The sequence below is a fragment of the Paroedura picta genome, chromosome 11 (genome assembly GCF_049243985.1).
Source record: "Paroedura picta isolate Pp20150507F chromosome 11, Ppicta_v3.0, whole genome shotgun sequence".
Taxonomy (NCBI): Eukaryota; Metazoa; Chordata; class Lepidosauria; order Squamata; family Gekkonidae; genus Paroedura; species Paroedura picta.
Window position 1 is genome coordinate 62963920 of NC_135379.1, and position 238476 is coordinate 63202395.

At 48.9% G+C, this 238476-nt stretch overlaps 1 protein-coding gene across 5 annotated transcripts; it reads left to right on the forward strand.

The window, feature by feature from the left end:
• The first annotated feature begins 21983 nt into the window (after window positions 1–21983).
• FHOD3 (formin homology 2 domain containing 3) lies at window positions 21984–216711 on the forward strand. 5 transcript variants are annotated; one of them, XM_077304679.1, is made up of 27 exons: window positions 21984–22430; window positions 38705–38811; window positions 50322–50386; window positions 124620–124687; window positions 128825–128930; window positions 143939–144033; window positions 146053–146164; window positions 147823–147917; window positions 150188–150331; window positions 150634–150866; window positions 157716–157820; window positions 159317–159691; window positions 167003–167137; window positions 169547–169597; window positions 173017–173222; window positions 176597–176881; window positions 181960–182855; window positions 184279–184437; window positions 186494–186676; window positions 189227–189346; window positions 189698–189859; window positions 197442–197632; window positions 200910–201102; window positions 205964–205987; window positions 208799–208970; window positions 210736–210897; window positions 214360–216711. In XM_077304679.1, exons 1-27 carry the CDS (start codon window positions 22260–22262, stop codon window positions 214440–214442), a joined length of 4698 nt encoding a protein of 1565 aa, XP_077160794.1. In that variant the 5' UTR covers window positions 21984–22259; the 3' UTR covers window positions 214443–216711. The 5 variants fall into 5 exon arrangements, with proteins under 5 accessions (XP_077160794.1, XP_077160795.1, XP_077160797.1 ...); XM_077304680.1 differs by lacking the exon at window positions 205964–205987; XM_077304682.1 differs by lacking the exon at window positions 176597–176881.
• Window positions 216712–238476: the final 21765 nt, after the last annotated feature.

Here is a 238476-nt window from a genome sequence, read left to right on the forward strand (position 1 = left end):
ACATCTGGAGGGCCGCAGTTTGACTACCCCTGGTGAGCAGCTAGAGCTGTGGAGAACAGATGTTCCAGTGAAGCAGACAAGTTTTTACTTAACATTTAAAGTCTTTATATAATTGGCCTTTCTCCTGAGACAGCCTGGTCCTCAGGCAGTCAGTGACAACCGATACAATGCAAGAATCATCATTGGTTATTGTGGGTGCTCTCCATGAGGTTCTCATGCCTCCCCCTTCCTCTGCTGCCTCTTCAAGTGACAAAACAACCCCCCAACTCCCCATGGCTGGTTCAACGCTTGTGTGAGAGCAAAAGTGCCTCAGCCTGCTGCACTGGAGGTGTGAGAAGGATCAGGTCCTCACAGCTTTTTAAAAAGAAAACAGCTTAAAAGGTATGTGGTCCCCCCCCCCCCGGCCATCCTATCTAGCTTGGCCCCCAGCTGCACCTATAGGGCAGTAGATGTCAACAAAACTGACACAAAAGAACAGAAGAACACCTCTTAGAGCTGCTCCCAACCATGGCATCAACACAGGAAACTCTTTTGGGGCACGAATGGATGTCAAAGTAGAGGAAAATGCTAAGTCTTCAGGGGCACAAAGGCCCTGTAGAAAAACAATGCAGTAATTTCATATCCAGGAATTTAATTATTCATTTATTTACGTTTTGATTTTTATTCCACCCTTTCTTTAAAAGACTCCGGGCAGATTACCATGTCGATAAAATATATACATTCTAAAAGTCTACAAAAATAAAATTTAAAACTAGTTGAACACCGTTAAAACATCTGACAATTACATAACTAATCTTGCCTTTAACATGGGAAAGGGGCGTCCATTTCACGTAGCCGTCACGGAGAAATATAAACGGCTAGCTACAACTGGCTTCTTTCTTTCTTTCTTTTCCTGTATTGGATCTGAATGCTCTGAAAGGGCACGATTCTAGCTTTTAGTAACCTAGATTAAGTAATTTATATTTATTGTTCTTGTTGTGTTATTGGTTTTAAATTGTGGTGCACTGCCCCAACCGTGCCTTGCCCAGAAAGCACCCAGGCTGGACCATGCATGATGCTTTCTACTGAATCAGCCCTTTGGGCCATCATCAGGAGCAAGGATGTCTCCTCCAGCCACCTGTGGATCTCCAGGGTTTCAAGCTGAGCTCTTTCTCACCACTCATTGCCTGGTCCTTTTAATTGGAGCTGCCAAGGATTGAACTTGGGACCTTTTGCTTGCACACAGATTGCCACTGAGTCACACCCCTTTCCCAAAGCCATACTCCTTCCCAAGTCACAGCCCTACCCAATGCACATCATTCAGGACAGAGGTGATAGGATAGGATCCTATTTGGGGCCAATTGAATGCCAAGTAAAGGTTCTTCCCACTTTGAAAGGGGGAGGGTCTCAGCTCTGGCATGCAGTGTTGGGGAGACAAAGGATCCAAGAAAAGCCTTAATGCAAGATAGGGATCTCGGGTTGCTGGTGCTGAAGAACCATGGTCTTAAAATACACCAAGGTCCGAAGGAGGAGAGCCTGGAGTCAACAGCTTTTCTTGAGTAATGACCAACGAATGGCTTTGCTTGCTGTGCCCCACTAAATGTGGTCCCCGTTCACCATCCTAGAAGCGGGAGCTGAAAAACATTCTGAGGGAAGTGAAAGTGCCACACACATCTCTAACACTGAGGAACCTTCTCTCACTGAGCTTCACCTCCAACCAATGTGTTTGCAATGGAAACACCAGATGCTATGGGACTTCCGCTCCTTGGGAACATGCGGATATTATAAACGCAGAACCACACCGAAGACGGTTCCTTATAGCTCATTCGAATTATAGGCTGGAGATCTGGAGACTTTCTGTAGAAATCCTGCCGGCTAACAGGAAGTGCACAATGTCCTTGAGTTCACCCATAAGGAGATGAGGGGAAAAACTTCATTTGGCAACTTATTCCCTACCTAGGGAGATTCTGAATAATTACCATGTAGGACATGTCTGTGATCAGGCCTAGGCTAGAAAGGAACGTCCTCTGTTATGAAAAGACTGAGATCTGCCTCATAGCGCCCTGCCCGTCCGGCAGTTCCTTGAATAGTATCAACTAGAAAAGTAGGGTAGGGTAGGCGGGAAATTGCTGGAGACTTGGGGTGGAGCATGGCAGTAGTGGCGTACAGAGAGGGACCTCAGTGGGGTACAGGACCATAGACTCCACCCTCCAAGGCTGCCCCCTCCCCCCCCCCGGGGAGCCATTCTCTGTAACGTGGTGACCAGTTGTAATCCCAGTGTTGGGATTCCCTGCTGACAGTGACTGAGGGAAACAGAACCTGGGACATTGTACTGAGTCCTATTTATTTAGATATCCCACAAACACACACACTCATACACACAATGGGTACTGGAGCATCTTAGGCAGGGGTAGTCAAACTGCGGCCCTCCAGATGTCCATGGACTACAATTCCCAGGAGCCCCTGCCGGCGAATGCTGGCAGGGGCTCCTGGGAATTGTAGTCCATGGACATCTGGAGGGCCGCAGTTTGACTACCCCTGATCTTAGGTATTGTTCGCCCTCCATCCATTTCATTCTCCCAACATGAGCCCTGTGGGGTAGTTGAGGCTGAGGAAGCATCTGACCCTCAATCCCCTCACAACTTCTCGTGGCGGTGAACATGAGGCTCTCCCATCCTAGGCTCTCTCTAGCCACCCTTCCTCCTTCCGGTCCCCTCCAACTGCTACACAAGAGAAAGTTTCAGGCATAGGCCTAGTTTAAAACATGAGGTACTCTGGGGCACATCTGATTCTGCCCCTAAGCATTGTTGCTATTACACGTCCTACCAAAGCCATCTTGTCATTTCTATCTTGTCAACATTCTAGAAATGGCTTTTATAACAACAGCATTTTGCAAAAGGCAGATAGCCAGGATGATGTCCTTTGATGAGGACCAATTTTGTTCATGTTTATTTTTATTCAAATAATGAAGTCAGAATTATACTCCTCGAAAAAGATGGCGACAAGAGTTCCGTATGACTGACCTCGACGCCTGATTTTTTTAAATTACGTGCGGAAAAGAGAAAACAAATCAGAATGATCAAAGGAGGCAGAAGTTAGATGAGCCAGCAAAAAGTCTGGTTTGTGAGTCCCTTCAAATCCAGTCCCTTCCTTTTAATAAAACCAGAGGGGTTGAGACTCTTCCAGGGTGACAGACTCTCTGGTCAGCTGCATTTAACAAGAGTTCCCCCACAGTCACCTGGGCACAGACTTGGAAGTACACACAGGAATGCACAAGAAGCTGCCTTATACTGAATCTGACCGACCGGCCATCCATCGAGGTCAGCACTGTGGCTCTCCTGGGGGTCAGGCTGGGGTCCTTCACAGCACCTGCTACCTCGTCCTGGAGATGCCGGGGACTGAACTCTGCAGGATGTCAGGAAAATGTATTCAGCATGGTTGCCTCTGGAACAGGAGCAATGGTTTCATTGTTCATTTCCCCTTTGCCTGAAAAACAAGAACCCCAAATGCTTAGGGCAGGGGTAGTCAAACTGCGGCCCTCCAGATGTCCATGGACTACAATTCCCAGGAGCCCCTGCCAGCGAACGCTGGCAGGGGCTCCTGGGAATTGTAGTCCATGGACATCTGGAGGGCCGCAGTTTGACTACCCCTGGCTTAGGGAATGGCCACCAAGGATACTGCCTCCTTCGCACCACAAATTAAACCCGAGAATACGGCTGAAGTGTGAGATGGGGACAACTCCATCATGAAACACCACTCTTGGTCTTCCCAGCATCAGACTGGCTTCAGGAGGCAAATGCCGGCCTTGTCTCATCAGGCCCTGGCGGTGTCGAGCCCTAAAGGCACTGCTGGTGGCAGAAAGGGCCATGAATTCCCTGGGGACTTATGGCGACTCCACGGGGTTTTCATGGCAAGAGAAGTCCAGAGGTGGTTTGCCATGGCCTGTCTCCGCATCACACCTCTAGTATCCCATGAAGGTCTCCCACCAACTATGAGTCAGGACAGACCCTGCTTAGCTCCTGAGATCTGGCGATCCCAACGGTGCCTACACGCGCCACCTGCCTGTAGGAAAGTGTCCACAGGCACAGAAAAGCAGAAAGGAGCTTACAGATGAAAAGGAAGAGCAACAAAGGGGGGAAAAGGAAGAGAAACAAAGCTCAAGAGAGAGAGAAGTCAATGCTGCTTTTCTTCCATCACTCTGCTTTTTCAATGTGGCTAAAAATCCCGTTCTTACAGACGGTAATGTCCCACTTTTCTGCCTTTGGATTCCTTGGCCATTATTTGCCTCATCGTTTTCATCGACTGCATTTGCAAACCTGCTTCTGCTTTCAGGAAGGCGGAGAGGGTGTTGGGGGAAAGGGCTGCCAAGTCACTGCCGACCCCACGGGGCTTGCAAGGCGAGAGGCATTCAGAGGGGGCTGGTCCTTGGCTGCCTCCTTGGGGGCCGCCCATCCACGTACGACCCTGCTTAGCTTCCAAGAGCAGGTGAGAGAGAGCGAGTGTGTCCCTCCCAGGTGAAGGCAAGCTGTAGATGAAGGGGGGGCAAGGGGGGGGTTCTTCCTGCAAACAAATTTTCACGTGTGTAAAAGCCACGAGGAGGAGCTTCTTGGTCTTGTTCCTTCCTGCCTTTTTCTTTCCTGCCTGCACAGATTTGCCCCACAAGCAGTTTTCTCACAAGCGGAAGAGGAAGACAGTATCTTCGCATTGTGGTAAGAGAAGTGACTTGGGTTTGGTGATTTGGGAGAATTAGGAAAAGGAGCTGAGCCCCTTCCCCTCCTCGCCAGCACACTTCCATCAGGCTTTCAGCTTTAAGAAATGTGTCAGGGGGGATGTCCCCATATCTTCTGCCCAGCGGCTCATCTGACCCACAGAAAAGGGGCCAGAATAGCACACGTGGATTGACCTAAAGGCCTGTATTTGTGGACACTGAAGGAAGAAGCCACCTGTAACCTTAAGCTGGTCAGGGGGGCCCTACAGATGAGGCTGGCAAGTTTCCTAACCATCTCTGTGTGTGGGAATGGGGCTAGCATTCCTTTTCTGGGGGACAAGCCTGGCCGGCAGAGCTTGGTGCTGTCACCCTGAAGTGGGCTCCAGGCCAATAAAGGAGCTGCTGGACTCGTCTGATTTTTGACACAGGATGAAATCCAATCTGTTTACGGATTCCAAAGCATCCTGGAGCCCCTGGAAGCCTGCGGAACAAAAGAATGAATGCTCACCTGGGGTGGTCTTTTGTTTGTCATTCCACGTTTGAAAACAGACCTTGGTACGTGTGTTAATAACACCCTATGATGATCCCCAGGTATTAGTGGCTTGTTTTCTAAATCCATATCTAATAACCAAACAGATGTGATGAGAAATCGGGAGCATATTTATTTGTCAAGATCAGAGAACTCATATTAAGGAAATTATATCAAACAGACACTCCTGAAGTCAAGAATCTGAAAAGCACCGTACTTCACGTAGATTCAGATTCAGAGCACCTTTATTGGCACGTATTTCGGTGTGTGCTGGCCCTTGCAAATGAGTCACCTTTATAGGTATTGATATCCTGGTTCTTGCTGATTTGATCCACTGCCCTCCGCAGAACTCGATCCATATCAGTCTAGCTTCTGTCCTGGCCACGGGGTTAAGGCAGTGCTGGTCGCCCTGTTGGATAACCTCCATCACCAGCTGGACAGAGGAGGGTCACCCATGCTGGTTCTCTTAGATCTGTCAGAGGCCTTTGACATCGTGGACCATGAGTTATTGGTCCACCACCTCAGCAGCATGGGGATATGGGGCACAGTCTTGCACTGGATACACTCCTTCCTCCAGAACCGGACCCAGAGGGTTGGGTGGGGGGTGAGTTCTCATGCCCCTACAGACTCCCTTGTGGGGTACCTCAGTGGCGCAGTTCTCTCCCCCACATTATTCAACATCTTTATGTACCCTCTGGCCCAGCTGGTGTGGAGTTTCAGACTGGGTTGTCATCCGTATGCGGACGACATCCAGCTGTCTCCTAATGGACAGCCGCCCAGACTCTCCCCCGGAAACATTTGCCAGATGTTTGGAAGCAGTGACAGAATGGTTCGAGCAGAGTTGCCTGAAACTCAACCCCTCCAAGACAGAGGTCCTGTGGCTGGGAGGCAGGGGGCAAGATCAGGAAGTGCACTTACCCACCCTGGCAGGGATGCAACATACTATTGTGACGCAGGCCAGGAATTTGGATGTGACCATCGATGCTTCCCCGACTATGGAGGCGCAGGTCAAAAGAGTAGCTGGACAGGCATTTTTCCATCTTCGCCAGGCACAACTACTAGTGCCCTACCTGTCCCCTGATCACTTGGCCACAGTGATCCATCCAACAGTCACCTCCAGAATAGATTTCTGTAACTTGCTCTATGCGGGCCTACCTTGTCCTTGATCCGGAAACTTCAGCTAGTGCAAAATGCAGTTGCTAGGGTCCTCACTGGCACACCTTGGAGGGTCCATATCCAGCCTGTGCTGAGGCAGCTGCATGGGTTGCCAATTGCTGCCCGGATCCAGTTCAAGGTTTTGGTTCTAACCTTCAAAGCCTTACATGGGTTGGGACCCACATACCTGAGAGACCGGCTATCGCCCTATGCCTTACGCTCTGCGGGTGAGAATCTATTGGTTGTTCCTGGCCCTAGGGAAGCGTGCCTAGCCTCAACCAGGGCCAGGGCCTTTTTGGTCCTGGCCCCTGCCTGGTGGAATGAGCTCCCGGGTGAACTGCGGGTCCTGTGGGAGCTTTTAGTATTCCGCAGGGCGTGTGAAACGGCACTCTTCCGCCAGGTCTATGGTTGAGGCTGGGGTCAGCGAAGTAGATCTACTGCCCCCCCCCCGGGCCTCTGGGCTTGGAATGAACATCATTGTCATCCTTCTCCACCCCCCCCCCCACTTGATTATAGTTATAGGGGTGAGGAATGGGGTTTTTCCGCTATGTTGGGAGTATTTGAAGTCTTTTAATGGGAGTTTTAATGAGGTATTTTAGACATTGTGACCTGCCACGAGCCGTTTAGGGGGTGGCGGGAAATAAATCTAAATAGTAGTAGTAGTAGTAGTAGTAGTAGTAGTAGTAGTAGTAGTAGTAAGTAGAGCTCACTTGATTATACAGAGTGCTTAGAAGTCTCCACTCTCCCCTCCCCAAATTAAAGAGGTCTACATTTCTGACATCCTGAACTGGAGGGCTCCCTCTCCTCAGATCTCAGAATCTAAGTGGGGTTGGACCTGGCTGTTATTTGGATGGGAGAACTCCAAGGAGTGCCAGAGTCATGATGCAGAGGCAGGCCAGGGAAAACCACCTCTGCATGTCTCTTGCCTTGAAAACCCCGTGGGACAAAGTTAGAATACAAATACCCTTATTTAGTAAACACATCCTCATCTCGGTGGCAAAAAAGACCAGGAAGTGCCTGGAAGTGTTCCAGACACTCACTTGGGCTCCTCCATACAGTGGGAAGGAGCATGGACGTGACCTGCACATGGCTGCGCTGCTGGCTCTTGAAGGGCAGGGGAACGATAGAGGCAAGACATATGGAATCATTCCTCAGCCGCTCTGCAGGACATGGCCATGCAACCAGCTCCGTTCTCCAGCAATTATGTGCCCTTCAAATGCCTCAACGTACTTCTTGAACATTTGCTGGCTCTTAGCCACGCAGTTTGCTAGCTTGTGGCAAACAGGCATTGATTTCCAGTGCTCAATAGAAATGAAAACATTTAATATCAAGGTGTTCAATGGGTTACAAAAAGATTTTCAGCCCTTTTTTCCACAAAAAAATTGCAGAGCAAAGTTGCTCATTGCCCATGGAAGCCCTAAAAAAAACCCAAATCTTTAGATACTTTATAATACTTTGAATTATTTCCAGCTGAACTCTGCTTGTGTCGCAGGAAGGAAAACGCAGCCAGTCATCTTTTCTTTTGAAATGTGCTGACATTGCTTTAGGCCAAGTTTGACAGATACAGTGAATGTAATTTCAAGCTTTATGCAAAGTTCTCAAAGCCTCCCCCCTCCCCCCCCAAACGAATAACATAGAAGGAAGGAAATGATGAGTAAATAGAACTTGGGGGTACACCGTGGTAAGTGTGTCAGAAATGCCCTCTAAATTTTGTAAAAAGGTATTCTTATCAAGATAATCTTATCCTCAGCAAAATTAGTTTGCTTTAGGATGCTTAGGGCTGATCCTGCGTTGAGCAGGGGGTTGGACTAGATGGCCTGTATGGCCCCTTCCAACTCTATGATTCTATGATTCTATGGCCTGTATGGCCCCTTCCAACTCTATGATTCTATGATTCTGTGATTCTATGGATAATATACCATTTACCTTTCCAGATTAATTCTTTTCAGACATCCTGGCTGAACAAGGAGACTTTGGGGATTTAAGAATGATGGCCCCTATCAAGGTTAGTTCCATGTGTGCCAAAGGACCTCAGTCTTGTGAGCTGCCCTGAGCTGTCAGGGAATGGCAGCGGATAAATGCAATAGATAACAAAAAACGCAATAAATAAAACAAGTGACTTGCCCCCGAAGTATCGTGTAATCTGGCCCTTCTGAATTGAGACTCTCCCCTGTGCTGAAAGATCCGCCCTGGCTGGCCTGCAGTCGGCCAGACAAGACTCAAAAGGAAAGAGAAGAGAACGCCTGACGTCTGATCCTGTTGAACTGCAGCTTCCAGACAGTGGCGAAGACCTCTTGGATTGGCCATGAGACATTCCCGCAGCAAGTCCCCATTTCCATGTTGTGTACTTTTGGAGCACGGAACAGCAATTAAGCATCCATCCAACTGCAAGCGAGCGTCCCCACAGGCAGCTCTCTGCGTTGTTCTTTCTTGATTCAGTTCTGTAACTACATGACAGAACAAGCTCCCAGTCCCAGGAAGCTTCCGAGAGTGCACGGCACCCCCTCCGCTCGGGACACGGACCCTGGAGACAGCAGCGCAGCCCTTGAATCTCATCAACCTGGCAGCTCTCTTCCGTTGCCTCCAAGAGTTTCCAGTCCCCAGAGGACCACTCTTTCCTGAGGTCATCGTAGGCACGTGAAGTGCAGGAGCGACCATCCGGAATGTGCCACAACATATTCAGGCCCTCACCATTGGGGGCTGTGAGGGATATGAACCAGCCCTCTAGAGCAGGGGTAGTCAAACTGCGGCCCTCCAGATGTCCATGGACTACAGTTCCCATGAGCCCCTGCCAGCGTCCGCTGGCAGGGGCTCATGGGAATTGTAGTCCATGGGCATCTGGAGAGCCGCAGTTTGACTACTCCTGCTCTAGAGTGTGTGATGGAGAGCTCAAAGGAAGGGGCAAAAATGGCCAGCTTTGCTGTTCAGATTTCGAAGGCAAAAGTTGAAAAGCCAGATTCTGGGTGTGAAATTTGAAATTCGGCATGCTGGTCCCCCATTACAAGCATGATGTCTGAAATCCAAGCAAAGTGGGGAATATCTCCAGTGATCACTGTCTTTCACTCCAGCATTCACATTGGGCCAAAAACATCCCAGCTTGAAGTATAGGCTAAAGGCTGTGACTGAGAGGGGGGGGGGAGATCTTGGTAGATAGCTCAGTGAAAGGGTCGATCCAGCTTGCTGCAGCCGTGAAGCTCTTAGGGATGATTAGGGAAGGGGCTGAGAATAAAATGGCAAGATTGTGCCACTGCCAATAAATCTCTGGGGCAGCCTCATTTGGACTACTGTGTACAGTTCTGGTCACTGTCTCTCAAAAAGAATGTAGCAGAGCTAGAAAAGGGAAGGAGGGGATGGAGGACCTTTCCTAGGAGGAAGGGCTGCAGAGAGGGATTAAATGATGTAATGTGCTGCCCGAGCATGGAGTGATGGCCACAGGAACAAACAGCTTGACTAGAGAATCAGAAAGACTCACAGTCTTTCAGTGGCTACTGGCCATGGCAACTGAGGGGAACCTCCACATGCAGAGGCAGGACGGAAGGCAACTAGGGAAGGGCACAAACTGGCTGATGAACTAAAGTTCGTAGGGAATTCTGGCCTGTTTGGGGTTTGTGAACTGAAATGCATGAACTGAAGAACCGGGATAAACTACTATGATTTTTGGCACAATTTGGGGTGGCTCCTGCTTTCTGATCTTCACAAGAAACCGCTGAGCTGCTGGATGCTTCCTGCCACTCGGCTGTTTGGTTTAAATGGCTCAGAGCCATTTAACTTGAGCTGCTTTCTGTTCCATACAGCTTTCTACCAAGGGCAAGAAACCCAGGTTTAAATGGGTCCGCTTTCTGTTCACTGCGAAAAGCTGCGGGGAGCAGAAAGCAGAGTTTAATTGGAAGGGATGAATTTCCCCCAACCAGCAGAAAGGGATGGGGGAAGTCCCTTCAAAGCAGCGGGGAGCAGAACTAGCAGATTTAAAGGACTTGGGGAGTATTTAAATGACGTGGTGGAGAGGTATTGTTTTGTTTTACTGTCATTATGGTATAGTGGTTAGGAGCATGGACTTCTACTCTAGCAAGCCAGGTTTCTTCCACCGCTCCCCCACATGCAGCCAGCTGGGTGACCTTGGGCTCATCACAGCTCTGATAGTGCTGCTCTCACAGATAAGTAACATCAGGGCTGTCTCAGCCCCACCTCCCTCACAGGGTGTCTGTTGTGGGGAGAGGAAAGGGAAAGTGGAGAAAAGCGGCACAGAAGAACCAACTCTTCTTCTTCTTAACCGCTCTGAACCCATTTGCAGGGGGCGAAGTATAGAAACTGAATAAATAAATAAAATAAAGCATCAACCCCAGCCTTCTGTTCATCCAAATGCCCTGGGGATGGACTGTGCCTCCGTGGTAATGAACTTGGCATGCAGGAAATCCTTGGCTAGTCCAGTTAGAAGGACCAGGCAGCAGGTGAGATGAGGCTTCTGTGCCGGAGGCCCTGGAGAGCCACACCCAGCCTTAGACCATCCTGAATCTGGGTAAGGCTCCTGGGAATTGTAGTCCATGGACATCTGGAGGGCCGCAGTTTGACTACCCCTAGTCCAGGCGTTCCAGTGGAAAGGGCTCAGCTACCAGGGGTCGTGGACAGAGCACAAGGAAGTTGGATGCCAAATCCCCCCCCTGTTCTCAGCACAGGACTGCCAAGTGGATGCAGGCTGATGGCGGGGGGCGGGGCAGGTTTGGGGGGCATATCGGAAACTCCCCAAGGTGCCGGCGTTACACAGAACTCCTGTCAGCATATCAGAGGTGACGCCCTGGCTTTGGGGTAAATATATATGGTAGAGTTTTGTCCCAAAACCACAGTGGGCACCATGCCTTGTGCCTACCTCCCCCCACCTGCTCCTTAAACTCCCAGGGCTGGTGTTTGCATCTCTGCCACAGATACTGCTCACTGCTGTCATGCGCTTCTGCTCTGCAAGTCACACACGTCTGCTTGATGGGAGGGGGGGAGCAGGCACAAGGCACAGTTTATTCAAGCCCGAAAGTGGGGGGGGGGGCGTTCCAGTGCAGGGGTCTTGCCATCCCCAGCAGGGATCGACATTCCGATCTCAGCAATAGCTGTTAAGCAGTGGTGATTTTTGTAAAAATCAGAAAATCCTTTGCAAATTTTGGGTCTTTTCCTATGCAGCTGCTGCAGAGCTTTTTATCCCAAAAATACGCTACCCCCCCCTCCCCTCCAAAAAATTCCTTTCATTTATGCCAGGCTTTCTAATGAATTGTGCATTACAAATGCAGTCAACTAAGGTCAGCTTCAAATGTAGCGCCATAAATGTTGCAGACAAGTTCAGGGGATGATAAGAAGAAGAAAATTAACCCCAAGTAAAAGCTTGTAACAGCCTTGACCTCTGGCTTCCTGTGCTGCAGACAGGCACGTGGATTCTCCAGATTCCTCCCCACTTAATGGATTTCTGTGGAATAGACAGCCCAGCTGCCTTCTCCCCTGAAGCGACACTGCCATCTAGTATCTGTCTGGAGAACAAGAGCTGGGTGAGAAATGACAATGCATTGGCATTCAGAAATGCCATTTAAAAGCAGGGTTCCCTGTATCGGAAGACTGCGTATTTTTATGGTGGTTGATAACCACTGGACATTACGCCTTTTGCACCAGAGAATGGCGGACCATAATGGTCTTATCCATCCAGGAAACAGAATGGCACAGGCCTGAACCATTCGGGAGCTTCCTGTGCAACAAGCAGCATTCCCGAGACATTCGCTGCCAAACATGTGCCATCATATTTTGCTTTTGGACCCTGACGATCTGGACTTTGTCAGGCCCAGCCCAATCATGAGCAAAACTAGTAACAAGACACAACTCCTCAAGGTGTCGCAGCATTGATTGAATGATGCCAGTCCTGAAATTGCTGCTGAGGTTGCAAACATTGGGTGGAAAGCTGTGTTGGTGAACGTCAGTTTTTCACTTTGTGTTACTTGGCTTTACTTGGTGAGGAGAGGTGGACTGCAGAAAACAAAGCTGGACAGCTCTGCACATCCACTTGTGACCAGAAGGTGGGAAGGGAAGTCCCCTTTCTCTAGGAGCTTCCCCAGTCCCTGTGGCTTTGACTGTAGTGCTTGGGAGAGGCTCTAGGGTGCTGTGTGCCAGGGTGATGAGACACATGGTAGCTCACGGTGCCAATATGATGGGCCGTTGCCCTCCTCCTCTCTTGCCACCTGTCAGAGCTGGTCTGACAACCCCAACAGGCAGTCAAGGGCTTGCTGGAACCGGCACAATTAATCTCGCTCCTCTCTTCATCTCCCTTCCACCTGACTCTGGCACCTTTCGCTGCCGCAGGTACAAGACAAGAAGATCCAGTGGAATCGCACATCCTGGAAGCTACATAAACTCATATGCATAAATTATAGAGAGAGCTATATTATTATCAGCCTTGTAGCTTCCAGAGTGACAGAAAATGACAGAATTGTTATGCCCTTCATTTCTGGCGAAAAGGCCCCCGGGGCATTTATATTTTGGGAAATAATCACGGATGTGCTTGAAGGCAGAAATGCAGCTCTGCTCACCTTGAGACCCTGCATATATTGGTGTTCAATTCTGTTGGGCAAAGGAGGGGACCCCTTTTTCAATCTGAATGATGGTTGCGTCTTTCTTCTTCAATTGCTGACTGCCTTGAGCTCTGTCCCCATTTAAAAACAGAATAAAAACTATACAGAACTAACAGCACATAAGATATATCCCCCTTCTGAAAGGGTACAGAGGAGAGCGACGAGGATGATCTGGGGCCAAGGGACCAAGCCCTATGAAGATAGGTTGAGGGACTTGGGAATGATCAGCCTGGAGAAAAGGAGGTTGAGAGGGGACATGATAGCCTTCTTTAAGTATTTGAAAGGTTGTCACTTGGAGGAGGGCAGGACGCTGTTTCTGCTGGCTGCAGAGGAGAGGACACGCAGTAATGGGTTTAAACTACAAGTACAGCGATATAGGCTAGATATCAGGAAAAGGTTTTTCACAGTCAGAGTAGTTCAGCAGTGGAATAGGCTGCCTAAGGAGGTGGTGAGCTCCCCCTCACTGGCAGTCTTCAAGCAAAGGTTGGATACACCCTTTTCTTGAATGCTTTAGGATGCTTAGGGCTGATCCTGCGTTGAGCAGGGGGTTGGACTAGATGGCCTGTATGGCCCCTTCCAACTCTATGATTCTATGATTCTCGGCTACCCTCACTGGCTTACGTCGCTCAAAAGCCGGCTGGCCTTGGATGAAAGCAGCAACAGGAACTGGGGGGGGGGTGTTGGCAACCTCCAGGAAGGGCCTGGAAATCTGTCTGAAATGCAACTGATCTCTAGACCAGCAAGACCAGTTTTCCTAGCAAAAAATATCTGCTTTGGAGAGTAAACTCCAGGGTATAACGCCCAGCGAGGTTCCACCCGGGAGGCTTCACTCAAAAAGGACACGGACAAAATGGAGCGGATGCAGAAGAGAGGGTGAGATGAGGATGATCCAGGGAAAGGCTGAGGGACTTGGGAATGGTCAAACTAGAGAAGAGGAGGTTGAGAGAGGGCAGGGTTGCTGCCTTTAAATATTTGAAAGGTTATCACTTAGGGGAGGGCAGAGAGAAGTTCCTCTTGGCACCAGAGGAGAGGACCCCCAGTAATGGGTTTAAACTACATATAAGATGGTATCAGCTAGATATCAAGGGGGAAAATTTCATAGCCAGAATAGTTCAGCGGTGAGATGGGCTGTCTGAGGAGGTGGGGAGCCCCCCCTCTCTGGCCGTCTTCAAGCAGCGGCTGGACAGATCCTTGTCCTGGATGCTTGAGGCTGATCCTGCACTGAGCAGGGGGTGGGACTGGATGGCCTGCATGGCCCCTTCGCACTCTAGGATTCCAGGAGTCTAGTTCAGCAGTGGAATGGGCTGCCGAAGGAGGTGGGGAGCTCCCCCTCACTGGCCATCTTCAAGCAGTGGCTGGACAGATCCTTCTCCTGGATGCTGGAGGCTGATCCTGCATTGAAGAAAAAGTAGAAAAGTTGGTTGTTATATGTCACTTTTCTCTAACAGAAGGAGTCTCAAAGCTGCTTACAGTCGCCTTCCCTTTCCTCTCCCCACAACAGACCCCCTGTGAGGTAGGGGAGGCTGAGAGAGCTCTGATATCACTGCTCACAGAACAGCTTTAGTGCTGTGGTGAGCCCAAGGTCATCCAGCTGGCTGTATTTGAGGGAGCGCAGAATCAAACCCAGCTCACCTGATTAAAAGTCTGCACTCTTAGCCACTATCCCAAGCTTGAGCAGCGGGTGGGACTAGATGGCCCCTTCCCACTCTAGGATTCTAAGAACCAGTTGCCGATTAAGCTGCCTAAGGAGCTGGGGAGCTCCCCCTCACTGGCTGCCTTCAAGCAGCGGCTGGACAGTTCCTGCCCTGAGCAGGGGAAAGGACTAGATGGCCCAGATCCTCCCTTCCCACTCTGGGATTCTAGGAGTCTAGTTCAGCAGTGGGATGGGCTGCCTAAGGAGGTGGGGAGCTTCCCCTCACTGGTGGTCTTCAAGTAGTGGCTGGACAGATCCTTCTCCTGGATGCTGGAGGCTGATCCTGCATTAAGCAGGGGGTGGACTAGATGGCCTGGATGGCCCCCTCCCACTCTAGGATTCCATGAGTCTAGTTCAGCAGTGGAATGGGCTGCCTCAGGAGGTAAGGTGCTCCCCTTTACTGGTGGTCTTCAAGCAGCGGCTTGACAGACCCTTCTCCTGGATGCTTGAGGCTGATCCTGCATTGAGCAGGGGGTGGGACTAGATGGCCTGCATGGGCCATTCCCACTCTAGGATTCTATGAAACAAACCCAGTTCTCCAGGCTTCCGCATGGTTGATCATGTCCCAAATGTACTTTTGTGTTGATTTCTTCATCACAGTTTCTGTTGGTGGCAGAGGAAAGGACCCACAGTCGTGGTTTTAACATATGTGTAGAATATTACAGGCTAGATATGGGGGGGGGGGGAGTGTCACAATCAGAATAGTTCAGCAGAGGAATGGGCTGCCTAAGGAGGTGGGGAGCTCCACCTCTGACCGTCTTCAAGCAGCAGCTGGGCAGATCCTTCTCCTGGGTGCCTGAGGCTGATCCTGCACTGAGCAGGGGGTGGACTAGATGGCCTTGATGGCCCCTCCCACTCTAGGATTCTAGGAGTCTAGTTCAGCAGTGGGATGGGCTGCCTGAGGAGGTGGGGAGCTCCCCCTCACTGGCTGGACAGATCCTTCTCCTGGATGCTTGAGGCTGATCCTGCACTGAGCAGGGGATGGGACTAGATGGCCTTGATGGCCCCTTCCCACTCTAGGATTCTGTGAGTCTAGTTCAGCAGTGGAATGGGCTGCCTAAGGAGGTGGGGAGCTCCCCCTCACTGGCAGTCTTCAAAGAGCGGCTGGACAGGTACATCATGGATTTTTTAGTCCAGGTTTTCTCAGGTTTCATGAAGCCCTGGGGTTTCTTGACAGCCCTGGAAGGCTTTCCTGGATGGGTGAGAGTTAATTAAAATTTTATATATTTTTTAAAATTTCTTAAACATCTATCAGGTTATAATATAACTAGAATGTAAGTCCGTTGTGAAAAAAATACAGCGGGCGCTAGCAGGCCCCCTGGCAGCCCCCCACCCTGCCATCCCTGCCCCCTCCCCCTGAGACTCCTCCCACCCGAGGCAGGGCCCCCCTCCCAGCCGACGGCCAGGCTTTGGCGCCAGCCCCTTTCCCTGCACCAAAGTGCTCTCCTGCACCTGCCCGAAGCCTCCCCCAGGCACCCCCCTCCCCCATGAGTGCCTGGCTACAGCACGGCCCTCGGAGTGGCCGCGGCTCCCTCTCCCCGCCCCCTCCAGTAAGAAACTTCCCAGGCTGCAAGCAAATCAGCCGCAAAAGTGGGAGTGCCGCGCATGCGCATTTGTGGCCGCGCATGCTGCAAATGTACATGCACGACCCAGCTGGGCATGTGCGGCATGTGCGGCATGTGCGGCTGCGCTATCGCCCTCCCCGCCGCCGCCGGTCTGCAGCCTCAAGAAGGTTGCGGACCACTGTGGTGGATCAATAACCGGTTCAGAGATCGTACCCAACAGGTACTTGTCAATGGTTGATCAACTTCTTGGGAATGAGTGACCAGTGGATTTCCCCGGGGATCTGTCCTGGGGCCTGTGTTGTTCAACATATTTATAAATGATTTGGATGAGGGATTAGAGGGGATACTTATTAAATTTGCAGACGATACTAAACTGGGAGGGGTAGCAAGCACAACTGAAGACAGCAACAGAATATAGGATGATCTTGATAGGCTCGAGAAGTGGGCTAAACTGAATAAATGAAGTTCAATAGGGACAAATGTAAAGTTCTGCATTTAGGTAGGAAAAACCAAATACGCCAATATAGGATGGGGGAGACTTGTCTTGGCAATAGCAAGTGCGAAAAGGATCTAGGAGTCTTAGTAGACCATACATTGAACATGAGTCAGCAGTATGACTCAGTGGCTAAAAAGGCAAATGGGATTTGGGGCTGTATAAACGGAGTATCGTGTCCAGATCACGGGAGTTGATGGTACCGCTTTATTACACTCTGGTTTGGCCTTACCTGGAGTTCTATGTTCAGTTTTGGGCACCGCAATTGAAGAGGGATGTTGACAAACTGGAACGTGTCCAGAGGAGGGCAACAAAGATGGTGAGGGGTTTGGAGACCAAGATATATAAAGAAAGGTTGGGGGAGCTTGGTCTGTTTAGCCTGGAGAGGAGACGACTGAGAGGGGATCTGATAACCATCTTCAAGTATTTAAAAGGCTGCCATATAGAGGATGGAGCAGAATTGTTCTCTCTTGCTTCGGAGGGATAGACCAGAACCGATGGGATGAAATTAATTCAAAAGAAATTCCATCTCAACATCCGGAAGAAGTTCCTGACAGTTTGAGTGGTTTCCCAGTAGAACAGGCTTCCTCGGGAAGTGGTGGCTTCTCCATCTTTGAAGATTTTTAAACAGAGGCTGGATAGCCATCTGACGGAGAGGCTGATTCTATGATGTTTCAAGGAGGTGGCAGATTGCAGTTGATGAGCGATGGGGATGTGAGTGTCCTGCCTAGAGGTCCCCTCCAACTCTATTATTCAATGACTAGTAATCAAGCCCGCTGCAGCTAAATGCAGCGGGCGCTAGACCACGGAGCCCCCGGCATTCGCGCGGCTGCCGAGGGCTCCCTTTGCGGGCGGCCTGAAGCGGCAAGAGGTGCTTCGCGCCTCTCGCCATGTCAGGCCGCCCTCAAGGAAGCAACTGCGACCCACGCTCCGCCCGGCTCGCAGTTGCTTCCTTCAGCAGGCTGGGAATCGGCCGGACCAATCGGCAGGCGCTTTGCGCCTGCCGATTGGCCCGGCTGATGGTCTGTCAGGAGGAAGGGGCCAATCAGGCCCTTCCTCATCACGGAAAAAGCCCTCCGCCTGAGGGCTTAACGAATTATTTAGTCCGCGGCGCCATGTGCGCCGCGGGCGTGTTAAGGATTCTAAATCAAATAAATAAATAAATAAATAAATAAATAAATAAATAAATAATTCAGTTTGACTGGGCAGGGAAAACTATACTCTCACTGGAAGACCTATCCCCTTTCTTTGGTCCCAATGGGAGCCTCCATCTAACTACCAACTAGTCCTTCCCAACTTTCCCCAGTTCTCCTGTCTGTGTTAAGCTGCTTTCAGTCAGGACTGAATTTCAAAACTGTCAGTCTTCAACTCTTCTCAGCTAGGACTGATATCAGACTGAATCCTCTTTAGCATCCAGTTCAGAAGTCATTATTTGCTCAGCTGATGCCAACCAATCAGATCTCTTGGAACAACCTATAACTTGAGGCTCTGTGAAGAATTAATCTCAGGGCTCTCTCAGCCTCACAGGGTGTTTGTTGTGGGGAGAGGACAAGGAAGGTGAATATAAGCCGCTTCGAAACTCCTTCAGGTAGACAAAAGCGGCATCTAAGATCCAACTCTGATTCTTCTTCAGTAATCTCAGAGCTCTCTCAGCCTCACCTTCCTCACAGGGTGTCTGTGGTGGGGAGGGGAAAAGGAAAGTGATTGTGAGCCACTTTGAGACTCCTTCAAGTAGAGAAAAGCGGTGTCTATGAACCAACTGTTCTTCTTCAGTAATATCAGAGCTCTCTCAGCCTCACCCACCTCACAGGGTGTCTGTTGTGGGGAGAGGACAGGGAAGGTGAACAGCCGCCATGAGACTCCTTCGGGTACAGAAAAGTGGCATCTAAGAACCAACTTTTCTGTTCTGACCAAGCAGTAATCTCAGGGCTCTCACAGCCTCACCTCCCGCACAGGGTGTCTGTTGTGGGGAGAGGGAAGGAAAGGCGATTGGAAGCCGGCCTGAGACTCTTTCTGGTAGAGAAAAACTGCATATAAGAACCAACTCCTCTTCTTGTTATAAAAGAGTAGCACAAGGAAAACTTAACCTATTATTGGCTTGGTCTGCTGAATTTCTACCTGCTGCACAATGATTTAAAACCAGAAATCTCTGCATGTATTTGTACTTGTTAAATTAGGGGAGGAGTCATCTTAGTCTGACACACTAAGCCAGGGGTAGTCAAACTGCGGCCCTCCGCATTTGCTGGCAGGGACTCCTGGGAATTGTAGTCCATGGACATCTGGAGGGCCGCAGTTTGACTACCCCTGCACTAAACTCTAGTACTGGAACATGGTAGGGTTGCCAATGGCCTGGAGAAAATGTCTTTTCCCTTTAATAGCAGCTTAACAGGCTCGTATTTACCTCCACACCATTAAAAGCTTAAATTACTCATTCCCACATACAAGCTTCTAATAAGGGAACAGGATGGTTTTCTTCTTTATCACCTATTTATTTATCAGTATTTATTATTGCTAGAAACATCTGTCAGCTCTCTCCATCATAATAGGTTCCCTCAAGAGTAGAAAAGCTGAAATTTGAATAACTGTAGTCAATCTTGTGGAAAACAGCAGCTCTGGCCCTGTTCTTGAAAAGGGTGTGACCCCCCATTTCTGCCATGAAATAGTAAGAGGAATTCTTCCAGTTGTCTTAGCTGCAGTAAGTATTTATTGTGACTTTCTAGCCACAGAGTTTGTACAGAAGGTGGCAGCAGTTGTCTGAGGAAGAATTCAACTGCAAAAGTGAAAAGAACCAAGTCTGAGTCCAGTGGCACCTTTCAGACAATCACAGTTTAATTGGGGGTGTAAGCTTTCATTTCACGTGCCTGCACACAAAAGCTTATACACAGAACTGCACTTTGTTGAACCATCCGGGTTCAACTGGACTCAAATGTTGTTCTGTTGCTTCAGGCCAACACAGCAACTCACCTGAACAAATCAAGATTTACGCTGGCAGGGGCTCATGGGAATTGTGGTCCATGGACCTCTGGAGAGCCACTGTTTGGCCATCCCTGAGGTAGGGTGTAGAACCAGTGCATAGAAAGCCAGCTCTTCTTCTTGCTTCTTGCTAAACAGAGAACAGGGTTAGATCAGTGCTGGACGGGGCTGCCAAACTGCAGATGGTTGCTGGAGATCTCCCGCAGTTATAATTGACCTCCAGAAGGCCAAGGTCAGGCAGTTCCTTTGAAGGAAAGTGCTACTTGGAAGCTTGGGCTCTCTGAAATTATGCCCCCCTCCCCCGAGGGCCCTCCTCTTCATAATCTTCCCTCCCCACATTCCACCCCCCAAATTTTCAGGAATTTTGGAACCCAAAACTAGGAACACCCCTGTGTGTGAGGCGGGGGATTAACTGGAACTGCTGCAGAGGGAAGGGGGTCACTGTCATGAGGTTTGCCACTGGCAGTCTGGATTAAGCACAGCACCCATGGACACCCACACTGAAGAGAGCTGCGCTGTTTTCTCCACTGTTAAACTGAAAACTGTGTAGCTGGCAGGTAGAGTGTGGGCAGCGGAGGGTCCAGCCCCTTGTAGTTCCTGCGCCATCTCCAATCCAAGCTGAGTCGAACAGAGGCCCATTCCAAGCTCAACTGACTTGAGTCTCCCACAACTCCCAAGGCTTTCAAGCAGAACTGAACCAAGAACTTGTTTAACCTTCCCAGAGCTGCAATGTTCGGATCAGAAGGGGTTTGTAGATAAAACAGTGAGACTATTTCTCCCATGCTGCTAACACACGTTAGGCATGGGCCAATGGGATAACCCCCGGGGGGGGGGAACTTAAATTCCAGGGAGATGTTCCCATCAGCCTCACTTGAATGTGGACTCTTTTGTTCAATGAATATGCCTTTCATAACCTCCAGCCAAGTACCTTGTGTTTAGAGACAAGGTACAAACTGAGAGCCAGTTTGGTGCAGTGGTTAGGAGTGCGGACTTCTAATCTGGCATGCCAGGTTCGATTCTGCACTCCCCCACATGCAACCAGCTGGGTGATCTTGGGCTCACCACAGGACTGATAAAATTGTTATGACCGAGCAGTGATATCAGGGCTCTCTCAGCCTCACCCACCCCACAGGGTGTCTGTTGTGGGGAGAGGAAAGGGAAAGGGACTGTAAGCCGCTTTGAGCCTCCTTCGGGTAGGGAAAAGCAGCATAGAAGAACCAACTCTTCTTCTTCTTCTTCTTCTTCTTCTTCTTCTTCTTCTTCTTCTTCTTCTTCTTCTTCAATTAAAAAGAGGAAATTAAAGCCCGATTCATTGTTGTTTTAACATTATGGGTGTTTGGCAATGACATTGAAAGCTATTTTTAATAGATTTCTGTTTGTTTATATAATACATGCCACTTAACATGTTTAGGAAGATCAGGAAAAGGTACGAATGTCATTCCAAACGAGATACAGATTCAGAAACAAAATCCTTTAAATACTAAGTTTTCATTACACTGCCTGCTACATTTGAACTTCAGCTCATGACCAAACAAAAGCAATGCTCATACAAACTGAGTTTTTGGGGATGGTGATAATTCTAATTGCAAATAAAGTTCTTTTCATTTTATCCCCAAACAAACAAACAAACAAACAAAACCCTTTGCATGTTGAAGGATTGTCGTTTCCAAACACTCCTCTTGCTGCAGATATTACCCACAAATAAAATGCTCCACATTTCTTTGGGGTGGAAGTTATGCCATTCAACAAGGAAACTTCTGGCGCACCCCTCAGGGGTAGTCAAACTGCGGCCCTCCAGATGTCCATGGACTACAATTCCCAGGAGCCCCCTGCCAGCGAATGCTGAGTCCCTGCTAATGCTGGCACGGACTCATGGGAATTGTAGTCCATGGACATCTGGAGGGCCGCAGTTTGACTACCCCTGCGTTATAATCCATCCCTTTTGCTAACAGAATGGCGACTGTTCCCCCGAGGCAAGAAAGAGAAAGTGCAGGAGATCCCCTGCACAGTGGCGGCACCGGGCCTCGCGCCTCGCCCTCCGGGGAGAGCCCCGCGGAGCGGAACGGGGCGCCGCTGCGCTGTTCTCCGCGAGGGACGTCAGCAGGCCCCCTCCCTGCCGCGCCCCTCCAAGCCCCGCGAAGGGGGCATCGCCTGCCTCCCCCCTCCTCGCCTGGGGCCGCCCCGCGCCTCTCCCGGCGCCAGGGCTCCGCCGCTGCCCGCACAGGCTCCTGCCAGGCTCCCGGGAGGGGGGCGTGGCCCGCCCGGGAGACGCGCCGCCTACTCCGGAGCCGCCGAGCCGAGCCCGCCCCGCCCCCCGGCAGCGGCAGCCGCGGCAGCAGCAGCAGCATCCCTCGCCTGCTCCGGGCCCCGCGGCGCGCGCTCCCGCTGGAGGTGGCGGCCGGCTGGCCGAGCAGGAGCCGCAGCAGCAGCCGGAGCCGGAGGAGCATGGGGGAGGCGGCCGCAGACGCCCCCGGAGGCCCGGCCCCGCCGCCCTGACCCGCGCCCGCCCTCCCGCCTGCCTGCCTGCCTGCCCGCCCGCCCGGCCCGGAGCGCGTGGATGGCCGCGGCATGGCGGGGCCGCCGCTGGCGTGCCGCGTGCAGTTCGTGGACGACACGGACCCGTTCAGCAGCACGAGCTTCCCGGAGCCCAGCCGCCCGCCGCTCTACGCCTTCCGCCGCGACCTGCCCCTCGGCGCCCAGCTGCCCGCCCTGCACCGCCTCCTCCGCGCCCCGCACCAGGTACGCGCCCCGCCAGGCCCGGCCCGCAAGCGCCGCGCCGCTTCCCCCCGAGCCCGCCGACCTGCCCGGAGGGGGACGCGCCGGCGCCGGCGCCAACGGGGGGGGGGGCGCAGAACTGCCGGGGGGGGGGGCAGGGGGCAGCGGAGGGGCAGGCATCCCCCCTGGTGGCGCCGCTCTTCCTGGAGGGGGGCAGGGGGGTCCAGGCCGGGTGCCGTCTCCCTGGCGGGAGAGGACGGCCCTTGTGCGTGCAATCAGTGCGCCGGTGCCATCTTCCCGAGGGTGGTGTGAGCCGGGCAGTTGCTATAGGGATCGTGGGGCCTGCCGCTCAGGAGGCTGCTGTCCCCCAGCGCTCGCCTGGGTGTTTGTGCCGAGAAAGGAATGCACAACCTGCAAAAGCCTACACGGCGGGGCAGTGGATCTGTGTCCAGCCCTGAAGGCATCTGGGTTGGGTTGAGTTGGGTTGGCCACTGCCTAGAAAAGAACCCCCCCCCCAAGTTTCCAAGTTTGATGGTGTTTAAAAACAATGACTGTTGTAAGCAAACAATGTTTCTTTTTATCCTGATGAAGTTTCTCCTCCATCTAGACTCAAAGTGGCTTTTCAAACATTGCTCCTCCCTTTCCTCGCAACCCTGTGAGGTAGGCCGGGTCGAGAGTTCGTGCTGGGTCCCAGGTCACCCAGCAAGCTTCCATGGCAGGAGTGAGGATTCAAACCTGGGTTGCCAAAAGTCCTGCTCTGTCGCTCTAACCCACGGGTAGTCAAACTGTGGCCCTCCAGATGTCCGTGGACTACAATTCCCAGCGAATGCTGGCAGGGGCTCCTGGGAATTGTAGTCCACGGACATCTGGAGGGCCGCAGTTTGACTACCCCTGCTCTAACCGCTATGCCACACAGCCATTGGGGAGCCAGTGGGCTGTTGACAGGATGGTGCATATTGAGGCGTCCTTTCCTGACAGGTACTGATTCTCCTAGTAAGTCACGGCTTCAGAGAAGCAGGGTTAATTTGGCATGGGTGCCTTGGGCCTGTTGGCATCTCTGCAGATAAATTTAAACTTGACTCTCAGAGATTCTTTTCTCTTTTAGAGAAGACAGCTCCCAGCAGGTTTGCTATAATTATTGATGATCCTGGTGCTTTTAAAGGAAACATGGTGCAGCCTCAAGCATCACCTGTCTCGGAGCACCATGCAATCTTGGAAGACGATCTCTCTGTGTGCCCAAATTTGGGCTTGATGGTGAAGGTGGAGGTGCTGGCTCAAGCCAGGAAAGGTGTGCTTAAGGTGTGGCCGTGGTGCAGTCCTATGAATTGCTGGACGCAGTGCAAGACTTGGGTAAAAATAGTGGTTAAGCCCTTGCAAGGAGCAGCAGACAGGAGCCCCAGCCATTAAACGCCGGCCTGGGTTTTGCCTGGGCATTCAGTGCCTGGGGCTAAACGTCACTCCCTCTGCTTGTAGTTTCCAAAGCTTAAACCACTTCAGGTATCGCTGATGTGACCAAGCAAGAGTCATCTCCGCAGGAGAGAACCTGCCCCTTTGGCAGTCGCTCCCGTTCGTTTCAGGGGAGAAAGTGTCATCGGTGACCCACCTTCGGGTCATCGGTGACCCACCTTCCTCAGGTGCAGTTTTTTCATTTGTCCCCTGCCGGGCTTTACCAGATCATAATGTAATGCAAGGACATAGTTTCCAGGGCAGGTGAGCCAAAGGGGGCATTCTTGTGGTTTTCTGTTCAGCCTCTTCCTCTCTCTCTAGTTAAACATTAACAAAGACTTCTCTCTGCCAATGGTAATGACATTATAATAATTTATTTTGCAGTAGCTGGCCCCAACTGGCTTCCATGTTAATAAATGGACTGTAACAGCTACGTGTTTTCCTTAAGACTTCAGAACGTTTCTTTGGACACCTGATCCCAGATTGAAACTGAGCCTATAGACCCCCAGCCCTGCCTAGAATAGCATAGGCCAGGGGTAGTCAAACTGCGGCCCTCCAGATGTCCATGGACTACAATTCCCAGGAGCCCCCTGCCAGCATTCGCTGGCAGGGGCTCCTGGGAATTGTTGTCCATGGACATCTGGAGGGCCGCAGTTTGATTACCCCTGGCATAGGCTACCCGGTCTCAGGCACTAAGCAGGGAAGGAAATCCAGGGTTGCTCTGCAGAGGCAGGCAGCGGCCAGCCACCTCTGTGCAGCTGTGTCCTCTCCTGGATGGGAGACCCCCGGGGGAATCCATCGTCATTAGGCAGAGGCAAACAATGGCACAACCACCTCTGTGGCACTTCCCACCACCACATCCCTCTCAAGCACGTTCTGAAACATTTCTCCCCCAGATGAGTAATGGTGAAGTCAACTGGTTGTTGGCGTTTGCATCTTTCCAGCAAAAGAGGGCAAAAAAACCCAGCCTTCTGGGGGGTGGGGAGGACACACCACTGAGCAGCCCTGTCTCTGGAACCCAACTGATCTCCATTTCCTCTGTTGTATCATCACAACCCTCTTTCAAGGTAGGTCAGGAAGAGAGTGCCTGACTGACCCATGGTCACCTGGTGAACTTCCATGGCAGAACAGGGGATTCAAATTTGGGTCTCCCTGGATCCTAGTCTGAGACTTTAGCCACACGTCTGTTCAAGACTTTGAGCCTCATTCATCTACGCCTGGGTTTCCGCTGTGTTAACTGAAGTCCTTTTCCATAAGTGATGCTGTTATTACAAACCAAAGATCACGATGTGCTTCCTTCAAGGCATCCTGGGTGTGTTTGATGGTGCTTGGTGGGTTGGATGGATGACTCGCCTCCCCCGTCTCCCTCTGAGGGTTCCAGAAAAGGGGGGGGCAGCAATCCAAGAGGGTTCAGGCCATCACAGCTCTTGAAGCAGATGCCCGTGACAAGTGAGAGAAAACAAGGCGTACAGATAGCCGAAGCATCCTGCAGGCAATGCAGATCGACACATTTGCCAAGACTCTTACTTATCTTCCCTGGAGGAGCGGAAGAACTAACTCCCCGAGAGTTTCAACTGAGGCCATGATGCTGGCACCCGAAGTGAATCCGGGTGCAAAACAGCTCAGTGGCTAAGTCGGGGTTCCCCAGCCGGGTGCCCCAGGTGCTCTGGCACTCAGCTGTCCTTCCTGCCAGGCTGTTCAGAAAGTGCCCAAGCTGCGAAGGCATTCCTCTCTGTTCTGCCCACTGGAGGCATCCTTCCTGCTGTAGAAGAATAGCTGCGAGGGTCTGGGGGCTGGAATGAGAAGGGAAGAGGAAGGAGGAGCTCTCCCTTCTCAGATGTCTCATGACCCTGGGAATCCTCTTTCAGCAGGAATGGAGAGGAATGTGAGAAAACGCCGCTGTTCGTGCATAGAAAGGTTGGATGCAAGCCACAGTCTCTGGACGAGTACTGCTGTAATGTACCGCAAGCACATGTATTTTTCTTGGTTGCAATCTCCAATGACTAGGGAGATCAAAGTCTCGAGCTGGGGATGCCAAAGACTGAAGGTCTGCATTTGAATCTATATTTAAGTCTCAAATTTTCAGTCCTGCACCACTTCTCTTCCTTCTTCCAACACTTTCCAGGCATCTGATCTTTGTCTTGGTGGAATGTGCTTCCTGATGCAGCCTCTGGTCCATGTGTGCACACTCCTGACACACTGGTTGCCAGAAGGTGTGGTGTGATCTGGACCTCTGCCCCCTGACCTTTGTGTAAAGGTATTTCCTGAGGAGTGTGCAGTCTGTGGCATTTAGAGATAATTAAGAGTACCACGGCCTGCAGAGACAGCTGCTGGCTGTCAGGGTGCACAGTGGGGGGGGGGTGGAGGCACAGAGGGTGGGCGCCGAATCCCTAGCTGCTATGGCTTGGATCACAGATAAGAGTTCCCCTAACCACACCTCTCACCCCTGCGGTTTCTGAGTACTGGAAAAGTGACCAGAGAGGCAAACTTCATCGTGGTGCCATAGGAAAAAGGTATCAATGAAGGTCCACAGTCCTGAGAATCAGCCAGTAAGACCCAGAACTCTGAGAGATATGAGAGCTGGTAACTACTGCCCTGGAGGGAGTTCTTTTGTCAAACATGTAGGATGCGATACTTTCACAAATACATTCTTCAGCAGGCTCCGGTTTGAAGTTTGTAGCTGTTTCTGGTGCTGACCCACTTTTGTGGTTTGTGCATTGTATTTATTTATTGATCATTCCATTTGTAGACTGCCCTCCCCTATGGCTCAGGGCAATTCACGTAGAACGTAGACAAGAATAATACATCAAACTCAGTGATTATTACAAATGAAAGGTAACAGTAATAATAATATTGGTTTGTATCAGGCTAAGGTTACAGCATCTTGTTTTTTGAATGGCATGCAAATGCTGCTCGTGAGCATGACTGTGTCTTTAGGGCTGATTCTTCACTTACTTGCTGAATTCAGATCGATTTGAACTCGGGTCTTCCTCCACCCACTCCCCCATTGACTGGGGAAGCTCAGAAGGAGGAGGGGTGCCAATTGCAGCAGGAGTCTCTTTCTTTTCTTGAATGAGGGGAGGGGGATTGGAGACATTATTATGTCAAGCCACCCTGTGGGGGGGGCCTTGAACCCCGCTCTCAGGGGCCAGCTCTGCCCTTATTTCAACAAACGGATTGTTGCCGTTGCCACCCTGTATGCACTCCGTATCCTTGCGGTTTCTGATCCTCCCTGCTAGGAGGTTGTTGATGCCTCTTGCAATTTCAGTACCATCATTGCTGATCGCAGCTTCTCAGTTTACCCTCTGGTAGGTCCCGGAGGATGCTTTCTGGGGTGACGCTCCTTATTTTGAGCCTTTCTTTTACGGGATAACTATCTGTATCAGAGGCTCAGGTTCAGAAATCATGAGGATATGGCAACTGTCCTGGATAAAACTAACCTTAAATTGTTACAGATGGGTAACAAGATGGGTTTGACTCCCTGATCCTCCTCCATGTACAGCCAGCTGGGTCACCTTGGGCTAGTCACAGTCCTGTTAGAGCTTTTCATGCAGAGCAGTTCTCTAAGAACTCTCTCAGCCCCACCTACCCCACAGGGAGTCTGTTGTGGGGAGAGGAAGGGAAGGCGACTGTCAGCCGCTTTTGGGACTCCTTTTGGTAGTGAAAGGTAGTCAAAAACCAACACTTCTTTTTCTTCTTGTCTTTGAATCAGATGGGGCAGGTCAGATTTTGATGACAAATAGGCATCTGGATTCAACTGACAGGTGAAGATCTTCATGCCGGTTTAATTTTTAAAAAACTATGAATGTATAAATAGTAAAACAAGCATAAGCCACATAATCATGAAAGAAAACAATGCTCTACCTTTGGAAGTGCTGTAACATCGGTCGGGAAACGGGGGAAAGGAACCCTGATACTTCTTGTGCCCCTGTTGTTCTCTCATAGGCCACAATTTTAGACCTCATCAAATCAAAGTTAATATTTCTTGCTGGACATTTTCAGCCCGCATTGTTTTCTTTCAGCATTGCCGAAAACGAAAGGAAAGAGGTGGCCACTGTGCCAATGTCTCCCTGGAGGGTTCTTTGCTTTCCCACACACGGTTCAAGGAGGTTTCTGTATCCATATGCATAACCTTCGCAGTTTTACATTTTTGTTACATTTCTGGAGGCAGAACATTCTGTTCACTATACCAGGGGTAGTCAAACTGCGGCCCTCCAGATGTCCATGGACTACAATTCCCAGAAGCCCCTGCCAGCATTCGCTGGCAGGGGCCTCTGGGAATTGTGGTCCATGGACATCTGGAGGGCCGCAGTTTGACTACCCCTGCACTATACTTTTTAAATGACGGGTCAGAATGACAACATCAGACCTGCCCTGGTCTGGCAAAAGTTGTGCTGTTTTAAAGGCAGCGTCCTACGTATACTTAGGCATGGGTCCCATTCAGTTCAGTGAGAGTGAGCTGCTGGAGGGGAAGGCGGCACAATTCAGTTCCAAAAGAAATTCCTGGAGGTGTCAACAGTGCACCTGTAAAGCTTTGCTCGGCCCTAAGAGTGCTCAGTTTTGCAACCCAGAAGTGGCAGCGTTACAGAGTTTTGGGGTGAGGTCCACCTAGCTAGAATGTCACCTCAGAGTGATGCTGACACTTTAAGGGCACACCAGAACTGACATCTTCATGTGACAATTCTTTAAAATAATTATGTTAACTAGCAAGAAAGCCCATTGCAAGCAGGAATGCAATGGGTGCTAGGACCCAGGGGACAGCAGGAGGTGCAGGTCTTTCTCTGTGTGTGTCTCTCTCTCCGTCTCCCTGCTGCTGCGTGCCTTGCAGCAGAAGTCATAGCAGATAATGAGGAGGGAAGGAGGACTGGTGCACAGTTTGGGGCAGTTCCGTCTCTCGGCCTTTTCGCACAGGGATCTTTGTTGCAAATTGTTTGCGGAATGAAAAATCGCCATTTAAAATAGTGGAATTCGTCGTTATGCATACCTGCCTTTGTAGTGGAATCAGTTGCGTTTTTTAGCGTTTCCCACAGGCTTCCGGTCTCGGCAGAAATCGCTAGAAAGGAAGCGCTATTGCCAAACTCGTCCCGCCCCTGGCCGTCAAGCAGCCAATGGGCAGCCGTTAGCATGCTCCCAAACAGCCCCTTTCCCTTTAAGAAAGGTTTAAAAAAAAAAAAAACGACCCATAGCAACGAATCTAGGTAGATTCGTTGCTACGGAGAGACCCATCCAGCTGCCTAATGTGAGCTGTCGTTTGATTGTATGATCGTTTGCACGCTGCCTCGAGTGATAAAAAAAAAATCCCCCCCCCCTCTCACGGTCCCGATTTTCGGCTGAATTTATTTGTAAAAAATAAAGGGACTTTATTTCAGCAAACGGGCTTTTCAGTGGTTTGTGGTTAGTGACTAAAGGTGAAGGACTGAAGCCAGGGAAGCCTCTAAACAGAAAGAGGCTCGCCGGTGCGTTTATCCCCGCTCGCTCGGAGAAAAAAAAATGGCGATCGCTTCGCCGGAAGTTTGGAGGAGAGAGCCAGGGGGAGGGACTTTGAAGAACCAGCAACAATGGTAACGCACAGGTCTTTGGCGCTACTGTTGCAGATTGGTTGCAGGAGTGTATCGCTATCCGGAGGGTGAATCCACTTTTCTGGATTCCCCTGAAAGCGCCACATCGAAGCGCTTTTTGCTGATTGGTTTCAGGATTGTTGCAGATTGTCTACGACGTCGTGGGTTATGGCAAATTAGTAGCGTTTCCAAATAGCAACCATTCTGCTACTTTGAAGCCGTGCGAAATGGCCCTCGCTTTCTCCCTCCGTGGCAGCAGGGGCAGCTCTCTCTGTATCTCTCTGTGCCTCCCTTGCAGCAGGAGCAATAGGACGGAATGAGCGCTTGTGTTGGTTTGGCAGGGCTTTGTGTGTCTCTCTGTCTCTGGCGTGGCTGAGAGGAATGTGGCTAGCGTCCAGGAAGTGAGGGCAGGCGCTGTAGGGGGAGGGCCAATCAGGGTGTAGCCAGCATTGCTGGCTGCACCCTGATTGGCCATATTCCAGCTTGGACAGCCAGACATGTTCCGCCCCCCAGGCTGTTTCACAAATATATAGAGCAACCATGGATGGATAAGGATAAGGATGTTTTTACATCGCTCCTCCCCATGAGCTCGAGTTTGGCTTGGGTGCTTTGCCGGCTGAAACAGTGATAATGACAACCCCCCTCCCCCTGTGTCCAGCCACTGATCATCGGCAGGCAGTGGCCATAATGAGGCATTGGGCCACCTAGTCATAAACACAACCCCGATGGAACGAGTCGGTCCCCTTCTTGCTTGTACTGCTTTTAAACAAAATTTCTCCCATTATATCCTCAATTCCCTGGGAGGAAATGTCTCCCTTTCACTCCAGGCAGATTGTGTCCTCTCTTAGTAGAGGAAAGGGTACAGCAGAAGAAGGGGGACAAGGAAATTGCCTGGAGATAGGGAGAATTCACCATTTGGGAGGGTGAGGACATGAAGAAGCTGAGCGGCTTGGCTCTGGGTAGAGTCTGTTTCTACCTTGCGATCTCAGGAACTCGATGCTTCCCTGTAATTTCTTTCTGGTTATAACGTGGAACTCCCAAACCTCGTTGGGCGTGTGGAACTAGCGAGCTTTGTTGTTTGGAAGTCCCTTGTAGTGCTCCCTCCCTCCTTCCCTCCCTCCCTGTCACAGCCCACTTAGGGTGGCCCCGCGTTGAGGTTTTCAAGGCAAGAGACATTTAGAGGGGGTTTGCCATTGCCCACCTCTCTAGCGACCCTGGACTTCCTTGGTGGCCTCCTGCCCAAATGCTGGCTGGGGTTGCCCCTGCTTAGCTTCTGAGGGTCCGCAAGATTGGGGCTGTCCTGGCCAGTGTGACTTTGTGCTGATCGGAAAACGTGGCTTTTAAATAGAAGATTCGCTAATAAAACAGTGGCTCCTCATCAAAAGGGAAAGAAATTTTGAAATGGAAAACATTCCGTGCCAAATCATTTGCATTTAACATTTCCTTTACTGCACCGAGTGGGCTGAGAGATAGCTGCTTATATTGTTGAGCATGTTGCAACATGTCATAGCATCGGACTGCGTTCAGCTGCCTGGTGGCTGTAATCCCAGCTGGTGCAAGAATGCCGGCTGAACCAGGGGATAAAAATAGCCTTTTACTCAGACATGGCCTACCTAGCTGTTTGCTCTTGGCCTTGGCTAATTGCTGATAACTTCGGCATAATTAGAGGTTTCCAAGTATAATGGATAGGAAGCACTTCTCTGTTTGCATTGATGCCCATGGAAAATAAGCGGTGTGAAGTCCGGATGCCTCTTTCAGCTCAGCGTCTCTGGGTCCATTCCGCCGGGTGAAAATGCACCTTGGATTAGTGGCCCTAGGCACAGCTGCTCAGGGAGGTGCATGCGTGCTAGACGCCTTTGAGAGTCCACGGCCGGCGCACTCAGCATGGTGCCCACCAAGTGGTTTTGAAAGTGGGCACAGCCAGGTGGGACTCCTTCCAGCAGGGTTGTCTGGGCAGGTTTTTTAAAAGTTGCTTCGGCCACAGTTAGGACCAAGGCACAAAGATCTTCACTACATAACTGAGAGTATGCTGTGTGTATCAGAAGACGTGTTCCTTTAAGAGGCACCCTATGGGGCAGAGTTTCCATCTGAATTGTGGAAGCGTTTCTCTTAGTTATGTCTAACTTGACTCCCGGAAGCTGGCTGTGCCTCTTGAGGCAGCCATATAGAGAATCATAGAATCATAGAGTTGGAAGGGGCCATACAGGCCATCTAGTCCAACCCCCTGCTCAACGCAGGATCAGCCGTAAGCATCCTAAAGCATCCAAAGCATAGAGGTTGTGCCCATCACACTGTGTCAGGATCCCTAAGTTACACACAGTCTCAAAAATAGTTAATTTGTTATGGATAATTAAAAAAAACATGATTTTCACTAGTTGTAGACATCTCTGTAGGCTTGTCTTGGCTCTTTGCAGGCTTTCTGTAAGCTTCTCTTGGGTTGAAAATGTGGTTTGAATCTCATGGATTCTCTGTTGGCTGGAGTATGGAACAAAACCCCACTCAGAGCTGTGAAGGACTCTGCAATCCTGAACAGAGTTACACCCTTCTTCTGAGTCCAGTGGTACCAACAAAGTTTTATGTAAGGTGTAAGCTTTTGTGTGTACACATACTTCCTCAGGCACAATTGTTGGTATTTAATGGCCTATACCAGAAGTAGTCAACCTGTGGTCCTCCAGATGTTCATGGACTACAATTCCCATGAGCCCTTGCCAGCATTTGCTGGCAAGGGCTCACGGGAATTGTAGTCCATGAACATCTAGAGGACCGCAGGTTGACTACCCCTGGCCTATACAATGTTAGGAGCACGTGAACAAGTCTTCGATGGTGTAGTTCAGGGGTAGTCTAACTGCGGCCCTCCAGATGTCCATGGACTACAATTCCCATGAGCCCTTGCCAGCATTCGCTGGCAGGGGCTCATGGGAATTATAGTCCATGGACATCTGGAGGGCCGCAGTTTGACTACCCCTGGTGTAGTTCATCCTTTCTCTGCGTAGGGCAAACCTCCTGCCAAAGGATAAATGGACACGAATTGGAAATAAAGCATAAGAAGGCTGGGGAAACTGTTCTTATTTTAACCTTTAAAACTGGAACTCGGGGTTTCCCTTTGGCTTCCATTTTTGTTTCTTTCTTGTTCTTTCTGTTGATATACGTTCTATGTATACTTAACATTTCATGATTTTCTCTGTAGTTGTAAAAGCTTTATATGAAGAAAAATCCTCCAATAAACCCGTGAACTTAATTCCTTAAATGGCAAAGAAAGAATTGGAGGTGTCTAAAGGAACTTCTTGATGCACGGGTCTTCCTAGTAGTATGTCTTTTCTGGTTCAACAGGAGGAAACCTGAGGAGAATTTCAAAACTTCATTCCTTTTATTCTTTTCCTTTGAGGGCAGCCCAGTAGTCACTCTGCTTGTCATTTTGAATTAAGTGAGAGGGAGAAAGAGAGAGAGGGAGGGAGGGAGAGAGACTTGTTTCTCTTCAGAATAGTTTGAACTCTGGCAGTCAAATAAAAGAAGCTTCCTAAAAGGAACATGATTATAATTTTTTTTTTTTTGCTCAGCAGTAGTTCATATATATAATATAAACTATAAAAATGACATTTCCACTGCAGGAAACTAAAGTGTGTGCAAAGTGCACAGAATTGGGGGGAAAGGGTTGGATGCAAGTTTTTGTGTGTTTTTCTCTTTAATAGGGCCTGAGCAAGATTTTAAACTCTTTCCTACCATGTACAGTGATATGCATTTTTGCAAGTCCTTTTAGAGCAGTGGTCCCCAACCTTTGTATCACTGGGGACCGGTCAATGCTTGACAATTTTACTGGGGCCCGGTGTGGGGTGGTAGTCTTTTGCCGAGGGACGTCATCACCGCCTGAGCCCCTGCTCCACTTGCTTTCCCGCCGATGCCCCTGACTTCCCGCCACCCGCTGGGGGGTGCTGCCAGCAGCAGCTGTACAGTGCCACACCGAGGGGGAGCCCCAGCCATGGTGGCCACTGGAGAGCACCAAAGGTGAGCAGAGTGGCAGGGCGGCCCCCGAGGCAGCAGCCGGGGAGGAGGACGAGGAGCCGCGGCCCAGTACCAACTGATCAGCGGACCGGTCCCGGTCTCCGGACCAGGTGTTGGGGACCACTGTTTTGGAGGGCACCCCCAGATATCCAGAACTGCATTTTAAGCATTTGGCCCCGTTATAAAAATTGACGTTTAGTGATAGAGCTTCCTATCCAGTCTCAGACCACCTGAAGGGTTTTCAAGGCCATTGTAGCCCTGGACGTCCCTGGTAGTCTCCAGGCCAAATGTGATGCTTTACTGAAAGTGGTTTTGATGTTATAGTCTGTATAATGTTCCATGAAAGTTATATAATGTTCAGTGTAAACCGCCCAGAGCTGCAAAAAAAAAAAAATGGGCGGTTTAGAAATCTAAATAAATAAATGAAATAAATAAATAAATAAACAAAATACTCACCAGAGCCTCCCAGCTTATGTTCCAAGATACGGCATGATCAGGCTACCTGGGCCATCCAGGTCAACGTGAGAGCTGTCCAAAGGTCGTTTGCCCTTTCCTGCCTCTGCTGAGCAATCCTGGCGCCCTGTGGTGCTCTCCCATCCAAGTACGAGCCAGGACCCACCTTGCCTAGCCTTTGAGATTAGGCCAGCCTGGGCCACCCAGGTCAGGAATACAATGCAGAATGTACAGTTTCTGTGCAACCAAAAGTGTCTAATAACACTGGGTTATTCAGTAGCAAACTGGTATATAAATCACAATCACACAAAGCTGGAAGATATCACAAAGAGACATCCAGTCCAGCCCCCCTTCCCCCCCATCTTCTTGGGGACTTAAAAATCACATATGCCTGACAGGTGCTTATCCAATCGCCTCCTAAAAACGCCCAGTTAAAGAGACTCCATCGCCCTCCACAACACCATATTGCTTCTATGAACACCTTTCACCATCAGAAAATGCTTTATAACATATTTCTACTTGTTATTCCTGAAACGCATTTTAAAAATCCACACACATAGCAGCAATAAATGATTAACCGACTTGAAAATTTAGCATTTGACATCCAGTGGTTTATATTAGAATCTGGAGCTGATGCACGGAGCACGCCAAAGCCCCAATGCAGGACCTGCGCTCTGGGTGTCCGCATTCAGTTCTGTATGGAGAAGGGGAGGGCTTGCCAGGTCACGTAGGAGTGAAAAGCACACCCAGGCGGAGAAAGGCTCTTAAGCCCAGTGAAATCAATAGCACCTGCTAATATTCCACCTTATTAATGCTTCTAATTAAAGCTCTTTATTTACTGCATACCGTATTTGCTTCACAGCTCCCTGAAAGCAACCCTGTGAGATAAAACGGATTGGTAGATTTGTAGTGACCATTTTCTGGCTCAGCGTGGATTTGAGTCTCGGACCGTGGTCGTGCCCACTTCACCACGTTGGGCCGCAGGAACACGGGCAAAGGTCCCATCGGGAACTGCCTTCCTCATCCTGCCCAGAGGGAAAGTCCCCGAGCTACAGGGCTACGTGTTTGCACAATACTGTACAAGGCAAGCTGAGGCGTAAGAACAAACACTGAGAATTGTAGATTACTGTCTTGCTAATAGGCTCCTTTTGGCAGCGGTGAGGTTTACTTAGCGGGGCTTCAAGGATGCAAAAATGTACATTTTTATCTTCACAGGCAGTGAACATATCTCAGTAGAGATTTGGGCCCTGAGTGACTGCTGGGAGCTGCCAGCACTAGTGGTGAGCCAGTATTTGCTCCCCTTAACCTGCAATGTGCTTTAAGGCTGTGCGGTCGGCTCTTTTCATTGCTGGAAAGACGGCATATCCCTGCCTCAAACTGCTGCATGATGGAACAATGTGACCAGGGGAGGGTGGGGGGGGGAGTGCAATAATATAAAATATAATCCTGTATTTTGCTTTCCCAGTGAACTGGGGAGAGGGGGGGGGAAGGCAGCTTTTGTAATAGTCTGGGACTCGAAGGAACACAAATAAAGAACGGTTGTTGGCAAATAAAGGTCTCTTTTCTGCCAAGGCAACTTGGTACCCCTTGCGCATGGAATTTAAAACAGGATGAGGAGAAACCACTTCGGATGCAGCCTGAGAACCCACTGAAGCGTTGGGAGGGGGGGAAGCAGAAATGGGTTCCCTGAAGTTTGTTGGCCTGGCAACGCGTGTTCCTTTCCCTTTGATTTACATGTCCGTTTGGCTTTGTGATGGAGGGGGAGGGGGCGAGAGGCCTTCGGGCTTCACGGCACTTGAGTACATGTGGCTACCATGTGTTGGAGGCACATGGCCCCTCCTCACTTCCTTTCTTCAAGTGGTTGGTGTGGCCCCGGTCTGAGGCCGCCGAGGACGGTAAAAGCACAGAGCCCAGCACAAAGCCGGGGCTAATGAGTGAGCTTTATTCAAAGCCAACCAGGAATTTCTGTTGTCATTTCCGCAAAGGGGCGCATAAAGGGTTTAATTCTCTTCAGGTAGCTGGTTAGGAGCCAGCTCTGGGGCTGCCCTTTGTGTTCTTCTGGCGGGCTGATTCCCTTTGAATGGTGCATGTGAAAAAGAGTTGCAGAGCTAGAAGTTTCTCTGTTGCTTAGCAGTGGGGAGACATGGGGGGGGGGGAGGTCTCCTCCTTCCCTCTTTCTTTTGGGAACCAGCCAGCTGCAAAAAATTCACATGGCTTTTTGTAAATTGATTAAAACCAGGCTGATGAATCTTTTAGCTAAGCTTGCCTCCTCAGAAGCAAAACCTTCTGGCAGAAGGAGAGAGGAGTTCTCGAAAACCTTTAAGACAGGGGTAGTCAAACTGCGGCCCTCCAGATGTCCATGGACTACAATTCCCAGGAGCCCCTGCCAGGGAATGCTGGCAGGGGCTCCTGGGAATTGTAGTCCATGGACATCTGGAGGGCCTCAGTTTGACTACCCCTGCTTTAAGAGATCGAGAAAGAGGCATTGATGGGTACTTTCTTTGCCGCCTCCCCATCTTCTACACTGGTTACTTTTTTTTTTAAGCGCTGTGTTTTATAATGCGCTTGGGCACATGTTTCCAGCACATGTTTCCATGGGTTCGAGATGCATTGACATTGGTGGGGTTTAGGCATAATGGACTATTTATTGGATTGTGCTTGTGCAAACGTAGATGCTGCTGTATGCCACCAAAATGCTCTCTCTCTGGAAGCCACACTGTCATTCTTGCGAAAGTTCGTGTGAGCACAGTGGAGCTCTTGGGGAGTCATACTCAGGCACAACCATAACTGTCCCACTGTCTGTGCTGTAGATTTATACGGATGGTCCCAACTGCTCTTTATAATGCAGAAAGGACTTTGGACTGGTAATGCCCAGGCTTCACTTCATATTGACTGAGAGAGAGAGGTCTAGAGCTAGGAATGTCTCCATGGGGTCCCCATTCCTTCTACTATCGTGCAGTAGCTCCGCCTTATTTAGTTCGGATTCTGGCTTGAGAACTTTTGGTTGAGGCCGGGGTCAGCGAACGAGGTTTCTTGGTTGAGGCCGGGGTCAGCGAATGCGTGCCAGCATTCCCCCCCCCCCCGGACCTAGTAAGTTAGACCTCCTCCCCACCCTCCCTGCCGCTCTGATAGCAGGGGTGGGAATAATGAGAGCTTCTGCCATGTTGGGATTCTTTTAAAGTCTTTTAATGGGTATTTTAATGGGGATAGGACTGTTGTGACCCGCCACGAGCCTACAGGGAGTGGCGGGAAATAAATCCAATTAATAATAATAATAATAACTGTTTCATCATTGACATTTTTGACTGCTCTGTTTTCTGTGCGCTGGCCAGGGCGGTGTATCTTGGAGTGATGCCTTGGGCTATTTTGGTGGACAGAATCAGCCGCAATCTTTGGTCTGAGCAGCCATCTTGACTGAAATGCCCTGCACATCTCTGTGTTCAAGGATTTCTTCCATAGAGTAGGACATTTCTCGGAAGCTTGTTGGAAGGGGTCATGTTAGCCTACTCATAGGGATCCCCAGCCTTTCTGAGCCTGTGGACCCCTTTGGAATTCGGGCTCAGCACGGTGGACACAGCCACAATAGGGCTGGTGCTGCTTATGTGCAGCCAATGCTAAGCAGCAATTCATTAGGGTCACTTATGGCGCGGGGTTACGGCTGCCTCCTCCTCCGTCCTTCACTGGCGTTATGTGGGGAACGGGTAGTTGTTATCAGTGATTCGCACCGCCATGTTTTCTTGTTTTTTTGTACTTTTTATTTCCTGGTTTTGATATTTTAATGGGGTTTTATTGGGGAGGTTTTAATTTGGACCATTGTAATCCGCCACACGCCGGTCCCGAGAGCGGCAGGAATAAACATCCGAAAATAAATAAATAATATAATGTAATCACATAGTGAAGGTTTTGTGATGTGGTGGCAGCTGCTGCCAACGCATCCTTTTTAAAAATCTGCTCAGCTCATCAAATCTCCAGTGGTCAGGCAGACACTTTGTGGTCAGGAGTAGCCATTTGGTTGTGACATCGGGTGGTCAGGCAAAAGTCCTACCTGCTTCCACCCATTTTCTGAAAAAGGACCAAGAAAGGGGTCAGCATCCATTGGTGCCACGTTGGGATCCCCTGCAGGAAACAAATGGCCCCGTGAGGCTGCATTGCTTATCTGTGGTTGCTGTTGACCAAGGATGGCTCATTTTACTTTTAGCTGAGGTCCCAAATGTACAATAAAATCATTGCAGGTTGACTACTGACTTGGAAGAACATATATAAGGAGGCCCAGACAAGATTTACTTGTCACCTCACGTACAGAGAGGCAGGGAAGGTGTTTTTAATCATGCTTGCCCCTGATGTGGTTTATGCGCTTGCAACAGGCTGTACTGTTGCATCCTGGTCTGGCCTACTTAGGGCCAGAACAGATGGCTTCTTGCAGCCCTTCCTTTTGGGATTAGTGATTGTGCCAGGAGTAGCCATATGGTTGTGGTGTCTGGTGAAAAAGTTTGCAGTTCTGGGGGGAAATCAGAGAGGAATCCAAGCGTGCAGAAATGGCGAGGCTGAATTGACTGGGTGAACAAGTGATCTGAAGAAAGTGAGCCTGAGGGAGCAACTTCTGAATTGTAAATGCAAAAATAACTGATATTCAGAATGCTGACCTTGTGTTTTAGGCTTGCTGTCCTGGGGGAATGGGTGACATTTAATGCATCTGCTTTTGGGCTATTTGACCCAACATTTTTCACAATACAAGTGCTTTACAGGTTTGATATGACAACAAACAATCTGTTTTGTCTCTGTGGGAGGAGGGTCTTATTTCACATCAGAGAACTGGAGCATGTTGTATTCTCTCTCTTTCAGCTGGATGACTGTGCATTGCAGTTGTCTCACAATGGTGCTTACTTGGATTTAGAGTCTACCTTGGCAGAGCAGAAGGATGAATTGGAAGGTTTTCAGGAGGATTCTGGGTAAGTGTCTATATTTTGGTCCATGGGAAATTTAGGCAGTCTGTGGAAATGGTGGAATTCTAGTGTGAAAAAATATGTTTTAAGACTGAAGTAAGAACGCCAGAAAGGTTTGGAAGAAGATTTACTAGAATTTTATTTATTTTATTTAACAAATTTGTATCCTATCTGCTTTCGCAGGCGAGTAACAATTTATATGATAAAACCACTTTTTATACAATAAAACCACATTTTAAAACTAACCAAACCCCCACATCATTAAAACTGCCAAAAACAGAACTGTAATGCATAAACATGAGAATTAAAATATTGGTCAGGAAGAATCACTGGGGCCTTTTCCGCAGCAGATACCAATCCCAATTTTGCGCCCCACCTTCTACCTTTGTGGGTCTTTCTGACCAGGAGTCTGCTTGCAGCTTACATTTTATACTTCCTTTGGGAGAGTAGGTGTGCCTCGCTCCTGCCTCACCTGCCTTCCCTTAAAAAAAAAATCCAAACATGCACAATAACATAATGGCATAACCCTCCACACACACACACACACACACACACACACACACACACACACACACACTTGTTATGTCTTGGTCTCATTGCCAACCTCTCTCCCCCCTCCCTTCCCCCCCTCCTATGGGACAAGTGCCCAAGTGCTCCCCTTTTCCATTTGCTGTGGCTCATCCCCCCCCCCCTCAGGGAGCAATGCAAATTCAAAGACAGCTTGGGGGAATGGCCCCTGCTAGCTCCTTTGTTTTTAGTGGGCCACTTCAGGCAAGCATCCTGTGTCATCAGTTTCCTTCCCCCCATGTTGTAGTTGTTGTTGCTATTATTTTTAAAAACCCAGTAATTATGTTAAAGGTAAAGGTATCCCCTGTGCAAGCACCTGGTCATGTCTGACCCTTGGGGCGACGCCCTCTAGCGTTTTCATGGCAGACTCAATACGGGGTGGTTTGCCAGTGCCTTCCCCAGTCATGACCGTTTACCCCCCAGTCATTATGTTAGGACCCTCCTATGTTGTAAAACAAAGAACCGCTTTGTTTGTTTTGTCCTTGGGGAAAGCCTTGGGGGGCTGCTGGATGGAACCAGCAACATTTGTAGCCTCCCTGCCTGAAATTGACCACGAGTCCCTTACCCCAGTGGTCCCCAACCTTTCTGAGGCTGGGGACCGGCAGGGCATCGGGCCGCGCCCGCGCATCGGGCTGCGCCTGCGGGCCACACCCGCACAGGCCGAGCCCGCGCCATGCGCGGCCCGGCCCTGATTCCCTCTCCCCACCCTCCCTCAGTAAGAAGCTTCCCGGGCCGCAAGCTTGCGGCCTGGGAAGTTTTTTACTGCGGGGGGGGGGGCGGGGAATGGGAGCCGCGGCCCGGCGCCATGGCCTTCGCGGCCCGGCACCGAGCCGCTGCCCGCAGGTTGGGGACCACTGCCTTACCCTTCAAGAGACTGGTGAAGAGTTGAATGTTCTGTTGAATGTTCAGTCTTGCTGGAGGGGGAGATCAGGCGACAGTGTGGGTGTGGGTGTGGGTGTGTCAATTCTGTGTCCTTCAAGCAGACCGCTCAGTGGACAAAACATTTCTTCGTGTGTTGCCAAATCTGTCTAAGAATGTAAGAACAGCCCTGCTGAATCGGACCAGTGGTTCACCTAGCACCCTGCCTCACCCGAGGGCCGACCAGTCTCTCTGGAGGTCCAACAGCAGGACAGAGAGACTGAGGTCATGCAGTGTCATTTCTTCGACCTGTTGGCAATATTTTGAAACGACATAGCGATGGTTTTGCTAATCTTACCAGTCATCCTGTTCACCTGCCTGTAGGCTGATAGAGGCCAGGCAGAGTTCTTTCCCAGCTCTACTGTTCTGATCTCCTCTGTCTGGGGACACCAGAGATGAAATATGGGATCTGGTGCAGAAGTAGGCGGAAGAATACTCTATCCTCTTGACATCGACCAGAGGTCCATGACCCACTTGGAGGCTCCCAGCAGGGAAGGGAAGGGGCTGCGGCTCAGACACAGAGCAGTTGCTTGGCTTGCAGAAGGTTCCAGGTTCAGTTACTGGCAACCCCAGTTAAAAGCATCAAGTGGTAAATGCAAAGACTGCAGCCTAAGACCATAGAGAGCGAGCTCCTTGCAGTCTGAGTAGCCAGTACTGACCTTGATGAACCAGAGGCCTGATTCAGTAAAAGGCAACTTCATGTGGTTTTTTAGAGGAGGAGCCCTTTAGTAGTAAAGGGGTATATATATATTATAATGAGCATAACCACACCCACCACCTTGCATACTAATTGACCTATTTGCATAACCACGCCCCCTGACATCACCAGAAGCGCCGTCATCATGCCCCACCCCATGTGCCCCCTGACCCGGATGTGCTACACACACCCTGGCGACAGCGGAAGCGGTGCCATCATGCTCTCTGGCCCCTGCCTCCTGCCCCGGAAGTGCTGCCATTATGCCACATACCCCCCTCTCCTGGAAGTGATGGTGTCATGCCCCCACCTTCTGCCCCCTTTGCCCCCGGAAACAGTTTCCACAGATCATGTTCCCACTGGAAACGCAGTCATCTTTTTACACGCCCTGTCAGCTCTGACCAATAGCAAAGAGGCTGGGACAGCCTCCCCAAAGAAGTGATTTTAGGAAAGAAGCCACTTGTGCTAGCAGACACTCACCACAGCTCTCGCTGAAAACATGGAGACTCCTAGCAGGCCCCTAATACTTGCTACCCCACCACCCATGCTGAGACCTAATGCTGCCATGAGGTGCCAGGTATTTAACCTCCCTACAGCAACTATGAGCCTCTTATGAGCCTCTTGTGGTGCAGAGTGGTAAGGCAGCAGACATGCAGTCTGAAAGCTCTGCCCATGAGGCTGGGAGTTTGATCCCAGCAGCCGGCTCAAGGTCGACTCAGCCTTCCATCCTTCCGAGGTCGGTAAAATGAGTACCCAGCTTGCTGGGGGGGGGGGTAAACGGTCATGACTGGGGAAGGCACTGGCAAACCACCCCGTATTGAGTCTGCCATGAAAACGCTAGAGGGCGTCACCCCAAGGGTCAGTCATAAACTCAGTGCTTGCACAGGGGATACCTTTACCTTTTACAGCAACTACAGGTAGCTTTGATGGGGATGTTCCCACTCATTTTGTTTACTGGCCCCTCAGTGAGGAGGCCCAGATGGCCAAATGCCCTACAACTGCAGAGGTAAATGGCCTTGCAAACATAGAAAGTGCAATGCTACCCTCTTGGGGAGCCCATCCTGTTGCAGGCCATCTTGCAGATGAGGTGGCCTTGGGGATACCCAATCCTCTGCATTGCATGTACCGGAATCCTGCTGAGGAATCTGAAGATGAGGAAGCTCAAAGGGACACAGAAAATCACAAGGCTTTTAATGCATCCGTGGAAATGAAAGACAAAACATTAACTCAAAAGGACACATAAAATGATGAGGCTTTTAATGAATCCATGGAAATGGAACGAGGTGACAGGGCATGTTGCTACAGGGAACGCATGGTCGTCCTTTGGTTGTGACCCAGTAGGGAGGGTTGGTCAATGCTGCATGTCACTTCCAACGCTGTCACGAGGGGTTTAAAAAGATGGCTGTGTTTCCGGTGGGAGCATGGTCTGTGGAAATTGTTTCTGGGGGCAAAGGAGGCAGAAGGTGGGGGCATGACACCATCACTTCGAGGGAGGGGGGGTGTATGTGGCATAATGGCAGCACTTCCAGGGCAGGGGCCAGAGGGCATGATGTGCCGTTTCTGGTGTCGTCAGGGGTATGTGTGGCATAATGGTGGCACATCCGGGTCAGGGGGCGCATGGGGTGGGGCATGATGACGGCACTTCCGGTGACGGCAAGGGGCATGGTGACATGGTGGCACTTCCGGGGCGTGGGGCATGATGATGCAACTTCCGGTGACGTCAGGGGGTGTGGTTATGCAAATAGTTCAATTAGTATGCAAAGTGGTGGGCGTGGTTATGCTCATTATAATATGCGTACCCCTTTACTACTCCCTTTCTTAGTGGTCGAGCATCTGCTTGAATGCAGAAGGTCCTGGGTTCAATCCCTGGCGTCCCCTCCTTTAAAGAGGATCTGGTGTGATGAGATGTGAAAGATCTCTACCTGGTACCTTGGAAAGGTGCTGCCAGTCTGAGTAGACAGTACTGGCTTTGATGAGCCCAAAGGTCTCATTCAGTGCAAAGTGGCATCACATGTTCAAGAACAGCAGCAAGAGAATATTAGTTTGGCCCCAGCTGGATAGAAGTATTCTGTGTCTGTCTCCTTAGTTCAGGGGTGGGCAAACTGTGGCCCTCCAGATGTGCATGGGATCATGGGAATTGTAGCCCATGGACATCTGGAGGGCCACGGTTTGCGCACTCCTGCTTTAGTTTGTAGCTCCAAGGATGGGACCTGTATCTCTTGAACAACTGGGGGGCTATTTTAATCTGAAACGGAAATTTAAATAGGTTAAAGAGATATAAGTACACATGTTCAGCAGGTGCCATTAAACCTATCCCCATTTTGAATATCTGCTAGTTACTCATTTCTCCATTGTCCATGCCAGGGGTAGTCAAACTGCGGCCCTCCAGATGTCCATGGACTCCAATTCCCAGGAGCCCCTGCCAGCATTCACTGGCAGGGGCTCCTGGGAATTGTAGTCCATGGACATCTGGAGGGCCGCAGTTTGACTACCCCTGGTCCATGCACTATAGATAGTGGTTTATCCAGAGACAAGCTTCAGGTGGGACACTACATCTTGAAGGTAACAGTTAATTAGCATCTTTCCCCCATTGAAGCAAATAATCGTTATCTGATTATCTAAATGGGCCTGGGAAAAGTCTGAGGCCTTTTGGACAATAAGAATTACTCCAAGCTCCATTGCCCCTGGAATGCACGGGGGGGGGGGGGGCTGCCTGGAGAATTTGGATGTTTGCATTAACTGAGGTCCTGAGAATGGGCAGTTTGAGCCACAAGAGTTCTGCCAGGGAGTGTTCTGCTACGAAAACAAAGCTGAGAACAAGTAAACACCATTAGTCACCCCAGATACCTTATCACGTCTGTATGGCAAGCTGAGTAAGAATACATGGGAAGCTAAGGGCCATTTTATCGGTTATTCTGGGACATCCTTATTGGCTTTGTCAGCGTGCCATGGCGCACGGGTGGGGTAACCCAGGAGGTGAGTTTGGCCCTTCCCATTTAGAACACGGGTTGTGTTAATCCAAGAGCCAGGGGCGGTTTATACTGGCTCTCCTGCAGACCCCCTGGAAATGGAGCCGGAGTGCTGTGTTCCCGCCTGGACTCTGTTTTGATGCCACCCCCAGCTAGACACATTGATGTGGTTGACATGTCGGAGGAGAGGGACCACACCTGGCTGCGAGGACTCTGGGGACAAGCCTGGAAGGAAAAGGAGACGTCGTCTCACCTGTACTCTGAGGGGGTCAAACGGCAGTGCAAGACTTTCATCAAGGGGGGAGGTCCTTGCCAAGAAAAAACTCTCAACCATTAAAGTGGGAGTCCCCAGCCTTTTAAAGTCTGTTGCACCTTTGGGATTCTGAACTAGCATGGGGGGTGAAGCAGGCACAAAATGACGACCAAACAATGACGCCAGACACAAAATGATTCGCTTCCATCACATAGGTCCCTTTCCCATTACCATTCTAAACTGGATAATATCTGTTGCTAGTCCAGTTTGGAGTAAAGCCATACAGGGACAAGGGTTGCATACAGCAAACTTCATCCTGTTCATGAATTGTCTCTGAAGCCCTATGCTGTCTCAATCTGCCCAGCTTTATTCCCCTCATCCCTTCCCCTTACTAGTTTGGTTGACCCTCCAAGGTCATCTAGTCCCCAGCACCATGCAGGAAACTCTCAACTAGTTGCCCACCCACAGTGACCCCAGTTTCATGCCTAGATGATTGTCCCCTCCCTCAGAAAACCAGAATCCGTGGCCAGTTTGACCTGGAAGAAATTTACCTCCTGACCCCAAAGTGGCCATCAGAATTTCCCTGGTCATGCTAGAATGGGCCACTAGAACCAAGCACCATCTGCCTCATTTATCTATATTATTAGCTAAGTCATTTCCAGAATGGGATAAAGCTTGAAACTAAGTGGGGACTTAAATTTCTTAAAGATTTGCATCTTGCAGGGTGTTGTGGTTGAGAGCAGCAGACTCTAATCTGGAGAACCAGGTTTGCTCCTCTATTCCTCGTCCCCATGAAGCCTGCTGGGCCAGTCTCGCCTCATACAGAGCTCTCTCAGCCCCACCTGTCTCCTAAGGGGCTTGTTCAGATTCAGAGTACCTTTACTGGCATAAAATTGCAATGCATAAAACGAAAATTTCCAACCATTCCAGATGTAAAATCTATTGTAAAACATTTTCATTTAAAATTGACAGTAAAAACTTTGCTACTTTTATAATAGTTGCTGAGTCCCTCACATTTAGTATCATTTTAATCCAGTGTTTCTCATTAACACAGCTGAATTTCAATTTCTTCAGATAATTAGCTAACGGGCGGCGATATACTTCAAACTTGGGACACACCAGAAGTATACGGTACAACATGTCTGGGACACTACATCCATGTAAACAGTATCTCTCCTGAGGAGGGATTCAAATGAGTAGCCGTGTTGGTCTGAAGTAGCCCAATAAAATCAGAGTCCAGTAGCACCTTTAAGACCAACAAAGATTTATTCAAGGCGTGAGCTTTCGAGTGCAAGCACCCTTCGTCAGACTATGATCTTCCCTGTGATCTTCAGACTGTGATCTTCCCTGTGATGTTCCCTGTCTGACGAAGCTCATGCCTTGAATAAATCTCTCCTGAGGAGGGATCTTCAAAAATCTACCTCGGGTGACATTTGAGGGAAAGATATTTAAGCGAGCTACTAGAAATGCTCTTCTTAGCTGGCGTGTCTCCAAAATTTGGAGATACGTGGGCATGGATTTGTAAGTTAAGTTAAGTTGTGCTCACTTCAGCGGCACATATAGTAAGGGGCTTGTTCTGACCGAGCAGTGATATCAGGGCTCTCTCAGCCTCACCCACCTCACAGGGTGTCTGTTGTGGGGAGAGGAAAGGGAAGGCGACTGAGCCTCCTTGGGTAGAGAAAAGTGGCATATAAAAACCAACTCATTTTCTTCAATAATATCAGGGCTCTCTCAGCCTCACCCACCTCACAGGGTGTCTGTGATGGGGAGAAGAAATGGGAGTGTAATCTGCCTTGAGCCTCCTTTGGGTAAAGAAAAGAGGCATCTAAGAACCTTCTTCTTCAGTAATCTCAGAGCTCCCCTCAGCCTCCCCTCCCTCACAGGGTGTCTGTTGTGGGGATAGGAAAGGGAAGGTGGCTGTAAGCCACTTTGAGACTCCTTCTGATATAGAAAAACAGCATATAAGAATCAACTCTCCCCCTCCCCCTCCCCCTCCTTCTTACTGGGATAAATTTTCATCATCAAAGAAGGGCACATATTTTACCAACCCTCCAAAGGTGCACCAGTTCTGTGGCAAAGAAATGTAATTCTGCACCTAGAATATTCAAGCAAACCAGGAGCGTTTATTTGACGTTAGGCTCCTTGGGATGCAGCCAGGAGGTAATCTGAACATCAGGAGCATCAGGTGGCTTTGCCAGGTGGTCAGTTTACCTGCAGGAGCATCATGTTTGTTGCCATGCCCCAGACGACGGGGGCTGCCTAAGGCAAAGGGCTTTTCTTTCGCATGAAAGCTGATGTAGTGATGAAAACGTCTGACTGGGATGGTGAAGACCTGGATTCAGATCCCCCCTCTGCCATGAAGCTCTCTGGGTGAGTCACTCTGACTCAGTCTATGCAAACCTGACTGAGTTGCTGTGAGGATAAAAATGGGGCTGGGGGGGGGGAGGCTCACTTATCCCTCCCCCCCCCCCAGCTCCATAGATGCAGGACAGGACAAGCCTGTGACTTGAATTCTGCTGGGTGACCTGGTGTCAGTCACATACTTTCTTCCTACCCTACCTCACAGGATTGTTGTTAGGATAAAATGGAGGAAAGGAGAATGATGTTGGTAGTTGATTTGGATCCCCATTAGATAAAAGGGGGTTTAAATATCTTTAAAAACCCACAACATTTCAGCCCCCCCCCACTTCCTCCATTTTTGTGTGGAAAAACAGCCTCTGCAGGGCAACCGTGCCACCTGGGTTGTGTTTTGCCCTGGGGAAAGGACCTGAGTTGTCTGCCTGCCTTAAGATCTCCCTTTCCCTCCTTAGTCTGCTTCTTTCTGGTATCTTTTCCTGTTGGTATCAGCAGGGAGAAAGTCAGGCTGGTAGGTTTACTTCCCCTAGTAAATAAAAGGTTACTATGTGTGCATTTCCCCCTTTACCATTTGGGTCAATTTACTTTTGGGCCAAAGGCCAATTCTGGGGAATGAAACCTGGGGGTTGAAGTCATGCATCCTGACAAGTTTTTTAAAAAAAGAAAACCGCCTTTGAATTCTCTGGTTACTGCAGATTAAATACACCAATTCCTAGGGTGCAGAAAGACCACAGAACCACAGATGGAATTAAAAAGGATTTAACTTGTTCTTAGCATAGACATTTTGTTGGTTACAAAAGAAAACAAAATATATTGAGCACATAAGTGCCAATTTACAACAGCTGAGGAAAGGCTGAAATAAAGACTTCCTATTTTTTTTTTCAGTTTAAGTTACCTAAATGTTAGATAGAAAAGTAAGCTGCGCTCTGGAAGTGGCAAAAATAATTTGTCTTTATTTCTTGGGATGCTCCAGTGTCAGTGCTTTGTCACCTCCTTTCCGAAATGTTCTTTCCAGGCAAAAAGATCCACTCCCTGCTCAGTTCTGCTTCCTTCCTTCTCCCTAGTAGGGGTATTTCTTCCTGGAGAATCCGCACAAGCACACTCATTAGTGCGTCTCCTCTTCTGAAGCAGCTGTCAACCATCCCTGTGTTTCCTTCCAGGATACCTGAAAGACCTGTGGAATTTATCCCAGCTCTAGTGTTGTGAGTGAGAAGTCATGGATGCACCTGATGAGGTTAATTCTGTCTCAGCCCCTTACTACAAGAAAGGATTCTGTTAGTCTTCAAACTGTCGCTGGGTTTCTGTTTAAGTGTCCTGAGAAGACTATTTAAGTCTTTGGAGGAGATCCCCTTGACAGATGCAAGCAGCCCTAAGAGCCAGGAAAGGGCTTCATTAGTGTTTTGGAATGAGTTTTTCAGGAAACTGAAATTTCTGGACATTCCCAGAGAAATTAAATCCTACCAAGCAGCCAGCTGTTCTGTTCTTAATGTGCCGTGTTTTGCATCATGGCTCTTGTATTGTTTTGAGGGGGTTGCAAACAATGTAGATCCAGTTATTCAGGATGGTGACTAGCATGCACAGCTCTTCTTTGGAGAAGAGTTAGTTTTTAGGCCCCGCTTTTCATCCTAACCCTAAAAACTCCCCTACCCGAACCATACTTAAGCTAACCCTTGCCTGACAATTTACCCTTATATAAATCCCTATTTTTTACATATTTTTACATGAAAAATATTTTTACATACCCCTGCCTTTGGAAACGTGATGGGGATTGTCCTACTTTGTATAGGGTTGCCACAAGCGTGACTTCCTGTAATTTTTGAATCGCTTAATGTGTTGTGTTAATCTTCTTGGTTTCAGCTCCCATTTTCTATTTCTGCAATCCAAACATGATTGCTTGTTTATTGGATATGTCATCCAGTTGGTAGTTGCTGACTCAACTCTGTGTTATCTGCCCTAAGTCTTGGCAAGAAAAGTGACTACAATTGTCAAAAAAATTAAAATATTGGGGGGAAAGGATAGCTTTAACTCTTCTGTGGTCCTTCTAGCACAAGCCTTGTAGTTCTCCCAATATCTTGGCTTCCGTTGCTTTATCTGTGAGTACATTAAAATCCTGATCACTAATTGAGCATCAGTCCTCACGTGTGGACAGCATTTCCTATGAAATGAACAGTGTGTTTCTGTGTGTGTGTGTGTGTGAGAGAGAGAATTTCCTTCCATCAAAGAGAAGGACGCTGGCTTGGTTAGAGTAGGGGTGTGGAGACCCAGGTTCAAATGTGAGCTTGTCATGATACTTACAGGGTGACGCCTTGCCCAATCTCACAAGGAGGAAGAGGGGAGAATCAGGTATGTTTCTGAGTGCCTAGGAGGAAAAGTTGGACAAAAATAAATACATTGAAAGACTTCTCTGTAGCTGTTTGGTTTACACTCAAGAATGTGCACCTGTTCCCTTGAAGCTGATTTTAGTCTTAAGGCCCTGGAGCTAAACTCAGTTTTGGGTCATTCTGAAGGCTTGTCCTTTGCCTCCTAAAGATCTCAAGTGAAGGGGACTGGCACACTTTTGGAATGTGTGTGTGTGTCATTCCGTAATTATGGGGCTGCCACGGAAAAGGCCTCCCAGCCGAGTGGTGGGGAAGTCAGGAAGACCTCTCCCCTGTGGTCTTTGTACAGTGTGGTAGGATTTGAAATAGTCCTCGTGAAATGTTGCTGCTTGAAGGTAGGGGTGTTTCTGGGCATCATTGCAGTGGTCTGCGACCCTTCCAGGCCCGGAAACCCTTAGGCAGCAGCACTGGGCTGCAGGCCATGGATGGGGAACCAAGTCACAGGGCAGCCACTTGACATGAAGCAGTGCAGTTATGAGCTTAGTCTTTTCAGGGTCCAAGGCAATAGACCCAAAGAGCCTGGGGCGGAAACACAAGGGCCAGGAGAGACACAGCAGTGAGAAACAAGTCAACACCAATTAATTCAGTGGATAGAACACATGTTCTCCTTGTTTGATCTCTCTCCTGCAAGGGCCAGCGCAACCTGGCCACTCTCTGCCTCTGCCAGAACTTCAGTGCTCCTTGGTCATGTTTGCTGCAAGGAGTCCCCCCCCCCCCACTTGGGAAACATTAGCGTTTGGGGGCCGAGGGGGCTCCATGCTGCAGGCCCACACATGGAACAATGAACACCTGATTGGCAGGGGCAGGTGGAGGAGGAGAGACCAAAGGCAGGGGAGAGATTTGGGGGAAGGGAGGACAGTCCACCAGTGATCGTTGTCCAGCAGGTGTGCAGGGGAGGCCCACAGAAGGCGTGATCCCCTTGCCGTTTGCACACACGCATTAGCACGCGAACCCGCATGGTGTAGTGGTTAGGGGCCAGGAGACTCGGGTTCAAATCCCCACTCAGACGCGGAAGGTCCCTGAGTGACCTTGAGATAGGCACACACCCTCCGCTGAACTTGCCTTGCAGGGTTGTTGTAAGGGTGAAACGGAGAAGGGTGTTGGTTGTCTTGGGTTTCCATTGGGGAGAACAGTGGGATAAAAAGGGAATAAAACCTAGCCACAGGTTGTTCCTCCTGCAGTCCCCCAGAGGCAGCAGCTGTGCAGAAGCTGGGGGGAGGGGCAGGGGACAACCCAGAAGCCGACTGTGCAAAATCTGCTCAGTGATCCCAGTGCAAGGATCGAAGACGTGGAGGCACTGAGCTTTGCATCTGTAGTTTTGGATCTTAGGACCTGCTCTTCTCACGTCAAGCTTTTCTCTCTCTTTTTTTCTCCCTCCCCAGAAGGGGCAAAAAGCACAGCATAATTCTGAGGACCCAGCTGTCGGTCAGGGTCCATGCCTGCATTGGTAAGTGAACATCCACTGATTCAAATGGGGAAATGTCTGAAATACAATTGGAACATTTTTAGATCACAATCTTTGGCATGTATATAAAATCACTCTGTCGTCCTGAAACTGCTGTACCGATCTGACTTGTCAGGGAAGAAAAATCAGAATAATTCTTACATGTTCACGACATACAAATAATTTCAGTTCACTCAGTGGGAAGAAACCATTTAGAGCAAGTAGCTTTGATTTTAGCTGTATGTGCAATTCCGGTTGGTTGGCTTGCACATGAAGCCGAACTTTCAATGGGGCAGTGCGCTTTGCTCTGTAGGCCTTAAAGCAGGGGTAGTCAAACTGCGGCCCTCCAGATGTCCATGGACTACAATTCCCAGGAGCCCCTGCCAGCATTCGCTGGCAGGGGCTCCTGGGAATTGTAGTCCATGGACATCTGGAGGGCCGCAGTTTGACTACCCCTGCCTTAAAGCTTCTGGGCTTTTAGAATCACAGATACATCAGTTTGGCAGGGAGTTATCACGTGGCTGTGTTTGGATGCTGCGACACAGTTTACTAATGTAACAGGATTAACTGTTGCTTATATATTCCTACTGTTAGTTCATAGTCTGAGGAAGAGTGCTTGAACTCGAAAGCTCACGCCTTGAATAAATCTTTGTTGGTCTTAAAGGTGCTATTGAACTCTTATTTTATTAAGATATATATCAGTGTTTTCCAAATTGTGAATTACAAACCTGAAAATTGCCTTAATCAGGGCCCTTCCGGGTCTAGCATGGCTTCCTAGAAAATGACCCAGCACCTGACATTCCCAGCCATGAGCCCACTGCAAGGGGGGGGGGGACACAATGCATTGAAATCGGCACACCTAGGAGCGGGTGGGGGAGGGAATGAATAGGCCGGCCCCTACCTGTAGGCTTCCAGTGGGCTGGAAGGCCAGGAAAGAACCCTTTGGCAGACTTTCCGGTAGCATTGCTAGAGGGCTTTGTAATGAGATTTTGCTCGGCTCGGCTAAGCAGAGCATTTGGATCTGCCGCATCGGGTGAGGGGTGTGAATGTGAGATGGGGAGCCGAGGGATTGCTCACCCGCAGCGGGCAACTGTATTTTAAGAGCAGACATTACGGCTTGACTTCACGGAGCTCTTGGCCAGCTGAACCGTCATTATTGCTGGGTCAGGGACGGGAAATATTTGGAGTGGAAGATTGCAGTCCCAGAGGGAAGCCAAGGGAAACCAATGGGCAGGGAAGCTGCCCATGTGGAGCAAGTCCTGCTAGCGCAGCACAAACGGCGCAGCCTCTGTAACGGTGCGACTGCTGAATCACTGCTGTTTTAAACAGGGCCTCGCTGGACACGGAGGCCAGGGACAAAAAGGGCCAGAGTAGCTCTGTGACTGAGATGGCTCATGGGCATCCAGATTCCTGGCTGGGCGTGGACTCCGGTGTCAGTTCTTTTTAATGTAGTTGCTTTAACATTTATACCCCATTCTCCTCCCTCCCCTCCCCGCCGCTGTAGCTCAGTATTGCTGAAAACCTGCTAATCAGTTGAACTTTGGGATTGCCTCCCATGATCAGTCACAAGAAGGCTCTGATGGCCATGGATCAAAGGCACTGAAAGCATTAAAAAGGGATGAGACAATTTCATGGGGGATAGGCCTATCAGGGGCTACCAGCCATGGTGACTAATCTTCTGAATCTCAGGGCCAGGAGGCAACATCAGGGGAAGATCTTGTCTTCTATGCCCTGTTGTTGGCTGTCCAGAGGAACTGGTTGGCACTGTGTGAGACAGGAGGCTGGACTGGATGGCCCAACAGGGCTGTTCTGATGTTCTTATTTTCCCCACATTCCTCTCGCCCCAGAGATTCCTGCACCAGCTTTTCTAGCCACCCAGTAGTGGAGCACCAGCATAGTGCTGGAGGGGTGATCCCTGCCACCCTGTGGCTGTCCCCTGCCGTTAAGGGTGCCCTTTCCCTTCCAGTAGCACTCAGTGTTGTGGGCTGGGGTATTCTCTGTGACCCACCCCAATGTTGGTAGGCTTTGTGTATAAACATGGGGAGAAATTACTTGAGGGGGAGAATGTTGGCGTATTCTGACTGAGCAACACATAATTTGCAGAAGACAATGAGATCAATCTGGCCTGCTTTTCCTGTGAGAGGGAAGCCACTTTTGACAACCAAACAAAATGATGCTGGGGATGGTGGGATTGGTATGGCCACAAAAGCCATAAAAGGTTGGTGTCTGAACTGAGGAGGGACAATCGCAGAAGCTCAACCCAAGAGATGTTTCAGCACCACATGATGGAGGATTAGCTGGAAGACCGTTCTAGGTTAGCTGGAGACGGTGGATCTTTCTGATCTCTCATCCTGGAGTGCGCTGCCTCTGGACTTGCTCCAGATTTGCCGGTTTTGAGGTGGTGATCCAAAGCCCAGGCCGCAGTCGGCCCACACAATCCAAACCCGTCCCCGGTCAGCACAGAGTCTGATCAGGAGAGCAGAAGAGAGTAACTTGGGCTGCTGAACAGGTTCGCTGCAAAATGTGTGGCATCCCCCAATGTTGTTCATTCACGTCCTGTTGCCTGTTGTTGTCATTGTCCCGATCTGCTACGGATGTTCCAGTTTGGCTGTTGGGTGTTTTCGAGGCCCTGATCTCAGCGGATGCTGTTCTTATTGCCCTGGCTTGAATGGGTGTATCAAAGGGATCCTATACTCTTGGCTCGTCCTTCTGCCACGGATTACAGCTGACGCTGTTGCTAGTTCCGTGTGTATTTTGATATGGGAATTTGACCAGCATTTTTCACTGGAGGGTTTTGTAAGTTTTTTATTGGTCTGTTGTGAGCTGCCTTGGGGTCTTTGGTAGAGAGAACAGGATGGGATTTCTTTTAAAATGTGTTTGGCTCCAGGAGTCTTCAGCCCCCAATTATATTTTAACCGAATCTAATGAGGAGCCTGAAAAGGAAAGCTGAGATAAGCAATGCTGTCTTTCATTAGCAGATTTAATCTAAACCGATTTAGCTGAACACTTGTTAGCACATGGTTGTGCGTGCCGTTTTGGAACCATTTCTAAGCAGAGCTGGCGGTTCAGCTCATTTTCCGTTGGGCTAAAAAAACAGGGAAGAGCACCGCACACGGCATCCTTTTGCAGGTGATGCCAGATGGCTCAGAGCGCCTCACCTGTGCTCAGCTGGGCACAGGAAGAAAAGACACCCTCTCAAGAGACACACCTTGTGTGCCTTTTCCTGGAGTTGCCAGCCACTCTGAATAGTACTGCTGAGAATCCATATTTGTCAGTGGCATGGATGAAGGAAACAGGCCTTTAGCAATCAAACCGAGTCCTCTTGACGAGCAGATCTTGAATGTCTCCCTTGCCCAAATGCAAAAGGATTGTCGTGCTAGAGAGCCTAGCTCCACATTTGGACTTCGGTTAGGCATAGGACTGTGACCCTCTGTTTTTCTCTTCCACTTGTTGAACAGGCTTCTCCTGGCAGGAAAAGATTTGAGAGGCACCAGGGCAAAGATCCAGGGCCCCCAAACATTGTGAACCTGCAGCAGGTGTCCTGCTCGTACATAGACAATCCAGGAGGAACTAGGCAATCGGAGCAGGGCTTTGGGTCTGCATTGGGTCATTGAAAACGTTCTAACAAACAACTTGTAGGGAACTAGTCCTGGTTAGCAGAGAACTTGGAATACTCCGGTTTCTGACTGACCATTATACTCACAGAAGGCCCAGTGGATCTTGTGCACTAAATATCATCATAGAGAGAGCCAGTTTGGTGTAGTGGTTAACAGTGCAGACTTCTAATCTGGCATGCCGGGTTCGATTCTGCGCTCTCCCACATGCAGCCAGCTGGGTGACCTTGGGCTCCCCACGGCACTGATAAAGCTGTTCTGACCGAGCAGTGATACCAGGGCTCTCTCAGCCTCACCCACCTCACAGGGTGTCTGTTGTGGGGAGAGGAAAGGGAAGGTGACTGTAAGCTGCTTTGAGCCTCCTTCGGGTAGGGAAAAGCGGCATATAAGAACCAACTCTCCTTCTCCTTCTTCTTCTTCTCCTTCTCCTTCTCCTTCTCCTTCTCCTTCTCCTTCTCCTTCTCCTTCTCCTTCTCCTCCTTCTCCTTCTCCTTCTCCTCCTCCTCCTCCTCCTTCTTCTTCTTCTTCTTCTTCTTCTATAGTTGAGCAACGAGAGACTTTTTTTTCCTTTGCTACTTTCATTCCAGACCTGCAGGCCCAGTTCAGATATCACCGTCAAGCCATTGTTTGGCCACCACGAAGGGGATTTGTGCTTTCATGCTCCCTTCTTGTGTTTATATTTCTGCTCTTGCGTCCTGGCTTTCAGTAACTAGTTTTCCATGATGTCCGCAATGAACTAACTACATCACAGTGTGCCTTTGAACCAGATTTGGGAAGTTGTTTTAGGACATGTCAGACTGCAGTCGAATCAGACCTCATGCCCTGCCAGTGGATCAGAAGGAAAGTGTATTATTTGCTCCACGATGCCTTTGCTCTGTCTGATGCACATAAATAACATGCTAAAAATCCTGCTACAGTTCTGCGTCTTTGTCCTGTTTGTACTCCTTGCTGGAAGCCTCCATTATTTGGATATTCGTACAGACCTTCCGACCTAAAGATGAAACCTTTTTGCACGCAGTTAATAATGTTGGGTCCTGGATATGACATACGTCAAATTATACGCTTTGCATTGTAAGCAATAACTGAACAGACGTAGCCTGGAAATGAAAAGAAAGCATTTGTCTGTGTATTAAGTGTCCCAATTGAGACTAAGCGTTACTTTGAAAGGGGGAGCAAAGCGTTCTCTTGCGTGACTGGATCTGAACCGTTTCCAAACTGAGTATGTGGGCCATTGTCAATGTCTTGTGTTCAGATTAGTTTGCTGAAACTCAATGCTGGTCCTGGCATTCCCTTTGCTGGAGCTGCTCGACAAATCCGGGAGAACCCATATTGGCCGACTGTCAACCTACTCTATTTTTGGTTTCAGTGGATACTTTGGGTGTATCTCAAGGGTGTGCTCAGATATGAGGCTGAATCATATTTGCAATGTAAAAGCTTCTTTTTTTGTCCCGTCGACATTTTCTTTTCAGAATTGTCAAACTAGTTCTGTGAACCCATATGTGTGTTTTCTTCAAACGGCAGCCCTCCCAAACTGCTTTTGAAACAGAGGAGAGTTTATTTATTTAAAGGATGTTTAGTGATTCTGGAGGGCCGCTCTTAGGCTTTCTGCAGTACTTGGAGGTGCATTCAGCAGCTGGGTGGAGCAGGGCCCCTCCGCTGAGCTATGACCATGCATGAATAGGGATTGCTCTCTTACCGGGCTCCTGTCGTGGGGCTTAATAGCACGTTACACTTTTCTTGGAAGCATCCCCAGGCTGGGTCACAGATCTGCTCTGGAAATCATTGGGAATCTGACTTGTAGCTGCCCTGCCTAGGTGGCCCAGGATAACCCTGGTTAGTCTTAGGATCGGAGACCACCAAGAAAGTCCAGAGTTGCTATGTGGAGTCAAGCAATGGCCAACCACTTCTGTTTGACTGACCTGGGTGGCTCAGGCTAGATCAGTCTCATCAGATCTCGGAAGCTAAGCAGGATCAGCCCAGTTGGTCCTTAGGTGGAAGACCACCAAGGAGGTCCAGAGGCAGACCACCCCTGAAGGTCTCTCGGCTTGATAACCCCATGGGGCTGTCATGACTGCAGCCTGATAGCACTTCCCACCACCAACTTGTGGCTATTTCATGCCTTCACCTGGGCAAGGCAGGGTTTGCCAGAGCGAGATTGGAAATTCCCTGGAGCCCTTGGGGTCGGAGCCTGACAGGGGCAGGGTTTGGGGATGGGAGGGACCTCAGTGGGGTACAGTGCCCCAGAAGTGGCCAGGGGAATTAGCTACTGTCATCTGGGGATCAGTTGTGGTTCCAGGAGATTTCCAGCCCCCATCCGGAGGTTGGCTGCCATATTCCCTAAGGCAGTGGTTCTCAACCTCCCTAATGCCGCGACCCTTTAATACAGTTCCTCATGTTGTGGTGACCCCCAACTATAAAACTATGCAAGGGTTCTTTCACAGAAATTAAACCGAAACTGACCAATGGCATGAAGATCCATTGCTCATGGTTGTATATAAATTGTTTTTTTCCCGGGATTTCTCAGTTCAGTTCTGCCTCTTGTCCCACCATGCTGATCTCACTCTTTTCTGCTCTATCTCAATCTACCCCGCAAGGCTGTTGTGTGGATGGCGCCCCCTCTGGCCAAGATGCTTGCCCTGCCACAACCCCTGTGAAAGGGCTGTTCGACCCCCAAAGGGATCCTAACCCCCAGGTTGAGGACTACTGCGCTAGGGGGATGTCCCATTGGGAAACCCAGTCCCTTTCTGCATACATGTTGTACTCCTGATCTCAGCTCATAAATCACCTGAGATGTCAGCTAAATCAGTGGTCCGCAACCTTTTTATCACTGTGGACCACTCAACGCTTGACAATTTTACTGAGGCCCGGGGGGGGGGTAGTCTTTTGCTGAGGGACGTTGCCGCCGCCTGAGCCCCTGGCCCACTTGCTTTCCCACCAGCATCCTTGACTTCCCACCGCCTGCTGGGGGGGGGGGGGTGCTGCCAGCAGCATCTGCGCAGTGCCACACCGAGGGGGAGCCCCAGCCATGGTGGCCGCTGGAGAGCACCAAAGGTGAACTGGTGGCAGAGTGGTAGGGTACCGTGGATCTTCGTCTAAATCAGGGGTAGTCAAACTGCGGCCCTCCAGATGTCCATGGACTACAATTCCCATGAGCCCCTGCCAGGGCCGCAGTTTGACTACCCCTGGTCTAAATGATGCACCCAAAAGGCTGACTTGAGAAAGTTCAGCCTGCACTTTTGTTTTCTTCCTTACAAGACTCTTAAAAATAACCACACGGGGCAAAAACTCCGCTGAGTGGATTCCCATATAGGGGAAGGGTTTACCCAGCCATTTATTTCCTGCTGATAAGTTAATAGCAATTATCATTAGAAAAACCGCTGCGAAGTACCCTTGGCGAAGTTTAAAAACAATTGGAGGCTCGATTCCATTTCAAGTGTTTTTATCTCTTTCTAAAGGGCTTTGGAAAGATAAAAGAAAAGGATTATAGAACAGCAGATAAAATCACACTGCATTTTTTTTTGTTCTATTTTAAATGGAACTCTTAAATTCTACCGAGAGCCCACCCCATTAGAACAGAGATCTAATTAATCTGATTTCTCGATGAGGATTTTGACAGTATGGGAAGCAAATTTCAAGAACTGGGGAGGGAGATATTTGTATTCTGTCTCGGGCTGATGTTGGGTGGCTCCTGTCTGATTTGGGAAGGAGAAGAGCTTTGGGTGTGCCCTGCCCTGGAAGGCAATCTAAAGGTCAGCCCCTTGATTGACTCAGTCTGACAGGGGATTTTGCAGGCTCCGAGTGGCACTAAGCAGATGAAGCTGAGGAAGAGCTCTGTAAGATGGCAGCCAGCTGTTCCCTTTACACAGACAAGACCTTGATCCTCATAGGCTTGTGCTAGCTGTGCCTTTGTGGGCGTGGAGTGCCTGTGACTGCTTGCCTCAGGTGAGAGGAGGGACGCTGGGTGTCTTTTAGCCTCTGCACAAACCACAATGCTAAATATCAAGACTGTTGTCAAAGGGGGCGAAATGAAATACCATCCCAAAAAGTTGGATATTTAAGGTTTGTTTTATTTACTTTTTAATATCCCATCCCTCTCCCCCATCCCCTGGGGAACCAGAGCAGCTCCCCTCCTCTCCTCCAGTATATCCTCATCACAACCTTGGGAGGTAGGCAAGGCTGAGACTGGTTGACTGGCCCAACATCAACCAGTGAGTTTCCGCGGCAGAAGTAGGGGATTGAACTGGGGTCTCCCAAGTTGCTAGTCTGACAGTCTGGCAGAGGCTCATGGTAATTGTAGTCCCCGGACCTCTGGAGTAAGCTTGTGGGCTTCGACCTCTTCAACGGCCATTGGCTAATCTGGAGAGCTAAGTTTGGCCACCCCTGCTGTAACGATTGTGCCGTGCTAGCTGGCTATTTGAAAACAGTACTGAACATATTAAAAAATTCCCAGTGAGATGTTAGAATTGGGAAAGAAAGCCCTAACAGCCCCCCCCCCTCCCTGGGATATTCTGATCGCCTCTTTGTGCCTTCTCTCCTGAGCACGTGAGCCTTTGGAATCCATCCATAATATACCAGATAAGGGTTGGTTCTTCCCATTACCTGAGAAGCGTAGATGTACCTCCTTGTAGATTCATCTGGTGAGGGCTTAGCCATGGAAGGACACATTATGCGAACTTGGCAAACACTTTGGCAGCTCTTGAGGCTGTGGCATTAATGGAATCTGCGCAGGCCTGACTGGAAGAGCTCCAGGAAACATCCTGAGATTCTCTGGTTTCCAGAAGAATATTGTGCCCTGATGGCTGTTAGGAGACGCTGGCTCAGGCTCCGTATGCGTGTGCCTTCCTCAGGGCTGAGAGGAATAAAGGTCCAGAGCTTGTTGTGGTTGAAAACATGAATCTGTTGTTTTTTTTTAAATTACGGTAATTGTTTTGTCTTGAGAATCTTTGGTGAGGCCACGAGTCAAAGGACAGACAAGAAGTCAGCCGTCCGTTCTTACTCCTTAGCACGTGGCCCTGTGGCACTCCCTCCGGCCCAGTGCCAAAGAGATGGGGAGCAGCTGCTGGTCCGTTCCTGGCTTTCTGCCTCGTACTTAGGAGGTCCGGATATAGCTGCAGCCGCCTGGAGAACAACAGCCATCTTCCCTGGTGAAGAGATGCAGGGTCCGGCGGGGGCAACTGGAGGGAGGTGGAGCCCAAAGGCACACAGTACTGACAGTCTCTAGTAGCTGATATGGATGTACCTGACAGGAGTGCTTTTGCGTCTTTAGGAAGGGAAAGGAGAAACAATTCTCAATCCACTGCCACAGGATTCTTTTAACAAGAAAAAAAGTCAGGTGTGTGAGTTGGGAGTGTTGCAGGCCAAAACCTATATTGTCACTTTTGAAAGAGAAGACTGCATAAAAACAAGAGAAGAGACCTGCAATTGTTTCCACCTGTCAGCCCATGGAAACAAGAGCCTATTATAGTTACACCTTGACAAATTTACCTGCTTCGTGTTAGATTTGTGCAGCATCCCACCTGTTCATCAGGAATCTCTGCTAGAGAATAATTAGGGCCTCGAAACCTAATGTTCTTTGTATAGATATCACAGCTTTGAAAAATTAAGTATTGGTTTTCACTGTAAATTACAGATTTAAATGGAAAGTGATGATGATTGCTAAGGACTCATCTGTCACGGAGGAGAAAAACCCAGATTTCCCACTGTCTGAAAGCTCTTAGTGCTAGATTATGGCTTAATTAAAGCACTTTTTAAACTCAGATTTCTGGCTGTGCTTGCATGTTCTGCAGTATGCCCTTGCTGTTGATATTAGCTCTTGCTGGTTGTCAATAGTTATTTATGGCTTCTGTTCAGCAGCCCACGTATTGCTTTTTGCATGGCTGCTAGCTGCAGCCGTGTGGATCTCATGTGTCCACTCTATCTCTGTCCGTGAGCAGACTTTAAACCTTCCACGCTTTAGGGATTTGGCTTGTAAAAGTATCTTAATTGGATTTGTATCTTAATGAAGGGCTCAGAAGGGGGCTAGAAGCCTGTGTCTTCAGCACACGGAAGACATTTTCTCTTTCTCTCTCAATGCAGAATGGCTGGGTGTACAAACATACCCTGGGGAAACAGTGGCTTACCTGCCCCTGACGGGCCATGGGAAGCTGTGGAAGGCGTCTAGCTGGTCCAAGTTTCTAGGCCTCAGTGAGAAGTTTTGCTTATTTATTTAAATGATATTAATGGCACATTTCTGCCTGAACAGGGCCCCCAAGTCAGTGGGTTCACCTCTCCAGCCCTCCTCTGCCCTCCTTTGCCCAAAAGGCCTCTTTTACTTCTTGACAACATTGCAGCTTTATAGAGATTGTGCCAATTGAGCTTCCCTGGAAAGTGAATCCTGCCCCCCTTGGTCTCTTTGAATGCACTTTGTCACATTTATTTGTTTGTTTGTTTGTTTATTTATTCATATTTATATACCGCCCTCCCCGAAGGCTCAGGGCAGTTTACATATAACAGTAACTAAAACTATACATGGAACCATACATATACTAATTATAACATTCATATTATTAACTGGTATAACCGGGTGACAGTATAACAGAATAACATAAGCAATAGTAATTCAAACGGGTCCAGGAGTCCTACTGGGTTTCTGGGGGGAGGGGGGGCAGGGGCCCTGCAGATGTTGGCTTGGTTGCCTGGTCTCAACCAAATGCCTGGCAGAAGAGCTCCCTTTTTCAGGCCCTGCAGAACTGTTTTAGTCCTATCAGGGCCCTGATCTCCTCTGGGAGCTCATTCCACCAGGTAGGGGCCAGGACAGAGAATGCTCTGGCCCTGGTTGAGGCCAGGCGGACTTCTTTGGGGCCAGGGACCAGTAGCCGGTTGGTGGCAGTGGAGCGCAGAGCTCTTTGGGGGGCATAGGCGGGGAGGAGATCACTCAGGTGCACTGGGCCCTGACCGCTTATGGCCTTGAAGGTAATTACCAGAACCTTTAGTCTGATCCGGTATTCAACTGGTAACCTTTGCAATTGATGTAGGATGGGCCAGATGTGGGATCTCCATAGTGTTGCTGTGAGAATCCTGGCCGCTGCATTTTGGACCAGCTGTAGTTTCTGGGTCAAGGCTAAGGGCAGGCCTGCGTAGAGCGATTGAGCTTCAGGCGACTCTGCTTGAGCCATCTCATCACTGCTTCCAGGCAGCTGGCTAATGCTTCTGGGGGAGAGTCAGGGCAGCCATCCATCAGGAGGAAGAGCTGGGTGTCATCTGCATATTGATGGTAACCTAGCCCAAACCTCCGTACCAGTTGTGCGAGAGGGCGAATGAAGATGTTGAATAGGATAGGAGAGAGGACCGCCCCTTGTGGCATTCCACAAGTGAGTAGTCGGTGGTTTGATGTTTTCTCTCCTATTGCAATACCCTGTCCAGGACCCTGGAGGAAGGAGATCAGCCACTGATGGGCTGTTCCTCGTATTCTGGCATCGATGAGGCGGTGAGCTAGAAGTTCATGATCGACTGTCAAATGCTGCTGAAAGGTCTCTCAGTATCAGCAGCGCTGACCCGCCTCGGTCTAACTGGCAACAGAGGTTGTCAGTCAAACTCCAAGCTTTTCCTGCCCCCCCCCCCCCCCCATTTGTGGTCTCTTAGGAAGCAGAAACCAAGTGGAGGTTTTTCATGGGTGTGCACAATAGCCATGAAAAGTACCATATCTGCTAAGAGAACATTTAAAGCCACAGTTTGCAACAACAAAAAGCGGTTAAAGTGAACCTTTTTTGTGCTAATGAACTGGGGTAGGCTGAATAATCTTAAAATCACTGATTACCGGATTGCAGATCTCTCTGCTGAGATGCTTCAAAGTCCTCTCACCTCTCTGTTGGTGGCTCATGGCTAATCTCTCACCTTCTGCTTCCAACAAACCCATTTACTGATTTGGTAGTCCAGATGCTACGGGGGTGGGGGGAGTGTTCTCTTATTCAGCTTTTCTACTAACCATTAGGGTTGTTGTTGTTGTTGTTGTTGTTGTTGTTGTTGTTAGGTACGAAGCCGCATCTGACCCATCGCGACCCCATGGACAATGATCCTCCAGGCCTTCCTGTCCTCCACCATTCCCCGAAATCCATTTAAGTTTGCACTGACTGCTTCAGTGACTCCATCCAGCCACCTCATTCTCTGTCGTCCCCTTCTTCTTTTGCCCTCAATCGCTCCCAGCATTAGGCTCTTCTCCAGGGAGTCCTTCCTTCTCATGAGGTGGCCAAAGTATTTGAGTTTCATCTTCAGGATCTGGCCTTCTAAGGAGCAGTCTGGGCTGATCTCCTCTAGGGCTGACCAGTTCGTTCTCCTTGCAGTCCAAGGGACTCGCCTTCTCCAGCTTCAATTCTTTGACGCTCGGTCTTTCTTATGGTCCAACTTTCACAGCCATACATTGCGACTGGGAATACCATAGCCTTGACTAAACGCACTTTTGTTGGCAGGGTGATGTCTCTGCTTTTTAGGATGCTGTGTAGATTTGCCATAACTTTCCTCCCCAGGAGCAAGCGTCTTTTAATTTCTTTGCTGCAGTCCCCATCTGCAGTGATCTTGGAGCCCAGGAAAATAAAATCACTACCTCCATTTCTTCCCCATCTGTTTGCCAGGAATTGAGAGGGCCGGATGCCATGATCTTTGTTTTCTTGATGTTTTCTTGATGTACCTTTAGGATATGAATTGTCAAAGTTGGCTGGTGAAACTGGCTCTACAGACTAGTGTTTTGTTATTGTTTTGTTATTACTACTACTGCTGCTGCTGCTGCTGCTGTTACTTGCTTAGGGTGTGTAACATCAAGTAATAAAATATATAATACTAGTAATCATGAGAAATGCGGGATTAGAGGAGTCACAAATTGGGATCAAGATTGCAGGGAGAAATATCAACAACCTCAGATATGCAGATGATACCACTCTAATGGCAGAAAGTGAAGAGGAACTAAAGAGCCTGTTGATGCGGGTGAAGGAGGAGAGTGCAAAAGTTGGCTTGAAACTCAACATCAAGAAAACAAAGATCATGGCAAACAATGATCAAGTGTGTTTAGTCAAGGCTATGGTATTCCCAGTTGCAATGTATGGCTGCGAAAGTTGGACCATAAGGAAGGCCGAGCGTCAAAGAATTGAGGCTTTTGAACTCTGGTGCTGGAGAAGACTCTTGCGAGTCCCTTGGACTGCAAGGCGAACAAACCGGTCAGTGCTAGAGGAGATCAGCCCAGACTGCTCTTTAGAAGGCCAGATCCTGAAGATGAAACTCAAATACTTTGGCCACCTCATGAGAAGGAAGGACTCCCTAGAGAAGAGCCTAATGCTGGGAGCGATCGAGGGCAAAAGAAGAAGGGGACGACAGAGAATGAGGCGGCTGGATGGAGTCACTGGAGCCATCGGTGCAAACTTAAATGGACTCTGGGGAATGGTAGAGGACAGGAAGGCCTGGAGGATCATTGTCCATGGGGTCGTGATGGGTCAGACACGACTTCGCACCTAACAACAACAACAAGTAATCAAGCCCGCTGTATGATTAATACAGCGGGTGCTAGGCACTTACTGTCGGCGGGGGCTCCGTTGGGCAGCGGGTCCTCCCCCGGGCGGCGGGCTTTCGGCGGCGGCAGCGGTGGGCTGAGGCGGGGGGGCTGCCCCGGGCGGCGGTGTTTCTTCTGCGGTGTCCTGATGCGGCGTGGGCTGCCCTGGGCAGCGGTCTTTCGGCGGCGGTGACCTGACGCGGCGAGAGGCGCTTCGCGCCTCTCACCGCATCAGGCCGGGAGCAACTGCGAGCCGCGCACAGCTCGCAGTTGCTGGGGCTGGGAATCAGAGGGACAGCGCCTGCCGATTGGTCCCTCCGATTGTCTGTCCTGAGGAAGGGTCCAATCCGGACCCTTCCTCATCACGGACACATCCCGCCTTAGAGCCGCTTAACCATTTATTTAGTCCGTGGCGCCCGCGGCGCTACGGGCGATTTAAAGATAGTCATAGACAAGTTATCTGTAGAATGAGATGACATTATTTTACTGTGGGGCAGAATGTTGGCCTTGGATGTGGGAGACCTGAGTTCAAATCCTCCACATGCTGCGGAAGCTTGCTGGGTGATTTTGGGCCTGTCACCTACTCTCAGCCTAAACTGCTCCACAGGGTTATTGTGAGGATACAGGGGCATGGTATAAATATATATATATTTTTAAGCGTGCCATAAAACACTTCAGCCTGGTCCCTAATATTGCTACTGAATGATTACTGATTCCTTCACCTTTCATTCTGCTGTCTGTGCTGCTTTTCTCTTAGAGGGACTCAGAGCAGCCTGCAGAAAATTCCAGATTACGCAACCATCCACAGGTGTAAGCCCTACAAAGGAAATACAAGCAGAACCTGGGCTGGGCTTAGTATGTGCCAGACAAAGCCCCTGCAAGGAGTGGGGAGCAACCTTACTCAGGAGGGACTTGGTTGATGCTGAGGAGGGTCTGCCTCCCTGAATGCAGGGTCCCCGCAACAAGGATCTGAAAATAGATTCTTTCCTATACTGCATCAGGAGGGTGTGAGCTCTGCTTACCTGGCTACCCAAGAACACTGGGTTGTGTGCATTCTTATAGAAACGTCTCCAGGGTCAGTAGAGTCCACAGAGATGTGTTGAATGGCAGCTCTCTGACTGCTTTGTACACAGAGGCAGAGAGCAAGCGATGATATGGCTTGAAAGGTCAGCAAAGAGCCAAAAATTCAGCTGCCCTGCTGGAGCACCCCTGGCTTTAGAATCTGTGATGCTCATGGATCTTTCACATCACCTGTGACTTGATCCTTTTTAGCTGGATCTCACTGGCCCTTCCTACCTCTCACTGGCATTCCCCACCTGGTGAAGGTGATGTTTGGCTGGTGCTGGTTTTTTGTGAGGGTTGCAAGAAGGGAATGTGTTTGGAACAATGCAGAGTGTTGAGATTCTGTTGTCATTAATAAGGACATTTCTTTATTTTAAATGCACAAAGCTCAAAGGAAAACTGAAGACCCTTAGAAACACTCTATAAGATAGCAGTGAAGAAAGCGACGGACAGACAGACAGAAACCCACACAGCTCCCCCAGCCTCTTGACTCGTTTTCTTCAACCCTTGAATCTTCTTCTGTTGGGTGGAGTGTTAAGAGAGAACAGGCAGACATGGGCTGGGCATTGTCCCCTTCCCAGTAAACTGAAGCTCAGTCCAGGTAAAACCAAGGAGCTGTTGTGGGGACAATGGGGTGGCTGCTGGCTCCACCCCTTGCTCAGGGTCTCCTCAGCCACAGGGAGTACCTTTCCTCTCCTTCCACTCCTCGGCCACCTAGATTGATGGAAGTTCTTGGAAAAGTGTAATCTGGCCAGAGTGGTCCAGGCTCCAGCCACATCCAGACGATGTTAGCAGGATGTTAGTGGTCTGCAGGTCTTTAAAAATGGTCTGGAAGCTTCATTTGGTCCCAAATCCAGCAGCCAGACTCTTGCCCGGGGCTAGAAACAAGGATCGTATCTTGTGGGTGTTGAAAGATCTGCACTTACCTGGGCTTTTAATGAAGAGGCTGATCTGTCAACACCACTTTTATAGTCTGCTTTTTTGCACTAAATCTGTAAAACTCATTTTAAACTGCCTCTGTTTTTATGACCTGGTTGGGTTTTTAATGTGGAGTTTTAATTCATGTATTTTATGGTAAGTTCGGTTTTCATTATGCTTTGTTTTTTTGTAAGCCACCTTGGGGAGCTTCCCCGACAAATGACATTGAAATGTCCTTGATAAATATATTTTGAAGGATGTAAGTAGAGGGCAGCAGTTAAAGCAGAGAGCACTGCAATTGTGTGTGTGTGTGTGTGTGTGTGTGTGTGTAAATAAATCAATAAAAACTCTCTGGTCTATATTGTTTCAGGGACTGTTAGGTCGTAATGTAGCTGCTTTTGTTATGTACTCTGTATCACAGTATTAATCAGTGATGTTGCTTTCCATAAAAAGCTGAATTGGGGAATTTCCCAATTTCCTAAATAGAGTACAGTCTGTTATTGGAACTTAATCTTAGTAAAGTATATTTTAAAATATATATCCTCAGTTAGTTTTATGTCTTTCCGGCAACAGATATTTGATCAGAGATATCAAAAAAAGAAAGCTCCTGTGTGGTTCAGATGTTCTAAGCTTTCCCTGGAACTTCTGCAGGTGGAATTAATGAGTGGGGGTCAAGGAGATCAGCAAAGATCCTGTGGGGCCAGGGGACCCAGCCCAGGAGGACAGGCTGAGGGGCCGCGGAATGTTCAGCCTGGAGAAGACAGGGCTGAGAGGGGTTATAACTGCTCTCCTTAAGTACTTGACGTGAAATCTTTTTCCTGATATCTAGATGATTCCATTCTCCACATAGTTTAAACCAGTGGTCCCCAACCTCTTCTCCAAGCTGAACATTCCAAAGTCCCTCAGCCTGTCCTCATAGGGCTTGGTCCCTTGGCCCCAAAGCATTCTTGTTGCTCTCCTCTGAACCTTCTCCACAACCTTTTGAAATGAGTCCTCCAGAACTGCACACCGGACTCCAGGTGGGGTTGACCACTACAGTGAAACTTTGACATCTTGTGACATCATCTATGACATCATGGCTTTAAGTTAGATATAGAACAGTACCAACTAGGTATCAGGGGGGAAAAATCGCAGTCAGAGTAGTTCAGCAGTGGAATAGGCTGCCTAAGGAGGTGGTGAGCTCCCCCTCACTGGCCGTCTTCAAGAAGCAGCTGGGCAGATCCTTCTCCTGGAGCAGGGGGTGGGACTAGAAGGCCTGCATGGCCCCCTCCCACTCTAGGATACTGTGAGTCTAGTTCAGCAGTGGAAGGGGCTGCCTAAGGAGGTGGGGAGCTCCCCCTCACTGGCGGTCTCCAGGCAGTGGCTGGACAGATCCTTCTCCTGGATGCTTCAGGCTAATCCTGCACTGAGCAGGGGGTGGGACTAGATGGCCTGCATGGCCCCTTCCCACTCTAGGATTCTAGGAGTCTTGTTCATCAGTGGAATGGGCTGCCTCAGGAGGTGGGGAGTTCCCCCTCACTGGCCGTCTTCAAGCAGCGGCTGGATAGATCCTTCTCCTGGATGCTTGAGGCTGATCCTGCACTGAGCAGGGGGCTGGGCTAGATGGCCTGCATGGCCCCTTCCCACTATAGGATTCTAGGAGTCTAGTTCAGCCATGGAATGGACTGCCTAAGGAGGTGCGGAGCTCCCCCTCACTGGTGGTCTTCAGGCAGACAGAGACTTCCCATGGATGCTTGAGGCTGATCCTGCAGTGAGCAGGGGGTTGGATTAGATCAGGGGTAGTCAAACTGCGGCCCTCCAGATGTAGTCCATGGACATCTGGAGGGCCGCAGTTTGACTACCCCTGGATTAGATGGTCTGCATGGCCCCTTCCCACCCTAGGAGCCCATGATTCTATACTTACAAAAGATTCAAGATAATATATCATATCTCATACTACTTACATTGCTTAAATTTAAGAGGGAAGGGGTACTAAAATGGTTGACATGTTTTTCTTGCAGGGTTGCCCATTCTGGATGTTTTGGAGGGGAAATGCAGTTGTAGTAGCAGGTCCAACGTGGAGGGTGGCAAATTTAGTTACTTGATAGCTCCCTGTAAGTTTGGTGGTTCCAGAATCGCTTTGCAGTGTGTGATGGGAGCCGTGTGAACAACAATTTAGCGTTGCTTTTGATCTGACTCGCACATCCGATCATGTCAAGCAGGGGTAGCCAAACTGCGGCCCTCCAGATGTCTATGGACTACAATTCCCATGAGCCCCTGCCAGCGTTCGCTGGCAGGGGCTCATGGGAGTTGTAGTCCATGGACATCTGGAGGTCCGCAGTTTGACTACCCCTGATGTCAAGTCATAATGTCATGTTCTGTTTGGATTATTGAATGTTTGGTATGGATGTGGGTAGGTTGCCAGTCTCCAGGTGGTGGCTGGAGATCTCGTGGGATTTCAGCTGATCTCCAGGTGACAGAGATCAGTTCCTCTGCGCAAAATGACCACTTTGTGTGGTAGACTGTGTGGCATTCTCCCCTGTTGAACTCTCCTCCCTAAATCCCCCCCTCCCCCACCAAGCACCATCCCCAGATCTCCAGGAATTTCTTGGGCTGCTCGGGGGAAAAAAAGAAAAGGGAATGCAAGAGTTCATGGAGTGCCCTACCTCTGTTTCAGGTCAGCCCCTAATTTTCCATGGCACTCAGTAAAAAAGAAAACTTCAGCCAGAAGTGTAACTTTAGTGTAACTGCTCTTCTTCTCCCCTGTCCCCCCCCCCATCCCCATGAGGTATTATTAAGCTGGAAAATTGCTGTTTCAGATTTAATTTAAAAAGAGCTTGCAAGTTGGTGACACTAACTTTTAACAGCTTAGATTTATATGGTGCTGTTGATTCCAAAGGTATTCGCAAGCCAGAGGTCTGTGTTTTATGTGCATTTTTATGCCTGTTTCTCTTAGATGAACAGAGCCATAACAAGGCCTTGACCTCAGCTTTCGTTAATGAAATGCAGACCTCCAAACAGTCTGACCTTTTCCCAGAGAGCAGGGAAGGGGGAGGGCAGACGCTGCTGAAACCAGAAGGCCCTAAACTCTGTCCCCTTCTGAAAATGGTCTAGGATGGTGGGGGGGTCACCCCAGAGGACCTTGAATAATGGAAATTAGAGCCCTTTTGCCCAGGATGCGGACAATACGGTGCAAGCATTTCATGGCCTCCTGCTGGACTGCTCCGTCTCTGGATGCTTCCTTGCTCTGGGTTGGGGAAACACCTGGAGATTTTGTGGTGGGACCTCATGGCAGTCTAATGCCATGGAGTTCATCCCCTCCGTGGTGGTCTGGCGATCACTCGTAAGTCCAGCAGGTTCCCAGTCCCCACCTGGAGGCTGACAGCTTCCTTCCTAGGCAAGTCTTTGCATGGAGGAAAGGAGCATATTGAAGAGAGGAGGGTCCTGAAGGGCATTCTTCTGGAGGCCTGCACTTTTCACTTGTCCGTGGGTGTAAAAACGAGAGCGTTTTCAGGTAAACGTTCTGCCAACTGCAGATCTGAAATACTGGGTTGGCCCAAGGGCTTTGCTAAGCAGCCATTCTGAATGGCTCTTGGAGTCTCCCTCTCTGCTGGTTTTAATAGCTCTGGCTGTGGGACCTTGTTCCTGACACCCAGCCAATGCTGATGCCGTTAGCTGATGCCGTTCTACACCCTCTACACCAGGGGTAGTCAAACTGCGGCCCTCCAGATGTCCGTGGACTACAATTCCCAGGAGCCCCTGCCAGCATTCGCTGGCAGGGGGCTCCTGGGAATTGTAGTCCATGGACATCTGGAGGGCCGCAGTTTGACTACCCTTATGTAATCCAGGCCACCTGAGGAGGCACATCCCTTCATTAGGTTCCGCAGGGACTTGATTTGAAATGTGACCGAGGCAAAACAAAAACACGCTTGCTTGTGCAACTTTGTACTCGTACAACGGCTTGTTAAATGCCGTTGCTACCCACGAGGAGCAACTCCAGGCACTTAATGAGCACACTGGCGCAAGATCCACCCTGGCTGCAGGCCTCTGGCAGACTAATTAGCCACCCATAACTGTTGTGCCTCAATGAGATTCTGCCTGCAGGCCAAGTCCCCTCAGTGAGCCCATTTTAATCACCTCAAAACAATGAGTAGGATTTTGAGCTTCACCGATCTCTTCTGCAGGCTGGGTGTTGAATAAAGGGGGGGGGGGTATTTGTCAGTTTGCTTATTTAGACCACTGCTAGCTTTGGCTTTTATGTTCTTTTTTTCTGTGTGAAGTGGCATGAGGAGTCTAGCCTGGGGGGAGATGGCTCCATTTATATGTACTAATAGCAGCTCACAGGACAGGCTGCATTGAGTGGGAAAGATCAGAGATCACACCTGGACTTATTAGAGTAAAGGGGGGGGGGGCTGCTGTCTTTGGAAGCTATAATAAGCTTCTCTGATCTGCCTCTAAGAAGAAGATCCCTTTCATAGAGGATCTTGAACAGATTTTTTTCAAGGGTTTTGTGCACTTCAAAGGATAAAAGGCTGTTCTCCTGCAGCTGACCACTTTTTCCAAAACCTGCTTCTCTCTGGAAAAGTGAGCCGTGATTCACGAAAGCTTGTGCCTGCCACATTGTTTTAGTCTTTAAGGCAATCTTTGGATCGAGGAGGGGCCCCTGAAATAATTTTTCAGGCTTTGAGTAGCCCTGGAAATGATGTCAGCTGGCCACGCCTCCCTGCCACACCCCTGGAAGCGACATCACCACCTGCGTTAACAGGCAGGCTCAAGGAGGACTGAGTGGGGGAGAGGCGGGAGGTGGTTTAAGGCGGAGTGAGCACGCAGGCGCATAACCCATGAGAGAACTCACACTCGGGAGGGGGCGCAATGAAAGCGGTTGGGTCCCTAACTGGTGGCTGTCCATTAAGGCAGGGGAGGGAAAGCCATGGACCCCCTCCAAACCATACACCCCCTCCAGAGCTCCTGTGGACCCCCAGGATCCATGGACCCCTGGTTGGGAATCCCTGCTTTAAGGCAGTGGTCCCCAACCCCCGGACCGAGGACCGGAGTGTGGAGTGGACTGCAGGGCAGAGGTTTCTGCTTCTTGTTTCCAGGGTAGGCTGTGACCTTGAGTGGTTGACCTCTGAGATTCGTTGCACCTGCATAGTGTCCAAGGACAGGTTCTAATGAAGGACTTGACAGCTGAATGCTTCTGCAGAGACCGGCTGCTGCCGGAACTACAGCTGTCCCTTTGATTTCATGGCTTGTTGCTGCCCACTTCAGGATGTCACTCCGTTTGAACCAAAAGGACAGTGGAGACATTGTCTGTGGCCCACACTTCCTACCAAGGGAAGATGAATTCCAACGCAATATGAAGAGCTATCTAGCTGAAGCTTATGATCCAGATGGGAGTCAGAGAGCTCCGGGAATCTCCTCCCTGCCTTTCTCAATCCTGTTTGCATTATACATGGCCCTCCCATCACTTACTATATCGCATGGCCCTCAGGCCCTGCTGGTCATTTCTTTTTCTTTGCAGTCTCAGGTCTGCCTAGATTCATGTTCAGCAGCACCTTGTGGCGGGGGGGGGTCTCTCAGGGGAGCTTGGTCTCTCAAAAGCTTAGACCCCCCCCCCCCAAAAAAATCTTCTTGGTATCTCATGAGCTCCAGGTCTCAAATCCATCTCTCCTCCTGCAGACCAAGATTGTACAGATTATATTCGAACTAGTTTCAAAGCCCCTTTATAAAAAGGGGTTTTGAAAGGCGCGTGAGTCCGGCAGGGAGGGAACCCCCAGCAGCCGCGCTTCGCGCGACTGCTGGGGGTTCCCTCGGGCGGCGGTCTGACGCGGCGAGAGGCGCTTCGCGCCTCTCGCCGCGTCAGTCCGGGAGCAACTGCGAGCCGCGCTGCGCGCGGCTCGCAGTTGCTCAGCCTGGGAATCGGAGGGACCAATCGGCAGGCGCTTCGCGGGGATGGGTATGATACAGGACCAAAATGGTAAGGACCTAACAGAAGCAGAAGAGATTAAGAAAAGGTGGCAAAATTATACAGAAGAACTATACAAGAGAACTTAACATCCCTGATAACCATGATGGGGTACTTACTGACCTGGAACCATACATCCTGGATTGTGAAGTCAAATGGGCCTTAGGAAGTCTGAGCAACAATAAAGCTAGTGGAGGTGACAGCATTCCAGTTGAACTATTCAAAATCTTAAAAGACGATGCAGTAAAAGTGCTACACTCAGTATGCCAGCAAATTTGGAAAACTCAACAGTGGCCACAGGATTGGAAAAGGTCAGTTTACATTCCAATCCCAAAGAAGGGCAATGCCAAAGAATGTTCAAACTACCTCACCATTACATTCATTTCTCATGCTAGCAAAGTTGACAGCACATTCCACCCCTAATATTAAAAGTAGTGAATGTGGTTGGTTCCTATACTGAACATACCATCCCCCCTTTTTGAGGGGGCGGGGGCACTAGAGTTGTTTCTACCATTGTATTGCCTGCCTGTGCAGGGATACCTCACATGTTTGTAATGACTATTTATTTTACAAAGCTTTCCAAACCATCCCCCCCCCCCCCCCGGTAATGGTGGTACAAGGTCAGCTATGCAGTAAGAGCATGGCGCAATCATATAGCATGATATGAAATGCTCTGCCCCATTAAGCCTGCATTCCCTTGCTCGATCATCATTTTACGGACATTTAATTTTAGTGCTCAGACTGTAAAATGGCCAAAATAAGATATGCCTGACACCAACATTTTTGTCTTCAAGTTCACTGGAGCTTTGCCCCCTCCCCAAATGAAACATTTACATGAGATTCGGGATGTTTGGGATCACTCTGGTCTGAAGTTAGCCCCTTGATTAAATCCATCAGAGGGCTCTTGTGGTTTTGCAGTTTGCATGGCTGACCGGAGCTGTATCACATACCCTAGCTGGGAACAACATAAACTCAGCTTGGGCATCATGCTTTAAGACGGTGAGAACAGTCATATGAATGATGCATCAAGAGGAAGCAGAGAGCATGTTAAAAAAAACACAGCTAGTAATGTTGCTGGTTTGCCACCAAATAGCTACAGGAGCTTGAAGAAGAGGAGAAGAGTCCCTGCCACGAATGCAGGGCCTTGCATTTGAGATCTATTTATTTATTTATTTGAGATTTATTTGGGAAAAAATTGAAAGGGTACAGAGAAGAGCGACGAAGATGATCTGGGGCCAAGGGACCAAGCCCTATGAAGATAGGTTGAGGGACTTGGGAATGTTCAGCCTGGAGAAAAGGAGGTTGAGAGGGGACATGATAGCCCTCTTTAAGTATTTGAAAGGTTGTCACTTGGAGGAGGGCAGGATGCTGTTTCCGTTGGCTGCAGAGGAGAGGACACGCAGTAATGGGTTTAAACTTCAAGTACAACGATATAGGCTAGATATCAGGAAAAAAAATTTCACAGTCAGAGTAGTTCAGCAGTGGAATAGGCTGCCTAAGGAGGTGGTGAGCTCCCCCTCACTGGCAGTCTTCAAGCAAAGGTTGGATGCACACTTTTCTTGGATGCTTTAGGATGCTTTGGGCTGATCCTGCGTTGAGCAGGGGGTTAGACTAGATGGCCTGCGTGGCCCCTTCCAACTCTATGATTCTATGATTCTATGATCTCTCTAGCTGAGATGCTGGGATAATCCCTGGTTGGGGTTCATTTCAAAAAAGAGTTATGATTGGCTGAGCTTCTCTGAGGTCATGAATGTTCATTATTGCCGAACTGCTCAAGAGGGAAATTTGCTGTGTGTTATTGGTGAGGAGAATAAAGGCGATTTGCAGTAGGGTTTAGGATTTGAAATAATTTTAAATGACGGGCAGAAAAGTATTGGCTAGGTATTAGGAATTTATTTATTTTTACAGGAAGAGTAGTGCAGCAGCAGTGGGATGGGTTACCTAGAGAGGTGGTGGGCTCCCCTCACTGGCAGCCTTCAGGCAGCAGCTGGATGACCCCCTGCCAGGGATGTTTAGTTTAGGCCAGAGGTAGTCAAACTGCGGCCCTCCAGATGTCCATGAACTACAATTCCCAGAAGCCCCTGCCAGCATTGAAAGGGTACAGAGGAGAGCGACGAAGATGATCTGGGGCCAAGGGACCAAGCCCTATGAAGATAGTTTGAGGGACTTGGGAATGTTCAGCCTGGAGAAAAGGAGGTTGAGAGGGGACATGGTAGCCCTCTTTAAGTATTTGAAAGGTTGTCACTTGGAGGAGGGCAGGATGCTGTTTCTGCTGGCTGCAGAGGAGAGGACACGCAGTAATGGGTTTAAACTTCAAGTACAACGATATAGGCTAGATATCAGGAAAAAGTTTTTCACAGTCAGAGTAGTTCAGCAGTGGAATAGGCTGCCTAAGGAGGTGGTGAGCTCCCCCTCACTGGAAGTCTTCAAGCAAAGGTTGGATACACACTTTTCTTGGATGCTTTAGGATGCTTAGGGCTAATCCTGCGTTGAGCAGGGGGTTGGACTAGATGGCCTGTATGGCCCCTTCCAACTCTATGATTCTATGATTCTGTGATTCTATGACATCTGGAGGGCTGCAGTTTGACTACCCCTGGTTTAGGCTGACCCTGCATTGAGCAGGGGGTCAGATCAGATGGCCTGGATGGCCATTTCCACCGCTGGGATTCTATGAGAGAGGAGAGTGCCCTGTTCTCAAAGAAGGGGTGTGAAAGCCTGGGGGGAAAGAGGGTGGGGGTGGGGAGGTGAGGAACTTCTTTTTTCCCCGTTTTTCCAGTGAAGCGATGGGGACATTTGAGGGATCCAGGATGAATGAAATGCTTTTAAACGGACATATGTTACGACTCAAGTCGAAAAAGCACAGTATGAAGATTTCCATGTGAGACATTTTTTAACATTTGGGAATGGTAATTCCAACGTGTACTGAAGATGCATACAGCATATGTTCCAGGATATACTTATTATTCAAATAGGAATAATGTTAGTTACATTTATGGTATAATGTGCTTTGACAACAATGTGTGATTAAAGCATTGTGGGTTTTCAGTGATAGTACCTTATATACTCGCATATAAGCCAACCCACACATAAGCCGAGGCCCTTAATTTTATCACAAAATCTGGGCTAATGTATTGACTTGCATATAAGCCGAGGGTGGGAAATGCAGCAGGCTACTGGTAAATTTACAGGGTGGCCTAAGTGCTTAATCCATGCTCAATCATCACAGGCTTTCCCATCCGGCCTCCCTCCCAACAAATACAGAAAAGTCAAGAGGATGAATAGCTGCTGGGTTTTGTACCCCTCTTTTCACTAACCAAATGAGTCCAAAGCGACTTACAATCACCTTCCCTTCCTCTCTTGATGCCAGACACCCTGAGAGAGCACTGACAGAACTGCTCTGTGAGAGCAGCTGTGGCAGGAGAACCAAACAGTGCCCCCCAGGCCAGCAAAACAGAGCAGAACAATGGTAGCCAAAGTTGGCAACCTACTACAATAAGTACAACAGCTACCAAACTGAGGGCTACAGTGCCCCCCAGAACAAAACACTGAAATAAAGAACTGTAAAACTGAAAACTGAAAGAACTGTAAAAATCAACTTTTAAAAGAAACACAACCCCAAGAAGAAAAGGCAAACAATGCTGCCCCTCAGATAAAAGAAGAAACACTGAAAAAACAGTAAATCCCAAAGCACCCCCAAAACCCACCCCACCCCCAGAGACCAAAAGTTTGGAAGAAGTGATTAGGAAAAGAAGGGGAAAAATATCATAATCCCTCAGTCAAACCACTGATGTCCTACAAGCTGCAGAGTAAGCTTTCAAGATATTTGCAGAAGGCAATGGTTAGCTGGGACCAATTAGCTCACTTGCAAAGAGCTTTGTTTTTAAGATCTTTGCAGAAGGTAAAGGTTAACTGGAGGCCACTAGCTCAAGGCAAAGGTTAACTGGAGGCCACTAGCTCACTTGCAAAGAGCTCAGGTTGCAGATGCAATGCTGCGATTGGCTGGCTGGGGGCAGGCTGTTAATCAATTACCCGCGTATAAGCCGAGGAAGTCTTTTAAGTGCTAAAAAATGTGCTCAAAAACTTGGCTTATATGCGAGTATATATGGTAAGTTTAACTTGTGATTATCCTGTTGTGATTTCATGAGAGAACTGCTAACCTTGCACCCATCCCACCTTGCACCCATTCCTCTCCCCTCTGGGTTACCCTCACAACAACCCTGTGAGGTAGGTGAGGCTGAGAGCGCATGCCTGGCCCAAGGTCACCCAGTGTATTAGTGAGGATCTGAACCTGGGTCTCCCAGATCCTGGTATGACCCTTTAACCACCCTTGCTGAAATAATGCACCTTCTTCTCCTGCTTACTACAGAATTTGTTTCCCACCTTTTACAATGCCAAGAAGGGTTGGTTCATAAATATAATCCATCTGTCAAGCAATTAGTCAGTTATTTCCTGCTTCACAGATGGTAGGGTAGCATGAAGCAGGTAGCAAAGACTTATTGGGCAGACTCATAATTGTTCATGAAGCCATTGATAGCTTAAAATTCCATAAATATGGCAAGTAGTACACTTTTAATATGCTAAGTAAGTTATAGTCAATGCATTTTATGTTGCTGAGTTGGAAACAGAAGTGTAGGTTTGTTAGGAAAATCAGTACTACATATATTTAAATTTTCTCCCAAAGTTCTCGATCCCCCCCCCCCCCCCCGAAAGAATGAAAAAGGAAAGAAAGAAGACCTTCTCAATAGCCTCAGTTTGTGGGAATTTTACAGCTAGGTTTGAGTCCAGGAGCACCTTAGAGACAAAGAAGGCTTTTGAGGTTCAGAGCGCCTTTTGTCAGATACCTCCTCCTGAGCTTTGGCCTTCTTGGTCTCTGAGGTGAGCCTGGACTCCTGTCTAGCTGCTCCACTGCAGAACGACACAGCTGCCCTCACAAACTGCCTTAATGGAAATTTTACACCTCTAATTCCATCCGCCATGCCCCTGACCTCAGCTTCCATTCGCCTTTCCCACATCCCTCGAGGCAGGATGAGGAGCGACCCGTCTGGTTGGGACTCAGAAGAGTTGGGCTGTGCCCTTTCTCTGGAGGGCAACTAGCTCCCCCCCCCCCCCCGCTCCCCAGCAAGACCTGTACCTTTCAGCTGCAATTTTGTTCATTTGCACCTGGATAAAAGGTAGAATCTTCTATCTTTCAGGGTTATTTGTAAGTGTCCCTTGGCTAATAGAACCACTATGAGCATTCAGAAGAAGCTATATTGATGTCAGATATTGATGCTAAGTATGGATGTTTCAAGTATTTCATTTAATTTCTATCAACTCATGAATGCCAGGATGCCTCTCTAGAGGGATGAAGTTCCCTTCTCTCAAAAATAAAAAATCCTTCCATCAAGAAAAGCAAATCTGAGTGCCTGTGTGCCAAAGCACAGGATGAAATAAAAAAAGAAGTCCAAAACTGTTAAATATTGGGTAAATAAATATGATTAAAAAATTCAGTCCTTGGGTTAAATGACATAGAAAAGTCAAAACGTCTGGGAGGGGAGGGTTGTTACCCTAGCAGTGGCTCTTTGTTTTGGGGGTTTGTAGGGCAGGAGCAATCCACTTCTGCATGAGTGTCTCTTTCCTGATTCTGCCCATTTCCAGCCGTCCTTAAATTATCCTGCTTAACTAGCGGCACATAATTCCTGAAGTTCTTTAAATCCTCATTTTTAGTGTGGCGGCTGCATTATAGCAGACCATTTCTTTTAGAAAGTAATTAAAAAAATACTATTGGAAAGAGATTAAAATCCTGATTTATTGCAACTGTGCTGGTCGTGTTAGAGAAGAGAGGCAGAAAACAGCACAGGGTTAACTCCCCTCCCCTCCAGCTGTTGCCATCCCATTTCCTTGAAAAAGTCTTTGTAAGACTCTCCTGGACAATCTTGTGAGGTTGGGATTCTGGGCATCAGAGGAGGGACTCTTCTCTCCCTCCCACCCCCCGAATTCCAGCCCCAGTTTCCTGATCGGCCTCTTCGTTTTCCCTCCTCGAGGTGGGGTTGAGAGATCTTTTGAATCCATTTGCATGTCAAACAAGGACTGGGCTCAGAGCTTCTGGCGCAAAAGGCCTTTGGCACCCCTGTCCAAGGGGGTTGTGGGAAAACAGCACCCGCCGGGGGGGGGGGAGCGGCTTTGTGTGTCGGCCTTTCTGAAGCAGCTGAGGGACATGCTTGGAGTCCCCACCGCCCCAAGAGTAAAAAGGCATTAAACTTCAGCACCTTTGTGCTAAAATAAGCGTGTAAGAAATTAACAACGGGAGTAATTAAAGTTACGTAACGAGGTGTTGGGCACAAATCCATATTCATCGGTCTGACTGCTGACTGTCTGTGATTTGTTGCCAGAAGCCTTGTGGCTGGATGTGTGCACGGGGTCTTTTATGGCTAAGGAGACAAGGGGATTCTTTGCATCTTGAGAAAAAGGTGTTACAAAATTAGTTCAGCCGCCAGCTTGCTTTAGCATTGTGGGTAGAACATCCAACTAGCCCGGGTAGCTCCTTGCTGAGCTGAGGTCGGGAAATTCCCTTCCTCCACTTTCACTTGGAAAAACACAAGTGGTGTCAAGAAGGAAGGAAGAAGCCAGTGTGGATGCAGTGTGGGCTCCTACTTGAGTGTGGTTCGGAGACCCTTCCCCTCCTCCTACCGTTGTCTTCCAGGAGGAAGTTCTTGCCCGTTCTCTCCCTAACCTCCAGGCTCTGCACCCAAGGTCCCCAGTTCAATCCCCGGCAGTATCTCCAGTTAAAGGACCAGGCAGTAGGTCAGGGGTAGTCAAACTGCGGCCCTCCAGATGTCCATGGACTACAATTCCCAGGAGCCCCTGCCAGCATTCGCTGGCAGGGGCTCCTGGGAATTGTAGTCCATGGGCATCTGGAGGGCCGCAGTTTGACTACCCCTGCAGTAGGTGATGTGAAAGGCCTGATACCTTGGAGAGCGGCTGCCTGTCTGAGAAGACTTTGGTGACTCCAGAGGCTTTCAGCCTCAGGCAGTTTCTCATGTGCATCAGTGTTCATGCTCTTAGACATTCACCTTCTCTGAAAGGGCGCAGACGTTGTCCTGTTGTTTCAGACCGGGATGGCGGCCTACCTTCCCCTAATACTTAGGTTCTTGGATGTTCCTCTTGACTTGCACTGCCGCCCGGCCTCGAGGCTCAGTGGGAAAAGTGGATTATAAATTAAGTCAGTAAATCCGCTTTGCTGCTCCTGAGTTTTTCTATGGAGCTCAAATGGTTCTCTTGCTCTTCCGAGAAGGCAAACTGTAAATGTCTAGTGAACATCTGGTTTGGTCCCGAGAGACCAAAGGGGACAACCCTCTCCCGCCCCCTTTCTGTCTCTGCCTAAGGACAGCCAGTGCTTGTATATCCTCCCTTTCCCCCCTGGAAGAACCTTTAAGGAGCTGGCGGGCTTCCCTTGGCATTGGGCTTCTTCTGAATGGAAGTTTATTTGTTTAGTCAAGAGATGTTACTATTATTTACACACATACCGGAACAGGGATCCGTGCTTCATTTCCCTTCCTGGGTTCACATAAATATTTCTATTTCCCTGACCCACTTCTTAACTCGTTGCTTAAATGGACACATGTTTATTAAAGCGGGGGCCACTTCCCCAGCACTGCAAGAGCAGAGAGTACTCCAGTGTGAATTCCGTATGATCCCCGCAGCGCTGTGTGGGCCTTGCAGCCTCCTTCCCGGCTGGGCGACAGAAGCAGCCGTGTAGCTGATGGACTGTCAGCAGCTGGATTAAAATGTATTCGTCACTGTTCCAAATATTGACATGCGGACGGTCCCAGTGCCGCCTGCTTCACGGACTGGAGGGGTGCCTGGTTGACTGAGAATGAGGCGGGATGTAGAGGAGATCTCGCAACACGTTCAAAAGCTCCCAGGGGCTGCTGTGAATGCACCACCACATAGACCAGGGGTAGTCAAACTGCGGCCCTCCAGATGTCCATGGACTACAATTCCCAGGAGCCCCCTGCCAGCATTCGCTGTGTTGAGTTGGGTTGGCTACTGCCTAGAAAAGAAACCTCCAAAGTTTCCAAGTTTGATGGTGTTTAAAAACAATGACTGTTGTAAGCAAACAATGTTTCTTTCTATCCTGATGAAGTTTCTCCTCCGTCTAGACTCAAAGTGGCTTTTCAAACATTGCTCTCTCCGCCTCCTTTTCCTTGCAACCCTGTGAGGTAGGCCGGTTCGAGAATTCGTGCTGGGTCCGAGGTCATTCAGCAAGCTTCCATGGCAGGAGTGAGGATTCAAACCTGGGTTGCCAAAAGTCCTGTTCTGCCGCTCTAACCCAGGGGTAGTCAAACTGCGGCCCTCCAGATGTCCGTGGACTACAATTCCCAGGAGCCCCTGCCAGCTGGCAGGGGCTCCTGGGAGTTGTAGTCCATGGACATCTGGAGGGCCGCAGTTTGACTACCCCTGACATAGACAAAGTTTGAACACCAGAGAGAGAGGTTCTGGCACTGCCTTCTTCCTCTGTGCTAATTTTGTATTTCCAGGGAGCTTTTTTAATTGTGCTGAAATGTTCAAAAGTTGGAATCCTCCTCCCCAGTTGCCAACGGAAGTGATCAGACCCTTTTGGCCATGGTCTCCTTTGAACCTTCACTTTGATTGACTCCAAACTGTTTTTTTAAGAAGGCTGAATGGAACAGGTTTGCAGAATATTTTTTTGCTTTCCTGTTCACATTGTGTCACTCTGCGCTCCCTGAAAAGCTGTGGGGTCTTCAAATGGGGGGGAGGGGAGGGGATTTTGATATAAATGTCCTTCTCTTGCACAAATCATCATTAAAAAAATAAAACTCGTGCAAGAGGTGTTTGGTGATGGCTACTGGATCCTGCTTCTGGCTGTAGCGTGCCACATGCATTGCCCTTCATGTGGGTCTCTTGACCTTCAGAACAGCTGTCATGATGGTGAGGGGGTGAGCTTGAAGATTTTAGTGTATAGCAAATGGGACCTGGGAGAGTCCCCTCCGCTCCCTTATGTCAGAGGGCCTGGCTCAGCTACACATTTCCGTGGCAGGAGCAGCATCCAGCAGCTGCTCTGAGCATGTGAAGGCAATGGTCTTTTATTTGGGCAGGGATTTAGACCTCCCTAAGAGCCTCTTGTGGCGCAGAGTGGTAAGGCAGCCGTCTGAAAACTTTGCCCATGAGGCTGGGAGTTCGATCCCAGCAGCCGGCTCAAGGTTGACTCAGCCTTCCATCCTTCCGAGGTCGGTAAAATGAGTACCCAGCTTGCTGGGGGGTAAACGGTAATGACTGGGGAAGGCACTGGCAAACCACCCCGTATTGAGTCTGCCATGAAAACGCTGGAGGGCGTCACCCCAAGGGTCAGACATGACTCGGTGCTTGCACAGGGGTTACCTTTACCTTTACCTTTAGACCTCCCCACAATGTATTTTTTTAAACTTCCAGATTTTCCTGGAAACTTGGGGGGTCCTGCAAGATTGCAGAACTGTCTGTTTATAGTCAGCTTGGCTTCAGCCTGGGCATTTTGAAAAATGTGGACTGGGATCCGTTTGACTAGTATAAGATATTCCAGCCTTGCTGGTTTCCACAGTCTGCGTGTCACTTTTCAACAAATTGGTCTCCCTTGTTTAGAATGAGTGCTGTTAATGATCGCAGCCTTCCCTCTTTCTGGTGTTTCCTGAGCATGCTGTGCTTTATGTCCGGCATCCTGCGTATACATTTCAGTTTGCTTATTAATCAATGCTAGCCCGATTTTCTTTCTCCCTTTTCTTTTGGACTAACCAAACAAATTGTATCTATAACTCTTAGGCAAACTATGAGCCCATTGCCCTGATCCTCGCGTTCCTTACGCTGCAGTTGCTGTCTGTGCTGAAGAAGCCAAAAAGAAAAGTGTGAAGGAGAGAATTTGTGGAGGATGAATTCATGTGTCCAAGTGTGTGTTCTCAAGCTGAAATCAGGTGCAGAGGCGTAGGGGGCAGTTCCAAGTACATTTTACTCAAGGGTTGACTGGAACGTATTGACTTACTTACTGTGCAGTCCTAAAAAGGGTGCATCGTTGATATACAAGGATCAGTAACTGCTAATGGTTATTTTGTTGTTGTTTAAGGAGCGTTTGTGCTTGCTCTGGTTTCATTTATACTCTGCACTGAAAATCTTTTGCAGGTGATACATTGGGGTGCCATGGAGTTCTTTCTTAGAGGATGGCTTGATAGGTAACTGTTGAAATATGCTTGGCTGTTTTCCTACAAAGGTCACATGCTTTCTACATGAAGAGTATCCTCCCTCCACCCCCATGGCTCTTTTCCCTTCCATCAGGAAATCGTTAGGCACAGAAGTAACAGGGACAGGTGATTAGAAATACTCTGGCTGCTCTACCACTGTCTTTTGAAAGCGAGAAGCAATGCCGCAGCAACCAGAATAGCAAGTTTTCTTCTCTTCCCCTTTCCTGCCCCATGGCTCTCTGGGAAAGAACGCCCACCCACCTGCCAACTTTGGCCTTCTTTCCAAACCAGGTCTTGTTGGGCAGTCACAGACACAGGAGAAACTCTTGAGTCAGTTGCTTGCCAAGGGACAGAGTTGAACGCAGGCAAAACATCACATTTGGGGGGAATAGGATTCTGTGTTTATTTTTCGTGCCTTTAGCCACCTCAGGCGCCTGCAGATGTAGGATTATATGCCCCCTGCCCCCACTGGCAGGAGTAGGGTTGCCAGATCCACAGTGGGAAACCCCTGGAGATCTGGGGGGTGGAGCCTGGGGAGGACAGGGGCACCAGTGGGGTACAAGGCCAGAGAATCCACCTCCAAAGCAGCCCTTTGCTCCAAGAGGAATGATCTCTGTAGTCTGAAAATAATGCTGGGAGATCCCCAGGTCTCCCCTAAAGGTTGGCATCCTTATGCAGATGGAACCTTTGCCACAGAAAGGATTCCCTTTGCATTCGTGTTTTTCAAGGACAGGGCATCTCACTCACCCCGACCCAACTTAGGCCACTGAGTCTTTTTGTATCATCAGACCCAATCGAATATCGCTCCTCTCTGTGCTCTTGCGGAGCTTTTCCCGGGACCCTGACCCACCTACTGTTCCTTTCACCCAATGGGGTTACTCACGTGTTGCTGTGGCCTTCTTTCCAAACCGAGGAGGAAAGTCTCTTTTGTTTTGGGGATTCTGCCCTCTAACTGGGGAGGGAACCTCCCCAAACCCAAGTTTGGGCAGTGTGAACCTCTGTGGGTCTCATCTCTGTGTGGCTTCTGATTGATGTGTGCCTGCGAAGGGCAGAGAGACAGACACCGGCCGTCCAGGTCAATGGCTTGAATACAGGATTAGCCAGATGCAAGAACCAGGTTTACTAACAGGAGCCTCCATGTTCAGAGGCAGTAAACCAGGCGGCGACATCAGGGGCATCTTGGCCTCTGTACCCTGCTGTTGGCCCTCCAAGTTAATTGGGTGGCTTCTGTGTGACTAGATGGGCCACTGGTCTGATCCAGCTAGGCATTTTGTCAGGCCCAAGCTGACCTTTGCGCAGCCACGTCTGACACTGGGGGGGGAGGGTCACATTTGGGCTCAGGACTGTACTGTTTTCCTGAGCAGAAGTGGCTTTGAGGGGACCTTTGCAGGGCTCTGTGCACGGCATGCTGTCAGACAGAACAGACAGAACATCCAGTTTGGGTTTCCTCTTGGGCCTTCCCAAGGCATCCCTGGTGTTGTTCTCCATTTGGCCTCTCCACCCGCCCAAGGGGAATTGGGTAACTTCTACAGTCAGCAGCTCCCTTCTACGTTTTAAAGCAGGTAGTCAAACTGCGGCCCTCCAGATGTCCATGGACTACAATTCCCAGGAGCCCCTGCCAGCGAATGCTGGCAAGGGCTCCTGGGAATTGTAGTCCATGGACATCTGGAGGGCCGCAGTTTGACTACCCCTGTTTTAAAGTGTGGACTTGTGCTCAATTTGGACAGTCCATCATATGTGCGCTTAGCTCCCAAATCCTATGCTGCTTAATACGGTGCCTTCCAGGACAATAGATTCAGGTGGGTCGCTGGGTTGATCTGAAGCAGTAGGACAAAGTGGCAGTCCAGTGGCACCTTGAAGACCAACAGAAATTAATTCTGGAAGACAAGCCTCTGCGGTCTGAAAGGTGTCACTGGGCTCATTGGTGTTGCCGCTTTCTTCTGCAACTATCGTCTTCGGGAGACAACATTTGAGCATTGACAAGGGGAATAAATACATAACACTGCCGGGTGCAAGATCTGTCTCTCCAAAGACAAACATTTAAGATGAAATGGTTTCTGAGGCTTTCATGTAGGATATGTTTTGCATACTGCAAATCACTACCTCTCTTTCTGCAGCTGTACTTTCTCTGGGGAATGCTCCCCCCCCTTTTTGTCCTGCAGTAATAATAGCATCAGCTCAAAAGAGGACCCATGTATCTTTGAAAGGAACATGCCCTGCGATGTAGAAATTACAGCTGGCACGGGAGTCTCTTGGAATTATTGGTTTACTGGGCAAGTTAGTTGGCATGGCTTTTTTCTTTAAGACAGGGAAACGGATTGCTCTATTTTTGCCCCTGTTGTTTTAGCCTCATCTGTAATTTTCAGCACGGTGGATCATAAGCCAACACTGGATTGCCCTTGGAAGGTTTCTTTGCTCTCCTTTTCCAAAAATAACAAGTTTAATTGCTTTATTTATTGATTTTAAAATATTCATTAGCTGCCTTTCTTCCTTACACCACAGAGAACACACACAATAAACTACATTAAAACACACTTTGAGACCAACAACGTTGGTTGAGGTATGAACTTTCAGCAATCAAAGCTCTCTTCAGAGTGAGACTTTTGGAAGCTTAGGTCCAGAGACTCAACTACCCTCTGAAATTAAAATAATAAGAAGCAAGATTTAAAATCTCCATTCACAACTGCTGATAATCACATGGAGCCCTAAATAAAAAGTTGCTAAAGATTGAACTTGAGGGGGGCAGGTGCACGTCCCTGGGGAGGTCATTCCACGATTGTGGGGCTGCCACTGAAAAGCCCGCATGGGTTTCTTGATCAATGGGAAGTCAGGAAGACTTTTCCCTGTGACCTTAATTCCCAGGCAGGAGTATGTAGGCCTTCTCGGTCCTTCAGCTCTCTGGGTCCCAAGCCCTGTAGGGCTTCATAACCCTCGCGCCCCCGTTCCTTTTTGAAAACCCCTTTCTCCAACCGTGTGACAGCTGAGGTTTTAGAAGCATCTCTGTTTGAAATCTCCGTTGTTCCCTTTGCAAGTGAGTTTATGAGCACTGCTTAAACTTAACATTGGAAGTTGTGGAAATAGCTGGGGTTTATCCTTTAAGAAGAAAAAACTTTTATAAAGTGCTTGAGATGCAGTTGGTCAGATTTCACACCCACCTATACCCACCTTTACACTGCCGTGTTAGAAGTCATGAAAGGTTTGTTATTAAAAAGAAAATGCTGTTTAAAAATCCTGGATTAAGGTATCGTATAGTGTGACTGCATGAGAAAGGGGCGGGGTGAGTCCGGGATAAAAACTCGAAGGAGCTTCGTGGCTCCTGATTGGCCCCTCCGAATGTCAGTCAGGGGCCAAGGCGCGGCTCCCGATTGGCTCCTTGGCCCGTCCCAGACATCCTGGACTCAGGGGTCAGTGGCCTGGGGGAAGAGACTTCGCCACCAGGAAAGGAGCAGCTCCTTTCTCCGCACAGAAGCTGGATCATTGGGGGAGGGGGGAGGGGGGAAAGGTTTCGATGCTGGGAAAGGCGCAGGCCCCCCCATGGCGGGGTGGGGGTGGGGGGCTGGCAGGAGGGCTGCAAGGGGGCTGGGGGTCAGGAGAGGGCATGCTAGCGCCCATTGTATTTTCCAATACAATGGGCTTTAAATCTAGTAATAAATAAAGGCATTACTGCTTCGTATTGTTATCAACATGGCCTCCGTGGGTTCCAGGGAGCAGCTGTTGCTATGAGGATGCAGCAGGGACTAATTCTCTGAGATGACGCTTTGACTTCTATCCCCTTGTCCTGCAGTTGTCACAATCGCGGCACAGGCAGTCTTTCAGTACAGTTCAGAAGCTACAATCTGTGCGGTGTGCTCTTGCTTTCCTTGTGGAACATGCAAACTGCAAGAAGCATCATGTGCACATCTGGCTCCGCTTACTGGCCCCTTGCCTGCCCTCAAACCCCATTCAAGGGCTGGCAATTATACGCAAACTGCATGCGTTGGAACTCGTGTCTCTTAGGGATCCCCAAACACAGGCCTCCCTTAGGTATGCAGAGAAATGCTGCTCTGTCCTCCCAATACAAAGGTCATAGAATCATAGAGTTGGAAGGGGCCATACAGGACATCTAGTCCATCCCCCTGCTCAACACAGGATCAGCCCTAAGCATCCAAGAAAAGTGTGTATCCAACCTTTGCTTGAAGACTGCCAGTGAGAGGGAGCTCACTACCTCCTTAGGCAGCCTATTCCACTGCTGAACTATTCTGACTGTGACAATTTTTTTCTGATATCTAGCCTATATCGTTGTACTCGTAGTTTAAACCCATTACTGCGCGTCCTTTCCTTTGCAGCAAATGGGAACAGCATCCTGCCCTCCTCCAAGTGACAACCTTTCAAATACTTAAAGAGGGCTATCATGTCCCCTCTCAACCTCCTTTTCTCCAGGCTGAACATTCCCAAGTCCCTCAACCTATCTTCATAGGGCTTGGTCCCTTGGCCCCAGATCATCCTCGTCGCTCTCCTCTGTACCCTTTCAATTTTATCCATGTCCTCCTTGAAGTGAGGCCTCCAGAACTGCACACAGTACTCCAGGTGTGGTCTGACCAGTGCCGTATACAATGGGACTATGACATCTTGTGATTTTGATGTGATGCCCCTGTTGATACAGCCCAAAATGGCATTCGCCTTTTTTACCGCTGCATCACACTGCCTGCTCATGTTTAGCTTACAATCCACAAGTACCCCAAGGTCTCGTTCACACACAGTGCTACCTAGAAGCGTATCCCCCATCCAGTAGGCATGCTTTTCATTTTTCTGACCCAGATGCAGAACTTTACACTTATCTTTATTAAATTGCATCTTGTTCTCATTTGCCCATTTTTCCATTGTGTTCAGATTTCGTTGAACACTGTCTCTATCTTCCGGAGTATTTGCCAGTCCTCCCAATTTGGTGTCATCTGCAAACTTGATGAGTAGTCCCTCCACCCCCTCATCTAGATCATTAATAAATATGTTAAAAAGTACCGAGCCCTGAGGTACCCCGCTACTCACCTCCCTCCAGTCCGATGAAACACCATTGACAACAACTCTTTGAGTGCGGTTCTCTAACCAATTCCCTATCCACGTAACTGTCTGAAAATCCAGATTGCAGTCCTTCAATTTATCCATCAGAACATCATGAGGAACCTTATCAAAAGCTTTACTAAAAGCTTTCCCCAACATGGTGCCTGGGGGGGGGGTGACGCTCACAGAGGCCTTTCTTGGTGTCCACCAAGAGATCTGATTGGCTGTGCAGATTTTTTTAGAGACTTGCATTGTCAGTATCTGCTATCACAGCACAAAGGTCTTCCCAGGGTGACTGAAAATATTTTGAATTAATAATACTCATTTTAAAAGGCGTCTTACTAAACATGGCTCCTGCCTAAATGGTGGAAGAGTTACGATTAGACTGCTACATAGCTTTGCTCTTAATTGTTTTTGGTTAGCTCTGCCTCTTGCGTTAGAATCCCAGTGGTGCCTGCGGACACAAGAAGGAGGGGGAGGCTGGCCCTAATACTTCCCGAGATGGGGCCTGGGAAGGCATCCTCAGCCTGGTGGGCTCTGCCGTCTGAAACATTTGCCTGCAAATGCCAGCATTCGGCTCAATTTTTCTTGGCATTCTAGAATTTAAGTTGCAGGTTCCCCAAAACTTCACTTTTCGGGAAAGTATTGCCTGCTGCTCCAGAGTGCCATTCTTTATTTTCTTGACGTTTCTGTGGCTCCCCTCTTAAAATTGTGATTTTTATAACTGTTTAAAATTGTCATTTGTCATTGTTTAATTCATGTCATGCTCTGTTCCTGTGGCCATGATATAAGCGGCAATCGCAGTCTCTAAATCTGTCAGCACCCCCATTCCTTGGAGCACAGATACAAAAACCTCTGCCCGATGGGACCGCTCAGCTCTGAACTAATCATATCCTTTAAGAAGCAGCGGGACCACCTGAAAACAAATGAGGGAGTCAGATAAAGTTTGTGTGTCCTTAACTTTTCTCTCGGTTGTGGTGTCAGCAGTAAGCAATCCAGTGGCTACTAAAACCCGGTCCCCTTTTGGCATTTGTCAAGGGATTCGTTCTGTTTGCTTTTGCAAAAACCCCATGCCTTCAAAATGAGTAACTTTGGTTCTTTTGGTATACCACATGTTCCAAGGAAAGCTGCAGACAAACAACGACACTGTATATTTGTCGCTATCCTCCTTAATTATACTTTTCGGCTCAGTGAGTGCCATAATTTACCATCTCACTAAGAGGGGACTGCGTCTGTGAAGGGGGGGGGGGGATAAGTCTAGTGAACTGAGAGTGACACGTGGAACAGGAGACGCTTTTCAAAAAGGAAAAACTGGGCAGCTCTGGTGGCTTCTACCTGAAGGGCAATTTTCCATAAAAACTTAGCCACTGAATTCAGTAGGTCCTCTTCTAAAACATGCAGAGAGACTTATCCTGTGCCTTCTTACCAGTTTGAGGCACAGCTGGAGGAAACGTCGTGTGTTGTGTGTGTGTTGTCGGCCTTACCCACTGCTCTTCCCCCCACCTGCCGACAAATTCTAGTCCGCTAAGGCGTTTCTGGCTATGCATGGATGAAGAGCCAGGTGCTTTGTGTAAGGAATTTTGGTCACAGTGTGAGATCTTTTTTTAAAAATGGTTGCATATATTTCTGTTTTATAGGAGCACAGAAACACAGGAAGCTCATATGAGAACATTATCAGGGAAGTTAACAAAACTAATTAGATATATTGGCTATATTTTCTGTTTGGACTAAACTAGGATATTCATAATTTTCAGTTTAATAAATAAACTAGGTAGTGCTGATTTATGTGTGAACCGATTTATTAGTGGTAGATTTTATGCTATTAAAGCAGTAAAATAAATTCAGAGTTGCCAAGGAAATATTGCATATATATTTCAGTTTCCCTTCAATTTTAGTTTTTCCTAGCGTAAACTGCTTTCTCTGCTGGTGCTCATTCACCCCACTTAAAAGTTTGCATCTCTGGTTTCCGTACCCATTGCTTTCCAACCCGCATTTATGGAGGAATTGCAGACTGCCCATAGTCCTAATTTCGTGGTTTCAATTAAGTACTTTTGCTTTCTGGGCAGTTCCGCAGCTGTTGGTGTGGCACAGCCTTGGCCCCATTTAGAACGGTGAGTCTAGAGCAGGGGTAGTCAATGGACTACAATTCCCAGGAGCCCCCTGCCAGCATTCGCTGGCAGGGGCTCCTGGGAATTGTAGTCCATGGACATCTGGAGGGCCGCAGTTTGACTACCCCTGGTTTAGAGAAAGGGATTTCTAGAGCTCAACAAATCTTTCTTTTCTAAGCAGGAGGCTGGGGAGTAAAAAATCTTTTAGACAGCATATTTTAAAGCATTTGGAATCATTTGACCAGTTGGTTGAAGTACAGAGGATGCTAAATTGTGTCATCTCCAGACTGAGTCAGCAGAACCGGGTCAAAGCATGGCCAGCTCAGGACGCCCGCGAAGCATTGGCCTTTGGACGCAGGAAACCACAGAGTTTCATCCTTTGTGGAGGGGAATTAGCCGGGCTCCCGTCTTCTGGATTCCTCGGCCCAAACACAAAGGCGGCAGGGTGCCTTCGCAATTCACCACTGTTCCGTCATGAAAGAAACAATGGCCCACTGTCTTTCAGCCCTAATAGAGTTGCCAACTCTGGCTGAGGGGATTCCTGGAGAATTGGAGGCAGCGGAATTTGGAGAGGGGAGGGACCTCAGCAGAGCTGTGAGACTGCAGAAGCCACGCACACACACACCCCTCCCCGAACAGCCATCTTTTCCAGGGAATCTGGGCCCTCTGGTAGATCAGGAACCCTAGACTCTTCTGTCATTATTTGCAAAATTGAAAACACCGGTCCGACTAGCTGTTCTCTGACTTTTTCATTGGGGGGGGGGAGATTACGGAGACCCTTCCTGGACTGAAGATGGGCTTGAAGTGCAAAAACCTTCCATTTTAAAGGTTCAAGTGGTCTGAAGCAGCAGGAGAAATTTAGAGTCCAGGGACACCTTTAAGGCCAACAAACTTTTATTTCAGGCATGAGCTTTTGTGGGCGCACACACTTCCTCAGATACAATGTCGTAGAATGAAAATAATAATCTCTGGGACCTGGGCAATTTCATTACGCTGCAAATCTATAAAATACGTTGCAAAAGATGCATCACTAAATTTCTTCAGGATTACTGATTAAGTCAGCATTGCTAATCCTCTGTCTTCGAGCTAGTTATTGTTCCTGGGTTTTGGAGAAAGGCCCCTTTCCTGTACTGGGCAGGGGGCTGGACTAGATGATCCTTGAGATACCTTACAACTCTATGATTCTGTGACCTGATACGAAGCCCTGAAGATCCCTTGTATGGAATCAGAATCAGGCTGTCGGCCCGTCAAGGCCTGTCCTGTCCACTCAGACTGGTAGCAGCTCTCCAGGCCTCAGGCCGAGGTCTTTCGCGTCACCTGCAACCGGCTAATTTCCACTGGAGTTGCCAAGAATTGAACCTGGGACCTTCTGTATGCAAAGTGGATGCTCTGCCACTGAGCCACGTGGCCCCTCCAACGGAACAAGAGGCTTCGTGGCAGGGGGCAGTTCTTGAATCCCATTAGGCCCAGATATGCCACCCAGTGTGTGGATTGGGGGTTGGACAAGGAGATGTGGTGGCTTTGTTGAGCCTCCTTTCTGGGGATAGAAGCTTCAGTGCCAGGCTACTTGCCTGGAGTGGGGCACGAGGTGTGATGTCTAAAGGGCTTGGCCGATCCCAGTATGTTTGACACCCGCCGCCTGCTTTCCTTGGGGCATCTTGTTGGATTCAGGCTTCCTGAGGCCAGCTTTTCTTCGCTTGGAGCATAGAATCCTCTCAGAAGTGACTCTGAGTAAACCAAAACGTCACATGTTTAAGAATGAAATTAAAAAAGGCATTAAAATCCATTGTATAAACATATTAAAATATTTCCCACAGAGCCTCCCCACACCATGCCCTGAGATGCGGCTGGTAAAAAAGAAAGGCTCTTCTAAACCCGCTTGTTCCAGTCCTACCTGCCAGCCAGTCCTAAAGACCTAGCAACAAGGGATGGTGGGGAGCAGGATGAGGCCGGTCGCTTCATCCCAGCTCTGTGCTTAGGGCTTGCCCATCAGCCGGAAGTTTCATTAGATTTATTAGTATGAAGCCCACTGTATGGAGGCTCAAACATGGTTTTTCCCATGGCTCTAAATCAAAGTTATGCAGCTCTAAATCAAAGTTATGGGGGGGGACAGGAGGGGGGGAGATTTACCAGCAGCGGAGAGAGGCCTAGGCTGGCATTACGGTGACATCCCTTCCACCACATTGCTGATGATGCAAGACACTCTTGATTATCTGGGCCAAAGCTCTGTGTTAGATGCCATCTTCTACTGCGGGAATTTTGCCCCAGGACCAGGGTGCCCTGCCAAGAGTAAAATCACCAGCAAAGCCATTGGAAGAGCAGCTGAGGCCGCCTCCTGCTGCAGGGGACAAGGGTTGCAGCCCTTATTTAGGTTGATGCATGTTCAACAGTACATTCTTAAGCCACATGTATCCTTAGGCCATTGAGCCTCTTGTGGCGCAGAGTGGTAAGGCAGCAGAAATGTTGTCTGAAAGCTCTACCCATGAGGTTGGGAGTTCAATCCCAGCAGCCGGCTCAAGGTTGACTCAGCCTTCCATCCTTCCGAGGTCCAGCTTGCTGCTGGGGGGGGGGGGTAAACGGTAATGACTGGGGAAGGCACTGGCAAACCACCCCGTATTGAGTCTGCCATGAAAGCGCTGGAGGGGTCAGACATGACTCGGTGCTTGCACAGGGGATACCTTTACCTTTACCTATCCTTAGGTGAGATGCAGATATGAGAGCCAACCTGTGGGTGTCTAGTTAGGTCGACAGGTGTGCCCTGAGGACTGAATGAGCCGGTCCAGCCCCACCTGCTGCCTCCCACATGCCACTGGAGCCTTTTGTGAGCCAGAGATTCAGCTTTTGGGTGCCTAAAGCAGAGAGGACAGCGTTCTGGGGAGGAGCATTGCAAAGGAAATTGCCCAGCCCCTTTGGAAGGGTTAGACCACATCCAGAATGATGAGCTGAGTCATCAGGATTGAGCTGTCATCCCCAGTGCGGCTTCAGTCGCCCATTATGCAGCCGAAGAACAATTTTCTCCCTGTGGTGTAGCTGCCGTCTCAACAGTATAATTTCAGTACCCCACAATTGTCTCCTTTCATTCTTAGGTGCTTTTTAAAAATTAAGATAACACAAACAAATTCAAGCAATTGACTGGCTTGTTTCTTGCAAGAAAACAATTGTATTCTTAACCCCGGGGGGGGGGGAGGCTCTGTTGTTAAGAAGAACAAGGAAGGAGCCAGCCCCTTCCACCCCATAACCTTAAAACTGACTGTTTGGGTTCCTGATGATGGTTGCTTCGGGTACACTTTATGCTGCTTGTATTCTCTGAGCTGGGTTGAGGGCCCCAGCTTGTTTTAGTGTCTTGTTTTAATTGCCCATGTTTTGTGTTTTTAATGGCTGCAGGTCAGTGGTTTGGTGGTAAGACCCCGCAATCATGTCTTGGGGAGGGGGGGAGCATATAATTTTTTCCCAAATAAATTAAATAGACCAAGGTTTGCATTAGGACTGAACCAAGCTTCACTGCTTTCTTTATTCAGACCTGCAGAAGCAGATATATTTCTATTAATGGGTGTCAGGAACCAGGCTGAGCTTAGCCTGCAGAGTCTGAGATAAAGACACATCCGAGATCCAACAGGTTGTTGTAAATCCAAAGAGAGCTTTATTAGACAGAGTCCACAGAACGCTAAAGCAAGCCAAGATCTTCCTAAGCAAAAATCTTGATAATAACAAAGAACAATAGGAAACCCAGGGCAGATATAGAGCCCTGCACAGAAGAGAGGGGTACATAGGCATTTTGGTGGGAGAGCAAAAGGTCAGGAAAGGTGAGTTGATTCCCAAGAGACCAGATGGCCCGGAATCTTATCTAAGTTGTTGCCGCATTGTTGAGACTTGGGTTGTCTCCACAAGGACACTTATAGTGAGATTGATACATCAGCAACGGAAAACTCCCACTGGGAAAGGGAAGGGAGGCTAGGAGCCCACAGGCAGATTTATGGGTTTATGGCCTTGGCTTCACCAGGTTGGTGAGAAGCAAAGAGGCTTGCGAGAAACGAAACTTAGCTGGCATGAATCAGGATTCATGACACTCGGGTTCCCTTAGAGCCCCCTCCCACCCTCATGCCCCCGCCGCGACTGGGTCCCGGTTTATCGGGGAACCGGGAATGGAACTTGTGGAGGAGGGAGGGGGCGGCCACGTCCTCGGCATCGACCCATTCATTGTCAGAGTCAGGAAACCCCTTCCAGGACACCAAATATTGTAGCTGTTTGCGCAAGAAGCGCGAGTCAACTATATCAGACAATTCGTAATGAGTGTCCTCCCCTACCATGACCGGCGGCGGTGGCAGAGACTTGGGATGCCACTTTCATGAAGATGCCCGGAGAGCCGCTTAACCCGAATGGCATGATGAGGTACTCGAGGAGTGTTAAAAGCGGTTTTCCACTCATCCCCCTCTGCAATTCTGACATGGTCTTGGCTTCACCAGGCTGGTGAGAAGCGAAGAGGCTTGCAAGAAACAAAACTTAGCTGGCATGAATCGGGGTTCATGACAATGGGGCTTTATGAACACCTTCCATGGTTGTGAACGGCTCCATCGAGTTGAGAAAAACTGGCAAAATAGATTTTCAGTTTCAGGTAGTGAGTTCATTCTGTGTTTTTGGTAGTTTATTTGCGTTCAGTGGGAGACAACTTGATCCCCCCCCCCCCCGTATCACAGCCACAGGGGAGTGATGGGTTGGCTCCACAAAAGGTGGTACTGAAGTCCTTCAAGATAGTCAACATCTCACATGAAATGAGAGTCACTCTGTAGGGCAACCCAGAATTTTTGTCAATGCATCAGGTTTCTGGGGTGCTAAAAATTCCTTAGACAACCAACCAGCAGATACTTAAAAAAAAGAATCCCTGGAATATAGAAAGTTTGAAAACCACTGATTTAGGCTTTCCCAGAGTTGATGGTGACCTAAAACCACTTGGAGAAGACTGAGTGGATTACTCTTTCGGATCAAGGGAGTTTGAAGCCTTCAGAGGGACCGTGGAGTTGGGTAGCGCACAAGGAGGACCGTTCAGGCCGAAGGGCTCTTGGCAGCTCTGCGTGGAAGTCGAGGGTGTGGTTCTGCTGGGCTTCCTTAGAAGATTTGTTTTCAATTTCATGACAGATGAAATTCTTTGAATATGTTCTTCTTAAAGAATCCTTGCTTATCTTTGATGGAGGGGACTTGCATTCTGTTCTTTAGTGCTGCTTTAAAAAAAATTAAAATCCATCTTTTGAGTCTAGAATTCAGGGGCAAACTAGGTTGACCTCTGAAATACTTTTTTTTAGAAAATCAAATACGTATTTGTTTTTAATAGTTCCAACTAGGTTTTTATTTATTTAAAAGACACATTTTCTACCACATTTAGCATTCAAGACAGCTTATAAAATCATTAGAGAAAAAAGGACAGTCAATGCACAAAAGCTGGTAGACCAATGATATTTCTTTCTGTGGCAGCTTTTCCGAGACTGCAAGGTTAAAGACTCTTCCTGTCACAGTAGGCTGGTGAATATGCACTTCACATATGCCATCTTGCCTATACTTCATAGAATCCTAGAGTTGGGACCTCTAGGGTCATCTAATCTAACCCCCTACACAATGTAGGAACTCACTGCTACCTGACCACCCACAGTGACCCCAATTTCATGTCCAAGTGATCCCCCCCACCAAAAATCTCCAGAACGCAGCCTGGCTTGGAGGAACTTCTTTATTGTATTTATTATTGGACTTATTGCCTGCCACGCCTGGCAAAACTGGTTCACGTCATGTTACAAAACAGGTTCCTATCCAAAAACCCAATAACACAATATAAGAAACGTGGCAACATGGCGGTAAAAAATAACCTCATCCTGTAGTGGCACACCCACATAGGGGGTCCTGAATTGGTAGAAGATGTCTTCCGGGGGGGGGGCACCAGATCTATGCCCCAAACTGACCTCATCTTGCAAGCCTTGCAGAATGCTGAAAGCTCCCGCAGCGCCCAAAGCTCTGAACTTCTGTTCAGATTACTGAGGAGAAGTCAGGTTGATCATGATAGGACTCATTACTGAGTAGACTTACATGGGATTGTGCTGCTAGTCAGTTTGTACAGAAAGAACATAAAAAGAGCCCTGCTGGATCAGACCGGGGAGGGCCCATCTAGTCCAGCAACCAACCTCACACAATGGCCAACCAGTTCCTCTGGAGGTCCAAGAACAGGGCAGAGAGACCAAGACCTTCCCTGATGTTGCCTTCTGGAACTGATATTCAGAAGTTGACTGCCTCTGAATCGGGAGGTTCTACATCCTCTCCTGAGGCTTCATGGTGGCGGGGGGGGGGGATCTCTACTGGTCTTCTCCGGTATGGGATTCCCATTCAGGTTCCAGTGTATTGGTTTGTTCTTCAGAACAGAGAATTTTGAGAATTTTGGCTAAACAGAGATGCCACGGAGACTTGAAAAATGGCCACAAGTAGCTGTCCACCATCCGTAGCATAAGTAGATGCCTGTCAGAAAATGAACTATTTGTGTTAATAACCTTGACTGGAAATCTCGGTTTTATTGTGGTGTTTTCAGAATATTTTAACAGCATTCTGTCAAAAACTCTTCCCTGTAGCTTAAAGAGCTGTGTTCTAAATCAGATGTTATTAAGTAGAGTGTTAAAAAGAAGATTGTTTTTCTCGCAGTATTGGGCTTTTGATCCATGAAGTCAAATTTTGATGGCCACAAGCCTGTTGCCTCCGGAGGTTTTTTCCATTTCAGATGAGTTGCATCCTTAATGGCCGAGTGGCATCTCAGGCCTTTGCCTCCAGCGAATAGTTCAGCCACGGAGCTTTCAAAGAGATACCGAAATGAATGCAGCCCAGCTAATTAATTGGACTTGGTCCATACGTCTGGCTGCCACTCCGCTTTAGAAGTCTGCCTGCTTAGGATAATTCCTTCATAATTCTGGTTAGGGCTCCAGATATTCAGGCAGGAAAAGCAATATATTAAACAAAAAGGGACCTGCTCTGACTGAGTGATAAGGGCTGGGTTCAGTTTCCTGCCTTAAAAACAAGTGACTTATGAGACAGACTTAGCTGACGGAGCTGTCTGTTGTAGCTGTTCCCATGCAAGAGCTCTGGCTGAAGGCACGTACACAGGTTGGGTACACTTTCTCCATGCGAGCCTTGCCAGTGCAAATAATGGGAGCGTGCATTTCTGATGTCTGTGGTTGAGGACTCAGCAGAATGTATGCATTCAACAAAAATGTCCCGAGGTCATTGATGGCCTTAAATATGTAGGCCAGGGGCTTCCAGCTTTTCTGAACCCAAGGGCACCATGGGAATCTTGCATGATGGGCATGGCCACAGAATGGCGGCCACAGTTTACCTTCGGCCACACACTGAAGCTCTGTCTGACATCATGGTAGCTGCTGCTAGAGCACCATTCAAAAATACCTGCAGTCAATCAAATCTCTAGTGGTCAGTCAAAAGCCCTGCTGGCCAAAACCCTCAACTGGCCCCAACTACATTCTAAAAACACTTGCCCAGTGCCAGGAAATGCGTTCAAATCCTAGAGTCTGAAAAGGCCATCCAGGCCATCTAGTCCACCCTCCTGCTCAAGGCAGGATTGGCCTCAAGCATCCAGGAGAAGGATCTGTCCAGCCGCTGCTTGGAGACGGCCAGTGAGGGGGAGCTCCTCACCTCCTTAGGCAGCCCAATCCACTGCTGAACTACTCTGACTGTGAAAAACCTTTTCCTTATATCTAGCTGATACTATCCTACACGTAGTTTTAAACATTAGTATGTGTCCTACTCTCTGCTTCCAACAGGAACTTTTCCCTGCCCTCCTCCAAGTGACAACCTTTCAAATACTTCAAGTGAGCCAGCATGTTCCCTCTCAACTTCCTCTTCTCCGGACTGAACATTCCCAAATCCCTCAGCCTTTCCTCCTAGGGCATGGTCCCCAGGCCCCGGATCCTATTTGTCTCTCACCTCTGAACCCTCTCAGTTTTGTCCACGATCTTTTTGAAATGAGGCCTCCGGAACTGCACACAGGACTCCAGGTGGGGTCTGACCAATACAGTGGGATTATGACATCTTGTGATTTTGATGTGTTGCCTCTGTTGATACAGCCCAAGGCTTTATTCACCTTCCTTATTGCCGCATCACACTGTCTGCTCAAAATTAGATTACAGTTCACAAGTACCTCAAGTTTTAACAGTGGACCTATTGCCTCTTTTGCTCCTCACCTATCTGCAGAAGCTTTCCTTCTGATATTCTCAGTTTCCCTGGCCAGTCTCAGCTCACTACCAGCTTTGGCCTCTCTTTGGCTGACCTACAGTGCCTGGAAAACTGCAGATACTCTTGTTTCGGCATTTGTCCTACCCTCCATTTCTTGAGCATCTCATTTTCCTTCCTGAGCTCCTCCTGAAGTTCTCTGTTATCCAAATAGACCAGGGGTAGTCAAGCTGCGGCCCTCCAGATGTCTATGGACTACAATTCCCAGGAGTCTCTGCCAGCATTCGCTGGCAGGGGCTCCTGGGAATTGTAGTCCATGGACATCTGGAGGGCCGCAGTTTGACTACCCCTGAAATTGACCTCTTGGACGTTGGCGGGCACCCCTGGCCACTTTGCTGGGAGCCCCTGATATAGATGCCACAAAAAGTTCTGTTTTGAGACGCATGTGAGCACTGTTGCTTTCTGTGTCCTCTCGGGTGTGGAATGTCATTTCCTGTTTTGGAAAGCCTTCCGTCAAACCCCAGTTTGCCGCCACAACCAGCATAGGAGGGGAATTGGGTGTTGTGTTTTCCCTCCAGATCCTTAGTTTAATCCCAGTTCAGTGCTCTGTGGAAAATTTCTCTGTCAGCACACGTCCGTGGGATTTCAGTCCTGTAGGATTTCCCTACTTCATAGGCCAAGCCAAAGCCAGCTACGGTGAACCTGGAGGCAGGGGCATAGCCACCTTGAACTCTGGGGTCAAGCATGAGCCACAGTTTCCTGTCCCCCTGGCAGTCGCCCCGTGCTTGTTGCAGTCGTTCCAAAGATTGTAGTAAAGCAGGTTTTGGAAAGATCACATTAAAACCAAAGGGGGTACAACAGCACAACACTGTGCTGCCTCAAAATCTGCTTGTGCTCCCAGGATATGAGTCTGAAGTGCAGACATAGCTACTCCTGCTCTGTACTCTGTGCGTTTCCGCTCCCTAAATCCCCCATGGCCCCACCTCCATCGGCTCCTTCCTGGGATGTCACTGGCTCTTCCCGAGGATGCCACTGGGCCTCTGACATCGGAAGGTCTATGCCCGTACCCTAGGTAGGCCATTCCTCAAAGTCAACGGAGAAGACAGGTGTATGGACAGTGATTGAGTCCACCCATTGGCCGCCTGGCTCCGGCAGAAGATTTAGCCCAGGCAAGCAGTACGGAGGCCTCAAGACATTTTTCTGTTCTTGCTTAGTTACGTTTAAAAAGCTGTACCCGATGATAGCTTTTGAGAGTTGGAAATTGAGAAGCTCTCCTTTTACAGTCATGAGGCTGCTGCTTAAATAAAAATCCTTTAGTGGCAGGGTCCGTGTCTGTCAGTTCCTCCTTGCATTCTTTTGTGTGTGCTGTTGTGTTCTGTGCTCTCTGGCCAGGATTTTTACTAGCAACTCTCAGTATGGCCTTGCCATTTCTGTTGACTAGGGAAGTCACTTTTTTATCTTGTTCCTTTCTAGATCTTGCTGGGGGGGGGACAGCTGGTTGGGGTACCCCTTATTCCCATAATTGGTAGCATACGTAGCGATTCACTGAAGTGTGCAGCATCTCATTTGACATACAAGAGAGTTACATTTCGCATGGATCTGCATGGGAATGTATTTTCGTGTGATCTGTTGTGGCATACCCAATTAGAGCGGGAAACCGGCAGAGCAGAGTTGTTGTGGTTGTGGTTGTGGTTGTGGTTGTGTGGTGGATCGAATGGGGTTGGGTGGAGAGCGCTCCTTGTTTGACACAAGGAGCGTTGCATGAAGAGTTGTAGCCTCCAGTAAGGTATTGATAGACACGATTTCAGGAGATGGAAAATAACCAGAGGAACCAACCGATCAATACTCAACAGGTGGCCCATCATTTCTGCCATGTGGAGGGATGAGCCTGGCTTGATGCCACGTCCTCCTTGTTGCTCTCATGTCCTGGAAGGCCACTCTGAGGGCCATCCATATAGACCTGGATTTAAGGGGGCCCTTGAGACAACCTTCTGTTGAGTTCAGTTTAAAAGTACTATTTAAAAACCAGCCTTGGGATTCAGCTGAATAAAATATAAATACATGTTGCTGCTGGGTTATTTATGGAAGGTTTTTATATAGTTTAACATTTGAATGTTGTGAGCCCCCAGGGGCCGGTGACCTCGGGAGTGGCAGCATAAAAGTCTAAAGAATAAACAAACAAACAAACATTTTCCACAGGTATCCTAATGAGTGATATTTATTTTGCATTACGGTGAACATAAGAAGAACCCTGCTGAACCCGGGAAGTGGCTCGCTCCCGTCTCACACAGAGGCCAGCCGGTTCCTCTGGAGAGCTGCAACAGGGCACAGAGGCCAAGGCCTTCCCTGGATGCTGCTTCTGGGTCCTGGGGTTCAGAGGCCTCCAGCTGTGGAGGTTCCCGCTAGTCATCCTGGCTGCTGGTCAGTCTTGGGCTGGGCTGGCTTCTCCTCCATTTAAAAGAATTCCTGGGGCACTGAGTGCTTTTGGACTGAGGCTCTGTCCCCTCCGGATTTGTCTCAGTGGAGAACTGGAAGTGGCTCAAGGCACAGCCTGCCCAGTAGGGTTTCCCTGGGTGGGCACTCTGGGCGCCTCCCCTGGGCACTTTTTGGAAGACATTTCTGTTTTCAGAGGGCCTTTAGAGAAGGGTCTTGTTTAATTGGGGGCTTTGCAAGTTGTAGTTATACTTTTAGCCACCATAAGCCCTAGGAAATAAGACAGGGCCTGAATATTTTTAAATATATAAATAAATAAGGAGGGACTGCATCCTTTGCACTTGTGGGTTGTCAGTCAACTGTGAAGTGGTGTCAGCCAAAAATCCAAGATATGACATTTCAAGGTATCATAAAACTGAAAATACAACAGAAGAAACAACGTGCAAGCACATGTTTAGCTGTGATTATGCAAAGGGCTGAGGGTGGAGGAATCCCTGGTGAATGCAGGATTTTTCGGCTCCCCCTGGCATCCTACAAGGTGGTGCTTCGGAAAAGGAAGGCCGCAGCCCAAAGCAGGCGCTGGAGGTCCTAGCAGGCCCCTTCAGCTGCACCTCCTCCCATTGCTGAAAGAGAGCTCCAGAGGCACCCTCCTTCTCAAGGGCGTACCCCTTTTATTATTCATGTTATTTACTTAAAAGGTTGGTAGCCATCTTCGTCCACAAAATGCAGACTTGGAAGTGTGTCCTTACAGTGGACCTTTAAAAAAAATGGTGTGACATTTTAAAAAGTGACACACTGTTATTCCCAAGTCCTGGCAGCGTCCTGGTGTGCGTTTTGTTCTTCTTTCCTCAGTGGGCAAGCTTTGCAGTCTGGCCGGCATCCATTTATCAGTCTTGCTAGGATTTAGGTGGTGCGGGTGCTGGGACTGGACAGAAGGGAATTACTGACTGCAGAGCAGAGGCAGCCCTTCCCTGCCAAAGCTCATTGCCTTTAAGCTGACAAGAGGACCGGGAAATCTCTTTTGCCCCCGAGAATTGACAATTCATTCGAAAGAGCTGCAGCGGGATGTGCTGGGATCCAAGCTGCAGGGCTTTTCAAGCTGATGCTGAATGTGGAAGAGGCATTGTTTTTTCAAACAAAGTCTCGCTGAAAACAGAGAGTTGAAAACAAAGGCGTGTTTTATAAAAGTTGCCCTTGTAATTTTGATTCACCCTCTGGATGGCTCCACTCTAAGGTCCACATCAGCATTCAAACGTGTTTTCTTTGAAGTCCATATGGATTGATCATTAGTACGGCTAGTTTTGCATAGTGAATAAATCACAGTTGTGAAAACTGTTAGCAGCCAGTTGTTCTTTGTTTGGGCTAGAACAAGGGTCCCCAGCGTGGTTCTGTGGTGCCCCCGACACCTTTCCTGGTGCCTACCCACAAGGGCTGGTTTATCCACGTAGCATATGCAGAATGTGCTACGGGCCCCACACTTCCTGGGGAGTAGCCTGTTTCCTTCCCCTTTTTCCGTCTTTAAGGACACTCAGAGGGACAGCCCTTTCCACTTTGGGGAGTCCCTCTGCCCCCAGTCTGGCTGTTCTCCCTGCAATTGTTCTGTGCTGGGGCCCCACAAATCCTTAAAGTGGCTAAAGACCATGACGGATCTGGGCCACTTTCCTCTCCCCACAACAGAGGTGAGGCTGAGAAAGCCATGATATCACTGCTCAGTCAGAATAGAAGAATTGGTTCTTATATGCTGCTTTTCTCTACCTGAAGGAGTCTCAAAGTGGCTTACAGTCACCTTCCCTTTCCTCTCCTCACAAGGTGCACCCTGTGAGGGAGGGGAGGCTGAGAGAGCCCTGAGATTACTGAAGAAGAAGAGTTGATTCTTATATGCAACTTTTCTTTATCCGAAGGAGTCTCAAAGCAGCTTACATTCACCTTCCCTTTCCTCTCCCCACAGCAGACACCCTGTGAGGGAGGGGAGGCTGAGAGAGCCCCGATATCCCTGTTTGGTCAGAACAGTTTTATCAGACCTGTGACGAGCCCAAGGTCACCCAGCTGGCTGCACGTGGGGGAGCGCAGAATCGAACCCGGCTGGCCAGATTAGGAGTCCGCACTCCTAACCACTACACCAAACTACACCAAATGTGACAATGTTGGAAACCAAAACCCCGAGCCAGCATGCCAGAATGGGCGGGGCATAAATCAAATTATAAATAAATACATTCAAGAAAGAAGGTGGGTTTGTCAAACCCTGCTAGTCTTTCTAAAATTCATGGAACTCCATGCCGATTCTGCTGCTGTATTACCTGGACTTTTTGCAGGACTTGGAGAATGTGACTTCAGTGGGAACTGAACAGGATGAAGTGAGGGATGGTTCCAGATTGTAAATAGGGCTGGTGTAAATGGGTGTGTTTTGTCCCCATCCCCCCACCGGAAATTGGAGAATGAATGAATAAGCTGAAAGTCATTCCTTCATTCAGCCAATATGGCTAAATAAGCCCCATACAAATTGGGGGGGGGGGCATAAAATCCCAGAACACCCCCTGGAGGCATATCCTGGGACAAAAGATATTGTGGTACTGAGGCCCTGATAAACAGAGGATGAATTTTAAGTCGGCTGAGATGTGTGCTGGAAATGGTTTATAGCTTGGCAAAGTAGTTTACTATTTAAAGGTCATTCATTATCTGTGTTCCTATTAAACTGTAACCATCACATAAGACTTGTCTCCGCTCTGTTACTACACTGGGAAATAATTAAAAGCACAGAAACTGTAGATTTAAGTCAGATACTTGAAAGAGAGCCTCATGCAACACATCCATAAGCAAACTACTAAAGATTTTCTCATTAACTTACAGATTTGTTTTTTCTGTTACTCTTTGTTGAATACGAGTAAGCATATTAATGAAAAGAGGGTTTAATTAGTATTCTTTGATATTTTAAAACGGCTGTACTTGAACCCCTAGCAGAATGATACTGTAGAAGTGAACTGCTTGATTGCTAAATATTAAACAGAAGTCCAGTGGCACCTTAAAGTCTATGAGGATTTCTACTCCATGGGGCTAAATGCAGCACCTTCTGTGATCCAAACTCCAGTTCCCATCTGGAACTGTTTGCTGTCGGTACCAGAAGTACGCCAGATTATTTTCGATGTCTGAAGTTGACATGAGGCCAACTGTCACTGCTGAAAGACAGAGGTGACCATGCTCTGGAATGCATGCTGTCTGAGGCTGCTGTTTGAAGGCATTTGGAAGCGTCATCTGTTTCAAAGTGCTGCAGTGAGATTAGCCATAGGCATCCTCGCAATGAGTCTATTACACCAGTGATGAGAGAGCAGAAGGTCTCCCATGTACTGCCTGTCTTTATTCAAAGTGATGTTGTTCACCTGCAAAATTCTGGATGGTCTAGGGCAGGGGTAGTCAAACTGCGGCCCTTCAGATGTCCATGGACTCCAATTCCCAGAAGCCCCTGCCAGCATTCACTGGCAGGGGCTCCTGGGAATTGGAGTCCACGGACATCTGGAGGGCCGCAGTTTGACTACCCCTGGTCTTGGGAATGAGGCATAGGAAGGAGGGTCATTCCTGTGTACTGAGACTATTAGGATAAACTGCTTCAGATTTTGGGTGGTGCAGGGCCTTCTCTGTTGAGATGCACACATACACACACACACATGTGTTCATAGCTCTAATTTTGTGATGATTTTATGCTGTTGGCTACTCTGTTGGAAAGAGCCTCTTGTGGCGCAGAGTGGTAAGGCAGCCGTCTGAAAGCTTTGCCCATGAGGCTGGGAGTTCAATCCCAGCAGCCGGCTCAAGGTTGACTCAGCCTTCCATCCTTCCGAGGTCGGTAAAATGAGTACCCAGCTTGCTGGGGGGTAAACGGTAATGACTGGGGAAGGCACTGGCAAACCACCCCGTATTGAGTCTGCCATGAAAACGCTAGAGGGCGTCACCCCAAGGGTCAGACATGACTCGGTGCTTGCACAGGGGAAACCTTTACCTTTTACTCTGTTGGAAAACTTACCAGATGCGAAGCTTCATGCGAGCTCTTTGCTGAGACGTTGGGTGGGAGAGCACATCATAGTGGCAGAGTGCACAAACTGGCCGCCCTTTGGTGAGCGATCCCTCTTTGGCTGAGCCGTGCTGAAACCATTCTCCGGGCCTGGAGACCGTCGGTTCCCACTGAGTCAGCGCTTGCAACCATCCTAAGTGGGAAGAAGACGTGGGATCATCCTCTTTGTAGGGGCAGAATTTCCCCCAACCAGCCATAATCATGTTATGAGTTGCCATTAACCTGGGTGCCCTCCTGACCACTTAACTGGCTGTGTTGTGAGAAGGAAAGAAATCCTGCTTGCCACACCAGTCCCAGGGGCAGGGGATAGTCCAAAGCAGGAACAAGCTTGTAACCCCCCCGAGAGCCAGCATGGAGTTGTGCAGGGGTAGTCAAACTGCGGCCCTCCAGATGTCCATGGACTACAATTCCCAGGAGCCCTTGCCAGCATTTGCTGGCGAATGCTGGCAAGGGCTCCTGGGAATTGTAGTCCATGGACATCTGGAGGGCCGCAGTTTGACTACCCCCGGAGTTGTGTTTAAAGTGTCACTCTTGGATCTGAGAACCTCAGGTTCGAATCCTCTCTTTGCCATGGAAGCTCACTGGGTGACCTTGGGCCACACATTCTCAGCCTCACCTACCTCACAAGGTTGTTGTGGGAATAAAATGGAGGAGAGGAGAAGGATATAAGCTACTTTGGGACCCCACTGGGGAGAAGGTGGTATATAAATATAAAGTAAATAAACCAGGAAGTTCTCAATACGAACCAATACTACTCCAGTGCAAAATCAAAAGCAGAGTATGCCATATGCGGTACAGTAGCTTCCATAACTTTTTAAAGTATAAATTCTGTCCTATAAAGATCTTTTGGTCACTTTTCACTGCAAGTTCAGCAAGCGACCACTGCAAGTCTACCACTCAAGCTGGTGGAGAAAACCAGGACAGCTGCTGGGCCCAGTCAAGCACTCAGATTTCCTGAGCATCCAGCCCAGTCTGCAGTTAGAGTGAAAAGCTGGAGCACACACTTAGCACAGCCCAAACCCTTTGCCCTCTGAGCTGACCAGCCCTTCGTGTCTCCTGGAACTCAACCGGCCAAGATGCCCTTTGTACACCCCCGGTGGTTCCAGCAGGAGGAGGCAACTGGTGGGTGAGATTAAACTGGGAGACGTGGCTCCACAGCAGGGAGGCCTTGTGATATTATAAATGCGTTGTTATGTGCAGTTGGCAAGTGGTGGGGAGTGGACAGTGTCCTTGGTCGGCCATTCCTTGTTTTTCTTCGTTCCTGAGGTCAGAGATTTGGGCTTCGTCTCATAGAATTCCATGGGAGTGGCTGAGAAACAATCCAATCAATTTCTGTAGCCTGGTCCAATGGTTCTGTTGCTTACCCAGAGTGGATTTGGGAATGCAATGAGCTACCTTTGATATCGATATTGCCCTTTTGTGGTTACTTTTACGGAAGGATCTGACTCACTCTACAGTTCCTTATGGTTTGGCAGTTTGTTCCATTTTGTTTGGCTTCCCAGCATTTGATCGATCGATCGATTGATCATGTGTGTGATCAAGGTAGCCAGGAGATCCCAAGATTGCCTGGCTGCCAGGCGAGAGACGTTTAGCGTTGTTTTGCCATTGCCTGCCCCCAAGTCACAGCCTTGGCCACCCTTCCAAGGGACAGCCAGGCGGACCCTGCTTAGCTTCTTAGAGCTGACGGGGCTGATGGGGTTTGCCTGGGCGATCCAGGTTGGATGCCTTCCCAGCTGATGGATGGCTTAGGCCTTTTTACATCCTTCATTGTTGGCCGGGAACAAGGAGCTGAAGAGTTGACGGATGCCCAACACCAGAGCTTCCCGGCCCTCCTTTTATGGGATGTTGTGCGTGAGGCTTTTGTTCTGGGAGCTCGGAGAAGACAAAAATAGCATGTAACTGAGAGTTAGAGAAACAGATCAGACCTCCGGAGTGGGATTCCTTCCCCTCCAGTTAACGTTTCTGAGTTGGGCGGCTTCCAGCTTCGTTGGCAGGTTCATACTTATCAGTTTGCTGCTTATAGTTTATGTGACTTGCCTCTTTGGAAGAGCCTCCGAACAGGTTTCAGAACGGGTCGGAGGACAAAGGCGGATTTTCAAAAGTAACCACAAAACACGAAGGTACTCTGTAAAAAGGGGCACCCAGATTAGTTCAATGTGCAGGGTCCTTTGTACAAAACTTGACCCCCATGAGAAACAGCGGCACGGTCATGGTCCTCATAAGTAATTACAATTCTGCCTGTCAGAAAGGACTGCATCCTTTTGCTTTTAAATTTCTGATGCCTTTCAAAACTTGGGGCCTGACCCTTCTTTCCCCTGTTCTCTTTAGCTCTGATGAATCTCCGTATTTCATGTTCCCAGGCCAGGAGCGAGCCTCACTGGGCCATTCCTTGGAAAAGGCAGGTCTTCCTGCAGCCTTGAGGCCTCCTGGCCCGTCTGTGCCTGACCTGCTTTCCTGACTTTCAGGAGGCTCAGTCGTGTTTCCATTCAATCTAGTGGGGCAGGAGAGTGAGGGAAGGTAGAGAGAGTTGCGACAGCGTTAAGAGGTCCAGAGATTCCAGAATAGTCTTTCCCCCCTACTCAGGGACTCTGATTAATGGGCCCGGAGTGGTGCTTGTGAGCAGAGCGTCAGCAGCATCTGGGAGAGGGGCAAGATACAGATACCTGAGGAAATGCATTTTGAAAAGCAAGGCAGCCGCCGATTAAGCCATCCCTTTCACAGACACCTCCTGCAAGTAGTCAGCATATTGTACAGGGATCTGGAAATTAGGCTCCACCTGCCCTTTGCCAGGATCTTTCAGCTCAAAACTGGGCTTGAAGGTCGAAATTCAAAACTTCAACAGGTGCAGTGGATTCTCTTTCTTTCTTTCTTTCTTTCTTTCTTTCTTTCTTTCTTTCTTTCTTTCTTTCTTTCTTTCTTTCTTTCTTTCTTTCTTTCTTTCTTTCTTCCTGGGTGTGATTGAGGCCTGCCAGGCCAGCCGTGGCCATGCCAGCTTTTCCCAGCGATGAGCACGGCGGGTCAAACGGCTTCCTCTGCAGCCGGCTTCCCACCTGTGGATCTGGTCCTTCAGGGGGAGTGAAGACTCGAGGTGTTGTAATGGGGCTCCTGTACCCGCTTTATCTCCAACTGACAATAGCTCAGTGGTGTCTTGATTACTTTTTCCTCTCTCCAGCCCTTTGTGGCATCCAGGCAATATGGTGGAAAGAAAAGATGGCATATTTTGCCCTCAACACATTGGTGGCCCAGTGCTTCATGTTTCTGGGCAACCTCTCCCAGTGATTTCAGTCCTATAATTATTTTAATTAATTTGTTTGTTTGTTTAATAAAGGCCTTACCTCTGACATCCTTGACAGTGGATTCCATCCCTCTCTAGGCACAGTTTTGTCTGGCCAGTAATAGAATTAAGCTTCACTTGTTGAGATGATTTAGGGTGGCTCTGGGCCGACTGCTGTTTGATTTTCCAAGGCGGCAATAGGCTTGGGGGACATTCTGTGTGAGAGGCATATATTTGCTTTTGGCCCAGTGAACCGGCTATCCAGAAGAGCGACCAAATCTTTGGGTTCATGGTCTAAGATTGGGGAGTGACGTTTCTGAGGTGTCTGCAGGAGATCCAGCGCTATCTAGGAATATTCCTTCACTGACCAGTAATCCTCTGAGGACCCTGTCGGGTGCTTTGCATGCCGAGTGACCTCTTGCACCCTTGCTAGGTTTGCCAGAACCCTCCTGACCTCTGGGGGAGGATGAAAAACAGGGACACCAGATCCAGGAGGAGTTTGGGTGGTGGAGCCTGGGGAGGACAGGGACTTCTCTGGAGTACAATGCCCTAGAGTCCACCCCCACCCCCGCCCCCAGCAACTATTTTCTCCAGGGGAACTGATCCCTGAAATCTGAAGGCGAGCCGGAATCCCAGAGGAGCCCCAGGTCCCTCCTGGAGGCTGGCATCCCTACTCCTTGCCTAGCCTAACCCTCTGCATGCCTCACCCTCAGCAGCAGTTGAGGGCCTGTGTGGCTGCACCGAGGGCTATTTATCAGATGTGATAGGATAACACTTTCTATTAATGTTTTAATCTGTTGGCATTTATTTTGCCATGTAACATGATCATGCAGCTTCTGATTTAGGCTCTGTATGAAGTGCAAGGCTATTTTTGTTCTGCCAGCAGCTGCTGGCAAGGCTGAATCAGAAAGACCGGCTTCCTCGGGCCATCGTACCTCCCTAGCCCCTTCGGCCCCAGAACCTCTCAGAGCTGCTGAGTGGCAACCCAAAGGGGGAGTAAAGCAGAAGTGGGCTGGCAGACTGGGGGTGTTCAGGGTTAGGTCTGCTGTAGGCTCAGAGAACACTCCCGAGCCATGAAGCACCGGGGCCTCGTGGAGTTGTGAGCAGAGACCCTGAAGCAGCTAAGTGCCTCCTGCCCTATTTCTAAAAGAAGCTTTACAAAATCCTTATCTACCCACATCAGGAGAATTTTTGGCAAGTCTAGAGCCAGTTTGGTGTAGTGGTTAGGAGTGCAGACTTCTAACCACTACACCATGCCAGGTTCGATTCCTCGCTCCCCCACATGCAACCAGCTGGGTGATCGTGGGCTAGTCACAACACTGAGAAAGCTGTTCTGACTGAGCAGTAATATCAGGGCTCAGCCTCAACCACCCCACAAGGTGTCTGTTGTGGGGAGAGGAATGGGAAGGCAACTGTAAGCCACTTTGAGCCTCCTTTGCGTAGGGAAAAGCAGCATATAAGAACCAGCTCTTCTTCTTCTTCTTCTTCTTCTTCTTCTTCTTCTTCTTCTTCTACTACTACTACTACTACTACTACTACTACTACTACTACTACTACTACTACTACTACTAAAGTAGGGTTGGTAACCTCCTTGTGGGGCCTGGAGATTTCGTACAATTACAACTGATATCCAGAGGACAGGGGCACCTGAAAGACCAACAAAATGGGTGGCAGGGTATGAGATTTCGGGAGCAGTGAGTCACGAAAGTTCCTCTCCTGCCACCAGTTGTGTTAGTCTTCCAGTTGTTGCTTGAGTCTGGCTCTTATCTTCTGCTGCAGACAGCCTAGCATGACTGCCCTTCTTGATCTATCTCCAGAGGAGATCAGTAGCCTTGGAGATGCTTGAGGCGGATCCTGCATGGAGCAGGGGGTTGGACTAGATGGCCCGTATGGTCCCTTCTAGGAGTCTATAAAATGGTCTTGCTGGTGGGTATAGTCTCGGGCATTACACCCTGCTGAAGCCCCTCTGTTTCCCAAACCCTGCCCTCCCTGGGCTGCACCCACAAATGCAACCCCAAGTGTCCCACATCTTGATCACCACACGTACTGGCTGGACAGATGAGAAACCATCATCCCAGGAATTTATTTAACACGGTGTTAAAAGGAACCGCAGGAACTTAGAGGTGTGTCTAGACTCCAGAAATTTTGAGTATGGTTAAAATCGCCCAAGGGAATGTCAAATGCCTAATTCAGGGGAAAAGGTCAAGAAACCGAAGACTATTAAAAGCCAGAGGGTATCGCTTTCTGCCTTTCCCCCAGAGTCATCTTCGAATAGGAGGGAACGAGCATAATAATACCGCACAGCCAAGTACTGTGAAAAGACTGAAATGTGTGCAGAACTCAAATGTTCTCACATTGCAGATCATAAAAGGCTGCCCAGCATATGTCTGGCTGCAGTTCTGGAGATAATGTGAAAAACACCAGAAAGTTCCTAATCTTAACTATGGCAAATGCACACCTCCACCGATGCCCCCTGTAGGCTGTTCTTCACATGTGTTTGAGTCATGCGCACTACGCCAATGCCTAGAGCAGGGGTAGTCAAACTGCGGCCCGCCAGATGTCCATGGACTACAATTCCCAGGAGCCCCCTGCCAGCGTTCGCTGGCAGGGGGCTCCTGGGAATTGTAGTCCATGGACATCTGGAGGGCCGCAGTTTGACTACCCCTGGCCTAGAGCCTCTCAGCCCAGGCGCATCTGGACAAACGCACAGCAACACGTGCTAAGGCATGTTGCATTGGCAGCCATGCACTTTGGTTCTAACCCAGTCTTCCTCCCACTGCATCGGATGGGCCCAGCTAATGAATTGCACACGTCACCCTTCCGATTGTTTTCACTGTGGGGTTCAGTGCAAATTCGGACCTGGTTAGCCTGTGCAGGTTGGCTCTGGAAGACAGGTGGGAGACTTGCTGCTGCACCCAGAGGATAAATTGCGCTGCATGTTAATCCTGGGTCAACCTAGGGGAAGTCAGCGGAACAAAAGAAGTCTGTTTTGGTGAAATTTTTACTGGTTTCCATGTGGGGGAAAGGAAGAAATGTGTGAACAAGTAAACTCAGTCCTCTGCTTCTGAAAAGGAAGGCAGGGAGTGGGGGTCCTACTTGGCAAGTTTAATGGCCCTCTTTTATGAGTAACGTTTCCTTTAGAATCCCTGCCAATATCTCCGCCTGTTCCTAAGTGCAGCACGGCCTGGATGAAAAGGGCAGGACTGAATCAGACCAAAGAAGAATCAAGTTGTATTTTTGGCCTAACTGAAGGGGTATCTGTTTATTTCTCATCTGCTGTGATGCAGGAATGGAGTCGAAAGCACTACAGAAAATATTATTAATCGGGTTGTAATAAAATTAATTATTAATCGGGTTGTAACAGATTAATTAGGCCCCGTTGCTGCCCATATATCTGCATTCCCTGGTCCTGAGTTGGGCCACACCTGGAATGACCCCGGCTCACTGCCCGTGTCTAGAGTAACTGGGAATTTGCCCCACCAGCAGATGACTGGCAAGGTGGGGCTAATTCCTGGTGCAGAAATGGTAAAGGTAAAGGCATCCCCTGTGCAAGCACCGAGTCATGTCTGACCCTTGGGGCCACGCCCTCCAGCGTTTTCATGGCAGACTGTATACGGGGTGGTTTGCCATTCCCTTCCCCAGTCATTACGGTTTTACCCCCCCAGCAGCAAGCTGGGTCCTCATTTTACCGACCTCGGAAGGATGGAAGGCTAAGTCAACCTTGAGCCAGCTGCTGGGATCGAACTCCCAGCCTCGTGGTCAGAGCTTCAGCCAGCATGTTGACTGCCTAACCACCCTGTGCCACAAGAAGCTACTCAGAAATGGTAGGAGAGAAATAAAATACATGATGTAAAATGAGAATATGAAGTACGATGTGTTTGTGTGTGTTTGTGCTGAGAACCACCAATTTGCTTCCAACTTAAGGTGACCCAATGGATTAATGACCTCCAAAACATCCTCTCCTTAACCTCTTCGGTTGGGACTTGCAAGCTGAGGAGTGTTGCTTGCTTGCTTGTGCCCGCCCACCCATCTCCTGTTGGGTCTTGTGCTTGTCCTGGCATTGCTGACTTTTCCAGTGACCCTGGTCTTCTCATAATATAATGCACGCTAGCTCAGTTAATACGTAGAACTGCATAGCTTGGCATATCAACATACTTTGGGGTCCTTCTAAGGATGCAGCACCCTCTGTGGGCCCTGCAGCTCCCTTCTGTTGGCTCCCCTGAGCCTCCTGCTCTCCCTCACCATTCTCCTCTTGCCACTTCCCTCTTCCGCTCTCTGGTGCTACTCCCTGCCATCACTCAGACTTCTCCCTCTCCCTCCCTCTCTCTCCCTCTCTCTCTCTCTCTCCCTCCTTCCTCTTGCACCCGAACCCCAGCACTCCCCTTCTCCCCACTTTACCCAGCTGCCTCCTGTGCCTCCACCACCATGCTTTAGCCTCGTTAAGGGGGGGGGTTGCGTCTGCACCCAGCAGCAGGACTTCTAGCTGCCAGATGCGTGCCCACGGCCTCACCCTCTCTGCCTATGTGATTGCTGTGGCAGGAGATGGGCATGGGAGCTTGAGGTCTGCCTGCTGGTGGGGGAGGGTCTGCTCTTCCTGCCAGCCCTTTGAGGGGCAGAGTCTGTTGCCCAGGGGCCTCTTGCCCCTCCTCTCTGTGTGGGCCTGTCTTGTGGGAGCTTCATTTCTTGTCCTGGCTGCCCCAGCTCCTTCACTGGCAAGGACTGCCTGGCTGTATCTCTGCTGGCTGACTCCCTGGGGCTCGGGGGCGTCTGTGGGCCTGCCCTGCCCATGGTGGTGTCGCTGGCCCTTTTCCAGGGCTCTTTGCCTGCCCAAGGGGCTCATGTACCCCGTGTGCTGGGGCAGAAGGGGTGGCGCCTGAGAGGATACCTGGACAGTTTAGAAATAAGAATGTTTGTACATGTGATTTAAACAATCGGTATAAACAGTCCCCTTGCTCACAATGGAGCTGGAAGCCTAGGAACATTTCTCCGTTAAGGTCACCTGCCAAAACAGGAAGAAAAGGTGTTAAAAATAGAAACCCTAAATATTGTGATAAACTATTATTGTAATTGCCTGCCGGCGTTATTCGGAAACAAATCAAAACCTGTACTACCTGCTCAGCAGAGGTGATAGCAAGACTGGCAGATAACCCCAGGCAATGATTTTCCCATTCAACCTGCTTCCAAACCTCTCACAATGAAATCCCTGTCTGCCTCCAGCCGAACAGAGCACAGACCGGACTCCGGCAAGCACTCAGGCACAGGATGGCCCTCTAGCTGGTCCCCATCCCCATGCTGGCTCAAGCTTCCCTCCCTCTCCAAACCCCTGTGTCCTCTCCCTGTCTACAACTTCCCTTCGTCCTTCCAGCTGATCTGCTGGGGTTCCTCAGATTTCATGGAGGCGAAGTCCGTCCATGTGGGGCTCAATTTTGGGAGTCATCCCACCAGCTCCTCGCACTTCACCACCCTCTCTGCATCACGAATTTCTGCATAGCAGCCCTGAAATCCTCTGGTACTCTCCTTTCCAAGTACCAACCAGCCCTGTCAGGGCATAAGACATCCAGGGGTGCTTTTCCACTGCCTGCTTCAGGCCACAAACCTTGGATAATACTTGGAGGTCCTTGTGAGCTTCCAGGATTCGATAATATCAGGGCAGCCTGGCCGATCCGAGTCAGGGCAAAATGCTTTTGCCACCTATCAGAGAACAGTGTTGTAGTTTGGCTCTGCAGATGGGAGAGCCAGTGGTGGTCTCTGCTGGTCTCTGCTGCGTACTTCCCAGGGCATATTGGTACAATGTCAGATCTGTGGAGATAACATGTTGGATAATGGCTGATGCAATGAGCACTCCTCAGCAGAGGTTGCTACATGCTCTCAAGTAATGAGGAAAACATGGATGCGCGGAGGGGTCAAGGGGGGATCTTTCGCGTAAGTCTCTCCGTGCAAATCCTGGGAACTCTGCATGGCTCACTTCACAGCCAGCTCTTCTGATCGTGTTTCAGGACTCCGGGAGCGCAGGCTGAACTCAAAGAATGGCTTTATTTCTAGCAATACGTTATTGAAACCTAATGAGAACGGGACGAAAGAGCAAAGCAGGAGCTTAGGAGATGTTTTTGTTTCCGACGGTTTATTCGAGATGTTGTGAAATAGATATCACACTGGCGTTCCCTGGAATGTGCTGGAAACCCAAATGCCAATTTTCTTGATTGTGAGAATAATGGTGAACCCAGCTAATAGTAAAATAAAAAAATTAAAACAAACCTTAAAATGAGGCCCTTGTGTAACTGCAGAACAAGCCCAATTTTGCTTTTTATCATAGCCTTATTTTCAGGTTGGGGTGATTTAGAGATGAGGGTGCCTTTAAATCCAAGGAAAGCTTTGTGCTGCACTGTTCTAGCCAGGTATGCAGGTCCATGGAAAGCACTAACGAGTGATAGGCAGCCTCACCAAAGGACCTAATTTTCCAGAGTTCTGGAGGGACATGTGGAGCAGAGGCCCACCAGCCATCATTAGACACAAGATATAGATGGAGCGCTCTGCCTGGGGAGGTGATGCTCTGGATGTGGCGCTTGGGGACCACATGGAGTTGGGGGCCTCTGGAGTTCTGGCCCTACTGGTGGATTTTAGCCTGGATGGTGCCTGGATTTTAACCACTGTGGCACAGAGTACTGTACTGGATGAGCTATTGCCTGGTCCAGCATGCGTAATGCTTAACAAGGAGGCAGGATGTAGCCTGATCGCAGAAGCGAAAAAGGATTTCAGCTTGGAAGGCAGACAACCTAAGAAGGCTCCCTAGGGGAAGGCCGGGACCAACCACCCCTGATTCTCAATGGCCTGGGAAGCCCCTTGGTAGGGGTCACCTTCATTGGGTTGTGACTCGACAGCACTAATCCATGGTTCCTCTATATATTTGTACAACAGCCTGGGGGGTGGGACGTGTCCGGCTGTCCAAGTTGGAATAGGGCCAATCAGGGTGCAGCCAGCAATGCTACAGCTCCTGCCCTCCCTCTCTGGATGCTACCTATGTTTCACTCAGACACGCCAGTGACAGAGAGACACACACAGCCCTGCCAGACCAAACACAAGCCCCTATTCCCTCCTATGGCTCCTGCTGCGAGGGAGGCAGAGAGAGACACAGAGAGAGCCGCCCCTGCTGTAACAGAAAGAGACAGAGACAGATAGCTGCCCCAAACTGCACACCAGCCCTCCTTCCCTCCTACAAACCAGCCCTAATTACCTGCTCTGCCTTCTGGTGCGAGGCACACCAAGATAGGTAGGGAGAGAGAGACAGAGAGGGTCTTAGTGCCCATTGCATTCCTGCTTGCAATGGGCTTTCTCGCTAGTCATACATAATTATCAAAATGAAAACACTAATATCACAATTAGGAAATAATAGTAAATAGGAACTACAATAAGCCATCAGAAGACAATATGAAAAGCATGCAGCGTAAAGCATGTAGAAGCAATTCAAATGATTTTTTTTAGTTGATGACAATGCCATTTCTCACAGGTCTCTCTCTGGCTTTCTATATGCCCATGTGTTTTCGTGTGCAGGGAGGTGTTTCATTCTGGAATCTCAAAACTGGAGCCTTGAAATTAGTGTGGAAACTCCCTGAAGAATAGGTGTGCTTCATGCTAGTGGTCCCAGAGAGCCATTCTGATGCATTCTGAGCACTGACAAACGTTTCCCAACTTTAAGAAACACTTTCTACAGTGGACATGGGGAAGTTATGGGGACATCTGACAGCTGCTTGATACCGATTTCTTAATGCTGTTGTCCCCATGCCAGAGAGTCGTAAAAGCCCTACTATGCCTCCCCTCTGCAACCCCCTTCTGCTTTCCCCCATTGCTTGAAGTTTGGGGCAATGCAGTACAGGATGGGCTGGAGCAAATCTGAGATTCGTACGGGATTAGGCAAGATTTTAGAAATTCTGATATCCAGCCCAGCCTTTATCTGTCTGCTTTCTCATTCCCATCACTATTATTACAGCACAGACATTTTCACCCGATAGTCTGACCCCTTATTTACTTAGATTCACTATTTGGGGCACATTAACCCCCCCCCCACACACACACACACACACACACACTTTCCTGTGACTAGAGATGCCAGCTCTGGGTTCAGAAATAACTGGAAATTTTGCGGGTGGAGCCCAAGAAGGATAGAGTTTGGGGAAAGGAGAGTCTGCAGTGGGGTCTGACATCACAGGGTCCGCCTTCCGAAGTGGCCATTTTCTGCAGGTGAACTGATCTCTCGTCCCTGGGAGAACAGTTCTAATCCTGGAAGGGCTCCACCCCCCACCCACCCCCCGGGAGTTGGCCACCCTACCTGTGAAGAAATGTTCTACAACCATTTTCTCTCCTTCAGGTAGTGAAAAGAAGGATATAAACCTCTTCTTCTTCTTCTTCTTCTTCTTCTTCTTCTTCTTCTTCTTCTTCTTCTTCTTCTTCTTCTTCTTCTCGCCATCTCCACTGCAGCCACTGGGCACTCTTTTTGTAATGCTGCAGGCCTTGCTTGTGTTTTGGGGAGTGTGAATTCTCCTCCCCTTTTGGTATAAGGTTTCAGATTTTTCTGCGCCCTTCCTTCATCCTTGGAGCGCAATCCCCCTGGTTGGTCCCAAGCTTGGTGCCCCAGCTGGGCCTGTCATATCCCCTGTGGTGTGGTTTAAGGCAGCGGTCCCCAACCTTTCTCAGGTCAGGGACCGCCTCCGGAGTGAGGGAAGAGCCGACGGCCCGGGTGCTGCGAAAACGCGCACGCGCAGTTGCCACGCATGCATGTATTCGCCACCAGGTGGCGCTAACGCGCATGCGCGACAACTTCACGTGCGCGTTTTCGCCACTAGGGGCGGTAACGCGCACGCGCGGTTAACAGCGCACATGCGCGTTTGCATCACCGCCATGCCGGCGGCTGCACCTGCCTCTTCCCTTCCTTCTTCCTGCCAGCGGGGGGAGGCAGGCATGGCTGCCAGCGGCCCGGTACCATGGCCTTTGCGGCCTGCCACCGGGCCGCGGACCGGGGATTGATGACCCCTGGTTTAAGGTAAAGGTTAAGGTATCACCTGTGCAAGTAGAACAAGTTTCCGCTCGGCAAGATGGCGTCCAGATAGAAACACCGGCTATCCCGCTCCGCAAGTTATATTTTATTCTGTTATTTTACTCTGCTAATTGAAGTTTCCTGAAGGTCTGTGGCTGTGTGCTATCTTGTGCTATCTTGTGCTACTCTGAACTGAAGGCATTCCTCAATCTTATTTTGTTAATTATACCAACCACGGAAGAGCAGCGCTTATCAAGGAGTGCCTCCTTAGCAGAGGGCCATAAATCGCAGCCTAACTTCAAGCTCTCCAATAGGCAGCTTTAGTATAAAAGGGGAGAATTTTTTTTTCTTCAATAACCACTGTTTTACAGAACTACAAAGTTACAAAAAATTGTTTTCAGCTTGGAGCAATTTTCTGCTTGTCTGCTTACCTGTTCCTTTAACTAATTGTCCAAGTATCTCTGCTGCCACTCATCATATGGGAATGGGAGTAAAACGCAGGTGTGAAGAGGATTTAAACTTGCCAGCCCAAAAACAGACGAGAATAGGGGATTACTTTGTGACCAGCAATGCCTCAACATTTAGCATTCCCACCAAGAACCGTTTTACTCCTCTGGCAGAAACTGAAGAAAACCTAAACTTAAATCCAAACAATTCACTCCTAGAAGCTGACAGTAAAGGAGGCACAGAAAACCTTGCAGGAGAACTCTTGGAGCTGACTGCAAGAACAGTGGAGAGTATTTTCTGCGCGTTGAAAAGGAATGGCTATCTACTCGAAAAACTTACCCAGACAGTTTCAAGGCTAGTCACCCTGAGGGAGTCCAAATTAGCCTCTAATGGGCCTCTCCCCCAGCCATCTTATTATCCTTCTGGTTCAACCACAAGGACCTGTGAGAATCCTTACACAAGGCAGTCAGAAGACAAAAGAAAACTCCAACACCTGATTTTACAACCATGTAAAGTCTGCCGGTACAAGGGGTGGGTCCCCCCTTGGAATTCTAAGCACCTGGCTATCAAACATCTGAGAACCCTAATCATAGAGAGGCACTTCCCTATAGACCTAATCTCAACAGAATTCCTTAACTATGCAAATCAGGCACAGAGAATTATGCTCACCTTCAATAGTCCAAGGATACCTTCTCTACTCCTAAGACAGAAATCTATCCTGGGTCCTAAAGGAGTTTTCCCCATTCGAGTCTTCACTAATACTGTAACAACTGCTTTGTTTTCAAATCCTCCTCGCCAGAAAACCACTATACCAGCAGAAAAGCTTCCTGAGGAAACATCAAATAACACATTACAACAGGACCCTTCTAGACGGCCTGGCCAACCAGACTGCCTACTCTCAAGTTTCGGAGATCTTCACCTTGAAAACTCCTTTGAAGAGGGCCTTATCAACTCCTTTTCGACCCTCCCAACATCAGAACGTCTAGCCATCACAAACAGACTAGAATGTCTCAGGTTGGAACTTTTGAAAATTCACGAAGTCTCAGCAGTTCAAAACCTATCCCCACCAACAAACTGCAACCAAACATCCACATCACCAAGCACTCCAGCTGTTTTCCCTTCGCCCAAGTTACTCCCTGATAAGATACAGAGCTCCAGAGATGAAATTTCAATCTTCCAGCCAATGGAGTGCGAACCTGTGAAAAACGGCCCATCTGCACGGAAACAGTCCTCCTCTACTCATGGACTCCCCTCCAAAAATGGATGTGTCTTCTCAGATTCAAGGGGAGAATTAGATAAAATTTCAAACTCGGACTGACTGTTAAAGATACTATCTTGGAACTTGGGGGGATGGCAGAACAAATTCTATGATCCTGAATTCTCAAAATTTTTAAGTGGTTACGATATTCTTTTCTTACAGGAAACCTGGGTCCAAGATGTAAGCTCTGTAGCTCTACAGGGTTTTCAGCCATTTGCCACACCGGCAATCAAAGTCCATTGTAAGGGCCGGGGCAGTGGCGGTCTGGCCGTCCTTGTAGCGGTTGACTTAATAGCAGAGGTTCAGACCCTGGAAAGCAGCTGCCCAAATTACATCCAAGCATTACTGATTAAGGGACCACATTTCGGCAACCTCCTGTGCATCAATGTATATGTCCCTCCAAAACTCTCACTGTCACAGGATAAAGGGAAACTTTGGGACCAACTTTCCCACACACTGGAAACCCTTTCTTCTCAGTTTCCTAATGCCCAAATAATTATGTGTGGTGATTTTAATGCCAGAATTGGCCCTGGTCACTCTGACTCTAGGGCAGATGTCAACTCTCAAATCGCGGAGCACACATGTCTTTTAGAACGAGTCTCACAAGACCCTACAATTAATAAGCCTGGTCTAAAATTATTGGAGTTGCTATCCTTGTTTAATCTTTATGTCTTACATGGCTCTAAGTTTGATAAGTCTGGTGGTTCCTTCACATTTTTATCTTCCTGTCATGCTAGCACCATAGATTATATAGCAGTTTCACCTGCTTTACTAACAGAGGTGGTCTTTTTTGAAGTAGGTAACTCTCCTTTAAGTGATCACTGCCCTCTACAGCTCTTACTTAAATATAATAGCAACATTCTTTTACCTCCAATTCCTGAACTCGCTGAAGGTACATTTCCTGGCAATAGGAGGCTGAAATGGTCAGAGCAGGTACAAAACAACATAGCTCAAGCTCTGACGAGTGATGACCTTAAATCCCTGCATTCAGCCCTTTTACAGCCTGGCCATGACGCCATAGGACACTATGACAAAATTATTAGCTTGATCAAACCTCTGCTTATCAACAATAAACCTCTAAAGCTGTTATCCTGCCCCAATAGTGGCTGGTTTGACCAAGAATGCAAAACCTTCAGGAAAAAGCTAGTCAAATGTATGAGGCTGAGCCGTCGCAGTAGAGAGGATAACAGAATGTTAGAGCTCATCAGATTAAGATCCCAATATAAGAGTCTCCTCAAAAGTAAGAAAGCTGACTATGCTAAACATATGTGGAACAAACTAAATCTGGCAGTAAAGGAGAAAAATGAGTCTCAATTCTGGAACCTTGTTTCTTTCGGGCTTGCAAAATCACCCCAACAGGTTGAAGCCCAAATATCTGGAAACACTTGGTTTACACACTTCTCGAAAACCTTTGGAGCCTGGCCACCTCCCCCACCATATACAGAACCAAACACCCAGGCTATTTCCATTGACTCTCTAAGTTTACCAGCTTGGCCCCCAGTCACAGAGGCTGAAGTCAGAGGCCTTATTACATCCCTAGCTTCCAATAAATCACCTGGAGAAGATCTGATTCCACCTGATTTATTTAAAGCGTTCCCTAACTGGTGGGCCCCAGTCTTAGCTAGGGTCTTCACCCAGATAAATGAATCAGGCATTTTCCCCAATGGCTGGAAGATGAGCATAGTGGTTCCTATCCACAAAAAAGGCAACAAGACCGACCCACAAAACTACCGCCCCATTAGTTTACTAAATATCGCATCTAAACTCTACGGAAAATTCCTCTTACATAAACTAGAGGACTGGGCTGCTGACAACCATATTTTACACCCACACCAAGCAGGATTTAGAAGAGGCCATTCTACCACTGACCACTGTCAAACCCTCCATTACTTAGTCTACTCCAGTATAGAAGGCCCTACGAGAGCCTTATACGCAGCTTTCATTGATTTAGCCACAGCTTTTGACTCCATTGATAGGGACAGACTCTGGTCAAAGCTGAGGGAAACTAACATCGATAAACGCCTACTGTTTCTGATGCATGAACTGCACTCAGGCACCCACACAAAAATTAGGGTAGGTGCTTCAGGCTCTCTAACTAATGAAATTGCAGTAAGGAAAGGGGTAAAGCAAGGGTGTGTACTAGCCCCTCTGCTTTTCAATATTTATATCAACGATATAGTTCAAAGACTATCGGGCCCAGAATTTGTACCCCCTTCTGTCGGTCAGCAAAAGGTCTCTATCCTGCTATATGCAGATGACATGGTCCTGGTTTCCCTTACAAGAGTTGGTCTGAAAAAGCTACTTAACAACTTGGGTACTTATTGTAAGGAAGAGTCCCTTTCCATTAACTACACAAAAACAAAAGTTATGGTTTTCAGGAAAAGACCTAAAAAATTTACCTGGAGTATAAACAATATTCCTATAGAACAGTGTAGTACATTTAAATATCTTGGAATCACTTACAGTGAGACCCTAAACTGGAATGCCCACCTTGCAACTATAAAGGCCTCTGGTCTAAAAATCATTGGAGCCATTCTGAGATTTTATTATACCAGGGGAGGGTTTCTAGTTGACCCAGCTCTAAAGCTCTTTGCAGCCAAGGTCATTCCTCACCTACTATATGGCATTGACATCTGGGGCTGGAAAGAACAAACAATCAATAGCTTGGAGCCCATTCAGAACTTTTTCTTCAGACGTATCCTGGCTCTTCCAAAAGGGTCCCCTGCAGCCCTGATGAGGGCAGAGCTTGGTTTTCCCTCACTCAAAGCCCGTGCCCACTTAGCTATTCTGAAATCTTGGAAGAAAGACATCTCAACCAAATTAGATTCTTTAAGCCATCAAAGTTTTAAGCTCTTATTGAGCAAGGACAGGACTCGGTCTGATTTTTTTAGCTCCATTCTTTCACGCTATACCATACCAGATGACTTACTGCATACATCAGCCAATATTTCTGATTTACGTGATTGGGTGTTCAAAGCTGACTCTCTGATCGACCACTCTTCAATACAGCTATCACAAGCAGCCCCATGGTATAAAACAATTAAAAAAGACCATTCCAGAGCATCATATTTAGTAAATATAACGACACGTAATCTTAGAATGGCCCTAACATCTTTGCGGTTTGAAATGATGCCATCAGCCATGCTCTCTGGGCGATATCTCCGAATACCCACAGCCCAACGCCTGTGCATATGTGGAAATCCATCTGTGGAGGACCTGCCCCACTATGTCTTGGCTTGTCCCCTGTACTCCGAACCCAGGGGCAAATTCCTTGCCAAGCTATTACCAAACTCTCACCCTATTTCTGATTTTAACAAAGTCACCTATCTGTTATCAGATGTCGACCCCTATATCTCTTATAGGGTGGCACTTTTTGCTCTGGCTGCCAGGAAGATTCGAGCTAATGCATTTTTACAGGAGCCTCCACCTTGATACACCATTTTATCTCTTTTATTGTAACTTAGTAGTCCATGTTTACATTTTTAGGTACACAATATTGGAGAAATATTGTTTTATTTATTTATATTTGTGCCATATTGTTTTAATTGTGTTTTGTAATGGCCTTTGGCTACATACAATAAATGTTTATCGTATCGTAAGTGACCTGTGCAAGTACCGGGTCATGTCTGACCCTTGGGGTGACGCCCTCCAGCGTTTTCATGGCAGACTCAATACGGGGTGGTTTGCCAGTGCCTTCCCCAGTCATTACCGTTTACCCCCCAGCAAGCTGGGTACTCATTTTACCGACCTCGGAAGGATGGAAGGCTGAGTCAACCTTGAGCCGGCTGCTGGGATCGAACTCCCAGCCTCATGGGCAGACAGCTTCAGACAGCCTGTCTGCTGCATTACCACTCTGCGCTACGGGAGGCTCAGTGTGATGTGGTTTAGAGGCAGCTAAATTGCTGGAGGCAACGAGCCACCTCAGACTTGCCAAGGAGCTAGCTTAATGCATGAATGGGCCCGGTGCCCATGACAGATCCCACTCCTGGACTGACATGTTTTTCTGGGGGTTGTGAATGAAAAGGAAAGTGCGAGGTCCTGCCAGTGGATTTATTGTTAGCTTTTGCAGACAAAAACAAAGCTTAGAAGAAAGCCCTTTTTTGGCATCACCCCAAGGGACACCCCTCTCCCCCTCCCCCTGCAGGGCACCAGTTTAATTTGCCTGACATTCAATAGAAGAACGGCATGTTGCAATAATTAGTTTTATATGCCTATTGAAAAATATCCAGATTTTTGTTTTAGATTCCTTCCCCTCTGCGCCAGGCATTTGACTTTAGCAAGCGATAGGTCATGCAGAGGGGGCTTTTTGACACATTGGACAAGAGGCAGCAGTGGAAGAGAGTACAGACCCAGCGTCTCGAGTTGCCATCTTCCAGGCGGAACCCGGGGATCCCCCAGCACGGCAGCTGATTTCCAGAGATCAATTCTCCTGGAGAAAATGGCAACGTCAGACAGTAGAGTCTGTGGCCTTGGGCCTTCCCTGATGCTCCTCCCTCCTTAGGCTCCACCCTCAATTTTCCAGGGATTTCCCAACACGGAACTCCCCCCTCCCCCCCCAGCTTCTGGGTTCTTTCATGTGAGCAAGAGGACGTGCTCAGGGGTTCCGGCATCACAGGTTCTTCCTCCTGAGTGGTCTGCTTCCATGACCAGACACGGTTCAATGGCGGCTTGGGGCTTACCTGCACAATCTGGGGCCTCACCTGGCTGGCCTGGGCTAGCCCAGTCTCATGCCTCCTCGGCAGGGTCTGTAGTACTTGGATGAGAGCCTGTCACGGAGGTCCAGGTTTGTGCAGAGTCAGGAAAAACCAAACCACCCCCCAGGGTCATCCTAAGCCCTTTGCCACTTCCATTCCCACCACCCAACCTGGAGTTGACCCTTTTTACTCTTGACAGATTGTTGCTCACAGAATTCTTGAAAAAAGAAACTTCAACCCAGCAGAGCAGTGTCCGGGAGGGGAAGCAAGGAGGTCTCCGGGGTTGCAGCAGATTGAGCAAAATTGCTTCCTGTTAACGTGTCGCCAGATGTTAGTGTGGCTTTGCCAATAAGAGGAGGAGCTGATTCCACCTAACTGATTGCCTCCCTGGGACTAATTGAGCTGATGCGATCAAGGATCACAGGGGAGGGGGAGAGAGTCATTGACAGGGAGAGGGTCAGGCCATACACACGAGGTTCAACTAGACTGCAGGGGTAGTCAAACTGCGGCCCTCCAGATGTCCATGGACTACAATTCCCAGGAGCCCCCTGCCAGCGAACGCTGGCAGGGGCTCCTGGGAATTGTAGTCCATGGACATCTGGAGGGCCGCAGTTTGACTACCCCTGAACTAGAGTGTCGTTAATAGGGGACATGTTGCAATATATGTTAACCTCCCAAATACCAAAAACCTATTACAGTGGAAAATCAAAGAACTCTATAGAAAATTCTGTGATGACTTTTGCATCTTACATGGGAGACCTTACATAGGTTTGGGAATCCTGCTCTGGGAATTTGAACAGAATATTTTTTTTTTTTTGAGAAAAAATGTGCTTCTCTCAGATTTGAATTTTGGAATTCCTCTGGAAACTACACAGATTGTGCCCCATTTAGTTACGCTAAGACCGTTTTTGACTGGGCCTGGTATCTGGGGTTCTGCAGGGTCTCAAATTGGATTACTGTCTCTGGAAGCAGATGGAGACTCTGTTGGGTCAGGGATTTCTCGGTTTATTTATTTAAACACACATTTTACCCTACCTTTCCTCGTGGTTCAAGCAAGGATTGGTTGTGAGGCCATAAATCACTCAAATAGGTTATGAGACCTGGATTTGCTATCTCTCTCTCTATATATAAAAAAAATCCACAGCAAACACAACCCATTCCAGGCTTTTTAGAAACCTGTGCAAATAACCCCATATTTGGTGGCATGCTGGAAGTAACTGTGTCAGGGACACGTGTGAAAATGAAGGGAATTTAGTTCTAACGAAGACCAGATGGTGGCATCTGTCCAAGGGAGAATTTTGTTCTTATTTTGCACACAAAGACAGTAAAGCACAGTGAAATATAAGATCCAGCAAACATGGTCTGTTCTGACAAAACTCTGATGTCACCAGACAAGCAATGTAATGTACTTGTACATGCCAGTGAATTAATTCTTGGGATGGGGTCATTAAAATGTATATCTGAGTCCTGGACTCCAAAAGAGATTCCTCTTTGCAGTGTTTTGCATTGGGAATTTGTCGACTGTACACGGAAGAAACTGTTGTGCAAACTGCAAAAGAGGGAGAGAGAGAGGGAGAGAGAGCTGGTCCACAGACTCTGCTCAATGCCAAGGACATAAAATTGGTTGGGTAGTGTGCAAACAATGGCCTGTGGTATTTCTTTCCTATTGGCAGGGGTATTGGGATTACAACACATGACCATTGTGATTTCTTCCTTCACATGAAGAGGGCCAACGTGTATGTCTGTTGTGGGGAGAGGAATGGGAGGCGACTGTAAGCCGCTTTGAGCCTCCTTCGGGTAGGGAAAAGCGGCATCTAAGAACCAACTCTTCTTCTTCTTCTTCTTCTTCTTCTTCTTCTTCTTCTTCTTCTTCTTCTTCTATGTCCTTTCAAAACCCCACCTCTTCTTTTTAGGTACATCAGAAAGATTCAGGGAGGATGGGTCTGTCATGGATCCGTGGAGGATAAGTGGGGGCCAGCCACGGTGACTGAGGAGAACCTCCACATTTAGAACGACAGCTGTCCTGTTTAAGGAAATCAGAGACGGGGGTGTGGGGGGAAGCTGCTTTGGAAGGCAGACTCTAGGGCAGGGGAGGCCAGTCTGTGGCTCTCCAGCGCTCCATGGACTACATGTCCTGGCAGGGGCTCATGGAAATTGTAGTCTGGACATCTGGAGAGCCACAGTTTGGCCACCCCTGCTCTATGGGATCATACCTGTGTTCCCAGCCCCCACCCTACCCAGACGCCACTCCCAAATCTCCGGGAATTTCCGAACCAAGAGTGGTCACCCCTGTGAGGAACTGGAAGAGGCCCTGTGGTGCTACAGTGAGTGTGGGTGACGTGGATACCAAGAGCCATGAGATAGGTCAGGATTTTGTGGTTGTTGTTAGAGTATTTTTACATTTTACTTTATTTTGTCTTTTCTTTCAGAAAAACTCTACAACTCCAGCGGACGGGAGCTGAGGCGGGCCCTCTTCTCCCTGAAGCAGATATTTCAAGTGAGTGCGTGCTCTTCCGGGGCTGGCCTCAGTTTGTCTTGGGAGTGCCGTTTCCGGCTCGATCAAAAGACCTGATGTGTTCTTGCTTCATTCAGAGTTCCAACCCACCATGAATTCATTTCTCGCCTGTCCTGCCGTCACGACAGTTTACCCAAAGTGCTTGAAACAGTTTGAAGAGAATATTCTGAGAAGGAATAAGGGACCTTAGTCAAGAAATCTGCCTGTCCTGCTGGGACATAAGCGAGAAAAGCTCTTTAATACTGAGAAAGAGGTCAGAATTAGGGTTGGGCGCTTTGGTGTCCGAAGCAGCCGTTCGTGTCCGAAGAGGCCAGCGCCACATGGCCAAAGCGCCCAGCCCTGGTCATAATGCTGTTGTGTTCTCAGCCAGGCAGTCGTAGAAGCAGAGGGGGAGTCCTTGAAGAGCGGGGGGTGGGGGGGAGGGTTTCCATGCACACCTAGCGCAACCAGGATAGCCTACAATTGTCTGGCAGCCAGAAGGTTGTGCCAGAAGGTTGTGTCTTTAGCGTTGTGCCTCCAGGTAGAAACTTGTGGGAAGAGGGGAAATTGAATTCACCTTCCGTCTCGATAAATAAAGCGAACGGTATCAGGTGCCTGTTTAGTTCTGTGGGCACAACTCCAGTCCCAATGACAGGCGGAAGAGTCCCCGTTCCCAGTTTAAAAGCGAGGGGGGGGAATCTGCCAGTCGGGTGCGTGTACGCTGGCTGTGGCATTCTTAACCCATCAAATGCACAGAGTAGGCGCAAGTTTGGTGTCAGAAGCAAAAGTAATTTAATGGGGAGTGGAGATAGCAGGTCATGGAAATGAAACACATCCCTGGGAAGAAAAAGCAGTAGAGAATAGAATATAGAACAGAACAGAATAGAATTATAAGCCCCTTCCCCCAATGGGGAATTCTCTGCATATCACTTTGTAAGGGGATTTTCTGTCCTAAGGAATTAGATCCACTCGCACTTTGGGATTCCTTCAGATTTGTGACCCAGCAAGCTGAACGCAACCCAGGCAGTGCTTACGCTAATCGGGGACAGATGCTGGAAAACCACTCAATTTCTGCAGGCCATGAAACAGGGCCAGTTGCCTGCCTCTGATGGGGCGGGAGTTGCTTGGTAAGTCACCAGTTGCACCATCCTGCTGGTGCAGCAGCTAGCCAGGTGGTGTAAAAGAGGTTCCGTTGGGTTCTGTAGTTATTGCAGCTGGCTGTTGGCATCTCCCTTAACCAGAAACCATTTCCATATAAACTCACGTCAGATTTGTGCGCCGTTTTAAGTCCCGGTGCAGTGCAGATCTCAGGCAGTCAGGTTGGAAGCAAAACCAGTTATGGAGAATTTCTGTTCTCCCGGCAGGGTTCCCCCCCCCCCCCGCCGCCCCTTTGAAACTTATGTCGCTGTGCCATTAATCATTTCTAACAATTGTGCTTTTCAGAGCTCGTAGGGTAGCTCTCTCGCTCCCGCTCTCTTTCAGCCTGTTGAAAAGATTAACTGGGAGGTGTTCGGAGGCACAGAATCCTATCAGTGAGAGAAATCAAATGTCACACACTCCTTTTCCTAAAGAGTAATCACTCATCTTGAGGAGCATTCTCCAAGGGCCTCGTTGTGCGAGGGAAGAGGTGTGTCGCGCAGGCGGAAACACCCCTGTTCATAAAAGGGGATGATGGATGACTCCTCCAGGACTGGAGCGGGTGACGTTTGATTCCAGGGTAGGATGTTCTGGAGCGGCTTGTGACGGAGAGGCCCCACCCTGCTGGAGATTCGGGCCCCAGGAGTTTTGGCTGAAGGGAGCTAATGCCGTTCTGTTGCAAAGAACAGAAAACATATTTTTGATTAATTTAATTTTCCACCTGCATTCTGCCCTTCCCGATCAGCTCTGGGATGATAGCTTCTCCATGATAAAACCAGCATTTTGAAATGTTAAATTTAATCTTGTGACTTTAAAATTTTGGCATTAGCCATGAAAAATAGATTATGTTATTTTGTTTGTTTGTTTGTTTGTTTATTTATTATATTTATATACCGCCCTCCCCGGGGGCTCAGGGCGGTTTACATAAGAACAACAACAGTACATAAAACAATCTATAAACATGTGATTAAGCAGTGATTAAACTCCTCAGTGGTCCATTGGGTCCAGCCTCCCATCTCACCCAGGGGCCAGCCAGTTCCTCTGCAGGGCCAGCCACAGGGCAGAGAGGCCGAGGCCTTCCCCTGAGAAGACCCTCAGAAGAGCCCTGCTGGGTCAGGCCAGGGAGGGTCCTCCAGTCCAGCCTCCCATCTCACCCAGGGGCCAGCCAGTTCCTCTGCAGGGCCAGCCACAGGGCAGAGAGGCCGAGGCCTTCCCCTGAGAAGACCCTCAGAAGAGCCCTGCTGTGTCAGGCCAGGGAGGGTCCCTCCAGTCCAGCCTCCCGTCTCACCCAGGGGCCAGCCAATTCCTCTGGATAGCCAGCAAAAAGGCAGAGAGGCTGAGGCCTTCATAAGGACCTCAGCCCTGCTGGGTCATCCAGCCTCTTGTCTCACACAGTGGCCAGCCAATTTCTCTGGAGGGCCAGCAACAGGGCAGAGGCTTTCTCCTGATGTTGCCTTCTGACCCTGCGATCCAGAGGTTGACTGCCTTTGAACGTGGAGGTTCATGATACATGGGGGGGGGGAACCACAGCTGAGAGAGGAGGCAAGCCATTAATCTTCTGGATATTACTGGAGAAGCTCATTTTTCTGCCCAAGGACAATTTCCTTCTCTCCCTCTCCTCTAGTTACATATGCTGCACAAAGTGTTACTCTGCTTCGTATTCTGTCAGCCAAATGTCTTGAAAAAAGGAAGGAGGGGGGAGAAAAGAATCTGGAAAGCAGGAACTATTCCCTGCTTCAAGAATTGCCTTTTACATTTGAGGTCACCCACCCTGGCAAATCAGCCAGTTAATGGGCCTGAAAAGATTACCCTCCTTCAAAAAGATGTAAACAGTCCCCTTTTAATGCAAGAGAAATGAGCTGGGATGCCTTTCATCTCCCTCTGCACCACCCAGATGGTTGGGTCCTCTTTTGGCCCCACCATGTTATAAATACATGATAAAAATATCTAATGCGCAAAGTGCACATTTATGTCTGTGGCATAGCTGTGTTTTAAGTTCCCCTTTGCTCTATTCCCCCCCCCCTTCCTTTAATAGAAAAATATATATGTAGCTTAAGGATTTGTGAAGTTTCATGTCAGATTTCTTGGTCCATGCTGGCTTTTGACTCACCTCTGCATCAGCGGGGCTGTACGACTTTTGTCTTTTAATGTGCACCAATTCAAAATGTACATTGTACTGCATTATTACTGCATGCAGTCAGAACACAGGCGTGCGCCAGATGAGTTCCAGTGCGGACTGGGCCCATTTTCTGATCTGAGCACAAATCTCCCCTTGGGCAGCCCAAGGACCAGGAATGCAGTTGGAGTCTGAGGGGGGCAGGGGGTCACCATTTGTGCCTGTGGCCAGTTTTGGAATCCCCACGCACTGTGGTGGGTGCAATGGGGGATCTGGGATTGCCACGCAGAAAAAGACATTTGCATGCCACCATTGCCTTGGAAACCACGTGGTCCTGGGGTTGCCGTGAGTCAGTTATGACGATGGTGCATAGCAGTTATTGTAGAACATGTAGGGTGTTGGTCTGTCTGCAGCAGCAGAGAAAAACAAGAGTCCAGGAGCACCTTGAAGTCTAACAACCTTTGTGGAGGGCAGTCACAAAAGCTCCTACCCTGCTGTCAATGTTGTTAGTCTTTATCAGGGATAGTCAAACTGCGGCCCTCCAGATGTCCGTGGACTACAATTCCCAGGAGCCCCTGCCAGCATTCGCTGGCAGGGGCTCCTGGGAATTGTAGTCCACGGACATCTGGAGGGCCGCAGTTTGACTACCCCTGGTCTTTATGGTGCTCCTGGTGCTCTTGTTCCTGGTGCCAGTTCTTCCAGATTTTGCATCCGTTCTGAAATGACTCTGATAAAAACATGTACCTGAACTCCACAGCCACATCCAGAGCGGACGATGACCCTCTCTGTCTCGTCTTTGTCTGCATCACAGAAGCTCTGAAAGGGCTTTTGAGGATGACAAGAAGCATCTAATTTTCTCCCTCCTTCTGTCTCTCTTTTCTTGACAGGATGACAAGGACTTGGTCCATGAATTTGTTGTGGCTGAGGGGCTGACGTGCTTAATAAAAGTGGGCGCAGAGGCGGACCAGAACTACCAGAATTACATCTTGAGAGGTACCAAAACTCCATTTGCTTCTGTAATCAGCTCTCCTCCTCCTCCTCCTCCTCCTCCTCCTCCTGCAACCTCGCCCCCTTTACGACTCGGCTGCATTTTTGTCTTGCTTTCTAGCAGAAAATTGGTTCCCAAACCTCCTTACAGTTCTGAAGTGCAATCCCAAGCAGGTCTGCTCAAAATCCCACCCAAGTCTGTTCAAGAAAATTTCCTTAGGATTGCACCAGGAACTACCTTATTTGGAGTCACACCAGAGGCCTTCTAAATCAGTCTTGTTTTTGTTTTGTTTTGTTTTTAGGACTGCAGACAGAGATGGCACAGCAGGCGGTCCCTGTGGTCTGTGGGGTCAGTAGAGTAGGGGTGTCCTACCTTTTTGAGCCTGGGGACACCTTTGCCTTCTGACCCAGTGTGTGGGGGGGGTGAGCAGAGCCACAAAACTCTGCGTGGTGAGCACCAGGTGCCCACTAGTTCTACACTGGGGAAGCCTGCTGTTGATGGCTGGTTGGATGGAGAAAGACTCGAAGTAGGTGGGGCACAATGCAGGAGGCTCCCTGAGGCCCATTCAGGAGGGCTACAGACAGAGTCTTTGAACGGTTGTCCTCTCTTGCTGAATCTTGTTTTCTTTGAAACCTGCTCTGAGGGGCGTATCCACAGACTTGCATGGATGCTGGGAGCCACTCTGTGCTTTGTGGCTGCCCCGGTTCAATAGTAGCCCGTGTTAGCTTTGAGAAATAGATTTCTTCCGGGGCAGTGAATGTACCACGGCCTCTCCTATAAAATATCCTTGACTTCTAAGAAGCGTCAGCAGAATTGGACGTGCTGCTTCTACAGTCTGTGCATCTGTAGGCAGCCTCAGGAACAACTACCTGGTTTCCTTAGGAATCCTGCTCTTGAGCCACTGGCTGTTACAGCTATTTATAAAACAGAATGCCTGTGATGTCACCTGGGTACCCGTTTTAGAACAAATGCTGGTATGGGTCCATGCTGGGAAATCAGATTCCTGAACTGTCTCCAGGCCACGGGTGTGCTGTGAAATGCCCTCTGGTTACGTTCGTTTCTGAATTTGTGCGCGACTTCAGTACTGTCAGAAGTGACCAAAATACAAGAAAAGCATGTCGGAGTGACAAATGGGAAGTGATTGTTGAATTTGTCTCAAAGAACCCCCTGAAAGCGCAATTTGATTTGCATCGATCATAACTTGAAGCAGAGGTAGAACAGACAAGGACCATCCGTGGGCTACTGCTGGTTGCTTGTCTGAACATGTAGGCAGACCTTGGTCTGATCCTGTGCTCTTAAGCAACATCTTTAAGATCTCTTGACCATCAGAGCTTAATTAATCTCGCTTCAAAACTATATGCACAGTGGTAGAATTCAGGTGCCCCAACCTGGATGGCCTGGACTAGCCCAGCTTCATCAGATCTCAGATGCTAAGCAGGGCCTTGGGTGCATGATAGTTGACCCATGATAGTTGTACAGAGGCAGGCAACAAGAAGACACCTCTGTTCATCTCTTGCCTTGAGAACTCGGGGGGGGGGGGGGATTTTCAATCCGCTGTGACTTGACCTCACTTTCTGCCAACCCAAATACTGGAATCCTAGAAAAAAAGCAACACACCATTCAGGGCTGAAATCAGCCCACCCTGCCCCACAGGGTCTGACCTATGGACTCCCTGTCCCACCAACCCCCGCAGTATCAAAGGGAGCTGTCATCATTTAAAGCAGACTTCCTCAACTTGTTTACCATGGAGAAACCCCCAAAACATTCTTCAGGCTTCAAGAAACCCCAGAAGTAGTGCAATCATGCAGAACATGGTTGGGAAGCAGAACTGAGGAAGCACCCATCCGGGGCCCCTCCCCTTCCCGCCCCCTCCAGGCCCAGCATTGGGCATTTTGGGAAGGGGTGGGTGGGTTGACATGACCATATGTGGTCATAAAACAGAATTTTAAAATATTTTAAAAATTTATTACCCCCCCCCCCTTTCAAGAAATCATTCCAGGGCTGTAGAGAAACCCTGGTTGAGAAACCCTGGTTGAAAGTCTGGAATCCCTTGCTCTTGACTGCCCCCACCACAGAGGCCAGAAGAGGCATTGCAGCTTCCCAGACTGAGCCCTGCTGACTCACAGGCAGGTGCTGCCACTACATGCCATGTGGGAATGGAAGCACACGGAGTTCATAGCACCAACTGGGGCAGCAGAGAGAGAACAAAACGTTTGAAATGAAAATGAACGCAAAAGTCGGCACCAAAAAAGGTTTCGTATCCCTCGTGTACAACCATATAAATAGGCCATTCCTTCAAAAATGAAAAACAGCTGGTACCTTTCCACTGGTACTTTAAGCCCATGATTGCAAGGCCTCTGCTGGCACCAGGAACAGTTCCCTGCCCTCCTGGGAGGGATAGCCTCTCTGGTCCTTCAAGGGAGCCTTCCAGGGTCCACCACCACCACCTCGATCTCTTCTCCAGCCTGAACACGCTCAAGGGGCTTGGTCTCTAGGGCCCCGACCACCTTGGCCCTTCTCTTCTGCCTTGTGACAGGTCCAGAAGAATTCTCGGTGTAGTAGTTGGACAAGACGCTTGAGATGTAGCATAATTAGAATCATAGAATCATAGAGTTGGAAGGGGCCACACAGGCCATCTAGTCCAACCCCCTGCTCAATGCAGGATCAGCCCAAAGCATCCTAAAGCATCCAAGAAAAGTGTGTATCCAACCTTTGCTTGAAGACTGCCAGTGAGGGGGAGCTCACCACCTTAGGCAGCCTATTCCACTGCTGAACTACTCTGACTGTGAATTTTTTTTCCTGATATCTAGCCTATATCGTTGTACTTGAAGTCTAAACCCATTACTGCGTGTCCTCCCCTCTGCAGCCAACAGAAACAGCATCCTGCCCTCCTCCAAGTGACAACCTTTCAAATACTTAAAGAGGGCTATCATGTCCCCTCTCAACCTCCTTTTCTCCAGGCTGAACATTCCCAAGTCCCTCAACCTATCTTCATAGGGCTTGGTCCCTTGGCCCCAGATCATCTTCGTCGCTCTCCTCTGTACCCTTTCAATTTTATCTACGTCCTTCTTGAAGTGAGGCCTCCAGAACTGCACACAGTACTCCAGGTGTGGTCTGACCATTGCCCAAAATGGCATTCGCCTTTTTTACCGCTGCATCACACTGCCTGCTCATGTTTAGCTTACAATCCACAAGTGCCCCAAGGTCTCATTCACACACAGTGTTACCTAGAAGTGTATCCCCCATCCAGTAGGCATGCTTTTCATTTTTCTGACCCAGATGCAGAACTTTACACTTATCTTTATTAAATTGCATCTTGTTCTCATTTGCCCATTTTTCCATTGTGTTCAGATCTCGTTGAACTCTGTCTCTATCTTCTGGAGTATTTGCCAGTCCTCCCAATTTGGTATCATCTGCAAACTTGATGAGTAGTCCCTCCACCCCCTCATCTAGATCATTAATAAATATGTTAAAAAGTACCGGCCGAGCACCGAGCCCTGAGGTACCCCGCTACTCACCTCCCTCCAGTCTGATGAAACACCATTGACAACAATTCTGGTTTTTCACCCTTAGTGTTAAGGCCAATACCAGTTTGTACCGATTTGCAGGCGTAGTCTGGTACTCTGTAATGGGTGTGTATAAATTCTTTACGTCCTGTCATGGGAATTGGCCTTCAAACCACTACAGAGTTCATAAGTTTAACCGCCACATAATAATTTAGAAAGCTACAAATAAACAGAGCTTCTCTCTTGTCCATCTCAGGATATGAAAAATGTCTTTCCCTCCCTTTCATGTTATGTCTGCTCCTCTGTAGTTCTCAGGCTTCTCCGTAGGGCTGAGGAATAATAACACCATAAAATTACGGGTTCCCCTTGTTTGGGAATCTGACAGGACCAAGACGCTGCAGATTGCCTCCTCTGTCTACATGAAAACAGATCTTTGTCTGTGATTTTCTGCTGGTGCAATTCCCATGAAACGTGAGGCTTGGTCCTAGGCAGACCCTGTGAAAAAGGAGGAAATAAGCCCCCCTCCACGGTAGGGGGGATACATTCTTAACTAGGGAGCATCAAACTGCATTGTCTGGATCTGTGGATCCCTGGTTCTGTTGGGTGCTTTATTGCTTGATATCAAAGCTAACAGACCGATGTTGACAGTGTGACATCTACGTGCCAATACATTTTCTGTCTGTTGACTGGGCGTGGAATGGATTAACTTTTTGCTTGTCAGGGAAAATGGAACCTATCTCAGGTTCTTGAACTTGGCCACAAGTTGTTCAAGTGTGGAAACCTCTCCTTGGGTCCAGGATGACTGACTTCTAGTGTGCATCTGGGTTTTAGCAGGATTCAGAAGGCAGCAGCAGATAATCCTGAAGGGCCAGATGGACCTGTGGAATCAGGATGAAGTCCATTTGACCTTGTCAGATAAAGTTAATTTGTCTCTACCCAAAGGAGTCTCAAAGTGACTCCCAAGGTCACCCAGCTGGCTGCAGGTTCAAACCTCACTTCTTGTTTGAAATGCAGGGAGGAATGGTTACTAGAAGCACCTTTTATCATTTCTTTTTAGATCCCGTTCAGAAACTTATTTTCCTCTTATACTCTGCTGTAAACCACCAGCACCCACCCATGCTTCTGCAGCCTCCAAATTGGGCTGCTAGAACGGGCTTTTCATGGGGATCCCTTGGGCAGGATGCCTGAGGAGCTGGGGAGACTTGCTTGTCCTGGCTTGCTGTAAGGGCTCCACTGGCCATGATTCACTTGTGACACCAGTTTGATGAAACAGTTGCCCTGGCTGCAATTCAAGGTCCTAGATCGCAGCCTTCAAAGCCCTTCCTGACCTGGAACCCACCAACTTTACAGACCCTTTCTCCCGGCACAGACCACTTCCTGCCTTGGGTTGGCCCGTTACCACCTTTTAAAGGTACCCCATGGCCGAGCGTCAAAGAATTGAGGCTTTTGAACTCTGGTGCTGGAGAAGACTCTTACGAGTCCCTTGGACTGCAAGGCGAACAAACCGGTCAGTTCTAGAGGAGATCAGCCCTGCCTGCTCCTTAGAAGGCCAGATCCTGAAGATGAAACTCAAATACTTTGGCCACCTCATGAGAAGGAAGGACTCCCTGGAGAAGAGCCTAATGCTGGGGCAAAAGAAGAAGGGGACGACAGAGAATGAGGTGGCTGGATGGAGTCACTGAAGTAGTCGGTGCAAACTTAGATGGACTCCAGGGAATGGTAGAGGACAGGAAGGCCTGGAGGATCATTGTCCATGGGGTCGCGATGGGTCGGACACGACTTCGCACCTAACAACAATAACAACAATGAACATGTGATGTACATCCACAAGATGGCTCAGCATTCTTTAAATAGATTTTCCAGACTCGGGACGTCTCTTGCCTTGAAAACCCTGCGGGCTCACCTGTGACTTGACAGCACTTTCCGATGTAGAACAGGACTCCGATGTAGAACAGGGAGCTCCTGCTAGGATTCATTCCTGCTCCCAAGAGTAAGTTCTACTGAGAGAATGTTGTTCTCCATGTGTACAAAATCCTCATTGCTACAATCAGTGCAGGTCTCCTGCCCCCTAGTGGTGCATGTAAAAAGGTTTCTTCTTTATTCTTCTTCCAAAACAAAGTTTTGAGTCCAAACTTTGGTGCATGCATACAGAACCTTAGAGACAGAATAAAACTGTGTTGGCCTTAAAAGTGCCACTGGCATTTTGTTGTGCAGAACAGGGCAGCCAAGTGCTGTGTGGGGCTTGCAAGGGATTCCCTCCCCCGGAAGCCACGCGGTGGAAATCTAGTTCTTGTTTACTGTTTTCATGACAGAAGTCATAATCAGCAAGCCCCTGCACAGGAGAAGGGAAAGAGGAAATGCACTACAATTCAAAACAGTTACAACACTGAAATGCAAATGTCTGTGTAGCAGCTTTCAGAGCACGTAAGGAGGCAAAATGAGAAAGACTCTTTTACACAAGAAGGTCTCATTTCCTCCAGTGCTGCAAAAGTGAAAGTCTGACGTCGCAAACATTAGCATGCTGACAATAGTGGGAAAAGTCCAGGGGGCGTGCCCCTCTCTGTGCGCCAGGAAGCGTGCTTCCTAATATATCAGACACCCAAGTAGATGAATCTGCTCCGTGACAGCCCAGCTGTAAATAACTCTCCAGTGTAGAAGCTGTGGGGAAAAACGCTTTCCTTGCACTGCCAAGTATTAGGAAGTTTTGAGCAATAATTATTAGCGATGGGATTCACACTGCTGGTGCGTGTGTTGTGCATTATGGCAGGGGGTGAATGTTTGGGGGAGCCTGGCGGAAGGCTGGCGGCAAACTGTAAACAAGGGTGCGTTTCCAATCAGTAACATGTGAAGGAAGGGTCTTCAGGGCGGAGGGGAGGGGCTGTGGCTCAGTGGACGAGCCTCTGCTTTGCTTGCAGAAAGCCCCGAGTGACAGTCCCCAGGAGCAAGTGGGACTCAGCCTGAGACCCTGGAGAGTCACTGCCCGTCTGAGCAGGCGATGCTGGGTTTGAGGGTTCTGTTTAAGGCAGCCTCATGCATTTTATTGCATGTTCAGCTTTCACTGAGCCACTTGCTGTGATTTCATTAAAAAAAACAGATTCCTGATTGTGACGGTGGCTAATCAAAAACTCTGGTCCTTGGGACAGACTGAAGGAAGACCGGCCCCCACATTCCCAACCGCCACTGAGATTCAGACAGGATGGCTTTGTGCCAGATCCTTAATTTCTATTTTGGTTCATTCAGGCCCTGCTGTCATCCCCACCTCCCACCCTCTGTGGGCACCCAAAGGGAGCCATCTCTTTCTCCTCCTGTCCGCTGATCCTCACCACAACCTTGTGAGGTAGGTGAGGCTGAGAGTATGTCACTGGCCCAAGGTCAGTCACCCAGCAAGCTGCCCTGGCAGAGGGAGATGGTCGAATCCGGCCTCCCTATTCCACACCCTAACCACTATGCCACACTGGCTCTGCTTCAGTGTCTTCTTACGCTAGAGCAGGGGTAGTCAAACTGCGGCCCTCCAGATGTCCATGGACCACAATTCCCAGAAGCCCCTGCCAGCGAATGCTGGCAGGGGCTTCTGGGAATTGTAGTCCATGGACATCTGGAGGGCCGCAGTTTGACTACCCCTGCGCTAGAGGATATGGACAGAGCAGGCGAGCTGAGATGCTCTCACAGAAGACGTGGGCTCTGGCTTTGTTTTTAATAAAGCACAATTTTTATAAATAATTTTGATGACTATCAACCAAGGACTGTCATCTTGTTAGTCAGTAATTTCTCTGAATATTGGCAGGACTGGGTCAGTATTAACAATGCAAATAATACTATTCCGTGGAATTGATGTGAATTCTTCTTCTTCTTCCCAGCCCTGCTCATCAAAGGCTCCATCTTACAGGGCTTTGTGGATGGGGTCACTTGAAGGACGTCCCTCCCTGGCTGGCCAGTTTTTTGTCTTTGCTTTTAATGCCCTGAGTGGTACATTTCCTGGGCCCACATGTCACATTCCCTGCGCTTTTGAGGGGAGCAGCACCTTGGCGGGGGGGTGGGGGAGAGGAAGGAGCTTAAGTTCACCAGCTGCTTTGAAAAGGTGTTGGAATTCCAGTCTGGTGTGCAATCCCAAATTGATAGTGATTGATAAAAGGAAACTTGCACCTGCAATTCTTTTGTTTGTAGTGTCTTTAAAAGCCTCAGAAGGCTGGGTTGGGGGGGTGGGGGCGGCTGTGGAAAATAATTATCTTCCCCTTTTAAGATGTGGTTGATTTGGTGCATCACGTTCCTCTCTCCATACCTTCAAAGTCAGGATTAAGTTCTGTTTGTCTTGAGCGAGGGCTTAAAGCTATAATGATCTCTGAGAGGTTAAATCTCCTGAGTTGGCCCCTCGGGAGATTTGTGACACCAGCCTGACATTTCGTGAGCCCAACAGCTGCCCGTCTCCCTCGCTCTGTGCCGCTTCGCAAGGAGAAAGATTTCCCGTTCATGGGACCCTCTCCACAAGGAACCCTGTATGTGGAGCCATCCCAGTTTGTTTCCAAAATGTTTGAGGGAGGTTATCTTTTGTGTTTAGAACATCAGGCTGGCTGGCCAGCTACCCGGTGTCCCTTCATGGCTAATGGGGGGCTTGAACCTGGTCTGAGTCCAGCATTTGTGGAGTAAAAGGCCCTGAAACTACTTTGTCCTGTGCTTTTCGTGTACTTGCGGCCTTTGCGGCCCACCCGCGATCAGAGTCCACCGCGTAGGACTGCTAATCTCCAGGTGGGGGTGGGGATCTTATGGAATAACAGCTGCTCTTCCGTTGATGGAGACCAGATCCCCTGGATCAAATGGCAGCTTCGGATAGGGGCCTCCAGAGCAGTGGTCCCCAACCTTTTTATTACCAGGGACCGGTCAACGCTTGACAATTTTACTGAGGCCGGGGGGGGGTAGTCTTTTGCCAAGGGATGTCGCCGCCACCTGAGTCCCTGCTTTCCCACCAGTGCCCCTGACTTCCTGCCTCCTGCTGGGGGGTGCTGCCAGCAGCAGCTGCGCAGTGCCATGCCGAAGGGGAGCCCAAGCCATGGTGGCCGCTGGAGAGCACCAAAGGTGAACTGGTGGCAGAGTGGCAGGGCAGCCCCCGAGGCAGCAGCCAGGGAGGAGGATGAGGAGGAGTCGCAGCACGGTACCGACTGATCCATGGACTGGGACCATCCCCGGACCGGGGGTTGGGGACCGCTGCTCTAGAGCATCAAATCTCCACTGAGGACCCTGTCCCAAAAAAACCCTCCCTCCTAGAATCATAGAATCATAGAGTTGGAAGGGGCCATACAGGCCATCTAGTCCAACCCCCTGCTCAACGCAGGATCAGCCCTAAGCATCCTAAAGCAAAAGTCTCTACCCCCAAATCTCCAGGAATCCCCCAGCCTGGAATTGGTAGCCCGACACCAGCAGCGTCACAGTTTGGTGTAGTGGTTAGCAGTGCGGACTTCTAATCTGCTGAGTCAGGTTTGAACCTGCGCTCCCCCACCTGCAGCCAGCTGGGTAACCTTGGAAGGCACTTTGAGCCTCCTTTGGGTAGAGAAAAGCAGCATATAAGAACCAACTCTTCTTCTTCTTCTACTTCAGTAATCTTAGAACTCTCTCAGCCTCCCCTCCCTCCCAGGGTGTCTGTTGTGGGGAGAGAAAAGGGAAGGTGACTGTAAGCTGCTTTGAGACTCCTTCGGGTAGAGAAAAGTGGCATCTAAGAACCAACTCTTCTTCTACTTCAGTAATCTCAGGGCTCTCGGCCTCACCCACCCCAGAGGGTGTCTGTTGTGGGGAGAGGAAAGGGGCGGCGACTGTATGCCGCTTTGAGACTCCTTCGGGTAGGGAAAAGCGGAATTTCATTCCAGCCTTCTTGACTTCTTGCATCTAGATGCAGTCTTTTGTACTTTTGGAGTCTTCAGGAGATGGCCTGCAGTACAGTCAGAGCGATTGGGTGGAACCTCTCAAAGAAGCAGCAGTGGGCCTTGGGACCCCCAATTTAGCCCAGCGTTTGTCAGCCTCGGTCCTTTGTCAATAGTTTGTCAAGTCCAGTAATATTTGTAGATCTTTCTGGTGCCCTAAAGCAGGGATAGTCACCCTGTGGTCCTCCAGATGTCCATGGACTACAATTCCCATTAGCCCCTGCCAGCATTTGCTGGCAGGGGCTCATGGGAATTGTAGTCCTGGACATCTGGAGGACCACAGGGTGATTACCCCTGCCCTAAAGTATCTGGGAGCCTCTTGTGGTGCAAAGTGGTAAGGCAGCAGACATGCAGTCTGAAAGCTCTGCCCATGAGGCTGAGAGTTCGATCCCAGCAGCCGGCTCAAGGCTGACTCAGCCTTCCATCCTTCCGAGGTCGGTAAAATGAGTACCCAGCTTGCTGGGGGGTAAACGGTAATGACTGGGGAAGGCACTGGCAAACCACCCCGTATTGAGTCTGCCATGAAAACGCTGGAGGGCATCACTCCAAGGGTCAGACATAGTGCTTGCACAGGGGATACCTTTACCTTTGACAATATCTGAAGGGAATGCTGCTCCTTCCACTCCCTGGAATGTCATCCCAGTTTCCCCATCCTGATGCTGTAGTTCAGCCTTTCTTGGCATTTATACCCTTGAGAAACCCCTGCAATGATCTTCAGGCTTCGAGAAACCCCAGACGTGGTAAGATCGTGCAGAACAGGTTTGGGAAGCATTACGGTGTCCATGCCAACGTGGAGCCCCTCCCCTCCCCACCCCCTCTAGACCCATCATTGGCCATGGGGTGGGTGGGTCAACATGGCCTTATCAACAAATAAATGTTTAAATAAATGTCCTCCAGGTACAAAAGACAGGGTCCTCAGTGGGATACAATGTCATGGGATCCATGCTCCAAAGCCTTGCTAGGGTGTTAAACTGTCTTGTCCATTCCCTAGGCAACCCTGGGGTGTGAAGTGGCTGGGCCATTGATTAACTGAATTGCAGCACCATTAGTAGAATAGCTAGGGGAGGATTAGGGATGCCAGTCTCCAGGTGGGACCTGGGCATCACTGGAATTTCAGTTCATCTCCAGACAATGGAGGTCAGTTCCCTGGAGGAAATGGATGCTTTGGAGGGGGACTCTAAGGCATTGTACCCTCCTGGATCAGGCAGCCCTACCCCCATCCCTTGCCGGAGGCCAGGGGGGCCTGGCAAGTAGGACTGGATGCTTTGGCCGTGGTACAGGCTGCTTTGGGCTGGAACGGCCACTTCAGTGACCAAAGTGCCCAACCTACCGGCGACCCTAGGGGGGAGTAGGGCATCTTTCCCTTCTGCCTAACCTTGGTGTACCCATGACTCTCAGCACATTGGAAGTGAATTTCGGAGTGCTTGGGGACCTGCACTTCACCCTTCATGATCTCTGGGTGAGCACCTAGACCAGGGGTAGTCAAACTGCGGCCCTCCAGATGTCCATGGACTACAATTCCCAGAAGCCCCTGCCAGCATTTGGGTTTCCTCTTGGGCCTTCCCAAGGCATTCCTGGTGTTGTTCTCCATTTGGCCTCTCCACCCGCCTAAGGGGAATTGGGTAACTTCTACAGTCAGCAGCTCCCTTCTACGTTTTAAAGCAGGGGTAGTCAAACTGCGGCCCTCCAGATGTCCATGGACTACAATTCCCACAAGCCCCTGCCAGCATTCGCTGGCAGGGGCTTGTGGGAATTGTAGTCCATGGACATCTGGAGGGCCGCAGTTTGACTACCCCTGACCTAGACGATTCACACAGCTGAGAGGCGAACAGCAGAATTAAAATGTACCCCTCCTTGGGGAAACCTTTGAGAAGTTTGTATCTTCTAAATGTTAACATGTAACAGAGACAATTCTCTCATGCCAAGAGGGGAGCAGGAAACTTTTTGTGGAGAAAAGCAGAGTGCCTGCTGCCAGTCCAAAAAGGGGCTTGAAGCATACTGTTGACCACGTCGTGAGAACAGGAGGTTGCCAACACACTGAATACTGAGGCTCAAGCTTTCAAGCATCCTCACTTGGCAGACGGTTCTCAAACGTGGACCTCCCCAGGACAACGATAGACGTGCTTCTCTCCCCATGCGAAGGACGTGTGTCCCAGGACTCCTCTCCGGTTCAAAATACAAAGATGCCACGTTGTCTAGAACAGTGTGCAAAGAAGGAAGAACCCCTGGGAAGGTCTTTGGATGTCTTGCTGTTGGTTTGGCACCAAGTCATGCTGATCATGCGTCACGCAAAAGGAGGGGGGAGCAACTCCAGGATCACCCTGTTATTCAAAGCTGATTAGTCCCTAAGCCTGAATACTGAACAAGGAGAGTTCAAAGCGAAGTGGAACCACATTAGCCCCCCTCTATAGCTGCACAGGCATCCTATAAGCATCCACTAGCTCTCTCGGACTGGACTCCCTTCCCTTTGCGTTTCAGGACAGGAGCCCCCAACACGGTGCCCACCAGCACTTTCTCTGGCACCCACCAAGAGTTCCTCAGAAGTGGACAGGTGGGCTTTTTCCCACTAAGAGTTCTGACAGGCTACTGGATGTTTAATGGGCTGTGTAGATTTTGGGGGGGGGGACCTGCAGGGAGTCACATGGAGAGATCCCCTCAAACTGGATGGCCAACTGGCCCGGGGGGAGGGGGGTGTCCTGTCCCTTTAATAGAAACGAAGTGTAGAAATGTCCCATGAAAAATTCAATCTTTCCGTGGCATGGAGGTAAAAAATGTTGCCTGGTAGATAATACCCCACTAAATCCCTATCAAAGAAACAAGTCATTTTTCTCCAGGCCAGCTGGTAACCCCACCCTGAAGGCTCTTGCTGCCCCCTGTTGGCCTCCAGGCACTATTTTGGGTTGTGACAGCTGAAGCCCAGATTTGGTTATTAATATCTCCACCTGCACTGTAATGTTCTCACTGGTTTATGGGGGTTTGGGGAGTTCCAGATACAGTCACAGGGTCTGTAAGTGTAAGGGGCTCTGGAAAGCAGGTTTGTCCCACCTCCCCCTGCAGCTGCACCACCCCTTAGCTTTGCATTTTTGAGGTTCAAAGGTAGCTGCCGGAGGAAGAGAACAGGGGGGGGGGGGGGCTGTACATCCAGATGTGTCTTGTGCTGGCCCGGCATAGAATTCAGCCCTGGAATTTCCAAAGAATCAACTATGTGTGAAGTACAGTCTCCCAATCTAAACACTTGATGGAGACTCCTGCCTCCATCTGGCTCCGTTTTATGGCTGCAGAGATTCAGGGCCAGGAAATAGCCCTGTAACTAGTAAACCCTGAAGCCTGCAGTTGGAAGGATGCTCAGCAACTGATGACAATGTTCACCTTTGAGAGAGAAAGCTTGTGGGTGGGACCGACAGGCATGTTCTTGGAGGTGCTTTATTCCAGCTGTTTGATCACACAATGTAAAACACACACACACATGTTTCTTTTTAAAATTGCCTCCTTTTTGCCCTGGTCGCCAGCCTCAGTCAATGTACCTGTCCGTCTGCCTCCTTTTTGCCCCTCCTCTAATCAGCAGCCGACTGTCTGCCAGCCTTTGCTTCCCAGGTGTGAGATTTCCTGCTGGCTGCAGCAGATCTGATCCGATTCCCTGCGGAGGCGTGTCCGATAAGCTCCTTCGGCAGCAGATTAAAACAGTCATGAATCTCTTTTGAGCATGGCTGTGGTTTCTTTGCATGGGGCCGGCTGTCGGGGAGCAGCTTTTTATGGCGATTCCAAGCGCGGGAAGAATGCTCCGCCCTGGCCTTACCTGCGGGCTCAGGCAATCTGGGTTGCCAGTGGTGCGTGCCGTTTCTAGCTGTCTTTAATTTAGGCTCAGTATTAATTTGGAAAAGATGTGCAGGGCAGAAAATTTGTTTCGCATTTGCTTCAATGACAGGTCAAATCCTTTCCCATCTCACACAAAGAGTTTTACTGCAAAAAGAGCGAACCAAGGACAAATGGAAGCAGGGGGGGGGTCACTAAGACCTGCTGGTGAACAGGGAAGCAGACGGGGCCTCCACCCCCAGGTGCTGAGCAGGGTTACGCAACACTTAGTGACTCCTTGTTCATGATGGCACAAAACAGGCGAGAAGGTTCAGGACCCCTTCCAAGCCAGGTTGTTCTGTATGGGAGATGGTTAGAAGGAACAGGGTTAGAGTGACCAGTGGTCTCACCTCTGTGATTCGGAACCCTCACGAATATGCATTCTTTCGGCCAGCCAAGCAGGAGGACTGGTTGCTTGTCATTCCCAGTTTCTCCCCCCCCCCCAGGCTGGCAGTGTTGAGGGGCTTTGCCAGGTGCGTGGCAGCATTAAAGCCGACAGGTGATGTGTTCCACAGCATGCCACAGAAGCTCTTCCTGGGAAAGAACTCGACTATTATGATCTTTCCCTCCTCTCTGCAGGAAGCATAATGGGTGGGTTGGTTTGTTTTGAAAGAGGCCCATTGACATTCTTTAATTTTATTTTGCACGTATTGATATTCTGTACAAAATCATTGGGCGTGATATTTTGGCAATCCATTTCCTGCCAATCCTGAAACTGAAACCCATCTCTCCTGTCACGGTATAGATATCTAAAGTCATTTCACCTGCCCTTCCCTCCTCCTCAGTTTCCTTCCTCACCAGAAGTTGAGGACTGGGGACGTTATCGAGTCCTCAGCTCCCTAGGAGCAGAAGTGGACAAGGCTTCCTCGGGCCTCCTGCTGGGGAAAGATCTTTCAGTGCCCGATAAAATCGGAGTCCAGCAGCACCTTTAAGATCAACAAAGATTTATTCAGGGTGTGAGCTTTCGAGTGCAAGCACTCTGCCTCAGACTAAGAACGGACCATCATAACAGTAGGAATACATAAGCAAAAGTTAATCCTGTTACATTATCTACTTTCTGGTCCCAGGACAAGATAGCTGCCAGCTTAGCTTCTACTTGTAAGAAAGTTTCACACTGGTCTGGAGACAGATGGGGCCGGCAGTTAATAGTAGGTTGTGAGCCGTGGATCACTGGCTTTGACAGTTTTATTTCTGATATGTCCTTGTGAACTACAAATGGGTTCGAGGGATTTGATTGGCTGGTTTGGCAGGGAGTTATCATGTTGCTGTGTGGATGCTGTGACACAGTTTACTAATGTCACAGGATTAACTTTTGCATATATATTCCTTCTGTTATGATGGTCCGTTCTTAGTCTGAGGGAGAGTGCTTGCACTCGAAAGCTCACGCCCTGAATAAATCTTTGTCGGTCTTAAAGGTGCTTCTGGATTCTGATTTTATTGGGCTACTTCAGACCAACACGGCTACACATTTGAATCTTTCATTGCCCAGTACCTCTCCGCTGGTTTGCAGTTCCGTCAGCCCAGATTCTACCCAACTGATGGTAGTCAAGTAGTTGCTGAGCCTTTAGTTAAATTGGAAAAGCATCAGACTCTGCTCAGAACGATGACCCGCTGAAGTTTAGAGGTGGGGGGATGGCTAATGGCAATGACAGTAGAATACAGCTGGATGGAAAAGGGGAGCATGGAGCATTTAAAATTCCAGTGTGTGATTGCAGCTAATTTTCTTTATCTTCTTTGTTTCCTTAGCACTGGGACAAATAATGCTGTATGTAGATGGGATGAACGGTGTGATAAATCATAATGAGACAATCCAGTGGTTATACACCCTCATTGGGTCAAAGGTAAGGAGAATCCCATCTGTCAGCCATTTGAGAACTTGTACCCTACATGTCAAACCTGTGCATGCATGAGAAGAATGAATGAGAGGCCGTCAAAGTGACACTGAAACACTTGGTTAGATTAGGCAGGCCTGCGGCCAAGCTGGCTCCACGCTTTCATTTCAAACTGCAGGTAATAAACTTCCCAGCGGTAACATCCTGCCAGTCGCCCCAGCTCCACTCGTGTCAGGGCTTGGGATTTGGTATCCCTGGATGCCTGTAGCCCCAGCACCTGGAAGGCACACAGCTGTCACTGTACGGTCTCCCAGCTCTCAGTAAGCCTTTTGCCTGTGCTGAAGAAACTTGGTGGGACTTGCTTGGATAATTTTGCCATATTTGGGGAGATGTGGCCAGGAATCCTGTCCCTCAGTGGAGACTCAAATGGGGTCATAGGGTTGTGTGCTCTGTCCGCTTCTGTGATCATAGAAGCCCGAGGAGGCCAGGGGAGGGGAGGGGCGCTGGTGGTGCACCAGCCAGCGTCTATGCACAGGTGCAGAACTCTGAGCTTGCATGTGGCTGCTTCCCCTTTGCGCCATGGGGCTGGCTTCCTCGGTCTTCCGTGATTGCTGAAGTGCACAACCCCATGGGGGCTGGGCTAGCAGGAGCCTCAGTGAACCAAAGGGGGTCGTGCCATCAGGTAGGCTGAGAACCGCTGACCTGGAGCCTGGAAAGTGATTGTAGTGGGGAAGTACCATAAAGTCACAGTCAAGTGTATCATGACTAGTTGGGATTTCAAGACGAGGGCATTCAGAGGTGCTTTCCCATTGGCTGATTTTGCGTGGCAACCCTGGACTTCCTCAGTGGTCTCCTGTCCAAATATTGACCCAGCCCAGCTTCCAAGATGGCCTGAGTGTAGGCCAGCCTGCCTCAACTTTTTTACCATTGAGAAACCCCTGAACCATTCTTCAGGTTTTCGAGAAACCCCAGAAGAGGTGCAAGCATGCAGAATACGGTTAGGAAGCAGAGCTGTGGACACGCCCATCCGGGGCCCATCATTGGCCATTGGAGGCCGGGGAAACTGGTCAACATGACCATATATGGTCTTATCACCTGATAAATGAGTAACCAAGTGGCACAAATGCACAGCTGAGGAAGCCCCTCCAGGAGTTGTCAAGGCAAGAGATGCTCAGAGGTAGTTTGCTGTTGCCTGGCTCTGTACAGGGACTCTGCACATCATGGTGGCCTCCCATCCAAAGTGTAGCCAGGACCAACCCCGCACATCTGCCAAAATCTGATTGCTAGCTAGAAGAAGACCAGGGGCCACCAGCCTTTTTGAGCCTGCAAGCCCCTTTGGAATTCTGGCACAGCAGGGTGAGCACAACCGCAGAATGGCTGCCACAAAACGGCACCCTCTGCCAGCGTAGCCAGGCGCCATATTGCTAGAAGTAGTAGAAGAAGAAGAAGAAGAAGAAGAAGAAGAAGAGTTGGTTCTTATATGCTGCTTTTCTCTACCCGAAGGAGGCTCAAAGTGGCTTACAGTCTTTCCTCACAACAGACACCCTGTGAGGGAGGTGAGGCTGAGAGAGCGCTGATATTCCTGCTCGGTCAGAACAGCTTTCTCAGTGCCGTGGCGAGCCCAAGGTCACCCAGCTGGTTGCATGTGGGGGAGCGCAGAATCGAACCCGGCATGCCAGAGTAGAAGTCGGCACTCCTAACCACGACACCAAACTGGCTAGCCCAGGTAGCTCTTGCCAAAGCCATGATCTTAAAAATTTGCACAGCCAACTTGCTGGATAAAAGGTCCATTGGGCCCTGGGCCCCAGAAAAGGAGTCACCATGGTGTCGTGGCCCTGCTTGCGTTCCCTATGAAACCAAAGTGGGCACCTTAATTTCCCACGACTTGCAATTGATGGGGGACTCAAAGGACAGCAGCATTGCTTTGACACCCCCCCCCCCCCCCGGTTTCCCACATGGGGTTGGTCTGCAGCCCAGTATTGCAGATGCCACCGCAATTGGAGTGCCTTGATCTCTCTTCTCTTGCAGTTCCGCCTGGTGGTAAAGACAGCACTGAAATTGCTCCTTGTTTTTGTGGAGTATGCAGAGTCCAACGCGCCCCTCCTCATCCAGGCTGTGTCCATCATAGATGAAAAAAGAGGTGAGTCGCCGTTTATTTCTGGGATGATAGGAAGGAGGGAAATGTCACCCATGTGTGGGGAGCTGCTGTATCTGGGGGAAGAAAGAGCGCCCTTTCTTGTCCGTATCTTATTGCCCGGTCCGTATACGGACTCCTGGCGGGACAGGGGGAAATTCCTTGCCTGTGATTCCTACACTTCTGCACACTGGCACACAGCCCCAGGCACCGGATTGTTGTTTTGCAGATCACAGGGACAATGTTCGAGGAAGCTTAAGAGAGGAGGAAGCACTTTAGCTAGGCAGCAAGTAGTACGTCTGTTAACTTAAACATATTCCTATCATACGGCGTGGATTAAAGTAATTAATTTGTCATGTTGCTGGCAAGCTGCTGCTTAACAACTGGCATAAGCATGGACCAGAGCAATATAAAACCCTTCCTTTTTTACTTCCTCTCTGTCTCTCTTGTTAGAAACCACAGGAAGGAATTTCTGGTGCAAGCATTTCATTTCTGCCACTCATATGTCTCCTTAGAGCCACCGTATTTATTCCATATGTCTTTGAAATATCTGTGCAATGCCCTCCCCCCCCCCCACGTTTATAGAATATATCAAGGGTTTCTTTAAATAGCCTGATCACAAAGCATTATTCCCCTCCTTAAAGATCAAAGCACAATAGTATTTGTACAAGACCAAAGGAGGGAGAGAAACATGCCTCTTTCCTAGTTGAGATACGGTCAGAAATGTCTGGTGAATGGGAACTGGCGTCGTCCGTAGGGTTCCCACCTCTGGGTTGAGAAATCCCCGGAGGGGGTTTTGGAGGGGAAGCCTGGGGAGAGCAGGGGTTAGGGAGGGGAGGGCCTCAGCAGGGTAGAATGCCACGGAGTCCTCCCTCCAAAGCAGCCACTTTCTCCGGGGGAATTGATCTTGGTTGTCCAGAGACTAGTTGCACTAGCAGGAGGTCTCTAGGTGCCACCTGGATACTGTCAGCCTCAGCTGTGTCAACCCCGACAGAGAGTGTTTACCCAAAGCAGCAGCCCCAGTGTGAGTTTGCCGACTCCCTCCCATCACACTGAGGGGTGCCCAGCCAAGAGGTGCTTCCTGGTTATCCGGTTATGAGCCTTCTTTGGCTGCTGGTGGAGGGCTTAAAACGGAGAGTGCAGGCAGGGCTGTCTCCATGTTTTCTTCCACAAATAAGAACTTTGTAAACAGGGCAAGGGGTGATGTTTAGATTGGGAAAACAGGATGAGAGTGCAGGTTCAGTCGTCCCGTTTTCAGGGGCCCTTCCCTGAGTCCTGCTGTCTTATAGCTGATTGGAACCTCAACGAAAACCAGGGGAGGGCCTGATCTTCCACACTATACCTTGTTTAAGGCTACCGTTGTGGGCACACATAAGGGAAAGTCGGTCCTTCCGAAGGCCTCAGAAATGCGGGTCCCAAGTTTGAGAGGGGGTGTCCTTCTCACTGTCATTTGCGCTTCTTCACCATGCTGTTGATGGAACAGGCACCAGCTGCATCCTCCTTTTCACTGCCTCTAGGAAGAAAACCTGCATTATATGATTTGTTGCAATTATATTTCACAGCTGAAAGGAACCATTTGTTTTAGATCTTAACTGTGTTGTGTTAAATTCCATTTGTATGTTGGTCAACTGCGGCTGATCTTCACTGTTCTTGTCTCCATTTAGGCCTCAAGCCGTGGTCCAATGTCATGGAGATCCTGGAAGAAAAAGATGGGGTTGACACAGAACTGCTAGTTTATGCAATGACCTTAGTGAACAAGGTTCGTTTTCACTTGGGGCTTGCATAGTTATGTGGACAGAACACCCTACTGCATGGCTGCTGACATAAACAGCTCATAGTTTCCTTAGGCCAGCCCACTGGAAGGAGCATCGCGTTCTCTTGGATCTTGCCCACAATTCATCTCAGACCCTTCTCAGGGGAGGGTGCGTGTAAACCTTTGGTCACCATTTTGAGTTGCTTCAGCAATCCAACCGGCCTGGAGACATGTGTCATGGGAGTCTCGCTGCACATGCAAGACACGCCTCAGATGGGATACCCAAGGCTTCATCATGGCCACTGTTGTCCATGGGCAGGGCCCACAGCTCAGCAGCCATTGAGCCCCGCTTTGGTCGCCATTAGGAATGCTGTCGCCAACCGGTTGGGACCTGGAGGCCATGGCAGTGAAGGCCAGGGGAAGGGAAGGTGAGGGGTGGAAGGAAGGCCCAGCACCCTTTCTCTGGGCCACCTATTTTTGTAACTATTTAAGATTACATTGGAGATCTTTTTAAAAAGAAAATGTATTCTCTGGGATCCATGGCATTTGCCTCTTTTTATGACCACTGCTTGTATCATCAGTATGCCTGGTGGGTCCTGTCCTGTTTGCACCCTGGATTCCCCAAGTCCTGATCCAGGAACAAGGCTGAGTACAGCAGTGGCATGCCTGGGCGTTTCCCTCAGTCGGATCATCCCACGTCTGTGAGCAGAGAACCACCTTCCAAAAGGGGAGGGAGTCAATCGTCTTCCATGGCCAGCCACGACAGTTGCTTGTGGTGTCTGTAGGGAAGGAGACGCACAGTCAGTTCCTGAACCTCTTGCCAGAGACTGGTCCATCACGCCACGGCCAGCTCACGATGACCAGCTCATGGGGTTTTCAAGACAAGAAACATTCAGAGGCAGTGTGCCATTCAGAAACTCTGCTTCGCAAGCCCCAGACTTCCTTCAGATAACTTTTCTGCTTGCGCATTTTCAATTGTCACTGAATTTGATAATCAGCATGTCTTTAGTTCGAATCCTGTCCTTGTGTTATGATAACATCATGACATTGTTCAAAAAGGGTGGATGCATCATGGGGGACAGCATGGTTGCCACCAGTTCAGAAGTCCCCTGATCCTCCTTGGTCGCCAACTTAAAAAATGGCTGGTGCTCTTCAGATTGGCTACACCGGGGCATAACAATGCCCTTCCTTGCATGCCCGGGAAACTGCTAATTGCTGCGGTGGGATGGTAGGTGAATTTCCTCCAGGCCAGGCTGGATTCTGGAGATGTTTGATGGAGGAATCGCTTGGGCATGAAATTGGGGTCACTGTGGGTGGGCAGGTAATTGTGAGTTCCTGCATTGTGCTGGGGGTTGTACTAGATGACCCTGGGGATCCCTTCCAATTCTGTGATTCTATGATTCTATGGATGTTATTAGATTACTAAATGTGCTTGCCATGTGTGGGACCTCCTTTTTTTTGTATATGCTATGATGTTATAACATCATAACATCGTTTGTTTGTTTGTTTTTAAAAAAGAAAGAAAACACACCAGGAGCTATAGGGGAAGAGAAGAGGGGGAGAATGAAGGAACAAGACAAGCACATGGTGTCAAAGCCTACCCATGTACCCAAAAATAGAGGAAAGGAAAGGATTTCATGGATGAGTAACTGCACAGAGAAGGCTACATGAATCCTAATGTTTTGTTCCAACCTTATAAAGTTGCTATGTTATAAGGAAAAAAATGCATCATAACACAATCAACATTATTGTTTTTTTTTAAATTAGTAGATCGCTCAGGGGACAACCCAAGGGAGGTAGGAAGGGTGTGAACTCTGCAACTCTGACAACACAAAAGGGTGTCGGGAAACAATATTCAAAATTAGGAATTTCTCACTTGAAAACTGCGAGTTAAAAATTTCAAGGGGAAACATCATCGCAGAAAAGTGTATTTGGAAAACACAGAATAGCAGATCATTAAATCTGGATCTCCTACTGGGGAGGCAAAGTTGTACAGAAAAGTTTAGAAACTCTGCTTATTTAAGGACCCCAATAAGGAGGTTGGAAGTTGTGCGGACATGGCCTTTGATGCCTGTGGAAAAGAGTTCAGGATGACTCAACTGGGCTGAAGAGCACTTCCTCCATTGGACCATGTGCTTGTTGCCTGTTGGAGCCCGGAAGCTCTTCGGCTCTAGCCGTGCTTTTCTGCCTCTCACAGCTGCTGTCACAGGCAAACTACCCACCAATGGTTCTGTTCAGGACCAAGGGATTGAGACGCTCTGTTCTTTGGCTTTCAGACCCTGGCTGGCTTGCCGGATCAGGATTCCTTCTATGACGTTGTGGACTGTCTAGAAGAGTTGGGGATCGAAGCTGTTTCCCAGAGACACTTGAACAAGAAAGGAGCAGACTTAGACTTAGTGGAGCAATTCAACATTTATGAGGTAATACCTTCTGTGCAACTCCCTTATTGCACATCCTTTGAAGTTGGGGGGGGGGGGTAGATCGTGTCCTGGATCACATTGGCTTATGGAGTTTGGGTTATTTTGTTCCCAGGTATGGTCAAAAATGCTACAAAGTAAACTAATTGAGTATCTGCGTCAGGTCGCTGGTACTCCTGACAACAAGAAACAACTTGTGATTCGGATTCATTTCCCCGCAAAACCAGCCCTCCCTCCATGAATACAAGTAAAAATTTGACAGTGGGTTCACATTCCTCCATCATATCCCATTTTGTTCTTTCCAGATAACGCTCAGACACGAGGACGGAGATGACCGCGGGGAACCCCCTCCCAGCTGTCGCAAGGACCGTCGACGCGCCAGTCTGGGCTGTCCAGAGCGGAGGGGGCTGGAGCGGCGGAGGAGTCGGCGGCATTCCGTCCAGACGACCAAGAGCACTTTATCAGCACCTGCCAGCCCCTGTTCTCCGGGGAGCCCCCCCTTGGCACACGGGCAGGGCGTTGATGAGCTCAGTGAGAAGTGAGTATGTGAAAGAGATTATAGTCTCTAGGTCCGTTGGCCTTTTCTGTGTGTTTCTTGCTCATCGTTGAGGGAGATGAGGTAAAATTTCTGGTCCTTCCCTCTCCTTAGCTCTGGCCAGGACCAGGATTCTCTCCACAAAGGGTTTGCTTTACCTAATGATGTCTGAATCATTGGTTGTGCCGTGGATATCCACTCTTGAGAAAAAACTTTGCTCATATGGTCTATCCAAACAGTTAATACTGTCTCTGGGTTTCAACCGAGCAAAGGAAACGATAAAACAAAGAATCCTAGATATCCATCGACAACAGGATTTCAATCAAGTAAAAAATCCACTTTTTCCAATGCCTCCACTTAATAATTTGAGGCCATTACCTTATTTATCAAATCTTGTTTTCCCAGATCATAGGAGATCATTTACTCTCTTACGTTATAACATGCTCCCATCCGCTTTTAGGGAAGGCTTATTCAAAGAAATACCCATCTGTGATCGTTTATGCATCTGCCAGGATGGGAGCATGGAGACATCTGAACATGTATTACTCCAATGTAGGCTATACGATCAATTCAGGGGAGAACTTATACCTTCCCTACAGAATAAGCCCAACTCAGAGGCAATCACAGACATGTTGTCAGACAAAAGCACAGAAATAACTTCTGTTGTGGCCAGATTTGCTTGGAGAGCTATCAAAACAAGGAAGAGCTGGGTGGATTCGGAGCAACTTAGGTAGAGATAGTCTCAATTGCTTCAGATAATGCTTGTGAGTTTTAAAATCAGAATGATTCTTATGGACCAGTTGTGGTTACAGGGGTTCAAAATCCCCAGGATCTAGATTGTTCCAGATGCCTGGGAAACTAGGAAGTCTCATATAGCAGGGGTAGTCAACCTGTGGTCCTCCAGACGTCCATGGACTACAATTCCCAGGGGCTCCTGCCAGCATTTGCTGGCAAGGGCTCCTGGGAATTGTAGTCCATGGACATCTGGAGGACCACAGGTTGACTGCCCCTGTCATATAGCATTGTGTTGGGGCTTATCTGCACTGGGCTTTTAAAGCTCCTTGGATTCAATTAAACAAAAGCCATCTGCTCCTGACCCCAATCTCCACTCTGATACCGGTTGAGTTTTTTCTCCAATCTGCACAGCTGAGGATTGACTCTGCAGTCACACTTCTTATATACCGGCATATCCAAGAGTGGATTCATCAAATAAATGCAGGCTCACGGCAGTCTTTTCTGGGTGCAGATGTCCTGCCTCTTTGAGCCTTTCCTGCCCCACCCCAGCCGCACCCACTGCACATACGTTGTGCAGAGGTCTCTGCTGATTGGTCTCTGCATGTGCATCACACAGCAGGGGGAGGGGCAAAAGGGAGAAATGCTTCGCAGGGCTGCCCTCTTTCTGGTCTTTTTGTTTTAAGTGAAGGGGGATGTTTTACAATGGGATTTCTTTGTTTAAAAAATGATTGTACACAGGAACTTCATTTAATTCTTTTTAAAAAAATGAAAAACAGCAGTGAATGTTGTGAATATGGTGCACAAGCAGTGAATTTCAACAAAACTGTGGTTTAATAAGGAGCTCGTTTTGCAGCCGCAACTTTATGAGTTTGAGTCTAGGTGTGGATATTGAGATTTTTTTTTCCCCACGCAAGAGTTTTAATTTTTTTTTTTACTTTTTCAAAAGTAAAAAAAATGGTTGAAAGTTTTAAATGGCACATTTTTAAAACGTGCTTTTCAAAAGTAAAAGAAGAGAGCCAGCTTGGTGTAGCGGTTAGGAGTGTGGACTTCTAATCTGGCATGCCGGGTTCGATTCTGCGCTCCCCCACATGCAGCCCACTGGGTGACCTTGGGCTCGCCACAGCACTGATAAAGCTGTTCTGACCGAGCAGTAATATCAGGGCTCTCTCAGCCTCACCCACCCCACAGGGTGTCTGTTGTGGGGAGAGGAAAGCAAGGCGACTGGAAGCCACTGAGACGCCTTTGAATAGACAAAAGTGACATATAAGAACCAACTCTTCTTCTTCTAAAAAATTAATTAAAATTCCTGTGTGTGGAACAATCAAGAAGTTGTTGACAGATGCCGAGGAGACCCCTGTTTTTTGGAGTATGTCATGTTGAATGGAGCTTATCTGTAGGAGTAATGGCCTTCAGAGTATCCTGCATCATTGGCTACTTTCAGTTGGATTTCAAGTACCAGGAAATTTTCCTTAGCTTCTGTTGATCTGCACATGAAGAAGAGTTGAGGTCTTGTGGCCTGGCAGAAACAAAAGGGCTCAGGAAAAGATCAGCCTGTTTTGAAAAGGTCTCAGATAATTATTATTACTAGTAAGGTAAAGGTAAAGGTATCCCCTGTGCAAGCACTATGTCTGACCCTTGGAGTGATGCCCTCCAGCGTTTTCATGGCAGACTCAATACGGGGTGGTTTGCCAGTGCCTTCCCCAGTCATGACCGTTTACCCCCCAGCAGCAAGCTGGGTACTCGTTTTACCGACCTCGGAAGGATGGAAGGCTGAGTCAACCTTGAGCCGGCTGCTGGGATTGAACTCCCAGCCTCATGGGCAGAGCTTTCAGATGGCTGCCTTACCACTCTGCGCCACAAGAGGCTCTTGTTTACTAGTTATTACTATAATTACTATAATACTATTATTACTATAATACTTTACTAGTTTACTAGTTATTATTACTAGTAGTATTATTATTTATTTGATTTATATTCTGCCTCTACCAGCATCTCAGGGCAGCTAATGGAAATAGTTAAAATCCAATGTAAGGTGCGTTAAAATCATGAGATAATAATATAAAAACATCCACAATCGATAAAATTAGGATTAATAACCCTCCGATCACCAGATGGCTGCAATTATGAAGAAGAGGAAGAAGAGTTGGTTCTTAGATGCCACTTTTCCCTACCCGAAGGAGGCTCAAAGCGGCTTACAGTCGCCTTCCCTTTCCTCTCCCCACAACAGACACCCTGTGGGGTGGGTGAGGCTGAGAGAGCCCTGATATTCCTGCTCGGTCAGAACAGCTTTATCAGTGCTGTGGCGAGCCCAAGGTCACCCAGCTGGCTGCATGTGGGGGAGGAGGCAGGGAATCAAACTTGGCATGCCAGATGAGAAGTCCGCACTCCTAACCACGACACCAAGCTGGCTCTCGGGGAGCCCAGGGTCTCCTAATGCAGCAGTGAAAGAGAGGGAAGTGTACATGGGTGTGGGTGGGGGGTGGGGGGTCCAAGGTTCCCTGATAATCTCTGGGCTGGCCTCAACTGAAGGCTTGGCAGAAGAGCTCTGTTTCACAGACCCTGGAGAACTGCTGGGGATCCAACAGGGCCCGATCTCATTTGGGAGCTCATTCCAGCAAGCCAGGGACAGGGCCGAAATGTCTCCTTTGGGACCAGGGATTGGCTGGGCATAAAGCCCTTTGGGGGATGTACCCAGATAGGCAGGCCTTAAGATGCTGTTTGTCTCTCCAAACCAAAGAAAACCCCTGATCTGGGGCAGACTGAAATGCTGCTCTGTATCTCCCTTGGATTTCTTTCCTCTCACCTCCCTTAATCCACCCTTGGCAGGCAGTCCTCTGCCTGTGCTGAGGAAGGGATAAAGCGTCTGAAACGAAACGCATACGAAGCTGAAGGGGGGTTGACAGCCATCCAGCAGCTCCATCTTAGGAATGGTTTTTCTTCTTGCTTTGCCAAAAGTATCTGGAATGGGCCACTGAGTGTGATCCGGATCTGTTTCCAAAGAACAAGTGGTGGGTGTTTGCATAAGGATGCCAGCCTCCAGGTATGACCTGGAGGTCCCCTGGAATTACAGCTCACCTCCAGATGACAGGAGTCGGTTCCTCTGGAGAAAAGGAATGCTCTGGATCCTTCCCAAGCTCCACCACCAAATCCCCAGGAGTTTCCCAACCTGGAGCTGGCAACCCCACCCCCTGCCGATGTCCAGGGGGACCAGGCAGCCCCATGGGAGGTGGCAGGCAGGCCCTTTCTGACGGGAGGGGGACTCCCTCATGGGGGAATTCATGTCGAGGAACCACCCTGGGGATCTGCCCTTGTTTTATGAGAAGTATTCACAAGGCTCTTCAAAGATTCTAGGGAATATCACCACCACCACCACCACCACCAGCCCCGGTGCACCCCAATACTGTTAATATTGGGTAAGGCAAGTTCTTGGTCCTAAAGGAGGATATTCCATCGACCCCTGAGTGCCCAGGGCCTCTGTAGTCCCTGCTCTTGCTGCCAAGGATGATGCATTTTCTCCCATGTGTCTTTCTCGCCACGTTTTGTTGGCTGGTTCTTTAGAGGAATTAAGCCTGAGACCTCCCCAGAGGAGGAGGAGGAGGCTGGCTGTGCGTTGTGAGGATGAGCCTAGAACATCATCACCTTTGTGAGTACCGATGTCAGCTGCCGCGGTCAGGAGAGTATGGCTCTCTGGCTTGGCTGTGGGCTGTGTGTGCAGCGGGAACGCCCCTAGATGGTGGGATGCCACAGAGGTAGGTTGCCCCTGAGTTGCCAATGACCCTGGACTGCTTGGGTGGTCTGCCATCCACATACTAAGTGGGGCCGACCCAGCTTAGCTCCTGAGATCTAACAAGGCAGGGCCAGCCTGGGCTATCTGGGTCAGCTGTTAAGGCTGTGTCCGTTTTGAGTGATTCATTCCTTCACAACCCCCCCCCCCCCTTCATTGAGTCTTGACAGACCGCCCCAACTCAGTTAAATGCCCATGCGCACAGAGATGTGTTCTGCCTCCAATAGGACAGAGGCACACCATGAATGTGTGGCCATGGCCCGATATTAGTAATGCTCCGTGGTTTTCGGTCTACTCCAAGGTGTTGTGTATCTATGCCAGGATTCACCTAAGCCAGACCAAATATTCATAGCAGGACTGGCTCTTTAAGTATATGTCATTAGTTCCTTTTAATCCGTTTTCAGCAGTCAGTGGGGAGCGACCCTGGAGGGGGTATCAGGCACTATTTGAGGGGGGTCTCAATAGATCCAGTGATCTGAGCCCAGATGTGTGGGGAGGGGCACTCTGGGCAATAAGAGAAAATAAGACTGGACAGATGCCCTGAGTCGGCCGCTTTCCTTGCGTGTCTGCAAACTGCTGAGGTTGGAGGAGTCTCTCACCATGGAAAAAGAGGAGAAAGGTCTCCTTAACGTAATGCCTCTTAATTTGTTTCCAGTCGCTGTGACACCTTGGCTGTAGCCAAAGAAAGAGGTCTGTTCAGATTGTATTGCATATACTTGGAGAGTACAGTTGGATGCACACCAGAAGCTGCGGAATGTGCTCCCTGCCGTGGAATTTGCAGCTGGGGTTCAGAGTGCAGTTACTGTGCCTGCTCCTTATTTGATTTGTTTACAAAATTGGTGCCCTGCCTTTTCTGCCTTACAAGGGCCACCAAGACAGCTTACCATGTAAACACACTGCATGAAAATCGCATTATAAAACCTTTAGAATCTACCCCTCCTTCCAAGCATTAAAATAGGTTTTTTCAGAAGAGCCTAAAAACAGAGTTTAAAATCCATGCAAGATTGCTAAAATATATACCAGACATTAAGTCATCGGTTAGAAAGGAGGGATGGTGGAAGAAATGCCAAGCAAAACAAATAAGTCTTCACCCACTGGCACAAGAAGGCAACAGAAGGTGACAGGTGAATCTGGCTGAGGAGATAGTGCCGGGGCTTTGGTACCACCACTGAGAAGGCCTTCTCCTGACCAGGGCACCCCAGCTGTATCGGCCTTCATACGTTACCCAAGACAGCTGCTGGTCCTTAGGTTGCTAGACCTATGCAAGGCAACACATGCACCCATAGATTCATCCAGTCTGTTTGAACCACTGGTCAGTGATACAGTGCCTCTATAAGCCTGACTGAACTGTCCAGGATGGCCATGTGACATGTCCCTCCAGGGGCTGCGTCCTCCATGTAGGTGGGGAACCGGAAGAGGTAGGAAGAGTGGCGTATTAGAAATGCCAGAGATCAGAATGGAAGTAATGTATTGTGCAAAGTTCCCATGGTATTGAAAACCTAAAGGAAAGAAAAAACAAAAATAAAACATTCCAAAAGCTTTAAAAAGGTAAAGGTATCCCCTGTGGAAGCACCAAGTCATGTCTGACCCTTGGGGTGACGCCCTTCAGCGTTTTCATGGCAGACTCAATACGGGGTGGTTTGCCAGGGCCTTCCCCAGTCATTACCGTTTACCCCCGAGCAGCAAGCTGGGTACTCATTTTACCGACCTCAGAAGGATGGAAGGCTGAGTCAACCTTGAGCCGGCTGTTGGGATCGAACTCCCAGCCTCATGGTCAGAGCTTCAGACAGCATGCAGTTGCCTTACCACCCTGCGCCACAAGAGCTTTAATGAAAAGCTTTAATGAATGGTGAAAGTGGCACGCTTTCTCCATAAAACCTTTCTTGTTCTTTGTTTCCTCCAGCATCCAAGGCAGGGTTCCCTGGCCTTTCTGACCCTGTGGGCAAGTAGAAAATGGCTGTCACAGGAGGTGGAACCAATCACAAAAGGGCTGCCATGACAGGCTGTGCCTACCACAAAATTTCAGGGAATAGTAACTCTTACATATTTCAGCCCGAAGTTATGTTTAACAAGAAGGGGGGGGGCGCACTGTCCTTATGAATTGACTACTTGGCTGCTTCATTTAATTCTGCATTTAAAGCTGATGAGCTAACTTCCATTTGCTAGGAGACGTAACCCAAGTGTTGCTGCTTTAACTATTTTCTGTCCTTTTCTTTCCCTCACTTGCATCCATTTTTGTGTGTTTCTGAGCATATCGCCTCATTTCATTTCTCTCTCCCATGTTGTGTCTTTCTGTCCAATTGGGTGCCTCTTTCCCCTTGGTTTGGTACCAGAGAGGAGGAGGAGGAGTATGAAGAGGAGGAAGAGGAACAACCAGTCACAGAGCCCAATACAGAGGATGAGGGGGAGGAAGAGGCTGCTAGGCAGCCTCAAGCCAGGTACCAGGACCGAGACCTTCCTAACTGCACCGTCGGAGCTAAAGTTCTGAGCATCTCACTCACCGTAGTAGCTAATAGCCCTTTAGAATGTGTGTTATTTCCTTGGTAAAATGTATTTTTTTATTGCTTTCACTAACAAGACACCATTTCTTCTTATATAAACATTTTTAAGTTCTTTTTTTCCCCCAAAACAAACAAACACCCTATTCTCTTAACGCTAAAAACAGAACAGGGGACTGTGAAACATACTGATAAAATTTCCATTGAGGGCTTTTCTGTATTCTCATTTTTCTTGCTCATAAGTTCCTGTTTCTTGGAGGGGGGCGTAGTTTGGCATCTTAAGCCAGATAAAAATATATGAGAAGCAGAAGCCCTCTCCTATGGATTGGTCAGATATAATTTGGCTGTCCCATAATATTTAAACCAGGCTTCTCTCTTGCTGAACTCCCAGTTATTTACTTTGCTTGAACAAAAATGTTTATTATTGTGAATTCCAAGTAAAACACTTCAGTCGTTTCTATTATTTTCCTCTGCCTATAAGACTCAGATAATTGTCCTCGGAAACAGTAACATCAGGTTACAGCAAAAAGTTGAATGTAGCTAATGTCGTAGAGCAGGGGTAGTCAAACTGCGGCCCTCCAGATGTCCATGGACCACAATTCCCAGAAGCCCCTGCCAGCATTCGCTGGCAGGGCTTCTGGGAATTGTGGTCCATGGACATCTGGAGGGCCGCAGTTTGACTACCCCTGTCGTAGAGGGACAGGTTTGCCGCCCAGGGAGGGCCCTCTCTCTCTATTGCCCTGATCCCTGTGCATATGCCCCTCACCATGAAGCCTCTGGTAGCTACTATCCAACCTGCAGTTGTTACTCTTCTGAGGTCTGCCAAGGAGGGATGGCTGGCCCAAGGGAGAATCCTTCCGGCTGCATTCCAGAGCAGACTGTGGCAATCAGGGCCTGTTCCCCTCGCTGCATTCATTTTTGAACTGATTATTAAGTGGAGAGACAAATCCTCCGGTGACAAGGATGAGTCCCACGTAGCAGAGATTCCTCCAAAGCCCTTTCCCTCAAGGAGATGTGGAAGGGGGTGAGACAGGGATCCCCGGAGTTGTCACCCTTCGGCCACCGTTGGAATTCTGACGCAACGCGGTGGGCTCAGCCACAAGAATGGCTGCCATTGCTCACCTTCAGCTGCTGCCAAAGCAGTGTTTTTAAAATTCTGCACAGCCAGTCAGATCGCCAGTGGCTGAACAGAAGCCTTGCTGCATAAAACTCCCCCCTGATCCCACCCACCTTGTGAAAACCCTTGACAGGCGCCAGCAAAGGTGTCAGGGTGTCCTGGAGCTCACAGGCTCTATGTGGAGGAGCCCTGGGGTAAGGCAAATACAGTGTTTCCTGCATTCGTTCTTGCACTTTGCTTCCATTGTGACCTGTCCCTCCTTCTCTCCCTCCCCTGTCCTGTGTGTTTCCTTTGTTTCTCACGTGCCTTTTACCTCCAGTGGGTTCTCAGAAATGCAGGAGACTGAAAATGGGCCAGAGAGTCCAGAGACTGTGGCCACTCCAAGTGTCCTTTCTCCGGAAGAGAGGCCTTCTCCTGTGAGCGTTAGGTCAGAGGGTGCTTCCAGCTGCTCTTCCTCCTCTGTGCCTGATCCATTTGCTTCGCTCCATTTCCCTCTTCGCTCATCACCTTCCTCGTCTCTACCCATCAGCTGTTCACAAAGCTCATCGTCCTCGTCGCCTTCTCCAAAGTCCTCTCCGGTGGTTGACAAATTACCTTACGTACCTCATAGCCCCTTTCACCTCTTCTCCTATGACCTTGAAGAGCCCTCCACAGCTGGAAACGAGAAGGAATCTGAAAAGATAAGAGAACACAGGTAGCGCGTCTTGTAGCTCTGCAAGATTGTTTGAGATTAGACCGCTTGAGAAATGTGTGGTATTAGTGTTAATTTCGCACACGTGTCTGTCCTTCCTTGGATTAATCTTGCCCTTATTGGGCCCGTTTTATCCCCAAACTGTGCGTGCCGAAGGTGCCATGTTCAGTCTCCAGCATCTCCACTTTAAAAGGTCAGGCGGTCGTGAAGGAGCGATGCCTGAGGCCCTGGAAAGCCAACACCAGTCTGAGTAGACTGTACTTTTCCTTGGTGAGTCAAGGATCTGGGTCAGTGTTAAGTCGGCCTCCTGGGTGCATGTTGTTTAGGGAAGGACCTGTTCCGGAGTAGTCTAGCATCAGCTTAGTCTGGGGAACTGCTGCTGCCGGTCTGAGTAGGCAATACTGACTTTGCTGGACCAAGAGTCTGATTCAGTATCAGGCAGCTGCAGGTGTAGTTTTGTTGTGCCTGAATCAGGTAGACCAGGGGTAGTCAAACTGTGGCCCTCCAGATGTCCATGGACTACAATTCCCAGGAGCCCCTGCCAGCGAACGCTGGCAGGGGCTCCTGGGAATGGTAGTCCATGGACATCTGGAGGGCTGCAGTTTGACTACCCCTGGGGTAGACTGACCTCTACGCACAGAAGCCTCAACGGAAAGGTGAGTGCAGGGCGGGAATATCCGGCAAGGTGGAAGCAGCAGCCTTCCGCTCTGCGGGTGGGGTTGGCTGGGACGTCAGTCTCATCCCCTTCTCTGGCCATCCCCTTTGATTAAGGGCTTTTCCACGTTCTCACTTTCCTCCCGTGTGTTCCGGTTGTCTCCCGCAGGGGTGGGGGGTCTGCTCCACGTGTGTTTTTCTCGCTCCGGTGGTCAGCAGCTCCCTGCAGGTTTTACTGCCAGACATCAAGCAATGGGATATACAATCGGCCACTAGAGGGAGGAAAAGATGTGTGGAACAGGGGCAACCCCCCTCCTTTAAAGAAACAACAACAGGAACATACAAGTGAGGAAAACGTTGGAGAGCCCTGCTCCTACGTAATGCTTATAGCTTAAGAATTTGTATTGCAATCTCCTACAAAAAGCAGGACAGCCTTTCTCAACTTTTTAGCATTGAGAAACCCCTTCAGGCTCCAGAAACCGCAGAAGTTGCACAATTGTGCAGAATAGGGTTGGGAAGCAGAGCAGTGGACACGCCCACCCAAGGCCCCTCCCTTCCCACCCCCTCCAGGCCCAGCATTGGCCATGGGGGGGGGGGCAGATCAACATGACCGTATATGGTTGTATAACCCAATAAATGTTTAACAAATTTAAAATACATATAAGAAATTAATTAATTCACTCCCCCCCCATTCAGAAAACCCTTCCAGGGCCATCAAGGAAGCCTGAAGCAATGAAGACACCAGGTTGGATGCCACAGATCTAGGAAACATATTCCTCTAGCAGAATTAGCCTTTTTGTAACACAAGACACTCTCCATCCAGGGGGGAAACATCTCCTTGTAGAAGAGATCTATGGAATACGCAATAAAAAAAGGATTCTGCAAGAAAGAACTGTTAGATTTGGCGTACATAGCTATTTTTCATATCTCTAGAGGAACGCCAGTGATTAACCACTGCACAACTATGTGTACATATATATATTATCCATTTGATGCCTCTAAATAATTGTGAAACAGCCTTGAGGGACGAACAGTCCAGCCTCTCCAGGCCCTGCCCCTACAGCTCCCACCCTCCCTCACCCCTTGCCTCACAGATGTGCCTGGCTGCTACAGCCGCCACGTCTCTGAGTGTCCACACTCCGTGGCCCCAGGCAAGAGCCCACAGGGGGGAGGGGGCCTGGGGGGAAGCTGCATGGCTGCGGGGGGGGGGGGGGCAGGAAGCACACCCACAGCCTCTGCGAGGCCGTGGGTGTGCTTCCAGGCCCCCAGGGAACCCGCAGTGTCACGGGGCAGGGAGTGGGGTCCAGCCTCGCAGCCTCATTGCCACGGAGGGGGGCCCTCTCAAAGCCCATTCTTGTGAACGAGCTTTGAAGCAAATGTGTATGTATGTGTGTGTGTGTGTGTGTGTGTGTATACACACATACATATACATATTTATATATGTATATATATATCCAGATCACAGGAGGTGATGATACAGCTTCACTGTGCTCTGGTTTGACCTCACTTGGAGTCCTGTGTTCAGTTTTGGGCACCCCAGCTGAAGAGGGATGTAGACAAACTGGAGCATGTCCAGAGGAGGGCAACAAAGATGGTGAGGGATTTGGAGACCAAGATATATGAAGAAACGTTGGGGAAGCTTGGTCTGTTTAGCCTGGAGAGGAGACGACTGAGAAGGGGATCTGATAACCATCTTCAAGTATCTAAAAAGCTGCCATGTAGAGGATGGAACAGAGTTGTTCTCTCTTTCCCCAGAGGGAAGTATCAGAACCAAAGGGATGAAATTAATTCAAAAGAAATTCCCTCTCAACATTAGGAAGAACTTCCTGACAGTTAGAGTGGTTTCTCAGTGGAACAGGTTTCCTCGGGAGGTGCTGGGTTCTCCATCTTTGGAAATTTTTAAACAGAGGCTGGATAGCCATCTGATGGAGGAGGCTGATTCTGTGAAGGCTCAAGGGGGTGGCAGGTGACAGTGGATGAGCGATTGGGATGTGAGTGTCCTGCATAGTGCAGGGGGTTGGACTAGATGACCCAGGAGGTCCCTTCCAACTCTTTCTAGCCATCTAAATTAGATGAGAAAAAAGGGCAAAAGGAAGAAATCAAGGTTATCTGAATTCCTGTAGGAATTCTGTTCCATTCACAGGCCTGCCCCAGTCTGATGTCCAAAGCAGAAGTTAAATGTTGCCTCCAGTCTTTTCGGAGGAGAGCCCCTGTCGCCATGACACGGTGACCAGAGCCATGACAGATCGTCACATGATCCGGCTTCTCCGGATGCCACCATTTCAGACTTTTAGTGGTGTTGTTTGTTAGAATGCCTCTGTGTAAACACTCTTTGTATGTTCAGAAGTTAAAATGTCAGGAGAGGAAAAGAGGCTAAGCCTGACATGCCACTTTTCTATGGACAGGAGAATCACAGCATTTATGCCTTTTGGGATGTTGTATTGGTAGGAGACAAACCTTCCTGGAGTATTTCTCCTTTGCAATCCAGCAGCATATTTTTCCATCTGTTGCTGTGCAAAAGTCTGGTCTCGTTTTCTTCGATGCCCCCCCGCAGATCTTTGTGTTTGTGCAATGTCTGTTATCCACAGGGGATCCTGCAGGAGGAGGACAAATCTTCCTTGCTGCTGGCCGTAAATGTATCTAGGCACACTGCTAGCTCCTCCCCTGTGCATTTCGCTTCTAATAAGGCAAAGGAGAAGGAAACGCTCTCGACTTCCCATTATGGGCTACCCACATTGCCAGGATAAACATGTTTTCCCTCCGTCTTTATTTCTTCCTCTGCCAGCTAACCTGCTCTCCCATCCCGGGTATCCTTCAGTTCTGCTTCTCGGGCAGAAGACTGAACTGTTGCCAGGAACAATCCTACTTTGTTTCTGTTCCCAATAAAAAATATCCAGAGCTCTATACTGTTTCAGCTTCTTCCTGAGAAGTGGGACAGCACTTTATTTTACCTAGAGATCACCTCACTTCAAGTTGTAGAGATGGCTGGGCAGCTCTGTATGAATTTGGGTGAGAGCCGGCCGGGTGTCGTGATTAAGAGTGGCAGCCTCTAATCTTGAGAGCCGGGTTTGATTCCCCGCTCCTCCTCCACATGCAGACAGCTAGTCACAGTCCTGCTAGAGCTGTTCTCACAGCTTGGGCTAGTCACAGTCCTGTTAGAGCAGTTCTCTTAAAGCTCTCTCAGCCCCACCTACCTCACAGGGTGTTGTGCAAAGAGGAAGGGGGAAGTGTTTTTTAAATCATATTGAGACTCCTTCAGGTAGTGAAAAACATCTCTTCTAATGAACTAGGGAGGAGAGGGAGTTTGCTATAGCCTGATCTCATGGGGTCTCAGAAGCAAAGCAGGCTCAGAAGGGAGACCACCAAGGCCAATAATCCATGCATCTCTCTTGCCTTGAAAGCCCCTCCTGAGGTTGCCTTAGGTCACCTGTGGCTTGACTTTATTAGCACACGATCAGATGAGACAGTGGAAGCCCCAGACTAATGTCTGGGAATGGTAGGAAACTTGATGGAGCTGAATAAACTGCATGTCGATTGAGACAAGACAGAAAAAAATGAATTTAGTTAGCTGGTTTCAGTAAAAATGTATTTTCTGGGTATGACCACACACTGCATCGAACGTCAGGTTTGCTCGTCAGATATGTTCCCAATACGGATGTGTGCCAGAACAAAAATTGATACTTCTTGGATTTGAGTTTTCCTGATTCTGTAAAACTCAGATCACCCGAACCACTAAATTGGTAAATCAATTGAAATCTGGCCAATCCAGAAAACTGGAACCTATTTAGCCAAATCAAGCACCAGAAAGCCAGTCTTTCTGCAGAGAGAAGTCTTTCCAGGGATCAGCTGTTTATTAACTCTGGAGGCATTTAAAGGGACACGTATTCCTTTAAATGCCTCCCTCACAGCCTGGGTTCTTGGGGTCTGCTGAGCCGGCCTCAGCAGGTCTGTTGAACCTTAACCTTTTGATGAGGTTCCACATGATATTCTTGTTGACAAGTTGGTTAAATGTGGTATGGATCCCATTACTGTTAGGTGGATCGATAGCTGGTTGACAGGTGGCACCCAAAGAATGCTTGTTAAACAAAACAAAGGGGGGAGGGGGTATTCCCTACGCTGCTTACTGATGCTAAGTGAAAGTGTTCAGTCTCCTCCATAAATCGTAGAAAGGGTATGACTTCTCATAAAAACCACTGGAATTGTATGTTCGTGGACTAGCGGCCATTGGGCTTCACTTCTTATTCTCTTGCATAACTTCCTAATTGTGTAAACCGCTGCCTGGGGTAAAGAAAATACGGGTGCCTTCAAAGGAGCAGCCCACCTTCTGCCCCTCCTGGTTATGAGAAGTTTACTTAGCTTACCTTTAGATCAGGGACATTTTTATTAAAGCTCATATTTGTGAAGCAAGTGGCAGCGGGTCTTTCCATTTTTCCCGGAACTAATTCTTTTATTCCAGAAACTTGAGTTATTGTTAATGTCTGAATGAAACAAATCCACATCTGTTTTCACTTATCGTTATCTGTAAAATGTATCCACTAATTACGCTGGCGGCCTCCTTCAGACTCCAAAGCAAAGGCTTGATAAGCGCTCCTGAAGTAGCTGCCTCGATTTCCTTCCCGGGAGAGGCGGCTGCTGCAAGGTCATCTCCTCGAGCAGAGAGGGAGACCACCCGGGTGGCCCAGCAAGGAGACAGCTCCCTTTGGTCCTCGGATTTCATTTTAGTTGATGTCTATACCAAAATTCTGGCCTCCTCCTCCTCCCCCTGGCCCTGCCTTGGTAAGGTAGTCAGAGTCAGCTAGGAATTTCAGTATAGTGGGGATTTCTTCCCCCTGAAAGTTAAATTTGTTTGACTATTTGCCTCCCCACCACACCACTTCCTTTCCTTTGCTGCTTTGACATGGTTAGTTCCATGAGAGGTGCCACCCAGTCAGGGTTAATGAAAGAGAAATAGTGGGCTTGATCCTGCCACTCCAGTTAGTAAAGTTTATTAATATATCTTTGACATTGTCAAAATATTTATACTCCACTAATCAGGAGTCCCACCAGTGAGGCCAGAGCTCCAGAAGCCCTCCCGCAGTTGCCCCCCAAGCACCAAGAATGCAGAGCATCACTTCCCCAGGCACAGTGCTCTGTCTATGCCAGGGGTAGTCAAACTGCGGCTCTCCAGATGTCCATGGACTACAATTCCCATAAGCCCCTGCCAGCATTCGCTGGCAGGGGCTCATGGGAATTGTAGTCCATGGACATCTGGAGAGCCGCAGTTTGACTACCCCTGGTCTATGCCTTGGGGCTAAGAGCCACTGAAGGACCTCTGCTCCATATGTTCATTCAACCCCCTCTTGAAGCTGTCTGTGCTCATAGCTGCCACCACTTCCTGCAGCAGTGAGTTCCGCATGTTCATTCCGCTTTGGGTGAAGGATTCCCTTTGCTCTACTCTGTGCGCCCACCGGCTCAAAGCGGTTGTGGGCTATTTCTCTCAGAGATGCAGAAGGAGCTTTCTTTGAGCATCTTGCAACAGGAAGGCTCCTGCCACTAGAGGAATGTACGTCGTCCACTGATGAATGGGCCCAAGGATGCAACTCTTGTTCACTCTTTACCACCAGTGGGTACACGCGTGCCTGAAACCAAGGGTATTTGTTACTGAAAGTTCATTCTCATTCTCCTCTACAGAGCAGTAAAGCAAAGCAGGCAGTGCAATAGTTGGGCAGGCTGGCCATCACTCTAAACCAGGGGTAGTCAAACTGTGGCCCCACAGATGTCCATGGACTACAATTCCCAGGAGCCCCTGCCAGCGGGGGCTTCTGGGAATTGTAGTCCATGGACATCTGGAGGGCCGCAGTTTGACTACCCCTGCTCTAAACAGATCCGTGTCAGTACCTGAGCGTTCTAGAAATAAGCGGCAGTGAGTTAGAAATCTCTTCCTTCCGGTGGGGTAATTCTTCATTGCCCTTGGCGGCTGCAGAGTTGCCCAGCCAGTAGCTTGCTGCAGACAACCGAAAGGATGGATACGTTCCTTGGCAGGCAGACGACCTTTGTGCCCAGAAGAGTGGTAGGATCCCGTGCCAGCTAAGGGACCAATCCTCTCTGTCCCACACATACTTACAGGAGGGGCTGGGTCATCACACAACAAGACCTCTTTCATGGCCTACTCTGGTATGACACATCCATTCTACATTGTTTTTTTTTCTCACTGCCAGGGTAGGCCCAGGGATGGAACATGTGCTCAACGTAGGGCTGCCAAACCCCTGGAGACTTGGGAGCTCAGTGAGGTACCATGCCATGGACCCCACCCTCCAAAGCATCCATTTTCTCCAGGGAAACTGGTCTCTGTTAGGGGTGAGCGGTTCGGCGCGGTTTGGCCATTTCGGCAATCACCGAAGCCTGAGGCAGCCAGCGCAGTGGCGCGGAGAGGAGGGGAGGCGGCGGGTTTCCTTTTTAAATGTATTTTATTTTATTTATTTTATTTAAATGTATTTTATTTAACATAATGCATCTATTGAAAGTGACCCTTTATTCACCCATAACATTTATTAGCCACCTTTTCTCCTTACGGAGAAAAGGTGGCTAATAAATGATATGGGTGAATAAAAGAGCTGCCTCTGAGAGGGCCATCCAGAATTACAAGACAGCACAGCAGGATTGTTTTATTTTAACCTGCAGGCCATCTTTGGGCGGCCTCCTGACATCGTCGTACCGGCAGCATCAAGAGTCCTTGGCGGCCGAAAGAGAGAGGCGACGTCTGGAGAGGGAGGAGCGGTTACAAAGGATAGAGCGTGAAGAGAGAAACAAATTCAAGTAGGTGATTGTGGCGGGGGGGGGCATTTATTTCTTGTACATTGATAGCACCAACGGGGACGAGGTGTGTTGTGCTTGGTACAAACCTTTCAACTGTCTGATCATATTACCTTGGCCTGCCTCAGCACTTGGAGGAGGGGGACGAAGGATTAAAGTAGCGATCCCCAACCTGTGGGCCGCAGACCACATGTGGTCCGTTGACTAATTGGAGGTGGGCCCTGAAGGACGCCTTCTCCCCCCCCCCCCCGGCCCTTTACAGCACACTTTGGGTGTCCTTGTCTCCCATCACTCCCAGATGGGACTCTCTCGTTGCAGAGAAACAAGCTCAGGGTTCCCATTGATTTGCCATTGTCATGAGTTAAAATTTCCATGAAAATAAAATGTTCCTTATGTTCATTGTTGTGGCGTGTCTGTATCTTATTTTGAAGGGATGTTTAAACATTACCATAGCGGTCAGAGAGCGTTAGGGCAGTGGCTGAGAGTAGAGGAGTAAACTACCCCCCCCCACCGGGCCTCAGTAAAAGGCGCTGAGTGGTCCCCAGTGATAAAAAGGTTGGGGACCACTGGATTAAAGCACAGGGTGAGCATTCGGCAGCGTCTGGCGTTCCTTTAAATGCAGCACCTCTTCTTTACAGATTTCAAGAATTGGAATTCAATTAGGCTTCTTGAATCATAGTAATTTACTGTAGGCACTTTTCCCGATCACACACATAATTTTTTTTTTAATCTTCTAAATCAAAAGATGTTCATATAAAAACTAGCTTCAAAGCCCATTCCTAAGAACAAGTCTTGAAAGGGCCCCCTCCCCCGGCCCCCGGCCAGGCCGCTTAAGGTGGCTTTGGGCCGGGCAGGGGCTGGGCAGCTTGTTAGGCCAGGACAGAGCTCCTTAGCAGGCAGTCAGCAGGCCTAGCAGGCCAAGAGGCCCTCATTAGCAAGCCCTCCATCACGACCCTTTGCCCAGGGCCCCCTCCCCATACCTGCTGCTGGCTCCAGGCACTGAGGCGCATCTGAGAGCAAAGAGGCTGGAGTCCAGGGACGGAGGGCGGGAGCTGCAGGGGCTGGCTGCACCCTGGTTGACCCTATTCCAACTTGGACAGCCAGACACATCCCACCCCCCAGGCTGTTTGACAAATAAATAGAGGAACCATGGATGGATGGATAAGGATATTAAAGCATCAGTGCATTAGTGACTCACTATTGCACAAATCCTAAACATATTGACGCATGGATATGTGACAAAAAAAACCCAAACGCATTTCAACCCCTCTTGAGGTCTTCTTCAGTAGTCTCATATTTAAATATACTCAAGTGGTACGAAATATAAATGAAGAGGCTCTCACGCTTATAAAACGTTTCCAGATATCTCTCCCTTGGGGCCTCCCAATTAAAATATTTATTCTTCTAAGTCCCTCCCTTACTGAAGCCCTCTCTCAGCCTGAGGGTATCCTCATGCGTCTCACAGAATGTAGAATGTATTTGCATTTTAATATATAATAATATATTCTTCTGCTGCTCAGCCTCTTAGGTTCCTTGCTTGTGCAACAGGTTGGGTTGTTTTGTTCCCTCTTTTGTTGTTCATTGGTCTGCAGTAGATTAGACTCCTAGAACCCTAGAGTGGGAAGAAGCCACAGAGGCCATCCAGCCCAACCCCCTGCTCAGTGCTAGATTGGAGTCCAGTGGCAGCTTAGAGATGACAAGATTTTCAGACAAAGCTTTAGTTCAGTGGCATCTTTAAGACCAACAAAGTTTTGCCTGCAAAACCTTCTCCCCTTGAATCAAATTTTGTTGGTCTTCAAGGTGACCCTGGACTCAAACGTTGTTCTGCTGCTTCAGACCAGCATGGCTGCCCAAACGAACCTTTTCAGGACCTGAGCTTTTGAGAGCCAAAGTTTTGGCAGATAGCTTTGACTCTCTGAAGCATATACCATAAAAATCCTTATGGTTCTGTGGGACTTGAATCTAGCAAGTAAAAATATAAAGCTTAATTTTCACAACAGTAATTCTGCAGTTTGGTTATTGTGTGGTCATATATGCCAAAGGACCAAGGCAGACACTCCACACTCCCATTTGATTTAATGGGGCTTAAAAAGACTTAACTGTGGCCAGATCATGCCCATATTTTCCTGTGGAGAATCTTTGTCCGATCTCTGCAAAATACCAACAGAGGTAGTTGGGCTGATCCTGCATTGAGCAGGGTGTGGGACTAGGTGGCCTGTATGGCCCCTCCCAACTCTAGAATCCTATCCCATAATAGAAGGCATGTATGATGAGAAGAGTCATCCTTGTAACATCTGTAGCTTATAGGCATTCTGCTTTATTTCTTCCTGTTTTGTCTCTCAAGCCTTGGTTCTTTCCTACTTTCTTGCCTTTTATGTTCCCCTGTAATTGTTTGTATCTCTTTTTTCATAGTCGTAATTACCTGGATAAACGAGAGGAACTCAGACAAGCAAGGGAAGAGAGGTTTGTACTATTTATGGCTGCTTTGGGCTGCTTTTCATTTGTTGCTATTAAGAAGTGCTAGATTTTGTTAATGTGTTGCTAAATAGACAGGCAAGGAGTGGCTTGAATCACATCTGCGCATAACACCTCCCTCAAGGAAAGCAAGTGCAGGCAAAGGTCCCAGAGAAAAGATCAGCCAGGCAACTAACAGTCCCTCTGTGTGTCACCCGACGGGGTGGGGGAGCAGGTGGCAGGGTCCTGGACGTCACCCATAGTTGCAAAAAGGCAAGGGGGGATGCGATGCCCTGGATCTCTCCCTCTCCTTCCGTCTTGTTTCGCTGGAAGAAGAGGTTTTTAGTTCTAGACTGTCAACTCAAATCCAAAATGCTCTCGCCTGGCGAAAAGATTGCTCCCCTGGCCTGGATGGCCTGATCTCATCAGATCTCAGAAGCTAAGGTCAGCCCTCTTAGAACTCGGGGAGACCACCCAGGAAGTCCAGGGTTGCTGAATAGCCATGGCCAACCACCTCTGAAGATCTCTTGCTTTGCAAAACTCTACGAGATCACCTTGAGTCAACCGTGACTTGACGATAGCCTCTACCACCACAGGGTGAACTGGTGGCATCCAGAAAACATTTAGTGCTCCTTCACCCTGAGCATATTTATTTGCTTGTCTCAGTTTTGCAGAGCAAGTAGAATAAGAGGTCTGGTCATTGATATAGGACCTGATCCATGTTTTCAGGCAACTGTTATCATGGAGTAGAAGGGGATACACACCGATGGGATTTGAAGATTATCCGGTTCTCCTGTCCCTGGAATCCATGCCAGTTTCTAGGGCATGAGCAGGCCTGCCAGGCAGATTGCTCAGGGAGCAGAATAACAACACATTCCCTGCACTTTTCAAGGCCTCGTTTGCCAAAGGACAGGCTTAAATTGCTGTCTTGTGAAACAGGCGGGACATACTGCTCCCCTTTCCTGCCTGGGAGTCCCTTGTCTTTGGTACCCTCTTCCAGCTCTGCCGTGTCACAATATTTTCCAGTTATACATCTTCCCACTGAGCCTTGCAGAGTGTCCCCCTAACTGCTGTGATTACACTGAGGCTGCTGTATCAGGCTCTAGAGCAGGGGTAGTCAAACTGCGGCCCTCCAGATGTCCATGGACTACAATTCCCAGGAGCCCCTGCCAGCATTCGCTGGCAGGGACTCCTGGGAATTGTAGTCCATGGACATCTGGAGGGCCGCAGTTTGACTACCCGTGCTCTAGATGAAATCCATCCAATGTGCACAACATTTGTTGACCAGAAGGGAGTAAGAACCTGAGCTGATCCAGTTTCACATTAGATGCTACTAGATCTTCTGATGCTTCTGACTATATGACACTTGGCAACTCAGTGTTGTGTGATGATGTTGGGCAATCTGTAAAGCATGTCGCAAGCGACTCTTTCTCTGACTCAGCTGTATTTGCGGCAAAAAGCCACAGAAGCTAAAAAGGTGAAAACGTTTGGGAAAGGACCCGAACCACAAAAGACCGAGGATGGGAGGGGCCGAGGCCTAGCAGAAGAGCCCCTACTTGGCAGGCGGAAGGTCCCAGGTTCAGTCCTCAGCCTCTCCAGGAGAAATGAATACGCAGCATGTGGTGTGAGAGACCCTGGAGAGCCATGGAGAGGAGCCATAGCTCAGTGGCAATGCATCTGCTAGGCAGGCAGAAGGTCCCAGGTTCAGTCCTCAGCCTCTCCAGGAGAAATGAATAGGCAGCATGTGGTGTGAGAGACCCTGGAGAGCCATGGAGTGGAGCCATAGCTCAGTGGCAATGCATCTGCTAGGCAGGCAGAAGGTCCCAGGTTCAGTCCTCAGCCTCTCCAGGAGAAAGGAATAGGCAGCATGTGGTGGGAGAGACCCTGGAGAGCCATGGAGAGGAGTCATAGCTCAGTGGCAATGCATCTGCTAGGCAGGCAGAAGGTCCCGGGTTCAGTCCTCAGCATCTCCAGTGGAAAAGACCAGGCAGCAGGTGATGAGAGGCCTCTGGCTGAGACCCTGGTCAAGACTGACCTTGATGGACCAGGGGTCTGCCTCTGCTGCCCCCCCCCCATTAGTCACTCAGGTCCCCTGGCTGAAGGACAGCTCCTGCTTGTGAGTCAGCAGATCTCTCTGTCTGGGTTCCATCTTCTCAGCGGAAAGAAAAAGAGAGCAGTTTTACTAAGAACAAATTCCCATAGTGTTTAATGGAGCTTACTCCCAGGAAAATGCCCTAAGTGACAGTATAGCTCAGGTGCTCCTGGGCTCTTGCTCTCTTCTGCTGTTCCTTACTCACAGGATAGGCTTTCCATTGTTTTCCTTGCTGGTATAAGTTTATCTCCTTCCACCCAGTGACGTACAGAGAGGTAGTGAGACAGGCTTCTCTGAGCAGGTAACTCTTATTCTTTCAGCTCAAAGTAATGGTCAGGTGTGCCTGCCACAAATAGAAAGGTGTGACTCGGTTTATGAGCATTCTGGGCAATGTGGCGCTGCATTAAGGCATGATGGGATATTGAGGGCTGGACAATGTTCACGTGGGATGCGGGAGGCTAGTGCCGATTCACCTTTTTTGCACAGCTCACATCTGTGTTCATGAATACATCTGTATTCGTAAATGGCTCCTCCAAGCAAGTAACAGTGGATAAAATTAGCAGACATCTGGCAGGGGCACATATTTCAAAGTTATTTTGGACAGAACGTATAAAGCACCGTATGGAGAATACGATTGGTAGCTGGTCTTAATAAACAGTTAGCAAGTCCTGTGCGCCTGAAATGCAAAACAGATGTAGCTTTGTTCTTTTTCAACTTACTTTGATGAATAAACTCTACGTGACGTCATATCCAAGCTATTGGATGTCTCGCGTCCAGCCGAGAAATCTTTTAGATTAAAAAAAAAAATAGTTTCCATTGTAGACTCCAGACAGCACCAAGTGAAATTCAGGGCGCTCCAGGCAAATAGAAGCCGGTTCAGAGACTCAAACCACCCTTAGTCCAAACATTTAGATGTGGTACTTTTTACGGCAAGATTGGTGGTCCCACGTGGCTCTAAGTTTCCCCACCTCCACCTTCAGCAAGACTCGGACTGAGTCTTCCAGCCTTTTATTTTTCTGAGAGAGAGACAGAGACAGAGAGAGAGACAGAGAGAGAGGCAAAGCTGATAAATGTTACAAGGAGGAGATGGTGACTGTATTCTTCAAACTGAACGTTCTAATAGCTCTTGGTTTGCCATGAGTAATATAAGCTTTTCTGGGTGAAGATCGATATTGCTCTGATGCCTCTTTTTTCTCCGGGAAGACTGACTCAGCAGTGAGGGCTGCTGGGTGCCTCGTGTGCCAAGACGTCCGGCCTCTTCCCTGCAGGTGTTTCACCCGTAAACAAACCAGCATTCTCCTTCTTTACGGCATCCTTTTGGAATTTCACTTTGCAGATACAAATACTTGGAGAAATTGGCAGCCGAAGAGTCCGAGAAGGAGCTGAGGAGCCGGAGCATCTCTAGGGGCAGGAGTGACCTGCCTCTGGACGTGGGGGGGCCTCCGGTCTCCACCCCTTCCATTCCCAAGTGTGCCAGCCCTGTGGCGGCAGATTCTCAGGAGGAACCAAGCACCCCTGTGGCAGCACGTCAGGCCTTGGAAGGTAAGCCCCAGTGAACTCTGAAGCGGCTGGCCATTCCTTCTTGCAGCTTCGGCAGGCGTAGGAGGGCGGGTTTTGTTTTGGGGAAGTTCTTGTTGACAAGCCTCTTTTCTCGCACACCTGTTTTCCCTGTGAATTAATGCTGAATTTCAGTATGTTATTCAAGTACTTCCTTTGACTTCACAGGGTCTTTTTAAACGAATGCTAGCCTCTGTCACATGACCTTTGGCATCGTAATCCTTGCCAGGCAGTGCTTACAGGGTCAGGCCCAGAAGGCGGGCGATCCAGTCTGAGTTAAGAGTCAGTGTGGTGTGCTGGTTAGAGTGTCTCAATAGGATCTGGGAGAGCCAAGTTCGAATCCCCACTCTGCTGTGGAAGCCTGCTGGGTGACCTTGGCCAGCCACAGCAGAGTTGTTGTGAGGATGAAACGGAGAAGAGGGGGATGAAATATGCCACTGGGGCAGAAAGGCAGGAGATGAGAGAAGTCAATGAAAGAGCACTTTGAGGTTTCCTCAGTTTCAGCAGGAGGGCTGAGCCAGTAAATCCAGTGAGACTTATGTTCTTAATTCCCATTAGATCCTCCCTTGAAAGACAGTGTCCATTCTGCCTGTGATTCCAAAGCACCACCCTTTGGGTAAGGATTTTACGCAGACCCAGGATGAAGCTTTGCTGGTCTTCAAAGTTCTCCTGGGCTCAGAGTTTGTGCTGCTGCTTCAGACCCATTCGGCCACTCGCCTGAACCTAGGGGAAACTGCGCTTTGGGGACACAGAGGTCTTCTTAGATGCCGCACAGAGTTGGAAGTGGGCTTGCAGCAGGCCCAGGGCAGGTAGCTGGGAAAGAAACAGGAGACAAAGTATGGATGGCGACCAAGCCAAAGTTTGCCACTTTTCAATCCCGTTGGTATCATTGAAGAGAGGCAGGTGGCCAGACCGCACCTGCGGAGACCCCCGGACGCAGTCTTGGATGGGTTGCACCGTGGTTGGTTTCTGTGAGGCTTCTTGGCCACTTGGTGCTGACAGAGAGATTCTGTATGCTCTTGACCTCTTTCCTTCAAGGTAAGACTCTGACCGTCTTTCTACAGGGGGAGGAACCTTCTCCAGTGCTTTAGCTTGCATGATTTTGAGACTCTTGCATGCCCGGGGCCAGCTGTCACCACTGAGTCCTTTCCCTTGGTTTCCACGACGTCTGCTGGGTGCCTGCGGCTTCGGAGCCTTAAGCTTTTGGCCTGGGTTGGCTCCTGCAGCCTGAAGCATGCGGTGAGAGCTGCCCTTTCAAAGAGGGATCCGTGTAAAGCCCTGGCTTCAGGCGGGCTCCGTCGTGCTTCATTGCAGTTCCTGCGGCTGCTCCTCTCTCTTGCCAGCTTCTTTTTCGCCGAGCGTCAGGCTCCTTCCCGTGGCCGGGTCTCTGCGGAATCACTTTGACTCAGGAACGTTCCAAATGGCAGTAATTAAAATCCGACCTCAGGCTGAGATTTCTTTCAGATTTGCCCAGAGAGCAACTATCTCTTTTATGGCGATTACTTTAGCATATGTCGCTGAGAATCCATCCAGACATTGCACTATAAAGGGGGGGGGGGTTCTGCTGTGTGCAGGGAATCGATGTCTAGCAGGTGCGTGGGGGAATTCTCCCTAGAGGAGAGGCGTGGCTTCACTCACGGCAGGCAGACAGCAGGTGTTCCCCACTTGGCCAGGGAAAGGCTTGACAAAAATGGGCGTAGAGTTTGTGGAGTGGGATGCTCAGAGTAATTTCCATCCCCTTCGTGCGGGAGACTGGCTTGGGGAGGCGTAAAGTTCCCCTACTCGCTGTCACCACAGGGCTGCAGGTCAGGGTTCCCCATCATGGGTATGGGGTGTTGTTGTTGTTGTTGTTTGAAGAATGTGGTATTGCATAAGGACTTGGATGCTTAAGGCTGATCCTGCACTGAGCAAGGGGCGGGACTAGATGGCCTGGATGGCCCCCTCCAGCGATAGGATGCCATGATTCTATGAATGATTTCAAGAATGTGCAAAATTAAGCATGCATGCTCCTATTCCCATCACTTCTGCATGGCCATTTCATGAGACTGCAAGCTGTTGGCTCCTTGGCTGTGGATAACTCTGGCTCTCTTCTGGTGACTTCACGGCAGAGCAGAAAGTAATATGCATGTGAAAACCTGCTGGCTGAGGTGCCAATGGAGAGGAAGGTGAATGATGCATTTCTCCCTGGGTCCGTGACACCACCTGGAAGAGGAGGAGAAGGAGGAGGAGGAGGAGGCCACCAGCATGCACCAGATGCCAGCTAGTTAAGAAACCAACGTATGTCCTATGCCTGACATTGGTGCCAGAGGCCAACCAGGTGTCTAACATGGCTGTTGGGAAGAAAACAGTTCAGAGGAAATGGTCACTATCTGCCAGATCAATGCATGACAACATTTGCCATGATCATAAATCCAACACACTTGATTTATTGCACGTGCGTGTGTGTGTGTGTGGGGGGGGGGGTGTCTGTAAGGGTGAGCATTCCACACCAGGTGAAAAGCCCTTTGCTGTCAAGAATTCCTTTCAACCTCTCTGAAATGGTCAACTGGAATATATTTCTCTGGTCTGGTGACAGAGGAGACATAACTCTGTACAACCAGTCACCCCACCTGACGGAAAAGGATGCTGTTGGTTTTCTCCATGCTTGATGGGCAACACGTGGAGGGTAACAACAGGATCTCAGTTAATTACTCTCAGCATCCCACAAGTAAGAAGAGTGCATTTGCACATCAGTTGTGATTTATTTATTCGCTTAACTGTGTTCCTGCCCACCCCACCCCCCAATTAACTCCATATAAGCCGAGCTTTTTCTTCCTGTTTTGTCCTTGAATCTGTTAAACATCCTCATTCCACTGTACTCTAATATGCTGCTCATCCTCTACCTCTATGTGTGGATTGGTAGTTTCTGGAGGGGTGGGCCTGCACCCGAAAGCTCGTACCCTGAATAGAACTTTGGTGGTCTTAAAGGTGCCGCTGGACTCAAATTTTGCTCTGGAAGCCATCTTGTTTGTGCTGCTCTCGGTCACTGAACTTAGCTTGCTTGAAGTCGTGGTTGTGTTTCAGCCTCCTATCCATAAGGTATTTGCTACCTCGATTGCTGAACTCTTCCATCTATCTATAAATAAATATTACATATATTAGAGTAATATAAAGGTCAGCGTTTGATGCCCCTTGACTCAGACAAGGAATGTCAGACTTAAAAGTGTCTGAAGCGGAGCCGTCGTCCACCGCTGTGTCTCCGGCCCAGCCGTTCCCGAAAGACGCCTTGGAGGAGCGGAAAGTGACGGGATCCCCTTGTCTGTGGACAGAAGGAGGCGCTCTCCTAAGTGAATCTCTTTCTCCATTGTTCTTTTCACCAGTGAGGGCCGAGTGCGAGCCAGAAGAGGGGCCAGAGAGAGAAACGGAAGCGGAGCAGGACGATGAGGGAGCAGAAGCGCCTCCCCAGGTAGAGGCTGCGGAAGAGAGCGAAGTGGAGCACGGGTCAGAGCAAGAGCCGGCAGAAGGCACCCCCCTGAGCGAGAAGGAGCGGAAGAATGAGGAAGTGAACGAGAAGGACAACTGCTCGGCCTCCAGCGTCTCCTCGGCCAGCAGCACTTTAGAGAGGGAGGAAAGGGAAGGCAAGCTCACCGGGGACAAGCAGGCGGGTACGGTGGAGGCTTTTCCCCATCCCAGTTGGTCGTTTATGTAGTGCTCAGCCGCACTTTGACATGGGGGGGGGGAGAATAGCAAGCGCTGCGCTCAGGTCGTCCTTGGGCAGTCCTCCGTTATTAGAAGCGCACGGCACATGCATCCGGGATAGAGTCTCTTTCTGTGTCGAGCAGGAGTCCCCCCCCCCTTCCTGCACCTGCAGGCACATGTGGAATGCGGACAGGCATGGGGGATGCAGCTGCAAAATGGCTGGGGCAACAGGAGGCAGCGCTAGCCACAAAATGTCTGGCGGCTGCTTACCTTCCGTTCACACCATGATGGTTCTTGTGCTGTGCAGTGTTTTTAAACATCTGCGTGGCCGGTCAAATCTCCAACAGCTGATCAGAGGCTCTGCTGGGCAAAATGCTGGGTCTGGTAGGGACTCAGCCTTGCCCACTTTCTAAAGACATCTGGTGGGCACCTTGAAAAGTGGGCACCATGTTGGAGGCCCTGACATAAAGAAAGGATATTTATATTTACCCCCAGAATTGGAGGTATTGGAGAGCCAGTTTGGTGTCGTGGTTAGGAGTGCGGACTTCTAATCTGGCATGCCGGGTTCGATTCTGCACTCTCCCACATGCAGCCAGCTGGGTGACCTTGGACTCGCCACGGCACTGATAAAACTGTTCTGACCGAGCAGTGATATCAGGGCTCTCTCAGCCTCACCCATCCCACAGGGTGTCTGTTGTGGGGAGAGGAATGGGAAGGTGACTGTAAGCCGCTTTGAGCCTCCTTCTTCTTCTTCTATTTGGCTTCTGACTCAAATACGGTGTTCAGGGGTGGGGGGGGGGCTCTTGCCAACCACTTTCTGTACCACCTGAAGCGTTATCAGTATGGCTTCCTGTAGTCACATTTAAAAATTCTTTTTAAATTCACCACCAAGCCAGAAACAGAGTGAGGGATGCACAGTGCCTTCAGAGTGATTTCCTCCTCGTGGAGAAGGGACCCTGAAAGTTCAAGGCAATTATCTCCCAAAGCAGATATGCAGGTTTCACAAGGCCAGGACCTTCCAGATCGCTAACTCACACATTCCTTCAGATCTTAGTATTTGTGTACCTTTTTCCTATGTAAAAGTCAGGCTGTTTGGCAACCTACTGTTTTCTTTACAACACTCATTCACAACTCTGACCAGGCACTTTCCAACCTGGGCAATGAAAACCATCTTTGCTGGTCAGTAATCTGGCTAAGACAATGGACAGATGGATGATTTCCACTTTTCTGCAAGACTGTGGCAATTTCATTATTAGATAGATACATGAAATACTCAAACCAGAAGAAACATGTTGGAGGAGGCATGCAAGGCACTGGGCACATGCTAACAGACATTGCTGTCCGGGGTGGAGATGACCATTCAAAGTCCGTTGACCTCAAGAGACTTGGACGAGTATGGCTCTCCTCAGGATGGTACTATTGCTAAGTTACTTCCTAAATAGTTCTTCTTGGACCAAATCAAGTTTATGCACTTGATTATAATTTGGCCTTCTTCTCCTGTTAGACAGATGGATCATTGATGAAGCTACTGAAATGCCTTAGAACGAGGAAACTTGTCTCCAAATTGTGCCTCTCAGATGGACAGTGTTGTTTTGATTGGGTTATTGATGAACATGCATTGATGGCAGAGGTTGATTGTTTGAATTTTGTACCAAAGTTGTGTATTGCAGTTTGTATTGTAAACAGAATAGGCTTCATAATCTTCACATTCTTGGGCCCGGTGAAGAGAAAACTGTTATTCCTTGATCTGTGAACCTGTAAACTCAAGGGCCAAGCAGAAGTCATCAGCTTCCAGACAGCAATCATGGCAAAGAAAAATCAGGTCCAGCTTGGTTCTCTGACAGCAGTCAGAGAGGTACCCATTGAGGACTTCCCTGGACTCCATGGTCTTTTCTATGGTGTTGCCCTTGAAATCAGAGCTGGTTGTGCCAACGTGCCACTAAGTTAAACTGTTTGCAGTGTGAGGGTTTGCGGACTATTTCTAACCTTTTGTTTTGACTGTTCTTTATTCTTGGGTTGTTATCATTACGCTTCCAAACAAATCCATAACAAAATTCAGCAGACTGAATATCAAAACCCCTAACAGTTGGATTTTTCTGAACAGCAGAAAAGATAGACAGACAGACGGACATTTTCTGAAATGGCCCAACTTTCATTGTCCAGTTCATCTCAGAGATCCTTGTGGAGGGTCTGTGGCTGAGTGGTAGAGCCACTGCTTGGCATGCAAAAGGTCAGAGGTTCAATTCCTGGCTTCTCCCCTTAAAAAGGACCAGGCAGGAGGTGATGTGTAAGACCTCTGCCCATAGACCCGGGAGAGCTGCTGCCACTCTGAGTAGATGATACTGAGTAGCTGGACAAATGGATCCGCATAGAGCACTTCCATGTGTGTCCAGAGAGGACCAAGCCACTTCTGGCTTTTCAGCCCCCCTGCCCATCCCCCAACCATAATGAAAATGTTAAAAAGTGGTGGCACATGGTGCCAATAAAAGCAAACTTTTAAACTTCTCAAATGCCAACTAATTGCCAGGTTTCCAAATTTAAGTTCCGTGTTGGGCTTCATGCCCAGAGCCTCCTGGTCCCCAGTCCGATAGGCCCCATAGAATCATAGAATAATAGAATAATAGAGTTGGAAGGGACCTCATGGATCATCTATTCCAACCCCCTCCACTATGCAGAACACTCACATCCCAATCGCTCATCCACTGTCACCTGCCACCCCCTTAAGCCTTCACAGAATCAGCCTCTCCGTCAGATGGCTAACTAGCCTCTGTTTAAAATTTTCCAAAGATGGAGAACCCACCACCTCCCGAGGAAGCCTGTTCCACTGAGAAACTGCTCTAACTGTCAGGAACTTCTTCCGGATGTTTAGATGGAATTTCTTTGGAATTAATTTCATCCAATTCGTTCTGGTCTGACCCTCTGTGGCAAGAGAGAACAACTCTGCTCCATCCTTCATGTGGCACCCTTTTAAATACTTGAAGATGGTTACCAGATCCCCTCTCAGTCATTTTCCCTCTTGGCTAAACAGACCAAGCTCCCTCTACCTTTCTTCATATGTCTTGGTCTCCAAACCCCTCACCATCTTTGTTGCCCTCCTCTGGACACCTTCCAGTTTGTCTACATCCCTCTTCAACTGGGGTGCCCAAAACTGAACACAGTAGTCCAAGTGAGGCTGAACCAGAGCAGAGTACAGCGGTACCATCACCTCCCATGATCTGGACACGTACTCCGTTTGATACAGCCCAAAATCCCATTTGCCTTTTTAGCCACTGAGTCACACTGCTGACTCATGTTCAATGCATGGTCTACTAAGACTCCTAGATGCTTTTTGCACATGCTACTGCCAAGACAAGTCTCCCCCATCTTATATTGGTGTATTTGGCTTTTCCTACCTAAATGCAGAACTTTACATTTGTCCCTATTTAACTTCATTTTATTCAGTTTAGCCCACTTCTCGAGCCAACAAGATAATCCTGTATTCTGTTGCTGTCTTCAGTTGTGTTTGCCACCCCTCCCAGTTTAGTATCATCTGCAAATTTAATAAGTATCCCCTCTAATCCCTCATCCAAATCATTTATAAATATGTTGAACAACACAGGCCCCAGGACAGATCCTTGGGGTACTCCACTTGTCACTCTTCTCCAAGAAGATGCTGAACTATTAACAAGTACCCTCTTGATCCGCAGACATGGGGGGGGGGGTGTTACCCAAATTGCTGGGAAATCATGACTATAGCAAGAGGCTGGGTAACGCAGGATCTTTACTACCAATTTTTAGGGGGTCCTTTCCCTGGAAGAAACCCTTCTTAAATGAAGAAGACAATTAAGCTTACACTCAGGGGATTTATTTGGGGAAAATATTGGGATACATTCAAAACACACACATACATTCAAAACATACATATACTAAGTTCTACAGGGGGGACAGGCTGGTTTCTGTGTGTGAAAGTGTCTCTGTGTGAAGCACCCTTCCATTATGGGCTACCTCTAGGGTAACAGGGGCACCTCCACATTATGGAAGTTGAGGAGCTGCATGCGGTCAGCAAGTTACGGCACATTTTCTCCTGTCATAATCATATGACATATGAAACTGGTCACGGTCCGTAGAGGCAGCTCATTTTCCTGCTCACGCAGGGCAGTTGCAGCAGTATGAGTGGGTTTGGAGTCTTTTCCGGAAAGAGCAGACTAAAAGCCGAAACACAAATAAATAAAGAACCCCGCAAAGGATTGCCCTGAACAAGGAAACTACTTGATTTTGAATTGGGGTGGATCTACTTGGGTTTGCCATTTGAGCTTTCAGGTTCTTAGCATGGATTCCAGTCTTTTGCATCATTAGTGCGTTTAGACTAGACCAAATGCTTTGACTCTCAGCACAAAATTCAACATGTGAACTTGGTTTTTGTAAATTTTGGACAGAGTGGTTCGTGATAGCCCAATCTAGCCTCATCTTGTCAGATCTCAGAAATTTAAGCTGGATCAGCCCTGGTTAGTCCTTGGATGGGAGACCCCAAGGAAGTCCAGGGTGACAACGTGGAGGCCCCTCTGAACATCTCTTACCTTGAATAACCTCTGGCAGGGGTGGCCAAACCATGGCTCTTGAGATGTCCATGCACTACAATGACCATGAGCCCCTGCCATTATGCCGTAAGGGTTGCCGTAAGTTGGCTGCGACTTGTCAAATCTACTCACCAATTCATGATTCTCCAGCATTTCAGACATGCCTTACTTGCTTATCAGTTCTGTTGTTTCCTTGGAATGTGTTTCTAGAGCATGCAATAAAGATAAATGGGTCAAAACTACTTTTAAATAAAGATCCTACTTTTGTTTTTATGAACACAGAAAGCAGCCTCGAGCATGTAGGTTGTCTGAGTGACATTGGTAAGAACTCTTAAATAAAAAAACCTCAGGAAGACACATTGCTGTCTGGAAAATGAAGCTCCAGGAGTATGTCATTGCTTAATATCTGGTTTCCCTGGAGTCAGTAGAACTGAATGCCTCCTGTGCCTCCTTCCCCAGGTCCATTCACAGTTTCTCTGTGCTTTCAGGCCCCTGGTTACAGACCCCTCAAGATGCTGGCGTGAATGACCCGGGCAGCGATATTCTCGATACCAAGCGGTTCATGCTGGATATGTTGTATGCCCAGAACAAGAAGTCCAAGGATGAGGAGGCTCAGGAGCTGGAGGAGACGGCGGAGGAAGAGGAGGCGGAGGGGGCGGGGGAAGACACCATCACGAGCCTGGCCAGCAGGATCTCCATCCTGCAGGCCACCAAGCAAGCCAAAGAGTTCAGTGTCCAAAAAATGGAAATTGGGAATCTGGACAACCATGGCAGCGTGAAGGCCTTTGCGGAACGATTCAATAACGGCGAGTTGGCCAAAGGCTTGAACTTTCCTGAAAGTGGTTTTGGGGAAAAGGTCTCTGAAAAGACAGCACCAATGCCGGGAAAGAAGGAATCTGACTACATTTGGGATCAGCTCCTGGCCAACCCAAGGGAACTTAGAATCAAAGACATGGACTTTACAGACTTGAGGGACGATGACGACGTTGATGTCTTGGACATGGAAATGGGTCCCGGTGACTCCCTGGCTCCACCTCCACCCCCACCCCCTTCCTTTTTCGGCTTGCCCCCTCCACCCCCTCCCTTGCTTTATGGATGCCCACCTCCGCCCCCACCTTCTGGTAATTTATTGGCTCCTCCTCCCCTGTTTGGCACTCCTCAGGGCTTAGGATCTCCCCCGCTTCACAGGGGTCAGCCAGCTTTTATGAAAAAGAAGAAAACTATCCGCCTGTTTTGGAACGAGGTGAGGCTGTTTGAGTGGCAGTGCAAGAACAACCGGCGCTGCAAAGGATTCCTGTGGTCAAAACTGGAACCTATTAAGGTGGACACTTCCAAGCTGGAGCATCTCTTTGAATCAAAGTCCAAAGAACATCCCGCCACAAAGGTATGGCTTTCGTGGTAATGCATGGGGTGTCTTATTCTCTTTTAAGTGATAAAATAATACCAGGTATGTGAAGATTCCAAATATAGCAAGGTGGTATTGTGCCATGTCTTGAGGATCGTGGTTGATATTAGGAAATCCCTCCAAATATGCTTCCCTCCTCAGATGAAAACTAATGTGAGTATTCACAAGCCTACTTAATATTGAATGGGAAGAATTGTGTGTGTGTGGAGGGGTGGGGGGAGGTTCTGCCCTTCTTTGCCTTTATGGATTATGTTTTCAAGATTATTCAGAGGCCGGGTGCCTCTAGAATGGAGAAGGCTAAAGTTACAGACAGGAAATGTAGAGGATGCTGAACCTGGCTCTTGAGGCCTTAGAACTGGGGTCTCCAACATAATGCCCACCAGACCTTTTCATGGTGCCCACCAAGAGAAGATTTTGAAACAAGTAACGGTGAAGGGGAAAACAAACGCAGCCAGAAATGTAATGAGAACTCCTCAAAGCCCATAAATTTTTCAAGGACCCACCTGTAAAATCTGAGAACATGGCCAAATGGACAATTACTTTGCAAGCCCTCCTGGAGGCGGTGGGTGCTCTTTGCATCTCCTCTGGCAGTCCATCCCATCAAAACAATGCCGTGCCCAGAATGAGTGGGACTGGCAAGAAAGGGGCAAGCCTGGTGGGTGGGAGGCAGCTCTGAAAGCATCCACTGTGAGGATCCAATTTGGTTTATTTGAAACCCACCAGTGGACTATGGAGATTCAGACACAAAACAGTGTAGACCAGGGGTAGTCAAACTGCGGCCCTCCAGATGTCCATGGACTACAATTCCCAGGAGCCCCTGCCAGCGAACGCTGGCAGGGGCTCTTGGGAATTGTAGTCCATGGACATCTGGAGGGCCACAGTTTGACTACCCCTGGTGTAGACTATACGTGATTGTTCTGTCCATCCATGATCCCAAATACCTGAGACCGTTTGTCTAATTATTTTGGTATTTTGATCCTGTCCTTCATTCTCAGGGCAGGGTACAAAGTTCTGCCCCTCCCCCAGGTTGCTCCCAGAACATGAAGTGAGGCAGGGAAATGGGAAGCCACTGGCACAAGGTCTCTCAGTGAGTCTCACGGGGGATTGGGGACTGGAACCCGAGCTCTCCTGGACTGAGTTCGGGACTCTGGCATTACAGCTCATCTCCAGACTACAGAGATGAGTCCCCCTGCAGGAAGTGGCTGCTGGAGAAGGTGGATTATCCAGCATCATGTGCCACCGAGGTCTCTCCCCTCCCCAAAGTGCCCCACTCCCAGGCTGCGTCCTCAAAATCTCCAGAATTTCCCAGCCCGTAGTGGGCAACCTAAATCCAGCGACGGTTGCCACAGACATGCTGCCTCCAAGATCTCCTCTTTTGTTTCTCTCCGCTCTTTTCCCTTAGAAAACGGCTGCTGATGGGAAGAGGCAAGAAATCATTGTGCTGGACTCCAAGCGAAGCAATGCGATCAATATCGGGCTGACAGTATTACCCCCTCCGAGGACGATTAAGGCTGCCATTTTGAACTTTGACGAATATGCCTTAAACAAGGAAGGAATAGAGGTACTGAGGGAAGCACTGTGGCTTATGGTTCCCCTTGATTAAAGGTAAAGGCATCCCCTGTGCAAGCACCTGGTCATGTCTGACCCTTGGGGTGACGCCCTCCAGCGTTTTCATGGCAGACTCAATACGGGGTGGTTGGCCAGTGCCTTCCCCAGTCATTACCGTTTACCCCCCAGCAAGCTGGGTACTCATTTTACCGACCTCGGAAGGATGGAAGGCTGAGTCAACCTTGAGCCGGCTGCTGGGATCGAACTCCCAGCCTCATGGGCAAAGTTTCAGACAGCATGTCAGCTGCCTTACCACTCTGCGCCACAAGAGGCTCTTTCCCCTTGATGGGGGAATTGGAAATTTGGCAGCCAGAGGAACTCTGAAATGAAAAGGGTGGCCTCTAGCTAGGGCCACTAAACAGAAACTCCACGTTTAGATCCGTAACCCCAGATCCGGGGGACGACACCAGGGGGAGGCCTCAAACCTTGGTGCCCCTTTGTTGGCCATCCAAGAGAACTGATTGGCCACTGCGTGGGCTCTTTTTCGGTCCTCTTCAGAGCCACAACCTACCTGCAACCTGGCAGCCATGTCCTCATTTGGACCGTTGTTTTTACAGGAGAGGGCTTATGGGCAGTTGCAAGCTTTCCCCCGCCCCACCACACCCTGCTGCAGCGTTTGATTCCTGGGTCCCGTTTCATGCTAGAAATGGGAGTCTGTGCCTGGACTACATGGCTAGGAGGCGGTTCAGTCCCTGCGTCACCACTGAGTCCTGAATAGGTTACAGTTAGTGGAGAAGTGTTCAGGGAGAAGGCCTGTGTTGGGAGCCCAGCTCCCCTTCTCTGGGCATATTTGTTTGTTTGTTTGCTTGTTTATTATCATAGAATCAAAGAATAATAGAGTTGGATGAGACCTCATGAGTCATCTAGTACAACCCCCTGCACTATGCAGGACCTTCACATCCCTATCGCTCATCCACTGCAACCTGCCACCCCTTTGCCTTCTCAGAATCAGCCTCTCCATCAGATGGCTATCCAGCCTCTGTTTAAGAATGTCCAAAGATGGAGAACCCACCACCTCCCAAGGAAGCCTGTTCCACTGAGAAACCGCTCTAACTGTCAGGAACTTCTTCCGGATGTTTAGATGGAATTTCTTTTGAATTAATTTCATCCCATTCGTTCTGTTCTGCCCGTCTGGGGCAAGAGAGAACAATTCTGCTCCATCCTCCATATGGCAGCCTTTTAAATACTTGAAGATGGTTATCAGATCCCCTCTCAGTCGCTTCCTCTCCAGGCTAAACAGACCAAGCTCCCAAAACCTTTCTTCATATGTCTTGGTCTCCAAACCCCTCACCATCTTTGTTGCCCTCCTCTGGACACGTTCCAGTTTGTCAACATCTGGGGTGTCCAAAACTGAACACAGTACTCCAAGTGAGGCCAAACCAGAGCAGAGTAAAGCAGTACCATCACCTCCCGTGATCTGGACACGATACTCCATTTGATACAGCCCAAAATCCCATTTGCCTTTTTAGCCACTGAGTCACACTGCTGACTCATGTTCAATGTATGGTCTACTAAGACTCCTAGACCCTTTTTGCACATGCTACTGCCAAGACAAGTCTCTCCCATCTTATATTGGTGTATTTGGCTTTTCCTACCTAAATGCAGAACTTTAAATTTATTTATTTAGATTTTTATACCGCCCTTCCCTACATCTCTGGGCGGTTTGCAGAGGCATCTTTAAACCGCTCCTGCGGAGCGGACTAAATAAAAGGCTAAGGGCTGTTTGGGAGGAGTTAGAGCGGGCCCTGTCCGGGATAAAAACTCAGAGGGCCCAATCAGGAACTCTCCAAATGTCCATCCAGGGCCAATGTGTGCAGTTGGGTAATTCGTGGATAAGGTTGCCACCTCTGGACTGAGGAGTTCCTGGAGATTTCGGGATAGAGCCCAGGGAGGGAGTTAAGCGGGGTGCAGCATTCACCCTCCCAAGTCAAGGGACTGTCGTTTGGAGATCCGCTGTAATTCCAGGAGATCTTCAGGAGGCTATTCATGGCCCCTCTCTGTCTTGGTAGAAAATTCTCACCATGATTCCTACGGAAGAAGAAAAGCAGAAAATCCAGGAGGCTCAGCTAGCCAATCCCGACACCCCGCTGGGCAGTGCTGAGCAGTTCCTTCTGACGCTGTCGTCCATCACGGAACTCTCCGCCCGGCTTCAGCTGTGGGCCTTCAGAATGGATTACGAGCTGGTGGAAAAGGTAATCTCTTCCTGGCGGCTGGGAAATGGGGACAGCTGCTAGGTTTCGCTTCTTTGGGTTTAGGACAATACCAAACGTAATGTCGCATCTGTAGATCCATGGACAGATCTCCCACAAGTTAGGAAAGGGTGAGTTGCCTGCAGGGGGAGCCCAAGTAGAATCTGGGCCATGGAATGGGGGATTAACCTCTCTCCCCCCCACACACACATAGGCCTCGTTTTTTTAAATTCATCCCCCCCATCGTGAGCATCTGTCATTATGGTCCACATACATTGACTGGCCCATGATATGCATCATGCATCTTCTCCAGGGCAGCTTTGATTTTTCTCTCTGGCTCTTCATTTAAACCTCATTTGTTATACTTACTGGTAACAAATCATCGAGGTTGCAAGCCCATTTCTTCGGGATTCTGCCATGTCTGGGGACCCCATCGATACTTTTCCTGGTGCCCTTCAAGGGTTTTTGGAAGATGGGTGGGTCCAAGTGCGGCTTTTGCCCAGCAGGGCATCTAATTGGCCACTGGAGATTTGATTGGCAGGGCTTATTTTTTGTAATGTTGTTTTTGCTTTAGTAGCCATCACATCACAAGGATCTTCCCCGTGTGCGGAAGGAAGGCTGTGGCAGCCATCTAGTGACTAGCCCCACCCCCTGGTACACCTTCTGAAGCTGCACTCGCCACACAGTTAGAAGTCCAAGATGCCCCTGGGCTCCATAGGGTTGGGGGCACTGACCTATGGGCTGCATTTGTTCCTCAGCTCCCACCAAGGGGCTTTCCTCTCTCTGGGAAGCAAGTTTTTGCTCAAGGCTCACTTGCATGGTTTGCAGTGAGGCTATTTCTGGGTTAGCAAGGCTACCTCTGGAGGCTGACGTGAGAGCTCTTTCCTTCCTCCCGCTTTGGAGCAGAGCTCGGTTAAGTTGTAGGATGTGCTGTTGAGCCACAGCTGGCCTATGGAGACCCTATAGGGTTTCCCAGACAGGGGTGAATGCCCCATCCCTTGGGGGTCTCCCGTCCAAAGACTAACCAGGGCTGACCCTTCTTAGCTCCCAAGGTCTGACAGAATGGAGCTACCCTGGGCCAAGCGGGTCAGGGCAGACAAAGATGACTTGCCGTTGCCTGCCTCTGCACAGCAACCCTGGACTTCCTTGTGTGCAGCTTCTGCCGACTGCCCCATTTACAAATTTACTTGTTGCAAAAGATGGAGTGTATTAAGCAAGCAGGTAACCAGACCAATAACTGGCCAACAAATTCTGTGTTTATCCCCTTAAGCATGCCTCCACCTCCACGCCCCTGGGGAATCCAGGAGCTGCCAGGAGAGCTCCAAACTGCTGCAACAAACAGGGCAGTGTGAATCAACATGCACCTACGAAGGACACTTGCCGGAACCCAGGGAAGACTTATGGGGGAAAGGTGTGAAAGCAAACAGGAACCAGAGCAGGCCACCAAAGCAATAGACATCACTAAATCTACATTCTCCACAAAATATAGGGCAGAACCTGGTACTTCTGACACCTTGGTGGTCTCCCATCCTAATAACTAGCCAGGTCTGACCCTGCTTAGCTTCCAAAACCTGGCAAGACCAGTCCAGCCAGGACTATCCAAGGCCAGGGCAGAGTTCCTGACCTTGACACCCCCCCCCCCCCATTTCCCTCCCTGCCTCCCGGTCTGCTGTTTCATAGTGGGAAGGGGGTGGACTCTGCAGCCCCCCTGTTGTGCCGGGCTAAGTTCAAGCTCATTTTTCTAGGAGAAGAAGAGGAGTTGGTTCTCATATGCCGCTTTTCCCTACCTGAAGGAGGCTCAAGGTGGCTTACTGTTCGCCTTCACATTCCTCTCCCCACAACAGACACCCTGTGGGGTGGGTGAGGCTGAGAGAGCGCTGATATCACTGCTCGGTCAGAACAGTTTTATCAGTGCTGTGTTGAGCCCAAGGTCACCCAGCTGGCTGCATGTGGGGGAGCACAAAATCGAACCCGGCTTGCCAGATTAGAAGTCTGCACTCCTAACCATGACACCAAACTGGCTCTCCAGGAGGTGATCTCTATTCCCTTTTCTCCAGTACTGCAGAGAGAGAGAGAGAGAGAGAAAACGACTGCAAACTGCCAGCCTGATTCTCAACTGGGATGGATTGAGAGAACTCTAGTAAAGGGTGTGGCATGGAGCTGAGTTGTGCTTTATTTAAATTCATATCTAAAAATTGCAGAATTAGAATTTCCAGAAACCTTTGTCTTCTTCGGATATCATGCATCTTGTTCAAATCCAGCACTGGGATGTCTTTTGGCCAGTTGCTTACTGTTCACCAGGGGTGGTCAAACTGCGGCCCTCCAGATGTCCCTGGACTACAATTCTCATGAGCCCCTGCCAGCAAACACTGGCTACCCCTGGTTCAGCCAGAAGCCTTTGAGAGTACTCAGAAGCCAGAGAGGGAGAAGCAAGCGGCCCCAGGCACTCCACAGTCAGTAGGGCACAGGTTGGGAAATGTTCGGGGTGAAGAAATCACTGCATGGGTAGTGAGGCACCTGCTCATCTGTTTCCTGTGTTTCTGTTGGTGGCAGGAGGTGGCAGAACCACTTCTGGACTTGAAGGAAGGAATGGACCAGCTGGAGAACAATAAGACCTTGGGAGTTATTCTGTCTACCCTGCTCGCTATTGGAAATTTCCTCAATGGAACCAATGTAAGCTTTTCCTCCACCATTACTGGATCATTGTGCTTCTGTCCTGTAGTTACAATTAGACAATTCACTGTTCATAGACATGTCGGATCTAGCACATAGTCTTGGCTGGTTTGGCGGGTGAGGGCAATCCCTAGTTGGCCCATTCCAGTGAGAGAGCAAACTGTGGTTTGCACTAACCTCAGCCATTGAATCTACATGTGAGAAGAACAAACTGTGGATTGAGCTAATCTAAGTAAGGATGGGGAAGAGGGCATAAGTGAACGCACAGCTCATTCCTGTGAAAATAGGCTCAGCAAGGGGCCTGCTTCATGTTAATTCCCCCCCCCCCCGGACTTTCTTCCTTTTTTGTAGGCCAAAGCCTTTGAACTGAGCTACCTCGAGAAGGTTCCAGAAGTCAAGGACACGGTGCACAAGCAGTCTCTCCTACATCATGTCTGCACAATAGTGGTGGAGAAATTCCCAGACAGCACAGACCTTTATTCTGAGATCGGGGCCATCACTCGGTCAGCCAAGGTATGTTTTTGAGCGCAAGGAAATGTCCTTTTCCTGTGACAGACAAGATCTTTATCAGCCTCTGCGAGGAGAAGAAATGGTGTCAGTGAAGCTGTCAGCTTTTGCGTTCCTGCCTGTTTTCTTTGTGCCTTTTTAAAAGGACAGCAAACGCTTAGAAATATGGCTTTGTTTATATCATTCCCTTGGAATTTTTAGGATCTAGGAACTTTTTTTCTGGCACCTTTCTCCCCTTCATTTTTCTGTCAAATGGTTTTCTCATCAAGATCTGTTAACAGGCAGACTGTTCCGTGAGACGGAAGCCAATGCACTCTTATAGAGAGCTTTAATAATGTTATAAAGCAGGGGTAGTCAAACTGCGGCCCTCCAGATGTCCCTGGACTACAATTCCCAGGAGCCCCTGCCAGCATTTGCTGGCAGGGGCTCCTGGGAATTGTAGTCCAGGGACATCTGGAGGGCTGCAGTTTGACTACCCCTGTTATAAAGCAATTAATAGGGCAAATAGCTCTGTGAGAGGTGCTGCTTCAGCCAGGACAAAGTGTAATTCCTCCCCTCCCCCCCGCCCATCCGAGGTAGCTTGGACCTTCCTCTGTCCTCTGCCCTCCCATTGTGGGGCTTCAAGGCAAGAAGGGGAAGGCAAAAGGTCTTCTCCCCATCCAAGTTATGACACAGCATGGGGGGCTCTGGTTGGTGGCAGGTACATTTGCTCCTGCAGATAGCGTGGTGGAAGAGCTCCGTTTTGTAGGCCCTGCGGAATTGTTTTCAGTCTGGTGGGGCCCTGATGTTATCTGCCCTTATCAAAGCAAATGAATGCATGAATGAAATAAATGGGGCAATTTTAGGAGAAAGTTTGTACTATATGAGGTTTTTTATGCTGTTTCCACTAGACAGTTGTCTTGCAAAAGACCCATAGGAACAAGCAGGAATGCTCCCTGTTTAATGTTGAAGTGGGAACCACAATGTCTTAAAGAGGTGCGTGTGTTTAGTGTTTAGAGGCAGTTTCAAAGCTGCTATCCCAGTTTGCGATTTCTACAGTGAGGGGTGCATGTGGGACACTAATGCTGCTCTAGGTACCGTGTGCAATTTCGTTAACATAGCCGACAGACACACTGCAGAGTAAAGCTATAACTCCATAAATTGTGCAACCTGCTCTTGCATTTTCCACCTCACCGTGATGCTTACTTCCTCAGGACAGTATACATTTCCACAAGCACCTCAGACCTAAAATGTAAGGAATGGTTCTTCTGAAGCCTCAGCTGTCACTGCTTCTGACGTTGTCTTGGCTGACAGCCGGCCCAGGACAGGCACCCTCCTACACCCCTCTGCAGGCAAGAGTGCTCCACAGGCATACCTGCGTTGGGCAATAGTGCCCATGTCCAGGTCTATGTTTCCTTCTGTCAGAAATGCATTCTGTACATCCTGAGGGGAAGTGACTCTTGCAAGCGAGTGAGGAAGTTCAGCAGCCTCTCTCCCTCTCTCTCTCTCTCTCTCTCTCTCTCTCCCTCTCTCTCTCCCTCTCTCTCTCCCTCTCTCTCTCTCTCTCTCTCTCTCTCTCTCTCTCTCTCTCTCTCTCTCTCTCTCTCTCTCTCTCTCCCTCTCTCTCTCCCTCTCTCTCTCCCTCTCTCTCTCTCTCTCTCTCTCTCTCTCCCTCTCTCTCTCTCTCTCTCCCTCTCCCATTCATCCATCCTCTCTCTGGGCATCATTGCCTGCATCAAGCCAGTTTTTGTGCTACATCCCATCCGAGTGCTTGACCTGGGGTAACCCTTTGCCACTTAAATAGCTTTGGCCATTGAGTCTTCTTCCTCTTCCCTCTCCCTGCCAAGGGGTCCGAAACATCTGGTTGAATACTCCTGGGAGTACAGTTAACCATTACTCCATCCCCTTTCTGGTGTAAAACATTTCACCACAAAGTCCACTCACTTTTCAGAATATTTTTCTTCAGTTTTACGCAGGCGGTATTAACGTTCATTCCTTAGGAGAGTTGCTCAGGGTGGTGTCTCCAGCAATTGAAATGGGGGCGGCAAGAGAGACATCTCCAGGAAGGACGGGGTCTCCTTGCCTGTTTACATCAGTCACATGAGTTGCCGTTGTTGCGATTGTGTCATTAGTCATGTGACAGAGCCTAATAATCAGATGACCAATCCAGCCACTGGAGGGAAGGCCAATTTCTCCCCCCCCCTTTTTTTTTTTATCCACCTTGTTCAAGCAGGAGGAGACACAGGAGCAGAGGCAGCTGGACCAGTGAGCCTTGTGTGTACAGATGGCAAGGAAGTAGAGTCAGGTAGGGGATGAGTGCTTCAGTGCAGTTCGGCCACCACAGCAATCACCGACGCCCGAGGCAGCCATCGCCACTGCATAGAGGAAAGAGGTGGCATCAGCGCACCAGCTGGCGGCCGCACGCAAACACAGCTCTGTGCCTGTGTGTGGCTGCCAGCTGGCACTCTGGCACCAGCCCTCTCTTCCGCACCGCAGCGCTGGCCGCCTTAGGCTTTGATGATCGCCAAGACAGTCAAACCGTGCCGAACCACTCACCCCTAGTCAGGACAGCAGAGATGTGCTGTGTTCAGGGGGGAGTACTCTGAGGGGGGGGCAAAACTGGGAAAGTCGTGGCTGAAAGCAAACAATAGGTATGGGCAGTTGGCAAGCCGGCTGTACGAGGAATGAACGTTGGACAACCAGTGTTTGTTTTGAGGCCAAGCTCATATATTTGGGCTTGGGAGAGGAGTGACCTGAAGCTTCAGAATTAAACCAAAAGAGAGAGCTCCTCTTCCAGGTCTATCTCAGTCTGGATAATAATTTTCTGACATTCTGCCTGAGTTTGTTCAGCATGCACTCTGGTCATTCCTAAAGTTCTTGGGGCCTTTTCCTTTAGAATTGTTCTGTACTTTCAAACTTAGAAATGGATAATCGTAGCAATTCGTGTTCTCTCTTACTCCCGGCTGCCACAAATCAACGATTTTGAAGCTGGAAGACCTCCAAGCTCCTTAATAGGGCAGGCTCCAAGTATGAGAAATCTTATTTAAGGAAAATTGGCATAAATAAAGTATGAATATTTCACAGAGAGTTACATTACAGCTTGGACTCCATGTGACCCATATATATCTTGCAAAAATTTCAAGGAAGTTAAACCACAGATGCAAAGAGTTTCCCCTGTATAGTGTTTTTCCCCACCATGTGAACTGAGTGAGAGTAAGAACTGAGTGCATACTTTCTGAAAGTAAGAGAGCCTGTCCATCTGGCTGGTGTACCGTCTCCACTGGCTGGCCTGTCGGGCCTATTTGAGGTGGCTGCTGCCTGGGCATTGCAACACCCAAGGCTAGCGCTGCCATGGCAACGCTAGGGCTCTCAGAAATGGTCACCAGCCCTACCCACCAAGCTGGCCACACCCTTGGCATGAACTTCACTGCAGGAATAGGAGTGGGACAGGTTGCAATGAAGCAGGGCCACCATGCTTTAAAGGCCGAGCTCTCTATCCCATCCCCTCCCCTGATAGGCGAAAGCACATTTTCCCCCTGCTCATGGAGACTTATGGGTTCCTGAATGCTCTGCAGGACCCGGGCCTTCCTAACGATGCTTTAGATGCAATGGTTGACAATGGGAATGACCTCATGCCAGCCCCCATCAACAGAATCATTCCCGGATGTCCTCTCCACCTCGCCACAAACCAGCTCCCTGGTATATAGAGGAGCTGCGTGACAAAAGAGCGAGTGGAGACAACCAGAGTGAGCTTGGAGAAAGACACATGATGAAGCATCGAGAACATCCTGTGGGATGTTTATGACAGCCTATGAGATGGCAGTGGAATCTGCAAAACATGCTTCCATTGCATGCTTCCATTGCATCCACCAGCTCATGGCCAGCACAATTGTTCAAAATAGTTCAGTCTCTAACAACTCTCATTGAAGGGCACCAAATTAATGACCAATTCACTACAAAATATTTGCAAGCTTATTCACAGATAAAATCTCGATGCTCTTCCACGACCTTCCCTTCCCCAAATCTTTAATACAGTAATGGAACTAGAGGCCCCTTGGCCGTCTCCGAGAGAGGGATTCAATGACTTCAGGTGCCTGTGGCAGGATGAAGTTGATTGCCTGCTAGCTTCCATGAGCCCCACCACTTGTCCACTTGGCCCCTGCCCCATCATGGCTCCTGAACACAAGTCACAAAAAGTGGGCTGAAGGAGGCAGTGGGAACTCCATTACTGAAGAAACCATCACTGGACCCTCAGGACTTGGTTAGCTACTGCCCCATCTCACACCTGGCATTCCTGGGGAAGTTAGTGGAATAAGCGGCTGTGAACCTGGATGAAGCTTCAGCCCTTGACCCTTTCCAATACAGCTTCTAACCTGGCCACAGGGTAGAAACAGCGGTGGTCACCCTGATGGATGACCTTCAGGGGTAGTCAAACTGCAGCCCTCCAGATGTCCAAACTGGAGAGCCAGTTTGGTGTAGTGGTTAGGAGTGCGGACTTCTAATCTGGCATAGGTAAAGGTAAAGGTAAAGGTATCCCCTGTGCAAGCACTGAGTCATGTCTGACCCTTGGGGTGACGCCCTCTAGCGTTTTCATGGCAGACTCAATACGGGGTGGTTTGCCAGTGCCTTCCCCAGTCATTACCGTTTACCCCCCAGCAAGCTGGGTCCTCATTTTACCGACCTCGGAAGGATGGAAAGCTGAGTCAACCTTGAGCCGGCTGCTGGGATCGAATTCCCAGCCTCATGGGCAAAGCTTTCAGACAGCTGCTTTACTATGCGCCACAAGAGGCTCTAATCTGGCATGCCAGGTTCAATTCTGCGCTCCCCCACATGCAACCAGCTGGGTGACCTTGGGCTTGCCACAGCACTGATAAAGCTGTTCTGACCAAGCAAGAACATCAGGGCTCTCTCAGCCTCACCCACCTCACAGGGTGTCTGTGGTGGGGAGAGGAAAGGGAAGGCGACTGTGAACCGCTTTGAGCCTCCTTCAGGTAGAGAAAAGCGGCATCTAAGAACCAACTCTTCGTCTTCTTCTTCTACCCCAAGGCAGTTCGATGCTGCCAATACTTCTAGACTGGACAGCATTGACCACGAGCTTCTAGACTTGACAGCTTCTGGGAGACTGCTGTGTGGACAGAGTTTGAGCACAGAGTATGGGAATGAACATAAAGATACCAGAGTGTCTATCTGTCTGTTTATCTATATATCTATCAAATTTATATTCCGCCCTTCCTCTAGGGCCCATGTGCTCCTGCTGCATCAGACCAAAGCAACTCAGCTACTCACCTGGACATGCTTCTTAGTTTGAAGTTGGGGAATTTCAGCAGCAAAAATCTAAAATAAAATAGCAGGGCAGTGTGGTTGTTGGAGCCAGCTGTGCGTGGTGGCGCACACTGGAAACTTGGTTGCGCAAAAGCAGGTCTGGAAGAGAGGCTGTCTTCGCGCTGCGCCCCAGGAAAAAGGAAATCAATCTTTGCTCATCTCATGACCGTTCTCCAGGTGTTGCTTTTTGTAAAAGGAAGGTCTGGAATGACCGTGACATAAATCATAAGCAGAGATCGGTGTCTGCTTTGTTTCTGCAAGGAGCTCCGTGTGCATGGCCACTGTAGGAACTTCCATCGACAGCCTGTGTGTCTGCTGCTCGCCCCTAGAATCAGATGTCCGCTTCCTCACATTCGGAGTCCCTGGCACCTGATCTCTGTTACATCTTGCTGGCGTCCTGGCCCGTGCCACCTTCGTTCTAGTTCTTGACAAGATATTCTCAATGTTGTAAAATACTAATGTCTTACTAAACAAAGGCTACAATACGACAGACACTTTCCTGTCACCCTCCTTAAGGTACTTCTCTCCACACAGAGTACAAGGGATAGGGAACACACACTTTCCTCCCCAAAGAGCTTGCCAGAGTTTGGTTTTGAGTACAGCAGGTAGAACTAGGCGGTGGGTCCTCTAACCTCCTCAGAAGGAGCCCCCAAAGGGACTCTCCATGCACTTCCCACTTAATGCCCTCGAAGAAGACTGTGCCAACGAATCTCCACTATTTCATGGTGACTTCCACCTCGGCACGTCCTAAGCAAGACAGAAGCAGATCAACCCCAGTCTTCCTGGGTCGTCTCCCATCCCAGTACTGTCCGCAGCTGGCCCTGGTTAGATCCCAACCTCGGACAAGCTTGGGTCACAGGTTCAGGCTGCTGCTCCGGCTTCCCAGAAAAGCACGGAGCTGTTGCTCAAAACCAGGGGTAGTCAAACTGTGGCCCTCCAGATGTCCATGGACTGCAATTCCCACGAGCCCCTGCCAGCATTCGCTGGCAGGGACTCGTGGGAATTGTAGTCCATGGACATCTGGAGGGCCGCAGTTTGACTACCCCTGCTCAAAACTCAGGGTGCCCTCTCTTCTTAGACGAGGAGACGAGATATTTCAGGCTATCGAAAAGGACTTCATATTTTCATATTATTTGCCATCCCCTGTCAGGCCAAGGAATGAATTGTACTTTTAAATGTTAGGTAGGAAAAATCCCATCACTGGCCTGGCGCGGGCCGCCAGCTTTCTTTAAAAAGGGGCCTGCTGGTGAGGCTGCCAAAGGCCTCCTCATTGGCCTGCGTGCCTTTGGGAAGCTGCAGCCTGGGCTGACAGCGGGGCCGGTTTCAGGAAACCACTCGTCAACTATTTGCTTCTTTATTGCACAAGTTGATATTTGCTCTGTCGATACCAGGAAAGGTCTCAACAGCCTTCTCCAAGATTAACAGTTTCTTTGTCATGGGAGGGAAAAACTGATATTGTAGGAACTGTAAAAATAAGTGCCCAATCTCTGTAAGCGTGCTTTTATCGGAGAGATGGGGTGATTTAGATTTTGTAAGTGCTCCCTTGCCTTTTGATGTATTTAAGCTGACTTTGGATCTGAGCATTGTTCAAATGTTTAGATAAGTGACATGATCTATAAGATATGCTGCGAAAGATGTGGGAACTGCCATCTTTCCCAGTATACTAAATCCCAGCAGGCAGGGATTGTCTTTGCACCCAAACCATTTGTTGCAGGGAAGGGCAAATAAAGGAGTAGTTTAATTCAAGCATTCAGTCTTAGCAAGGTTTCTATGATGTCCAGTTCATTATTCCTTCAATAAAGAGGTTTTTTTTAAATAAACAAAGCCTGTTCATTGGGAGTAATGAAAGGGAGGCTCCCATGGCTCAGCACACAGGATCCTGGCAGCACTGGCAGGTGGATCGCCTGTGGTGGTCTGGATTTCCCTGGAGATTTGTTGAAGTTGTAAGAGAGGCAGTAAACTGGGCCAGAAAAGGCCAGCCTAGAATAGATCGATATAGATCTAGATTGCCTTTAGTGGCCTAGGAATCAGCGGCTGACCGCATTAAAGGTTGGACCAGACACTGCAGACAGACTGCAGGTGGCCTTTGGGGGCCTTGTCCATTGTTTTTGGTGGCTGGCTTGCAGCCCACCAGGAAAGCTCAGGAGGTCTGTCAAACCCCTGTCTTGCTGCATGCAGGCTGCATTTGCCTCCTTGAGAAGCAGCTTCTCGGTGTGGTTGAATAAGCTAGGTGTGTCTTTTTCTTTTTTAAAACACGAATTCTTTTTTGTTTCTTACATCTTTTCAGGTGGACTTTGAACAGCTTCAGGACAATTTATGTCAGATGGAGAAGCGTTGCAAAGCATCATGGGATCACCTGAAAGCAATAGCCAAGCATGAAATGAAACCAACGCTGAAGCAAAAAATGTCTGAGTTCCTTAAGGACTGCGCAGAACGAATAATAATCCTCAAGATCATCCACAGAAGAATCATTAACAGGTACCACGTCTGGGAATAGGAATCTGCGGATGAGCATTCATCATCATCATCATCATCTTTATTTTTATATCCCACCCTTCCTACCCTCAGGATGGGTAACAACAATTAATAACAATAATGTCTTTAAAACAGGATAAATACAGAGCCAACTCTTCTTCTTCTTTAAAAACATTCTGCTCTATTTAGCCCCCAAATAAATTCAGGTTTTGATTTGGGAGGGGCTGATCTTTCCAGTCCCCTCCCAGTTCATGGCAGTGAGGCCAGAATTGGTTGGAGGTTTGCCTGCCAGGGCCCCGACCACATGCCTGGCGAAACAGCTCTGTCTTGAAACCATTTTGCTTCCTTTTTGTTAGCATTGCCCACCTTCTTCTCCTCAGTAGCTGCAGGGAGAGCAATTTTGGCTTGGTTGCCTGGAAGTTTCACCAAGGGGCACCCAGCAAAGCTGTCTTCCGGGTCATTTCTGGTTAGGACTTGTTTGGGAGACCCCCTCAGGAAGTCTGGGGTTGCTCCACAGAAGTAGCCAGGGACAAACTGCTTTGAAAACCCCATAAGGGGTCGCCATAAGTCAGGTGTGACTCAGCACTTTCTACCACCAAGTTAAGGATCTAGAGTTGCAGGTCTCAGTAGTCAGATCTAAAACTGATTAGCGGCAGCAGAAGGCACCTCCCACTGGGTGGGGTGAGACAAATGTGAGCCATACATGTGCATAGCTGATTTCTGACCCGCTGGGATCTGTGTCACAGAAGCTGCAGCCGAGTTGATCTCTGTTGGTTACAATTCAGTTAGAAGAATGGGGGAAAGGTAGACTGGGAGTTGCCAGAAGTGGCAGCCCTGAGATTCACTCTCATACCCAAATTAGAAGAATCTCTGTATGTTGGCTGTTCATTGGACGGGCCTTAAGATCTTCCTAAAAAAAACTTTATCAGGGTTTTACTTTTGCAGGTGGAAGAAGCCATAGCTCAGCAACAGCACATCTGCTTGGCCATTCAGGGCCTCCCAGGTCCAATCCCTGACTTCAGCAGTTTGAAAATGGCCAGGCAGGAGGAGATGGGAAAGACTTCCACCTGAGATCCTGGAGAGCTGCTGCCAGGCAGAGGGGGCAGTTCTAGTTCAGTATGTTCGTTTCAGAAAGGGACCACAGCTCAGCAGTAGACCAGCAGCTTGGCATGCCGCCCTTGATAGTGAGTGGCATTAGAGAAACACAAAATGAAGTTCAAGAGGGACAAATGTAAAGTTCTGCATTTAGGTAGGAAAAACCATCTACACCAGGGGTAGTCAACCTGTGGCCCTCCAGATGTTAATGGACTACAATTCCCATTTGCTGGCAGGGGCTCATGGGAATTGTAATCCATTAACATCTGGAGGACCACAGGTTGACTACCCCTGATCTACACCAATACAGGATGGGGGACACTTGTCTTGGCAGTAGCATGTGTGAAAAGGATCTAGGAGTTGGTAGACTCCAAGACTCCTAGGTGTAAACTACACTGAGCTTTTATTCCAATCCCAAGTCAATTCAGTCCCGTTTCCGTTTGGATTTTGGGCAATTTAAATTTTCTTTCTGCAGCAAGAAGGATTGATCCGGAGTGACCCTATCTTTATTGTGCAATATCTTGGAGTGCTTTTAATGCTCAATATATTTTTAAATCGCATTGTTTTGAATCTGGGCTCTCCTCTGTGGTAGGGAACCCATGATTGGCCACAGGTGGTCTTGTGACAAGCCTGCCTTAAAGGAGAATCCCCTAATTTCTCTCAACTTCTGTTGGTCTTGGATTTTTTTTCTGATTTCTTCGATCCTCTCCCCACCCCTTCAAGAAAACAAAGAAAGAGTCTCCATTTGCCTCCCCCCCCCTCTTCTGAGCCTCCCTAACCATGTGCAGAACACTTTCCTGTTTCAATGGGGAGGGGGGGAAGAGGAAGACTCGAGTTCAACGCGATCTGGATTCAACAGGATTGACAATGGAATAAACAAAGTAAGTGCAGACTCTGCCCTAGTGTGACTCCTAGTAGGCTCCTAGTAGACTCCTAGTCAGCAGTGTGACCTGTTGGCTAAAAAGGCAAATGGGATTTTGGGCTGTATCAAACGGAGTATCGTGTCCAGATCACAGGAGGTGATGGTACCACTTTACTCTGGTTCGGCCTCACTTGGAGTCCTGTGTTCAGTTTTGGGCACCCCAGTTGAAGAGGGATGTAGACAAACTGGAGCATGTCCAGAGGAGGGCAACAAAGATGGTGAGGGGTTTGGAGACCAAGACATATGAAGAAAGATTGGGGGAGCTTGGTCTGTTTAGCCTGGAGAGGAGACGACTGAGAGCGGATCTGATAACCATCTTCAAGTATCTAAAAAGCTGCCATGTAGAGGATGGAGCAGAGTTGTTCTCTCTTGTCCTGGTGAGACGGACCAGAACCAATGGGATGAAATTAATTCAAAAGAAATTCATCTAAACCTCCAGAAGAAGTTCCTGACAGTTAGAGCGGTTTCTCAGTAGAACAGGCTTCCTCGGGAGGTGGTGGGTTCTCCATCTCTGGAGATTTTTAAATAAAAGCTGATTCTGTGAAGGTTCAAGGGAGTGGCAGGTGACAGTGGATGAGCGATAGGGTTAGAACCATAGAATCATAGAGGTGGAAGGGTTGTGAGTGTCCTGCATAGCGCAGGGGGTTAGACTAGGTGATGATCCAGGAGGTTCCTTCCACCTGTATGATTCTATCAGAAAAACAGGGAATCATAAAGCAGCTCAGATAATGCAACAGCATTCTACAACGGTGAACCTGAAGTTCATCAGGGCCAGAGATCTGGATTTTATAGCTTCCTCTGTGAACTAGCAATGCTTTCCTTCTGTGTGGTTAGCCTGGAAATCGTCATTCTTTTTGTCTAGACATTTCAAAACGTCCTCACAGTCTCTTTGAAGTCCAAGTAAGACAAACAAATTAAATTTAAATATAAGAAGTATCCCCCCACCCCCACCCCTGGCATTTTTTGTTTGCTGCAAAGCTAACAATTGAACACAAACAGGGTCCCATTAACTATTTGACCGTCTGTGGGGGGAGGGAGGCATCTTCGCTCTTCTGAATTGTTGTGATGTTATGTTTTTGATTACAAGCTCTGGCAAGGATGTTGAATGGACGGCATAAGAGTGACTGGAGGAAAAAGGAAGAATGTAACAAGCTCATAGTCCGTGCTTATTAGACCGACCCTCGTCTGTCCTGGTGAAAAAGTCGGCTTGGAGAGATTTCACAGGAGGGAAACTACAAAGGATAATTCATTCTGTTTTCCCAGGTTCCACTCGTTCTTGTTATTTATGGGCTACCCTCCTTACACCATCCGGGAAGTGAACATCAACAAGTTCTGCAAGATCATTAGTGAATTTGCCCTCGAGTATCGGACCACCAGGGAACGGGTTCTGCAACAGAAGCAAAAGCGAGCCAATCACCGGGAGAGAAATAAAACCAGAGGGAAGATGATCACAGATGTAAGTGGCAAATTCCAACTCAGCCCCTGACATTGTGCAAAGCTTGGCTGCTGGGCTGTTGCAGGCCCCTCACTCTGGCCGTTCTGAGAACCGGAAGCGGCTCATGGCCTCACCTGTTGGGGATTCAATGGGATTTGGCGACCTTTGGTAAGCTCGCACTAAAGCCAGAAGCTCCCTGGGCCCAGAGAGGGAGAGTCCCTTTCTGTACCAGGAGGTTGTTCCACCCAGGATTTATCAGTTGGCTTTCCCACCTCCTTTGTGAAGAGAGATTCTGGGAGCCGGAACCTCCCCCTGTCCCCTGCCTTCTTCTGCCTGCATCTCCCCGATCCCCAGCCACAGTTAGACATTCTGTCTGCCCTAACATTAACTGCAGGTAATACAAACCAGCTTCCAGCCGGGTTTCCATACTTCGGATGAGAATTCAGGGCCTCCGGGGGAAAGGCATGGTTTGAATTAGGGACTTTTCATTGCATGCACGGAGTATTAATAGCATTAAAACAGACCTATGTGTTTAGTATTGCATAGAATAGGAAACGATTCTGTTTCTATCTGACAATAAATCTAGCAGGAATGATTCATTTGGGTTCAGAAACGATATCAGCTGATAAGGATTGCTGACCTGGCTGAGGTTCACAGACGACTTTGATTTAAAAAAGGGGAAAAAACAGCCCTGGATTACTTTTCTCTGTGATGTGACCTTTAGAAGTCTCCGGAGTTTTTCAGATCTTTTAAGCTCGCGCTGTTTCTCTCAGTCCAAATGAAGTGTAAAGAAGTGGCAGCGCTTCATAGAAGTTTCCAGTTGTCTTAGAAAGGCTACTCTGGCATCTCGATTAGAGGGATGCAGAGGCCTCATCGCACACGGAGCCTCCTCTGAGCGGGGCTTTGGCGTCCCTCCTGGCCTGCCTCGTGGCCCACAGTACAGAGCGCCTGAGGACAACACACACCAGCAGGAAGGCTGGGCTTTAGATCTGGGGACTGCCTGTCTTGTGGCTACGGCGTCCCAGGTATCTGTCATTTGACGGGCGTTAAGAGTCCCAAGATGTATTGTTGCTGGATGAGTTTTCTTTTAAATCCAGACTCCCATCAAGAGCCTGGTTTTCCCGTTCCCTTCACAGTGTGGTGTAGGTGTGGCAAAATGCATCTCTCCCCTTGCCATGACAATGATTGGCGCATGGATATTAGGCTGCCAAGAAAAGGGACAGTCCTGATGGATTGTACCGAGAGCTTTCTCCCCCCCCCCCCCATGCACTATGCAGAGTTAGGGCCATTCCGCACCAGGATCTCTGTAGCAAATTGGTTGCGGAACGAAAAAACGCCATTTTAAATAGTGGAATTCGTCGTTATTCCACTATTTAAATACCTGGCTTTGTAGTGGAATCCAGTTGCGTTTCTATCGTTTCCCACATGTTTCCAGTCTCGGCAAAAATCGCTAGCCAGGAAGCGATATTGCTGAACTTTGTCCCACCCCTGGCCGTCAAGCAGCCAATGGGCGGCCGTTATCATGCTCTTAAAAAGCCCCTTTCCCTTTAAGGAAGGTTTTTAAAAAACACACACACACACACGTTGCAATGAATCTGCGTTGATTCGTTGCAACGGAGAGACCCATCTAGCTAGCAGGTGGTGTTTGAGCTGCCGTTTCATCGTTGCCACAAAAAAAATACCCCCCCCCCCACACTGCGCGATTTTCGGCCGAAAATACAGTGAAAATAAAGGGAAAATAAACCAGCAAACGGGGCTGTGTGTTGCTTCATGCTTGGTGACTTAAAACAGCTCTGGGAAGGGACTGCAGCCAGGGAAGCCTTGCTGGGTAAATGAAGGCTTGCCGGTGCGTCGACCTCTGCTTGCTCCGAGAAAAAAAAAATGGCGATCGCTTCGCCGGAAGATCAGAGGAGAGAGCCAGGGGGAGGGACTTTGCAGAAACCGCAACAATGGTAACGCACAGAACTTTCCTGCTAGTGTTGCAGATTGGTTGCAGGAGTGTAGCGCTTTCCGGAGGGTGAATCCACTTTTTGGGATTTCCCTATAAGCGCTACAACGAAGCGCTTTTTGCGGATTGGTTTCAGGAGTGTTGCAGATTGTCAATGACGTTGTGCATAACAGCAAACCAGTAGCGATTTCAATTTGTAACCATTGTGCTATTTTGAACGAGTGCGGAATGGCCCTTATAATCCATGGATGTACTAAATGACTCGGCTTTTAATTTCTTATTCTGCCCTTGTGCTCAGCAAGGCATCTACATTTTAAGATGATCCGGGCATTTCAGCATCTAATCAACTCCAAAATAATACATTGACTGCTGGAGGAGTTGCCTTGGGCCCTGATCCTAGGGCTTTGTCCTGTAAGCATCCTGGTGGACCGCTGCCGCTAGATGGTCGTAGGGCCCCGTTGCTCCTTTGGCCTTCTGGGAAGAGGCTGTGGAGGAGGGAAAATCCGAAGCCCCTCCCTGATCCAGTGGCCCTCCAGCACCCCATGGAACTCAGGAAGCCCGTCAAGAGGCTGAGAGCACAGAGACAGGGTGGTAGTGCTCAGAGTACTGGAGATGAATGGGGACTGATGCCCAAGCTGGAGAGTCAGAGGAAGTCTGACCCAGGAAAAGTGCTGCTGCTCCACGTGGACCGTCCAGGGCTCAGCACAATCTGTTCTATTCAGCCAGAACCGGGGATGTGAGCTAAGATCCTGACTCTGCCATAGATCCCTCCCGCCACCTCGCCCCCTAACAGCCAGGGCAGGATTCTGCAAAGAGGAAAGGATGTTCTTTCACCCCTGCCGGGCGAGATTCCTTAAGGCAGGGGTAGTCAACCTGTGGTCCTCCAGATGTCCATGAACCTCAATTCCCAAGAGCCCCTGCCAGCAAATGCTGGCAGGGGCTCCTGGGAATTGTAGTCCATGGACATCTGGAGGACCACAGGTTGACTACCCCTGCCTTAAGGGATCTGGGAGCCAGGAGGGAAGTTTCTAAGCAAGTCAGCATAGACACAGGTGCGAGCCAGTGAGGGACACAGTGCAGAGTACTCCAGGAAGGTGCTTCTGCCAACCTCCCAGGACCTCCCTGGGAAAAGGGCTCAGGTGAGTGAAGGGCTCCAATCACACCAGGCTAGACCACCAAACAGGAGGAGCAGGCACAGCTTGAACCCGCTCCTCGCACCCTGCAGGGCCCATAGGAACAAAGCCGACAGTGGGGCATTTGGCCTCCTCCACAGGCCCTGGAATTAAAAGGAGCCGCACATACCGGGGCTGGGAAGACTGCACAGAACATCACAGTGTTGTGAGACAGTCCAGGTTTGGTTCAGGCCCTGAACAGGTGGCCTCTCCGGACTCCACTGGTTTTGCACTGAGCCTGCCCCTTGGGCTGCCTTTTCATCCCCAGCAGTCCTTCTTCCTGTCCTGCAGCATGCCTGGTTTGCCACCGGCCAGCAATGATTTGTTTTTGCTGGCGAGGAAGAGGCTTCCCTGGAGATGCGTATGCAAAGGGAGCAGACCCACCACGGGTTCCCTCGCAGGAGGGAGGGATGCCTTTCCCTGGCACAGGCCCAGAGCAAAACAAACAGCTCCCTGGTGAGACATCCCCGTAAAAAGCAATGTTTGCCAGCCATCCGCCTGTCCCCCAGCGAGCCTTTTCTTCACGTTCCCTGTGCTCAAAAGGCCATAAAAGACAAAACAAATCTGGCTTCCATTGCTGGTTGTGAATATTTCTGGAATTAAAAAATGGATGGGTTTTGGATAAAAACAGCAGCTTCAGCCAGAGTTTGTTACTGTCACTGGGCTCAGTACAACAAACGTTACATGACAGTTAATAATAATAATAATAATAATAATAATAATAATAATAATAATAATAATAATAATAATAATAATATATTCATCAGTATATTATTGGGGTGGTTTACAACATATATGAAAACATTCACCATCAACATTTAAAAGCACCTTAAAATTAAAACTCCCAACTCTCCCTACCCCCCCCTCCCCATCTTCAGTCTGGATTGCAAGATTGGCAAGGAGGCCCACATAATGTTAAGCGGCCTTAAACTCAACAATGGGCCTGGCAGAAGAGTGCCATCTCACCGACCCCACAGAACTGTGAGAGCTCCCAGCCTCATGGGCAAAGCTTTCAGACGGCTGCCTTACCACTCTGCGCCATAAGAGGCTCAGCGTTGTCATAACCCATAGACAAGAACAATTAGAGACCAACCAAGTTTAATTCCAGGCATAAGCTTTGGTGTTCATTCACACGTCTTCAGAACATTGGTTTTCTCTTCCAAAACGCTCCTTTTATGTGTACTTACGTGTAAAGTTCACTTATGCCCTGTTGTTTGTGGGCACCTGGAATGCATACTTTCCAGAAAACTGTTACGACAGTAGCCCTCTCATGGCGACCTTCTCATCCGTGCCACTTCCGAGTGACTAGGTGCTGGCTGTTTTGCTTGTCTCTTGGTGGTGTCGGAAGCACACAGTCCCAAAAAGAGATAGGGACAGGCAACAGGAAGGAATGAGAGAGACACGGCGGTTATTTAACATTCCCCTAGCAAAAGAAAAAGGGGGGGAGGATTAAGCAAGATTAAGACAGAGCCTAGATCCACAGAGCTGTACCCATAGGACTTCCAGGACTACCCATATCTCAAGAGGACTTAGCGACCCCCCAGGACGTGCAGGTGTATGAAAATCAGGGGGGGGGGGCGAGGAACAGAACTAACTTGCCAAAAGAATGAGTTAGGTTCCTCAAGATGAAATATTGTTCCCGGCTTGCCTTCCCTTGTTGATCCTCATGGCATCTCCTTGTTGGCTCCTGTCTGGATGGTGCTACGTTTCCTAAACATTCTTCTCTGTCCTTTTCTACCCTGTCCTCTGTCTCCTCTGATAGACGGATGAAGAAGATGACATGGAGGTATGGTTCTGTCCAGAGCATGTCCTTTTTAGGTCTCCGGTGTGCTGTGAGATCCCCTGGCAATACAGACAGCGCAATAGGCATCCCACACCATGCCTTTCATGGCTCTGCCTCCCCCCCCCCCCCCCGTAGTGCCAGGACTCCCCATCGGCTTCCTGCCAGCATGATGACGTCATCTCTGCTCGGACACCGCATGGCAAGGCTGAGCATGGGCGGTGCGGGGGAGGGAATTCTTAACCACCTGCTGAGAGATGCTCATCTGCACATTTCACCATCTCACAGTAGCATTTACTGTAAGTTTGCTGGAGGAATGTCAGTCACCATGATGCCCTGGATGAAGTCATTTCCCAACTGGGTGCTGTAGGAGAATTGCTGGTGCGCTATAAGACATAAAGAATGAATGGGAGACTCAGGAGATTTACCTACCTTCGGGGGGGGGGGTCTCCCTGTGAGTCACCTCCCTTCCCTTGCATCTCTAGAGACCCTTAAAGCAGTGACCCCTGAAGACAGGTGGGCCTGATCCCTCTGCTGCCAGGTAGCACGTGAGCCATTTTCTAAGGGCCCACGGTCCCAGGAAGAGACACAGGAGCTGAGCATCACAGGAAGCGGCTTGATTAAGTGTGGACTTGACCATGGGGTGTCGTGAAGGTTTGCTTTTCCGTCTGTAGCTCGTGATCTGTCCACACTCAGCCACTAAGCACAGTAAAAAAAAAGTGCTCCCTACTCCCAGAGGAAGCCACCAGTCCAGCTGTGCAGCAAAGACACCCGGCTTGCCTCTCCGCTGTTTCCGGCTGACTTGTGGAGTCCCCGTTTCAAGGAACTGCACAAGACAGCCGGAAACGGCTCAGCAACAGGGAGCAGGCTGCTTCCCATCCCTCAGCCGTATTTTGGGCCTTCTGCAAGCCGCGTGGGAAGGGACTGGGCCACCAATCACATTTTTCCAGTTCACGCCCCCTTCGGCTGTAAGCAAGGGCATTCCTCCTCCTGCTCCTCCTCTCCGTTTTTCTGTCGAACGGTTACTGACTCGCCCTCGGTATTCGATGGGCCTTGGAGGGCAACAGGCAGGTTTAGCCGCCCTGAGATGAGGGTGTATGGGGCAGGGTGCCTGCCTGACGGGTTCCGTCTCTATGGATGGCTGTGCTCAGGTGGGCAAAGGTCCATCGAGGTCACGCATAGGTAAGAATCCCGCAGTGCACGGGCCCCGTGTCCTGTTGCCGTCTGACGTGTGTTTCCTAACAAATAACTTTGCCGTGACTGTGGATTTCTTAATCATTGCTAACTCTGCCTGCTTAAAACTGCATCAGAGGAGAGCTGTGTTCATCTGCACCAAGCCATCCCGATTTGAGTCCAGGAGTGTCTTAGACAGAGACCAAAAAGAGTTTTTGGAGTCTGAGCTTTCTAATGACATCTCATGAAGGAAGCTTTGATTCTTGAAATCTCATGTTCCACAAGACCCTGCTGGGCCCTAAGATGCTACTGGGTTCCAAAATGCAAGCTCTTTTCCTTAACTGTTCTCATTTGGGGTTCTACTAAATAATTAAAGTAACCTACTTGGTGAGTTTGTCCTGAAGATCGTTGTGGGGGTGGTGTCTGAATCTGCAGGCCTAATTTATTTTTATTTTAATATTGTTTTTGCAGATGTGTTTTCCAGTGTTCATTTTCAGTCTGTTTTCCCTGAAAAATTTAAATGGTATTCTGCACAATTTCTGAAAGATTAGATCAGCTTTAAGATCAGCTTTACATGCCCAGAGGTGGGCCAGTAATACAGATGTGTATATATATGTATAATAAAACTGTTTACTTCGCCTCAGAAACAAAACGTTCTTATACCACGTCTGAAACTTGGGCTTTGAGCTCTACCTGCTTTCAGGAAAAGTTGCTTAAAATAATTACTCTTTAAAACATTTCCTAGTCAAAACAGTCAAGGCCACAGAAGCAGAAAATAGAACATTTTCTTATTTAATGTTAACCTTTAAAGCCAGACGATAGCAAACTTTAAAACATATCAGTCCTGCTATTAAGCAATGAAGCTCAGTGAAACGGCACGGGAGAGTGACAATAATCAGTGACCGTTGGTCACTGGCAGCGAACACTGGCAGGGGCTCATGGGAATTGTAGTCCATAGACATCTGGAGGGCCGCAGTTTGACTACCCCTGTACAGTCTCCCATCTGTGAGGACACCAGCCAGGCCTGATAAGTAGGGTGGTCAATTCAGAGTTGGGGAATCCCTGGAGCTTTGCGGGTGGAGCCTAGGGGGGGTTGATGTGGGAAGGGAATGGACCTCAGTGAGAATTCGGAACAGGGTTCAGCCTCCGAAGCAGCCATTTCCTTCAGGGGAACTGATCTCTGAGCCAGCTTGGTGTCGCGGTTAAGAGTGGCAGCTTCTGATGTGGAGAGCCTAGTTGGACTCTCTGCGCTTCCACATGCAGCCAGCTGAGTGAACTTGAGCGAGGTGCAGCTCTGTCAGAGCTCTTTCAGCCTCACCTATCTCACCAGGTGTCTGTTGTAGGGAAAGGAAGGGAAGGTCATTGGAAGCTGCTTGGAGACTCCTTTAAGTAGTGAAAAGCAGGGTATAAAAACCAACTCTTCTTCTCCTCTGTGTATATCTACTTGCCTGTTTAGCTATCTAGCTATATGTTTTACAGTTTGTCTGTCTTGTGTATATGTCTGTATGTGTATGTCTATTGAGCTCATTTATCAATATGTCTTTCTATTTGTAAACGTATCTACTTTGCTGTGTGTACCTGTCTGTTCCTCTGCCTTATCTAACTATCTGGCAATCTGTTGACCTGTTTGTTTTCCTCTTCCAGTCTGGGAAGTTCTCCTGCAGTTCTCCCACACCTCAGAACCAGCCACAGGGGCTGCAGTATGCAGAAGATGCAGCAGAGCATGAGCACATGAAAGCTGTCTTGAAGACTTCGTCTCCAAGTGGGGAGAATACCAGCATGCTAGGAGGGCGCACTCGAAGCAGAGCTAACCGCGGTAACCTTCGGCAACCTGGCCCCCGTCAGGTTTTGCTGCTGCTTTTGTTGTTGTTGTTACTTGTTCTTCCTTGTCACACATCTGGAACTGTCAGGGGATCAGACTGGTTTGCACAGCCTGTGCTGCGGACATGAGACAGGGGAAGAGAGCCAATGCTGTTTGTTTGTTTGCATGTTCTCACACTGGCTCTCAGAGCAGTGGAGATGAGTAGGACGATCATGAAAGCGCCCATTTGTGCTCCTGTTGCTGGGGTAGGATGCCATCTGCTAGGAGAAGACTAACGAGGTGAGCAGCATCTCAGTTCATCCGTCATGTGCCCAGTTAACATTTTTATGGAGATGTCTGAATTTGAGCTAGTGGATTTTCTGGCTTCTGCCTTAACGTAATCTCTCCCAACTGTGGGTCCAAAGCAGTTCCAGGTTCTCCTCCTCTCCTCCTCCCCCTCCCAGCAGTCCTCTCTGAGGTGTATTTGTTGTTGTTGTTAGGTGCGAAGCCGTGTCCGACCCCCCGCGACTCCATGGACAACGATCCTCCAGGCCTTCCTGTCCTCTACCATTCCCCGGAGTCCATTTAACTTTGCACCTAATGCTTCAGTGACTCCATCCAGCCACCTCATTCTCTGTCGTCTCCTTCTTCTTTTGCCCTCAATCACTCCCAGCATTAGGCTCTTCTCCAAGGAGTCGTTCCTTCTCATGAGGTGGCCAAAGTATTTGAGTTTCATCTTCAGGATCGGGCCTTCTAAGGAGCAGTCAGGGCTGATCTCCTCTAGGACTGACCGGTTTGTTCGCCTTGCAGTCCAAGGGACTCGCACGAATCTTCTCCAGCAACAGAGTTCAAAAGCCTCAATTCTTTGACACTCGGCCTTCCTTATGGTCCAACTTTCACAGCCATACATTGCAACTGGGAAGACCATAGCCTTGACTAGATGCACTTTTGTTGGCAGGGTGATGTCTCTGCTTTTTAGGATGCTGTCTAGATTTGCCATAGCTTTCCTCCCCAGGAGCAAGCGTCTTTTAATTTCTTTGCTGCAGTCCCCATCTGCAGTGATCTTGGAGCCCAGGAAAATTAAATCTGTCACTATCTTCATTTCTTCCCCATCTATTTGCCAGGAATTGAGAGGGCCGGATGCCATGATCTTCGTTTTCTTGATGTTGACTGAGGTGTACTAGGTTTCTTCTATTGCTATTAGTGGTGGCTCCATTATTTATTTATTTATTTATTTATTTATTTATATTTTTATACCATTGTTCCCTACGGCTCTGGATGGTTTACATAAAACATTTTGGAACATTTACATAAAACACTATCAATTTCAATATAACAAATAACAAATTACATTTGGGTTTTATTTTTATTATGAGATGATGATGATGATGATGATATGCCTTAAAACAGATTTTAAACCAGTAGAAAAACAGGGTGCCATTTTTTAAAATAAATGTTTTGCTTGTTTAGGCTTACTGTGTTCAAGGCAAGTCCATTGTAGATCAATTTCGTTCCCACAACGTCCATTATACCAGGAGCAGAATAGCATTTTGATTTAAGATAAATTGTGCTATTTTCTCAACCTCAGGGCATTTTTGCCCAGAAAGCACAAGTGCAGGGATTCCTCTGGACCTGGGACCTGTTCTGCAGTAGTTCCCAGATACTGATGTCCTTAAACCTTTGTCACTATTTTCACCTGCTGAAGCCATTAGAAACCAATACAGGTGACCCCATAACACAGCAGGTGCAGTGGTGGAGACCTCTGCCTTGTCTTTCCCAGGCCGTGCCGGCTCGTGGGCTGCTAGCAACGACGACTCCCCCAATGCCACTGATGATGCTGCCGATGAAATCATGGACCGCATCGTGAAGTCTGCCACGCAAGTGCCCAGCCAGCGCGCAGTGCCCAGGGAAAGGAAGCGATCCAGAGCAAACAGGAAATCACGTAAGCAGAGCTAGCCGTTTTGTGCTGGTCTGTTGGGCCCTCTGTGGGTTTGGACCAACAGTGGGGTCAAAACAAATGTGTTAATGGCATGACCATTTATAAAAAAAAACCATCATCAGTTTGTCCAAATTGCAAAAGTTGGGTGGGACGTGGTCATCAGAGATCATGTTCTGGTAAGAATACACATAAAAGATGGTACCCAGAATTAAATGTGTTGGGCTTAGAGGTGCCATGACTGATTTTGTGCTGCTGCTTCCAACCAGCCTGGCTACCCACCTTAGTCTACCCAATAAAAAGGTTTGTCTTCACTTGAGCATTCTGTGACACCTTCATGCTTCATGCCTTGAACCTGTTGTTTTTGTTGCGTCCAACCACAAAATTCTGTGTGTCTTGTCAAACTAGTACTGGCTGATACAAAACCCAACAATTGAAATGTTTGGGGAATTGTACTGTCTGTTTAAGAGTTGAGCTAAATGTAGTCCAGGCTACCGTTAATGGGTTAAAACACAAACCACCCCACCCCCGGAACTGATTTCTGAGCCAGCAGACTAGAAACGCCACAAAAAGTCCACAACAACTTAGACGGGTTATGACTCAGTCATGAGCATAAGGGCATTTATGATGCTGCCTGTCTTATCCTGAGTCAGATTATCGGTCTGTCCAGATTATCCCCCCCCCCCAGCTGTCCTGGGCTCTCCATGTTCCCCGCAGAGGTCTTTCTTTCTCATTGAAGTGGCCGGGATTTAACCTGGGACTTACACAGGCCAGGTAGATGCTCTGCCCCTGAGCCATTTGGGAATTGCATGGAGTAAATGTTTGGATGGAGAAGGCAGGCATTCCAGCCATGCCCATAAGCTCATACTGGCTTGCTTTCTGTCCAGGGGCAGAATAGGCTCCAGTTTTTAGCAGTGCAAGTCCCCTGACCTCACCCCAACTACCCCTCCACACCCACTTGCTTGTCCAATGCCTTATGGTGCCAAGGTTTCTAGGTGCCTTCGGCCTCTCTAACTTAACCCTTTTGTGTGTGCATGCCTAGTATATATGTGAATATTTCAGCAGCTTGCCCTGGTTAAATATTTCTTCAAGAATCTGCCTTCCATTCTTCTCTCCTCCCACATATTAAGGTCCCCCATATGTTCTTCATCTCTGCCAGGCCCCTTGTTCCCAGGAGAATTGCTCGCCCGAGCAAAATGAGAGAGTAATAAAATGCTGTGCCTTATTCCACTGAGCTGGTTTTCATTTGCGCTTGGTGAAAAATATCAACAAGGATTAAGGTCTCAGTAAATGTTTAGACTGAGGCTCTTTCCACTGCAAATTGTAATAAATCCTAGCTCTCTCACCAGCTTGATTATCGGAGTCTCAACGCAACTCTTAGAGCAGGGGTAGTCAAACTGCGGCCCTCCAGCTGTCCATGGACTACAATTCCCAGGAGCCCCTGCCAGCATTCGCTGGCAGGGGCTTCTGGGAATTGTAGTCCATGGACATCTGGAGGGCCGCAGTTTGACTACCCCTGCCTTAGAGTGAGCAAAAAGTTGGCTCCAAAATGGGTGTCTTCCTCAGGTGCTTAGGAGGAGATGCTCGGAAAGTTCTATGAACCTGAAATGTCTGACCAGATACGGAACTTCATCTAGAATGTTCCATCCAGCATTGCTCAGGAGGCTGCTGGGCCATTACTCACAAACTTCTATACGTCCAAATGCATTTCAATTATTGGGTGGGCCTCCCAGCAGAGTGGGGTTTTATCATGCCAGTTTGATCAAGATGAGATGGGATTTTGTCCTCTTGGCACAATGACAAGAACTAAGTTAGAGACCAGTGGCTCCTTTAAAGCCGGCAAGGTTTTATCCAAGGTATAAGCTTTCATGTGCATGGGCACTTCTTCAGATCTATTGAAATGGAGGTTGCCGGTCCGTACGAACAGGGCGAGGGCGAGCAGCAAATTAGCATAGAGCATAATGGAGGTCTTTAACAGATGCCAGGACCACACTGGACTAACAAGTTCAGTTTAATTCGTCGCCATTTGGTTGGGTTTAATTCCAGGGGAAACACAGTGAAGGAAATAAATATATAAAAATTGGAGATTCACGGGCGGATGTACCCTTCTTAACTGCAAAATGCTGAGAGTAGACCCTGCTACTTTCAGCAGCCCACAAGAAAATCTTGATGGCATCTGAGGAAGGGAGCTTTGACTCTGAAAATGTGAATGTGAAATCTGGAATGTGAAATCTGGAATGTGAAATCTGGTCTGCTTTAAGAGAAAGGCATTTGTCCTCCCTCTTAATAGGTCATGTGAATTTACCATCTCAAAAAATTGCTTTTCCTCATAGATGAGGACTGTAAAACAGCCTTGTACCAGTCGCTAAATATTTAGCTGCAATGATTGCCTTTGCTTGGATCTTGATCTGTTAAAGACAAGAGTCAAAAGAGCAAAAATCCATGGAGATAAGAATGATCGACAGTAAGCAGCAGCAGCCATTTTGTGACTGGCTACACACAGCACAGTGGGCACAGAACACAAAATGGCTGCTGTAGCGGGTGGAGCCAGCCACAAAATCACTGCTGCAACAGCCATTTTGTGTCCTGCGCTCACTGTGCTGTGCCAGGATGCGAAAGATGCCTGCAAGCAGGAAAAGGTTGGAGACCCCTGCCTAGAACAGTCCTTTACAGCAGTGGTCCCCAACCTTTTTATCACCAGGGGCCGGTCAACACTTGACAATTTTACTGAGTCACGTGGGGGGGGGGGGTAGTCTTTTGCCGCCTGAGCCCCTGCTCCACTTGCTTTCCCACCGGCTTCCCTGACTTCCCGCTGGGGGGCGCTGCCAGCAGCAGCTGCGCAGTACCACACCAAGGGGGAGCCCCAGCCACAGCGGCCACTGGAGAGCACCAAAGGTGAGCTGGTGGCCGAGTGGCAGGGCAGCCCCCGAGGCAGCAGCCGGGGAAGAGGACAAGGAGGAGCCGTGGCCCAGTGCTGACTGATCCACGGACCGGGACCAGTCTCTGGACCGGAGGTTGGAGACCACTGCTTTACAGTACAGATGAATCTCTGGCTGCTATACAGAAGCTTACATCTGGAGCGCTACAAGCTACATTTAGCTATTGTTAGGATGACCTTATATTCTGTCAAGAGATTCTTTTATAAAGTTGAAGTTGGTCCCAAAATATTAAAACCATTGTCCCTTGAAAAAGCTATAAGGCGAAACGCGTTGGGACTTGTGTGAAATTATAAAGAATAAAGAATTACTGAAGATGGAAGACTCTCTATAAGTCCATTTTGGATATTTTATTGCCCTATTGGTTCCCCAGTGCATCTACATTTCTTTAAATCCATACCAACATTCCTCTCGCATAAAATGTCATCTTGGGAAAATAATGCTCACGGTTGCCGTTTGCTTGGGGATATTGCTGCCGTGCATCTCCCATCAGCATCACAGTCCTTTTCCCTCTTCTCTTTTCTGGCCACAGTAAGGAGGACGCTAAAGAGCGGGCTGACCCCAGAAGAAGCCAAAGCGCTGGGTCTGATGGGCACTTCGGAGATGCAGGTGTGACAGCAGCCTTCCCAGCAGAAAAGGTTTCCTCGCACACGCCACCGAGGCTGCCGACGGCCGTTGGGCATAGCGTTCTCCTGCCAGGCCCACCCTCTGCTCCTGATATCCCATTGTCTCCTAGGTCCACGTTCATAACACTGAGGCAGGCCAAACAAACAAGTGAAAAAGGCAAACAACAGAAAGGGTTAAAGCAAAACCTGTGTAGGTGACCCTGATAAAAGTAAGGGCGAGGGAGGATTCTGGAGATTGCATGGTGCTTGTTCTGTCCGACTTCATGGATGTGGCTCCTGAGGTGTTCCCGTGGGAATGTCTTGCTGAGTGTGGGAGGTGTTCTTCTTCTTCGTTCTCCTTGTGGCCAGTTGTGGGAATTGTGGAGTCGTCTGTCTGTTCCAAGGGCAGGCCTCTAAGCAGGCAAACCAACTTGTGCAACAGTTACTGCGACCCTCCAGACAACAAGGTGGCTGAGCAGAAATGCACCCTTCTTTTTATCTTTCCACCAAAGAATGTAAAAATGTATGTCTACTTGTGTATATACCGTCTGAGTGTCTCAGTGTGTGTACACATATACATATACAGGTCTACCTACAGAGTCCAGGTGCCTTCAATTTTCACTTATTCTGTCCTGGAAGAACGGAAGTCCTCTTTTATGAGGGCTCCTTGTTTTCCTTCTGGTGGAGTGCCACTAGGGCATCTCACACGCTTGTGCACAGCACGTTCTGTGTAGTAGCACACTTGCACAGGGATTGCACAGTTTACCTCCTGTCACTCAGCTGTAGAGATGAATGTATGCTCCATAACCACAGTATGCCAGCAGTCAGCTCGAAAGGTTTCCAGTGCCGTTTTCCTCAGCCTTTGACCCTTCTGCCCCCCATGCAGTGCGGGGGAGTTGTCCATGTCCATCCACTTTCATTCTCTACCCAGAGACTGCAGCTTAAAAAATGCAGCTGAGAGACTATTCTTCCATAGCCCAGTCCAAGCTGATCTTGGGCTTTCCTGCGAACAACATTTGTCTTGGAAACTCTGATGAACTGTGCTAATTCTGTGCCGTGCCATTCAGCTTGATGAGCGCAGGAGCAAAAGGGACATTTCTGCACCGTAACATACCTCTGAGTCAAGGGCACTAGGGATTGGGCCCTGTGTTTGTAACACAAGAGGCCCTTCTGCCCATAAGACGACTGTCGCTTCTTCTGGGGAAGCCCAGCCCCAGCCTTCCCGTAGGAAGCCAGAGAGTGGCATGCTCACCAGTGAGGAAATGGAGCAAATAAGGCCCCAGGTGCCAGCAGCTCCTTCACTGGACCGCAGGGTTGTGTCCCATGATGGTCTGTAGCCGTCTCCTGTGTGGGTCCGTGAAAGCCCCGCTGCCTGCTGCTTCCTCAGGGATTCTGGATGAAGCCTGGCTGGGATGCCCTTTGGGCCGGAACACTGAAGAGAATGGAATTTATTTCAGAAAACTTTTGTTTATTTCTAGAATATGGGATTAGGCTTTGGTGGGGGCATTTTGAAACTCAAGCCATTAGAGGGGAAAAAAATCCCCTTTCTCTTCAGTGTATACTAGAAATTATTGTGAGTTTCTAAAATTAAGAAAACACCCAGAGATGTTTTCTAGGGCACCCTGTTTGGGCATCAAGCACTAACCCTGATGCTCTTTCTTCAGCAAGAAACGCCCCATCCTGAACTGTTTCTCCTTCTGACCTCCCTGCCACCAAAACTCCCTGCCTTCGTCCTAAGCACTTACAGAGGAGGGGGGAAGAATAGGGGACTGGGTCACTCCCCATCGCTGGTGAAAATAATGGGAGAAAGGCAGCTGTTATATCCCTTACGCAGGAGAGCAGAGAAATCCTAGCAGTTCTTCTGAGATAAATGTTCTGGAGGGTTCATTTTTTTTCTGGCACCCCTAGGGTTATGAACCTCTAGGTGGGGGCTGGAGGTCTTCCAGAACTATGTTGTCTCCAGACATCAGGGATCAGTTTCCCTGGAGGAAAAGGCAGCTTTGGAAGGTTGCTCTCATGCCCCCCCCCCAGCACAGGGAGAGTCTGGTGTTTCTTTTCCCCACCCTGTCTTTCCAAGCCAAAGCAGTGTGCGTGCATGGGGGGAGGAGGGAATTATTTACACCATTTAGGTGACTCGGGTCCAGTCATGTCCTGATAGGCCTTGAGGGCCTGGTTGTGTTCCCTAGCATTGTATTGTACACAAGTTGGATTTGGGAGGGGTTTGCTAGTTCAGCCTCTCGTACCCTCCTGCTGGGGTCACAATAAAGGGCTGAAATAAACTCCCGGGGTCCTGCAGGTCTCTGAACCCACACGGATCTTGCAGAAGGAGCCGTCTCCGTTCAGTGGGAATGCAGCAAACGCAAGATAATAGGTGCCCTCATCTTCATCATTGCTAGGAGTGTGCGTGAAAACTGGACAGTGACGAAAGCTGCCAGGAGGAATGTGGATGCCTTTGTCATGTGATGTCGGAGGAGAGTTTTATGGATCCTGTGGAGCACTAAAAAGACAACCAAAAGGGTTCTAGATCAGGTCACCCCTGATCTGTCCCCGGAAGCTAAAATGACTAAGCAGAGGCTAGTGTGGTTTGATCACATGATGAGAAGACAAGAGTCTCTGGGAAAGACAGGAATGCTGGGAAAAGCTGAAGGAAATGAGGACGTCCGGTGTGAGGTGGATGGAGTGGGAAGGGGCCCTCTAGTCCACCCCCTGCTCAGTGCAGGTCAGCCTCCAGGAGAAGGATCTGTCCAGCCACTGCTTGGAGACCACCAGTGAGGGGGAGCTCCCCACCTCCTTAGGCAGCCCATCCCACTGCTCAGCTACTCTGATTCAAGCTGAAACCGTTCTGTACAATGTTTAAAGCAATTCCCGCGAGTCCCAAGTGTCGACTTTGCATAATACTTAAAGAGAGGCAGTACGACCCTCTCAACCTCCTCTTCTCCGGGCTGAACATTCCCAAGACCCTCAGCCTTTCCTCCTAGGGAGCCCTGGATCATCCTCGTCACACTGTTCTGCAGGCTCTCAGTTTCTTCCACGTCATTTTTAAAATGAGGCCTCCAGAACTGTACATATTATTCCAGGTGCGGTCAGAATCAAAGAGTGGGAAGGGACCGCCAGGGTCATCTAGTCCAACCCTTTGCAGAATTGAGGGAACTGACAACTACCTTCCCACTCACAGTGACCCTCATTCCATGCTCAGATGATTCCGCCCCCCCCCCCCCCCCAAAAAAAATCCCTGGCCGGTCTGGCCTGGAAGAAATTTGCTTCTTGATCCTGGGCATGCAAGATAGCTGTGTAGCCGCTGCTTCAAACCTTCCAAAGGAGGAAACCTCCCGAGGAATCCTGTTCCACTGAGGAACTGCTGTAATTGTCAGGACTGCCCAATGCGGTATCCAGTGGGACTATGACATTTTGCTGTTTCAAGGCTGCGTTTGCTGCCTTTTCCACCAGTTCACACTGTCTGCTCATAGTTAGCTTACAGCCCTCAAGTACCCCCAAGATCTCGTTCACACACACCCAGCAGTGCATCTCCCCTCCACGAGGCCTGCTTGATGTAGGACTTGAAATAAAGAAAGAGGGGTAGGACCCAGTGAAGGACCGGATGCAGGGCAAGTACAGAGGCACCGGGAAACCAATATGGCAAGTCAAAGGTTCAAAAATGGCTTTTATGGAGTCTTCAAACGTCCATTCTTCTTTATTCTTGTATATGAATCCCAACGCCTTTCATTCCTTGGCTTTATCAGGGGACTTCAATTTTCATATTTTGAAAAACAACTTCAGTATAGAGAAGCTAAACGCCCTTAGCTACAAATAGCAATTGTTGAAACTATCTTACTCTCTGTTAGGAGATTATTTCTCTATATCGAAGTTGTTTTTCAAAATCTGAAAATTGAAGTCCCCTGATAAAGCCAAAGAGCGAAACGCATTTCGGATTCATATACAAGAATAAAGAAGAATGGAAGTTTGAAGACTCCATAAAAGTCATTTTGGAACATTTGACTTGCCATATTGGTATCCCCGTGCGTCTGTCCTTGCCCTGATGTAGGACCTGAGCAGGGCTGTTGATATTGGGGGAGATTTTTATGGATGCCGTGGACCACCAGAAAGAGAAGTGAGTTCTAGATCAAACAAAGTCTGAACTGGCCCAAGAACATAGTCCTTTGTGCTGTAGTTTAGCCACTTTTTGAGATTACAGAGTCCCCGGAAAAGACAGGACTGCCAGGAAAGATCGAAGGCAGACGGAAGGGAGGAAGACCCAGCAGGAAGGGAATTGACTCAGCCAAGGAAGCCACAGACAAGACCTGAGCAAGACAGTTGATGGGGAGATATTTGGGAGATCATTAATTCATGGGGCCACCACAAGTCATGAGCCATTTGACAGCACTTCAGAGAGGGAGAGGGAGAGAGTAACACAGCCCTGATTCGCTGCCTCTGAAAGATCCCCCCCCCCCCAGTTCTTAGCAGCTCTGCGCTGTGGCTGCCTCACTGCAGACAGAGATGGACCGGCATATATCAGCTTCTGACCAAGAAACATGGCCACTTCTGGGCCTGGACAGTGAATGATATCCAAGTCTGCCCTATTTCTGATCCCGAAACAGAAGGCCATATTGTTTAAGCATTGGAGCACCTGATCCATGCAATAGGACAACCCCTATACAACTTTCTTCAAAATGTGCTCATGCAGCTTGGGTCCTGCCAGATATTTCTGTTGGCAGAAGTATTTCCATCAGCAAAGCATGATTTCCTTGTGTTTCTTCTCCCACTGCAACCAAAAAAAAAAGGAAGACACTCTGCTGGGCCTCCAAGAACAGCACAAGGAGGGAGTGGGGAGAAGAGGGTCAATTAAAAAATTGACCCCTTTCCATCAGTGTGGGATCCAACCCATGCATTTCCCATTCAGCCACTCCTCCTTCGCAGGTGTAGGCACCCACAGACTGAACTGCAAATAGGGTTCAACAAGGGGATCAGGCTGCTCACCGGCCCCCGCCTCTCATCCAGCAAATGCCTGAAGGAACCCTCTGGAATGGCTTCTGCTAAGAATGGGAGCGGGCATGGGAGGTGGGAGGTGGCTGGATTCCAGTAGAGCAAGGGTAGTCAAACTGCGGCCCTCCAGATGTCCATGGACTACAATTCCCAGAAGCCCCTGCCAGCGAATGCTGGCAGGGGCTTCTGGGAATTGTAGTCCATGGACATCTGGAGGGCCGCAGTTTGACTACCCCTGCAGTAGAGCTTTAGAGACCAGCAAGGTGATCAGGCTTCCTCGTGAGGTGGTGGGTTCTCCATCTTTGGAGATTTTTAAGCAGGGGCTGGAGAGCCATCTGACGGAGAGGCTGATTCTGTGAAGGCTCAAGGGGGTGGCAGGGGACAGTAGATGAGCGATTGGGATGTGAGTGTCCTGCATAGTGCAGGGGGTTGGACTAGATGACCCAAGAGGTCCCTTCCAACTCTATGATTGTATGATTCTTCATGTTAATTGATATCATGCCATTGAAATAATTCTAGGATATGAGCTGCAGAGAGTCAAAAGCTCACTTTGGCAGAGCTTGGGACTCTCAAAGGCTCTCACCCAAGAAATCTTGTTGGTCTTGAAGGTGCTGCTGCACTTGGTGTTCTGCTGCTGACTGACCCAGCTGTCTCGACTGAAGTAAATTCACCCCAAAGTAGAAGAGTTGGTTTTTATACCCTATTTTTCATTGCCAGGAAGGAGCCTCAAAGCAGTCTTCCCTTCCTCCCCCCACAACAGACACCCTGTGAGTTAGGTGGGGATGAGAGAGCTGCTTTGTGAGAACAGCTCTAACAGGACTGTGACTAGCCCAAGGTCAACCAGCAGGCTGCATGTGGAAGAGCGGGGAATCAAACAGAGCACCAGATTAGAAGTCGCCAGTCTTAACCACTGCACCAAGCAATTTAGGTTTTGGGTGGAACCACTAGGTGTAGTTTCCCTGCTATATTTGTTTTGGGGTTTATTAAACCTCTAAGAGGGCACGGGACTCACACATGACCAGACTGCATCAAACTAATACCCAAACATGGTTTTCTTTGTATATGTTTGAAGCCTTGTGATTAGGTTGCCAGCCCCAGGTTCCAAAGTGCCTGGAGATTTGAGAGTGGGAAGGGGATTCAGAGGGGGGGAGACTCCAGTAGGGCCAAATGCCGTGCAGCCCACCTTCCAAAGCAGCCGTTTTCTCCAGGAGAAGTGGAATAAATGTTTAGAACGAATTTAGTGGCTTGTGTAGTTTGGCAATCAGTTGTAATCTCCAGCCCCCATCTGGGGGTTGGCAGCCGTACTTATGATACACGCTCACCTGTCCTGAAATCCGCAGTGAATGTTTTGGGCACGGGAGCTTGATCCTGCATGAGTCTCCATTTTCCTCTCTCGTGCAGGATCCCTCGTAGGACCTCCAGGGCACAGACAGACCTGGAAATAGCCCCTCCAGCTGGTCTCCCGTTCTTCCGTTTGTTTTGCAAGCACCCGTGCCCAGTAGAAGGGAACCGCTTTAGGTTTCATGGGTGCCGCACTGCTAATCCTGAGAGGGATTCCCAAATTTCTATCTCCCCTCTTCCTCGCCCTTCCTCTTTCTCATAGCTATTCAAACCACACTTGGAAAATGATTGACCAGGATTTAAAATCGGGGGGGGGGGATGTAATTTGACACAGGTGGCCACAAGGACATGCAAAGAAATTCTTTGGTGATCCATTTTTGCGTCTTCAGTGCCCCAGATGGGTGCTGGTAAGGTTTGGGGAAAGAGTTGTGGGGGCAGCGGGCTTTGGCTTGGGGCAGACCCCACAGGGTTGGTTTCGCACAGAAGTCCCATTTCAGCGCTCCCTTGGGCACTGCCCTGCCCGTTAACTGGCACGGCATTTGTGCAGGACGTCTTAGGGAGAGCCATTTGGTTCTTTTAAGAAGGGGATGTTTTGCATTTTTCCTTCTGTTGAAACGAGGGATTTCTGAACCTGGGAACATATGAAGATCCATTTTCACACTGTATTTCACATGGACCTCTATTCCTTTCAGATGCTTGGCCTGCCTTTTAAGATACAGCAAGAGTCGTTTTTTGTTCTGTTGTGTTTTTCCCATCAAGTTGAATAGCAGTTTATTTATATAAATGATGATTCAAAACAACATCCTATGAAGGTTTTATGAGTTACCCTTCCTTAAATTATTAAACTTTGTGTACTTTTGCTGTACTTCTTGTAGCATAGTACAGTTTTTTTAACAGCTGTGAAACAGGGATACCTTTTGTAAAAAAAAAAAAAAAAGAGGTCCATTTGTAATGGTGTGTTACTGAGTTCCATTTCTCGTGTTAAGGACTGTCTTTGGACTTCCCGTGTCTGTTCTGTGTGCTGGGAATTGTAAAAAGAAATAGCTGTAAAGTAGAAAAAGAACACGTTTCTAGGTAAAGGACAACTATTGTAAAAATGTGTAAATGTGATTAGTCTTTTTGTGTTGTGTGTAGCATAGTGTAAAATAATTTTTTTAGCAGTGTTATTCTGTGAATTGTAATTTAAGAACAAGCCATGCATGGTCAAAGACGTGTCCTGCAGGAAACATGGATTTACGCACCAACCGTTTGTCTGGTTTTTGTTTTCCTGACTGTAGACAAAGTCTTGTAAAATGTTAAATTTAACACTCCAGGACTTTCTTTTACCCTCACAGATTTACTACATTAAAAAAAAAACTTGAATAACTCTTTCCAGATTCTCTGCATCCAAGCACATTGGCCATTTGCAGCTCTCCTCAGGCAGTTAAGACACTCAGTTTGAGATAATGTTAGCAGAGATCCCTTTTTGAAAAGCACTCCAATATCTGCCTCTACTCGCAAATGACCCCTCTGTTTTAGATCATCTTGTGTCTGTGCCATGCAGGATTGGAATAGTGTCCGCAAACCCAAAATCTGATATGATTTTCATACACTTTGCCGCATTATGTAAACACATCTTGCAATAAAGCTTTCTAATGACGCACTCTTCATTTCTCTTTTACCCGTTGCGTTTTAAATGGACAGTCCTTGAGGACATGGATAGTCACAAATGGCAAGGAATGGGCTGTACAGGACATGGCATCATGATATCGGCCGTGTTTGTTCTCGTTTGGACAGTTCCCTTCTTGTTTTGCTGCTCTCAGCCATTTTGAGCCTGCAGCCACGTTTGGGATTCCGCCACAGCGTGAGGGGCTCGGCTTCAGAGGAATGGGAGAGGAATGGGAAGGCGACTGTAAGCCGCTTTGAGCCTCCTTCGGGTGGGGAAAAGCGGCATATAAGAACCAACTCTTCTTCTTCTTCTTCTTCTTCTTCTTCTTCTTCTTCTTCTTCTTCTTCTTCTTCATTAGTGGCTGCCACGGGAATCGGGGCCACAAACAAAGGACAAGGCCAAGTTCAGTGGAATAGAGAGGTGGGCTTGTTTTTTTTTTTAAAAAAATAGAGATATAAGAGAATAAATCCGACAATGGTGGCCACTGTCACTTGAAACAGCATTGTTCTTTTTTTTTTGTATTAATTTTTTTTTAAATTTTAACAGTATTTCAAAGGTTACAGAAAGTTACAAAGATAGAAGTTTCACAGATATTTTAGATATTTGTCCCAATGTTTTTGGAATTCTTGTGGCGGTCTGTGGTTGACCAAGTCTGTTCACTTAGCCATTATTGCTGGTTCTCTGAGTTTCATACACCATGAATCCATATGAGGAGGCTGCTGTCACTTCCAGCCAGAAGTAATAATAGAAGAAGAAGGGTTGGTTCTTAGATGCCACTTTTCTCTACCCGAAGGAGTCTCAAAGCGGCTTACAGTTGCCTTCCCTTCCTCTCCCCACAACAGACTCCCTGTGAGGGAGGGGAGGCTGAGAGAGCCCTGGTATTCCTGCTCAGTCAGAACAGCTTTATCAGGTCTGTGACTAGCCCAAGGTCACCCAGCTGGCTGCATGTGGGGGAGTGCAGAATCAAACCCAGCTCGCCAGATTAGAAGTTCGGACTCCTAACCACTACACCAAGCTGGCTCTCCTTGCTGCTGTGGTTGCTTGAAAAAAAATTCTGCACCCTGTTTAGGCATGCCTACAGGTAGAATGATTAACAACGTATTTTTGGATCCAGGGCAAATTTATATTTTAACACAGTTTGCAACTTATCATGGACTTTTATCCAAAAAATTTTGATCAGTTTACAATTTCACCACATATGAAAAAAGATCCAATAGCAATATTTCCAATATTGTCCATCTGTTTGCTTAGACATTTTACTAATAACTTGAGGTGTCAAATACCATCTACAAAATGTTTTATACCAGTTTTCACATCTTATTCTTCCCAAAAACTTATTAATATGGTTTTGCCCATTCATTAGGGCGTTTTCTTTCAGATCTATTGGTTGGAATAAAAACTGAGTCTTGGTAAAACATTCGTTTTGATGGTTGCCATTCTCATCGACTAAGAAAAAGAAACGGCATTGTTCGAATTTGCACATTCTGCCAGCTCTGCTAGAACCCTGAGTTGCCACACACACGCAAATAAAGCATTTGACAGGCACCAGGAACGGTAGCTTTATCAATGCTGTGTTAGGCATGAACCAAATATGGAAGAGTAAGGATATCAGCCTTAATACAAAGTGCTGGCTAGTCAACACCATTGTCTTCCCCATGACAACGTATGGACGTGAAAGCTGGACCCTGAAGAAGGAAGACAGGACTTGGCTCGGACCTAGTGTTGGCCATGGTGACACTAGGGGCCGTTCCGCATTCGTCCAAAATAGCACAATGGTTACTAATTGAAATCGCTACAGTTTTGCCATTATGCACAACGTCGTTGACAATCTGCAACACTCCTGAAACCGATCCGCAAAAAGCGCTTCGTTGTAGCGCTTTCAGGGAAATCCCAAAAAGTGGATTCACCCTCCGGAAAGCGCTACACTCCTGCAACCAATCTGCAACACAAGTGGAAAAGTTCTGTGCGTTACCATTGTTGCGGTTTCTGCAAAGTCCCTCCCCCTGGCTCTCTCCTCTGATCTTCCGGCAAAGTGATCGCCATTTTTTTTTCTCTGAGCGAGCGGAGATCAACGCACCGGCGAGCCTTCGTTTACCCGGTGAGGCTTCCCTGGCTGCAGTCCCTCTGTTTAAAGTCACCAAGCACAAGCAACACAGAAGCCTGTTTGCTGGTTTATTTTCCCTTTATTTTTCACACTGTTTTTGGCCGAAAATTGCGCCCGTGAGGGGGGGGGATTTTTTTTTTCACTCGGGGGGAGCGTGGCAACGATGAAACGGCAGCTCAAACACCACATTCTAGCTGGATGGGTCTCTCCGTTGCAACAAATTAACGCAGATTCGTTGCAACGTGTGTGTGTGTATGTTTTTAAACCTTCCTTAAAGGGAAAGGGGCTTTTTGGGAGCATGATAACGGCCGCCCATTGGCTCCTTGACGGCCAGGGGCGGGACGAGCTCGGCAATAGCGCTTCCTGGCTAGCGATTTTTGCCGAGACCGGAACCCTGTGGGAAACTATAGAAACGCAACTGGATTCCACTACAAAGGCAGGTATGCATAACGACGAATTCCACTATTTAAAATGGCGATTTTTTGTTGCGCAAGCAATTTGCAACATGGATCCCGGTGCTGAATGGCCCTAGGGTTTTTGCAATTTGTTGCCGGACCCACTCACCAGGCCATCCATACCCTCGACCTGATCTTCGGTGCAGGGATAGAGGTGAGTCTGGATGTGGCCTTGGCCATTCTATGGTCAGACCACTATGCCCGGCTCAAGTCCCCACCCCTCCCCCAGTTGGGCAGCGGACGTATTTTTGTCCGCCGGCAGAGACTGATGGATCCTATTGGATTCCGGAATGCTCTGCGGGACCCGATACCTTCTGGCAATTTGTTGGACGCCATAGTGGAGGACTGGCAGTCCCACCTGTCAGCCACCATAAACAAAATTGCCCCTAGACGTCCTTTCTGCCCACGACTCAAACGGGCCCCCTGGTATACTGGGGAGCTCCGGGGGAAGAAGAGGGAATTGAGATGACTACAGCGAGTGTGGCGGAAGGATGGGCGCCTGGAGGATGGGCGCCAAAATATTAGGAGATTGGAACTTGGCTTGTGGATAAAATCTTGTCACTCCACTGTGACCTTCCTGCTACACTTGATACAGTAAATATCAAGCCTCTGCGGGGAGGCGGGATATAAATTAAATAATAATAATAATAATAATAATAATAATAATAATAATAATAATAATAATAATAATAATAATAATAATAATAATAAATGAATTGGAGGCCTGTTGGTCGCCTTTGGATGTGGCGTTTGATGGCTTCAGATGGCTCTCTTTACCCGAAGTGGACAGGTTGCTGGGGAAGAGGTGGGTGACCACTTGTCCTCTCGATACCTGCTCTTCTTGGCTCCTCAAGGATGGGGGGCTGCGGGTAGGTTAGCAGCTTCTAGATATTGTCAACAGCTCCCTCCAGTTGGGGGAGTTCCTGGAGCTGCTGAAGGAGGAAGTGGTCTGTCCACTTCTTAAAAAACCATTGCTGGACCCGCGGGACCCGGCCAATTACCACCCGGTTGCATTTTTAGCGTTCCTGGGAAAGGTAGTTGAAAGGGCTGCAGCGGACCAGCTCCTGGCATTCCTGGAGGAAATTTCAGCTCTTGATCCATACCAGTCTGGCTTCTTTCCTGGCCATGGGGTGGAGACGATGCTGGTCGCCCTGACGGATGATCTCCATCGCCAGCTGGATCGAGGCGGTTCTGCTGTGTTAGTTCTATTAGATCTGTCAGACGCATTTGATGTGGTCGACCATGAACTACTAGCATGCCACCTCGCCAGGACGGGGATACGGGGCACAGCTCTAAGCTCCTTCCTCCAGAACTAGATCCAGATGGTAGCATTGGGGGGATAAGATTTTGAGTCCATTTAGGCTCCCTTGTGGAGTCCCTCAGGGCCCGGTACTTTCTCCCACACTGTTCAACATCTTTATGCATCCTCTGGCCCAGCTGGTGAGGAGTTACGGCCTGGGTTGTCTCAGTATGCGGATGACACCCAGCTGTATCTCCTGATGGACGGCCACCTGGACTCCCCCCCCCAGATCCATTTGCCAGATGTTTGGAAGCCATGGCTGGGTGGCTCGAGCAGAGTTGCCTGAAACTCAGCCCTGCCAAGATGGAGGTCCTGTGGTTCAGGGCGAGGGGGGCAGCTCAGGAAGCACACCTGCCCACTTTGGCCAGGACGCAACTGACTATCACGTCCCAAGCCAGGAATTTGGGAGTGACCTTACATGCCTCACTAACTCTGGAGGCTAAGGTAAAAAAGGTAGCTAGCCAGGCTTTTTTCCATCTTCGCCAGGCTTGGCTATTAGCACCCTACCTGTCTCCCGACCACCTGGCCACAGTGATCCATGCGACAGTCACAATACAATACAATACAAAACCTTTAATGGCATTCACGATATAAAACAATATACCAAACGGTTCTGTCATACAAGTCTAAAAAACTGTGAGGAAAGTTACAGCAGGCAAGGGAGCAGCAAATACAAAAAGATGAAACCAGTGACGTTTACTTATCTACCCTGTGGGTCATTGCTATAGATAAAAACTTGGCTACCGAGCAATTATCAATAAGCAGCCATTTAAGAGCCCTCCTGCCATCTGAGACATTAGGGAAGGGCAGAAGTGGGGAGATCAAGTCAGAACGTTTGTTGTTATACAGTTCACATCGCACAATGATATGGCAAACTGAGTCTGGTTCTGTATGGCAATACCTGCAAATTCTTTCATTGCAGGGAATTCTCCTATACCTGCGTTCAACCATTGCAGAAGGAAATACGTTTAGTCTGGCTAACATAAACGTTCTGCAGTTTGAAGGTATTATAAGGTTGGAAAAATAGTGTGCCATAGTGTTTGGGATATAGGATAGACCAAAAGTTTGTGGGGAGCACGGCCCCCCTGCACCAGCATAAATTATCTGGAGATCAATATCCTGGATTCTTCTTTGGATAGTTTGAAAACTATGATCCTCTCCAGAGTTAGCTAAAGAATCAAGGCCAATGCCTATGGATTTAATTTTAGAGGCAATGGAGTATAATGGTCAGATGGAATAAGTGCAAGGAGACTATTTGGCGGAGGGCTAAAGAAAAGATGGAGCCAGTATTTGATGGATAAAGTCCAAGCACGTGAATCAATAGTGTGTAGACCCAGCTCGGCACATAAAGTCAAATAGGTTACCAAATTCGGTAAGCCTAAAATTCTGCGGTAAAAGGCCACAGACATACAGTCAGCTTCTTCATTCAGAGACTGGATCCATACAGGAATCCCGAAGAGCAGTCGAGGGATCACGGAGGCTTGAAAAACCCGAAGAGCCACAGGCACATATTGGTTGCCCTTCTGGAAGTGGAAGCGACTAATGGCCTGTGATTTATTCTTGGCCAAGGGAAGACTAGTATTACGGTGGGGAGACCATTTTAGGTTAGAATGAAAAAGAAGCCCCAGATATCCCCAACCTGTGGGCTGCGGACTACATGTGGTCCTTTGACTAATTGGAGGTGGGCCGCGAAGGACACCTTCTTCCCCCCCCCCGGCCCTTTAAAACACACTTTGGGTGTCCTTGTCTCCCATCCCTCCCAGATGGGACTCTCTCATTGCAGAGAAACAAGCTCAGGGTTCCCATTGATTTGTCATTGTCATGAGTTAAAATTTCCATGAAAATAAAATGTTCCTTATGTTCATTGTTGTGGCGTGTCTGTATCTTATTTTGAAGGGATGTTTAAACATTACCATAGCGATCAGAGAGTCTCAGTCCTGGCCCCTATCTGATGGAATGAGCTCCCGGAAGAGCTAAGGGCCCTGTGGGATTTACCAGCTTTCCACAGGGCCTGCAAGACAGAGCTCTTCCGCCAGGTCTATGGTTGAGGCCAGAGCCTGGAAGGTAGATTGGGACCCCCCACACACACACACACGCACACACACCAGGGTTACTCTGGCGGTCGCTATTCCTTCCCCTCGGTTGGGTCAAATTGTATATTTTTTGCTGCCACTTGGACTGGGTGGGTTGCTTAATTGGGCTTGTTATTTTATGATTTTATTAGGATTTTTATGCATGTTTACTATATGTAACCCACCACAAGCCTTGTGGGAGCGGCAGGCTATAAATCCAATGAATGAATGAATGAATGAATGAATGAATGAATGAATGAATGAATGAATAAATAAATAAATAAATAAATAAAGGAGAACAGATGCTTTTGAATTATGGTGTTGGAGACGAATGCTGCGAATACCATGGACAGCCAAAGTTACCAACAAGATAATTTTAGAGAGGAGCAAACCAAATATGTCATTAGAAGGGAAGATATTACGGCTGAAGCTCACTTACTTTGGACACATCATGCAATCAAACTCGCTAGAAAAATCATTAATGCTCGGCATGGCCAGCGGCAAAAGAAAACACGGTCGCCAAAGGATCCGCTGGTTCGACACGATCAAAGCCGATACAGGGATGACTATGAACCAACTCAAGCTCACCTATGACTGCTGTAGAGCTGTATTCTCAGATAGTTGACCTTTGCGGCCTTAAAGCACAACCAGTCTGTAACAAAGGCAGCAATTTTTCCTGGTTTGACCAAGCATGTCATATCTCAAAAAAAAAAACAAAAAACAGAGAGAGCTATTTAGACAGGCTCAATCATCAGAGGATCACACTATTATCAAAGAAGCAGTCAGAGACAAGGGTGCATGGCCAAGACTTTCCTATAGAATCGCTGAGGGTCAGACACGACTGAACAAATGACATCATCATCTTCAGGAAAGGTAGCAACACTTTGGTGACCCCAAGCTAATCCATCTGATGGGGATACATTGACTGGAAAAGGCCAAACAAACAATGGGGAAACAATGGCAAGTGGCAGTATAGAAATCAAAATTCAGATGTTGGAAGCCAGAAATCGAATATAGATAGATGGATGGGATGGGATGGGATGGGATGGAGGGATGGGTGGGTGGGTGGGTGGATGGGTGGGTGGGTGGGGGATGGGATGGGATGGGATGGGATGAAGAATGGGAGTCAGTAGGTCACTGAAAGGGAAACCCACATACTGGAAGTAAAGAAGGAAGTGGGAAGAGGGAAGCAGCTATGTTGCTCCCAGGGGGTCGTCATGAAACCCAGATTGTCTTTGGTTTAATTCAGTCAAGCGAGCAAGAGAACCACAGGGAAGGAGGCGGAGGTCAGGGAGTAGAAGGAGACCAGAACCTACAGTTGCAGAACTCCTGGCTTGATTCTTCTGCTTTATTCTTTGCAGGCTTGTCAGTCACTGTTAGACCATATAACAATGGTCTACGAATAACACTTTCCTTTATACTCTAATTGAGAAAACATGGATATTGTAACACTTGTTTAAAGAACGAAATTTGATACAGAGTTTGAATGGTCTCCAGCACAGATCATAAACAGTCAACTCCCTTAGAACAACCACCAGAACCCACCCAAGTACTCAGGTGTGCAGTGCAGCAGGGATAGTTACGTCACCAATGCAATACACCTAAATAGCTGGAACAGGCCATTCCCACAAGGGCTAAGAATTTGTGGTGGTCAGCTATCCATCTCAAGAGGGTTAGCTGTTATGTCTGTGGGCATTTGGCCATTTATGCAAATGAGGGCTTCTGCCAGCCAACGAACTAACCAATCAAAGGAACCTGTTAAGGTCCAACCAGATTGCTCTGCTTAGAGCCAATCAGACTGCTTTGCTTAGGGCCAATCAGAGGCAGCAGCTGACTGCCTGAAAGGTATAAAACTGCATGAGTGTGCCTGCTTTTCCCTGTTCAGTAGTTGTAGTCTGTTGCTGGAGCTGCTAAATAAAAAGAGCTGTTCTGGAGAATTTGAGTGTGTGTTCACTGAACCCGCAGCCCTAATAGTAGCCATGTTGGTCTGAAGCAACGGAACAAAATTTGAGTCTCTGGCCTCTTTCAGACCCACAAAGGTGCAGGTGGGCAGCTGGTCAGCTCAGGATGTGCCGTTTGGCCCAGAAGCCAGTGAGTTCCTCCCAGGATACAGAACTGCTTTTCACAAACGTAGTTAACTGGTGGGGCTTCTGATTTCTTTCTTTTAATCACCTTCATCCAACTGAGGCATTCTGGCTGCCCTGCTGCAGAGGTGCCAACAAGGCGGCCGTGTCTTTTTTTGGTAAGAGTGGCTCGGCTGGCTAGACATTTTTCTTCTTTTGGAGTGGATCCATCAGCAGCTTTAAATTCCAGATGTGCACCAACAACAACACCCCCCCCCCGACTATAGAGCCCAGTTAGGGATCTTTTTTCTATTTTTTGTCACAGGGAAGCCTGTAGACTCCAGCCAGAGAATAACCCTACAAATCAATGCATTGCACAGCTGGGGATAAGAGTCGACCATCCCTCCATTGCTAGATGCTTAGAAAACGCTGCTGAAACATTGCAGAGATTCCCCACCCCATAACAGAACTCCTGCGTTTTCTAATAACCGTTTTGAGTACTACGTCAGAAATCTAGTCTATTATCATTCTACCCCTTTGAGGTCTCCCCTTGCAAAATCCCACCCTCCCTAGCCCCCCCCCCTGCAAAATCTACAGGAATTTCCCATCCTGCATTTGGCCACCTTACTAGGGCTAACTCAAAAACAAGAGAGGAAAGTTTGTGCTGTCTTCTCAAAGCTCATTCTTGGCATTTTCTAAATCCAGACTCTCGTCAGCCTCGGCATCAACCTTAGCGCTCTCTCTCTCTCTCTCCAGCCTCGTCCTCGCTGCATTTCTGCCGTTCCTGCCAACTGGCTCGTTGTTCAAAAATGCTGGCGCCTGGCCCTGCCAGATGCGGGCTGAAGGCAGGTGAGCGAGGTGACAGCAAGGCGGGAAGGAGGCCTGGGGAACACGGTCCACTGATGAACCGAGTGGGATTGGGACCGATAAGCAACACCCCAAGCATCACAGATGTGGCACAGCAAAAACTCTGGCACAGAACAAACTGGCAACCCCGAGACAATCTGACCCAATTCTAACCCCCTCCCCACCCCAACCCTGGAGGCCTTGCCAGTCCATCCCCCCCGCAGATGTGTAAAGGAGGACTTCAGTAATTTTGGCAAAGGACAGCAATGGGGAAAATATTGTTCAGTGGGGGCCCCGAATATCTTTTCAGTGCCTGGTTTTCCCTCACATAAAAACTGTGGAAAATTACTGACCTCATAGAAAAAGTTTGCGCTCTCTCTCTCTCTGAGTCTCTCTGTGTCTCTCCTTTGCAATATGTCAAGACAGCTGGGCTGGGACTTCTGGATAACAAAAGGGTCCTCGCCCACCAAATATATCTCATCAGTCCCAGAAATTAACGAGAAACCAGCAGATCCCATTCAAGAGCCCGTCAACCTGCTCATGTGACTATTATTGCATTGCGCTTGTGATGATAATGGAGGATTCAGCCAAGGGGTGGGTGGGGGGAGGGAGCTAACTGAGAGGTCTGCTCGTTTTTAGGGAAATGGGTAGGGGCGGCCGGGGCTTTTGCCACACAATGCTTCTGAGGGGCTGCTAGAGATTTCATTGTTGCTTTGGTAGCAGCGCCCCCACGGCATGAGGGCCTACCCTGTGTGACGGAAGTGGAGGTTTGGCAGCCTAGCTGTGCCATCGCCCTATGTCAGAATTTCAAGCACCTGCAAACCCCACCAGGAGGACTGCGCCCATCTCTCAGCAAAACAAGGGAAGTTCTGGCCACTCTATCCCCCACTCCCTCCTGAGCAGAGCTGATTAGAGGCTGCCACTCTAAACCATGACACCACACTGGCTCTGCTGCACTTAGAATCCTACAATTAGGAGAATTAACTATAAGGTTACTGGAGAGGGTGGGGAATGAGAAATAACCACCAAGGCAAGATCCCTTCAGTGCATGGATCAATAATTCAGGTTTTTCTAACAAATCAAATCATTTTCACCCTATCTTTGGAAGTGAGCCTCAAGAGACCCATTGTGGTCCTCTGGTGTCCATTTTCAACTTGAAAAGGAGTGAGACACCAAGCCGAAAACTTAAAAAGGGATGCGTCAAAGTTCAACTCGTTATCCAGGCCAAGTTTCACGAGGCTGAGCTAAGCCAGAAATAAGTAATTTAGCCTTGGCAGAATTTCTTGGTAAACAGTTTTGCCTTGGCCCATGAGTGACATTTTGGAGAGAATAATGAACAACTGAAACTTCTCTTCTTGAAGAGGGGGGAGGGGGGAGAAGGAAAGAAGTTTTTATATATCTCTAGCATCATCCTGGCAAGTCAGCAGTGGCTGAATAGTGTGCCTTTTGGCCTCACGTTGAGTATCTACTGCAGCCTCTCTCAACTTCTTTACCGTTGAGAAACCCCTGAAACATTCTTCAGGCTTTGAGGAAGCCCAGAAGTGGTGCCATGGTGCAGAAAATGATTGGGAAGCACAGCTGTGCACATGCCCCCACAAGTGCCCACCCATCCCTGGCCATTTAGGGAGGGCGGGGCACGTCAACATGACCGTTTATGGTCACGTCCTAATAAACATTTAAAAGGCAGATAAAAACATAATCCATTCAGGAAACTTCCAAGACCATCAAGAAAACCTGATAGAATATAATCATAGAATCATAGAGTTGGAAGGGGCCATACAGGCCATCTGGTCCAACCCCCTGCTCAACGCAACAGAGGAGCTAAGGGCCCTGTCGGAACTACCATCTTTCCGCAGGGCCTGTAAGACAGAGCTCTTCCGCCAGGCATATGGTTGAGGCCAGGGCAGAGCCCGGGTTCCATCCAAGATCCCTAATCCATCAGCCAGTCTTTCTCTCCTCCCTCTCTTACAGGATTAACGTCTGACCTCTCTCTGAACAAACAGGGAAAGTGGGGAAAGAATAGAATGCCATCTTTTTATTGTAATAATGGGGTATTTATGGGATTTTACTTTGATTTTATATTTTATTGTGAACCATCGTGAGACCTTTTGGCGAACGGCAGTATATAAACCCAATTATAAATAAACTAGTAACCAAGCCCGCTGCAGGGAAATGCAACGGGCGCTAGGTACTCACAGTTGGCGGCGGCGGGCTGGTCGGCGGCTTTGGCGGCGGCGGCGGGCTTTTTGCGGCGGTGGCGGCCTGATGCGGCGAGAGGCGCTTTGCGCCTGTCGGCGCGTCAGGCCGCCAGGCAGGGAACCCCCGGCAGCTGCGCTTTGCACGACTGCCGGGGGCTCCTTGGGGCAGCGGCCTGACGCGGCGAGAGGCGCAAAGCGCCTCTCGCCGCCTCAGGCCGGGAGCAACTGCGAGCCGCGCTGCGATTGGTCCCTCCAATTGTCTGTCATGAGGAAGGGTCCAATCTGGACCCTTCCTCATCACGGACAAAGCCCACCTCAAGGCCCCTTAACGAATTATTTACTCCGTGGCGCCCGTGGCGCCACGGGCGGTTTAAAGATAAACAAACAAACAAACGCAGGATCAGCCCAAATCATCCTAAAGCATCCAAGAAAAGTGTGTGTCCAACCTTTGCTTGAAGACTGCCAGTGATCTACAGACTTCAGGTGGTTCCACCCTCGGGGCTTCCTTTGTAATAATTTTCTTGCCATTCCAGAATTAGAACAAGGTCTCGGATCCGGTACTTTTCAACATTTTTACCAAGGATCTGGAGGACAGGGTATAGGGACGATTCATTAAATCTGCAAATGATACTGAATTGGGAGGAGCAGCAAACACCCAAGAAGATATAGCATTCAATGAGATCTGAACACGCTGGAAAAGAGGGCAAATGAAAACAGGATGCAATTCACTAAGGAGAAGTGCAGAGTTCTACATCCAGGTCACCAAAATGAGAGATGGGAGAGACACTTCTGGGGAGCAGTTTGTGTGAACGCAATCCTGGAAATCTTGTGGGCTGCAAGCTAAATATGAGCAGGCAGGGTGGCCATGATACAGGGGACCCCACTGGCCATGGCCGCTTCCCTTCGCTGGAGCCTGACCCTCTCTGATGGGGCTTCCGCATGGAACAAGCCCTGTCGGAACAGGCTCTGAGCTTCCATCCTGACAGTGATCTCAGCAAAACTGGCCAGTGGAGGGCTTGTTGTGAGGTTCGAAGTCGTGTCTGAGCCATCGCGACCCCATGGACAATGATGCTCCATTCCCCGGTATGGACTCCGGGGAATGGAGTGCTAGGCTGGTATTAATTTCATGATGGGGGGAAGTCGGGGTGATGTAGCAGTCAAGAGTGTTGGATGAGGTTCCGGAAGACCAGGTTCAAATGCCCCTCGTGCCACGGAGGATTTGGGGTCAGTTGCATTCTCTCAGCCTAATCTGCCTTACAGGGTTGTTGTAAGGATAAAATGGGGGAGAGCGACGTAAAGCACTTAGGTTCCCCCTGGAGAGAAAGGCAGGGTATAAATGAATTAAATACAAAAATCCAAACTGACTTGTCTGGGGACGTTTTCTCCCCAGACTTTGGCATCCATGTCCTCTGGAGTGGTAAAGGGGCACTACCCACGTAGCAAGCTAAGACAACCAGACCTGGGAACAACAACCAGGCGACTGGCTGGGGTTCCCTCCAGTCCTGCCGTGCCTAGCAGCGCCAGGGTTTCAGGAATGGCAGCTCTTGGGGGAAGCTGCAGGGTCAGCCGCCGTGCAAAGCCCTTCCGTAGTGGAAAGAAAACGCTGATAATTGGGAACAGCCCAGGTTTCTTGATGGTATCAAAAGCGAGGTGCTGGCAGTGGCTGCCTGGAGACCAGCAGAAGAGAAACAGGCCAAGCTTTCTGGGGCGCAGGCCTTGTTAAAATGCGCAAGGCGGACATTTTCTGGCACGCTCTCCGTCACTGTCCCGCCAGGTTCTTCTGATGCCGCTTCAGACCCATAAGAAAAGCCTTTAATGACCTCCACAGGCTCTGAGCAGAAAATGTGGCAGGAAGAGATGCCCAGGCCAGTATCAGGGCAGCGGGACTGGAAACCCCCTGACACTCGTCCTTAGGAGGGCAAAAGCGGGCAGGGGGGAGATTAAAAGCCAGCACTCGGAGGCTTTTAAATGAATATTCAGGAGTCAGGCATCTGTTTTATTTATGAGTCATCCGAGCACACGGAGGTGTGTGTACTGTGCTTTAACCTCCTGCTGGTGCCAGTTCTTTCCCGGAACTCCTTTGCAAAGCAGCCCTAATGGGGGGGGGCACAGTAAATTTTGGGTTGGTTTGTTTCTGATGAACGCATCATCTCTGTTTCCACAGCCTCTTCCAACTCAGAAGAGCCAGAGTCCAGGAGCATCTTCTAAGGAGATTTGTGGCCGGGCAGGAGCTTTCATGAGTCACCGCTCACTTTTTCAGCTACGGCTCACCCTCCTGCCCTCAATGTGGTCAGTAACTGAAAGAGTGAGGAACGACTCACAAAAGCTCTGATGAGTCTTGAAGGGACTCCTGGCCTCCGTCAGACAGACTCAGGTGGCTGGCGACGCATCTGGACTGATGGTCCCACTCAGCATTGCTTGGAGCTACAGCGAGCGTCGCTGCCTCCAGGTGGAAGCTGCCATTCTCCTGGAATGGCAACGGAGCTCCAGACGACAGAGACCACGTCCCCAAGTACAACGGCTGCCTTGGGGGGGGGGGGGGCTCTGGAGCATCATTCCCTGCTGATCGCCTGGACTTTCCAGTCCAGAATCAGCAAGTCTAGTTACAGCCTTAATTGAAGGCGACTGTTTAAAATGAGAAATAAAATCTGCCTTGTTGCATAAGACCAAAGACTCGAGTCTGAGATCCAGTTCTCAAAATTAGCCAGAAAAAAACACAAATTTAGAATGCCAGGCAGAAATTCAGGGTCTGCATTGAGAATTCAATACAGTCAGGCTAGGCTGGCAAATAACCCCCGTGGAAACGGCCTCAGACATCCCAGTGGTGCTTTCCCTGGAGGCTCAACCATGCGAGGGAACAGTCCATTCCCACCAGCTCCTCACACCTCGGCCATGGGCATCTTCTTGTCCTCGGGCTGGATCCCCAGTGCTTTTTCACTCCGTCTCATCCAGTTCGGTTCACAGGACCCAATCGGCACATTTTTGCCTAGTGCTGTGAGAGTAACTGTGGACACTGGGGTTGCCAACCAGCTGGTCAAACGTGGAGTCCTCCTGGAATTACTCCAGACTACAAAGATGAGTTCCCCTGGATAAGACTGCTGTGTTGGAGGGTGGAATCTATAGTATTATGAGCTCCTTCGCTTCCAGGCTTGATTCCCCCAAATTTCCAGGAATTTTCCACCCAAAGTTGGCAACCCCATGCCTGCTTCCATTCTCAACAGAAAAGGTGGTTGGATCCAAGCCAATGAGTGTGAAATGACCATTTTAGATCCCTCTTGCTATTGCTGATCTATTTCAAACTACAGCCACATGCAAACCTCTGCTGGCTCAATTGCCACTAATCTGGGGCTCTGTGTGTGGATTTCCCTTGCAGTGGTGGGCGGTGGCTAATTTAGAATAGTGCTCACAGTGACCCCTGCTGCGCACTCCTAAAACGACAGCACAATGAAGACCAGCATTACACATTGCATTGGTCTGAAGCAGCAGAACCAATTTAGTGTCCGGTCAGGCAACTTTAAAACCAACAAAGTTTGATTCAAAGGATGAGCTTTCATGGGCACGCACATTTCCTCAGACACAATATCTGTAATTTTATTTTTTTAATTTAAATTTTAAAAAATTATATTCAGGACACTTTTGGCAGAGCTAATAAAGGATGCAGAATTGTGAGATTCAGGGGCACTGTATTTGAGGAAGCGTGCGTGCACACAAAAGCTCACACCTTGAATTAATCTTTGTTGGTCTCAAAGGTGCCTGACCAGATGACACATTTCAGTCTTTACTGAATCTTTGACACACATTCATACATCTGACTGCAGAAGTGCCAGAAGACTGGAGGATAGCAAATTTTATCCCAATCTTCAAAAAAAGGGAGATGACCCAGGAAACTACAGGCCAGTGAGTCTGACCTCAAATGCAGAGGGGATAATGGAGCAGTTTTTAAAGGGGCTGATCTGCAATCATCTGAAAGACAATTTGTTGATCCAGAGAAGTCAGAATGGATTTGTCTCCAACAGGTTCTGCCAGAACAACCTGGTTTCCTTTGTTGAGAGAGCCAGCTTGGTGTAGCGGTTAGGAGTGTGGACTTCTAATCTGGAGCGCAGGGTTTGATTCCGCGCTCCTCCTCCACATGCAGCCAGCTGACTGACCTTGCGCTCATCACAGCACTGATAAAGCTGTTCTGACCAAGCAATAATCTCAGGGCTCTCTCAGCCTCAAGTCCCCCACAGGGTGTCTGTTGTGGGAATAAGAAAGGGAAGGCGACTGTAAGCCGCTTTGAGAGAAAAGCGGCATGTAAGAACCAACTCTTCTTCTTCTTCAGTAATCTCAGGGCTCTCTCAGCCTCACCTACCTCACAGGGTGTTGGTTGTTGGGAGAGGAAAGGGAAGGCGATTGGAAACCGCTTTGAAACTCCTTTGGGTAGAGAAAAGCATCATATAAGAACCAACTCTTCTTCTTCTTCTTCTTCTTCAGTAATCTCAGGGCTCTCTCAGCCTCAAGTCCCCCACAGGGTGTCTGTTGTGAGGAAAGGAAAGGGAAGGCGACTGTAAGCCGCTTTGAGAGAAAAGCGGCATATAAGAACTCTTCTTCTGCTGCTTTTTCAGTAAAATCAGAGTCTAGTAGCACCTTTAAGACCAACCAAGATTTATTCATGGTGTGAGTTTTTGAGTGCAAGCACTCTTCATCAGACTATGAATATTCCGTCACGTAAGATCACAGTCTGAGGGAGAATGCTTGCACTCGAAAGCTCACGCCCTGAATAAATCTTTGTTGGTGTTAAAAGTGCCACTGGACTCTGATTTTATTGTGCTACTTCAGACCAACTCATTTGAATCTTTTCTTCTTCAGTAATCTCAGTCTGACCTCCTTCACAGGAGGCATCTAAGAACCAACTCTTCTTCTTCTTGGCCAAGTGACACCCTTATTAGACCACGGAAACTCAGTGGATGCCATTGACCTGGATTTCAGTAAGGCTTTTGACAAGGTTCTCCATGATGTTCTGACGGATAATGGGAGGACTGCACACTGGATTTTGGG

Coding starts and splice junctions, on each gene's coding strand:
- FHOD3 (XM_077304679.1), top strand. CDS start 22,260: ATGGCGGGGCCGCCGCTGGCGTGCCGCGTGCAGTTCGTGGACGACACG. Junction 38,812..50,321: donor GGTTTTCAGGAGGATTCTGG/GTAAGTGTCTAT, acceptor CTCCCTCCCCAG/AAGGGGCAAAAAGCACAGCA. Junction 124,688..128,824: donor CCCTGAAGCAGATATTTCAA/GTGAGTGCGTGC, acceptor TTTTCTTGACAG/GATGACAAGGACTTGGTCCA.